Below are 288358 nucleotides of genomic sequence, written 5' to 3' on the forward strand. Positions count from 1 at the left end.
ATTGTGGATGTCCAAAAATATCAGGGATTATGTGAAATCAATAACTTTTTTATTTTGTAAAATTTCATGTTTGCTCTATGCACTGCATTGTGCAAACATGCTCAACATAAAAATAAAATAAAGTTTGCTAAACTAGCACTTCTAGAAAAATGTACCACAAGACCCTCTGTCTCATCTGTACAGTCATCCATTCATACTGTTAACCAGCTTACACAGTTATGATCCATGTAGTTTCCAGGCTGTCGGGATGAATACTCTGCAAATGAGGGGTAAATACCATGGATTTTTTGAATCGCTAAACAGAGCAATCATGTCTGCATATCCATTTCATGTAGGCTCCTACATTGTGTTTATATTCATACTGGAAGTGGATGACATCAGGGGTGTGTGTCATGTCACTTTTAGGAAATATTGTTCTCAGTGCCCGTGTCCGTGCAGTGAGCCGCTTGCTGAAAATGGTTTGTGCATAACTTAGTGTGTTCATGTGACCACACCACCCATGTCCCAGTCATGATGTAGAAAGCTATAAATGGAAACTGGATATATTCTATTAATAATATACAGTTTTGTATACGCTATGCTGAGTGACGCTGAGCATACCACTGCATCGCACACTAAAGTAGGGCCTTTAAATCATGTCAGTTATATCCTAAGCAGGTGATCTGCATCAGAATTAGTCAATCCCATATGGTGGACCTACACTTGAACTGTATGAAGTATGCATACACCCTACATTCTGATTTTCCCTCAATACTCTGAGCCATTGGAGTAGAGACTTGAAAGTTCTAACTGAGATAATGCTAGGGGCTGCTGCAGCTATTCTACATCTGCACGTGCTAGATTCTGACGTCAGTGGTGCTGGTGCTGATGACAATAGGCATAGGCCGAGAAAGAGAACAGTGTTCAAGCCCAGGGAACCCTTCCAGGAGCTACATGAGCTGGAGATTGTAGAGCAATACCGGGTGACAAGAGCTCAGTGAGCTCTGCCACCCTCAACTCAGAGCCAGATCTAACAGAGGGGAACCCATCTCTGTGGAACTAAGATATGTGTAGCCCTTAGGATATTAGCAACAAGTGCATTTCAAAGAACAACTGGGGACATGATGGCGGTGTCACAGGCATCTGCATCCAGGATACTCCGCCAATTCCTAGATGCTGTGCTCCCTCATGCAAGTGAGTACATATATTTCCTCTGAGGTGAGGGCAAGCAATATGCAATAGTTCTACCATGGAGCACACTACCCTGAAGTATGGGGTGTGATAGACTGCACTTATGTACACATCAAGGCACCACTTCGTGAGCAGGATAGAATCTATATTAACCACAAGAGATACCATGCCATCATTTGCCAAACTGTGTTCAATACCCAGGGGATTATCATGAATGTGTGTGTGTGCTGGCAATCCTGGCAGTTATCAACACTTCCATATCTGGCACACATCACAGCTGTACCAGATGTTTGCTAAGGGGGACATCCCACAGGGCCATTTACTGGGGGATGCTGGCTATGCCCTGGAATGGTGGATGATGACACACATCAGAAATGCACACAAACCCATGGAAAAATGCCATAATATGACATACACACAAATTAGGAACATCATAGAGCATGTATTTGGTCTTCTGAAGTCACAGTTCCAGTGCCTCTGTAAACTGCAGGCACATATGCGTAGATTCACAGTACATGTTATGCTACACAATATGATCCTGCAGAAACAGCTGCAGCAGGATCAGCAAAGGGAAAGGATGCACAGCCCCCTACCAGTGCCTAGGTCATCACAGTCACAGGAGGACTCAGAGGAGGAAACCCCCAGCTGATGTCTCAGTAGGCAAATGCAGGCATGCTCTGTACACCCTGGTTTTGGCTAAGAGACAACACAGCACATGTACTGACAACCTAGAGACCTAGGGACTAACAACTTATTTCTACTCACATTCACATGTTAAAACTGATGCTAGCCAACTCACACATCCAGGACGTATCCATGTATTGGCTGTATACAGTTAGCATCAAACAGAGTAAGCCCTGAACTACACTTGTCACCCGCTGCATTTGCAAGGTAAGTCCATAACCTACACAGTATTTTAGTGGGTTATTATATGTCATTGTAGCTATGGACCTGGAACATTATGCAAAAAACTATACTGAACTACTTAATCAGAAATTACATCCACATAGGACCACAGACACACATTCCACTATTATGTTTCCATTTGTAATCAGTAGGCCTCATGCATGGAGTATTCATGCAGTCCTACTGCAACAGATTACTGGTACATTATTTAAGGCAGATGTTGGAAAGTGAGGTTAAATGATAGTCATTGTAGTTTGTATCCTAGCAGAACACATTTTTGTTCCTCTACCTCACAAAACAGCAGTGTCCCATTGTAACTTCCATAACAGTAACTCATCTATGGTATATGAGCATTTCACATACACACACACATTTTATATATATATATATATATATATATATATATATATATATATATATATATATATATATATATATATATATATATATATATATATATATATATATATATATAGACGCACACATCTCTGTCTCTCCCTATACATACATACATATATATGTATGGGTCCACTTCTATCTCGAAATACTGAAATCTCGAATTTCAGTATTTTACGACCAGTATGTCGAAAGTGTGCTTTTTTGATAGTCCATTTTTTTCCAATCTCAGTTTACCAAATGTGGGATATGTTTGGTGTGTATTGCACTGTGCACAGCCTCTTTAAGGATATAGTGGTATGCTGGCCGAAGTTTGTTTATGTCAAGGGATTCAGGTAGGAGTTGAATTTTTAAGGGTTTGGGTAGAAGTTTTTTTTGGTTTAGATTTTTGTGGGGAGTTTTAGGGGTACATTGGGGTAGGTAGGTGAGGGTTTATCTGTGTGAGTGTTTTTTGTACATGTGTTTTGTGTGTGTGTGTGTTATTAGTGAGTGTAAATATGACTGCTTGCAATGGTAGTGTAGGGCAGTTAAGAGTAGGTCTGTGTTATTTTATGTTTTTTGAGTTAGTGTGACCTCGGAATTGGTATACATAAGTAACAGGGGTGTGGAGGGGTGTGGGGGGGGGGTTTCTCCTGCATAAATGTCTGGTTGTGTTAGTTTGTTCAGTTATGTAGTGTTTATGTGTGTTTTTTGGGGGGGATGTTTGGATTTTGTGTTTATTACTTTACAATATTTTAAGTTTTGTGATTTTGGAGTTTCAATGTTGTGAGGTGTCAGTATTCTGGTCTTGAAATACTGAAATTTGAGATTTCAGTATTTTGAGTTACAGAAGTGGACCTATATATATAGATATAGATATAGATATAGATATAGCTCTACTACGGTTGATTGAAAACTCACTTGACTGAAAATGAAATTACTAGGACCACCTCACTGAAAGCTTACTTCACTGAAAACTCATTTCTTTGAAACTCATTTAATGGAAAGTTATAAATGGCCTTTTCCCCACTGTAGTGCAACCCTGGAGTTAGTATATAAAGTAAGGGGGTGTGGGGGGCATAGCCCCTCACATGTTATAAACATTTTAAACTATACACAGTGATACAAGTGCAATAAATGTTTCCAAAAGAGAACATATAATCAAGATATGTGGGCGGCTTCACCCCCTACACCCCCCCAATGTGGGGGGGTTGTGCCCCCACACCCCTCCTTACTTTATATACTAACTCCAGGGTTGCACTACAGTGGGGAAAAGGCCATTTATAACTTTCAATGAAATGAGTTTTAGTCAAGTGAGTTTTCAGTGAAGTGGTCCTAGTAATTTCATTTTCAATCAACCGTAGTAGACATATATATATATATATATGTGTGTGTGTGTGTGTGTGTGTGTGTGTGTGTGTGCATGTATTTATGTCTGTATTGCCCTACATATCCAGATCATGGAGAGCAAAGCTGCACTTCGACACACATAATGTTGGACAAAGGACCAAATGTAAGGGCTCAATAGATAATACACTTACAAAATGTGGAACAGCTTAGAATAACATGTATTGCACTTGGAAGACTATTGATATATCTGAAGTTCAGATTTCTGGCAGTCGTCTCCTATGCCATGTGTAAATGATGCCACATTTGAAAGCAAACCACAATTTAGCGTGAAACACACATGAATATGAGTCAAACCTGTGTACTTGTTACAAACATCTGGACAGTGGTGAGTCATACAGTGTCTCCCTAAGACAGCATGCGGAAACCTTGGAAAATGTATGGCACAGCATATGAATATGTACATATATTGTGAAGCCATGTGTTTATAATTATGACAGCAACAACACCCACATTTACTACAGCCCCCTGTGTCAGCTTGATTTCACCACACACACATCAACTAAACATGTTCTGTAATGTATAATGTTGTGGGATCACTCATTGACAAGTTAAATTAAGTTTTACCACAGGCTTATCCATCCAAATGCAAACAAGCACACATGCCCAAAATGGGTACTGCTGTCACATAGCTAGGCTACAAAACAGTTATCTGACTGCTAGACTACTAGCTGCAGATGACAGTAAGAAGCAATGTGACACTGCAGGCCTCCTAAGCTGTTCAACACAGGGCTGGTTAATGTCCTTTAGGATTAGTTCAACTGCAGTCATTTATGAAGTAAACTCGAGCTGTAGTGCATGCATTAAAAGTACTGTTATCTGTAGTGTGTAAGACTATATAGGTAGGGGTTCTAATCTCACTCCAGCCCTTGTGTGTGTGTTGTGTATATCTCACCAAAGAGCAAGTGTGAATCCCATACTGACTTTAAAACTGGCATGGTTTTCACCTTTCTGGCCCTTGCAGTTGATACAGGCCTCCAAACTCTTCTCCTTCATAAGGCCTGCTGATGTCATCTACACAAAGATTGACAAAAGCCATGGTAACAACCCTTGAGTGAAGTACTGCTATCTGTAGTGTGTAAGACTAGATAGGTACGGGTTCTAATCTCACTCCAACCCACATGGTGTGTTTGTGTGTGTGTGCATATATTCCCAAAGAACAAGTGTGAATCCTACACTGACTTCCAAACTGGCATTGGTTTGCACTTCTCAGCCCTTGCAGTTGATGCAGGCCTCCAAACTCTTGTCCTACTCAAGGCCTGCTGTCATCTACCATAAGATTACCTAAAGCCATGTTAATGTCAGGCTTGAGCCATGGCTCATCTTTTGTGGCACATGTGTTAAATGCAGTGATCTATAGTGTGTAACGCTAGATATGTATGGTTTCTAGTGTGTATATCTCCTTAAAGGACAAATGTAAATACCACACTGGCTTCCTAACTGGCGTGTTAAAGTGAGACTTGAGCTATGGTGTGTGAATTAAGTACTGTGTTATGTAGTCTGTAAAACTAGATAGGTAGAAGTTGTAATCTCACCTCACCCCACTTGAGGTGTCTGTGTGTATCTCCCTGCAGAAAAAGTGTGAACCCCACAATGACTTCCAAACTGGTATGGTTTTGCATTGTTTTGGGTGTTGCAGCTGATGCAGACATCCATACTCTTGTTCTCCACAAGGCCTGCTGATGTCATCTACCATAACATTTCCTGAAGCTATTTTAATGTCAGACTTGAGAAGTGGCATGTGTGATACATTTTCTAGTCTGTATACTAAAGAGGTAGGGGTTTTATTCTCACTGCAACCAACTTGGTGTGGGTTTGTGTGTGTGTGTGTGTGTGTGTGTGTGTGTGTGTGTGTGTGTGCGCGCGCAATGTTTTGTAAATGTAGATAGGCAGTGGAACTGTTATCACTGCAGCTAACTTTGTGTGTGTGCTGTGCAGTTTTCTGTAAACATAAATAGGTACTAGTACTATTCTCACTGCAGCCAACGTGGTGTCTGTGGATCTTAGGCAGAGCATATTACATCAGCCTATGGGACGCTATCCACATCTCAACAGATACTGTTAATGCCATTAGCAATAGATTATTGCTTATGCATACTTCAAAACAGGCCATGATTTGGCAGTGACCTAACAAATGCTTAAATGTAAGATGTTATTACCTTTATGATGCCATTCTGTGGTAAACAGTACCTGACAGTGTGGGATAAAATTGGGGATTGAGTATGCTGCTTTGTCAGGCATATGACACTTGCCTGAACCATAATCCTGTTATTAGGCAAGGTTGCAAAAGCATACTTACAAATGTGACAATGTACAACTCCAGCAAAGTAAGGATCATGTTGCTACACCCTTGGGGTTCACAATCTCAAACACACTCTCTGTAGGCACTTTTTGCAGTGGAGATATGAATATCTGTGTATACAGAGAAAACCTGTTCAACCTTGCAGTAAGTATTTTGGCCTTGCAAGGTTACAGTGCCTGTGAAACAACTAAACAGCAAATTGATGTTGTCTAGGACTTACTGGAGGGACAGGATCATCTCCCAAAGTGGTCATTCCTCTGCACTAGGCCTCACATCCATGTCAATCAGATCACCTTCTTTACCCTGCTGAAGGGCAGGCTGCATGAATTACTGTAAAACTGTTACCTAACATGGATCACTGCTGCTGTGGACCTTGCTAGACCAACCTTGGACATCAATGTCACCTAATATTGAACATTATATTGTGATGCAGCAGATATGCTCCTAATCACAATCAGGTTAGTGCCCTAGTCAAATTCTATGAATCTGGGAACCTAAGGCATAATACATGCAAAACTAAACTGATTGCCCTGGTTGCTATTCAAGGCATCTATCTGGAAAAGGCTACAACAAGCCTACAGACCCTTGCATCATCTGGGATAAGTGTGTGTATCAACAAACAGGCTGTGTCCTGCTTCTTATCTTGGGATTGGTGCTAATGTTTTGTTTCTGGTGAGATAAAAAGAAAAGAAACATTCTATCACAGCAGAGTGAGGTCATAGGGAGGCCAGCAGTAGTAGTAGCCATTCATGCAACTCCCCTATTTTCAGCATTCTTGGCAAGGTAATTCTTTGTTTTCAGTAAGCACTACTTCATTTGATTCTAACTTCAGAATAACTGCCTAAGTAGTTCATCCTTAACTTTTCGGTGTATGTATTAGTTTCCCCTCCAGTGTGTGGCAGTCCTCTGTACAGACTCAGACACCTTGAGTGACATTTTTCCTGGGAAAGCATGATGGAATTTACTCCAATACCGAGTTGACACAAGACAGCTAGCCTGCAATGACAATCACTGTCCCCGTAGATGCAAAACAGATACTAGTGACATTGATTGATATTCTCAATACAACAGTTTAATCAATAAAAAAGCATCTGTTTCCATGGATATGAACTTTCCCACTGTAACCGTTACCAGCTTGGTGGATATGGGCATCCTGAAGCAATGTAGAAATTGCCTCATATTTACCAACACCAGCTCATTCTAAAACGTGAGAGAGAGAGAGAGAGACACAGAGACAGAGACAGAGACAGAGACAGAGAGAGACACTATATTAACAGCCTTGAATACACGCTCTGTCACACACCAGTCAGTACATATGACAATGATTAGGTTGTCACCATGCACACCTCACCTCCCACTTCACCCAAACCCACATCCCACATACCTATATATGTGTGAAGACCCTCACCAGAAACATACATAAACACCAGAGACCTCCCAAAGATGAACACAAGCACGCTACACATAATACATCCACTGTAGAACACAATACACATAATAGCTCTTGCACCAGTGTCTCACCTGTCAAGCCCTAAGTCAACACAGTAAAAAAAACATATTAGTCATAAGTGATTCCATTGTAAGACACACATATGTCCCTCTCAATAGGCTGGATAAACAGAAGGTCATGGCCAGCTGTCTTTCAGGTGCCAGAATCCACCATATCACACATGCAGTCATGAATTCCAAAAACGGGTACTGTTGTGACTCTGTCATAGTCCATGTTGGTGTGACTGACTTCAGAAGTACCTCCCAGGACTGAACACTCAGACTATGTGTCACAGGCAGGTATGTCCCTAGACTTAAGCAGCATTTTACCCTCACCCAGGGTGATGCAAAACAGAAAATGAATGATTTCAATAATTAGCTTAGTTTCTAGTGTCATTCTAAGGACGTGATCAACAGACCTCAATGCTTTGCCAGAGATGGTCTTCATCAGTCACCTCTGGGATGTCGGCTACTGGCCAAGGATCTTGCCACCACCATAGTTCCTTTTTTAGCCAGTGTCTCAAGGACAAAACTCCAGACATGAAAACTCCATATAAGAACAACCTCAAGGTTATGCTGCTAAATGCTAGGAGTCTTAACATGAAACTGCACACACTGGAAACAATTCCTCACCTTGGACCACTTACATATTTGTGCAATCACAGAGGCCTGTTTCTTGGCTGTGGAGAGCACTCCAACCATATCGGGCTACACCTCCTTCCACACGTTCAGACCACAAACTGAAGATGGGAAAACTAAAGGAGTGTATTGATATTCATTAAAGATAAATACAGCTCCAAATTGGTTAAACAGTAAAATACCCTGCAGGTGCAATTAGCTGTTGGTAGGACACCTATTCAAGTCATTGCCAGCTACAGGACCTGCCCATGAACCAGGATACCCACTCTGCCTATTTGGATCTACCTGAGCCTATCAAGATACATCTGAACACCCTGGCTTTGGGCGAATTTAACTACCCATCCATTGACTGAGTAAAGCACTCGTGCTGTAATTCACTTGCCCAAAGGCTTCTCACCTTCATTAACTCCAGTGCACTAGAGCTGCTGGTTGACACTCCTACATGGGGAGCCAACATCCTGGATCTGGTGCTTACCAATATGGGGGACCACTGTAAAACCACCACTGTGAGGTCTTCCCTAGTGAGATCTGACCACAAATCAATCTCTTTCGAAGTAAGAATCACAATGACCCCCTCCCCCTAGCAGCAAATACACTAAAACACTTCTCCAAAGCACATCGTTACCTCTTACGGTATGGCATAAATAGCTGCACTGCACCTCCACCCTCAGATCAAGTATGCAGAGTTCTACCCCAGTGCTTTAAACAAACACCTGTCTAACTACACTGACTCAGCCATACCTGATAGCACTTAAACAAGCTCCACAAGCAAAAGGGAACCTGCCTGGTGGCCAACTCCCATTAACATGCTTTACAATAAGAGGAATAAATTGCTGTCTAAGAGTAAGAGGGAGTAAGCCCTAAACTGGAAACACCCATTTCTCAGCTTAAACAAGCCAATAAGACCTCTTGTCTGAAGTCCTCAAAAGCAAACTACGAATCCAAATTAGATTAATCAACTAATGACAACCATAAGGCATTCTTTAGTTACATCGGTAACCTAAAAGGAAAGGACCAGATTTGTGTTGAACTGGTAGTTAATGACACCACATATACTGAGCCTGTGGTCATAGCTAACCTGTTAGCTGACAGGTTCTGTGAAAACTTCACTCCCCTCTCCCCATCACACATACCTCATGACATCCCTACCACCTGTATCTCCAAAGACAGCCTGTCTAAGCCCAAAATCACAGCATCTATGGGACCTGACAACATCCTAGGTTGTGTCCTACATGGGGCTCCAAGAAGAATTAGCAACACCATTGGTTACTCTTTTCAGTTATAGTCTAAGCACTGGCTTCATCCCATATTAATGGAAAAAGGCCACAATTATTCCCTTGCACAAAGACGGTTCTTCCACTGACCCCAGAAACTGTAGACCTATTAGCCTGACTAGTTTTATCTGCAAGGCTATGGAGCAAATCATCATGGACCTTATCAACAAAGATATAGGGAATTTCCAAACACTTGCCTCTACGAATTTCCAAACACTTGCCTCTACTCAGTTTGGATTTGTCAAAGGGAGATACCTGTGAAACATTGTGAACTTCTTTGAGACATTCAGCAAGGCCTTGGACAAAGGGAAATCTGTGCATACAGCCTACATAGACTTCACCAAGGTGTTTAACACTATCCCCTACTCAGGCATCATTGACAAACTCACCCAGCTAGGTATCAACCCTTATATCATTAGATGAGTTGCTAACAGGCTCACTGATAGAACCCATACAGTCAAAGTAGGGGAATCCACCTCCAACAGTAGACCTGTAAACAGTGCTGTTCCAAAGGGATCTGTCCTGGCAACTCTAATGTTTGGAATATAGTTCTCCAAAGTACAAGCTAAAACTAAAGGTCTGTGGCTGACAAAGTTTGCTGATTACTGCAAACTGGGAGCAGTCATAGATTCTCCAAATGATGTCAATATCCTACAAGAGGCAAAAAAACAAACTGGAAGATGCAGAAGTACAGAGTGAAATCCACACGATGTTAGCGTAATAAAAACTTTTAATCCACACTTTCATAACCAGACTTCTTCAGAATTAAATGTACATTCTCAACATCACATTTAAAAACAGTTTTTAAATACCTTTGCACCAAACACATCTTTCCACAAACAATTATACAATTAATCGATAAAATTTCAAGGCTCAGGAAGTTATTTCCTTATATAGACTCTATGGTCTTTCAAAACACATTTAATATTGACATCATCATTTATACCAGGTTTTTTATCTGAATTTAATCAGGAAGTTATTTCCTTATATAGACTCTATGGTCTTTCAAAACACATTTAATATTGACATCATCATTTATACCAGGTTTTTTATCTGAATTTAATCTGATTTGCCATAAAGCCTCCTTTTGTTCAAGATTTGTTTTGAAATTGCCACTCCTAAAATCATGACTTCCTTGCCCCAGCACAGAAAAAAAATGTTGTTTATACATAGGACAGATGATAGCATGGTTATAAAAAGCATTTGTCTTGTCTTCTAATATTATAATAATGTTCTTTTATTCTGGTGCATAGGGCTCTTGTAGTCATACCAATGTAGAATGCACTACAATATGCACACATACCAATGTATACAGCTCCTTTGCTCTTACAGTTAAAATTCCCTGGAACTTGTATAAGGCAAATGTTCTAAATTAACTAAAGGACCTTCAGAAATGTATCTACATATGTTACAGTTTCCACACTTATACATGCCCCGTCTTTTCTGTGTGATGTTAGAAGAATATGCAAATTTGTGTGTCTCTCTTTCTAAAATATTTTTTAAGTTGTTTTGATTTTTGCATACAAACCTTGGTTGGGTCCGCACTATATATTGTAAGTCTTTGTTTCCCTCTAGAATTTATCAGTTGTCAGAAATAATATTTCTGATGACACCACTGTTTACTGCCATGTCCAAACAAAAGAAATTACCAACATCAGATGTGTTCATGTCATGGTTCTGTTTTGTATTGATGAACCCATGCTCAAGGATGGCTGGAACTAGACTGTCCCTATTCTGTGTAACATGTACAGCCTGCTCTTTCAACAGGGTCTTACTATACCCTCTTTCAACAAACAAGGTAGTAATAAATTATTTTCCTTCAAAAAGTCACCCATTTCACTTGTCATTCCACTAGCTCTTATGAGCTGTTCTTTGGGAATGTTATTTTTCATGTAACGAGGGTGCATGCTGGTATAATGCAAGTAACTGTTAGTAGGATTTTTAGGAAAGAAACTTTCACTAACTTATGAAGCTTAACATCCCAATCCAGAATCACATCCCAAAAAATGGACTTTTAGTCCCACATCTCCCAGAACAAATTTTAAGTATCCTGATCTGGAATTAAGGGTGTCAACAAAACTTTGCACTTTTTGTACATCCCCGACCATGACAAAAAACAAGTCATCAATAAATCTCGTAAAAAATATAATCTGGTATTTCATGACTAGTGGTTCCAACACAGTACATTCCCAATGACCCATCACAATGTTCACAAAAGATGGTGCTGCAGGGGATCCCATAGCTACCCCCCAAATTTTTTTGTATTTTTTTTGTTAAATAAAAAAAAAATAATAATAAAACATCTATTAATTTGCAATAAAAATTGCTTTCAGAATTACTGAATGTGGAAAATGTATTTAAATATTCTTTGACTTCTTCCACTCCCTCTAGGTGGGGACTACATGTGAAGAGAGAGACAAAATCAAGACTAAACATCACTTGTGTGGTGGGATCAAAAGCTGAAACTAAAGTATGTCCCCTGATACTAAGTCCCATGAGTCTTTCAAGTATGAATAAGGAAATACCATCTGTAATATAATTTGCGGCAAATACAATGGGTCTAAATGGAGGACAAGTTTTACTTTTATGTGTTTCAGGAATTCAAAAGAAGGAACCTAGTTTTGGATTGTTTATGTTACAAATGTTATAAAGGTCCTTCTCTTAATTACTGTTCATTAAACTCTCAAACTGAAAAAGAGTAAACACTCCTGTAGCTCTTAGCTACCTCTATCATGTCTGTTAATCTGTATTCTAAACTGTTACCTAGCATTTTCTCTATACAGGTAACATATTCCGCTTGGTTCACTTAAAACTAAGGAACCCCCCCTTGTCACTCTTCATTACACTTATGTTACCATTCGCCTGTATTTCTTTCAGGGCTTTCTTTTCTTCCTTAGATAAGTTGTGATACAGTTTTATTTTCTTTACCCCCTCCCCCATAACATTCCTTATTTCACTTTCACAAGCCGATTCAAAAACTTTACTAGTGAGCAGCAAATTAGGGTTCTAGAATGAAGGCTTTACATATTTAGTGCTGTTACTAACAATGTCTTTAAATACATATTTCAAGTTTAAAGACCTCATGTACTTTTTAAGGCTTAACACAGTGTTTGCTATGTTTGCCCTCCTTGAGGGTACAGAGTTTAAGACCAAATTCAAAACTTTTAAATGATTTTCATTCAAAACAAAGTAGACAAATGTATAACGTTGTTTATAGGTACATAATACCTATTTAATTGTCCGTTGAAGAATTTGACACTATTCATCCTCTTCTCCTTAAAGTGTGCATTCTCTGGCTTCTGCCTTCCTTCTCCTCAGTTAAAAAGTCTTAGTTTTATCCCCACCATCATTTTCATCACTGGTTGTTGTAGGGTTGTTAGCAAACAGTCCATTGCCACATTAGAAGTTCCTGCTTCCACAATATCCGTTACAGAGCCACTAGTTACTTCCCTGTTTAAATGTCTAACTTCAGAAGTTGCTTGAAAGTTCTTATTTCTGGGGGCGTGGACTTCATTGGTGTGTTTCTTAAAAGGGAAATGTTTGGTCTGATTATTTTGTACTTTGAATTTGTCTTGGTTTGTTAAACACACAAAAATCAACATATGCTGTTCATTTTTATACACAGCAGAATCTCGCTTGAGCTTGTGATTTTTACGACTGATTCCAACCTCTTCATGTTTCTGTAATTCAGAGAAGAGTGTATGATACTCGACCCATTCCCCAGTCTTGCTGTGATAGTGCTTAAACAAGATTTCATCTGTTTTACAGATCTCTTCCCTTAGCCCAATCATGGTTTTACAGTTATTGTCTATAAGCAACTTCAGGAACTTAAGACCAGCATTGTTAAAGAAGTCTTTTAGTGTAACAAAAAATTAATCGGAGCTGTCAACTCCATTTGGGCATTTAAAAATCTCAGCCCCTTAGGGACCAGACCCAGCTCTATGCAGCGTAAAAAATATTTATTTTCCAAGTCTAGACTTTTATATTTCTTTAATAGTCTGACCAAATTGTTGTACATGTCTCTGTAAGTGCTCAGCTCTATACTGTTGATAGGTATTCAGAAGATGAAAAAGGATCCAATTTAGTATTTAATACTGAAGCTATGTTAGCATGTCTTAATTTTAGAAACAGCTTCAAAGCTTTTATCTTGTTCAGCAGAATGTGTATTAAAATTTACCATCATCACAGCTTCATCATCTGAACTGTACCAGACCGGAATGGTATTCACCTTCTCCGGAATTAACAGTTGCAAAGTCTGCTGAATATCTTTCATGGTATTCAATAGTGAAGCCAGAACATTCTGTCCACCTTCACCTGGTGTAGGATGAATGCTGACATCCATCAATGAATATCCTCTGCTTTCTGCCATAGGAATCACAAGAAATACTCCTGGATGACCACAAGAAACAAAAAACTAAACTGGAAGATGCAGAAGAACAGAGTGAAATCCACACAATGTTAGCATAATAAAAACTTTTAATCCACGCTTTCGTAACCAAACTTCTTCAGAATAAAATGTACATTTGCACTCACCGATGAGAGACCTGGGACCACAGGTTGACAGCAAACCTACGTTTGATCACAATGTCTCCACAGTGGTTAGAAGGACATTCTATATTGTTCATGTTATAAGTAAGGCAATTGCATCCAGAAAATACAAGAAGTTATAATATCTTTGTAATCTTCCCTCATCAGGCCAATAATAGAATACAATAATCTTTTTTTTATGCACCTTTCCAAGCACATGCAGCAATTGCAGAGACCAGAAAGGTTCCTCATGAGGATAATTCAAGGTCTTCAGCATCTGTCTTATGGTGATTATCTGAAATCACTGTCAGTTTATTCTGTTTCATACAGACTACTCAGAGGTGATATATGCCTTGCATATAAGGCAATCTTTGACCATGCTTTATTGGGAATGCTGCAAATCCACCAATCAAATGGTACACAGGTTACTCACTCTAAAGACCTTAACCTGTATGTGACATTAATAGAACATGCTGGAGGGTCAGATTTGTCTCCCAGAGATTTCCACACCTTTGGAATGGACATCAACTTCATGTCAAACAGAGCACCTCATTGGCCATCTTCAAACGCAATGTGGACAACTGAATGTGTAGCAGTAAATTCAACCCTGGGGTTCCAACTGTGTCCCTCTTGGACAGGGGCAATTGGTACTGATCGTGGAAATAAGGGTATATCGTTGCTAGGCTTGTAGGGGCCCTAGGGTTATTATTCTAGTAACTTCCTATGATCCTATGATATGACTCAGTCATAGTCCATGTGGATGTACATGACCTGTGACATACCTCCCTAGACTGTATTTAGAGAGACATATATGAGCTCTCAGAATGTTTCCTAGGTTGATGTGAGCCTAGCACTGAGCAGCATTTCACCTTATCCAAGGACGATGCCACAATGCGAACATGATCATTGACGTTAATAATTGGCTTGGTTCCTGGTGTCATTCTAAGAGGGTGCAATATTTGTCAAAATGGAAGGAGATTTTCAACAGACCAGGCTGCCTTGGCAGAGATGGTCTGCACATCTCCCCTCTAGGCATTTGAATGTTAGCTAAAACTGTCTTCCCCATAATGCCTTTTGTAGGCAATGCCAATTAGAAACTACTTCAGACATAGCAAGTCAAAAACAAGAAAATCAGAAAGGTATTACTGCTAAATGTTAGGAGTCTAAACAAAAAAACTCTGTGTCTTAGAAAGTGTCTTCTCCCTAGTGAGTGCTGGTTATTATGCCTTCTACACATTTAGACCAGCTACTTCACAAGCAGGGACTAAAGCTGGAAGTGTCTCTATGTACATCAGAACTAAAGATACTTCAATGCTGGTCAAACAGGGCAATGCGCTTGAGCTGCTCCATGTTCAAATCACCATCCTTCCAAGCAAGTTATAGGCTCCCTCTATAACCCAAGAAACACATATCATGTGTTTAAACTTATTAGAAGCACTAACCAACCAACCCAATACTGTATTCATGGGTGACTTTCATTACCCCACTATTAGTTGGGAATCCTATGTGACACCAAGCATACAGGCACAGAGATTCCTGGATTTTGTAAACACAAACTTCCTGGACCAGATAGCCAATACACCAACCAGGGGTGCAAGCATACTAGATCTGGTCCTCGCCAATATGGGAGAGTCATGCACCTCCTATTGTAATATCTTCCCTTGTGAGGTCCGAACACAAAGTGGTCTCCTTTGACGTAAAGATAAAACATGGACCCCTAGCTAAACATGGAATATTCAATAACTACTCTAAGGCTCATCTCCAGATATTAAGTAATAGTCTGGCAAAATTTCAAGCCCACATAAGTACTATGAACACTGTAGCCTGTGCAGAAGTGTTCACAGAAACCCTGTACGGGCATGTTAATAGTTGCATAGAGGCAGCAGTACCCAACAGGGAGAAGTACAGAACTGACTCAAAATCAAGTCACTATGGTGGAATCACAGAATTAATAAGCTGTATAATAGAAGGAAGAAACACATGGCAAAACTTAGGAGGTGCAGCACACAGCAGAATAAAAGAACTCTCATCAAACTAAAAAAAAACAAAACTGGAGGACAAATGAAGTCTACCAAAGTCAAGGCTGAGGTAAGATCAGGCTCCCAGGCCAAGGACATCCACAAAGCATTCTTTAGTTATGTCCACAACCTCAAAGGCAATACACAACTGTGTGCACATCTCATTGTAAATGGAACCACCTATATTGAGCCAGAGAATATAACAAACCTCCTGGCAGATAAAATCAGCCCCTAACTCACCCCTCTCTCCCCCTCAACCTTCCTTCAGGAAATGCCATCAAATATAAGTACCTCTACTATCACTAGGGGACAGGTCCTTAGTGCTCTCTCTAAGACCAATTACTGCATCAATGGGCCCAGACAATATCCCAGGATGCCTTCTAAATAGCATGAAGCATGACCTATCAGGGCCTCTGGAATTACTGTTTAACTATAGCCACCAAACAGGCTTTGTGTCTCATGAATGGAGAACAGCAACAATCATCCCTCTGCACAAAGGTGGGCCATCTACAGAATCTGGATACTACAGACCAGAAGTCTTACTACTCTTGTATGTAAAGCCATGGAAATAATTGTAGTACACCTCCAGTGACTGGAACAAACCCAGTTTGGCTTTATCAAGGGCAGATCATGCCTACCCAACCTGGTGGACCTATTTGAGAAGGTAACCAAAGGAATGGATGAGAGAAAATGGTCCACACAGCCTTCCTTGGCCTGACAAGGCATTTGACACTATACCCCCATCAGGCATTGTTGACAAACTCATGAGGTTAGGTAAAAACTAGTATGTCTGCCGGTGGATAGCCAACTGGCTCACAGACAGGACCCAGGAAATTAGCATTGGAGAGTCCACCCATACAAAGAGGCCAATCACAAATGTACTCCCTCACCAATCAGCCCTTGGACCGCTCCTTTTTAGCATTTACTTCTCTGAAGTCAAGTCCACTGTCAGTGGTCTCTGGCTGACTAAATTTGTAGATGATTGCAAATTAGGAGCTGTCATTGAATCCCACACTGACACAAATGTTCTCCAGGAGGGGCTGACACAGATATACAACTGGTGGCAGAGCCATGGACTAACACTAAATGCCAAGAAATGCACAATACTATCCTTTGGGAAGTCATCCACCTCTGGTAATTATTATACTGACAGCACACCTCTAACAGTTGACTCAGCAGTCAGGGACTTAGGGACACACATATATAGCTATCCAGACTTGACTATCACGTCTACATTATTGGGGAAATCATTGTATGTTGCACAACTTCTAAATAAATATATGGCATCTAAGTCCAAGGAAGTCATTGTTCCACTGTATTCAGCATACATCAGACTTAATACTGAGTGCAATGCCCCCTTTGATATGTACCTAACCAGGCATATCTGACAATTCAAACATCCACAGAGGTTCCTCACTAAACCAATAGAGGGAGTAAGTAAAATATCCTATGCAGAACGCATCAAGACCTTATAGGTTCATATGTTACTAGGCTATCGGCCCTAGGGTCTATACAAGCCTAGCCATAACAATTCCCTGGATATTTCTTCCCACACTATTTACTTCCATGGACCCCTGTCTAGCAGGGTGACTGACGGGATCCCCGGGGTGAATTTCCTTTCTCCATCCAATCGTCAAGGTTCCTTTTGAAGAGGGCCAAAGAGGTGCTCTGCTTGACATGTATGGCAGTCTATTCCAGAGTCTGAGAAGTCTCTGGGTCAGGAAACTATCCCTCCAGCATGTTTTGTTTATTGTGATGACAAGGTTTAAATCTCTGGAGCATGTGGCTCTGAGGGATTGGGATTTCTTTAAGGGTAGCATTTCCAACAGCTCTGGGTTTGACATGGCCTTGTATGTTAAGCAGAGATCACCTCTGAGTAGACGATATGCGACAGAGTATAGCTGGAGTTTTTTAAGGCGGTCAGCATAGGGCATCTGCTTTAGGCCTGTGATTCTTTTAGTGAGGTATTTCTGCGGCCTTTCCAGTTGTTGCAGGTTTCTTGAGAGGTACATACCAAATGGGGCATTGTATTCTATAATGGGTCTTGATCACCCCTACTACCCCTAAAAGAAGAAGAAGAATTCTATAATGGGTCTAATGAGAGATGAGTACAGTGGGACAATGATCTCCTTTTTTCTAGATGAAAAGCCCTTAGTGATGAGGTGTGCCACATAGGATTTCCTGACTCTTGTGGCAATGTGGTTATCGAAGGTGAGACCACTGTCCACCTGTGTCCCTAAGTCTCTTATCACATGCAGACTGTAAATGGTTCATCTCCCAGGCCCTTCCTTGTAAATGTTTCATCTCCCAAACCCCAGCTTACACTTATCAAGGGTATCAGTCCTTATCAGAGATTTGGGATGCATGGCTGGGCTTAAAGAAGTCCTTGTGGTCGTTAGCCTAGTAAACACCTATGAACCCATGAAGCTATGCTGTATTACTTTTCTGATGACATTTGTCTTCTGTGCTGAAATTCAATCCTGTGCTCTGATGTTGATGGGTTGATTGTAGATGTGTACCCATAGGTGTGTACTACACAGTCCTGAAAGTGAAACATAAACATTTCCATAAGACACATTTAATTGGGTGACTCCACAGCCCTTACAACAGCATCCATTGTAACGTACATGAATTATCATGCTATCCACATTATAAATGGCAAAGTACAATATCTGTAAATGACCAGTACAAGTAGCATGCCAACAGCACCAATGGATGAATGGAATTCATACTAATGTAGATAGTCACTCTGTGTATCAGATACACAGCTCTATGTCCCTGCATCCATGAGAAAGATGATAGGTATGTGGCAGAGTTATCATCACTTGCACAGTGTGTTGTGTGGGGGTGCAGGAGTCCTAGGCTGACCTAATAGGCTGGCAAAGCATCATTGTGAGTTGGGAAAGGAAGCAGGCAAGATGGCCCATGGCAATGTAGCATGTGTCTATAGATGCTCTCAATGTGACATTGGTGTGTGAGTGTCTGCATGAACACAGCCAAGCCCAGTGCTAGCCCTACGTGCCTGTATGTTGGACAGCTGTCAGCCATGCATGGTTGAGCTGACAGTTCATCATCTCCACACCCAAACATGAGAACTGGCTTTGCCAGGTGTTGCCCTGCCACTCCATGCCCAAGGTCAGATGCTGTGCTACTACCTGAGGGTGACTGTTGTCTGCTGGTCATGTGTCCTCTATGGGAACACTCAGGACCATGAGCCCATGGCCTGCCATGTTTTGGTGTGGACAAAACACTTCCCTCTGGAGCGCTGGATGTATTGCTACTACAGAAGTGTGATGGGTTGTGATCTGTCTCAGAACTACCTCTTTCCACTGTGTCAGTCAACTGATCCAGGGTATCAGCAACATGGTGGAGGCAGTCACGGATGTCAGACTGTGCTGCATCTATAACCCAGAGCATTCTTCGGGTGGCCCTTTCTGACTGTGGTTGTGCCTCCATGATGGCCCTAAACATATGCCGAGCGACACATGTTGAGACACCTGCAGCTGGTGGTGGAGGGACAGCAAACCTCCTACGAGCATCCCTATCAGTCCTCCTGTGTGGAACCTCGCCAACAGTTTGGCAATGGGCAGTGTCTACAGTCATTGAAGCCACAGTTGCCACACTTGCCTGTTCAATGTCCCCACCCACTGACTGTCCAATATCTGTGGCCTCAGGGGACTGGGTATGTGTAGGCAAACTGCCTGTGCATGGTGATAAGGAAGGTGGATGAGGGATGTCAACCTCTGCGTCTGATTCAGCCCCAGCAACCCTCAGCTGTGCCTCAATTTGGCCAAAATCCTCATCAAAGTCTGAAGAGACACTAACATCAGGTGGTGTAGGGTACAAAGACCAACCTCCCTGGTCTATAAAACCAGTGATAAAAAGGAAAAAGCAATGCATAATACCTACACTACCATGCTCTGCAGTACTATGATGCAATATATCTTAAGCTGTATACACTGCTTTCACTATTAGATGTGTATACCTCCCAACCTCACAGAGTAGGACATGTGGACATTATTTTCTAATCCAATATGTAATTATATGGAAATTAGTATTCAGTAAACAAGAATCTTATGAGCAAAAAATAAATTATGTACACTGTGGACATTCTTCAAAAATCTGCACAGTTGACAGGTATGGCAATCAGTAATGCCTTGACAATACTTTCAAGTCAATCACTATGGTAATATTTTATTTATTTTACTTATTTACTTATTTAAGTTTGAAGATCGGGGAAGTCCACTGGGCCAAGAAGAGCCTGTTTTCAGTGGAGGTCCGGGGAGAAAAGCTCCACAATAATTGCAAGTTACATTTCACATGTTACAAAAGGATATAGTTCATACAGCTAATTCAACATTTACAGATAAGCTCCATGATATTTGCAATTGGCTTGTCACAATGTTACAAAAATGAACAGACATAATTCAATACAGAAATTTCAACATTTGCATAAAGTGAATATTTATGTTATAAACTCAATTGTAGGTTTAACATTTCAAAATATATAGCTAGTAGCCATTAGTAGGTTAGGAAAATATTATGCATGGAGAGGGTAATAGTATATTTGAGATTGGAGAGTATAGTACAATAGATATTACAGAGATAATTAGTTTTTAGTGTGGGATGAAGTAATAGTAGAGGTAGTTGGATGAGTCAGTGCAAGGTGGAATGAGGGGGGGTTTAATTTGGAGCGTGGCAAGGAAATTCCCATTTGGAAGAAAGATGAGAGAGTAGCTGAGATTTGAAATTTGTATGGTTAGGTAGGTTCCATAAGTGTGTGGGGAGAGAGTTCCACTGTTTAGCTAAGGAGTGGGACAGCAGTAGATGGTCAGGAGGTTGTGCAAGTTTCTGGACCTGAAAGAGAGTTTGGTTTTTGGATCTGAGTGAGCGGTTGGGAATGTAAGGTTTTATGGAAGTAGCGAGAGTTGGGCAGTTGGCTGGTTTAAAGATAAGCTTGTGGGCAATGGTGAGTTGTAGGTAACTGAGGTAGTTGGGTAGTTCAAGCCAGTTGAGAGTGAGGAGAAAGTGGCAGTGGTGGGATGAGTTTTTTGAACTGGTTGCAAATTTGGAAATCTTGTGATAGCAGGACTCAAGTTTGGACTGAAGGCCAATATGGGGAGTGGTGAAAAGAGGGGCACCATACATAAGGGAGGAGTACACAAGGTAGATGTATGGGTCTAATCTGTGGACATTCAAAAAATATCTGTACAGTTCACAATCATGCAGACAGTACATCAATCCTGCCATCAAGCCTGGGATAACATTTCAGCTAATAAATTGAAATATATCTACATCTCTGACAAAACAGTTTTCTGCTTACCAGCAGCAGGAGTGAGGCTTCTTCCAATTTCTGATGGTTGTGAAAAGATTTGAGGGAGAAGTAATGGCAACAGCACCACATGTTAAAGTATAACAGGGGTAATATGTCCAAAAATCGGACATCTGCAGTAACTGCTATGTTAAAGGTATGTGGGTGACAATCTCTACATGAGCTTAAAACTGCTGATAACTTATACCACCCCCAAAAAAACACCTGAAACCCATGTAAAACTATACATACTTTGACAGGATGACTGCAACAGTATTCTACTACTTTTTGAACTAAGCATACCTGGATACTCCTCTTAAGAGGAATGGGTGGCACCCTCATCTACAACATATTGGCTGATGGATGCCTGGGAGCTATCCTGTGTAGCAAGGTTTTCCAGGAATTATTCTGTAGCTGTGAGAGAACCTTCTGCTGCAGACCCACCACCAGTGACCTGATGATCCCTGATTACGTCAGCTGCATGTTTCCTTGCTGCGTTTATCATATCAATGGCAAAGTGTTGCACCTGCTCATAGGTATGATTTTGCTGACCCACAGCACTGATGTTATGCCTCAGTTCATCCCACAGGGCTGTACATTCTGACCTATTTGCCCTCCTTCAGGACAGCATGATCTGGTAATGTCACAAAGCCTCAATGATGAGATAGTTTTTACCTCAGGAAATGGTGGCCTGCAATGTGCATGCATAATATTTTCTGAAATACAAAGACATGAGAACACATGTAAGGATCACATACATACAAGTAAACTATGTATCCATACAGCAGTAAAGGAAGGCTATCAGTACTCACCACTTGATTACACATCTTATATTCAACAATGTGCCAGCATGCAAAGGGTGTGGATGCAACTAGGACTGTAGCAATAGTGACATATTCCTGGTTGTGCCATGACAGGTACTTGCATATGCTCACACACCCAACACAAGTCCATTCTAGTGTGCCCCATAACAGGAACCCCCCCAAATAATACATAGAAACAAGAGTGTTAACAAAATAGCAGTGTACTATAACTGTTATCAATGGACGTAGCCAGGAGACCTGTGTACCTAATTAGCACACAGCATTATACCCTTGGTGTATTGTACAACCTATGTATGTGTAACAGGGATGAAGATCAATGTCATGTCATCAGTACAGTTCTAACAAAGGCTTACTGATGTAAACCCCATTTCCCCTAAGTATGTTCAAACATATGCATCATGCTGGAAACGAAATGGATACATACCTGATGGCGTACAATACTCCTCTTTTGAAATATACTGCTGTACAAGTAATGTGTCAATGAATTAGACATAAGAATTAACTCTCATACACACTGGTTTGCCTAGCTAGAAGTTTGTCTTTTTATGATGGTTCTCATTAGCAGTTGACCAGACATATGGGGCAATATTCAGTACATTCAGCATAAATCGAGACAGTTGAGCGGTATGTCCATGTACACTGATTACACTTGACAGCTGGACAGTCATGGCACAGGCCTACAGGTGTGCACTTCACATGCAAGCATAGTCATGTTTTATTAATGAAATGCAAAAAGAGCATTGGAAACAGTACAATTTCTCAGGTGGCTGGTGTGGGATTAGAACCCACAATTAGTGACTACAGTAACACTGAACATTTTATTTGAAATAATAAATTATTAGAGCACTGTCTCATTTTACACTTTATTGGTTCATGTTGTTTCAAATGTTACATTTACAGACATGGATAGCTGTCTACGACTTCTGTTAACGTATATGTTTACTCTACACAGTTATTGACTGCAGTCTACAGAATATCTTTGACAATGAGCAGACCACAACACTGACTCTTAATTTGGGTATTCAGCAACATTAATTAATGGTTGAAAGCTATGCTACACAGCATTGCATGCGTACTTGCTTTAATTTGCTTTAACACTTCAGATATGCACTGACACATTAATGGAAGTCTATGATGTCCCAGGTCTTTCATACATGACTGTTAAGACTGCAATATCTGTATTTTATTTTATTTTAAGTTATGCATTCATTTACTACTTTATTGACTTTCTTACATACCATGTGCTTGCCTCATCCTGGTTAAATGCCTTGCATGGAATCGCATGTTGCAAGCCCTCTCTTCTGAAGCTTTGGTTGGAGAGGGAAACCATTATGTATAAAAGTTTTGCACAGATTCTGCTTGTATAGCTATAAATTACTAGAAAAACATGCTTACATATCTGTGTGGTATTTCTGCCCATGCCGCTTGGATCTAGTGATCTAAAGTATCCCTCTTTGATCGATACAGGTCATCATAATTGTGATGACACTGCTCACCAGTGCAGAGGACCAGTTGCACTGGTCAGGTCCCTGGCCAAATTATCCCAGGGTCCAGACTTAGTTTCTGATCCAAGATAGTTGTCCTGCAGCAGCTGGGATCCTTGGTACTGTACCGGGAGTCCAATAAAAACCCTGGACTCTTGATTACCCCAACATTGTGGCCGAAAGTGCACTTCTTTCCCCACAACAGCCATATCCACACTCAAGATCAAGTCCAAGGAATACTGTGCAATTCCTGCCTATTGCCCTTTAAATAGGGTGCATTCTTACCATTGCACATCATACTGAAACATTCAAAAACATTCTGCGTCACTTAGCATCACATAAGCTCACACAACTCATGTTTAAGCAAAGATTAGCAATAGGCAAATAAGGAAAAACTGTTAACCAAATTTAAGCAATACCTAGCATTGAGCAAATTTTCTAAGTAGTACAATAATTGAATTTAAAGTGAAGCAGTGTTTCAGTGACCTGACACAGTTTCACAGCAGTATATGTAAAAGCTATTACTGCCAAGGACACAAACCCAGGACCTACTACAATGCAGGTCATCACTAAACCTATCTCAACCCTAGAGTAGTGAAGGGAGCTCATGTATCTTCAGATATACTGTGAAGGTGCCACTGTAAGCATAATGCAGCTTTGCTGTATGGGTTTGGGCGGATGTCTTGTACCCCTTTTTTTCTGCTTAATGGGCTGACAGGTATATGGCTATGGCATCAGTCTTACACTGATTCAATATCCATGTTGCTTGGACCCCCCCTTAGGCGTGTCTCACCAGTAATATACATGGCATGCTGCAAAGGGAAAATCATGGTCATGTACACAGATACATTGCATGTAAGCTATACACGGAGCCTACACAGACTTTACTGATTCCTGTGGAATGTGAATATGAAACAGGGTTTTTATAGTGTGTACCTATGGCCAAGTAATTTTGTTAGCTTTGGTGTACAATTCAACATCTGTCAAATTTATTTTTTTAGATTTTAAAGGTGTAGGGTAAAATATTAACTGAGACAATAAGAATTGTTAAAAAATATAGACAGACAGAATGCTAGACAGATAGATGGAGGTAGATATAGATGTAGATATGAAGTGTCTAAAAAAACACTGATCAAAAATCAGCTGATCATGCATGCCGGCAGTTGAATTGTGCAAGATCATGGTAAAGTTGGGATCGGGGAGTTTTCTCTTTCCCCACCATAGTGCAATCTTGGAGTTGGCATATATAATTAGTATGGGGTGTGGGGTGCAGCCCCCTACATGGAGGGGCTGCAGGGTGACTGCCCCACCTGCAAAAAAACAAGAGTTGTTCTTTTCTTTGCTTTTTTATCTACTACTGATCGGCAAGTTGTGATCAATCAGTTGCTGTTCGATGTGATAAACTTTTCATCAGCTGCCATAGATGCAGCCATATATATATTAGAGTTATATTATTGCCCCCCTCGTTTTGATAATTATACTTAACACTTACACATATAAGAAGCATCTGGACATAAATTATGTATCCTAATTGCAAATAATAATAGAACGGATTAACAGAATATAATAGTTATATTAATTGCAAATAATAGCAGTACTGATTAACATAATATAATAATTATATTATTATTAGTACTGAGCTTAAATGACTCAAAGCTCTGTCATTATACTCAGTATCCTATAGACTGCTATAGAGCAGCCTGTGTCTGCCATACAGGGCAACCCCTGACCTAGTACTGATGGATTTGCAGCACATCAGCAAGTCAAATGGCATTAGAAATACTCAGTATAGGGATTTAAACCTCTTCAGCAACATCAACAGAACAGTATAGGGGGACAGATATACCTCTCAGAGGATACTTCTGCTCTGGAACAGATTCCCCATCTACAGAAAACAAAGTCCGTCCCTTTTCATATTCAAGCTCAGCTTGGGTCTATGGATGGGAAATAGAAAATCTATCCCAGGACTGCCTGCTACACTACTAGTGGACAGAGGCAGCTCCTATATGCTTTTATACCCTACATAGGTCCCTACAAATTATCTGTGGTAGGAATCCAGTTATTCTCATTAGGGATATATATAATTTTTGACCATGAGATGGGTAAGGCCAACCTCTATCCAAATGGGATAAGTTAATTTGAGCACAAAAAGAGAAATTGGCTAGGCTTAAAATGGCCTGCAAGGGCAGCTAGGCTAATACTTATCTGTGAACCTATAACGCATCATGATGGAGATACTGGGTTACAGATAGGTTTTTGATTTTAGAATTAAGTGGATCTGAGTTTGATTCCTGTGGAAAAGCACTTTAATTATACAATACAAAAATAGAGAAAAAAATCCATAGCTCTCCCATAATTTATTTATTATTTTGCTCTATATCAGTGCATTAAGTTTTATTTAGTCATGGCTAGTTAAGCATAGTCAAATATCGACAAATGTGTACCAGGTTATGTAATGCTAAATATTACTTTTTAAATGGATGAGACTTGTCATATATAACTCTTCAATTGTTTAGGTAATAAATGGATGATTGGTCATGTAAATACCAGTGGTTAGCTCCCTATTAATGATTTTTGGAGGTCTGTGGCATAATTATAATTTTCAAGGATCAGGTAGAGTTGGATAGCAGGGGAGTCTAGATGTTTTCTGAGGAACTTCCCATTAAAGGAGGTCTCAAGCTATCAGAGATGGTGCAAATCATTTTAAAGGGAACCAGTCAGCAGTTTGTTGAATCAAAACTACCAGATTAAGGACCTGCTCCAAAAAGAGCTAAACCGAGGGTGAGAAAGGGCATGGCTGCATCCATGGAAAATTATGTTCTCAGTACAAACCCTGCAGGTGCAGAACCACAAGGGGATAGTCATGTAAAGATATTTCAAGCATTGTTAATATTCCACAATTGATGTTAAGTGCACAGTTATTGGACAGCAGTAAATTCAGCATTTGGATTAAGCCAGAATTGATGCCCTTTAATATTACACATCCTTAGTACTGGACATAGGTCAGCAGTGAAAAGGTATATAGCCCAGACAGTTGAAGAAAGAATTTGGCAAGGGATTGCTTGGAGACTTTTGTTTTAAAAATATTGACGGAGTCCACAGATTAATTAACCCTGATGCTTCAGAAACAATATACATGGTGACTGCATTGCTAGCATTAGACAGGCATTATTAAAGGAATCTTAGAATGAAGACATTGGATAACCAGGTTTAGTTTTTTATTCATTTCATGGCTGTCATTGAATGCTAGTCAGGCAATGCTCTTCAGGTCATTTTTTTTAATTAGAGAAGTACATCATTTAAAAGAGTGATGACATGAATATGGTATGACGAAATGTGCAAAAAGCTAAAGACTGTTGAGAAGCATCTCAAACTGGAGGAAAGACATCCCATTATATGGAGAGCAGGTCCACATTTGTGTCTTGTCCTAATAAGGAACACACAGGACCTAGGTTTAAGTTATGCTGGGCATTTAATGCTAAACATTGTGGGTGGAATTCTTGTGTGCTTCCAAGTTTGGGGACAGGGTGAATGTTGGCTTGGTGATCATACTAAAAACAACAGTTTGGTTTCCATTTCTATAGGCAAATTTAAGAACCCCTGAAATCATTAATAACTTTAAAGTAATGCTTGCATTCAAGAATACAATAGATAAGGTCCATTCAAAGACACAGACAAACTGTCCTGGAATCATTCACCCATTAAAGTAAACATTTTGCCATACATCTTGAAGAATATCCTAATGTACAGGTTATTTTAGAATTGATTAAACATTTTACATCAGGTTTTCCTCTTACATCCAGGGCTTCCATTACTATGCCAAACTGCAAGAATCTAACGGAAGTGAACAGAAGAAGGGGTTATTGAAAAACAGTCTGGACAAATAGATTGGTAAATGTAGGCTAGATGGTCGTTTTTAATACCAGATTTTTAAAGTTTTCATGGTCTTCCTCTTAGGTTTGGTACCAAGGAAGAAGGACTGAGAGTTCCAACTAATTCATCATTTTTCTCCCAAGATGCTACATCTATGAATGATGCATACACAACAAAAACATGAATGTATGATATTCATCAGTTGATGACACCATTGTGATTATTCACTGTAGTCATCTGTGTGTGTAACGTAGTCAGCAATCACTATGTTAACAGTTTTGGAATGATATGTGAATCCGCAGCTATATCAAACCCTACTCCTAACATCTCATTGTAGCATACAATGATGATGTCATCCTGTATAACATGTACTCTGACAGTATTCACGACAATCCCATGCAATGGGAGTGATATTAACTACTGTATTTGCAGACTACTTTACCTACACATATAAGGGTTCTAATCTGACATCAGGCAACTTGCATGTCTGTACACATGCTTATCACATGTGAGACAATTCTACACAGGAATGTGACTCCACAGCCATGTCCTGCATGCCTCGCAATATGTTATCCTCAGCATACAATGATGCTATTATACTCCATAAAGTGCTATGTGACAATGTTACTGTCAGACATGTGTAGTGTTGCTACTGTGACATTGCATGGCAATCATATTCTATACGTACACAAGTATAATGTTGAAATCAGAGCCAGTCTACTGCTCTGTGTATGTGGTTGGTGGTACTTTATAGCTGTTGCATGATCTCTGGAATCATTCTTCATTGCACTACCACTTGCAAAACCTTTTTATGTACCCCATGCATCCACCATTCTCCTTTTTCCACTAGCCATATGACATCCTTCCTGCAGAGGAGTGGAGGATGTCCTCATGTCAAATATGTATACACACTTCATGAAGCAGAGTCCTTCCATGAGCCTTTGCAAGCCATTTCAAGACCACTGCATGTGTGATTGCTAATTCTGTCATGCAATGGTGCACATGTCCCATATGGACAATGGCAGGATGTAATGCAATCAAACAAGTATACACATATACACAATAGGTTTAATATCTTCCATAATACAGATAATAGGGATTATTTATAGGGTATAATAATGGCTAGGATTTCATGTGATGTTGGCTATTATCCTAATAATATCTCCCTACAAACTATTGACATGTGCTATATTGAGGTGTGGATGTACAGTATAGCTACAAACGGGTCTTAGAATCAGTGATGGGATCTAATGTATTTATGGCCATTGATGCCTTTGCAGTACATGCTCCTTCTATAACAGCTGTAGTAATATGCCTCCTGAGAACTGCTGACATGGTATGATACACTGTTATATATATTGGTGGCATATTAAGTCATGTTTTTGTAGTGGACCAGATCAGTCTTGTACACAGTTCACATTCTGCCATCGCAGTAACACTTGCAATATGGCACAGGTGTACATGTGTCTGCATACCATCACAGAGATGACTTCACACACTTTAACATATTTCTCTGTCACATATCTGACCCACTTGTCAACCCACTTGGTGATGGTGGTGCTTATGGCCACTTGTGACAGCTTCTGTGTAATACCTGACTGTTGATTTGTGTCAAATGCCTTGGCCAGGTCAACTTACAAAGGATGATAGCATTGTCATCATGCATGCCCTTGGTAACCCTCTTGAAGACAGTGAATGGATGTAACAGGCATGATGTAGCCTGAGCAAATCAATGGTCATAAGTACATTACATATTCTGTGACTGACATTAATATCAATTCATATTGATTACATGGTCACATAAGTCTTGTCTCATACACATGGTTGTTATGATGTGATATATAAAACCAATGTATCACATACTATGATGCAATTGCAACCTTGTGAAATTCATTGTATGTGCAGTTGTGTTGCTACATCCAAAGATTATTGAGGTGGTCAGCAGCTCCATTGTGTTACTATTAGCATTTGTATCAGGATATGTTCTGCATGAGGCACAAAAAAACTACTCCCTAATGTGTCCTGATATGACATCAGGCCATTCAAAGACAGCTTGCCCATGAAACACATATAGGCATATGCTGTGCAATTGATTTAAATATTAAGTGGAATACATGACTAAGCTGAGATCTGTGTGTGGATATCAGCAGACATACCCATCAAGAGGACATAGACAAGCTGCTAGCTGACAGTTTATCTTACATGTCACCACCAGGTCGTCACAGTCCATGAGACAAAGTATGCATGCAAACATTACTCAGTTATTATTGTCAACACGACAGCACATCTGTGTGCTCTGTATGGCTAATAGCATAGAAGCAATGGGCCCTGACAACATCACAGATTGCCTATAGTGTGACTTAAAACCTGACCTACCACACAGAGTTTGATCCATATGTCAATACAGCCTCAAGATAGCCTATGTTCCTATAGAAAGGTGTACAGCAACATGCATCCTTCTGACTTGGGGGGGCCATCATCTGATGTTTGGAGTTATACTCCCATCCTGACGCTCCTTATCTGTGAGGTAGGCCAAGGAGTCATTGTGGACTTCTCTAAGAGGATGCAGGTAATACCCTAGCTTTGTACTTAACCCTCACTTGATTTGTTCAGGCTACATCATGTCTGTTACATCTATTCACTGTCTTCAATAGGGTTACCAAGGGCATGCATGATGACAATGTAAGTTGACTTGGCCAAGGCATTTGACACAAATCAACAGTCAGGTATTAGACAGAGGCTGTCACAAGTGGCCATAAACACCTCCATCACCAAGTGGGTTGACAAGTGGGTCAGATACGTGACACAGAAATATGTTATAGTGTGTGAAGTCATCTCTATCTACAGTCCAGTGACAAGTTCTGTACTTCAGGGCTCTGTGGTAGGCCCTTTCCTGTCCATTATTTAAGTGCCAGATATCAAAACTGACTTATGCATCCTATCTCCAACCAACTGCAAATTGGGTTCAGTCATTGAATTCAAGTGTGGTATTGGTATAATGCATACAGTATCAAAACACACAAAGGACTGATGCCACAGTCATGGGGGCATAGCAGATGAAGGAAACTCATGGGAGGATTATTTCCATCATGAAAGCAAATACACAAGATAATTATAATATGGACAGCACACCCCCGTGATTGGACCAACTGGTATGTACACCTGTCAATTGGCTAGGATTGCTCATTATTTCTAATACAGGTGTAGCAGTGTCCCTCCAAGCACCTCCAGCACATATTACATTTTAAGGGAAGTAGGCTTGATTCTCCTGAGAGACTGCTGATGAAGCATAATAGTTGCACAAATGTGTTCTTGCAGAGCCATTTATGATCACTCACAATCACATATGTTATTTGGAAGACATGAGATTACTGGTGGTATTATTCTAATATTGTTTCTGATTGTGCATGCTTCTGTCTACTGTTATCCCTGGGCCTGTTAATATGTGTCCTGCTTGGTTGAGACTTATGCTAATAATACATTCATACTCAGGAAACTCATTTTGCATGGCTTCACAATATGCACAGAATTCTTGTTGTATATAGCATCCCTGATATATGTCATGTCCATTGCTCATGTCAGGATGCTTATATCACAAAGTATTCATTCCATTGATATGTTACCTTGTGTGACAGTCACATAATATACAATAACTGTGCTCTCTGTACTGTATCATGTCAATATGTGATTATTGTTCATGCTACAGCTGTCTTCATTGACATGCCCTCATCTGCTGTACATTACCATGTTTCCCCTGTCCTCTTTCCCATGCTCATTCCTACAATTCATCTGTGTGTCCCTTTTCAATATACACACTTCCCCTAATTATTTATTTATAATGCAGTCTATGCACCTTTACTGATCATTTACACAACTTTCATTCAATATGCCTGACATAGGTTTCCACAATGCTCTGCACTGTATACACTTACATGTAATGCATTGGAACTACATAGATTGCTTTATAAATAACCCTGGCAATCACTGTCACATTTCACACAATCCCACAGACCTAGTTTGTTCATAGGTAAACAGGTGTACATGTCTGCAGGTGTATGTGTTGCTTAACATGGTTTCCTGGCTGGCAGTATGTTCCTGGCCATGAAACCATGCTTGTTTACATTTAAGCTCAGTGCAGGGCAATCATATGCAATTAGTGTTTCTCACAAACATGTAAACTCCATGTAGATTTTGTGCTAAGCCTACACAGAGTTTATTGAATCCACAGGAATGTCAGAATCACAAAAGTAATAAGAAAGAGAAATGAAGTTTTATTTAGTTTTCAAAACTTGGCCTAGTCTTGTAAGCAATCATAGATTAAATAAAGTACAGAAACTACAAATTTCTCCAATTAAATATTTTGTATCTAGCTGTGAATTAAGCTTGGTTTTAATTTGTAAAACCAATACTAGGACATTTTATTTTTATTTTACTTTAGTCTGTTAACCAGGTGGGGTAGGTTGTACAAAAATTATTTTCAGTTATACACAGGCCTAAAAGTAAATTTAAGTACATGCATAAATTATACATTTAAAGAAAAACTAATGGTTAAACATATAACCAGTAAAGAGGCTTGTTAAAAAAAAAAAAAGTTAAAGTAATTTCCTTTTATATTAAAAATTTTGCCATGTGCTTAGCTATATATGCAATTCACAAAACACTTAAACTTTAAAAAACATCAGATTCATATTAGCAAATTATAGAATGTGCATTATAAAAAAAGAATGAAATTATGTTTTATTGTTTCAGCTTTAAACACAATACAAATATTAATCAAATATTGATACAAGTAATGCATAGTTAATATAATAAATAATCCAAAACTTAACTGATGTGTGTTATTCTAAACAAGTTTGCATAGTTTTGTAGCTGGGAAAATTCTAAATTGTCAACTATAATTTGGCCACTCAAATATTAAACACTGAACTAATAGGAATGGATTCACTGAATCCAGGTTTAATGGGAACATTCAATCTTAAATGCTATAACACCTCCACTTCTCTAAAATGATCTGCAAGTTTCTATCACATTGGCATCTGGGGACTTTCACAAGTATAAAGAACAATATATTTTTTTAAATTCTTGTATATTAAGGAATGTTTACTAAGCCCATAATTCACATCACATTTTCTTATACAGGAGACAGACTTTTAAATTATCTGCCATAATTGCCTCTATGTCTTTCCAACATAAAATGAATCACAAGTAAGACAGGCTGCTAAATAAACAATGCCAATAGTAACACAATTAATGTGCTTTAATAGCAATGGTTCTTGAATAACGTGATATTTATAGTACTAACAACATTAATAAACCTACATTGTTTACAATTCTTGGATTTATTCATTCTACCTGGGGCACAGCCTAGTGATTTATCAACCCTATTTCAACCATTTTATAAACAATCTTTCAAATATGCCTCCTTGCCCATAATGAAACTGTGGCATTCCCAAACAATTACTGTGAACAATTCTTCTTGATAGCATATCCTAGCATTTCTATTTTTTTTTACTTTATTTACTTTATTATACTTTTTACAAAATGTAGTTTCATTGCTCTTTGAATATTTATAGCACTGCCCTTTTTCCCAGAAACATTCTTGAAAGAAAATGGACTTGTTAAAATTGGTGTGAAGTTAGAACACCTATTGCTAGAAGTTTCATTAATAAAAACTGCCACTCGTTCAAACTATATCAGCTTTGGGCTTGGAGCTGCTTGGTTACTAAGGATAAAACATATTTCATATCCATTGTAAATGGCTATAATACAACAGTGTAAAGTTAGCAATAATACAGAATACCAAGGGAGTTAACAATACTACAATATTAACAACAATTCAAAGTATGCCATGAGTCTTAAGGTTCAACACGGAGTGATGAGGGGAAAATGAAGAGTATTTGCTAACTAAGAGTAGAAACAATTATGCACAATATAGACTGGAAGTAAAATAAGGAAGCATAGCATTTGGTAATGTTAATATACATAATTTAGCAACATGAAAGATAAGGTAGCAGGAGCTGTTTGATTCTGGTCCAGTGCCCCTCCTAGGGCCCAGTTTGACCATGATCTTACTCTACCCTTCATATATTTTATTTTCTAAACTAACTATTACAATATATAATGTTCATATCAACATGGTCTACACGTTGTTAAAAGTAGCCTTACTATATATATATATATATATATATATATATATATATATATATATATATATATAGTATATATGAGGATATTTCCTTATATAACTTATGAGGAAATGTGAAAAAAAGAAATATAAAGAAAAAAATGATGAATTTCACAAAAGTAATGAATGTTCACTCTACAAAAAGATGTTCATACAATTTAATTATTTCTAAAGTAGAACCCCCCAAACACCCGATTCACTGCATTATGTCAATATTAATGGCATATGATTCAGCAAACTGTCTTGTCAAGTGACTTGCTTAGAATCACACAGTAAGGAAGTGGAGATGGAAGGAAACAAACCCTCTACTCTTGACTATGTAAAGCAGCCATTATGACCAAACCACAGCCATCTTGAGTCATCATTGCCTTCCCTGACCATGGGGATTACAGTAATAATGTCACTCATAATTATACAGAATATTTATCTTTGTCATGGGCTTTCTTTGATTTATAAGCCATGCACTAATACATGGTTAGGGTTTAGGATAAAGAGCAATATACTCATAACAGCTATTGACGTATTAAAATATTTGATTAGTTACATTTTTATAACTTACAATATAGTATAGCAAACAATGGCACATATATTGCCATGCTTTATGATTTAAAGGGGTTCAGTAATTTAAGGAGATATAATGGCTGACAAACTATTGTCTTAGTAATGGTACTGGACAAGAAAATATCTTTGTATCAGCCACAGGAAATAAAAAAAAACTGTCTGATTAGAAACATTCTACAATACTACAGTGATAATGGTACTCATGGGATCTAGGATACTGTGTGATTATGTCATTCTTAAAAAGTTAATACTTTAATAGCATATCATGATTTAAGTCACCATAGTACAGACAAGGTTATACAACAGTACAAAGTTTTGCACGCTGTAATACAAAATCATATTTCTTATTCAAATGGAGAATAAAACCATATAAGTAAATCACTTTTGAATAGTTAAATCAACCAAACAGTCAAACTCAGCAATAACTAGAAAAGATGAGCTCATACATCATTCATGATATTGCACTTGTGGAGACATCAATCCATCAAGGACTTTGAGTAGTCAATGATTTTGTTACTGTTGCACTGTGACAGGGTCTGCAATATTAAATTAATGAACCAAATACTAAATGATATCTCATTGCCCTAGTATAAACATGTCCAAAGCATATTTCTTCAAATAAATTGCTTCTAGTCAGTGCAGATCTTTGTTTCCGATATTATATAAAAACAATTGTTTCTTTTTAGCTATTGAGGATTTATATGTTATTATACATAGTGCAACTTATGTTCAGTCTACTTTAATGCAATAATTTTCATTTGCTGTCATTTGCAGCTACTTTTCTTCATCTCAGTTATTTCTTAAGTTGCATATCGATAATGAACCATTCCAAAATCATCTTATTTTACTTGTCCAGTTTAACTAACTTTAGGAATATCCTCCATGTCTAAAGCTATACTGATTAGCATATCTAATGGATGAGCTTTACATTTAAAAATAATTTTATATTTCAGCTGTTAAGAAATGCAATTAGAAATAAATAGATAACATTTACTGAGGCATTGTATTTTTCCAGGCAAAACATAATAACATTTCTTATATTGTATTTGATTTATCTGTGTTTAAATATAAATAACAACAATGGCATTGCTGCATCAGGAAATTGAAATAAATTAATCAGGCTTCACTCAGCAGTGTAGAAACAAGTATTTTCTGAACCTTTAGGTGTCATAAATTAGGGACATAAACACAATATTAGATTATTTTGCTTCAGTGATTTTCTGCAAAGAGGTCATACAGTGCAACCAGAAAACTCATGCTAAGTATATGAGGAAACTGACTGATGGGATATCAGCAGGGTTGCTACATTACAATAAATTGAGAAGCACTGAATTCCAGACACACCATAAATTCAAATGTATTATTTAGTAAAGCAAATTCTTTTAAGTGCTGCACACTGTGATAAGTTAGCTAAGAGTCAGTGAGACTGTAAATAATTCCTAAAATTGTACACTGATACTATACAAGAGTTTTTACCCTTTGTATTGCTAGCCTCTGCTTATGAGGAAAAAAACAAGGTTTTTGATTAAGATGAGCTATATTAGAAAGAATTTAGAATGGGAAAGTGACTCGATGAGATTATGATAGAAGGAACATGAAAATGAAAAAAAAAATCTTATCACCACCATTAATTTTTACTTATTTCAACCTGCTAAACTATATTGCCATGTTACTATAATTTCTTTTCTAAAAACTTTAAGATTGATAATGAAGAATATAAATACAAAATCAATAAAAAAAAAACTGCTGTGGATAAACTTCTATTCAATATTCTCCGAAATATTCTAGAAAATGTTGACCAGTATTCATATCCAGTAGCACTGCAGCACAAACTGACCCACACCAGTAAGTTAATTTAAACTGTGGCGCTATGTGCTAATTGAGCCTCATCCAAATTCCAGTAAACAGCAGCATTTCATTACTTGGGGATTTGCATGGTTGTGAATCTCTGCACTGTGCAGTTGGAACAGCTTTACAATAGAATACTTACGTTGTCCAGTGCAGCACAAGAACCAGGTATGTGGGTGCAATTCCCTACTATATGATCGAAGATGCATTCTTTCGAATGCGTCTAGATTGAAGCACAAAATGTCAAAATACCGAAACGGCATATAAGCAAATTATTTCCCTGGGAAAGAAATTGTTTGGCTGCCTTCGTTATTTTGACATTTTCGTCACTATAGTGCAATCTCAGAGTTGGTATATTTAAGTAAGGGGGTGTGTGGGCCACAGCCCCGCACATCAGGGGGTGTTGGGGTGAAGCCCCCAACTTTATGTAATGTTTTAAAGTTTTTTTTTCTTTTTCTTTTTTGGAACAGCAATTTTTTTCCCTAGGAAAAATTTCACTGTTCTAAGTGCTCGGGGTTGTAAGCTTTCACTTACATGGAGTCAATAAATCAGCATTCACTTTTTTAAGCGTTCGGTGATTTAATATAGACCCTGTGGGTGCTTGACTGCATGAAAGTGGAAGTGTGTCTATATGTGTGACAGACAGAGAGAAAGACAGATAAAGAGGTCCATCCAGGAGTGAATGATCTCAGCCTCTTAGCTGAACAAATCCTGATGAAGCCTGAAATAATAGGGGAACAAAGGCTTAAAAGTAAGGACAGATATTAAGTATTGCTCTTGTAAAATTAGAAAGTTGCTATAATAACATGATTTATGTTAACACATCTTCACTCATAGATATAAAGTCCATACCACTCACAATTCCCTGATTTTCAGGGACACCCTTGATTTTGACATAAGTTTTAGCTCTGCCTTCCTTAATCCCTCCTGAAACTAGGGACTTTTGGAGAAAAATGTGGTGAATTACATTTAATAAATGATGACAATAAATACAGTTACAAACTTCCTACTTCAGAAAATGTATATTAATTCACATTTTTTAATCTGTCAATGTATCTAATTAATATTACTAATATTTTAAAAGTATCCCTGATTACTTCTACATTTGCACCCGATTAGTTGAGAGCTATGATAAAGTCTAAAACTTATATGTAACTCATTTAATGACTTCAACACCTGATGATTTGCCAGCATATTATACAGCAAGTTTGAAACAGTAGGCAGAGGAACTATTTTACAGCAAAATGATTAAAAAAGGAAGTAAACAGTTAAATTGTTTTTTTTTTTTTTTTTAACAGATATCCCATACTCTAAACAGAATAATGCCCTCCAGGGTGTGGGTTATTGTGTAAATAACTCCCTCTGACTGCAGTATCAGGAAACAGAAAACAACTGGGCAGGTGTTATTTACACAATAACACACACCCTTTCAGGATTGTTACTTGCTTAACTTACTCAATGTATGCCAACAAATATGTTGTCAGTCATATGCACATTGTGTGTGTGTTTACATATCTAGATTTATATATATATATATATATATATATATATATATATATATATATATATATATATATTTATATCTACTTGACATGGTCGGCATTTCAGAATGTCGAAGACCATATGGCCGAGAAAATATGATCGACATTCGAAATGTCGACCATGGAATGAAAGAAAAACAAAACGAAGCAAAAACTTACCTTCACACTGCTAGCGGGGGACTCTGTCCCCCAGACTCCCTGGAACACAAATATACCAACTCCGAGATTGCACTGCAGTGCATAAGATGGAAATCTCTCCATTCCACACTGTACAGAGATGCCAGTTCCTCATGGTCAACATTTTGAAGGTCAATCATATAGTCTCTGCCATATGGTCTTCGACATTCTGAAATGTTGACCACGGGAAAGGGACCCATATATATATATATATATATATATATATATATATATATATATATATATATATATATATATATGTGTGTGTGTGCATATACATATATATATATATATATATATATATATATATATATATATATATATATATATATATATATAAAGCACACACACACACACACACACACACACACACATATATATATATATATATATATATATATATATATATATATATATATATATATATATATATATATATATATATATATATATCTACATATATACATATATGGTTTCACTTCATAATCTCAAAATGCTGAAATCTTGAATTTCAGCATTTCAAGACCATAAAGCCGAAACTGTACAAAAGCAAAACTTCACAAACCCAAAACCATAAACCTGAACACACAGCATATACCACACCACACACAAACCACAACACCCACACCATAAAACAAATACACACAAAAAAACAAAACACCAAACACGAAATACCTACACTACACAAAAGCAGGGGAGAAAGCCCCCTTGCACTCCCCACACCCCCGTTTATGTATACTAACTCCGAGATCTCACAAACAGTAACAGACAGAACACTCACACCCAGACATCCCACATTCCCACACATACACACACACACACACACACACACACACACACACACACACACACACACACACACACACACACACAAACACACACAAGCACATCACACATACACAAACTCCAACACATCCAACAATTACACACTCTTATGTTAACCTACTTACCCTAACCCACACATACAACTTAAAAACAATCTAACAAACACTCAAACTTCCACCCAAAACCATTAAAAAACAGTCACTTACCTTACACTCCATGCAAATCAAGATACCACATCAAACTGCATCCAACGTAAATGCAGTGCATCACATAATGTAAAGCCATAGCTGTGAATTTGAGATATTCAAATTTGCGATTATGCACTTTCCACATTTTCAAAATTCAGCTTTATAGTCTCAAAATGCAGAAATTCGAGATTTTAGCATTTTGAGATTATAAAGTGAAACTGTATAATATATATATATATATATATATATATATATATATATATATATATATATATATATATATATACACATACATACACATATCCATCTACAGCCCCCTTTTCCCATTATTGCACATGGGGTCGGTTGGTAATTCAATAGTGCCATATACATATCCATACCCATCTACAACCCCCTTTTCCCTGGGGTGTCAATTCAATAGTGACAATCAACTAGAACCAACTTTTACACCACTGGGTGGCTTTTATATATATATATATATATTTATATATATATATATATATATATATATATATATATATATATATATATATATATATATATATATATATATATATATATATATATATATATATATATGCAGTGATAAAACACAGATGTACGCTTATGCCAAAGAGCAGTCTCTGTGCATGCAAAATTTAAAATTCCACACTAATTAAATATACTAACTCCAAGATTGCAGAAATTGGGGTAAGGGCATTTTCCCCAACCCCAGGAACGATGCGATCTCAGACACCTGTCGACCAGCTGCATAGTCGATTATGATTGGTTGATTAAATAGCTATGATTGGTTGACTAAATAGCTGTCAGAGATATATAGGTTCAAAGGTGTGTACAAGCTAATGACCATTGGAACCTTTCTAAGCCTAGCAATGCATCTCATTTTACTGAGAAGTTCTAGTACCCTCAGTAAGTATAAGCAAAGACTTGCTATATTAAACATTTACTAGCACGGGTCTGAAAGATTAAACATTTACAGACTAGCTATGACCGTCAGATTAATAGGTGCCAGACCAGGGATGAATTTCCGATTTTCCATCCGGTTGTCCAAGTTACACTTGAAATGGGTTAGGGAGGAACTCTGCTTCACAGGGATTGAGAGGAATTCCAGAGGCAGGGTAGTCTCTGGGATACATACCTGTCTGTCCAGCAGGTCCTACTTAAAGCACAGGCAGAGTTTAATTCTTTAGAATAAATATTTCTTGTATTATTTGTTTTGCAGATATGCAGGTGGTCCATCAGAAAGGGGACCAATGATGCCTTTCATACCAGTTACAAATCTCTCCACAACAGCCTGTAGGAGACAGAATACAGGCCTAGGGCTTTGAGGCAGTCTGCATAGGACATGCAATTTATGCCCTGTTTTCTTTTAGTGAGGAAACATATGTGGCATTCCAATTGCTGGATGTGCCTGTTTAGGTATATATCAAGGGTGGTGATTGTAGTCAAAGATAAGTCTGATGAATGCCAAATGCAGTGGAACAATGAACTTCTTGAACCCAGATGCCATACCTTTGTTTATAAGTTGCACAACACGGAATTACTTCACTACTGTAGATACACGATGGTCAGAGCTACGTTACTATCTTTGTGTGTCACTGACTACTGGATCGACCCTTAGGGGTATGCTATCAATGGATTCACTAGAAGCTCGAATCCCCAAAATCTCGAATCTCATATAAACGAGACCAAAATAACGAGTTTTGGAAACTCGAACTTCTGAAATGAAACCGTAAAAAAAAAAAAAAAAAACCCTCAAACACCGCTTTTGCAGGGGCTTTGCACCCTGCCCCCACTTAAATATACCAACTCCGAGATCACGCGACAGTGGGGAAAAGGGAAATCTCCCATTTTGCACTGTATGCGGAAGCTAAAAAGGGAGATTTCCCACTTCCTGTCAACACCGCAGAAAAGATAAAAACATTACGTGCACACAGACCGTACAGGAATCCTTGCCTCTGTGTGCACGTAATGTTTTAATATAAGTAACTTCTTATTTTTTAACACTTTACATATTCAATTTACTGAAATCTCGATCATATGGTTTCGACCATATGAAATTCGAGATTTCAGTAATTCGATTATGTGAAGTGTTCCCGTTATCAATATAATAGTTACCCGGGGATGATGACTTACCAAAGGATACTACTATGCATTTCTTGACATTTAGTTGCAGTCCATGTTTCTGAACCAGTTATTTGTCTGTGTCAGCCCTTCCTGGAGAAAACTAATGCCAGTGGGAGATTCTATGACTAATTAGCAATTGTCACCATATTTGGTCAGCCAGAAGTCCGTGACATTAATCTTAACTTCAGAGAAGTAGATGCCAAAAAGGAGTCGTCTAAGGACCAATCTCTGAGAAAATCATCTGGAGACTGGCCTCTTTGTAGAGGTATGCTGTCCAGTTCTGTCCTCCTAGGTCCTGTCTGAGAGCCAGCTGGCTATCTAATCAATGAAAAAATGGTTTAAACCTAAACTCTTGAATTTGTCTGAGTGTCATATACCTTTGCCAGATCAGGGTAGGCAACATGAACCATTTTGCACTCATTCATTGCTTTGGTAACCTTCTCAAAGAAGTCCACCAAGCTGAGTAGTCATGACCTGCTCTTGAAGAAAGCAAACTGGGTTGGGCTCAATGTCTGGAAGTTTCCTATGTCATTATTGATCATTACTGATTATTTCCATGATAATTTTTCCATGGGTTTGCATACAAGACTAGTGAGACTTATAGGTCTGTAGATGGCCTGCCTTTGGGCAGAGGGATGATGGTTGCTGTTCCCTATTCATGAGGCACAAAACCTGTTTGGAGGCTACAACAGTGATTCTAGACATCCTGACAGGTATGTTTAAGCTATTCAGAAGGCAGCCAGGGATATTGTCAGATCCCACAGAAGCAGTGCTCTTGGCCTTAGCAGAGTTTTGAGGACCTGTTTTCTAGTGATAGTAGGAGGACATATATTTGTTGAAATTTACTGACAGGAGGCTGGAAGGCTGAAAAATTTAGAGCTGAATGTGTCTGCCAGTAGGTTTGTTATATCTTCTGGCTTAGTATAGGTGTCTCAATTAACAATGAGCTCTGAACACAACTGTGTATTGCCTTTGAAGTTGCAGACATAGCTAAGGAATGCCTTGGAGGTTGTTCTCAACCTGGGGGGTCAAATTTACCCTCAAATTTAGCCTTGTTAGAATTTATCTGTCCTCTGATTCCATGAGGGTGTCTTGTTTTTTGAACTAGCTATGTACTTATTCCCGGTGGTAACATCTGCCTCTATTCATCTATTAACATGCTTCTACAGGGTTTCTTTGAACAGTTCCACTTAGGCAGCAGTGTTCTTGGGACAGTAGGGCTTGAGATTTTGCCAGGTTATCCCTTAATAGTAAGAAGTTAGTTTTAGAGTAGTTCCTGAACATTCTAGGTTAGCTGAGGTTCGAGGTTTTCTTTTACTTCAAATGAAGTCATTTTGTGGTCTGACTGCACTACAGAGGACTATATAGTGGTGTGGGGAGGGGTGCAGCACTTTCACATATTAATGAGGACCAGATCTAGTATGTCTGTGCCGCTGGGCAGTGTACTGACAATCTGGTCCAGGGAGTTTGTCTTTTCTGAGGAATCTCTGTGCCTGCACATTTGGTGTTGTATATGATTCTCAGTTAATAGTGAGGTAATTAAATTTTCCTGTGAATATGGTATCAGGTTGGACGGAGTGTTTCCAATAAGCTTTAATACATGTCATGACTTTTCTGGGTCATAGAGGGGGACCTTTAGTTTGCAAGCAAGTGGTATTATATTTTGTCTATGGTGATTTGAATGTTGAGAAGCTGAAGTGCTTCATCCTGCTTGACCAGCTTTGAGATGTACTTATTTTTATATAAATAAAAATGCCTTCACCTTTATTCCCTGCCTGTGTAGTAGCTGGTCTAGATGTGTGGAAGACATCATATTCTTGCACTACCAGGGTGCTCTCTGAGGTGTTAAATCATGTCTCAGCTACTACAGCCATCAGCATTCTCTTGGGTGAAGAGAGCTTGTAGGGACTGGAGTTTCTTGTTTAAATTCCTAGCACTGAGCCATAACAACTTTAGATTTTTTGAGGGGGTTTGATTTATTATGTTGGTCATCATCATCATCTTCTTTCAGCTGTTCCCATTAGGGGTCACCACAGCAGATAACCTGTTTCCATTTCTTCCTGTCCTCTGCATCTTGCTCTGTCACACCAACCACCTGCATGTCCTCTCTCACCACATCCATAAACCTTATCTTAGGCCTTCCTCTTTTCCTGTTACCTGGTAGCTTCACCCTTAGCATCTTTTTCCCAATATAGTCAGCATCCCTCCTCAGCACATGTCCAAACCAACGTAATTGTGCCTCTCTGGCTTTGTCTCCAAACCTTCCAACCTGGGCTGACCCTCTAATATACTTATTCCTAATCTTGTCCACCCTCATCACACCCAGCGCAAATCTTAATATCTTTAATTCTGCCACATCCAGCTCAAACTCCTGCCTTTTTGTCAATGCCACTGTCTCCAACCCATATAACATAGCTGGTCTCACTACCCTCTTGTAGACCTTCCCTTTCACTCTTACAGGTACTCGTCTGTCACAAATCACTCCTGACACTCTTCTCCACCCACTCCATCCTGCCTGTACTCTCTTCATCACCTCTCTTCCACACTCACCATTACTCTGAACTATTGACCACAAGTATTTAAACTCATCCACCTTCGCCACCTCTACTCCTTGCATCCTCACCATTCCTCTATCCTCCCTCTCATTCACGCACATGTATTCTGCCTTAGTCCTGCTGACCTTCATTCCTCTTCTCTCTAGAGCATATCTCCATCTCTCCAGGGTCTCGTCCACCTGTTCCCTACTCTCACTACAGATCACAATGTCATCTGCAAACATCATAGTCCACGGGGACTCCTGTCTGATCTCGTCTGTCAACCTGTCCATCACCATTGCAAATAAGAAAGGGCTCAGAGCTGATCCTTGATGTGACCCCCACCTCCACCTTAAACACATCCATCACTCCCACCTTAGACCTCGCCGCTGTCACACTACCCTCGTACATATCCTGTACCACTCTTACATACTTTTCTGACACTCCTGACTTCCTCATACAATACCACAACTCCTCTCTAGGCGCCCTGTCATATGCTTTCTCTAAGTCTACAAAAACACAATGCAACTCCTTCCGACATTCTCTGTACTTCTCCATCAACACTCTCAGAGCAAAGATCACATCTGTAGTGCTCTTTCCTGGCATGAAACCATACTGCTGATCAGTAATCATCACCTCTCTTCTTAACCTTGCTTCCACTACTCTTTCCCATAACTTCATGCTGTGACTGATCAATTTAATCCCTCTGTAGTTACTACAGCTCTGCACATCACCCTTATTCTTAAAAATCGGTACCAAAACACTTTTTCTCCATTCCTCAGGCATCCTCTCACTTTCCAAGATTTTATTAAACAATCTGGTTAAAAACTCCACTGCCATTTCACTTAAACACCTCCATGCTTCCACAGGTATGTCATCTGGGCCAACAGCCTTTCCATTCTTCATTCTCTTCATAGCTATCCTTACTTCCTCCTTGCTAATTCATTGTACTTCATGATTCACTATCCCTACATCATCCAACCTTCTCTCCCTCTCATTCTCTTCATTCATCAACCCCTCAAAGTATTCTTTCCATCTCCTCAACACACTCTCCTCGCTTGTGAGTATGTTTCCCTCATTATCCTTTATCACCTTTACCTGCTGCACATCTTTCCTAGCTTGGTCCCTCTGTCTAGCCAATCGGTATAGGTCCTTTTCTCCCTCCTTAGTGTCCAACCTTTCATACAACTCTTCATATGCCTTATCCTTAGCCTTCGTCACCTCTCTCTTTGCCATGCACCTCATCTCCTTATACTCCTGTCTACTTTCTTCATCTCTCTGACAATCCCACTTCTTCTTTGCCAACCTCTTTCTCTGTATACTCTCCTGTACTTCCTCATTCCACCACCATGTCTCCTTGTCATCCTTCCTCTGTCCAGATGTGATACCAAGAACCGTTTTAGCCATCTCCCTTACTAGCTCTGCTGTAGTTACCCAGCTATTTGGTAACTCTTCACTGCCACCCAGTGCCTGCCTTAACTCATCCCTGAACTCCACCTCACAATTACCCTTTTTCAATTTCCACCACTTGATCCTTGGTGCTGCCCTCACACTCCTCCTCCTCTTCTTGATAACCAACGTCATCCTACAAACCACTATCCTATACTGCCTAACTACACTTTCTCCGGTCACCACTTTACAGTCTCCAATCTCCTTCAAACTGGCCCTCCTACATAAGATATAATCCACCGGTGTGCATCTTCCTCCACTCTTGTATGTCACCCTATGCTCCTCCCTCTTATTAAAATACATATTCACCACAGCCATGTCCATCCTTTTAGCAAAATCCGCTACCATCTGACCTTCTGCATTCCTTTGTTTAACACCATACCTACCCATCACTTCCTCATCCCCTCTGTTCCCTTCGCCAACATGCCCATTGAAATCTGCTCCAATCACCACTCTCTCACCCTTGGGTACAGTCATCACCACTTCATCCAATTCACTCCAAAATTTTTCTTTCTCATCTATTGCACACCCAACTTGTGGAGCATATGCACTAACAACATTCATCATTACAAACAAACTTAGAAGATGAACGAAAACTTCTTTAGTAACACAGGAAAACCTCGTATACTCGAGCGCCAACCAAGTGTAAAACCAGAGCAAATATATCCAAGTCCTTGTTCGAAAAACAGATTTAATAGTTTACTTTAAGTGCGGAACTTCACATACACTTTTCGTCAGGGCTCCTGCCCCAACTTCCTCAGAAAAAACAATTCTGTTAATAGCAAATTAACTATTTATATACAATTAAAATGTATTAATTGATCAATTAAATTAACATTGTAATCTGTTTAAAACATTTAAAGAGGCAACATACTAAAACCACTGAATGTCACACACAAATAGTGACGAAGCTGTAAAAATGTGAAAGCAGCCACCACGAATATCAGCAGGACATAGGTTACAGCAACTCCCAAGTAATGGCCATAGGCAATCTTTCAAAAACAGCAAGAACTTTTATTCAAATAACATGAAATGATGCCAAGATAGCCAAGCTATGCTTCTTCAGATATCAATTCAAAATGAAATCTGTAATGCTTATATACAGCTTTTGGGAGGGCTCATTAAACATACAAATGCAATTAATCAATTATAAATTAGTAGTCATAGAGACAAAAAACAATCTAAACAGTTTAAAAAACAGTTTAAAAAACAGTTTAAAATGCATTACCTAAAACTGTTCATATAAATTATGCACATAGCAATGCAATAATGAATCATAACCATCATTCAAATCAAACAACAAAATTTATCTAAAAACAGCTCCAAAGAATTCTACAACATCAGATATACATTTTAGTTCAGTATTATGCTGACCTTCATTTTCGTCAAGCATAACAGCCACTGCTGTGTTCAGCATAATAAAACTAAATAAAACAACTCACTGCTCACTAGCGTGAATATATCAAAAATAGACATGAGGAACGCTGAAAATCTACGACCAAGCCGCATAACATAAAAATAGAGCTTACTTTGCCTCAGTAGAACATTTCACGATCCAAAACCATGTATATGTTTACAAACCATTTCTGCTTTGTATATAGTACACATCCAAAAGCGTTCGTAGCTATACGGAGAATCACGTGCTTCTGAAGGATGACTTGAAGAAGACAAGGCTTCTTCTGGGTCCTAATGCCTAGAGTATACATAACTTTACAAGCATTAAGCCGTGTTTATAACAACTGCCGAAGTTACTTGAAACTTAATCATATCAATGAAAGGGGCATTGGTTCAAATACCGTAACTAAAAGCCTCCCTTCTATGAACATATAAACTAAATACATAGCTAATAAAATGAGAAAAATGAGGAAATACATACAGTATGTAAAAAATATATACACAACCATAAAAGATATGTGCAAACAAGCATGAGAGCCTGTATATATGGTGAATTCAAGCTCATCATATTAGCAGCTAGACTATCTGAATATCAAATAAAGCAATAGCTTAAATAAATATAAAGGGTGACCTGTCTATGCTGATAAAAAGTGTATCAAGCCAGCATAGGCTAGAAACCACCCTGCGATGTGCCTACTAAGAGGCATTAAGATGCATGCATGAAACCTCATATCTTCATGCTGTTCTATATTGGACTTATGAAGAGGAATCATTAAATATGGAAGATGTAGATATAAAATCAAAAATTACAGAAAAATGATACCAGTGAATAATTCCTCTATATTAGAGATAATGTTCATGCCATAAGACAAGCTAATATTAATAAACATAGGGTATATACTTGGTGAACCTCAAAAAAGGGGATATTAATGGAATGGGAGCACCCTCAGACCATGGCTAAAAAATAGACAAAGTCATACAAGAATATAAATGTTAAAGCCATCATGTCCAAACAGTATAATGGTAAGAAAACCCTACATATTTAGGAACGAAATAAAATATAGTAAACTTATGCAATCCTATCTGCGTTCAAGTAGTATAGGTTTTAAAGGTATGTAGCTATTCAGGCCCGGAGGAAGGTGTGCTGCTAACTTGAGTATCCAGTGTAACTCAGCCTTGGCTAGCATGTGTTCATTGCTACCTCTCCTAGCTGTGGGTCTAATAATCTGTAGGACTCTAAAGGCAAAACAATGGGAGGGATATTCTTGTATGTGTTTAGCCAAGGCATTGGTCTCATCTTGTCTTCTAATTTCATAGAGATGGTTATAAATGCGATCACGCAATCTCCTCTTGGTTAAGCCTACGTAAAAGGCTGAGCAGAAAAGACAAGTAGCCAAATAAACAACATTTTTTGTATTGCAATCTGCATAAGATTTAGGTTTAAAAGTTATATCCATGCACGGGTGCTTGAATTCCTGCGTTTTACTAAGACTATTACACCTGGGACAATGTAGACAAGGGTAAGTCCCTTTAGTTGTTATATCACCCAAGAGTAGACATGTGGGTTTACTTACATTAGTAATATGTTGATCATTACATAGTTGTTTCCTTAAATTATCACTGTTTTTATAACAGAATCTGGGTGAAGAACCCACTATATCCTTGATCTGCTTGTTCCCAGTGAGAACATTCCAGTTTCTTCTGATGATACATCTAATACTTTCAACTTCACTGGTATATTTAATGACATATTGTAAGGTATTACCATCACGAGTCAAATCCACAGGGACTTTATTTCTAAACCCATGGGTTGTATGTGACTTACAAATGTTGGCAGAATCTATGTCACCAATAATTTTCCTCCTGATATCTCTAACCATCTGCATATCATAGCCCCTTTCATTAAACAGATATTCTAACTTGGTGGATTCTTCATGTAAATCTTTCACATTCTGACAGAGTCTAAATACCCTGGTGAACTGACTGGTTACTATCCCACGAAAGGTAAATGCTGGATGCATGCTATCAGCAGCCAGCAATGCATTTCTCCAGGCAGTTTTCCTAAACAATGTAGTGGTAATGAGTCCTTCATCAGTCAAACGTATCGTAACATCTAAAAAATTTACCTGGTAATGGGAGCTCTCTACCGTAAACTTCAAAAAATTAGTGGTAGTATGCAGATGTTCCAATAATACTAAGAAATCTGTCCTGGGTCCTTCCCAAATTAGGAGTATATCATCCACAAACCTTTTATAATATTTAACCTGGTTAAAGGATGTATGACCAAATAGAAACTGTTTCTCCCACCAATAAACTATGAGGTTAGCATATGTGTTGGCACAGGGGGTCCCCATAGCTACCCCCCATGCCTGCAGGAAGAACTCATCTCCAAACATGAAAACATTATTGCTAAGAACTATATCCAACAATTATGAACCAAAGTGATTCTATTAGTGGAGAATTGAGTTTCCTTGTGTAGTAGTTCTCTAATATATTGAATGCCTACCTCATTGGGGATAGATGTAAAAAGTTTCTCAACGTCCATGGTTACAAGTAGGTAACTTCCCCTAGATTTCTAAATGTACACTTTTCAGGGTCTCAAGTAGTTGGTAAGTATCCCTAAGTATATTACTACAGCTATCTACCACTGGACGTAAAATACTCTCAAGAAAGGTAGAAATATGGGCCGTAACCCAACTCCCACCTGCTACAATGGGTCTCATGGGAATGGGCCATGTCTCCTTATGGACCTTCGGGAGGCCCTTAAGAATGGGTATAATCAGGTCAGTTTGCAACAGATACTCATATAACTCTAAACTGATCTGCCTGCATAGCAGTAGATCATAGATGTTATCCTTAACATTGTTCACAATGGTAGACACATGGTGTGTGGAAATACGAGTATAAGTTATGATCAGATAGCAGTTCAAACATGCACTTCTTATAATCCTCTGAGTCCATTAATACTACCTTTATCTGCAGGTTTCACAACTAATTTATCATTGCCCTTAAGCCAAGTTAGGGCACAATTTTCTTCTCTATTGAGATTATAAAACCTCCCTTTCCTGTTATGTTTTGAGGAAAACAACATATATAAATCATTTTCACAAAGATCCAAAAAACATTGTAACATAGGTTGTAATGGGGGTGAAAAGGTACTCTTTTTCTTAAAAATATGTAGTGGCTCATTTGAATTAATACTGCTATCATTATTCGCAAAAAAGAGTTTAAGACTAACACGTCTACAGAAGTGTCTCAAGTCCAGTAGTGTATCTTCTAGTAAGGCTCTGGCAGCAGGAATAAAAGAAAGGCCTCTGTTGAGAAGGCTGAATACAGCTGGATCAATAACAACATTAGAAAAATTAAACACCAGAGTCAGTACCTTGTCCTTCTGTTGGACATGTTCCGTTCGACAGAATATTTGCGTTTTCTCGCCTCCCTGCTGCTGGAACGCCCCTCCCTTGTGGGGTAAACTTCCTGATAGGGAAAAAAAGGGGGATTCTTCATATCTTTCACATTTTTATTCTTGGATATGGCTCCTGTACAATGATGGTTCAGCAGGGCTTCCTGATTGGGTGGTGGTGTGTCCATACTCTGGATCTCAATAGGGTCCAAATCACTTAATCCGTTAGAAACCGTCACTGTCTGCACCGTGAGGGTGGAGATCTAGAGATGATGATATAGGATCATTGGTAGCTTCTAAGCCAGCAGAGACATGTGCCTGATGAGTGGTATTAGCTTGTTCACCCTGATGTCTAGGCCACACAAACACTTGGCCATTTTGAAAGTCTGTGTGGTCTCTCTTTAATTTATGTTGCTTGGTTTTACTCAACCTTTCACCAAAAGATTTAACATGTGTAAAACTGCACATAACTTCTCTACAATAATCAGAAGGGAAGTTGTCGAGAATATATTGATAAAGAACATCTGTTTTGTTCCGAAGTTCAGTTTCTAATGGTGAAAAATAGGACAACAGGAGTCTCACATAATCAAACCCTAGATTAATATTTAAGTCCTGCCATTGCTTTAACAGAGACGGATGGGAGTCCCCATAGGTAGGCATGCAGAACACTGATGCCTCTGGGGACTACCTTATAGTGCAGACACGCTTCTAGGTGTAGTCTTTGCCACAAATATCTTTGTAGTTGATAAAGGTTGTTCTCTAGCATTCTCAATTGGTCATGGAACTCTTGTAAATTTTCACCAGTGTCATTAGCATTTCTTAAAGTTGGTGCCTCATTCAAATCCAGTGACAATAAAGGGTTAATGTCTTGTACAAACAGACCTGTCCATAAACGAGACGTCTCCCTCGACCCTGGAGTGGAAGCATTCCCAACATTTTGATTATCCATCCACCACTGAATGTCACACACAAATAGTGACGAGCTATAGTGTCAAAAATAAATGTAAAACATTAATGTTAATAAGAACACTGTACTCGTTTTATGTTCTTGTCGTGGACACTTTTAACACTTTTAAAAAAGATATAATTCTATCACTTTTTATTGCTTTTTTGAACACTTTTAAAACACTTTTAAAAACTCCCCTAGACTTACTTTACTTAAATAACATTTGGCAAATACAACCTTTTAAAATATTTAATGTTGTTTGATGTTTTGTTGTTTTATAAATTCAATAAATATAGTGTATAATATTTAATATTTAATAAATGTATAGGTACACCCTACATCACTGTATATTCTCTATTATATTTGTATTTGAGTAATTGAAAATCACCCATATACTCTGAATATGAGTTTTTATGTGTTTTTCTTGCTACTCAAATTCTTTCTCTCTCATTGTAGAGATGTAAGTGTTCTTACACTAGACTTCGTCTACCCTATCTGTTCGCTTCCATAATCCACTTAAACTAACCTTTCACAAGTGTATTTACATATTGACTTACTGTAACTTAAATTTAAATTTTGGGTAAGATGACATTAACCTACCACTAAACTATATAAATAACTATTACTTGTGTACTACTTTCCTGACGATGTTAACGTCATTCTGGTTTTATATAACCTATTCATAATATATGAGGAAGTAAACATCAGGTTAGTTGTTCAAAGTGGAACACTTGTAATGCAATTATTTACCCCAGCTAAGCTGTTCTGAGAGAAAAGGGGCTCAAAACAACTAAATATAACTAAATATGTGTATAACTTCATTATTTAGAAGTTAATGTGAGTAGTTTGTGGTTTACAGTTGGAACTACGAAATTCGAACAATAGAGGAGTAACAGATGGGAGTTATGAGTGTAGCTTTATATGCACATATAATTTAGATTCTACACTACTAACCAACATAGTTATAAAAAATTGGGAATATTTAATAAATGATAATTTATTTAAAGACCTTCTACCAAAAAAACCAAAAATCACATATAGAAGAGGTAAGAATCTAAAAGAAATTTTGCAAAGGAGAAAACATCCCTACACGACCAAAACAGGCATGTTTAAGTGCCTTATGTGCAAACATTGCAAATACATAGAGGAAGGAACTCAATTTGTAATTAATAACAAAAGTTACCGTTCAACAGCTAAGTATAACTGCAACAGTAACCAGGTGGTTTATTTAGTTTATTTAGCTAATTGTGTCCAATGTCAAGCATTCTACATTGGAAAAACAGATAGGAAGTTAGTAGCTAGAATTAGCGAACATATTTATAATATTAACTCAAAGCGAATGGAGAATGCATTAGCTAGACACATTGTCGAATACCCTGACCATTACTTTAAGTTTAGAGTAATTGACCAAGTGATATCTGATGGTAGAGGGGGCAACGAGAGTCTCGAATTAGAGAAAAGAGAATTAATATGGCAGTTAAGGACAAACTCGTGCAGACCCCCAGGCATTAACGAAATGTGCTCAATTAAATGTATTTTGAGGCTTAAAAATTTAGACAGATGATATGTTTTCTATAATATAATTAAACAAACTAATAAACTTAAAATATCAGGGATTAATTTTAGCATTTTAGCATAAAAGTTTTATACGTAGTTCCAACTGTAAACCACAAACTACTCACATTAACTTCTAAATAATGAAGTTATACACATATTTAGTTATATTTAGTTGTTTTGAGCCCCTTTTCTCTCAGAACAGCTTAGCTGGGGTAAATAATTGCATTACAAGTGTTCCACTTTGAACAACTAACCTGATGTTTACTTCCTCATATATTATGAATAGGTTATATAAAACCAGAATGACGTTAACATCATCAGGAAAGTAGTACACAAGTAATAGTTATTTATATAGTTTAGTGGTAGGTTAATGTCATCTTACCCAAAATTTAAATTTAAGTTACAGTAAGTCAATATGTAAATACACTTGTGAAAGGTTAGTTTAAGTGGATTATGGAAGCGAACAGATAGGGTAGACGAAGTCTAGTGTAAGAACACTTACATCTCTACAATGAGAGAGAAAGAATTTGAGTAGCAAGAAAAACACATAAAAACACATATTCAGCGTATATGGGTGATTTTCACGCACAAATACAAATATAATAGAAAACATACAGTTATGTAGGGTGTATCTATACATTTATTAAATATTATACACTATATTTATTAAATATTAAATATATAAAACATCAAATAACACTAAACATTTTAAAAGGGCTGTATTTACCCAATGTTATTAAAGTGAAGTAAGTTAAGAGGAGTTTTTAAAAGTGTTCAAAAAAGCAATAAAAAATAAAAAGTGATAGAATTATTTTTAAAAGTGTTAAAAGTGTCCATGATAAGAACATAAAACGAGTATAGTGTTCTCATTAATGTTTTACATTTATTTCTGACACTACAGCTCGTCACTACCTGTGTGTGACATTAAGTGGTTTTAGTATGTTGCCTCTTTAAATGTTTTAAATAGATCACAATGTTAATTTAATTGGTCAATTAACACATTTTAATTGTATATAAATTGTTAACTTTGCCAGTAACAGAATTGTTTTTTCTGAGGAAGTTGGGGCAGGAGCCCTGACGAAAAGTGTATGTGAAGTTCCGCACTTAAAGTAAACTATTAAACCTGTGTTTTGAATAAGGACTTTGATATATTCGCTCTGGTTTTATATTTGGTTGGCGCTCGAGTGTACGAGGTTTTCCTGTGTTCCTAAAGAAACATTCATCATTACACCATCAATTTCCAGCTTCATAAACATCACTCTGTCCGACACTCTTTTCACCTCCAAAACACTCTCAGCATACTGTTCCTTCAGAATAACTCCTACGCCATTTCTTCTCCCGTCCACACCATGATAAAACAATTTGAACCCACCTCCGATACACCTAGCCTTACTCCCCTTTCCATCTGGTCTCTTGCACACACAATATACCAACCTTCCTTCTGTCCATCATATCAGCTAGCTCTCTCCCTATACCAGTCATACTGCCAACATTCAAAGTTCCGACCCTCACTACCACAGTCCTAGCCTTTCTCCTCTCTTCCTACCTTTGGCCATGTCTTCTGCCTCTATCAGCAAGCCCTCTCCCTATACCAGTCATACTGCCAACATTCAAAGTTCTGACCATCACTACCAAGTCCTAGCCTTTCTCCTCTCTTCCTGCCTTCGGCCATGTCTTCTGCCTCTTCTCCTTATTTCTTATGTTGGCATTGTCTAAAAATGGCACTATGGGGGAGGACAATGTTTTAACTAAAATTTGAAAGCTTAGACGGGAGATGTGCAGGCCATCCCTGGCAAAGCAGAGTGGCCTGTTTACCATCTTCTTCCATGCTAACAAATATTGTACTGCCTTAGAATGATACCAGAAACTAAAGCAATTATTAAACTCTTGTCATTTTCTGTTCATATCGTGGCATCATCCTTGGAGAAGGTAGAATGCTGCCAGTGCTAGGCTTATTCCAGCTTGGGACACATATTCTGAGAGCTCCATGTTATCTCTCTTCTGCACAAACAATGCACCTTCGATCTTCTGAAGGGTACCCATGTACATTTATATACACAGAGAATTGGACACATAAATATCTGTCTGTCCATGTATAACCATCTATATGTCTATATATATGGCTGAAGAACCTTTTGTCGAAGTGGCTTTTTCATCGAGAATAAAAAAGCTCATACATTTGATTGAAAATCAGCTGATTAAAAAGTACTAACTTTTTCACCATGAGATAGCAGTACAATGGGGAGCGTGGCATATATCTTTTCTCCACTATACTGCAATCTATCTTGAAATCAGTGTATATAATTAGCAGGAGATATGGGGGAGAGGAGTTTGCCAATCACTTGCAAAAAAAAATGTTCTGTGTTTTTTTCATCAGTCATTGGAGAATTGAATACTTTCCATTTTGATGGAAGGTTAGTTAAGGGAGGACAGCAAGAACAACAAGGCAAGATCTGAACTGGTTTCAGTTACAAAAGCCTTCTTCACCAGATTTAAAACAAGAAACCTTTATAGGGTTTAAATATTTTGCATCATCTACTGCACTCACCAAATTCAAAACTCAAAACACATTGCAGACTATTATGAACATATATGTCTCTTACAGGATATAAACACATCCTACACAGTTCATTAAATCTAATAATTACAGAGTTAATTAAAATTTAGTAAAGAGGAATACCTTGTTATAACATTTCTTGGCTACAAACCAGCTCCTGATGCCAAAGTGATAAAACCAGTGCATAAACAGAAAGAATGCATGCTGTTTTATATAGCTGTTGCCTAATGTTACCCAGTAGATTTAACAGTCACTAAAACTGTATACACTATAGTTAAATAACACTATGAAGTAATACCATCAGTAATTCAACTTTTTGACCACATATATACATGAATATAATTATGTAATTCCACAAGTCCCACTCAGTATGTAAACACTCAAGTTGTGTGGATACAGCAGCAACATATTAAAAAATATATACCTTTAATAAACAGTTCTTGGCTTTAAATATTATACATTGTCTAGTACACCAAACAAAATCAAAGAACCCACCATATTGTAAAATACTGTGAACATGTAATTTAGTGAAGAGAAACACATTTTATAACATTTCTGGGTTAAGAAAATAGCTCCTGGAGAAACTAGACTTTAAATATATTGCATTGTTTACTGTGCCAGTCAAATTCAAAACAAAAAAAACATATTATAAAGCACTATGAAAATATAATTTCAGTAAAAATATATACCTTTTTTGTAAAAGTGAATGGGCTGTAAGACAGCTCTGAATGTCTGTTTTAACCACAAAATGCATGCTGTATTTATATAACTGGTACATGACATCACCTAGCAAAGTCAAACACATGCTGTCTATTAGGCATCACTTTCATGTAAATCCACCAGACATGCCATATGTCCTTTATAATATATAAGCATTCAAATTGCAATGAACATATAGTGGTTTAATAAAAAGAAATTACTTTTTAAACAGCTGTTGGCTGGGCAAAGACTCCCAATGTTCTTTTTAGAAGCAGCAAAAAATTATGGGTTTGGAAAAAAATTAGTGGCAAATGGTTAAAGAGATTCTTAGGTAATACTACTGACATTTGAGCTAGCACTTCATCATACCCTTTCAAAAATTCATGCTATCAACCCTGTTATTCTCCCATCACTTTCTAAAGTAAGAGCAATATTAAAAAATTCCCTTCCCTTGGGGCCTTTTTTTTCCACTTTTTATTTACGGCTTTGTCCAGATTTCTGGCTCTAAGAGGTTGAGAGGTATGAGCAGTATATAACATTTTAAAAACAATAGTCATACCTCTCAACCTTTTACTGCCAAAAATCTGGACTAATCCCTTCAAATTGAGGCTGCAAAGGCACACAAATAGGGACATATTTTAAATATTGCTCTTATAAACTAAGAAAGTTGCTAGAATAACAGGGTTTGTTTTAACATACATTTCTGAAGGATTTGGACTCTGAAACTCAAGTGTATTTCATTATTTAGTAACGTCAATCCCCATATCATTCCCAGAAAAACACAAATTTTATGAGGAACAGACCAAGAATAGGAGACAAAAACTGGACAGTTAAGAGGTATGACAATAGTATTTCTGTTGCTTGTAACTAGCAATACTCTAGGTCAAAAAACTTTCTTCCTACTAAGTGATACTGACAAAGAAATCAACTAAATACTGATCTTCCTATAACTGCGGTGGTGGTGCTGCGGTTGAGTCGTCGCCTCACAGTACGACGTTGTCCTGTTCGATTCTCAGCTAGAGCATCTTCTGTGTGGAGACATGCGTGAATGGGCGCGCCTTCATTGAAGGTTGTGCATCAGAGCTGGCAACTTGGAATGTAAAAGTCTACTGCCAATCATTAGCAGACCAGAGTTCTGCTGTGGCGACCCCTAACTGGGAAAAGCTGAAAAATACAACAACCGATCTTCCTAAGAAACTCTCAAATAATGTCAAAGCTCCACCTAGTGTTTAGATGGTGAAATAATCAAAACCATTTTGATGTTACCAAATTGCATTAAGTCCTGGTGGGTGTAAGGCTCCCAAATACAAAAATCCATTTTTTATTTCACTCATCAAGGACTTTTTTTAGTGAAAATCATTAGCCTCTCTAATACTTAGCATGTCAATCTCAATATATTTAAACTGTGCCAAATGTTTAAACAGGCTCCTGGATTCAAAAAGCTTGATCTAAGAATAAGACTATTCTTGCACGGAGTGGTTCTTGTCCATTTAGAACAGCAGCGCACCTTGCATATAATTTAAGGCGCACTTCTTTTTAATCTACACAGACACGAACCGTGAATGAGTGCAGGCGCGTGTCCAAATAGTGCATGGACACTAAACATGCCCCCTGAACTCAGAAAGTGCGGTATGGCACTTTCTAAGCTGAAATGGCATAATATTAGAGCTTTGCTTTCCATACTTAATGGAAAGTAATATGGTTTATGTTGTTTAAAGTCAGTATATGTATTTTGTGTGTTTTCAGGCTTTTGAATTTTCAGGCTTAAGAATTTCAAGCTTATGATGTTTCAGTCTTCTGAAGGGGAACTTTATATATATATATATATATATATATATATATATATATATATATATATATATATATATATATATATATATATAAATGTATAAATATATATAAATGTATAAATATATAAAAACATATATATGTGTATTTATATAACAGGTAGTGCAGCCATACCTTAGTGCAAGAAGCCTGTACAAAGGCTGATCAAAGGAGTGGAAATGGGCCACATATAGGCAGATATTTCAAATATTGCTGTTATAAGCAAACATTTGTACAGCAACAGGGTGTGTTTTAGCTGAAACTTCTAAAGGATATGAGGATTGCAACTGACATGTTATGTCATTATTCACTGACATAAATCCTTGGATCATCACGGTGATTTACCAGACAAATACAAATAAACTGGGGAACAGAACCAAAGCATGGACCAAACATCCGGATATTCTACCAAAAGCCTGGCAGTGGAGAAGCATGCTCGAAAACCCTTAGTGTAATATATCTGGACCAAGCCTGATAAAGTGGGGGGACAAACGCATGAAAACAGAGACATATTCAACATAGATCAGTAGATAAGCTGAGAAAGTTACTATACTAACAGTTAGTCCTAACATATATTGACTGAAATAACATACCCGCGGTGGTGGTGCTGCGGTAGATTTGTCGCCTCACAGTAAGACGCTGTCCAGTTCAATTCTCAGCTAGAGCGTCTTCTGCGTGGAGACATGCGTGAATGGGAGTACCTTCGTTAAAGGCTGTCCGTCAGGGCTGGTAACTCGGCACGTAATATTCAACTACCAATCATTAGTGGACCGGAGTTCCGCTGTGGCGACCCCTAACCATGAAAAGCCGAAAGACACAACAACAACAACACAAGTCTGTGACTCATTTGCTTCTCATAATATTGTAACGCCAACACAACATCCCAATGATGTGTCAGAAATACACAACAGTTATGGAGACAAGACCAAAGGTATTGGCCAGACATCTGTACATCCTACAAATATATGGACAAAACACAACATTACGGAAACTACACTGAGCTACCAAGCACTGTCCAAACTACAAGCAGGCTGAAATAACACTACCCAAGTCCAGCTCTGGGACTATACATAAGCATTTGCAAAGATAACAGGCACTACAGGGATGTCACACCACTGGAAAACAGACACTGGCATGAAAGTGCATACCCACAACCAATGGTACCACAGTCACAGTGACATATCAGTAAGGAAACTGAAGACTGCACTATGACAATGTGATCACATATATCCCATTTGCCATTCACATATTACCTATACATATATTGCCCCAAGCCCCAGTGTAGTGGGAATCGTGAGGTGTTACAGGACATGCCATGGTCTACCAGTACAATCATATAACAGTGAATAGGTAACCAGAAACTGGTGCAGCATGCACAGTCAGATAGAAAGGGGCCATGACACTCATGTACCTCCCTAACACAGTCCAAATCACATGTACACATGACACTTCTACACAATCATGACAGTCTGTTAACAATGGCCAGACATACACAGACCTCTCAAATGTACAGTTCACCTCAGAATGTACACGCTCAGGACTCATATCAATAGCCTCTTCCCCGTAGCATGTCTGTGGGTCTACTACATAATATATATATATATATATATATATATATATATATATATATATATATATATATGTATATATATATATAGCTATATATATATATATATATATATATATATATATATATATATAGCTATATATATATATATATATATATATATATATATATATATATATATATCATGTATATATATATATATATATATATATATATATATATATATATATATATATGTATAGGTTCATAGGTTCATACTAGGCTATCTGCCATAGGGCATTTATAAGCCTAACCAGAGTGTGTTTGGCTTTCGCCACCCATTTTAAATGAATTTTACTATGCCCTTTTTCGAGGTTAGTATACTGTGCCTCTGTCTAACAGTGACACAGAAGTGATACCCGGGGTAAACCTACAATCTCCCATCCACTCATCAAGATTCCTCTTGAAGAGAGTCAGTGAGGAACTCTGCCTAACCTGGACTGGGATTTTATTCCAGAGTGAAGGGAGCCTCTGGGTTATGAATCTGTCCCTCCAGCATGTCCTATTTATTTCAGTGCTGAGGTTCAAGTCTCTCGTGTGCATAGCTCGATGGGAAATGGATTTTCTGAGGTGCAGCATGTCCATTAATTCCGGGTTGGACATGGCTTTATACGTCAGGCACAGATCACCTCTGAGCAGGCGGTATGCCACTGAGTAGAGCTGGAGTTTCTTTAACCGGGCAGCATACGGCATCTGTTTGAGCCCTTTGATCCTCTTGGTGAGGTACTTTTGGGGTCTTTCCAGTTGCTGCAGGTGTCTGGTAAGGTACTTCCCAAAAGGGGCATTGTACTCAATTATGGGCCTGATGAGGGATGAGTAAAGAGGCACGATGACCTCCCCTGATCTAGATGTAAATCCCTTCATGATTAGGTGGGCTATATAAAATATTTTTCTAACCACTTTGGCCATGTGGTTTTCAAATGAGCGATCGCTATCAACTTGGGTCCCCAGGTCCTTAATTACTTCTTCAGTACTTAATGGATTACCACCTATGTGGTAATTTGTGGGCACTTTGTTTTTGCCAAAGGGGATGACTATACACTTTCTGGCGTTTAGCTTGAGGCCATGGCTCTGGCACCAGTTGTCTGTTTCTATGAGGCCCTTTTGTAGGATGCTTGTGTCGGCTGGAGAGTCGATTATGGCGCCTAGTTTGCAGTCATCTGCGAACTTGGTCAGCCACAGTCCTTCCGTGTTGGCCTGTAAATATATACCAAACAAGAGAGGTCCCAGGACTGAGCCTTGTGGGATGCCACTTGTAACTGGTTTGGAGTCTGACATGGCTCCAGCAATTCTAACCATGTGGGTTCTGTCCTTGAGCCAGTTTGCAACCCATCTAGTGACATAGGGTTTATATTTAAGCTGGTGAGATTATCTATAATGCCCGAGTGGGGTATTGTATCGAAGGCTTTTGCGAGGTCCAGGTAGGCTGTGTGGACCACCTTCCCCTCGTCAATGGCCTTGGTGACTGTTTCAAAGAAATCGACCAGGTTTAAGAGGCAGGATCTGCCCTTAACAAAGCTGAACTGGGTAGGATCCAGTGTCTGTAGGTCCCCAATATCTTTATTTATGAGGTCCATGATGATCTTTCCATAGCTTTGCAGACCAAGCTGGTCAGGCTTATGAGGCGATAGTTTCCAGGATCCGTTGAGGCACCACCTTTGTGGAGAGGGACCACTTTTGCTGTACGCCACTCTTTGGGTACATATCCTGTAGTAAGGCTGAGATTGAACAGTAGTTTTATGTTTGGGTTTAGCTCTTCTTGGAGTTCATGTAGGACGCAGCCTGGGACACCGTCTGGTCCCATTGATGCTGTGTTTTTTGCTTTGGAGAGGGTGGCTCTTACCTGAGCATCTGAGATGTCAGGGGGACAGCATTCTGCTGGGATAGATATTTGCCCTTTTGGTGGGGGGGGGAGAAGTTTGCGCTGAACATGTCAGCTAGGATGTTGGCAATGTCTGTGGGTTCGGTGTATTTTTTGTCATTTTGGACTAATTCTGAGCATATCTGGGAATTCCCACCCAGGTTCCTAACATAACTAAAGAAAGCCTTGTGATTATCATTAGTGTCCTGTGCAATTTTTCTCTCGAAGCTGGCTTTAGACGATTTTATGAGTGCCCGTAGTTTTTTGCTAATACTGATCAGAGATGCCTTCCCTTTTTGGGATTTTGCTCTATCATGTAGTAGCTTCCTCCTTCTATTGTATAGTTTGTTTATGGCTAGGGTCAACCAGACAGGATGCCTGCCTTTGGAGGATTGGGTCTTGGTTTTATTTGGGATCGCATGATCCATGCATTCCTGAAGGTGTTCATAGAATGCGTTTATAAAAGATTCTGCAGTCTGGGCCGTATTTTCCACAGACCCGGGGGCTTTGAAGGATTCCACCTCAGTTTTGAGGAGTGTGAAATTTGCTTTAGAGAAGTTTTTCACTGTGGTTTTCTGGGCAGGGGGTGGGGTCGGGATGTGAATATCCAGTGAGATTAGTTTATGGTTTGATCTTACCAGTGAGGGATACACTTCTGGTCTGGAGCATAGAGCCCCCATGTTGGTGATGATCAGGTCCAGTAGGTTTTCCCCTCTTGTGGGAGTGGTAACAAGCTATTCTATAGCATCTGAGTTTATAAATTCTAGGAACCTTTGGGCTAGGGTGTTGGAGCTAGAGTAATGCTCCCAGTCTATGTTTGGGTAGTTGAAGTCGCCCAATATAATGGTGTTTGGAGAGACCTTCATATTTTCCAGTGTTCTCAGGAAGGCCGAGTGGGGTTTCTGGGTTTGCGAGGGTGGTCTGTAGCAGGCTATAAACTGGAAGGCAGTTTTACCCACTGTTAGTTGCACATGGATAGTCTCTGATGCTTCGTGCTGTGCCACCAACCTGGAGGTGTGGGTATCTTTGATTTAATATTGATACTCCCTCCTTTGTGGTTCGGTCCAGGTTTTTGAGCTGAAAAGCATGGTATGAGGTATAACCTGGTAGTGCTGGGGTGCTCTCTGGAGCCTTGAACCAGGTTTCTGTTACTGCACAGATATCAATGTTCTCCATGCTAAGGAGAGTTTCGAGTGCATGCATCTTCAGGTTTAGACTTCTGGCGTTGAATAGCATTAGTCTTAGTTTCTTATCCCTTGTGATACCTATGGAGGTGGGTTTGTCTTTTGAGCCTTGCCTAAAAAAGGCACTATGGGGGTGGCAAGAGCCTTTGACAATATCCGAAAGCCCAGGGGTGACAGGTGCAAGCCGTCCCTAGCGAAGCATCGTGGCTTGTCGAGCATGTCATCCCAGGCTGACAGGCATTGGATCCCCTTTGAATGACACCAATACTTAAACCAATTGTTGAAATTGATCATCTTGTCTTCATATTCTGGCATCATTCTTGGTGAGGGTCAGATGCTACTCAAGGTCAGGGTCATACCGGCCTGGGCTACATGCTCAGAAAGCTCCTCTATGTCTCTTTTCATGTAGTCCAGGGAAGTACGTCTCAGGTCATTCACACCAGCATGGACAATGACTGAGTCATATTTGTACTTGCCTTGGAGTGACCTGAGTGCTTGTGTTATGTGGCGGATCCTAGTGCCCGACAGGCAGCTCACCGTGACCTTCTCCTTGTTCAGCCTGGCGAGCGGGACGTCAGTGTGCCTCACAATAGAGTCACCTATTACAAGTGTATCAGGCGTGTTGTTTAGCCTTAAGGGCTGTGACTGTTTGGCACACTGGCTTGGTGAGCTATGTGCTGCACGTGTTTTGTTTTGTGGTAGCAGTTGCTTGGGTGTCTGCTTTGGAGGTCTCTGCTGCTTAGGCAGATTTTTATTTAGAGCCTCCGAGTATGTTTTTGTGTGTTTATGTGTTTGGTTTGCTGTTGTGGTAGGTCTATGTGAGACTGGAATTGTAGTGAGTGTGGTTTCCTTCTCCTCCTGACTGGTTATGCCAGTACTGAGTAGAGAGAGCTTTGCCTCCAGTTTGGCTATATGGTTGCATCTCTCACATGTGTTGGAATTTGTTGGGAGGAGGAGAGGGTTGTCTGTGTACATGAGGCAGTTGTAACATTGCCTCAAGATTCCCAGATTCACCAGCTGGACCAGAGAGGAGATTGACAAATGACCTTAGGACATGCTAGAATAGTATTGGGAATTCCTTTATAATTGAAAAAAAGGGCCAATGGGGAACAAGGCATTCAAGGGTGGTTTGTGAGGGTGTAGTGCTTTTAATTTTTTAGTGCTGACTTATATAATTGCTTTAGTGAGGAAGTGCCAGGCTTTAGAGTAGGAATAGGGTGTTTATTATGAGAACTAGATCAGTTCTAAGGGAAAAAGTGAAGAGCAGCAGGGGAGTGTAGTGTTGGGGGTATGCACATTTGAGCAGACTCGCTCATATCTGCTGACATTTGCAGAGTTAGGCACTTGCAGGTTCATGGATATTTGGACTGCTCGGCAGTCTGTCATGCCCCCTGCACTCCTACACGCTCCGTGTTAGCCTGGGAGTTGAGTCAGTGCCCCTCATGCATATGCATGACACTGACGTCTAACTCTTAGATGGCAGTCTTTGAGCAGAACTTCGTTCATGCTACACGGAGGATTACTGAATCCCTCCCATATCTGCAGATTTGCATAATGTTTAAGATACAGAGGACATTCATTGTTAGTTGTTGGAATATTTTTCTTCTATATATGAAGTTAAAATTTGTCGGATTGTTGGGGTAATTGATAGGGAGATAAGAAGCATGGCTCATGTTAAAAGTTATTGAATAATCATTTTGTTCATATCAGAAAGTACTTTAGCAGTGCAAGATTTCAGTGCATTCTACACATGTACACCATCAACTATATTGATAGGGACTAAAGGTGGAGTAAACTCAATCTACATAAACAACAAGTACACCTCTAGGTTAGTTAAACAGGACAATGCCCTGGAGTCTCATACCATATCCTAGCAAGCTATAGGTTACCCTTTTAGTCCCAAAATGTCCATAGCTCATACTTAGGCCTATTGGAGACACTCACCATGCAACCAAATAGCCTACTTGTTGGGTTATTTAATTACCCCTGTATAGACTGGGAAGCATAAACTGCCTCAAGCTTGCAAGTAGTAGTAGTATAGCTTGGGTGGATTGAGGGGGGCAATTGCCCCAGGAACAAAGTGTTGGGGGGTGAAAGATCAGCCAATTGTGTATCTTTCTTTAATGCAATACCAGGTTTTAAAAGCTGGTATTAAGTTTGTGACCAAAACTCAGATAGTAGATAGTAATCTGGCCTTTCTCAAACACGTAGCTAAGGAAGTAAGAAAGTCATTCTTTGTCACACAATTTATAAGCAAAGGCATGGCATCCAAATCCAAGAAAGTCATTGTGCCACTTTATTCAACCCTCATCAGACCAATTATTGAGTATAATGTCCTCTTTGGCATGTACCTGAACAGACATATGGAGCAGTTGGAATGCCTGCAAATATTCCTTACCAAGAGAAACCAGGGCATAAACACAGTCCTATAAAGATCACCTTAAAGCCCTATTGCTATACTCCTCTGCTTCCTACAGATTACTGAGAAGTGATCTATGCCTGGCATACAAGGCATCATTGTATCCAACTGTGATGAAACTTTTGCACATTTGCAAAATGAACAGGATCGGTACTACAAGATCTAAAAATTTAAATTTTGGTTGTGACATAAATAGGACATATTGGTGAGAAAGATACATGTCTCAGAGGATCCTGGTTCTCTGGAATAGGCTTCCTATCATTATGAAGCAGAGCCCCCCCCCCCAAAAAAAAAAATCCTATACAAGTGTAACCTTGACAAATGGAGGAGAAATCAGAAATTCATACCAGGTTTGGGCCCCACATCTAAGAATGACAAAGGCAAACCGTAGACTATGTCCAGACTAACATAACTCCTCCGTATATTGGAAGGCAAGGAGGGCAATAGAACTGATCCCTTTTGACTTTTTTACCCTTAAAGGTACCAAAATTGGATGTCACCATTTTACTATGTCATTTTTACTTGATGTTGGGTCTATTGCTTCAGTAAGGATGGTGCATGTCAGATTTAGGGACTGCAGAAATATCGCTTCTGTATTAGCTCTGTTTCTTGTTGGGGGGATCACTTGTTTATCATTTTCCTGTTCATTCATATTACTTTATAGTTTTCACAGGTTTTGTACTCTCTGTTTGAAGAAGCAACACTATATTACTTATATTAAGCAGCAGCTTAGCATGTTTGATTAGCTTGTTGCTGGAATGTCTTTGGATGTTTTGCCTGGTGCACAGCTTTGGTTTTCTAGTAGCTCCCCTTCTGGCTTTTCTCCAGATGGTGAGTTGGCTCCATGCTTTTTGCACTTATATATGTCTTTCTATATAGCTGACTGTTTATAGTTTCTTCCTATTCATTGAATTCTTCTTTTGAAGGTAATTGTTATCCTTCTTCTTTGCTGTATCATGTTTCTGTTGATTGTGTTCCTTTTCAGTTCTTATTCACTTTGCAGCTGTTTTTCATTTCAGTACAGTTCAGCTTTTGATAGCTGTATATAGTGTTATACATCTGCTTGTACATTTGCTTTATATGGCCTGAATTGCTCTTCAGATATTTTTTTATTTACTGTAACATTTTTCCTAATTCCCTGTATTAATTTCAATTATGCTTTATTTTATAAGTACTGTTCACATCAGTAGTGTTTTGACTTTGCTGTTATATACTTCTTTGCATTTATTTGCATTTTTAAATTTTTTTTATCATTCCAGCATTTTGCTGAAAGTCTTTCTATAGGAAAAAAAGTCTAATTAATGACATTGAAATAACATATTTCCAGGAAAAAGGTTTGCCATGCAAATTTCTAATATATATGCTTAATTATTACAGAGAGAGAATACTGCATGATGATGTCATGTTACAAAGTATATGGATCTCACTGATACAGGTTGTCAGAAACAGGGCTGGTCCCAGTCTGTTCTCCCCATTTTGCTGTATTCAAGAAATCTGATGTCTGCTGCACTTTGTATTACATAAACTCTTATAGGTTCTCTGCAACTTCAGAGGGTGAGGAGAATATGATGGGTAGCTCCAGTTTTCCTGATACTCCAGCTGCCTTGGCCAAGGTAGAAGAAGCATTTTCAGCTACTGTTCCCTCTTTTACAGCTGTGGTTCCTCATTCAACTTCCCCTGTTACCCTGAAATCATCCTCTACCTTAACTGAAAGAAAATGCATTGTCTTGGGTGGAGCTATCCATGTTAGAGACGATTACTCATCTGTGGAGAATGCTACTGTTTGCTCTGATGCAGTTCAATCTCCTTTGGAAAAGTGCTGCTATGTCTGCATCTGCACTATTTGCAAGACAGGTAATGGTTTATGGTGATGATAGTGCTCCTTTAGTATGGAAGACTTGCTGCACCTGTTTCATTGCAGTGCCCTACATTGTAGCTGCGGCATCTTCACCCAATATCAAAAGGAAGAATGACCCAAACAAATATTCACTTGCAAAGGAAGCACCCACATGTACAGCTGATGCAAAAGACTGCAGACAATCTAAATAGGTACTAACTGTAGGATAATGTTACTCATACTTTGGTTTCCCTGCATCAAAGGATCATTCTGTTGTTCACCTGGAGAGCAAACTTTTAAAGATGCCAGTCTGTCATTCAGGATAATGGTAAGATCCCTTGCTAAATAAATTTCTTCTCCATGACATGATTTTGCAGCCCATGTCTTTAGTCTCTGAAAAAAATATTCATCTAATGTTTTACTGATATTCTTAATAAACAGGACATTCATTTTATTTAAGAAAGTCTGCTGCTCCATGTATGAATTAAAAAAAATGTTTGTGATTTCAAGAATATATGGGGTGAAAAGCATGGATGAATTAGAAAGAATTCCCTCAATCAGTTGGTACACATTTCTTATGTTATTACTTTGTTTAATTGTCCATGAATCAATACATATCCTTAAATCTTAAATCTTAAATCCCATTACTTTTGTTCTGATCCCTACAACTTGGTCTTAGACGATCAGTTGAAGTGATATGTTTAGTGTGAGGAACAGAGAGATGTAAGTTTTTTCTATCCTGTTCCTATTATACATTGCTAGATGGCAAGGTGTGCTTGTTCTAACTGTTACAGCAGCAGGTGACATTCTTAAGACAGTACTCCATGATGGCTCTATTTATCTGATATCCTGTACATTGTCTGAAGGTTACATTTTCTCCTGCATCTTGTCAGATAATGCTATTTCATGATCTTCTGCTGAGGTTCTTTTTTCAACAGTGTGTCAGTCCATACCTCTCAACCTTTTTAAAGGACTATACAATGGTCTCCCATGTCATCTCCCATGTCACAGTGCCGACAGTTGTTCCTGTACATTCTACAACAACAGGAACACCCATTCTGTGTTTTGGTGATGTATCTGCAATGAAAGTATGTCAGTCCATGTGTTTCCTCACATTAATGAGGTAAGTAAGGAGGTCTCAAATACATAAGATGTCTATACTAGTTAAAACTATGCTGACAGCTGTGAGGAGAAAGAAATTATTGATGCTGAAATGGTGGGATTAACCTTTGACTCCTGTTCCGGTAGAGCTTGGAATGGGTGGGCAAACAAAGACATAGATGGAAAAAGAAGGCATAAGTTAAAAGGTAACAGATCTGTTTCCATTGGGCTCATTTACTAATCTCACCATTTCATTGTTGAATGTCTAGTGTAGGGTATCCAATGCAAGACATTTATCAATTGTATATTTGTGTCAGCATCTACATAATGGCATTCTCATTCTTTTGTATGTCAGCAATATCAGGGATTCATTGTTTCTATGCACACTCACTGCAAAATTAGTTTTGAAGGAGGAGAAGCAGCATATAATGTTTAAACTGGGAAGTAAAAGAAAGGAGGAACACTTATAATGGCAGAATGTCTGTTTGAGCATTGAGGAAATGTGTCATAAGGAGGTCACATGACACGCTCACCTCTATGCCATGTAGTGCATTAATGCCTTTAAGAATGGGGCAAGAAGGTGGAAAAGAAAGGGAAATGGAAAGGAAAGGTAAGCTCTGTGCCCTGTAGTGCAATAATGCCATTAGGAATGGGGCAAGAAGGATGAAAAAAGAGAAAGAAAGGAGAGGAGAGGAAAGCTTTCACTTGCTGTCTTAGCTTCTTATAGTATTCTTTTGCACTCAGCACCAGAGAAACAGGCAATAACCATTTCCTACCATAAGATTCTATTTTAATGAATAGGCAAAAGTTAACCCAAACCATTTAGAAATGTATCTAGATTTCTATTTGTGAAAAAATGTTTGGAACTGTTTCAGGACCATACCTCTCTACTGTCCAAATTTTCACAGAATGTCCAGTTTTTGCCTCATATTTTTGTCTGTTCCTCATAAAATGTGTGTTTTTCTGGCAAGTTTTTTTTGAGGATTGAAGTCACTAAATAATGACATACATTTCGGTTTCAGACGTCATATCATTCACAAAATGCATGCTAACACAAATCATGTTATTCTAACAACTTTCAAACTTTTAAGAGCAGTATTTAAAATCTGTCCCTATTTTTGGGCCTTTGTCCCTCTTGCCCTCCCCCATTATTTTAAGCTTGGTCAGATTTTTTGTGCTAAGAGGGTGAGAGGTTTGTTTAGGACATTATACTATATAACCTCTAGCTTGTGACCACCTCATATTCTATCTTAAGTTTTATCAAATAAACTGTGTCTAATCTTCAGCTCAGATTTTGTACTAGGATCAATCATTTTCTAGTGCAAAAGCCTCAAAACTGCCTAATTATTTTCCAATTCACAAGATTTGAGTTACAAGATTTCTCAACATATTCCTTTCAACAGTGCTCATGAATGCCTACCTCCAAATGATACCACTTCAGTAGTAAATTCATCAATACACTACTTTGCTACCACAAATTAACCGAGTTTCTCATGATGCCTCTGTTTTCCATGCAAATCTTTCAATCTTGTTCAGTAGTACTTTTTTATTCTTTAAGTTCATTTTCTGTTTCTGATTAATTCCATGCATTGATTATAGCAGGAAGAAATTTAAGATTTGGTTATAAGACATGTAGTTAGAAATTAAAACATGTAGGAACTTATATCCCTTATTCTGAATGAGGAGAGCAATTCATGCCAAACCCTTTTTATCTAGGCTCAGACATTCATAGTTTGCAATATAGACTGTTTCCTGCATACATTTTCAACCAATAGAACATTTTAGAAGGGAATGCTGCCAGTGTTCCAATTCTCATGCCTTAAATATAAACTAGAAGTCTGATCTTTAACACTTTGAAATGAAAATCTTGGCTGAACAGTAGCAAACTTTGTTTGTAGATCATAAATTGTATTTATACATGACAGAAATCTTTTTGTGAATACTTTACTTTATCTTTCCACTTGGAAGAAATATATCCAAAAAGTCAATCCTTAAAATTTAGTTACTTTCATTTCTCTTACTGCCAATGTTTTTCACCAGTAATCTGGGTCTCCACTTTAATAAGTAATACATGATTTTTATTAGGAAAAACCTCCGAGTATTTAAAATTGCATTTCACTATGTTCACTGGACTCCTTCCACTTATAGAAGTTCAGCATGAGCATTTCAAGTCAAATTCCATTAATTTTTTTATCAGCTCTTAAGCAGCATTTTATAGTCCTAGCCTCAGCACACTGTCCCTGTGTAGTACTTTACCCCTTTTGCTTTTTATGTACTTTGGGCATTTGCACACACACACACACACACACACACACACACACACACACACACACACACACACACACACACACACACACACACATTTCTGGCTACAGAATTAAAAGTTTCACAGCTGCATAAAATCCTCTCACATAGCCCCTTTCCCAACTCAGAAAAAGAGATTACACAGTTATACATTATATATTTACTACAGTTGTGTTTTTCATATGTGTATCGATGGGTAATTATGTGTGTGTATGCTTGTGCATGTGTGTTTGATTGTATGTGTCTATCTTTGTCTGTCTCTGTTTTTGCCTAACACATGTACCTATGTAGTCACAGTATATTTCTACTGCAGCCATTTTGGTTTTCCTCACCGTACTCCAAGTCTTTCTATGGAGCAGATCTAGACTGCTCGCTGACCTCTCTAACCATACTGCATTTTTTTTTTACTGAACTGTGGCCTGGGAACTGATCTTTTATTTTCTAAATGATATTTGCACTGCTCATCTGTATATGTTTAGCATAGAACCAGCAAACATGCTGTACTATTACTATATTATCTGTGAAGCTTTTGTAAGCATTTCTAGACATTTTGCTTCACATTTGTCTTAATACACTATTTGACATGTGCATTAGCAATGCCAATGTACTATGGATCTGTACAGGACACAGATGAATCTGGCAGAAGGAGACTATTGTGTTTTATTTAACATATTCTCCATTTTTATACTAGGCGTCAATTAGAATAGATTCTGCTTCCTGTAGTCTGTTAAATGAATAATAATAGCATCTATGCTAATGATAGTATTATTAGGAACAATTTAGTAACAAGAAGTGATTTACAGAATTTCAACATGTTATTCTACCATCACTGCTTTTTTCAAACAGTTTATTGGGCTTCAAAACATTGTATATAAATTTTAATGAAACAGAATGCTTCAACAGGTGTCTTTTTGTACCATTATGCAACTCTATTAATAGTCCATAGTCAATTTTTCTTCTAAATCTAAACCTTAATAGAGGTATTTCCGCTGTGTAACATAGTATATCCTGTTTTAGAAGTACTAAGGCTATATAAGAGTTAATATCATGAAATGTTGATGCAAAAATATGTTGTGTTAAAAATATGTATAATATATATATTATAGTTAAATCCCTCTATTTATATAGAATATGTTATATATTTATTGGAATACATTTTCTAGTGATAAACTGCAAGTTCTGCAATTTAAACATAAAGGGGTAGTGAATGTATTGTTCTTTCAGAAAGACACATGACAATATGACAGAGAAGGCTTAAGAAAAAAAAATAAGGACAGCTAATAATGTACAAAAGTGATTTGCATCATTTCTTTAAATGTGCACCTGCAATTTCATTATGTGTAGAGGACATCTGTAAATGGCACAAAGAATGGAAGCAGCAAATTAAATTGCCATAGCACTGAACATTTATTGAAGGAGATATGAATTTTAGGTTCATAAAAGTAATGCAGAACAATGGGATACAGAATATAATGGGTATTTAGTGCAGAATGTGTCCAACGTTCCATCTAAATAGACTGGGGTTGGCACAGTATGTTCTGTAATTTAAAGGATTTTCAGATAGATGGAGTTTAATTTAAAACATCCGTTACACAGATTTTAGTTTCCTTATGAAAGTCTCTGTAGAACACTCATAAAACAAAACTGCAGGCATTTTGACAATGTAGTTTCTTCAGAAGAAGATCAACACTATTTATTGTACATAGAAACAAAAGTAATATTTTTACTTTTTAAGTTAAGAAATGGAAAAATATGCATTTTCATAATCAACAAAAAAGTGAATCTTAATACTTTAACAGCATAATTCATTTCACTTGCTAGTAACTGTTATACGTTTTTGCATTAGTGACTCATGACTAAAGTATGCTTTTCTTATCTTGATGGCATCCATTATTTAACGTTTGTAATTTCTGACAGACTTGTGAATGCTGATTAGGGGTATACACATCCTCAGTCCAGTACTATTGTTTCCAAAAGTCAAACATTTGCACTGTTCTTTTTCTTATAATAGATTTATGAGTGTGATTTCTCCTGTAAGAAGTTTCTGAAACAGTTGGTAAATGGAAAATAGTAAAATTAAGTACGAAAAGTAGCATCTCAATGCAATTTCTTAGAGTGTTTAGTCTTTGGGATATAATCATTTTAGAACATGTCAGTACTGATGTTAATCACGTTATAGACAAAAGTCTAGACAAACTACTTTTAATTAGTGAGCCAGCAGTATTTTTAATAAGGTGATTTGCCCTCTTCCTAGATATGACCCTGCCAAATGAGAGCCCCTTTCTTCTGTTATTAAACTGCTCAGAGGTGGAAACACAGTTTTTTAAATTTCTTTATTTTAAAACTACTAGCAATAATGTTGGAATGAGTGCACAATCCCACAGCTCAGAGCTACAAACTTTCACATTGTAGAACCTTTACATGGCACATAAGCATAAACTGTACAATGTCTAATATAGCACAGGTAAAAGATACAGATGGACTCTTGCAAGTAAATTCACTTTTGTGCCTAATAGTCAAAACATGATCCTACTGCATGCCTTGCTTCGCTGATACAGTATGTGGAAGAAGAAATATTATAAACCTCATTAAGCATAAAGCTATTTCTTACAGAAATTCAGTAAACATCAGATGTGTTGAATTCCATAATGCAAAAAGAAAAGATATGAGAAATATTAGGATTCACATACTAACATTCATTCCATTCCTGCTGTTCTAATCTTAACAGCATACCCCAACATATAGTAACAATATAATGGTGCTGTCAGAGATTCCTATTAACTCTGATTCAGCTGCAAATGAAACCTCATAACAAATATAGTATTTTATTGCAGCCTGCTCTTTCCTTTCATAACAATTATTTTCATTCAAAAGGAAAATGAGGCTGTCTTTGTGTTTCTTGGCTGAATACTTTGATCTAGCAGAATGAAGTCAAAGTGTCAATGAGTTTATAGGTAGAAAGATTTGACAGATGAGTACTGTTCACATCATTACAAAGTTATTTGTGTTGATAGTGACTTATATTGCTCAAATGAGCAAGAAAGTGACTCTGTCTATATAGTAATAAAAATGTTGCTACAGCATTCAGAGGTCTTTTTCGCGCCAGCAGTAGCAATTTAACTTTTGTATTATGCCTCTCAGCATGCAGACAACCCCCCAGATTTACTAATCTTCCATGCAGGACTAGCTTAGTCCTGCAGGGAAGTGGACGTTTTGGAGCAGGACGGCAGCGCGCCATGCATATTAATGAGGCATGCTGCCTGAGGTCCTAATCATACACGGAGCGTGTAAGATTGCAGGGGGCATGTCTGAGAGCAGAGATGAAAGAATATACACCCCCCCGCAATGAAGAACAGCAGAAAGGCCCAAGAAATGAGCGAGACCACTCATAGGTGTCCGCATATCCCCACCAACATTCAGTAGACACTGGCCTACAAAAAATTGGTCCTTTCCTGTGTCAAACAGAGCTCAAAGGGGCAAATCTGGTGTACAACAGCAAGTAAATACAAATAAAATGAACAAACCTGTATTTATTTTATTTTTTTTAAATCCGATTAAAGCTAACCGTACATGCGCGGATGTGCCCATCGCTTAGCTATAGTTAATGCAGCTTAAATGGCTGAAGAGGATAACAAGGAAGATATATGCAAATGACACAGCATAGCAATAGTGTAGTGGGCAGAGCATTCACCTTACGAGCAGGCATCCCTAGTTCAAATCCCACTGCAGCCCATTCCATTTACCATGGCAAAGCATGTTATGACCAATATTTTTGTTGCATAACCCACTAAATAACACATATTTGTGAACTGGAGTACTGCAGTAAATGCACATGTGAGGTGCCAATGTCATAATGAATAAAGCACTAGTAAGCAGGTTTAAGCACCAATAAGCAGTAGTAAGCATATTAAGCACTATTAAGCAAGTTTAAGCCCATTTGCATGGGGGTAAGCAATGCGCACACAGGTTTAGCAATTTTGAAGCTAATTGTCTTTAAGCATATGTAACCGGAGGTTAGCATTGCTTACCCTCATGCAAACCCACTTACAACTGCTCAAAAATGCCTTAATCACTCTTTATCCAATGGGCCTTGTTCTGCCCAGCAAAAAAACAAACAGCCTTGCAGGTCTTGAACCCAGGACCCTATACACAATAGTCACAGTAGTTAACCACAAAGCCATCACAGCAGTACAGAAGAAAGAAGTATCACCAAACAGGTCCTCACTATAGTAAAATCAAACTGAACCTGTGAAAGGAATCAGTATACAGTCATATGTTCCATAACCCACTACATAACATAAATATGTGAACTGGAGTACAGCAGTAAGCCCAGAAGTGAGGTGTAATTGTAATAGAGTGTTGAAGTCCCCAATAAAACACAAGGACCCCATACAGTGTATGTATACATGAATCATGGATACCAGGCATACACATAAGATATAATGAATAATAAATCAATGCCAAAAAGGAAATATAATGCAAAGTCAAATGTAAGCAATGCTAAGCATTGCACAGGCCAGCTTAGGAGGTGTAAGCAATGTGTAGGCCAGCTAACTCAATGTGCCCAGTGTTATATCCCTTTAAACAATGCCAACCTTAGGTAAGCAGATTTGTCAATAGCTTAGCCTTTTCAAAACCGGCCAATCATGAAAAAGTGTGGGAAATTGGCCCTACTTATACCCAAGAGGTGGGAATACATCTCATAACTGGTTGTAGCTTCCCTTGCAGGCACTATGTCAGGAAGGGGGGAGGGTGTGTGCTTTCGGGTAGTCTTGACAGGACTCCTTGTCAAAGACCATGAACAGAGACTGCTGCATGGCCAGTACCAGGGCTCCCAATATAAGGCGGATGACTGGTACCGTCTCACCCTTGACCTCACCAGTGCCACTGGCATACCCCAAACTGGTCAGCAGGTCAGGCATCACTATGCTGACCCGAAGTGGCATAAGGGGGACCTCTTGGAGCAGTGGATCCAAGGGGCTAGAATGGCAGGGGATGTCCCAGCTGTGTGCAAGTATCACCCCAATAAGTGTGTAATAATTGCCAGCTCATGTATATCATGGATAGGTATGGCTAAATATTCCAGTTATGTCCTCTACAGCTGCAATCAAGCAGGTCACGAACCAGGAGGCCCATGGCAGTCGCCTGGAGAGGTTGTGACATGAGGCAGATCAGTAAAGCTCTTGCATGTACTGTCATAGGAAAAAAATCTAAAAGTATTAGTAAATTAATTGCTTGTATAAAACCTGTATTGTTTAAGGCAAATACAGCATACACTGGAGAATATGGCAGGAGAATATGGCAGGAAAAGACTCATAGTATGTATATAAATAAAAGTGTAATAGCCTGACAATAAAGGTCTAACTGCTGGACTGCATGTGTATACTCTGATATCATATGGTAATGTAGATTTGCATTCATGTAATTGTACTGTTGTAATAAGCACTCTTACCCACACCATGCACCATAAATAGAATATGTAGGAATGCCTGTATATGACTGATGTAATCCCCAGAGGCTATTTAGTACAACTGAGAGAGACATAGACAGAAAAAAGGAAAAGGCAGACAGCAAAACCTGAATAGCACATGCAACTGAAATGTGAACTGTTGTTTTTTAGCACACACAGCCATGGTTCAAATCCTGCCAGTGCTAGTAGTCTGCATACAGAATTATACCCCACAACTGTACAGATATGTCCATAATGTCCAGTAGAGTGGCCCATATCTGTTGCCTGTCAACCTATCCCCCTGGGAAATCAGTGGGATCGTCCCAGACATATAGGCAGCAAACAGGAAATACAACTGATTGACACACATCTATGAGAACAAAGCTGGCACACCAGCAACTCCCCCAAACCTTATGGGACTAAGAAGCCACGTATGTCCCATTTACACCCCCATCTTGTCAAGCTGTAGCCAGAGTGTGTACAGTAGCAGAGTGAGATGTATGTGCATAATAGTAATATGGAATCTGGTACTGTGTGTGGCAACATTCAGGTAGTGCTAACAAACATTTCTCATACAGGTTTGTCAGATACCAACACTGTGCCCAGAAATACAAGAATGATACCCTATACTGGTACTGTTTACATTGGTATTGTATGGCATTGTGAGTGATGCAGTTGCTCTGAATAATGAGGTATTACTCATCACTGTCGCCCGCACTGTCCTACAAAATATAACTGTCTAGGAAATCTGTATAAGAGTGTTGTAATACAAGGTCAGAATGCAAAAGCACAGGAGAATTATAACACAGAAAGCAGATAGGAGATACACAACAATATCTATGTATCACACACAACTATAATGGACAGTGTTTAAGTTAAAGCAGACACAGCCATGGTCTGAATCCTGGGAGTGGAAGTGGGCTGCATACAGAATCATACCCCACAACTGTACAGATAAGACCAGACTGTCCAGTATATGAGCACATATCTGTTGCCTGTTCCCCTGTCCCCTTGGTAGGTCTGTGGGATGATCCCAGATGTTTAGCCAGCGAACAGGGAATACAAGTGATTGTCAAACATCTATGAGAACAAACCTGTCACTGCAGCAACTCCAGAAACTGTTAGGAAAGTAATAAGCCAAGTATGTCCCATCTACACTCCCATGTTGTCAAGTTGTGACCAGAGTGTGTACAGTAACAGAGTGAGATGTATGTGCATAATACTAATGTGTAATCTGGAACTTTGAGTGGCAAACAAACATTGCTCCCACAAGTACAATGGATACGAAGACTGTGCTGAGAAATAAAAACCATTATACCCTGCAATGGTACTGTTTACTCTGGTATTGTAGGGAATTGTGAGTATTACAGTTTTCTCTGAATAATAAAGTATCACTGATCACTGTCACCCACACTGTGCTACATAATATAACTGTGTAGGAAAGCATGTATATGTGTGTGTCAAGTCACTAAAGGTTGAAGAGGGCAATAGTCTAGATATGTCCCGGTACACCTGCATGTGGCCAACACATAGCCAGAGTCTGTGTAGAAAGAGTTGCATAGCTATGTGCACAACATCAACCCGGAATCTGGGAGTATGTGTAGAAACAGTTATTGTTAACAAACATTCTCTCCACAAGTATACCAGGTAAGAGGTGTATACTGCAGGTAAAACCAGTTCATGTGTAATGATGACGACAGCCATATCACTGTCCAAACTAAGGCTATAGGGTAGTGTAGTAAGATTTGTAAGGTACAGATAACAGCACTGACTAGGAAAGTAATGTGGACTACAGGCTATACTAGTTGTTAATTGACATCTTTCTCCCACACCCACCATATCTCCAACAATAAACAACATACCCATCCCAACCGGTATGTAATGACTCCTATGTTCTGATAATGTCCAATTGTTTGATAAATATTTTAATTGTTCCCATGCATGTGCTATATTGAATTATTCCAGCATTGGTGGCATGGTGCCATCAATGTACCTGCATGCTGTTCTTATTACTACTGTGGTCCCATATATGCATGTGTTCTGTTTGCTATACAACTGTTCCGTATATGGTGTCTGGGTTAATGGGAATATCTATGCATGCTGTTATACATAACCCTGGAATGTGTTGACTATTACTAACCCACATATGATAATAAAATCTAAACACTATGGCAAGTTTGGGAAGGCTGGTCCCAGCGGACCCACCTGACCCAACTCAGGTGGTCATGGTACCGGGCACCAGCATATTTGGGGCCCAAAGTGGGATATCCCTATCCATTGATCCTGCATGTCTGGGGCCCAACCCGGGACCTCCCTGTCCTTTGATCCTGCATCAGCTTCGGGTGGAACCACCTCAGGGGATGGGTCTCGCACCCTTCTGGGAGCAGGCGCGGACAGGAACGTGTCACCCATCACCAGGCCCAGGTTTTGGTGTCTAGCGAACTCAACCAGCAGTTTGGTGATCTGCTATGCCTGCTCGAGGGCCGTGTGTCACAACTAGAGGGTCAGGCTGGCTCTGCGGCTCAGCCCTCAGCACAGCCACCTTCGGGGCTGTGAAGATGCAGTGGTGACTGCCCATAAGTGGGGACTTCAGTCACACTGTTTCCATTAGGGGGCTCATGGGCATCCAATTTCCCAACACCCCTCCCCATCAAGATGTTTACCCCCCAAATGTGTCACATACTGCCCCTGTGTGCATCTTGCTTGTCTTGTCTGTTAACCTACCTCCCCAAATATACCTACTATCCCTCACCAAAATCCCACTCTCACCTAAAAAACAAAAGAAAAAAAGGGCAATCTGTTCCCCCAAAAAAATATCGCCCCATACATAGCTGTCCATTTTGCACACATGTCGACTGGACACATGTAATCAGGTCTAACTGGCATCACAACTTATTACTGTTGTCCTCACCCTTCTCCCAGGGGTTTGAGTGTCCAAATCTACCTCCACATTCAGTGTATGTACACAGCTGTTGCTGTAGAAGAAATGGGCACCTATGGACCTTCCCTACACCCTTCCTGCACATCCTAGCTATTTTCCCTACTGTCTTTCCCTCTTTGTGCCCCTTTTTCACCACTTTCCTATCAACCCTTTTTCTTTTCTTTTAAAGAAATTAGCGTGGGGGAAAGCGGGACTAAGCACTTTTAGCAGCATAAAGCGGTTTTAAGCCTGTTTGCGCAGGGGTAAGCAATGCCTACACAGGTTAAGCAATTCAGAAACTGAGTATAAGAAACAGTAGCCAGAAGTTAACAGTGCTTACCTCCATGCAAACCTGCTTACAGCTGCTCAAAAGTGCCTTAATCACGCTGTATCCAACTGCCCTTGTTCTGCCCAGCAACAAAATAAACAGCCTCTGCAAGGCTCACACCCAGGACATTGCACACCATAGCCAAAGTGATTTACCACTAAGTCATGCCAGATATACATAACCTTGATGTTTATAGAAAAATATCATCCAGCCAAGTCATTCAAAAGTACAGGGAATGTATTCCAACATGTAGATGCATGTGTGTGTGTATATATATTAATATCTAAACAGATAAACCATATCTATATATGTAGATATATGGTTTACTATCATATATTCAAATGGGACTCCATCGACTGCACTTTTGTCGAACACGGAAAATCAAAAACAGTAATGTCGAACTCCAAAAGCGAACCTAGGAATGGGTTTTAACAAGGGTCGAGATAGGTGTTCACTGCTATTGCCGAACTACAAACCTCTCCCCTATCTCAACCCATGTTAAAACCTGTTCCTAGGTTGGCTTTTGGAGTTTGACATTACCATTTTTGATTTTCCGTGTTCGACAAAAGTGCAGTCGATGGAGTTCCATTCAAAAATATGATAGTAAACCATATATATATATATATATATATATATATATATATATATATATATATATATATATATATATATATATATATATATATATATATATATATATATATATATATATATATATATATATATATATATATATATATATATATATATATATATATATATATATATATATATATATATATATATATATATATATATATATATATATATATATATATATATATATATATATATATATATATATATATATATATATATATATATATATATATATATATATATATATATATATATATATATATATATATATATATATATATGTATATATATATATATATATAGATATATATATGTATATCTATATATATATATATATATATATATATATATATATATGTATATATATATATATATATATATATATATATATATATATATATATATATATGTATGCATATATATATATATATATATATATGTATATATATATATATATATATATATATGTATGCATATATATATATATATATATATATATATATATATAGTGTATGCATACTAGTATATATATATATACATATATATATATATATACTAACCGAGTACATTTATGCAGATTACCCTAGTCCTGCATGGACAGCTTCCAGCTTCCTGGATTGCGCATTCACCTCATTTGCATGGATTTCTCCTGCAAATGGCGTAATTTGCATACAGGGGCTGAGTCCGTGCAGGACTAGTGCAGTGCATGGCCCTGCAGGCTATTCCTGGATCTCACGACAGACATATTGCCTGCTAGAGCTCCTGCACTAATCCTGCATGCCATGCAAGGCTTGCAGAATCTGGGGGAAAGTATTTCAAGTTCTTCATCTCAGTAAAAGGGAAAAGTGGGGGTGAAGTACAGCATTTCTTTTTCTCTGCTTGAGTGCCCTGAATCACCACATTTAAAATACAGTTAATAATTTATGCTACAGCTGTCCAAACACCTACATATGTTGGAGAAGGTCCAGGTGCATTTTATAAAACACATTCAGTAACTAACAATTACATCTTAACACATATCTTTCCATAATTCTGCAGCCTGTTTCTTTTGAGAGCAGATATATGTTCTTTATAAAGCAATGTGATGCACTATGCTACTTGTTTTGTTATCTACTGAAAGGTTGGAAACCACTGGTAACATGAGCATTTGTCAATGCCAGTTATTGACAGTAGTAGGAAGGAGTGTTACACTGTTTCAGGAGGGTGGCAAAAAATGGAGACCAAGAAAAACAGGCTGCAAACTGGCAGGCAGCTAGACAGTGAAAAATAAGAAAGAAAGAGAGAAAAAAAAAGTGATTTCCATTTTACTTGAAAACTTGATGTGTGTTTATCCAACGGCACTGTTGCAATTACTTAGTTTCCTGTGCTGGGCAATATAACAATCAGGCTGGCATTGATAGAGATAGTTAAACAAATAACTTCATGTCTTACATGCTGGTACATAAGGAATTTCAATAATGTAGTAAAATATCATGAGTGCAGGGGATAACGGAATGTAGCAAAAACGTGTTGGCAGTATTTAAATCAATTAAATAAATACTTCATATCAAAGAATTGTAAAGACAGGTACACTACATGAATAACAGATAAATGATGCCCTCCACATTCATGTGTGCTAAATCTAACCCTTAAAATTGTTATGAAAAACCCATTCCCCCAACAGTACCACCATAAATGACTGTAAACCTTCTGTCACTGTCTCCTGTCATAATTTTTGTAAAACTAGTATCTGTGCCCTCACCTTTTGATGTAATTGTAATTTTTGGCTATTTTAAAAAAGTTACCTCCAACTACAGAATAAGGGTCACCTACCCTAGAGATTAGGTATGATATATAGCCAGTAGCCCTCCTGGTCTCATCTGCAGCTACATCCCCCCTTTCTGTGAACTACAATCTTCATCTTCCTCTTCCCATTCTCCCTTGGTCCATGGACTGAGTGAACCCATCTTATCTTCCAAACATCAATGCTGCTAACTATGGGTATATGTTATTAACTCAACAGGAAAAAGACCCTACACAGAATGTGCCTGTGTACATGGCCACTGTTCCCCCTCTGCAACATGCCATGCATATTAATTATGGCGAGCAGCCGAGGGAGAGCATAGTAACAGGGAAATTGAATCTGTGTAGGTAGAAGTGTAGAGGCTGGTCAGATGTTATGTACATGGTGAGGCTCCCTGCAATGCTTTATGCTACTGTTGAAATGTGCTGGGTATTATTAGTTTGTGGTTTAAATTTATTAATTTATTTATTTATTTTTTTAATGTCTGTTTGCATGCCGTGGCGCAGACTGCAGCAATGCCAAGCCATGCTTATACATAGACAGCTGACACCTGCCAGACATCTAAAAATAGAAACCAGATGTAATTAACGATAACTGTTTTTTTTTTGTTTTGCTTTTTCATTTTTTTTTTTATGTCTGCTTGAGCAGTGCAGAGGGCAGCAATGCAAAGCTGTGCTTACATATACACAGTAGACACCTGCCAGACATCTAAAAATAGAAACTGGATGTAATTAATTATTTATTTCTGCATTTGTGTACACCTGTTTTAGCCAGTTTGCGTGGAGCACTGTGATTGCTTAGTAGTATTACTGAAGGTACACAACTTTATTTACTATTCAAGTAACTAAATGGATAGACTGACAGTCTACAGTTCCATAGGTCCTGGGTTAGATTCCCTAGCATGCATATCATTTGCTTAATGCAATGTAAAATGTCTTTTAAATTAAAGTCGATATTGTTTGCATGTTGCTAAGCTCTGCGATGTAAAATGTCTTTTAAATTAAAGTCGATATTGTTTGCATGTTGCTAAGCTCTGCTAAAACCAAAGTTGTGCAAGTTTTCATGCTGCTTAGCTGGCTTGTGCGATGCTAAGCAACGCAGTGCTTTATTGAATGTTGCTGAATGATGTGTAAAGGTGGGAAAATAGCATATATTAAGGTCAATAGGTGGAATTCTGCATCATTTGTTGGAGTCTGCTTACCTGCTGATATGCCAGTCAGTGTTGGAGAGGGTGCCCACTTTTGGGTGCAGAGATAGGGTGTGCAGGAGTCCAGGGTTTTTTTGGGGTCCTCATATGGAATTATGACCTTAGGCTGCAGTAGAGGAGTTACCAAGGTTCAGACTGTAAGTCTGAGGCCTAGGATCAGTTGCCCAGGGATCTTAGCAGTGCTACTGGTATCCCCCACACTGGTGAGCAGTGTCATCACCACTATGATGATCTGAAGTGGAGAAAGAGGAGAACATTGGACACCTGCGTCCAAGAAGCTAGGGCTGGCCATTCCCCAGAAATGTGTAAGTATTTTTTCCACTGTTTTACAAAACTGCAAGCTGAATGTGTGCAAAACTGGTATGCATAATGGTTTGCTTCTCTCCCAACAGCTGCAGCTGAGAGTACTTGCAATATTCAGTCCCATGCCAGGAGCCTGGCCAGGTTGCACCATGAGTGTGGTAAGTACAGATATATTATGCTACGTCTAGTGCAATAAGAATAAACAATAAAAAAATGTACTGCAATAAAGAATAAACAATAAAAACGGTAGTGCAATAACTGGGCAGTTAGAAATGTAGTGCAATAAATGAACAATAACAACTGTATTGCCATAAACAATAGAATTATCAGCAATATAAATAAAGCGTTAAGTAGCATTGTGGTTTCCTAAATAAATATGTCTTAATAATACATCTGTATTCATTGCATGTGCATTCTACTGTCAGTGCAGTCAAATGTAAAACTGTAATAGCTCTACAATGCAAAAGGAATGTCCTGTAAAATGTCTTTCTCAACTAATAGTATGGTTCAAGGTTGTCTCCAGCCCAATATAAGTCATATAATGCTCACGTTTTCTTCCACTCCAGGAACAAAAGGTATATGGTTGAGGTAACCCACTTTATGAGTGATAATGTGCGTAGATTTCATAGATAATTACCAGCAATACCAATAATGTGTTAAGCAGCATTGTGGGTTCCTAAATAAATATGCCTTAATATTTGCAATAGGGCTGTAGTCATTGCATGTCTGTTCTAAGTTTCTGCAGTCAGTTACTACATTATTTGCAGATGCCCCCTGCAGTCACAACTGTAAGTTTTTACATCCATGCCTGCCAGCTAAGGCATGACACCTGTCTAGTTTACTTAATGTACACAAACATGCCTCTCAACTGTGACAATTTTTCATAACGTAATTACAACTGCCTAATCTGTCTGTTCCATGATTACCACAAAAATGATTATCTGGAATGGTATATATTTTCAAATCCATCTACATAACACCTTGGTAATTAGTCCACATTATGTGAAACTGTTCTGTGTAGTTGTGTACCTACATTTGTTACTGCCTGGCTCATACTGTCCCATGAAAACAGATTGAGAGGTATGTATTCAGCACATCAGCTATAGAAGAACTGTATTCGCTGTACCTACAACTGACACTGCACACCTGCAGAAGTTTGTAGTTGTACTCTGTGTAGTAATAATACCTGCAAGGTAACTAATGGTATGTTCTTCTGTCTCTCTCCCCACCCCTTATCTTCTTAATTTATTATTATTATTTATTATTATGATTAAATATTAACTATTTTGTTGCTATTTTGTTTATTTTGTTTTTACTGCCTTATGGTTAAATTCATACTGGTTTGCTGTTAACATACTTACTGATCTGTTGTCTAATGTTCTGTTACACATAATATACCTTAATATGTATTTGGATTAATAAATATTATTATGTTCCATTCTGTTAATACTAACATTAGTTTGGTTACTACTAACTTTAACTTATTGTCATAACTGCTTTATTATAGCACATTGAGGTTGGACGGTTCCTCGTGATCCACCTACCTTGCCTCCTCTAGCCATGGTACTGGGTGCCAGCACATCTGGAACACAGCCTGGTGCTGCTCTCCCTGCTGTACCTGCACTACCTGCATCGTCAGGTAGTACCACCCCACAGGATGGGGACAAACCCCCTCTGAGAGCGTTGGTGGAGGGGGAGTTGTCACTCTTGATGAACTGCTGGGTTTGGTGTGCAGGATTATCGTCCATGGGTTTGAATGACACCTGCACTAGATGGAGAGCATGTTAGCCACCCTGGTAGAGCAGGCTCAACCTGGAGCCCAGCCTCCTCCACTGTCACCTTTGGAACAGTGACAGAGCAGTGTTGGCAATCCCATGGGTGGGGATGTTTTTCATGCTGCTACCTTGTGGAGGCACATTGGACTGAGATTACACAACACCCTTCCCATCCAAGGTGTCTACCCCCTCTTGTGTCACAAACCACCCTGGCTGCTGTCTTGTTTGTCTGCAAAAGCTTCCTCACCTACCCAACTTACCTCCCCTCACACATGCCTATGTCCCTCTCCCAGCGTTCCACTCTCACCTTAAAAAAAAAATGGGCATCCTTCCCAAATAAAAAAATGCTGTCCCATACATAGCTTTCCATTTTGCACACGGGTCCACTGGAAATACATAATTTAGTCCAATTGGCCTAACAACACAATTATGTTGTCCTCACACACTCTCTGGGGGTTAAAGTCCAAAGTCATCTACAATGCGATGCGCAGCTTCGCTAAGCTGACCTAACTGGAGCTATAGTGATATATGTGTTTCAAATAATAAACATGTACAAAACAAACACCAGTCCTCGACTTCAAACCCATGACCATGTAGGGTGCTGCATTAACTTGCCATGCCACACAGCCATTAATTAAAACAGGTGGTTTAAGCAAAACATAGTAATATCAGGTTACAGTCATTAAATATGTTTGAGCGGAGCTGCGCATCGTACCCCATTGTGCAAACTTGTTTAAAGAGGAGTGCAAAAATTGGGATTGGACCTTGCAGTCTCGTGCAAGAGTACACTACTAGAATGCCAAACACACAAGGATAGATGTAAGTGATTCTCTAATAGCAGGTAAATGTCCCCTTTTATCAGCAACATTTACAAGTACACCTGCTAAGTAATAACTGGCAAAATACATGTAGAACAGGGACCTTAGTGCAGAAATACATCCATATAAAGCCATGCACATAATGATGGCTGTAAATACAGTATGTCACAGCCAGTATATGTGTACTTATATCTTGCAAACACACTTGTTGTAACAGTAGCTTAGTATGTTAAATTCCTTGCAAGCAGTCCATTTTACCACGCACAGTCCTGGGTTCAAATCCAGTAGTATGTAGCATTTAAATAACATTATTATGAAGCCACCAATTAATCACTGAGTCATGCACTCTTTATCCACACAATGCATTACGAATAAAATGTCTACTTTTCAGTGATGGAAGTCACAGACCTGCAGATGACAACACACTTCACATATCCCTATAGCAAAACTTTGAGTGTATAAAGTGTCACATCATGCTTTAATATGCATTTACAGAGGATTTTAACTCAAGTAATGAAAATAAGGCCCACTACTATCAGACTGCAGTACACAATCCTTTCAAACTCACAGTGAAGATAAGCACAGCTTACAACTAACATACACATATGAAGCCTCTGTTTGTAACAAGGACTGCCAGCTTATACGTTCCATATGCATAACAGACTGTAACATGTGAACTGACGATTGCCCAAATGGTGGACATAATGTTATATTTATCCCCTATGTTGCTCAAGGACACAACAAAGATGTAGCCTAGTACTCTGTTAATGATACCATTGCCTAACATACTTACCTTAAATACAGGCCTTAACTGGAGTGGAATGGGTACCCTCACTCTGGCTCTGCCTCTACTACAAGGCTGCCACAGTTATACATACAGCATGTTGTCCTCTAAAGTGTTTATACTCTCTGCCTAGACCCATTACTTGCAGCAGCAGTTGCAGCCTGTACCATACACATCTCTATATAACAGCTTCTACAGACCTACACTCTGTGATGATGAAGTCTCCTCACCAAAGTAATGTCCAACACAACATATCAGAAAGGGCTTGTAATTTACATGGAGGCCTTGTACCTTTTACAGTCATTGCATATCATTGGCTGATGATACTGCAAATCAGCTATGTTGCCTGCAATTAGCATTTCAGAACAACAGATTGGTTACGAGCCAAACACCTACAAATCAGAAGCTTGTTAAAAGGCAAACCTGCTGGCTATGGGGAACCATTCTATATGAGAATTTCTGCACACAGAACACATGTTTGCAAAAACCTAAATATTACCACATATCAGCCAAGGATTTTTGCACTCCAGCAGGTATGTAACAGTTTTGTTTACAACAGGATACAGATGTGTGAATATACTTGCAGGGAACAGCATTAAGCCTGTCTTAGAACCATGATAATGACATGTCATTGATATCCAGATTTGTTGCACCAGCATAGGACATACAATACATCAAGGCTGGAATGCTTTTTGTCAATGTGGTACACTGGTCTCTTGGAACTGTCCCTTTATAGTGATTGTAATATCACACTGCTATCTGTTTGGCATTGTCGTTTTGACATATTATCAGGTGGGTTGCCCTTAGAGAACACTACAATACACTCCAGTGTTAGGTGTATGTTCATGCAGCGGTATTCTGTCATGGCACACATGGGAATAGCTGACTATCACTAGTATCCTAGTTGTATCCACACACAGTATGTTTGCACACTGTGGAATATGACATGTCTGAGCAAGCAGTAGATACTGCCAGCCATTATGTTCCTGCTCTATCTCTATATAGTGTACTTTCACATATGTGATCCTGATATGTGCCCCCATTTTGTTGTCTTTTAGGGGGCATGTATCCAAGACACTGTGTACCTTTCATGGATGCAGAGAATAAGATTATACTTGAAGGCCTCCAGCAACACCATGAACTCCTACTGTCTGGAGGAAGGCAAAACAGGGAACAGCAGGCAGCATTGTAGGCTGACCTTGTCCATGACGTGAATGTTTCAGGTAATCAGAGCAGGACAGATGAGCAGGTTCAACACTGAGTGATGGACATGATCAATACTGCACGCAGAAGAGCAGCAGATGTGCCCAGGGATTGTGGCGTCACCGGTGGAGGCACTGCAGCAGAGCAACCACTCTCAGCTATTGAGGAATTCCTAGTGAACCTAGACACACACAATAGAACCCAGGCATCTATCACACTGTACATAGTGGATGTAGGTATAGCTTCCATGGCAGAGAAGTGTGCAGTTCAGATTAATTTGATCTCAATTGCAATACTGTAGCATTCAGTGTGTTAGGGTGTACATACTCTTATGTGGGTGTCAGGTCTGTGTTCTTTGGGGGGAGAGTTTAACTGCGGATTGACTATCCTGCTCAGATATTGACCGATATAATAACTAACATAGTAGCTACTGTAAATGTATTGCAACATGTGGTGACAGTGACATTACCTCTCCTTCTGCTTTACACAGGTCCATCGGACAAGGCTGTGGTCTTGCTCCTGGTAAGCACAGCACTGTTATGTTATAGATGCAGGTTTACAGCAATGCAATCCCTAAAGTGTCATCCCAGACCTGCTGCCTGGAGTGCTGTACAGTCGGCATGACTGCCAACTGCATAGATATTTTATGACTGTACACATGTTACAGTCATATGTATGCCTTGTAGGTGTCATCACACTGATAGATGTGACAGTATTGTCAGAGCATTGCAGATGGCCATATGTGTCAACTGTGCAGAGTCTTCACAAATGTCAAAAGCGTACCTCATTTTTGCAGATGGGATTGATGTGTAACCACAGCTGTTTTTGGGGATAGTAATATCCTCTTGTCCTACTATATGAGGTTGGGGTTTCAACAGGTCTGTAATAGTACCAACAGTGTATAGAGGTGTACATTTATTACAACACAGTACTGCAGAGCATAATAGTGTAGGTATTAATGTACTGCTTTTTCCTCTCTTATCAGAGGTGACCAGGGAGTTGGTCTCTATCCCCTACACAACCTGATGTCAGTATCTCTTCAGACTCTGATGATGGTGGTGGCCACAGTGAGGCATACGTGGGGGTTCAGGGGCTGAATATGTCCCAGAGATTGACAACACTCTTCTGCTCACATTGTCACCACACAGTCAGTATGCCTACACATAACCAATCCCCAGAGGCCACAGATATTGGACAGTCAGAGCATGGAGACATTAAACAGGAAAGTGTGACAACTATGGCTCCAGTGAGTGTAGACACTGGCCAAAGAAAGACAGCTGGTGAGATTCCACACAGGCAGATTGATAGGGGTGCTCATAGGAGGCCTGCTGTCTTTCTACCACCTATTGCAGGTGTCATATCACAGTTGTCTCGGCGTATGTTTCAGGCCATCATGGAGGCACAGGCACATTCTTAAAGGAACTCCAGATGTTCAGGGTTATGGATACAGCACAGTCTGATATCTGTGACTGCCTCCACCATATTGGTGACACCCTGGATCAGTTCACTGATGCAGTGGACAGAACGTGGGCCAAGACAGTGTCTGTCTTGGAACACAGTGTCTGTGCTGGAATGTGTGGTTGGAGTTGAGCATCGGCCTTGTGGAAATAGGTCAGCAACCTCATTTGCTGAGAGTCCACATGGCCATGCACAATCACTCTCCCATAGTGGCAGTACACACAGTGTAACAGAGGGGTTAGTGCTGTTCATGCCAAGATGTGGCAGGTCATGGCCTCATGGTCCTGGGTGTTACTGTGGAGGACTTGGTCCCAGCAGACAGCAGTCACCATCAGGTAATAGTCCCACTTCTGACCTTGGGCATGCAGGTGCCAGTGCAACTCCTGGCAAAGCCAGTTCCCATGTTTGGGCCTGAAGACCATAAACTGTCAGCTTTACCATGCATGGTTCAAAGCTGTCCAACATACACACATGTAGGGCTAGCACTGATCTTGACTGTGTACACCCACACACACACACACACACACACACACACACACACACACACACACACACACACACACACACACACACACACCAGTGTCAAATGCAGATCACCTAAAGACACACACAGCACAATTCCATGGTCTACCTTGCCTGCTTTCCTTCCTGACTCACACACATACTGTCACCCTTTTGGGTCAGCCAAGCCTCCTGCACCCCCACACAACACCCTGTGCAAGTGATGATACCTGTCATTTTCATCATTGATGTAGGAAAATGTAGGTATGTGTCTGATGCAAAGAGTAACTATATAAATTAACATGTACTTGTGTAATGCATTGTGTATCCATGCCACTTGTAGTGGTTATTGCCAGATACTGTATGCTGCTATTTGTAATGAGTAAGCAACAACATTTTGTGTACCTTATGTTGTATGATGTTGTACTGGCTGTATACTTACACAATGAAAAGTGTGTTACAGATCTGTATACATTTCTGTTTCAGGATTCTGTTGCACACATCTACGGATACACAGAAGGAAGACAGCCATAGATGTCAGAACACAGGATAGACTGTCCGCACAGAAGAAATATGTCCTCAGCAAGGTACAGCCCTATAGGTGCATGGGTCTGTAAATCCATATGTGTGTAACAGGCTAACAAGGACAATGGCCTCATGCAGCGTACTCATGCATCCCTAATCTTTGGTACCCTTGATAAGTGTCACCAGGGTGTTGGGAGCTATCACATCTACAAGCTGTGGTGCTGGGGATGACCCATCATCACATTTCCCATGTCCAGTACAGACATTTGTCCCACAACAGCTATGATTGTCATGTTCTGCATTCCATGGTATAACATGAACATGATGTGTGTCACAGCAGATGTATGCTTCACATGCATGGGGGGCCTGTTACATATAGGGTGTACTGTCTGTGTGACATACTTGTCTCTCCAACATGTAGTATTTATACCACAGTGACAGTGTAGGTTTGTAGGTCGGGTAAAACATGTGTTAGTCCTGTCATGTTTGCATGGGAGGTTCAAACTGGGTCTGAAACCTCCCTGTATGGCAGCAATGCACATCCCCTACAAAGCATTTATGAGACAGACTACACATATACGGTCATGACATGGACGCAATAGGATATGTTATCTGCAATGTGGATTGCAGTACTATGGAACCAACATGGCTGCTACAGTTGTAGGATATGCCTGTGTAGTGACATAGTAAGGGTGCCATTGTACACAATGATAGGTGTGATGAGTGCCAAATACAGTATAACAATGACAGTCTAAGAGTTACATCACAGATTTCTCTGTTTATGATGTACAACATTGAATGCATCCCCACATCTCACCAACCACTGAAAGTCAAAGGCTACATTTCTCTCTCTGTCCATATATCCATGATTAATGGCTCATCTGTGTGTGATGTGCAGACACTATGATATTTCCCAGGGGTGGATGACTTTCCAAAGCATAGTATTGTGCAGTTGTTCTGATTTAGTATTTGTCAGTGGCTCAGACTGCAACTGAATGTGTGTCACAGGCCATCATGATTAACTGTTGGTTCTGTGTGGGAATCAGTGACAGCTCCTGATATACAATCACCTTCTAATGTATCCAGTCAGAGGGCATTGACGGTGACTGTGACTGCAGAGAGGGAATCACTACAAGGGGTATGACATCAGTGATGTCTGGAAATATCCACTGATAGCTGGCATCATTGCAGCTTATGTGTCCCAATGCTATCATCTCAGATTAAGACTGTCAGACACTTGCCTACCCACTAGCTGACATAACACTTGGTAGATAACCTACACAGTTTCCAGCAAGGCCTTTTGGCATAATACTGTCAAACACCTTGTCAGGCCATGGTAGATAAAGTGAGTAATATTCCTGTTATCAATTGCATAGTGCAACACTCAATGGAGTCCACCATTTAGAGTCAGTAGGCATTTGTTGGCCTTCAGCATAGCAAATGGTATGTGGTCCAGTAGCCTGACGAGCCTGTTCTGCAAGGCCATGGAATGTATCATTTTGGAACTCATAAACAAAGACATTGGTAATCTCCAAACTCTGGACCCTACCCAGTTTGGATTTGTAAAAGGCAGATCATGTCTCGTAAACCTGAATGACTTCTTTGAAGCAGTCACCAAAGCCATAGATGAGGGTAAAATGGTTCACACAGCTTATCTAGATCTTGCCAAGGCTTTCAACACCATCCCCCACTCTGGAATTATAGATAAGCTCACTAAACTAGATATAAATCCCTATGTCACAAGATGGGTTGCCAACTGGCTTACTGACAGAACCCACACTGTGAAAGTAGCGGATTCCAAATCCAACTTCAGACCAGTGACAAGTGGAGTACCACAGGGTTCAGTCCTGGGTCCTCTCCTGTTTGGTATCTACTTCTCTGAAGTGCAGGCTAACACAGAAGGTCTTTGGCTAACAAATTTTGCAGACAACTGCAAACTAGGAGCCATAATCAGAACTCCTAACGATGTGGACAAACTACAAAAGGGCCTCACTGAGACAGATACCTGGTGTCAAAGCCATGGTCTGAAGCTCAATGCCAAAAAGTGTATTGTCATCCACTTTGGTAAACCTCTGTACGCATGAACTACCACATAGCTGGTAGTCTACTTAATACCGAAAATATGATAAGAGACCTTGGGACACAGGTGGACAGTAGTCTCTCCTTTGATAATCACATTGCCACAGTGGTCAGGAAATCCTTCTACGTGGCTCATCTCATCACAAAAGGATTCTCATCCAGAAAAAAAGAGGTCATTGTTCCCCTCTACTCATCACTCATTAGACCCATTATAGAGTACAATGCCCCTTTTGGTATGTACCTCACAAGACATCTACAATAAATGGAAAGACCACAGAAATACCTCACAAAGAGGATTACTGGCTTCAAACAGATGCCCTATGCAGACCATCTCAAAAAACTACAGCTTTACTCCATCGCATATCGCCTACTCAGGGGCGATCTCTGCCTAACATACAAAGCTATGTCAAACCCAGAGCTGTTGGACATGCTCCACTTAAAGAAATTCCAATAACTCTGAGCTACACGCTCTAGGGACGTAAACCTTGTCACCACAATAAACAGAACATGCTGGAGGGATAGATTCCTGTCCCAGAGACTTCCCATACTCTGGAACAGACTACCTATCTATGTCAAACAGAGTTCCTCATTAGCACTCTTCAAGAAAAATCTTGATGATTGGATGGGAAATGGGAAATTCACCCCAGGGATCACTTCTGTGGCTCTGCTAGACAGGGGCACAGGAAAATAATTTTCTTGGATGGCGAAAGCCAGGGTACATTTTTTGGCTAGGCTTATATAGGCCCTAGGGCCAATAGCCTAGTACCTACCTATGAACATATGACCTATGACAGCGTTACTGCTCTATCCATGCTAACTCTTTTCATGGCATGTCATGTCACATGACTCAGAGATCTGGGGACACTGCTTGGCACAACATGCTAGTTGTCCTTTCTGCAACTAAGTATTGCAGTTGATTCCAGCATGTTCCAAGAAGAGAGTCATCCAAGGTGTGTGTACAGAGTGCAGACAAACACTTTAGGGAATTGTAATATGTATACTATTTGAAGGTAAAGTGGGGGGTTTATACAGGTGTTCTGCAGTTTGACACTAACCAAGCGGTGTGTACTGGAAGGACACAATTACCTTGTGAAGACTGAGGAAAGCATGGGAGTCCACAGAATTGCCAGTACCTGGCAACTACTAATGCTGGTCTCACCAACACCACTCTCACATAGGACACCAAGCTCCGATACATTTTCTATCTTTATGAAGCCCATGATGACAAGAAGGACACAGCATGTTTGTTCATCCACATAACTGTTCCACATCCTGAAAGGGTCTGTAGGCTTCACATACCATTTTCCACGTAGGTGCCTTGATTAGCGACTGGGGCAATAAGTAGGCTTTTTCATGTGTTATGCCATCTGTTCCAGGGTTGGTGGTATGTCACAGGGAACTGACAAGAGGGGGATTAGTAGAACTTCTGTAGTACAACAATATAATGTACAATGTCCATTGATATAGATGTCCAGTCTTGCTGGAACAATCAGCACACTGGCTGTGACCCATCGTAAGTGACACTTTCACAGCACTTCATGCATCCTGCCCTTTAACAGATTACTGATGCATATCTATATGACATGGTTGGGAGGCCTACTGCAGTGGACTGGCCACCTTTGGCCAGTGTGTTTCCACCTGCCGCATGTCCTAGGCATGCCATACTGAGTTGTGTACCCGACACACATGTCTGTGTTCCCACATCATACTACTCAACAACCAGTGTGCTGCCTAGTTGCTTGATAGACATTGTACACTTGCCATGCCAACATAAGGTCAGCAAAGATGAATAAGTCCTCTATGCATGCATGGGCATCCACATCTTCACTGCAAGGTGTGCCTACAATCACTGTATATCAGGCTGTCAATCCCAAGGGTGTGGCAGCATGACCCAACCTTTGCAGGACCTGCTGCTGAAGTGTTGGGAGTGTCCTCAGTCCTCTACTTCTATGACACACAAACATGTGTGGCTCATGTGACTGCATTTCAAACCTTGCTGCCATGGTGTCTCCATCAGCAGTCATTACATATGGCAATGATCATTATACCAACATGCAAGTCTCACATCCTGCACCACTTACACCCACATCACACACACACACCTGCATGTGCACAGCTCCTTACTAGCCACATTCCCAAACAGACAACTCAGACCATCCTGCCTGTGGAGTGCACAGTACACATAATACTGCATGCACCACTCTCTCACTGGTCAAACACCAGAGGCAAAACACAAAATCACAACTCTTAGTCAGAGGTGATTACATTGTAAGACACATTGATGTCTGTGTCAAGTGGCTGCATATGGGACAGGTCACAGATAGCTGTATGTGGATGAAACAATAGGCCTTACTACACATTGCCACAAATCAAGGAATATCAGTGAACATAATGTTGATATCATAGTTCCTGGAGGTATCTATGACTAGGGACATATGTCACCGGTCTATATACAGACACATAACTGTGCTTAGCCTCTCTGTTTCTCTCTCAGGTATACTCATACCTTTCAGCTGCAGTTGACATTCACCTGCTATGATGGCTCCATGCATATGTAACTTTATGGAGGTCAATAATTGCCCGTGAATGTTGTGTCATTGTAAGGGGATCTACTACATGTCTGCCTGAGATGCCTTGCTCAACAGACATCAATGCTTCACCAGTGATGGTGTTCAACTCTCATCCCTGAGATTTGGAGTAACAGCTATGGCTACTTACACCCCCACAATACATCATAGATGCACTGTTCAGGGAGAAGTTGTCAATGAAAACACCATCTGTATACAACATCATGGTTATGCTGCTACATTGTGGGTATGGCAATACTGAAACCCACTCTGTGTAATGCATCCCCACCCTGGATTATGCATACGTGTGCAGTCAAGGACATCTGGTTCAAGGTTGTGGACAGCATCACAGCCATACCAGACTACATGTCCATCCACATCTTCACACCTCAAAATGACAGTGTTCAGGGTAATGCAGGTGGTGTATACATACTCAGTAAGGATAGATATACATCCAGATTTTGTGAGACACTATGATTCCCTGGAGGCAATGCAGGTGCCATTCAGTACTGGAAGGGCATATAATCAAATAAATAGCCAGCTACAGGAGCAGCTCCATGTATCCATTCTCCCACTGTGCATATTTGTATGTGCATGTGTCTATCAATATATATCACTGCACCATGTTGTGGGGTGGCATTACGTGACCACCAGCTGTGTTGTTTAGTCATACTGCAGCTCACTTCCCAAAGGTTAGTCCACGTCCTTAACTACAATGTCCTGGAGCAGTGCTGTGACATCCCCTCAGGGGCAACCAATGTATTGCAACATGTGTTTACCAATATGGGTGACCACTGCAGCCCCCCATTGTGAGGTCCTTCCTGGGGGGATCTGACCACAGATCAGTGTCATTAAAAGTATTAGCACTAACCCCCCCCTTGCAGACAATGCAGACATATATTTCAACAAAGCCATTTATTACCTCCTGTGGGATGGTTTACATAGCCTGACTGCACCTTCCCCCTCTGATGGGATGGCATGTATGCAGAGGTGTACACCTATGCATTATGGCAGCAGCATTACAACTGCATGAATGCAGCTGTACCTGATAGGGGCACACAGGCTCCTCATGGCACAGCAGACCTGCCTGGTGGACAACTGCCACTATCAGACTGTAGAATAGAAGGTGGATATTGCTGTGTGACAGTTGGGGTGAGGGTATCCCCCCAAATGGTGACACAAACTCCTCAGCTACAACAACCACATAGTGTTATGATGTTGTGTAGACACAGTAAGTGACAAAATTAGCCACTCACACAAAGCAGAACCACAATGCACCATGTAGTTACATGTGTAACCTCAAAGCACAGGCCCAGATTGTACATGAACTCATACTTAATGATGCCACATAGAATTGGTCTGTACCCCTAGATAACCTGTAGTCCTACATGTTCTGCATCAACTTTACTCCCCTGTCCTCACCACATGTGACACATAACATTCCTCCAACCAGTCCCATAACTTCCATATCTACAGAGCAGATCATAAATATTCTCTCTATGGGGGATACACAGCATCTATTGGACATGTTAACATCCTAAGCTGTATCCTACGTGGGATGTGTCATGGATTACTAACACCATTCAGAACACCTTGCAATCATACTGAAACCACTGGCTGAACCCCAGCTGACTAGACAACGGCAACTGACCACCAGAACTGTAGACCTCTTTGCCTGAGTATCTGTATCTGTAGGGCTATAGGGGCAATCACCACGGAGCTGATCAGCATACATATATGTGATCTACTCAGAGTTTGGATGTCTGGCAGGGGCATCATGACTGTTAAACATGGTGGACATTTCCGAGGCAGTCACCAAGGACCTGGATGATGGGACATCAGAGCATACAACCCCCTAGACTGAGCCAACTAGGCTGACTATATCCCCCTCTCAGGCATCATGTACAAAGCACCCACTTAGACATCCATGTACTATCCTTGTAGAGGTCACTTAGTGGCCCATTGATGGCACAGATACTCAACAAAGGGACATCTGCCTCCAATAGCTGATCTGTAAGCAGCAGTGTTCAACAGGCTCAGTCCTGGGTCCTCTAATGCTTGGAATCCATTTAACCACAATACAAGTGAATACTGACTGCCTGTGGCTATTGATGTTGGTTGATGCCTGCAAAGTGTGAGCACTCATGGAATTTGTGAGTTATGTCAATATCCTACATGAGGGTAGTGATGAACACATGTCTGTTGACAGTAATGGCCATAAACTCCATGCAGATATATATGTAGTGTCATTTCAGTCACTAACATCTATGTACCTGGTAAGTAGGACATCGGTCACTGATGTACATACTCAGGGGTGAAAGAACTGGGCACACCAGACCTGGCCACACAGGTTTACAACTAATATGCCGGAGATCACCATGTCTCCCCAGTGGTATGACAAGAATCATGTGTCATAGCTGAGGGCACAATCACCAGTAATTGACATACTGATAACCTACATGCACTCTTCCCTCAGCATGCTAACATCTGAATGCAATAGCCATTTGGTAATGGGCGTTTCCAAGCAGTATTGGCAATTGCACAAACCAGTATGGTCCCTCACAAGGGAACTTCATGTCTTCAGCATGTGTTCAACGGGGATCATCTGAAATGAGTGTCATTGTAGCCTGTGGCATATAGACTACCAAGAGGTGATCTATGCCTTGCATATGGGGCAAGATGCGACCGTACTTGATTGTCAAATGCTGGATATCTGCAGGTGGCATAGCACATGGATTAATCACTGCAAGGAGATTAATCTAGTATGTGACATTAATAATACATACTGGTGGGAGAGATTTGTCTTGCAGACTTTAACCCACCTTTGCAACAGACCCCTGGCTAAAGGCAAGCAGAGCAATTCAGTGCACCTCAGCACATGGCATCAGTATGACTGGCTGGGCAGCCAGCATTTCACCACAGGACTTTTGCCTGTGTCGCTCTTGGATTGGGGTAATATGTGCTAATCATTTAAATAAGGGTTGTCTATGACTGTGATGGCCATATGGCCATAATGTCAATGAGGTTCAAATGTCCTATGATTCCATAAGCTGATGGAAATTAACAAACAGCCACACACAGAAACATGGCTACATTGAGGATAGCACCACTTTTAATTCCTACTTACAGGACATGGCATGGCACACAGTACAAGCTGGCTGTATGTAGATTAGAACACTTACCCATGTAATGGTACACAGTACAGATCACAGTATGTGATGCACACAACACACCGCATGCCTGATAGTACTGTTGGCGTAGGATATATTATGATTGATGACATCAGCAGGCCAAGTTATGGTCAGGCATTTTGAGGGCAACATCACCTGCTACAACTAAAATTCTGCAAAACCCTACCACTTTATAAGTTACTGAGGAGATCATATTTATGTCATATGGACATACAAACACACACCAAATGGCCTGCAGTGAGATTAGACCCCCTTCCTATCTAGGTTTTACACTCTATAGATCACTGTACTTTCTGCATGCACCATGGCTTAAGTCAGATTTTACAATGGCAGCTGGTAATCTTAAGGTAGATGACATCATCAGGCCTTGTAGAAGAGGGCATTTTGGAAGCCACCAGTAATGTACAGGTCCAAAACGTGCATAACCATTGCAGTTTGATATCCAATGAGGGTTTCTCAGTTGTGTGGCAGGGGGGTACACACACACACACCCACACACACACACACACACACACACACACACACACACACACACACACACACACACACACACACACACACACACATGCACCAAGTGGCCTGCATTGAGATTTGAGCCCCTACCTATATAGATCTAACACACTATAGATCACAACACTTATCACATGCACCATGACTTAAGCCAGATACTACAGTAGCAGCTGGTAATCTTAAGGTAGATGAAATCATCAGACCTTGTATACCAGGGCAGTTTGGATGCCAGCAGCAACTTACAAGGCCAGAAAGTACATAACCATTGCCATTTGATAGCCAATCAGGGTTTCTCAGTTGTTTGGCAGGGAGATACACACACAGATGCACCAAGTGGTCTGTGGTAAGATTAGAACCCCTACCTGTCTAGTCTTACAACTGTAGATCACAGTACATATAGCACATGCCCCACTTGATATCTGTTTTGTACATGATTGTGAGCAAACTGCTTGTGGATTACACAAACTAGGCTTGTGTTGAACAGCATCTGTGGCATTCAAAGTGATATTGTTTTGTACTATTATCTGAATGTAGTATCCTATCAATATGTCTACAGTGACAGTATGGCCCTATGTGGCTGTTTGCGCTTGAATGAGCAACCTGGGGGTAGGAAGAATGTGCCCTATCCCTGCATGTATAGACAACATTATATATTACATCACCTGCTCACTTGTTGCTATCTATGTGGTGAATTTCAGCAGGCACAGGGGTCTCTACGTAAGTGCACTATGTGCTGTTGCGATTTTACTTTGGATCCTCTGAGCAACAGTATAGATGTGCGATAGAGCAGCTTTACTCACCAGTATTAGGGTATGCAGGATAATAAATGGTAGAGGTGTTGCATATTGCTGGCCCTCGCCTCAGTGGTGAGGGTAAAAGAAATGTGCTCACTTGCATGTGGTAGTATGGCATCCAGGAACTGTTGAGTACCCTGGATGATGATGCCTGTGAGACCCCAATCATGTCCCAAGTTGGTCTTTGGAAAGTACCTGTAGCTAGTATCCTAAGGGCTACACATACCTTTGTTTCAGCTGGGATGGGTTCTCCTCTGTTGGGTATGGGTCTAAGTTGAAAACAGCAGATCTCAGTGAGTTCTTGTACTATATCTCTGTCCACCCTGTAGAGCTCTACAATCTCCAGCTCATGTAACTCCTGGAAGGTTACCCTGGGCCTGAACACTCTTCTTTTTCTCTGTCTAGGCCTAATGTCAGCAGCAGCAGCAGCAGCACTAACTTCAGCATCTAGCACATACAGGTGCAGCAGACCTGCATCAGCCCTTAGCATTGTCTCAGTTAAAATTCCCAAGTCTGTACCATTGGTGCAGAGTACCGAGGAAAAATCAGATTGTAGGGTGTATGCATACTTTATAGAGCTCTGGTATAGGTGCAAAGTGTGTGATTGGGTAACCATAATGTATTGCACCTGCCTACAATATAATTAGCATAATTTCATGGCCCTATTTTAGGTTAAGCAAGGGTCAAAACTAATTAGATACATTTATTTTTTTAATATGCTGAGCACAGTGCCACATTGTGCAAACACATGCAGGGAAGGTAAACAAAGCTTAGAAGTCAGTGGACACCCCCCGCCTGTAGGGGACATGCTCAGTCAAGTGGAGTGCCATGCAAACATGTGCACCTAAGCAGCAATGAGCTTAAAAGTCAGTAGACCCACACCCCCCTGGTGTCAGCAACCTCCTGTGTAAACAGCAACATAGGTCTAAGCCTACACGAAGGGTATATGCGGACACGATTACTTCTTCCTTTTATTCAGTACCTCCACCTCATTTGCATAGATGTCCATGCTCACAGCCTGGAAACTATATGCTTCATAGTCCAACTACATTAGCAACTGCACCAATGCACCATTGTAGGGACTTCATGTACAGTCATGTAATATATTTCTGTTACATACAAATTCATTTGTTTTTTTTTTCAATTTTTTTTTTAATTTTTCTATAAAGCATGTTTGTGCGCTGCTGTGTGCCACACAAACATGCCCAGATTATAAAAAAAAATAATAATTTAACCTATTTCCTTTAATTTTTCCATCATATAGGATAATAGTTTCAGTCATATGTGTATGTGGTATGACATTTCTGTGCAAATATCTACATTTTTACAACCCTTTTTGTCTGTCTACACTCCTGTACATGGAGTTTTTCCATGTACACTACAAAGACTGACATGGGGTCTGAAGAGATGCCTATCTGCTTGCTGGATCACTCTACCTGCTTCATTTGCATGAGATTCACCTGCTTATGAGATGATTTGCATGCCATGGAAGTTTCTGAGCTGGCAGATGCGTACGCACCGCTCAGCAGCCTTTACTGAATCTAAAAATGTTTGTAACCATGTAAGTAGGGCGGTGTGATGCCTACACAGAAAAAAAAATGTGTAGGCTTTATTAAATTCCTTCCTTTGCCTTTTATTGATGTCATCTGTTGGTTACAATAATGTTTCAGTTACGCAGTTTCTATGATGTAAAACACCATCCTTTCTTGGTCTATCATCAATTCTGTGTAACTGTAATACAAAAAATATATACTCTGGCATACTTTATTCTTACAGTCCCATTAATGGAGCCATCACATCCATGCAAACTTCCTACAAAGACTTGTCTGCATACTGCCTTCCTGTAATATGCATCTCTACCTTTCTGTTTTATTTGTTTTATCCACAGCATTTAATCATGCTGAAAATATCATTCAGTATGGCCCATTCTACCTGTTTCATATATATTATGTTCCATTTTTATGAAGTCATCTCCAAATAAACCTGATTGAAGGATACTTGTAGCTGTGCTGCCCTCTTTTATTAGCTTAAATGATTTCTGTTTCTTGTGCCTTCAGCAAAACTGCTTTGCCTTGGAAGAAACGTAGCTTCCCATAAACTTGTACTCTCTACAATTAAAACAGCTTTTCATCATAAATTCTAATTCAAATTGCACAGAAAACATTGTGTTCTTTTCTACACATACTGGAAGTAATGGCACAGTACCAGTACTACTAAGACCATATGTATAGGATTGGAGTTTTTATAATTAGATTGAACAGTTTCTGGGCTCTAAATTATATTAGACTCAACATTGCCACTTTTCTTCAGCAGCAAGTGTAACCAATGACTTATTAAATTCATCAATAACATTAATGGTGTACTCTAGCATTTATGACTTTTAATGTCTTGCTATCTCAGTTAAGAATATACAGACAAATAAGATTGTAAAGCAAAGCATCAGCAGTGAAAGTGATGCCAGTGAATAAAGATATTAAGAGATAATATAGTTATCTCAAGGCAAAGTTTATATAAACTGTGATGGTCTCTCTACCCCAGACCAATAATCAAGAAGCCTCAATCCTCGGCACTGACATCAGTGAGAGATAGTCACTAAAAACAGGAATGAATTTACACAGTATTTGCAGATACAGCTCTCTGCATCAAGCACAGTTTCTCCCAGTAGCACATAAAGAACATAGTCCAGATCTGGGACTGGACTCTCTGCCTCTCCAGATCTTGGAGCACCATGTCCCAGTTGCAAGTAGCTGACACACCCACACCTGGGTATTTGATTTTCACACACACACACACACACACACACACACACGCACACACATGCACACAACACACATGCACACCCATGCGCACACACACACACACACACACACACACACACACACACACACACACACACACACACACACACACACACACACACTCCTGAGAAAGGCTGGTACAGATTTAGTAGCTGTACCCCTTTTGCACAGACTAAGGTAATTGTCCTGCCTCCAGTCAACTAATCTCAGGCTTTTACAAGTGTATCCAATTATACTGCGTAAAATCAATACTAATATAAATGGTAGAGTGTAACCAAAGCTTTTTGGAGTGGCCACAGTATCACTGAAATAAGCACATGTGCTGTCAAGATGTTAAAAGCATTGCCTAAAAGACCAGACACAAAGAAAGGTATAAAATATTTAATAATAAATAATAAAATAGAAAATATGAGAATACTAAATATCCAAGTACAATATACACCAGAGTTTCAATCACAGGAAAAATAAAAATAACACAGTTGGGCAGATTCAAACAGCTGCAGAAAAACAATACTTAACTAATCTCACTGTATTTCCTGCCTGTCTAAAGAATAACTGTTCCCTAGCTAACTTAGTTTATACAGCAAAGCAAGATTACATGCTTACTTCCACAAGGCAAGGTGATGCGCTTCTAACTAAAACTTGCACTGAACTGAACTCAAATAAATGAACTGTGATAACTGACATAGATCTTTTATCTCATGCTCCAAAGAAAACAAAAGAAACTGCCATGAGAGTTCCATCCTTTCAGTGCTGGTTATAGAATGACATCACATTTGATCACCTGACTCTAATACAATAGACACTCAGAGCTTTGCTAAGATCTGTTGAAGTATTTGAAAATTATAGAACAATTTCAAAAACTTCCATTCTTCCCTTCCATAATTCTTTGTTTAAACATATACGTGAAGACATTCTGTCATGGTTCCCTTCCAACATCAAAAAGAAAACATTCATCCTTGGCGATGTAAACATCAACTGGACCACCATCTCCTCACAATCTCTGAACCAAACAGTTAATCTCTTTAACTTCTCCCAGCTAATAAACTACCCTACAAGACCCGGTAAAGATTGTTCCTCTGGCACTACACTAGATTGGATCTTAGCAACTCATCTCAACCTAATCTCAAACAGTAGAATTGTACATGATCCCTTTAGTGACCACCTACTAGCCTATGCCCTCTAGTATGCCTTGTCTGTCCAACATCAATACATTCAAGCTCATAATCTCACCAATGTCTATTCATAGACGTTTTTCGACTGTCTGAAAAAAATGAAATGGGCCCCCCTTAAAGACTTTGCCTCTGGACAGTGCAACTAATTACCTCAAGAAAACCTTCCTAGACTTACTAAAAAGCCTAGCTTCTCTTAGAACTAAAAGAATAAAAGCCAAAACTGTTCCTTGACTATCTAAAGAAACCAGAAAACTAATGCACCTCAGATACAAATGTTGGAAGCAATACCAAAAAACTGTTAACAAACTCTTTAATCAAATTTAAACAACTCTATAACTCAGTGAAGAAACTAATAAGTAAAGACCGTAAGACGTAGTACTTCAAATTCCAATCAGAACATAATTCTAACCACAAAATGTTCTGGAATTGCATTTCCTCCCTTCTAAACCCTGGTAGAAAAGATAATCCATGCCCTTACCCCACCCCCCAGACCATGAAATTGCATCTAATTTCAACACCTTTTTTGCTGGCTGCATAGCCAAACTAACTGCAAACTTTCCTATCTTCTCTAGCTCTCATAGTTCCCCATCCACTGCTTTTCCCTCTAACACTCAACCTTTCAGTTTTAAACTTATCCCCATGAGCAGCATAAAAAAATCCTCCTTAAATTAAAGCCTTGCTCCTATGCTCCTGATAATCTCCCTCCATTCTTCCCTAAGATAGCTGCAGACAGCATTGCCCTTCCCATATCCATTCTTATCAATAGGTCCTTCCAAGAAGCGTATGTCTCCTCACTTTGGAAGAAAGCTTTTGTCACCCCTCTCCACAAAGGTGGCATTAACACAGACACTACTAACTTCTGCCCAATAGCTATTCTCTCACCTCTTTCTAAAATTCTCGAAAAGTGCATTCATCACCAACTTTTGCCATACCTAACACACAGTCATCTTCTTACCCCAACACAACATGGTTTCAGGCCTGGTCACAGCACTACCACTGCGATTATGTCCTTCCTTGACACCATTAAATGTGCTCGCAACTCTGGGAAAATCATATCCACCCTTTACTTAGATCTCCCCAAAGCCTTTGACACTGTCTCACATCCTCTACTCTTATTTCAGCTTTCCTGCCTCAATTTCTCTCCTTTTCCATAGTCTGGTTTACAAGCTATCTCTCCAATAGACAACAAGCTGTTAAATGGAAAAATCCCACTTCATCCTTTCTCAACAATCCCTCTGTCATCCCCCAAGGCTCTATTCTCAGCCCCTTACTTTTCAATATTTTCATTAACAACTTTCACAAGTCCATAGATAATGCTACACTGATCCGGTATGTTGATGATTCCACAATCATCTGTACAGCAAATTCTTGCTCCAAACTCTTTCAAAAAACCCAAGCAGCCTTCTCCAGTACTGAAACTTGGATGCTAAACAACCGCCTCGCTCTCAGTGCTAACAAAAGAAAAATCATGATATTCTCTCGTTCAAGAAATTTCTCCATAGACAAAAGCTCCTCTAAAATAAAAAGCCGCAATAACACTCTAATCAGTATTGTACCTCACACCAAACTACTCAGTCACCATTGATGAACATTCACAATTTGATATCTACATCCAAAATAATATCAAAAAAACCCCACCAAAAACTAGGTCTTCTGTATAGACAAAATTGCTATCTTACTGCTTCTACCAGATGTTCTCTAGCCTCTTCCTACCTGCTACCCTCTCTTATGTATGGTGCCCATCTACTTACTCATCTCCAACTTAGCCTAAAAAACAAACTGGTAGCCTGCTATAACAGAGACTGTAAATTTGCTTCAGGTTCCAAATACTCCACCCATCACTGCCATTCCCTAAACTGGCTAGCACTTCCTAATTACCTGAAATTCATACAGCCCACCACTGCTCACAAACTCATATTCCAACTCTCCATCTGCCTCTCTCTTTCATTTATCTTAACCCCTTACCTTCCCAGTTGTACTCTTAGATCTGAAAACCAAAACATCCTTAAAATCTATAAACCCCTTCACACTCATGGTCAAGTATTTTTATCACACTCATTAGCTAAACTATGGAATTATCTTCCCCTTTCCCCAACTGTACTCACAACCACTCTAATTTCAAATCACACCTCCATTCTTACCTTACCTCAAACTGGAACTGTTCCTGCTCCCTTCCCATCTAAATTACACTGTTGTCTCTTTCAAACCTTCCTTCACTAACATTATTGTTAGAACAAACATTAAACTTGTATAAACACTTTATGACTTGTACTTTAATTATTTTATCTGTATTACTTTTGACTTTATCTTTATTTTAACATTTGTGTTCTTTAAACGTATACTCCCTGATTTTGTATTCATATTTTAAATTGTATATTTATTCTTTTGTATACTGTATATTGCATACTTTTACTTATGTTATATTCGGTTAACGGCTTTTGGAGCTTTTCTCCCTTGGCCTCCACTAAAAATGGGCTCTGCTTGGCCGAGTGGACTTCCCAGTCATCAAACTGGAAATAAATAAATAAATAAATATACATTTAATCAGTTATAATAACACTGTTGATACATTTTAACACAGGCATCTGTACAAGTCAGTGTGACATGCAAATGACACAAAATTATTTCCATAACTCCAGCTAACTATGCTGGCATATGTTACACATGCAGTGTCCTCTTCTCCCTGGCACTGGCACAGGTGGCAATACCTCACATTATCACATGAACCTAAATCTTGTTAGTAATGTAAAATAAAGTAGTCTGGTTCATCATATGAAAGTTTAGAAAAGGAATCCCAGACACCTGTAATAGCTGGAGAATTTCATTTTATGAGATACCTATGTTCCTACACAGGAAAGTTTGAGAAACATTGATTTTAACAGCATGCTTGTTACAAAATTTTAGTGAAGAGATACTATAGAATACTGAAAATTATTATGATGTAGCCCAAGACATTGCTGGTTACCTTTCATGTCCAGCTAATTAAAGGCAAATTAATTTGTTATCTTTGCAAAGTTAAAAAAAGTTAAAATCAATTATATACTTCTGATAATAGAAATAAGATGAATATGTATGTTATGTCCATCTATCTTATCCATTGGTCACCCTATTGTATTACCCTTGACAGGTTATGTGCCACTGTTTCATTCTTCCTCCTTTGACCACTGCTATATCACCAGTATGTTCTCATTAACCCTTCCAAGTACAAACCAATATATAGCACAACAGATGGTTAGTCAAATGGGTGAAAAAGAGGTTTATAAAGCTGCAAGTGCTGTTATACTGCTGCTAGTGTGTGACTGCATTGAGTTTTGGATTGGATTTCCCCTTTTAATGTTAGGATAATTCCATTTTTTGTTCTTATTATATTACAATTTGTTTTAAACTTTGTTTTACTTTAAAGTTTTTTTTACGAGTTCTTGGCTAGAGTCAGTTAGAAAGAAAATCCCTTTCCAATTCACTGATTGAAAATTAACTAAGTCTAGCTAATTAGTGAGGAATTGGCTTTCCTATTTAGCTAAATTCCTATTTATTTGCAGTCTTTTTAGCTGCAGTTGTAAGACTGCTGGTGGTTTATTACTGCACTGGATTTTTTCCCGCACATGCATCCAGTTCCTGTTGTACATTTTAAACTTGATGACTTTTGATCTGCCCTTCCTTGCCTCAAATTTGACTTTGAAAGCACCTCCTTGTCTCATCTCATCTGGTCATTGTACAGGACACTGAAAGATCTAAATGTGAGGGCCTTCCCCTTAGAATCTTAGAGCTTGAGTTAACCTTTGTTTTTTATCATCCAACTTAGTGTGCACTACAATATTCACAGTATTATTCCCTTTGCCATCTTTCCTTTAAAATCTGTAATATCTGGGATTACACATTAAAATGCAGTGTCAGTGTTGTGACAGTTAGCACACTTGTCTGGTTCAGAAGGCTGTGGGTTCTATTCCCACACCAAGAAGATGGATTACTGACAGTGTAGCTTAATGGGAGGTACTGCATGCCCGAGTGTGTCATCCTTTGGATTAGATGTTAAACCGAGGCTCCATATGCCTGAGTTAGGAGTAGGAAATTCCCAAATGCCCTGGCCAATTTTCCCAGTAGTAAAAATGCCACTTTGGTTTTTCCTTGCAATGAGGTTACTAACCTAGTCAATAAAGGATAAATAAATGACTGGAAAGCCTAGGAAATGTTTCACAGGAAGCAGCTTGAGAATAGTGCTTCTGTTTTGCTCCCCCTGAGAAAAGGAGAAGAGGCATATTTTTTTCCTAGCTTTCCTAGAGATTACAATCAATGGAAAGTTTGAAAATTACTTCTTAGGAACCAGTTTGGCATGAATGCTTTTTTTTTGCTTATGGTTTGGGAAGGGACAGAGGGACATTTATTTCTGCTGGTAACTGATTGGGCAGTGTGTAGGTGATCTTCACTCAGTGGTATGATTGCAGTTTTGGTGAGAACCTATTAAAGGCTTTTGTACAGCTTAGCTATCTGCTGTTTCCAGCTGCTATAGATTCGTTCCGTGGTATCTAGCAAAATAGTATCATAGACAGCCACATCTGGAATAATGTTACTTCACAGGAAGCAGTTTGGGACTAATGATTCACTTTTGCTTCCAGTTTGAGAAGGAGTTAAGGAGCATGAATTCCTAGTTGAATGCAGCTATATTGATAGCACCACTATCTCCACTACCAGGAAAATAGTACCTACAGTAACTAACTGCAAGCATCACAGGCACAACTTCCCCTTAGGCCAACATTAGTAAGTGCCTGATACCACTGATTTGCACTTTCCAATTGTCTCTGTAGCCAGCTCGCTTTAAATGGGTATCCTGTGACACAACTGTTTCATGTTTACTGCTAACCACCTACAACTTAAACAAACTTACACAGTATGAGCAATGAAGTTATTTATTGTTGTTAGAGTCAAAAGTCTCATGTAAAGACACTACCGATAACAGGGAGGTTGTCAGCACCATACAATAACACACTACACCTGCTTCACACAAGTCATGCTAAACACATTGATGTGCATATGCTGAGTCTATTTAAAGTAACCTACCTAAACTACTAAGGACTCTTAAATGTAATCTAAATAGCTAGTACCCACAGCAATCTCACAAACACACAATACAAGCAGCCACCAACATTAAAACATTTATCAGAGATCTGCAGTGTCTCCTTTCAAAGGCCCATAACATAAATATCCACACAGTAAAAAAATTCCTACTCATAGGTAACTCCATAGAGAGACACACAGATGCATCACTTACCATGTTATGCAAAACGGGTCACAGTCAGTTGCCTGTCAGGTGCCACGATTTCCCACATCACGCAGACACTCAATTCCTTTAACCAGAAGTACACACATGATAAAATTCCTACTACACATTGTTATAAAATGACTACAGTCCTACCTCCCTGGACTATATTAAGGGAGTCACGATGAAGCTGTTGGGATATGTGTCTGATGTAAGTGTGAACCTGGCTTTGAGCAGCATTTTAACATCATCAAAGATGATGCCGCAAGACAAGCAAAACATTATTGATTATTGGTTTCAACATTTGGCTTAGCTTCTGCTGTCATTCAAATATATATCAGCCTAGGTAGAAAAGGTAGAAAGTCTTAAATGCTTAGCCAAGGATGTTTTCTACCTCTTCTGCAAGGCATTCTCACAACAGCTAAAATTTTGTCCTCCTCATAATGCCTTTTTAGACAATGTCAGTCCTTATAAGCTTCCAGCGTAGGAAAACAGAATATGGATAACATAAATGTATCATTTTTTTGCCAGGAGACAATAAAAAATAATAATAATCCCCTCCCTCCAAGATGTCTTACCTGAAAATATATGCATTGTTATGGAGACGTAGTTAAAGACCTTTTAGAGCAGCCCATCCATACAAGGTTTCAATGCCTATCACACTTTCAGGCCCACCACAGCACATGAAGGTACTAAAGGTGGCTGTGACTCCATATTGTAAAAATATATATATATCTCCAGACTAGTTAGGATAACAGTCTGGAACACCTCTACTTCTCGTCAGTAAAAAACAACAAAGACTAATAGACTGCAGATAGGCATACGATGAAAAGTAGGAGAGAAAGAAAGAAAGAAAAGTGTTTCCCATTTTTCTTGAAAACTTGATGTGTATATATCCAACTGCACTGTTATAATTAATGTGTTAGTTTCCTGCAATCGGCAGTATAACAACAAGGCTAGTATTGACAGAGATGTTTAAACAAATAGCTTTGTGTTTTACATGCTTGTACATAACTCTTTTCAATCATGCATTACAAAATTGTGAGTACAGAGGATAACAGAATGTAATAAAAAAAAGTGTTGGCTGTGTTCAAATCAAATAAATGAAACACTTCATATAAAGAAATTGCAGTCAGGTACACTACATGTATAACGGCAAATGATACCCTCCTTATTCTTGTGTGCTACCCCTAACCCTTCAAATTATCTTAAGAAAAACCCTTTCCCTAACAGTACCATTATAAATGACTGTATCTCTTCTATCACTGTCTCCTCTTATCATTTTTGTAAAACCAGTGTCTGTGCCCTCATCTTCTGATGTGAATTAATTTCTAGCTATTCTAACAAATGTTACCTCCAACTACAGAATAAGGATCACCAACCCTAGAGATTATGAATGATATATAGCCAGTAACCCTCCTGGTCTTATCAGTACCTGCTTCCCCCCTTTCTGTAAACTACAATCTTCATCTTCCCTCTCCCTTTCTCCTTGATCCATGGACTGAGTGAACACATCTTATCTTCCAAACATCAATACTGCTAACTATGGGTATATGTTATTAACTCAACAGGAAAAAAAAGATTGTATTTTCATGATGGCATTTGTTGGTTAGAAAAATCTTTCAGTTACCCAGCTTCTATGATGTAAATCACCAACCTGTCTTATTCTATCATCAATTCTGCATAACTGTAATACAAAAAAAAAAAATTTTACCAAACGTTACTCTTACAGTTCCATTTTTTGCCCATGCATACTTCCTTCCTATAATATGCATCTCTAGCTTTCTGTTTTCTTTGTTTTATCCATACCATTTTATCATACCAAAAATATCATTTAATATGGCCCATCCTATCCGTCTCTCACATATTATGATGCATTTTTGTAAAGCGATCTCTATACAAACCTGATTGAAGGATACTCGGGTGTGTGTGTTTGTATCAAGCTGTGATGATCTCTTTTATTCACTTAACTATTGTTTCTTGTGCCTTCAGCAAACTGCTTTGCCTTGAATGAAACATAGCCTCTCATAACCCTGTAGTCTCTCAGATTAAAACAGCTTTTCATCATAAACTCTAATGCAAATTGTACAGAAAACAGTGCTCTTCTGTACAAAATACTGCAAGTAATAGTACACTATCAATATTACTAAGACCAATACTGTAGGATTTGAGTGTTTATAATTACATTGATCAATTTCAGGGCTGCAAATAATATTAGACTCAATATCATTATCATTGTTTTTTCAGCAACAAGAGTAGCCAATGTCTTATTAAATTCATCCACAACATTAACCGTGTACTCTAGCATTTATCACTTTTAATATCTTACTATCTCAGTGGAATATACAGACAAATAAGACTTTAAAGAAAAAGCATCAGAATAGAAAGTTATACCAGTGCATAAATACATTAAGAAATAATATAGTTATCTCTGACAAAGCCTTTACGAACATAAAGCTTGTTAGTAACGTCAAAATAAGTAGTCTGATTCTTCATATGAAAGTTTAGAAAAGGAATCCCAGACACCTGTAATAGATGGAGAATTTCATGTTATAAGATACACCTGTAGTCTCTCAGATTAGAACAGCTTTTCATCATAAACTCTAATGCAAATTGTACAGAAAACAGTGCTCTTCTGTACAAAATACTGCAAGTAATGGCACACTATCAATAAAGTTTAGAAAAGGAATCCCAGACACCTGTAATAGATGGAGAATTTCATGTTATAAGATATGTCTGTGCTCCTACACAAGAAAGTCAGAAAAACATTGATTTTAACAGCATGTGTGTTACATAATTTAGTGAAGAGATACTATAGGGTACTGAAAAGGATTAGATTGTAGCCCAGGACAATACTGGTTACCTTTGCAGTCTAGGTACTGAAGGTAAGTTAATCTGTTATATTTGCATAGCTAGAATCAGTGATATATTTCTGATGACAGAAATAAGACTGATATGTATGTTATGTCCATCCATTTTATCCCTTGGTCACCCAACTGTATTCCCTTTGACAGATGCCACTGTTTCATTCTTCCTCCTTTGACCACTGCTATATCACCAGCATGTCCTTATTAATACTTCCAAATGTAACACAATATACAGCGCAACAGATGACATTAGTCAAATGGGTTAGAAAGAGGTTGAAAAAGCTGGAAGTGATGTTAGACATCTGCTAGCATGGGACTGCACTGGAGTTTGATTGGATTTCTCCAATGAATGTTAGGATACTTCCATTTTTTTTTGCTCCTTTTTTGTTGGAATTTGTTTTATCTTAAAGTTTTTTTTTTTAGTTTTAAAGGTTTGTTTGCTAGGGTCATTTAGAAAAAAAATCATTCACTGATTGATAATGAATGATGTCTAGCTAATTAGTGAGAAATAGGCTTTCTTATTTAGCTGAATTCCTATTTAGCTGCAGTCTTTTTTAGCTGTGAGACTGCTGCCAGTGTATGACTGTATTGGATTTTGCCCACCCATGCACACATTTCCTGTTGTATATTTAAACTTACTGACTTTTAAGCTGCCCTCCATTACTGCAAATCTGACTTTGGAAGCAATTCCTAGTCTCATATCATCTCACCTGCTCATTCTGCAGGGTACTGAAAGATCTAAATGGGAACCCCTCCCCCTTAGAGTTTTAAAGCTTGAGTTAGCATTTGTTTTTTATCATCCCACTTACTTAGTGTACACTGCAATATTCAGAGTAGTATTCCCTTTTCCATCTTTCCTTTAAAATCTGTAACATCTGTGATTAAACTATCAAAATGCAGTGTCAGTGTCATGACAGCACACTTGTCTTTGGTACAGAAGGCTGTGGGTTCTATTCCCACACCAAGGAGATGGATTTCTGAAAGTGCAGCTAAATAGGATGTGTTGCATGCCTCAGTGTGTCATCCTTTAGATTACACATTAAACTGTGGCTCCATATGCCTGAGTGAGCTGTAACTAGATTTAAAAAGATCCCACAAAGCCTGTCAAAAAAAAGAGGCAGCTTGAGAATAGTGCTTCTGCTTTGCTCCCCTTGAGAGAAGGAGCAGAGGTGCATTATTTCCTAGTCTTGCTAGAGATTACCAGTGAATGGAAATTCTAGAAATTACTTACTTCTTAAGAACCAGTTTGGTATAAATGCATTTTATTTGCTCATGGTGATGGGAAGGAGCACAGGGACATTTATTTCTGCTGGTCCCTGATTGGTCAGTGTGTATGGGATCTTCACTCAGTGGCATGATTGCATTTTTGGTAAGAACCTCTTAGGTCTTTTGTGCAGCTTGACTATAAGCTGCTTCCAGCTGCTGCAGGTTCTCTCTAGGATATATAGCAAGAGAAGACTTTGCAAGAGTACTGGACATTGCAACATCTGGGCTAATGCTACTTCTCAGGAAGCTGTTTGCGATTAATGTTTCCCGTTTCCTTCTGGTGAAAGAAGGAGCTAAGGATCATTGATTCCTAGCTGAATGCAGCTGTATTGAGAAGAACACTTTGTCCAATATCAGGCAAATAGCACCTAAAGTAACTAACTGCAAACATCATAGACTCTACTCCCCCTCCAGTCCACATTAGTAAGTACAAGAAATCATTGGTTGCACCTTCCAACTGTCTCTGTAGGACAGCTTGGTTTAAATGGATATCCTGTGACACAATTGTTTCATGTTAACTGCTAACCACCTACTACTTAAACAAACTGACACAGTGTAAGCAATGATGTTATTTACTGTTGTTAGAGTCAAAAGTCTCATGTAAAGACACTACAGATAAGAGGGAAGTTGTCAGCACCATACAATAACACACTACACCTGTTTCACACAGGTCAGACTAAACACATAGATGTGCATATGCTGAGTATCTTTAAAGAAACCTACCTAAACTACAAAGGACTCCTAAATGTAATCTAAACATCTAGTACCCACTCCAATCTCACAAACACACAATACAAGCAGCCAGCAATATTAAAATATACATCAGAGATTTGCAGTGTCACCTTTCAAAGGCCCATAACACAAATGTCCACACAATAAAAAAATCCTACTCAAAGGTGACTCCATAGAGAGAGAGACACACAGATGCACTACTCACAATGCTATGCAAAAGGGGTCACAGTTAGTTGCCTATCAGGTGCCACTATTTCCCACATCATGCAGACACTCAAGTCCTTGCACAAGTACACACATTATAAAATGTGTAGTACGCATTGCTATAAAATGACTTCAAACATACCTCCTTGGACTATATTAAGAGAGTCATGATGGACCTCTTGGGATATGTGTTTGAGGCAAGTATGAACCTAGCTTTGAGCAGCATTTTACCATCATCAAGAATAATGAAACAATGCATGCAAAACATTATTGATTTCAACATTTGGCTTAGCTTCTGGTGTCATTCAAAGGTGGTCCAATATTTATCAGCCTTGGTGGAAAAGGTAAACAGTCCTAAATGCTTTATCAAAAGTGGCTTACACCTATCTCACAAGGATTTCACATATTGGCTAGAATTTGACCTCCCCTATAATGCCTTTTTCAGGCAATGCCAGTCCTCATAAGCTTTCAACTTAGGAAAACAGAATATGGATAACATAAAGGTATTGTGTTTCGGCTAGGAGACTTAATGAAAAAAAAAAAAAATAATCCCTTCCCTGCAAGCATTTCTTACCCTGAAAAACATTAATATATGCATTGTTATGGAGACCTAGTTCAAGACCTTTGAGAGTTCCCCATCCTTGCAAGGTTTCAAAACCTACCACACTTTCAGGCCAACCAAACCACATGAACATAACTGTGTAAAAAAAAAAAAAAAAAAAGAACAATTCACCTCCAGACTAGTTAGGATAACAGTCTGGAATTCCTCCACTCCTCTTCAGTATAAAAGGCCAAAACATGCATGTCTAAACCTAATGGAGTTTGTCTTTGTTGGCCTAAATATAGCCATAAAGACTTAATAAGTATAAATTCATGGCCATTTAGAAGCCACATAGCAGAAACACTGGTATGTCCATAAGGGGTCATTTTCAGATTTCCTACAGACTTCTACTACATGAGATCTAAGGTATAACACAGTGAAGACTGTAGCTTAGCTGGATTTTACTTCTAGCTTTTACTGAATGGTTTGACTGGGTGACTTTTTTACTGTTTCATTTATAAGTGTATACATATATATGCTATCTATCTATCTATATCTATCTATCTATCTATATATATATATATATATATATATATATATATATATATATATAGATAGATATATATAATGTATCTCTCTTTACATATTATATATAGCTATAAATATAAAAATATGTACATATATGTACTGGTATGTTATACAACAAATAATGACACACCTTGTACTGTCAGTTTGCAAAACCAATTTTTGGATGAATGGGGAGTAATGATTCCTAAGCCAAGTTTCATAATCCTATAGTACAGTATACATCAAGTATTATTTGTTTGTTTATTTAATTGAGTATGTTGTTTCGGCCCATGGTTAGTAAGCAAACACTGTTAGATGCATAAACAATGGTAAATATGACTTATAATTGTAAGAGAAAAACAAGGCAAAGTTACAAACAAAAGAAGCATTTACAATATGCACAAAGATTTGTAAAGTGGATCATGGCTGAATCAACTAAGATCCTTGACATAAGTAGAAGAGAAAGACATCAGTAAAAAAATAAGACTATGGGAAGTGCAGAATGTCCATAGCCGCATGAAATGAGATTTTCACCAAAAAGGGAAGGACCAAATCTTTTTATTTCAATACTGTTTGAATATTTTCAGTTGCACTTACAGTGGCCTGTTTATTTTTCTGCATTCTCTGTGCTTTAGCCAAAGAATTTATCTGTTTCCATTTTTAACTTGTTGTGGGACCTAAGCTTTTTGTCTCATTTTCATTTGTGGCAGAATTGTGAATTACTGTACATCTGGTCATCATTTATAGATTGCACTGTTCTATGTCCATAAGTAGAATTAACTAGTAAAAGTTTATATTTTGAATTTGGTCTGGGACCTAAATCTTGTTATTTCATTCACAGTTGTAGGATTTGAGCCTCATTTAGTCATTTATTACTGCACATCTCCATACACAGGGTTAATGGTAAATCCTGTCTAGTCTGTTGCCTTAGACTGCAGTTTGGTTTGCAATGCTTCCAATATTGTATTGTTTGTTGCAGGATTTGTGCTTCTGTAGCTATTTACATTTCAGTTTTACTGCTTGAATCTTATTTTTTATCATTCTCTTTCATAAAGTTGTATTTCAGTACCTTTCTGTTTGCCACATTGTTACTGTCTTTCCCTTGCTCTGACTTGCATCTGCCCCGGTCCCTAGGTTCTCCTTCATAATATCGAATTACTGAATGCTTGAAATTCAGTAACTCGAGACTGTAAAGTCGAACCAACAAAAATCCCAAAACCCACAAGCACGAAAACAAAAAACCCTGAACATACAGAACACATACACAACAAAACACGCACACCATACAACCCACATAACATAAACTACAAGCCCTACACTACGTATTGGCAGGGGGGGCAAGCCCCCCTGCACCCCCCACACCCCCCTACTTATATATTCTAACTCCGAGATTGCACTCATACACAGAAAAAAAACACCACACAGACATTTTAAACTGCCTCGCACACAAACACATCACACATAAATAGACACATCCAACACTCACACTCATACTCCCACCTCCCTACCCTAACCCACACGCACAACTTACAAAACATATACATTCACTCACTTACCTTCACTTCCGTAAAACACCCAGCTCACCCACTTCCCATCCTGTAGCTGACATGCATAAGTGAGAATTTGAGATATTTGAATTCATGCTTATGCAGATTCGCGCTTCTGCATTTTCGACTTTACAGTCTCAAGTTACAGGATTTTGATCATTCAGTAATTCGAGATTATGAAGGAGAACCGGTCCCTACACATTAAGTAGTGCTCTCCGAGCTGCTCCCTACAGGTAGTATACTAATTAAGGTTTTCCTTGCCCCCACTGTGAAAGCTAAAGTTTCTGAAATTCCTAACCTACCAGGAGTTTTTAACCTGTAATTCAGAGTGATAGGACTAAGAGAAGTGTGATCTTCTACAGGTTCTAAAGTTACAGAGCTCCACTATTAGCTTTGTTTAACTGAATCCCTCTCCAGGTAATCTGTCAACCAGAGTCTTTTTTTCAAACCTCTGAAAAGAGTGGAAAGCCCTGAAATGTGAAAAGCAAGCTTCTCATCAAGAACGGAAGAAAAAAAAGCTTTACAGAGCCACGGTCAATGCACTGCTGCCTCACTTGAGCCTTTCCCGTCGAAACTATGAACATGCACTTCCCCACAACTTCTCTAGCCAGTCCAATTGAGATGGGTATGCTCAGGTTGTCTGATGATCATCTACTACTCGAGCAGCATAATAACACTGTGTGAGAGATGTAAATATATAATGTGAATGTAGACCATAATTGTCAGCAATACACCACACACTGTACTTCAAAAAGGCTATCACAATACACGTATTCCATTATATTTTGAGATTCTAAAGATTAACTACCCAAAACCTCAAAGACCTCCAAAAAGCAACACAGGCACAAAGTACTCTCAGCAAGTTAAGCCTACCAACTGACGTAACAGAAGGATTTCCAAAGTCATTGATGCAGATGCCTGTAAAGCAGATGTTTTCCTGACCAAACATTCTAATTATAGGTGACTTTAGTGTAAGAAACACAGCTGTATCTCTTATTAAGCTGAACAAGGAAAGAGTGAAAGTTAGTTGCTTATCTGAAGCCAGGGTACATCATATCACAAAAACAATCCATTTCTAAAACAATAAGTACTAATATGTCTGGGTCATAATATATGTGAGTGTCAATAACTTGAGATGTACCTTCATGGACTATTTGAACAGAGACATGATGTAGCTCTTAAAAAGTATAAATATCCCATGCAGGTATAAACACTGAGTAGCATTTTATCTTCTCCAATGATGATGCTACGATATGAGCAAAATAATTGATTTCAATAACTGGCTAAGTTTTTGTTGTCATTCATGGGGAGTCCAATATTAGACAGCATGTAACAATATGGTCGACAGCCTGCAACTGTCCCCTGTAGGGTTTTGATTACTAAAAAAACATTGTCTGCTCCCACTTTTTAGGCAATGCTAACTTGATAAACCTATCAACAAAATAAAGCAAGCAAAGGTAAATATGAAGGTGTTGCTGATCTATGCTAAGAACCTGAATGAGAAATTCCTCACCTTACAAGCCCTTCTCACCCTAAAGGGTGTAGATGCTGGTCTAGTCACTGAGACATGGTTCCAAACAATTTGGAGCACTATAGTCACTTAGACCTATAATACTTTCTACATATTTAGAACAGCTGCGGTGTAGGACGGGGAAAAAGGTTGAAGTGTCTTAATCTTCGTCCAGAAAAGACTCTCATCAAGGGTGGTAAAGCATTATGATGCATCACAGCATCTGTATGTCCAAATAACCATCAGAATGGTCCAATATCATATATTAGCTTGCTACAGGACTCCATGTATGACCCAAGAAAACCACAATACCAATCACAGGAAATGAAGTCACTCATTATTAAATCCAAAACCATTTTCCTAGATGATCAAATCTATCCAACTATAGACTGTAAAACTTACACCACTAGTAGTGCACAAGCACAGAGATTCCTGGACTTTGTCAATACAAATGCCCTGGAACACTTAGTCAGACTACCCACTTGTGGGAACGACATCTGGATCTTGTCTTTAATAATATGGAAACTCATGCACCATCCTTTGCATATCTTCATCATTTGTCAGGTCTGATAATAAAGCCACCTGTTTTTAAATAAAGTTGAAACCAGAGACCCCTTCCACCTAATGTAACTTTAGAAATTTCTCAGAGCAAAATGCCTATTCATAAGTGATATATTGTTAAGTTTCATATCTCCACCAAACTCAGTTAACTCCACTGAATACATAGAAATGTGCATCACTACACTACGCTAGTATATAAACAGCTGCATTGATGCAGCTGTACTCTATAGGAACAAGCTCAAGGTATACCTAAGAAACAAATACCCTTGGGTAAACCATAATATAAAAAAGCTTTACAATTGAAAGAAGTGAATTTTGATCGAAGGTAAGAAGAGTAAATCCCAGAATGATAGAGCCCTCATTAAAGAAATAAACTCAGGAGCTTAATAAAATTCACCAAAGCCAAGTTTTAGGCTAAAATGGCCACCCAAGCCCAAAGCAATCACCGGGCACAATGCAGCAATATGCTGAGACAATTGCTAACAATGTTACCTACACCAAGGCTGAATATATAAATTCAGCTCACATTTTATTCCTGTCTTCCATCTGTCTATCTCAAAACATATACCTGAAACTGACCAAATCCTGAACGTACATTCAAAAGCTAAAAATACCACTTTGGTGTGTCCAGACAACATCTGTGGAAGAAACTTAAATAGAATGAAGCATGATTTATCCACCCCCCCCAACAACACTGTTCAACCTCAGGCTCCACCCAAGTTTTCTAACAAGTGAACGGAGAATGGCAATAGTCACTCCCTTGCATAAGGGAAAACTTTCCACAGACATAGTTAATTATAGGCCAATAAATCTAACCAGCCTCATATGCAAAGTCATGAAAGGACATATTACCTAACAAATTAATAAGGACATAGGCAACCTCCAAACACTGTCATTCTGTCTGTCTGGATTTATCATTGGCAAGTAATGCTTCATCAACCTAGTGGACTTCTTTGGAAGGGTACCAAAACAAAGGAAGAAGGTAAACTGCTACATTCTACATACATTGACTAGGCCAAGATTTTTGATAGTAGAAAATCCTAAATAAACTTGGAACAAATCCCTATATCACTCATTGGAGTCCCAACTTGCTCACAAATAAGATGTAGGGTATTAAAACGGGAAGCTATCTTCACAAAGAGATCATTCACCAGTGTAATCACCAGGGATTAATTCTGGGAATTCTGTTTGTCATATACTTCTCTGAAGTTAAAGTTAATGTCAAAGGGCTCTGTTTGACTAAGTTTGCAGATGAATATAAGCTAGGACCACTTACCAAATCCCTAAATTACTAAGCCATTCTTGCAGGAAGGTTTGCTTCAAGCAAATAACTGGTGTCAGAATCATGGACTGAAATTAAAAGTCAAAAATGCATTATTATATCCATTGGGAAGTTGTCTATGATGAGGAACTACCACAATGAAAATATCCCCCTGACAGTTGACCCTGTTATTCAGGATTTGAGAACTTATGTGGACATTGACCGATCTTTAGACCATGTCCACTGGCATAAGAAAGTCCTATATTGTGCCGTTTATAAATATAATAGATTGCAATTAGATCTAGCAATGTCATTGTTTCCCTTCATTCAGCCACCATTAGGCCAGCCATTGAGTATAAGATCCTCTTTGGCATGTATCTTTCCAGGCACATGTAACAACTGGAATACCCAGAGATACCTTACTAAATTATACAAGACCTAAACATTATGTCCTACATAGGCCACCTCAAAGCCCTGTCACTATACTCTGTATACTAGAGACTGCTAAGTAGTGATCAGTGTCTGGCATAAAAGGCATCCTCTGACCCAATATATATGCACCTACAACACAACAGCAAGTCAAATGGAATCAGAAATACTCAGTCTATGGATCTAAATATTTTCTATAACATCACAGAACAATTTGGGAGGATAGGTGTATCTCACAAAAGATACCATTTCTCTAGAATAGACTCCCCCTCCATATAAAACAAAGCTCATCCTTGTCCATATTTAAGCACAACTTGTATCTATGGAAAAGTAACAAAAATTTTACCTTAACACTGCCACCTGTACTCTAATGGACAGAGACAGCTTTTAAGTGATTTATCCCATGGGTGGGCTCAAATTATCTATGCTGCAATCTCACTTATTCTCTCTAAGGGTAATATATAATGTATCAACCATGGGGTGAGTAAGGCCAAGCTAACACTAAATGGGAGAGGTTAATTCAAGCAATGAAAGTGAAATTCACTAAGCTGAAAATGGCCTGCAAGGGCAGCTACCATGGTACTTACCTATTAATGAATGAGCAGATGATAATTATCAGTAGAAGGTATGAGTGAAATGAGAGAAGAAGTGTGAGGCACAACAAGAAAAGATTATATAATGCAACATGTTGGGAAGCTTTAATAAGTTACAAAATTTGGGGTAAGAAGATGCATCCTTAAGATTGGGAACCAATAATGGAATATACAAATAGAAACCTATACTTTCCATGTATCAATTCCTCTATTTTTTCTTAGGTTTGAGTTATTGTTCCTAATTTATTTTATTGAGCTACATGAGTTGTATAAATATATAATGTGCTATACATAACTGTGTTATTTTAATGAGTCAGTGAGTTCTCAACGGACTTCCACTGTAGTTGCAAGGAAATTGTCATTCATTTTAGCAGCATTGTCCATTTTATCTCTTAATACTGCTGTGAGAATGGTTATGTTCTGAGTTAGTTTCAACATTATTTTCATTTATTACATTCACCTAGGTAAAGAACTGATCAGAAATCACCAACAAAAACTCAGCCCAGGTCGCATTTTCAAGACGTGCAAGTAGAAAAAGCATAAAGTAACAAATGCTGTGAAACATAAAGATATCAGGATATAGAAAGACAATAATGTCATTAGAGAAGAGAATTGTTTTTCATAGTTTTGATAATTAATATCCTATTTTGCAAATAAAACAGTTTGCTGATTGTGTAACTACAGCTTGTTTTTTTTTCATATTCTGTTTGTTTTTTTCTTTCACATTTCAAATAACTTATTTTCTGGGGAGCAGGTATTATTGCATTTGTGTGGACTATTTTGTCAATGTTGTGTGGGCAGTGCATGAAATTAATTTTTCATATATACAGGAATCTAATTTAAATGGTCAACTTACCACAACATCGTAACTTAGAAGATAAGACTCAAACTGGCAAAACTGCAGTATATCATAAACACACAACTTCCACATTCATAATATCTAAATATTTGCCTCAATGCACCCTCTCCACAGGTTGTATGCAAGTAATGAAAAAGTGTCTTTCAGGAGGAAACCATGTAAAACAGAACAAAAGGGCATGTGCTCAAAACAGGCACCATGCATACAGAACATGCACTATTGGATACATACTGCAGTAATATACACACCTACAGTATAAAAAAAAGCATTCAGCCAACACCTAGAAGATGTGCACACCAAAGCTGTACAGTTATCTGGCATGACATCATTATAACTCTGTGACTGCTGTGGACTGCATACATGTGAAAATGAGACACAGACTGGAATAAAGAAAATTATTGCAGGAACATAATAATGTGCTTTGCTGGTGGATGACTTCCCTTGACAGTATCATATTTTCAAAAGTATTGCAATAACTTTCAGATACTCAGCAGGGCTGTAGCTGTCTCTGTTATTAATAGCATGTTTAAACTGCTCTTTTATCTGCTGCACCTTTCTTTTTTTCAGAGAAGGGGGGCAAGTTGAACTAACCCTAAAACATAGCACTACTGCCTGATTTTGTTCCCTCACCAATACAGACAAAACAAAAGGTAAGTCAGGGATGCTTTTGCCTAATAAACATCTCAATGGTCAATGGCATGCCTCTACAAAGTTTTGGATCCATGAGATGAAGGGCTTGCTCTACATGGGTATGTTCAAAAGTTCATAGGGAACATAGGAGGAAAATGTCAAATACTAACTCCATCTTTACTAACTGGATTTTACCCCCTGGCTGCTGTGCGTACCTGGCCCCAGCGTCCTTGACTCTGTTTCAAATCTTCTATCTTGTTACAAGGTTTTGATACCCCTACCTACCTGGTGAAAAGGATGCCTGCAAACTATTCTAAGCATCTCTTCATATAAAAAGAAATTGCCACCCGGTTTTAGGAACTCTGCTACCAAGGAGGCAAGAAAGTTTCAAATCTTCTATTTTGTAACAAGGTTTTGATACCTCTACCTACCTGGTAAAAAGGACCCCTGCAAACTATTCTAAGCATCTCTTCATATAAAAAGAAACTTGCTGCCCGGTTTTAGGAACTCTGCTACCAAGGAGGCAAGAAAGTTTCAAATCTTCTGTCTTGTAACAAGTTTTTTATACCTCTACCTACCTGGTGATAAGGACCCCTGCAAACTATTCTAAACATCTCTTCATATAAAAAGAAACTTGCCGCCTGGTTTTAGGAACTCTGCTACCAAGGAGGCAAGAAAGTATGTGTTATCTTAACCTAGCAGTAAAGCTGAACACTGGCTTAAGAACGTGTATATCCATTGAGGTGCTCTACCTAGCCAGGATACCCAGCAGCCATACCCCCTCTCTACCCCTTAATATTTATACTTTCTCCTCTCCCTGGGCTATCTCCCGTAATTATTCACAGAACCTTGTTGTTGTTTTGTCTTTTGGCTTATTCCCAGCCAGGGGTTGCCACAGTGGAACTCTGGTCCGCTAATGTTTGGTAGTGGATTTTCACTTGCCGAGTTACGAGCCCTGACGCACAACCTTCAACGAAGGCATGCCCATTCACGCATGCCTCCACACAGAAGACGCTCTAGCTGAGAATTGAATGCCACAATGTCTTGCTGTGAGACAACAACGCTACAGCAGCACCACTAGCACGGGTTCACGGAACCTTGTAATTTTTTTTATTTATACCTTCCATCTCTGTACTCCAGCTTTGGTTGCTATACAATTTGTGACCATTAGATGGCACCCTGAACTAGGCTATTTCTTCTGTACATCTACCTTTTCTCCCCAGAATTGAACCTACTTAAAGATCTGATCCTAATCTAACAAAGAAAGAAGGAACTTTTTCCTGCCCCTTCTTTACCACTCTTTCTGCTACTTTCCACTTAAATAGCACTCAGCTACCCCTCACCATCTCAACCACTGTATCCTTCCCTCCTCACTTACATGTACCAACTGAAAGTAACTCAGTAGTCGGTGATTACAGATTGTTTCTGCTGACATTTTTCAGTTACTTGTCTTAACCCACTCCGTTCACCATTCGGGCTCACTTCGCTCCCCTACCCTACCCCCAATCTCAACCACCCCCAGTGCAGCTAGCTTTATACTTCTGATACCACACCCCCTCCCCTAATCAATGTATCACATACCTTTGCTAATAAACTGCCAATCCCCTACCACATCCCCTCCCCTAATCAACATATCACATACCTCTGCCAATTAACTACACATCCCCACCCACTACTACTTCCTTTAACAACTTTACAGCTTTTATATCCTCTCCCTACCCTCTGCACTTCAATCATCCTTTTGATATCTTTATACAACTTTCTGTCCTACAACTACCTCTATTTTATCTTATAGTATACTCTTCTCTCAATCTTTATTCTTCCTGTAATCCTGCTCTTCCTAATGGCCTCAATACTAAGGACTACATACTCAAACCTGCTACTCCTAACTTATATCCTAGTTTCTCTTACTATACCCTATACTCTAACCATTTATGAACATTATTCACTTACTGAACTTCACCACCCCCACCAACAAACTCAATCTACTTCTCACTTAAACACCCTCAACCATATAAATATAACCTCCACTTCTATCTATATACTACCAAAATATCATAGATCCAACCATGTTAGTTACTTTCAAAACAAAAAAACTTTAAATAACTATTACAAAATTCTAAAGACTATACAAGCACCTCAACAACACCCCCAATTAGATGGCGACGTTCATCCAAACCCTGGCCCCAATAACAACATTGCCAATGACCCACTCAATCCAACTTCTCATACTATAACTATCACAAAAAGACCCACTAACTCTCTCCTGATAGCCCACCTCAACATCCGTAGCATTAACAATAAAATTTCACAACTTCATGCACTCCTAGAAGTGCACTCATTTAATATCCTCTGTATTACAGAAACTTGGCTAAAGCCCTCAAATCATGACCATGAAATTACCCCTCCTGGATACAACATCCTGAGATGTGAGCGCAAAGCCAAAAGGGGTGGGGGTGTAGTCATGCTCTATAAAATAGAACTTCAGGTCACATCCTTCAATGTGCTCCTACCCTTAGATACTAATGCAGAAACCCTTACTACCAAACTTCAAGTTAACAACTGTAAATCTATTTACCTATTTTGCTGCTATTTTCCCCCTGGTAATAATATCAATATTCTTGAAAACATCTTTAATTGCCTCTCTACTCACCTACCTCAGGAAACCATAGTGCTAGGTGACTTTAATATAGACTGGGCCACATGTAACTCCCCTAATTCTATTACCCATATAAATCTATATGGCTTTTCCCAAATAATAACAACCCCTACTAGAATTCACAAACCAGGCAGTAAAGAAACCATCCTAGACTGGATCCTTATCAACAGCCATTCTGACAAATATAAATCAGGTACCCTTCCAGATGACATTAGTGACCATGCTCTAACCTACATAATTAAACAAAAAACCCATAGCCCCAAATCAAATAACTTCAAAACCTCGCGCTCTAAAAAACACTTTTTTCCAGAGAGCTTCCAGAATGAACTTAAGGCATGTAACTGGTCACCACCACACCATCTTCAGCTTGATGAAGCAGTGACCTACTTTAATACAAAATTCCTACAAATCCTAGAATACCATGCCCCCTCTCACTCTAACTGTATAAGAACCAAAATTGCACCTTGGCTCACTAAAAAAAACAGGCAAAATATCCTTCTACGTAACAGAATCTGGGCCAAATGGTGATCCTCCTAAAACCCATCAGACCACCTTTACTTTGAACAGCTAAGAAATGCCACCAAAAAAAGAAATTCTGCATGATAAAAAAAACTATTACCTTCACCTACTACAAACCCACCAGCAAAAACCACAAACATTTTGGTCAGGCATTAACAAACTACTTAAGCTAGGGCACTCTAAAACTCCTTCCCCATCAGGTATCTCCCATTACAACCCTAAGCAAATTGTTGAAGCCTTTAACAACTACTTCATTGAAACCATTCAAACTCTAGCTAAAACAATACCACCTGTTAGCACTAACCCATTAATCACCACAAACAGCCCAGTTCCCTCCTTTCATATACAACCCATACCTACATCCCTTGTCTGCACCCTCCTTCAAAAACTCAAACCATTCACCCCTTCAGCTGATGGTCTACCAGCCAAATACCTGCAAACAGCAGTGAAAACCATTGTCTATCCCATTTCTATCCTTATAAATAGAACAATTACAGAAAGTACAATCCCTTCCATCTGGAAAGTCTTTCATATCATCCCTCTACATAAGGGTGGTACTTGTACTGAGATTTCTAACTTCCGCCCAATTGCCTTACTCTCTCCAATAGCCAAAATAATGGAAAAAATGCATCCACCTACAACTACTTGACCACCTTTTCCATAATAACTTACTTGCTAACTGTCAGCATGGTTTCAGGCCATTTCATAGTACCACAACTGCCCTACTATCCTTTTCTGACTGTATAAACAAACATTGTAACAAAAACTCTCTTTCTTCTGCTCTATTTATTGACCTTTCAAAAGCTTTCGACATGGTTAACCATCACCTACTTATGGACATATTAAAAACCATATCCCTTGACCCACAGGCATTACTTTGGTTTAAATCCTATCTAGAAAACAGACAGCAAGCAGTACTCTGGCATAATATCCTATCTCTGCACCTCTCTGTTAACATTGGAGTACCTCAGGGCTCTGTTTTAGGCCCTCTTCTCTTCTCAGTTTTTATTAATGATTTAAATACCAAAATTCCACAAACCACCTGTATACAATATGCAGATGATTCTACTTTAATATGTTCAGCTAAGTCCCTTACCTCTCTCCAGACCCTCACCCAAACAGTATTTAATCTTTTATTGAAACCACTCTGGAACAAAAACTGCTGTATCACATCCAAGAACCAGTGACACCTTTTTCAAAAAATCTGTTTAATTCCACAGCGAATTCTGATTATAAATGCACAATAAAAAACTGAATCAATCTATCTTGGAGATAAATTGATTCAGTTTTTTTTATTGTGCATTCGGATGGACTGTGGAATTAAACAGATTTTTTGGAAAAGGTTTCACTGGTTCTTGGATGTGGTACAGCAGTATTTAATCTTGTTGAAAACTGGTTCATGCAACATTGCCTTCTTCCTAACCCAAAAAAAAACAAAATTATTGCTTTTTGCTCCTACTCAAAAGTCTGCACAATTTCACTTCACAGTAACCTCCAACAATGGAACTATCATAACTCTAGACACTACAACCCAACTCCTAGGAATTACAATAGACCACAACCTTAGCTATGATGATCATATTAATACTACTATAAAATCTGTCAACAGAAAACTTGGCTCCCTTTATAGAATCAAACCCTTCCTTACACCAGAAGTTAGAACTACTATAGCCCAGACCCACCTTATCTCTACCCTGTTCTATGCTTCTGCCATTTATACCAATCTATCTAAAAGCAACCTTTGTAAAATTGCAACCAGCTATAACAACATTGCCAGATTTGCCACTGGTACCCCTTTCAGAACCCACCACTGTCTCAACCTCAAACAACTAGGATGGTTAGAACTGCAGAACCACCTACTTTATCAACAATACACCATCACCCAAAAGATCCTTTACCAACCCAAGAATACTTCAATTCTCACTAATCTGATTACCCCATATAAAAATCTGCCAACACTACGCTCAGCTAATAAGCTTCTAGATTCCACTATTAAATCAAACAATCAGTCAGGGGACTCACTATTCACTAACACAGTGGGAAAAAACTGGAACCTGCTTCCAAGGGAACTCACATCTCTTTCTTCCACACTGCTTTTCAAAACATACCTTAAAGAATACCTTACTACACACTGGCATACCTCTCAGCTGTACAGATTTTCACAGAATGTCCAGATTTTTGCCTCATATTTTTTGTCCATTTTGCATAAAACTGTGGTTTCCTGGCAAATCACTGTCAAATCATTGAGGGTTAAATTCCGAAAGTAACGACCGACATTTGGGTTCCAGACTTCATATCATTCAGAAAATTCATTCCAATGCAAACCTGCTATTCTATCAGTTTTCTAAGTTTGTAAGAGCAATATTTAAAACATGTCCCTATTTTTGGGCCTTTGTCCCCCAATTACTGATGGCTTTGTCCAGATTTCTTGATATAAAAGGTTGAGAGGTATGCACACTGGCTATGTCCCTGATCTAACCCTGACTAATATCTAAATCCTCATCTCACTCTCCCTAGACTTTTCTGCTCTGTTGTTCTATTACATCTACCTGGGTTAACCAGTAACCTTGCCTCTAACTAGTATTTAACAAGATTTCCTTCCTAGTACTTTATTAGAGTATTCTTATTCTAAATATGCTATCCTCCACTGTACTAGATATAAATTATGTCTGTACATCTGTAAAAAAAAAAAAAAAAAATTTAACTTTATATTTCTGTTAGGTTAATGTAACCACCACAGAGTGCGTTGCTGCAAAGTTAGATAAACACCACGAGTTGAATATATATAAAATTATATATATATATGAAATATATATAAAATTATTATATATATGAAAAATTAAATGAAAAATTAAATTGAATGTGAGGAGTATATGTGTATAAAATATGTGTATATAAAATGTAAAAAATATATATATATATATGATAATTTTGTATATATATACAAAATAAAATAATATAAAATATTATAAAATATTATGGAATACTAAAATTAAACATATAAAATCCTTTATTTTATTTTATTTTATTTGTGTTAATAAATACTCATTTATTTTTATATATTCAACTCGTGGTGTTTATCTAACTTTGCAGCAACGCACTCTGTGGTGGTTACATTAACCTAACAGCAACAATTGGATTCAATCGGACAGCCTTGATTGTGCCTGAGCAGCGTTGAACTTTATTTGTGTTTTAGTGTACTGTTTGGGTGTTTGGTTACAACTTTATATTTCTGTTTGCTATTTGTATGTAATTATATGATATGTCACTGCCTATGCTTGGAGCTTTTCTCCCCGGGCCTCTACTGAAAATGGACATATATCCAGTTAGACTAGCCCGGTCAACAAATGTAAAATAAATCAAATAAAAAAAATAAAACTAAATGTGTTTTAAACTTCTTCAACTGTCCCAATGTAATAATCTGGTAAGCATTTTTGCAACCCCCCCCCCACATGCTTTCATAATGAAGTTGCTCAAAACAAGATATAACATCAATCGTATCTAGGAATGCTAGTGCCACAAGTCTTTTCACTTACAGGTTAAAGTAGACAAATGAGCCATATAAAGTGCTCAGCTATAACTTTTGAACCTTGTGCCATATTTTCTGTGCACAAAGAGAAAAACAACCCTTGCATTCTGTCCCATTCACATTTGTAAAAATAATTCTTGTAGCTGTTGATTCAAAATCACATAAGACAAACTTCACCTGCATCTGTTCAGTGCTCAACATTTCAAAAATGGACTGCCACATTAGATTGTAACTCTTTAGAGATATTTTTGACGGTGAACAAAATATGAACGGTGCAATTTTAGTGACACAGCTGTATTTCAGAAAACCAAGAATGCTGAACAGCTGCCTGCAAACCTGATCCTTATTAAGAAAGGTACCATCCATACCAGGGCAATTGACATGTCTACCAGGTTTTATATTGTGGATAACACCACTATGATGGGTACTTGGACACTAGATTTTCAAGGGGTAATACTATACATCAGTATTTTTTAGGGACCTGTCACAGGCTACACTTGTAATCATATGTTCCTGTTTAAAACAGTTTACTCTTGGCAACATTGCCTTATTACTGGTCATAGCTCTGATGCTTTCTACAGGTATGCTTGCCATAATATCATCAACTTCCAGACATGGTGTGGCTCTACACATCTTAGACCTTTCCCTTCATTTAGTATGAGCTTTATATTTCTCTTCCTCTGTTAGGTTACTGATGTGCACAAGACCTTTGTAATTGCTGCCCAGTTGGGCCAATACTGGTTATGGTACTTCCCCTGCACTTCTCTATCAGTTTACACCTACATGCCCAATACTTGTTTACTTTATAACATTTGTCTAAATTATAGATGTACCCTTTGGTAAGTAGTAACGCCTTTCCTTTTTGTGATTTGGTTGTTTTGTGTATGTCACTGATGTTTCCTGAGAATGATGCTGCCGTGGCTGTTTGAAGATATTGTAGGTAGCAATACACAGTGTGAGGTGGTGGATAAATTCTTCTATACTTGCTTAGATAATTTGGTGGTCAACATTCTATACTTGTGATCTTCTGCAGTTTCACTGTTAAACGTTTGATGTTCTGAGTGTTGATGTTGTGGTAAATCAGTCATTTAAATTAGTTCACAGTATGTGTACACATGATACAAACCTGGTTAAGACATTCATTACTGTACAGAGCTGGAGTGCAGGTTACCAAGAGGATGAAAAATAACTTGAAGTAATGGGTCAGGAGTTTTAAATATTATAGATTCACAGGTTTTCATGGACTTACCAGGCTATTGATCTGTGAGGATCTTAAAAAGCCCCCTCCTTATAGATCCATGGTGGATTTTAGCCCTTATATTTTGCGTAAGAATAAACTAGAAATGGACCGTACCAGGATATGTTGAAATATTTAAAAATTTCACCTGTCCATGAGAAACAAGGATGCTAACCCAAGGGTGAATTTGCAGTTATCCATCCAGTTATCCAAATAACTTCTGAGTAGAGTAAGAGTAGTACTTTGCTTTATGTGGACTGGACGACTGTTCCATAGAGGCAGTATTCTCTGTGATACCAACCTATCCCTCTAATGGTTTTGTTTATTTTGTAAAAAAAATATTGAGATCCCTTGAGTGGGGAGTTTTGGTAAACTGGACTTATGAATGTGTGATAATGTCTGGTGAAGCTATATGCACAAGGCAGGTTAACATAGTTATTTAGCCTGAGAGCATTACGTGGTGCAATTTGAACTGTCAATGAAATGTATTAACTTTCACATAATTATTTAAATTTCAACAAGTTACATACTCATTTATATGACTAAAAAAATATTAAAATCGCTGCACCCTGTTGTGTGTTTCAACAATGTGTTGTTCTTTTTACTAGTCTTAATTGTATAATGATGTTCACTAGTTCTAACATAGCTTCCTTAAGTTTATCTGATACAGAATGTGTCACATGTACTGCAAACTACCCATATACAGTATTAGTTATGTTCCAATTTAACCTCCATTTATTGGAAAGACTTATGTTTCTTTGTTGCTAAATTAAAACTGGCCCATCATAGATAATCTGAGTGCTCTTTCAATAGCTGTGGCATACTTCAAAACTGATATACTATTAACCTCCAACATGATCTTTAAATTACTCTCATTCCTTCTAATAACAATAATCAACAACAATGGATCTAATTTATAAAGATTTTTGATGTCTTAAAATCACCCCATACAATTATTTCTCACCATTCTTCTGGCAGACAGGCTAACTACACTATATCATGGCCAGTAGGTAGCAGAATTATCATTTGCTACAATGGATATTACTGGATTGTATTTACTGCCTCTGTCTGAATTCACTTGTTTTAATATATGTTTTCTGTAAAACCCCACACTGTCCCCAGGATTCAATAAACTCTGTGCAGGAATAGTGCTATTCCTGCATGGAGTGAACCGTGTCTGTTTCTGCATAGCCTTAACAGCAGTGGGCCTTGCATAGTCATGAAGCTGCGCTACTGCTAAGGCTAAATGGACATGAGCACTACTGAGTTCAGGCTGCATGGTAAAGTAGTGCCCACACATCCAAAATTCTCCCTGCACTCTCAAAGTGCCATACAGCCCTTTTTAAATGCATTTCAGTGTCCATGGACACTGAAAGCAAATACAAATTGAAAACAGTGTCTGTGGACACTGAAATAGATAGGAGATCATGACATCATTTTATTTTATTTATTTTTATTTATTTAACATTTGTTAATGGGGAAAGTCCAACTTGGAACAAAGACAATTTTCAGTAGAGGCCCGGGGATAAATGCTCCAGATGCAGTGTGTGTGTGACAGGTACTGCCACATACCCCCTGCATTGTGAAAGTGCCACACGACACTCACTAAGTGCTTTCAGTGTCCACAGACACTGAAAGCAACTATATAGATAGGAAGCAATGCAGGGTGTGTGTGAGAGGTACTGTCAACCCCCCAGTATTGTCAAAGTGCCATATTGTACTTTCCAAGTGCTTTCAGTGTCTGTGGACACTGAAAACCAGTATTTAGATAGGAAGCAATGCAGAGGGTGTGTGACAGGTACTGTCACACACTCCCTGCATTGTCAAAGTGCTGTATGGCACTCTCTAAGTGCTTTGAGTGTCTGCAGCACTAAAAACAGCCATCTAGATAGGAAGCAATGCAGGGGGTGTGTGACAGGTACTGTCACACACACCCTGCATTATGAAAGTGCCACAGCCATTCCTCTCAACTGTACATGCTTTTGCAGAATATCCAGATGTCTGCCTCATATTTTTGGTGTGTTCCCCCAAATATCTGTCCGTACCTGGCAAATAGCATAGGCTAGGATAGGAGTCAGTAAATAATGACAAACATTTGAGTTTAAGACTCCACATCCTTTGGAAAAGTAATGCTAATGCAAAACCTATTATTCTATTAATGTACTAAGTTTGTAAGAGCAATATTTAAAAGCTGTCCCTATTTGTCCCCTTGCAATTGCCCTTACTGTGACTTACAAGGAGTATTTATACACATCATTAAAATTAATTTATTAATTTCCTTTTTTTTCATTTTTTTTTTCATTCTAAGGTTTGTTTAAGCATAGCTGAGCGGGTTTGCACATTATGGCCCTCTATTCAGCATTGCTTAAACATCTCAGAGTAGCTAAATAAAAATGTATAGATAAAATCTTAGTGACAAGATATCATAGTGTTTAGAATTCCGGCTTTGTATGCAGGTGTTCACGGTTCACGTACCAAGGCACTTTATTTTTACATGGGAAAGCATTGTTAAAATTAATTTTTTAAGTTAAATTATGTAGAAAATGATATTTATCACCCAAGGTAGTGTATCTGTTCCAAAATGGAAGTGTGAGTGCATATAACATGTGAAATCACCCACTTATACACAAGTGTCCCATACAGTATCGTCACACCCTAAGGTAATGTAATGAAAGCACATAGGGGGATGTCATGTAAAGTAAATCATATACACTTAATAATATGTCAGTAATGATGAATTAATCTACAATCCTGATATTTTTTAAAATGAAAACTGAGCAATGCTAAGCAGTGCTCAGCTATGCTTAGCCTGTTTAAGCATTGCTTAAATGTGAATTCTAAGCAGCAGTCAGCTCAGCTAAGTGGATTTATGCACTGTTAAGCAGAGCTCAGCATTTACTCCTTTAAGCACTGTTCAACTCATCTTAGTGGATTTGTGCACTGCTTAGCTGAGCTTAACATTTTCAAAATAGTCCAATGACACCAAAGGACAGGAATATGGCCTTATTTAAACCGCACAGGTGGGAATACAACCATAACCTGTTGTAGTCTGATCTCTGCAGGAACTATGTCTGTCATTGGAGAGGGAGCGTGCCTTCGGGCACAGAGCTGGGGTATTCAGGAATCCAAGGTCATGGCTGGGGTCCCTGTAGAAAACCATGATGATAGACTGCTGCAGGGCCAATACCAGGGCTATCAGTACAAAGTGAAGGCATGGGACCATCTGGCACATGACCTCACCAGTGCCACAGAAATCCCTTGAACTGGTGAGCAGGTACAGCACCACTATGCTCACCTAAAGCAGAGGAAGCGGGAGATCTTGGCCAAGTGGATCCAAAAGCCCGGGCAGGGAATGCTCCAGTAATTAGTAAGTATCTCATACATAGCTGTACAAAATCCTAGCCTGAATATGTGATAGACAGGTATGCCTAATGTTTGTTTGCTCCCCCTACAGCTGCAGCAGAGGGGGCTAGCAGTGCTGAGGCCCACGCTGACAGACTGACAAGGCTGCACCAAGAGGCTGGTGAGTACAGATCTACCTTGCAGTATATAGTGAAATAAATAAGAAGGAGTAAATCATTTGCTGCCAGTTTGCCAGACTAATATTGATCTACAGGATATCCAGTAGTAAAGCACTGTGTCATATAAGTACAATAAAGACCTAAACCACCAACTGCTGTGTTTAATCTGGTATGTTGTTGTACAAATAGAATGTGTACAGCTTCTTCACAGCAAATATGGCTTTGACAGCATGAATTTACTGAAGTTGTTCTGAGAACCAGCTATTATGCAAAACAGTAGATTGTGGAGCTGTAAAACAAGATATAAATGAAATATGTTATGCACGATGATCTGAACCCTGAAAAGTAATGTCTAATGTATTATAGTGTGTCCCCTGCAGCATTGCCTTGTATTAACCTTTGATTTCCAGATTGTATTATTTCAAAGGATTAATACACAGTATATTAACTATCTGTCATGCAGGAATCTCAGGATTACAAGGTCAGACTGTCTAACCCACAGACTAATAGACAGAAATCAGTCAAACAAAAGACAGCAGTTCCCCAATAGCTCAGTGTGATGAGAAATAGTCTTGTTATTCATTTTAGCAACAACTGGTTCGGATCCAGGAGAATAGAAAAATGACCAAAGGCATTTGGTGATTTTTCTGTTCTCCTGGATCTGAACCAGTTGTTGCTAAAGTTTGATGCTTCACTTTGGTGTTGCTTACTGTTGTTTGCTTTTGTTGTTCATTTCAGCACACCCAAGCATGGTTCAAATCCAGGGAATGGTACTGAGATGTGTGTGTGTGTGTGTGTGTGTGTGTGTGTGTGTGTGTGTGTGTGTGTGTGTGTGTGTGTGTGTGTGTGTGTGTGTGTGTGTGTGTGTGTGTGTGTATATATATATATATATATATATATATATATATATATTATATATACACTCAGGAAATCTTGAATATTTGTAGAAACAGTCAGATAGTGGTAACAGATATTTTCTCCACATGTCTTACAGGTAAAGAAATGTTTGTAGTAGCTGTTGGAAGGGTATACCAATACACCATGTACAACTGCCCCACTGTCCAACCCCATGCCTGCAAATGACAGCAGGATCGGTACATACACCCTGCACTCTTCCCGATACATGTCACTCAAGGTTCACACTGTCATGGCTAGTTGTTACTGCTGCCAATCACCTTGGACACAGATAGAAATCCAGGTGAAGTATGCCAGTAGCAGACACACATAACATCAGTGCAGGGTACCCCTTCTTTGTCAGATATGTAACCCTGACATGTACAAGCCCCCCTAGTAATATAGCCATAGTTGTCCCAATCTGCTCCATACCATTACAGGTTGACAGTTTGACAGGTATGTATGTGCTACAGAAGCTATACGCCATAGATAGATGTAAAGTGAGGGCAGACCTGTAAAATATTGAGCAGCACTATTGTGAAAAATAGAAGCCTATACACTTAATGGACTTTTTCTCTCCCCCACCACCCCACATCTGCATCACTAATTATTATTCTTATACTATGGGTATGTTTTTCTCAAAACCTGATGTTGGGAGTTCTGTTCTGTTATTGTTCATATATTTAATTGATTGCATATTAACACACCTTGTTCAAATACCATTGTTCACGGCCTGTTGCCGTCTATGTAACTGGCATGCTTTTATAATGCTTACTGTTGTTCCATTTATGCATGTGTTCTGTTTGCTATGCAACTGTTTCAGATCTGTGGTTTGGGTTAATTGGGACACCCATGCATGCCGTTATAACCAATTTTATAATGGTTTGTTCATGACTAACCCATATATCTTGGAAGACCTCAACAACATAGCACATTTGGGAAGGTAGATCCCGGTGGATCTACCTGTTCTGCCTCATCTGGCAATGGCACTGGGCCCCAGCACATCTGAGACCCAACCTGGAACTTCCTCATCTGCTGGTCCTGCACCACCTTTGAGTGGAACCACATCAGGGGATGGGGCCCATCATCCCCTGGGGGCAAGCCTGGAGAGAAGCCTGTCACCCACCCCAAGTTCTGGGTTATGGTGCATACTGTCATCTGCTCTGAATTGAATGGAAAGCTGCATCAGATGCAGGGCAACCTGGTGCTCCTGGAGAAGCAAGCCATGCCTGTTGCCCAGCACCCAGCACAGCCACCTTCAGGGCCATGAAGGTGCAGTGGTGACTGTCCATGGGTGGGGACCTCAGTCCCACTGTACACATTTGGATGTGGTTAGAAGCAGCAAACTAGTAATTCGGCCATTTTTTTTTTCCCTGCTATAAAGCACGGATAAGCGCTTTAGCACCTGCACTGCTACCTGCAGGGCACTGCAGGGCAGGTGCAGGTTAATCAGATTTAAACTATTAGGGCTACCTAAATTCCACTTTTCTTTCTTCATATTTCTTCTTCCTACTGTCCTATCCAACTACTTTTACAACTGACTACAACTATAATTATCTCTTCTCAATAGGGGACTGGCATGACCAGACAGGAGGAGAAGGTAACCACACACACTATAGACCCAGTCTCACACAATACCATCACAACCTCAAATCATACACATAAACACACAGAACATTTAACAATTGGCTTAACTCTGGGTGTCATTCAAAGGGATCCCAATGTCTGTCTGCCTGGGACATGGACAACATGGACAAGCGCTGCTTCTGTAAGCACGGGGCTTTCTTGCACCACCCTCCCATTCCGATTTTGGCAAAGGCTCTGCCACTCCCTAGGCAATTTTAGGCAAGGCTCAAATTCTAAACCTACCACCCCCCTAGAAAAAAACAAAAAAAAAAAAACTAAGGCTGCTGCTCAATCAATGAAGTCTCAATCAACCTCAAGATGCATGCTGTCTGGAGGCCCTCTCAGTATGGAGACATGATGTCGGTGTGTGCTGACAGAAACCTGGTTCAAGGCTCCTGAGAGCACCCCATCATCACTTTTACCTCATACTGGCTGAAAGGTTTCAGTGCAAACTCTCCCCCTCCCTAAAGGAGAGATATCTATACCCATTGCAGCCCCCCAAACATCTACACCCCTGTGGGTGAGAGCTTCCTTCTCCAAGAAAAGAACACAGCAATCATGGGACCGACGAAGTCCCCTGCCGTGTGGGCTGTAAACTCATCAACAGAATTAAACCCACAGCTTCGGAAGCTGTTTAATCTTTAGGATGCAGAGCCCACCAACCCTGGAAATTACCGTCCCATTAGACATGCCCTATCTGCAAAGCCATGGCCATGGAGAGGATCATAATGGATCTAATATAAGACATAGGGGAACTTTGGAGACTTTGGATCCAACCCAGTTTGGCTTTCCTTCTAAACGAAGACCTTCTACATTGCCCACCTTATCATGAAGGATTCACATCTAGATCAAGGGGAAGTCTGAACCTATGTGCCTCTGATTCCCAACCACCTTCCCCGTCCAAGGTGTTTACTCCTTCATGTGCCATATACCACCCCTGTCTGCTGTCTTGTGTGTCTTGTCTGTCTGTGAATGCAACCTATCCTACTCAACCTACCTCTCCAAACATACCTTCAGCCCTTCCCCAACATCCCACTCTCACCTTAATAAAAAAAGGCCATCTGTCCCACAAAAATTCATTGCCCCAAATATAGCTCTACATTTCACCCCAAGTCCAGTTACATAAATTAATCAGCACTCAAATTACTCTACAAATGTCTGTTGACAGCACCCCTGCCTGTGGGGTGTGAGGCTGTAAATTCCACATTTTCCACATCTACCACAGCTGTTGCTGCAGTAGAAATCTTGAGCTATGGTCCTTTCCTACACCCACCCTGCACATCCCTAGCTGGTTTTCCTGATGATTTACCACCTGATTGCCCCCATTTTACCACTTTGCTATCATCTTTTTTCTTTTCTTTATTGAAAATTGGCTCAGGTGTAAGTCGGAGTAAGCGCCGCTAAGTGAAGCTAAGAGGACTTAAACATCTTTTAGCACTGATTAGCTTCACGCAAAACCGTACAAACCTGCTTACAACTGCTTAAAAGTGCCTTAATCCCTTTGTCTCAATCAGCCCTTTCAGCACCCAGCAACAAAATAACCAGCCTTACCAAGTCTCAAACCCAGAGAAACAAATAGGCAAAGGGCATTCACTGGACTAAAACTAATTCAATTTATTGTAAGCGCTTTCGAATGTAAAAATTCTCAAACTTCCTCAAACAAACACAGTTGTTAACTGACTTAGTTTAAATAACCCTCCACATCAATGACATCATATCCTGTAAAACATTTAAAAATATATTGTCCATTAAATCACAATGTAATCACAAGAACATATTTCATTCTACATAAAGTTCTTTTCACCTTTAACAAAACTTACATTAATTAACAATATAAAAGCATATAAATATATACAAGTATATTAAAACATATAACAATATTAAAACTAGTACACAATTGGTCATTTAATGTCTATTTAAGGCCTTAAGCTTCAAAATACATTTAATGGAACTGTATTCATTTAAACCAGGATAGTTGTAAGCATTAGTTAATACTTGCCACCATAATTCTCTAAGTTCTAACTCCACAGATACTGGCCAACCTCTAATATTAGCATGTATTTGTTCAATAACAAGAAACAAAAATGAATGCTCAGGACATTCAATAATATGTTTTGCTAAAGCGTGGTTTACATCTTTTCTATTAATGCTATATAAATGTTCATGTATTCTCTTTCTAAAGTGCCTATCAGTTTTACCAATATAGAACTGGGGGCAATATTGACACTGGGCTAAATATACCACACCAGTGGCACTACAATTATATTTACCCTTAACTCTATTTATTTCTACCTATGGAAAAACTATTAGTCACGTTAATATGTTTACACATTTTACAAGAACCACATTTGTACATGCTTCCATCCTTTTATAAAGGGGGCAATACAGTCTCAACCAAATTTTTAAGGTTCCGTCCCCTTTTATAAACAAGTTGAGACATATCTGGTATCTTGTTTCTAATAAAAGTGTCCTCTTTCAATACCACCCAGTTCTTGTATAGAATACCCTGCACAATTTCAGCCTCAATACAAAAAGATGTAATAAAATACAATGAGGCATTATGTTACCTTCATTAGAATTAGTATTCATATTAGAGGAATTCAAATGCGGACCCTCAGTACCACAGTCATTAGTATTAATGCCATTAATGACTTCAATTCTACCAAGAATGGGTTTAAACCAACCATTATTATGTTTATTACTAACCTCAGATATAAGGTTGTCAATCAAGGTAGATGGGTATCCCCTTGCTATAAACATTGTTTTAAGTAGATAACATTCATCCCAAAAATCATCCTCTAGGGTGGTCATTTGGGCTGCTCCAACTAGTTGGCCTTTAATAACAGCACGTTTCTAATAATGGGGATGAGCACTACTGAAGTGAAGAAAAGTATTAGAATATGTTGGCTTATGGTAGATTTTTGCAATATAACACAAATTCACCTTATCCTTAATAAGTAATACATCCAAGAATGATATCTTAAAGTTATTAAATTCATAGGTAAAGCTCAAAAATGAAGTAAGATTAGATAATATAGAGACAAATTCCGCAGCCTTGCTTTCATCACCTTTAAATAAAACAAAAATATCGTCCAAATAACGTGTGTACCAGCAGACAAATTCTTTAAAGATGTCAAGTTTAAACAGAATCTCATTTTCCCAATATGCTATAACAGTATTCGCAAAGCTCGCCCCACAGGGGGAACCCATGGCAACACTGGATTTTTGATAATAAAAATTGACTTTAAACAAAATATAACTATTAGAGAGCACAATGTCCAGTAAATATTCTATTAAGTTAATTTCATCACCTAAAACTCCTTACTTAAACAAAAACTCGCAAACCCATTCAATACCTAATTTCTGAGGAGTAACAGTATGAAGGTCACGGACATCGACGGTTAAAAAATTCATTTGGTCTTCAAATTTTAAGCCATTTATTGTTTCCAAAAAACTCCATGAATCCCGGCATATTTGTGGTTGATTCTTCAAATATTTTTAAAATTTAGAATCAACCAATTTAGCACACCCATAAGTTATACTGTCACGTTCGTCCACAATTGTGCGTAAAGTTGGTTTACTCAAGTTTTTGTGAATTTTAGGCAATCCAAAAATAACTGGTGTAATGGGTGAGGGCATAGTCAAATAATTAAAGGTTTCTAAATCAATCATACGATCAATAAATAAATCCTTAATCAAAACTCTAATACGTTGATAGGCCCCATTTAATTTGTTCAAGGAAGCCTTAACATAGGTATCGGTGTTAAGTAACATTAAGATATTTTCTTCATAAAGTTTATCACTCATTAAAACAAGCCCACCACCATTATCCTGTTTTAATACTCTAATTCTTTGATCTCTTAATAATTTTAATGCTTTTAATTCATTGTTAGAGATGTTATTTCCACTAGTCTCCCTACCTTTAACACCCATCACAGATAAATTACGTAAATCTAATTCACATAATTTTTTCAAAAAATCTAATGGTGTTATGCAAAGCGGGATTAAAAATACTGGAAATATGTACATCAGAATTCAGACTAGACATATTCCCAAGAAGGCACAACAAGTTCAATTTACGTATGAAAATTTTCAGTTCTAAAATGGTGTCAGCCACATTCATATGCTTGGCTGGTATGAAAGATAACCCTTTGGACAATACATTAATAAGTTGAGGAGATACTTCAAATTCAGTAAAATTATATATTCTAAAGTCACCAAACGTATTGATTAAAATATGCAGATATACAGTTTCAGTCATTTCTGGTGGATTCAATACACAAGGATATGTAATTTCAGTAATTTCTGATGGATTCAATACACAGGGGCTAATTGTTATCTGTGGCGACGATTGTTCTTCCTCGGTTGTCAGTACCTGCCCATGTGGGGTCCCGTAAAACCGCCCTGTACAGGCTTGTTGTTGTGAAAACCCGTATTATGGATGGTATTAGTCTGTACCCCATGTTGGTTTCTCAGCCTTTCACTGTAACGTGGAGAAGGTAGAATGGTATTATTCTCATCACCAGTAAGGTCAATAACAGCAGTAATGTTATTCAAGACATCAGAATTAGCCAAAGATCCTCCTTCCCCAACATTAAGCAGTTCATCACTGGTTCTCAAATTGGTATTAAGGGGAGGTAAGGGGTAAGCTGTACATAGTCTCTCCAAGGTTTGTTCAATGCTAACAAATATACGTGAAAAATCATATTTATACCTATGAAAGTCACTGTTCCCTTTAATAGCTTTTTCGAGTTCCAACAAATCATTCCTCAGTAACAAAATTTGTGCATCATAGTCTTTTATTAACAGTTCAAGAAATTCACAGCCTTGTTTATCAAACAAAACCAAAAGGTCTTTATGAAACCGGGAACCACGTTCTAAACCTACAGGAAACCACCATAGTCATAGGCCCTTCGGGTTGTGACCCCTCTCAATACACATACGTAAATAAACTATTTTCAATTGAAGTTTCTTGAGTTTAAATAACTTATTATCAAAAGTTTTTAAATTACTTACAATATCCACAGTGTTAGTATGATTGTTAGCAGTCACAGCTGAAGTACTAGCTACTGCTTTGCTGAAAGTTAAAACCATCGGTTTATTGATGCACTCAGTCAATGAAGGCAGGTTAAATTGAACATTGTTATCATTCTGAACACTCGTACCTTTATTGTTTTGAACCGGAGAATTAAGTCCATTCAGCCTCTGGTTAGTCCCCGGTAAAGCTGCTGATGTGGAAGGTAAACCTCTATTTCCATGCAATAATGCACTACCATTGGCATCCCCATTCGGGTTAACTTGCCGACTGGAACCGCCAATACTTGCTGCTATACCACTAAGGCCATCAACTTTGGCATTTAAATCATCCATTCGTGCATTCAGCTTCTGAATAAGCAAAGTTAAATTGCCCATAAGATGATCTTCATCACCAACCTGCATATTCATTCTCTCTTGAGAGAAGTCTCAAACCCAGGACGCTGTGTTCTACAATCACAACAACATACAACTACACCAACTGAGCTGTGAGGATTTGCAATGCTCTTATAAACATACCATGCGTTATGGTCATTTAACATTAATGAAAAAAAAGTCATCACTACCAAGTCTTGAACCCAGGACCCTGCACACTACAATCACAACAACACACTTCTACACTATCGGAGATGTATGAATTGGTAATTCTTTTACAAACAAGTCATTCACTACATTCGTTTAACATAAGGGAAACATACACATCCTTAGTACTCTTATATACATATATATTTATATGGGTCTATGTTGCTTGATCGAAATCTCACAATCTTGATCAAGCAACATCAAAACCCATTAAAGTGAAAGTGCACTAGATTGAAAGTGCACTTTTGTAAAACCCGGTTCTCCGAACTAGAAAAAAAAAACTGCTTTAAATAGTATTTTGCTGAAGGGGGGCAAGCCCCCCTGCATCCCCCATGTGGGGGGCTGTGCTCTCCTACACCCCCGTACTTAAATATACTAAGTCCAGTCGTGAAGCTGAGCTTTTGACAATCAGAAGTAGACCCATATATATATATATATATATATATATATATATATATATATATATATATATATACACACACACACACACACACACACACATATATATATTTATATATATATATATATATATATATATATATATATATATATATATATATATACATATATATATTTATATACTCAACTTCTTACTGCAAGACATCTGCAAAAGTCCAACAAAGTGGGGGGGGGGGTACAGGGCAAACAATAGTAGCATATGGGAAATATAGCTATTATAAGTGTAGAAGTCTGCTAGAGTAACATGGTTTGTTTTAACATATATTTTCTGACAGATTGCAGGTCTGAAACACAAATGATTGTCATCATTTACTGATGTCAGTGCTCACATCATCTCAGTGATTTGTCAGAAACCCACAGCTGTTATGGGGAACAGACCAAACATATGAGCCACACATCTGGACAGTGTATAGAAATCTGGGCAGTGGAGAAGTATGACTGCAGTCATGTAACAGAAGGGAGTAAACACTGAGAGTTGCCAACCATTTCACCCAGCACCTTCTGAACTACAGTCAGAATAACACAACACTACCCCAACTCAGCTCTGGGGAATTACTCATGCATTTGCAAGTATATCATGCACTACAGGGATGTAACTGAAGGGAAAAGCAGACATCAGTGAGAAATTGTCCACACACAACCATTTGAACCACAATCACAGCAACATACCAGTATACCAGCTGAACTCTTGAGTACAACAACTGTCTGAACAAACATATCCCGATTGCCAGTAACACATTACACCAACATATACTACCCCAAGTCACAGTCTACTGGGAATCGTGAGATGTTACAGGACATTTCTCAGTATGTCCATAGAAACATATACACCTGATAGACCACTAGCAACTGTAGCAACATGCACAATCAGATAGAAAATGATCTATGGCACTCACATCTGCCACTCTCCTTACTCAGCCCAACAAACATTTACTCACTACACTGCTACGCAATCTTGACTGTCTGGTAATAATGGCCAGTCATACATAACTTACAACTGTACAGATTTCCACAGAATGTCTAGGGTGTGGGACCATATTTATGGCCACTGCTGCATACCACTTCCAGGAGTGAAGTCACTAAATAATGATATACCATACCTCTGAACCTCTTACTGCAAGGCATCTGGACAAAGCCTGACATACCTGGGTAACAGGGGATGGAAAACAGGGACATATATCACATAATGGTGTTACACACTGAAACAGTTCCTGGTGTTACAGGGTTTGTTGTAACATAACATCCCTGAAGGATATGATGTCTGAAAAACAAATGGATGTCAACATTTACTGATTATAATCCTCACATTATCCTACTGATTTCTCAAAAACAGAAATTGCCTGAGGAACAGACCAAACATAACAGGCAAGCCTCTGGGCATTCTGTGGACATCTGGACAGTTGAGAGGTCTGTCAGAGACATATCACTGTCAGACGTTAAGTCACGCAGAAAATGCATTTCCAGACAAACCTTGTTAATCTATCAATCATTCATTAGCAATTGTTAATTCATCTCATTAATTCAGCTACAATTTAGCTAGAATGAAGCTCTTTAAAGCTACCTTATTCATTCATCCAGTTTTTTATTTTAAATGGCTGTCTCATATAAAAATACATAAATTATATTCTTAAAACATAAAATATAATATATTAACTTCAAAATATATATAAATATATAAATCATATATAAAATAATATATATAAAAATAAATTGATGAAATATGTATATAACATAATTCTATATATAAATGTCTCTATCATCATATTATGTCACTTTATATTCCACATCTGAGACATGACAGTGTAGTATATATGTAGAACCTTACTTATGCAAAATGCAATGACATAATTTAGAATAAATATTTGTGTGTAAGTTCATTTAGATAATCTTATAAATATCTGTTATTGTATTAGATACATTAGTACACAATTGTGACCAAATCTCATGTGTGAATATATAGATACGTAAATATATATATATATATATATATATATATATATATATATATATATATATATATATATATATATATATATATTTATATATATATATATGATATATGGATATATATATATGATATGATGTAAATAGAAATCATATATAAAATATAAAAAGTTATAAAAGTTATAAAAATATATAAATGTGTATATATAGATTCCTTTATAATATAATGTTTTTATTTAAGTGTGCGTGCTTCAAGTATGGCCTTGATACTTGTAAATTGATTTAAGCCAGGATGCAAATGTGCTCGTAATCTAAATATCCAACAAAGCTTTTATATTTTATATATGATTTCTATTTACCTCATATTATATATATATATATATATATATATATATATATATATATATTTACATATCTATATATTCACACATGAGATACAATAACAGATATTTATAAGATTATCTAAATTTCTACATATATACTAAACTGTCATGTCTCAGATGTGGAATATAAAGTGACATAATATGATGATAGAGACATTTATATATAGAATTATTTTATATATATATTTGATTCATTTATTTTTATATATATTATTTTATATATGATTTATATATTTATATATATTTTTGAAGTTAATATGTTATATTTTATGTTTTAAGAATATAATTTATGTATTTTTATATGAGACAGCCATTTAAAATGAAAAACTGGATGAATGAGTAAGGTAGCTTTAAAGAGCTTAATTCTAGCTAAATTGTAGCTGAATTAATGAGATGAATTAACATTTGCTAATGAATGATTGTTTCAGGTGTTTTAATTGAATTGAATGTATATATGGGGAACATTTTTATTGTTTAGTGAGATCTGAATAAGCGTGTTTTATTAGCATGCGAAAGCGCTTATCTTTTTTCTTATGAAATAAATATCTGTTTTATGTTTTACATCGTGGTGGTCCTATCCTGTTTGTTACACATATTGTATTTTTATTCTGGGTTTGGCCCTTTGGGCTGCAGAGATATCTTCTTTTGGGACTAACCTATCAATCTTCTATGTGTATAACAGCAATACTTACTTACAATCTGTACCCAATTCTGGAAATTTGTCCCCCATGTTTGTAGGATGTCTCCACATTTCTGGTTCTGAGAGGTATTTCCACCTACAGTCTGTGAAGCTGTAGCTCTCACACCTTCATAATGTCCTCCTCACAGGCAAGGAAAAAGGGCAAGGCCTACATGAAGGACTTAATTATAGCACTGTGTTGCCCTGGCATTGGCTAATGGAAAGCATCACAGCTGCTCTGGATGCAAGTAGGAAATGGGAAACACTGATTGGTTCACAGGCCATTGCCTGCTCATGAGCATTACCTACAAAAGGTAAGCTGATGCCCATGCAACACAGGTCTGAACCTATCTACACAAAGACAGACTGTGACTACACAAACCTAAACATTTGCATTATTCTGAGGAAACTCTTCAGCACTATAACAGGTATGTCAATCACTTAAACATGTAATGGAATGCAGAAGGAGGGTGCAATAATTTGAAATAGGAAGTTAAACACTAGGTCGCAACAAGACTTGCTGGACTCACGTGCTGCTGTCTGGCACCTATGGTCATTCCTGCTGGCCCTGACTGCAGTGACATAGATCACAGCTCTGACCCCTGAGTCACCCCAGCAAAGGTCAGCTCATGTATGATTACTACTGGAGTGTCTGTTGTCCAGTACTGACTGTGACACTGCTAGGCCAGCTACCCGGGATGTTGTAAATATTCATATGTTACCTGTGAATGCTACTATTATATATATGTTTGTCTTACAAATGTAAGAGACTTATATAGGGTATACACATAGTAAACAACAGGCGCAGAAGTGTATGTTGAGCTGTATGTAATATATTGAGCCCATACCTGTCAGCTGTCCAGAGTTTTGCAAAGTGACCATGTGCTTGCCTCATATTTGTAGTTATGCCTCTTACAGTTATGTATTATCTGGCAAATCACTTGCAACCCACTAAAGACTGAGGTCATAACATAATAACATGCATTTGAATATCATATGTCATATCCTGTGGAGTTGTCCTGTGAATATGAAACTGTCTTTGCTAGCAACTAATTGTGTTACAGCTAGATTTATAAAGTGTCACTATTTTCTGACCTTTGCCCACCATTGATGTGTGGTGCCTTTGTGCAGATGTCTTGCTCTAACAGGAGCTAGGTGTCTTAGCATGAAACCCATGTCATTGCAAGTGTAACTCGTTCTGAAGGATACTGACATTTGTGCAGTCACTGACCCCTGGTTTGCAGCTGTGGAGAGCATACTAACCTTGCCAGGTTACACATCCCACCATACGTTTATACCCCAAATGCAGGGCGGCAAAGCCACAGGAGGTGGAGATTTAAATATTATCATACAATTACACACCTCCAGGCTGGTTAAACAGTATGACAAATGGGACACATCCAGAGTGCAGTTAACTGTTGACAAAACACCTACTCAAATCTTAGCTAGCTACAGACCTCCAACCATGACTCTGGACACCCACCACACTATCTGGACTTGTTTGAATCTGTCAAGATTTTGCCATTTACCCTGCTCCTGGGTGACTTTAACTACTCAACCATTGTGTACATGACCTATGCTACCTGAACATGAATGCACAGAGATTCCTCAGATTTGTCAATGGCAATGCGTTGGATCAGCTGGTCAACACTCCTACGACAGGTGGAAATATCCTGTACCAGGTCCTAACCAACATGAGTAGCCATTGTAGCACTCATACAGTGTCATCCTCCTTGGGAAGGTCTGACCACATAGCCATCACTGTTCAGGTCACCATCTCCCCTGCCCCCCTCTTGTCAGGTTCAAACAAAACTAGAAATCTCCTCAGAGCAGGTAGAAGTAGCTTTACAGCCACCATCCCGTCAGTTGGGACTAGCAGTAGTGTCCAGGCCCCCACCACAATACTATGCGAGCACCTACATAGCTGTATGAACTCAGCAATACCTGATAGGACAACATCATTTCCCTCAAAGTAGGGTAAATGTCCATGATGACAGCAGCAATGCACAAATACAATAATAGGTGGAAATAATTGCTGGACAGGGCAAAGAAGGAACAAGTGCCTTATTGGAAGCAATGTCACCTTGGTCTGTACAAGCAAATAAGGTCACAGATGAATTACCCTAAGGCTATCTTTGAGTGCAAATTGGACACATCCACCAAGGCCAATCACTAGGCCTTCCTCACATATGTCTGCAATCCCAGAAGTAACACTCAAATCTGCTCTGTAGTGATGGTCAATAACACCACATACACATATGGCATATAGATAGGCAACCTGCTGCAGACAGGTGAAGTGTAAACATCACCTCCCTGCCCCCCCATTGGTACATGTGTGCATGCACAGCACCTGCCCCCTCCCCTCATCATCAGGAAGCAGGTCCATAATGCCCTCTCAAAGGCAACACACAGAAGTCTCCACAGGCCTGATACCATCTCTGTCTACATCCCACATGAACTCAGGCATAAGCTCTCAGATCCATTACACACTGTAGTCAACCAAAGCCTGAGCACCAATGTCATCCCATCTGCACAGAGGACAGCCACTGCCATCTCTATAAACAAAGGTGGAGCAATCCACTGACCCAGCCAGTCATATGCACATCAGCCTAACTAGACTGATCTGCATGGGCATGGAAGGCAATATCAAGGACCTTATGAACAGGGACATCAGCAACCTCAAAATGCTTGATCCCACACAGTGTGGTATTGTCAAAGGGAGATCAGGCCTGTTAAACCTGGTTGACTTGTCTGAAGCAGTCAACAAACACAAGGACAAGGGGAAGATGGAGAACACTGCCTACCTTCATCTAGCCCAAATCTCTCACAATAATCCCCAGGTGGCCATGATACATAAGCCTACACAGCTAGGCATCATCCTGCATGTTATCAGATGGGTAGCTAACTGACTCAATGATAGTACTCACTCAGTCAAAGTAGTGGAAGCCACCTCTAGTAGTAGACTCTTATAAAGCAGAGTACCCCAAGTCTGAGGGCCTCTACTGTTGGAGATATACATTTCTGAGGTATAGGATAAAAGCAGTGGTCTGTGGCTGACCAAGTTTACAGATGCTTGCAAGCTGGCCACTGTCTTACATTCCCCTACAGATGTGAGCATCCTCTAAGATGCCCTTACCCAAATTAATGACTGGTGCAAGAAGCATTGCCTCAAACTGAATGCCAGGAGATGCATAATTTTCCCTGTTGTGGTAGCTGTTGTCCACACTAATTATGACAGTAATAACAATGTACTGAGCATGCAATCAGGTGTGAGGCAACTTGTGCACCAAGGTTGGTAGAAACCTGACAGTTTCCCACCATGTGGGCATCATTGTATGGAAGGCTGTTTATATGACCCACCTCACAAATATTGGTATGTCATCCAAGAACGAGGAGGCCACAACATCCCTGTACTCCACCATTATCAGATACATTATCAAGTACAATGGCTACTTTGGCATGTACCTTGCCAAGCAAATTGCAGCAGTTGTAGAGACCACAGAGGTTCCTGAATAGGCAAACCCAGGGTCTGCAGCACCTATGCTATACAGATAGGCTGAAAGCCCTGCCCCTATACTCGGTCTCATACAGACTGATCATAGGCAACCTGTGCCTGGCATACAAGGCCATTTCCAAACCAGCCTTGATGAGGTTTCTGCATATCTGTAAGACAAACCCCACTCACGCAACACACACACAAGGCCCTCACCTGGTCTGTGACATGTATAGTACTTGTTGGTGGGATAGTGTAGTGTCCTACACAATACCTGTTTGTAAAATACTCTCTCCCTATGTCAAGCAGAGTATGTGTATAGTCCTTTTGAAGAAGAAGCTGGACAACTGCATGGGAAATGGAAAAAGACACCCCTGGGATCCCACATGTGTCCCAGCTGGACAGGGGAAACAGGTGCTGGCTTTGAAGGAACATGGGCGAAAGTCTGGGCTAGGCTTATGAGGGCATCATGGCCAATAGCCTGGTATCATCTTATGAAGCTATGCACCTAGTATTTTACATGTTTCCTGTATGTATTGCAGACTGTCTTGCAATGTTGTCTGAAATGAATCCCTGTGAGTCTGAACTGTATAGGTACTGCAGAAATAGTATATTATCTTGTTCCTTCATCAGTTATCATCACATATCATTAAACCTTGCCAATGTGTCTGGTCTGTATAGCAGTAAGTCAGCTCTTACAGTACTTGCTTATGCACTTGGTGACACTGTATAGCTCACTCCAATAGCCTTGGCCTTGATCACAATTACCATTCTTGTAATAGGCCCATCACACAGTAGGATTTGTCACCCTTTGTTGAGGGCCTTCAGTAGCTGATAAAGAGATGGATTGTGGCAGTCAGAACTACTGTAAGGTTTGGCCTGAAGTGCCCATAGGTGTCAAAGCTGTGCCAGAATTTACCAGGAGAGCGCGCGTGTGTGTGTGTGTGTGTGTGTGTGTGTGTGTGTGTGTGTGTGCGCGTGTGTGCGTATGTGCGTGTGTGCGTGTGCGTGTGTGCGTGTGTGCGTGTGTGTGTATCAGCAGACATAATAATGCAGGGTATTCATTTACATATGTTGTCTTCCCCTCATAGGTGAACATGGGGGTTGGTGTCTCTCCTCCTTACAACCTGACGTCAGTGTCTCAGTGGACTCTCATGATGTTGGTGGTCATAGTGAGGCACAGGTGGGGTTGTCAAGCCTGAATCTGTGCCATTTGTTGGTATCCCACTTTCACCCACAATGTCCCCACACACAGTCAATATGCCCACACATACCCAGTCCCCAACAGCCACAGATAATGGACAGTTAGAGGTTGGTGGCTTGGAACTGGCTAGTGCTGTGACTTTGGCAAGTGTGAGTGTAGACACTAGCCATAGCCATAGAGCAGGCAAGGTCACACACATGCAGTTGGACAGGGGTGCTCGACGGAGGACTGCTGCCCATCAAGCCCCTGTAACAAGTGCCACAGCAGGTGTCACCAGATGCATGTTATGGTCCATCATGGAGGCACAGGAGCATACTGACTACAACATCAGACAGATGCACAGGGTCATGAATGCAGTGCTTACTGCCACATCTGATGACCTCCATGGCATTTGTGATGCCATACGTCATTTTGCCAATGTTGTGGATAGACAGTGGAGTGAGACATTGTCACTGCTCGACCATGCAATATCTGTGCTCGAGCATGTGGTGGGAGTAGGGCATCTGCTAGGTGGACGTAGGTCAGCAACATGATCAGCTGAGAGCCCATGTGGCTGTGCACATTCACAGTCCCGTAGTGGCAGTACCACTAGCACTACCGAAGGGAGGGTGCTGTCCACACCACACCAGAGCAGGTCATAGGCACGTGGTCCTGGCCAGTTCCGTCAGGGTTGTGGATCCAGCAGACAGCAGTCACCATCAAAAAGTGGTACTGCATCTGTTCTTGGCCCTGGTGATTCCAGTGCAGCTCCTGGCAGAACCAGTTCCTGCATCCTTGCCAGGAGATGGTGAACTGTACATCCTGCTATGTACAGTCCATGGCTGTCCAACATAGCCCTGTGTCAGGCATTCACATGGCTTGATTGTGTGCAAACACTCACATATCCCTATCACAGGCCAGTCACCACCAGACATGCACAGCTCCTCTGCATGACCCAGTTGAACATCACCCCTCCAGACACACAGGCACACATGATGTCAACCATATGGCCCAGCATAGGCCTCTGGCAATCCCACAGCACACCCTGTGCATGTTCATAGGTTCATAGGTTGATACTAGGCTATCTGCCCTAGGGCATTTATAAGCCTAGCCAGAGTGTGATTGGCTTTCGCCACCCTTTTAGATTAGTTAACTGTGCCTCTGTATAGTAGGTCACAGAAGATAGCCCTTTTGAGGTTAGTTTACTGTGCCTCTGTCTAGTAGGGACACAGAAGAGATCCCAGGGGTAAACCTACCATCTCCCATCCACTCGTCAAGATTTCTCTTGAAGAGGGTCATTGAGGGACTCTGCCTAACATGGATTGGGATTTTGTTCCAGAGTGAGGGGAGCCTCTGGGATATGAATCTGTCCCTCCAGCATGTCCTATTTATTTCTGTGCTGAGGTTTAAGTCCCTATAGCATGTAGCTCTAAGGGATTTGGATTTCCTGAGGTGGAGCATGTCCATTAATTCTGGTTTGGACATAGCTTTAAATGTCAGGCACAGATCGCCTCTGAGTAGGCGGTAAGCAACTGAGTAGAGCTGGAGTTTCTTTAACCTAACTGCATAGGGCATCTGTTTGAGTCCCTTGATCCTCTTGGTGAGGTACTTTTGGGGTCTTTCCAGTTGCTGCAGGTGTCGGGTAAGGTAAATCCCAAATGGGGCACTGTATTCAATTATGGGCCTGATGAGTGATGAGTAGAGGGGCACAATGACCTCTCTTGATCTAGATGTGAACCCTTTCATGATAAGGTGGGTTATATAGAAGGTCTTTCTAACCACTTTGGCAACGTGATTGTCAAAGGAGAGATTGCTATCTACTTGGGTCCCCAAATCCCTAATTACTTCTTCCGTACTTAATGGATTACCACAAATGTGGTAATTTGTGGACACTTTGTTTTTCCCAAAGGGGATGACTATGTACTTTTTGGCATTTAGCTTTAGGCCATGGCTCTGGCACCAGTTATCTGTCTCTGAGAGACCCTTTTGGATGATGCTTGTGTCAGTCGGCGAGTCGATTATAGCACCCAGTTTGCAGTCATCTGCGAACTTGGTCAGCCATGGTCCTCCCGTGTTAGCCTGTACCTCAGAGAAATATATACCGAACAAGAGAGGTCCCAGGACTGATGATACTTGTGCCACAATCCTGTTATCCATACCATTGATGCACGGAAATGCTCATATGGATCTGATGCACAGAGTAACTATAGTACAGTGTAGTAATGTAATGCAGTGTAAGGTGCTATCTGCTGGCAATAGTTATGAGTACAAATCGAGGTGTATGTACCTTGTTAGCCGTGATGCACTATTGCTGTTAGTACTGCTGACTGACTGTAGTTTCACATACTGTATTCTGTTTATGTTCCAGGTGTCTGTGTGTTTTCAGGCTGTGGGCCTGCTGTCAGTAGCAATGATGAGTATAGCAGAGTGGAGACACAGTGACCTTTTTATAGCCAAGGTACAGCTGTATATGTACATGTTTACCAGGTGTGTTTACATGCAACAGTGTGCAAGGGACAATTGTGGCAGATGGTGTGACCTTGCATACATACTCTTGACACAGCCAGCTAGCCTTCATAAATGTCACCTGGGGGTTCTGTAGGACCACAGGCTCACACATACAGAGGAGGTTCCTTGAGTACTGGCACTAGGTCCCTCACAAGCTTGGCCAATTACTTTAACTGCAACAGATTCACCTATCAGCACCTGTTGCCCTTGACATTTTTGTACTATCCACTCAACCTCCATGCAGTTGATGAGGGTATGCCTGGTACTGTGTATGGCAGGTTTGGGGTATGTATTCCTGACACAGGTCAGACTGTATTAATCTAATTTGACAATCACCAGCATGTGTGTCTGCTAACTCATATGCATGTCTGGCTTCTCGTGCTGGTAGTGCACACAGAGTCATAGTCCTGTACACAGGGCAGCTGTCAAAGGGCTGAACACAGCCCCTACCTGCACAGTCTTATGAATGATAGCACTGGAGACATAACACAAATAGCACACAAGTAATGTAGTGTTGTAGTGTCTGCCACTACTATTCAAGTGGGTAACAATTGCAGGGCCTGTTAGGATTGCCAATGGTGGGATCAGAGGCCCTTAACATGGTAGAGCCATCTGGCACATACAAACACACACACACACACACACACACACACACACACACACACACACACACACACACACACACACACACTGCTGCATGGGGACATGCATTGAAACACACATGCACATGGAGGTGACACTTCCCAGATTAGATGACCTACACATCTATTTATGTACAATACACAGGGATGTGACCATTGCATGCACCACAGTGGCTTTGTGTTAGAAACTGTGCAACTGTACTTGTATGGTGGATGACATCTGTATGGGCTTAAACGAGGTTGGCAATGGGGAAGTACACAAAATGGTATAGTCATCACATAGACACAGTAAAGACAGCAACAGGGGCTGTGCATATAGAAACACATACACAGTTGCCAACAGACATATTAGTATCCCTACATATCCACTTGTGTGTGCTATAGTGCTATGTACACATGACATGCTCCACATAGATTATATGCCTGGGACATAACACACAACCTGTTACAATAAGTAATCTTGTAAATGTCTTCATGGATGGTGGGATAACCCACCAGAATTAGCAACAGGTCTAATCTACTGCTCCTACATATCTGTACAAGTGATAGAGTGACAGACTTTGTATCAGCATGATGTGTCAATCGGGTATGACGTCTGATGCTGGCATCTGTGTCACTATGGTAACTGTGGCATATTTGGCAATTATATCACAAGGATGCTCATTGTTAGGGGACACAGAACACATATAGTTTGCAAACATGTGGATATTCCATCTGTACAGATGACTGATATGGGCTGTACAGTGTTGCATGGTGCATGTGAGGCACATGCCATTAACAGGCTAATTAAAGTAATGTCATGGGTAGGAGGTCAACAGGCCTTAAAATGGTATAACTTACACACACAGCCACAGGGCATATGCTTTACACAAAGAACTACAGTTGTCAGTATTAATATTAGAACCCCTACCTATCTAATTATTTGTACTATAATAGTACACAGTTATTGCACATGCCACAGAGCTTAGAGGGATGACAAGTATGTACAGGTACATCTAAGGTGAATGACATCAGCAGGCCTTGCAAAATACGGCAATGGGAAGTGTACTGGGTGCTACACACCTCAACATGGTATAACCCACAACCCTAGAGGATATGATTCTCACCCAAGCACACACACACATGGGATATGATTTTCACACACACACACACACACACACACACACACACACACACACACACACACACACACACACACACACACACACACACACACACACACTATCACAGTTGCCAGTATTGAGTTTAGAACCCCTGTCTATCTAGTTATGTTTATTACACTGTTACACAGTTATCACGCATGCTACAGAGCTTATAGAATTTAACAATTTCCCAAGGTACATCTAAGGTAAATTACATCAAACGCTCTTGTAAAGTATGGCAATGGGAAATGTACTGGGTGGGAAGGGCATCAAAATACATTACCCTACAAACATACACACTTGCAAACAGTTTCACACACACACACACACACACACACACACACACACACACACACACACACACACACACACACACACACACGCACACACGCACACACACACACACACACACACACACACACACACACACACACACACACACACACACACACTTCCCAGAACTGAAAGTAGAATCTCTGTCTATCTAGTTATTTGTACTATACTGTTACTTAGTTATTACACATGTCACTAAGTTTATAGGGCTGCGGGTTGTCCAAAGGTACTTCTAAGGGCAATGACATCAGCAGGACTGCTAAACTAGGGCGCTGGAAAGTGTTGTGGGTGGTAAAGTCCTCAAAATACTTCATCCTACAAACATTTGTACACACATTTATAGACACACATTTGCCAGAACTGAGAATAAAACCCCTGTCTATCTAGTTATTTGTACTATACTGTTACATCAGCAGGACTGCTGAAGTAGGGCACTAGCAAGTGTAGTGGTTGGGAATAGCCTAAAACTGTTTTACCTACAAAGAAACACACACACACACACACACACACACACACACACACACACACACACATACACACACACACACACACACACACACACACACACACACACACACACACACACACACACACACACACACACACACACACACACACACACACACACACACACACACACTTGCCAGGAGTGGGATTAGAACCCTTATTTATCTACTTATTTGTATTATAGTGTCACAGAGTTATCACATATGTTACAGAGCTTATAGGATTGACAAGTGGCCAAAGGTACTTCTGAGGTGAATGACATCAGCAGGACTGCTAAAGTAGGGTACTGGGAAGTGTACTGGGTGGGAAAGTCCTCAAAATACTTCATTCTACAAACATACACACTTACAAACACTTGTATACACGCATTTGTGGGAACTGAGAATATGATCCCTGCCTATCTAGTTATTTGTACTATAGTTATTGCACACACCACACAGCTTATAGGGCTGGGGCTGTCCAAAGGTACTTCTAAGGGGAATGACATCAGCAGTACTGCTAAAGTAGGGCACTGGGAAGGGTACTGGGTGAGAATGGCTTAAAACTGTTTCACCTACAAACAAACACACACTCTCACATTTGCCAAGACTGAGATTTGAATCCCTACCCATCTAGTTATTTGTACTATAGTGTTATGCAGTTATCGCACACACCACAGAGCTTCTAGGACTGACAGGTGCCCAATGGTACTTTTAAGGTGAATGACATCAGTACATCTTGTAAAGTAGGGCAATGGGAAGTGTACTGAGTGGGAATGGCCTCTTAATACTTAAACCTACAGACACACACACACACACACACACACACACACACACACACACACACACACACACAAAGGCAGATGATGTGATATTATAACCCCACCTCAGTATTATTACACAATGGAGCTCACTTTCATGTTGGCATGCACGACTGGTTATGGCCAGTATGCCACTATCCACAGCAGGACATCTGTCTATGCCATTCAGGGTATCCCTGTGTATGACTCACCTTCTGTGCGTGTCTCCCTGTGTCTCTATCACTGTCTGTCTCTCTCTTCTCCACGTCTATGTGTGTGTATGCTTGACATATTGTCATATGTTTCCCGTATATATGTCTGTGTATCACACGCAACAGATGGAGATATATCACATATGGGCCACCTACAGCTAGCAGAGGGTAATCCTATGTGATGGGTGTGTGTAGAGACAGTTAAGGTGTGCATACATGTCTGTATGCAAAGACATATATGCACAATACAGTTATATAGTCCGATCTGAGTTCCGACATTGGCTGTGATTCTCTAAGTGTAGGAGCATGCCCAGTATGACCTTCTACTGTAAGTATGGGACTCCATTGCAGAGATAGCTGTATTCCAGTCTGGGGTTTTGTGTGCTACAGCCATACCTCTCAAAAGTACACAGGAATTTGTTAAAGGTACAGTGTTTGTTTTAGCAGACATTTTCTGACATATCTGAAGTCTGACACTGGAATGTATTGTGTCAATACCTAGTGACAGGCATCCTCAGATCATCACAGTGCTTTACCAGAGGAATACAAGATGTATGATGCACAGACCAATATTATGAGTCCAACTATAGACATTCTAGTCCAAAAATGCCAGTTGATAAGTGTGGCTACAGCTGGTTGACTGATAAAGGTGTGTAAACAGTCCAGCAACATGGTGATATACTGGCTGGGGATCTCCTGCTTGTATGGTATTCTTCTTACCTGGAAAGTCATATCCTGGTGTGGCCATACCTCTCAACTGTACAGTTTTTGGCAGATTGTCCAGGTGTTTGTATAGATGTTTTGTCCAGTCTACATAAATGTGTGTTTTTTATGGCAAGTAAGTTGGAAATAATTAAAGACTGACATTACAAAATAATGAGAGACATTAGTGTTTCAGAATTCATAACCTTTAGACAATTCCTGCTAATGCAAAACCCATTATTCTGCCAACTATCTCAGTGTGTATGAGGAATATTTACAACGCGTGCCTATCATTGGGCCTTTGTCCTACTTTTATTTATGACCTTGTCCAGATGTCTTGTCAGAAGTTGAGAGGTATAGGTGTGGGTACAGAGTGTATTCTACTGTGCAGAAATGTCCATTATATGTGTAGTATATTCCACATAGCACTGTGACTGCCAGGTATGTCAGTGGCAGAGCAGTCCAGAGTAATGTGGTGAACCACTGACAGACAGTTGTGTATAGGTTGATAGGTTGATATGATGTCAGTAGGGTATTGGCCCTGAAGCCCTTATAACCTATGCAGACAAGAGTGTAGCCTATGTTAAGACATGTTAGCACATAAAGCCCCTGTCTGGCAGGGACACAGGTGGAATCACAGGACTGTATTTTGTGTTTCGTATGCACTTATACAGGAAGCACATCATTAGGGGTATTGAGGCACTTGGCTTGTTGTGGACAGGGAGTGTATTGCACAGATGGGGGAGTGTATGGGACATGTATCTGTCACACCAACAAGCTGTACTGATATTCCAGCCCAGGTTGATGTTGTGCCTACAGGTTAATCAAGTGGGGCTTGACTTCCAGATTTGCAACAGTCCCATTAAGGCAAGGTCTGGATTGCTTTGTATGCCAGACAGGGGTCACCTCAGCAGAGTCTGTATGGAACAGGGTACAGGGATAGTGCTGTTAGCCTATCTGTGTAGGATAGATATTTATGGTTTGGGGTAAGGCCTTAGTGTTTGCAAGACCCTGGTGTGTGGGGTCTACATGGTCTGTGTGTAGGTTTTGGAGTTCTCATGTGTTTTTGCCTCTGAGGTGTCCATTGTTTGGGTTTTTGTTTTGTTGCGGATCTCCACTTGCATGTGTGTGTGTTGTGTATTTGCAGGTGATGTTTACTGACTCCATACACTGCATTGCACCTATGTTACTACACAATTTGTGTGCACATTCTCCATGTGTCTGGCCAGTGGTTCCCCTTTTGTGTGTCTCTTTGTCCTTCTGTAGTCCAGTCACAGGCTTTGCCCACAGTGGCTGCTGTTATGTATTTGTAATTCTGATGTGAGTGGGGTAAATGCCATTACATCACACTCCAGGCTGTGGACTTCACACCTCTGAGTGTACCTGTTTAGCAGGTTGTCCATCATTGCACCACTACATTTGATGTGGTTGTCAGACGGTTCATGTTGCTATAAGTTATTATGAGGTTACAAGTGCACCTAGCTGTCAAGCCATCACACACTGACATCTGGACAGGCCCATATATGACAGTCAGACAAAGGGTCACATATGGGGACAGGGTGTTAATAATGTTCTACCCAACATAGACAGTTAGGAGACCACTTTGGCAATTGCTTGCTTTCTCTTATGGGTATGACATCTGCTTCCCCACTGTCTGTCATTGCTGTTTTGACATGACCCTTTCTTGTTTTGTGAATAGTTGGCAGGCAAATGCAATGTTAGAACAAGCAGAACAGATATACAAGTCATACTTGTACTCCTTCTGTGACAATCTGTGTCATTCCAGGGGAATGGATGTTGGCCAGTGACATGTCAGTGCTGACACAGTACATTGGCAGCCTTTCATAACCTGGCAGTATACTGACCTTCAGGTACCTGCTGTCCTACTAGGCAGAATTGTTAGAGCCAGACATCTGGTCACATTCATAAGTAATTTGGGGACAAAGGCCTACATATACAGACCATTGTTAACTATTGGCCTTACAAACTTAGAAAGATGATAAAGGGTATGAAGTCTGAAACTGCAATCTGTCATTATTTTCTGACTTTAGTCTTTTGTGATTTTCCAATGATTTGCCAGAAAACTACAAGTTCATGATAAAGAGCCCGCAAATATGATGCAAACCTCTGGACATTCTGCAAAATGTCTGTACAGTTGTGGGGTATGCTAGGCACTGTTCAGGTTACCCTGATCTGTGTACTGTCAATATGTGTGGTGCCTTGTCCAACTTTCCTGCAGTAACAGATATTGACATCTGAACAGTGTGTACAACTTCTACCATAGCTGTATTTGACATGCAGAATAGTTGGCACTGCAGTTCTTGGAGCATGGACCCTGTCAACCACAGTACTGTACCTAGGCCACTAAGACATGACAGCCAGGAGTAAGTGCAGGCCACATACTGACAGTATTGACCACACATATATACATAGCTCATTGACCCCTGCATATTGTGGACATGCAACAAGTTATCAAGTTGATTGGGACACCCCTGGGAATGTGTGCTATGCTGCTTATACCCTAAAAACATTACTGTTACTGCATTTCTCTGGGAATATGGGGCTGTGTGTGGGGGGCACACCTGTCAGCTGTCCACATTTGCACAGAATGTGCTGATGTTCCCTTGACATATCAATTCCATTTAGCATAGTATGGTGCCTGCCACATTGACATCCATGCATGTGACCTATGACCCCCCAGTTTGTTAGCCCCCACACATATACTGCAGTGAGATTTGTCACCTAGGGGTCTAGTGCATTCTCTGGGGAAGACAGTATTTTGCAGACATTTCCTGTTTTCCCACATAGCTGTTGGTTGTCTGCTGCTATCCTGCTAGGCCACCCCATTCCCTTGCAGGCATGCAGTGATACCATAGCTATGCTACCACAATGTATTACTCCTTCCATTTATTGTTAAGAAACCTGACTTAACTTGTGCCTGTGGCAGTTGTGAGGATGGTGATTGAGGGCTAGCTCTGTCAGATGCATGCAATACCCAGCCTATACATGGTAAGATACAGGTAGTGTGATGTGTGTGGCATCCATTTTACTGTGTGTGAGAGTCAGAGGGAGGTGTCAGTCCCTGGGTCCCTACAGTGTCAGTGTGTGTGCTATGTCTTGGCTCTTTGCCAAGGCCTGGGCATACTGGGCATGCCTCCATCTGCCTACAGGAGCAGGCTCAGGGGGTTCCTCTTCCAAGTCCTTTTGTGTCTGTGGGGGCCTTGGCAATGGTGGGGAAGCTGTGTGGGCCTTCCCTGTGATGTTCCTGCAGCAGCTGTTTCCACAGGATCATATTGTGTAGCATGGCACATACTAAGAACATGTGTGCATATGTGGCTGGAGAGTACTGCAGGGCTCCACCAGATATGTCAAGGCAGTGGAACCATGACTTGAGCATCCCAAAAAACATGCCATATAATGTTCCTGGTTTGTACGTGTGCCTCATTATGGTGTTCTTCAGTGGGTGTGTGTGCATTTCTGATGGGTGTCATCATCCACAGCTCCAGTGCCTAGCCAGCATCCCCCATCAGATGGCCATACTGGATGTCCCCATTGCAAATGCCTGGTACAGCTGTGAGGCATGCCAGATACGGAGTCATGATTACTACCAGGGCTGCCAGCACACACATTCATGATAATGCCCTAGGCATTTCACACAGCCTGGCAGTTGATGGAGTGATAGCCCTTGTGGTTGACATAGACTCTACCCTCTTCACCGGGTGATGCCTTGATATGTGGCACCTAGTATATCTGGGTAGTCTGCTACACAGTGGAAGAGATGCATATTGCTGGTCCTCTCCTCATGGGTGCTTGGGAAATATATGTGCTCACCAGCATGTGTTCGCATGACATCCAGGAACTATTGAAGTACCCTGGATGCAGATGCCTGTGAGACTCCCATGATGTCCCCAGTAGGTCTATGGAAGGTACCTGTAGCTAGTATTCTTAAGGCTACACATACCTTGGTTTCAGCTGGAATTGGTTCCCCTCTGTTGGCTCTGGATATGAGGTGAGGCTGGCACAGATTGCAGAGTTGCTGACATAGGTCCCTGTCCACCCTGTAGTGCACTAATATCTCCAGATCATGTAGCCCTTGGTTGGTTCCCCTGGGTCTGAACACTCTTCTCCTCCTCCTCAGTCTTGGATGGTTGTCAGCATTATCTTTCTCACTGCCCTCATCCTCTAGCACATACTGATGTATCAAAGCGACAGCAGCCTCTAATATTTTGTCAGTTAAAATTCCCCCGATTGTGTACACAAATGGTGCAGAGTTTGTGGGAAAAAAACTGAATGAAAGTTGTTTGCTGCAGATGCTGGCTGTGTGATGGGCTGACTATGATACATTCCACATGACAACTATATTATTTGTGCTTGAGTGTCTTTATTCTGCTATTTCTTGTTTTTTTTTTCCTTCCCAATTCTGCCTCTTTTAAGCCATGCGGCGCACCACACAAACCTGCTTCTCAAATGTAAACACTTCTGCTGGTTCCTGTTGTTTATTTTTTGTTGTTTATTTTATTTCCATTGTCTTTACACCCCATGCATCTATAGTAAACAGTTTTGAGCAGAAAGGACCCTCCCAGGGATGTGAACACACTCAGCATTTCTTAAAGTAGCTCAGACACACCCCCTTGCTTAGCTGTGCTTAGCTGAGAATAAACACAGGCAGCAGGGCTCCAATGTGCTTACACCAAGCATAACACACCCCCTTTTCATGTCAGTCGCTTGTCCTGCTTACACTGCAGCATTATAGCTCCTACACGGTTAGGTGCAGGTGGACACAGTCTCCCATTTTGCTATTCAATAAATTTAGCTCATTTGCATATCCCACTGCCTTAGTCCCTTGTTACATCATTACTATGTACAGTATCTCCTTAGCTACCAGTGTTACCTATTATTGTTTTGGTTCTGCATACTACCTACTTTAATGTCAAAAGTCATATTTCACATAGAATTGTCTTTTTACATTTTTTTTATTTTCTGCACAAACTCATTTGTGCACCACTGCGCTACGCTTAAACAGCTGAAATCGGCCAAAAAAAATCTTTTATTTTTATAATTTTGCAACTGTTTTTCATGCCAATAGCCATATTTTTGGCCATTGGTATGCCTAATAGTAATAATACATGCCTTACTTTGAGCTGTCATGCCCCCGTTTTGATTTTTCCAGAAATGTACATGGTTAGTAACCGAATACATTTCTGCAACGGACACTGCTCTGACATGGATGCCTGCCTGCTTACTGAATCACTAATTCACCTCATTTACATGGTTTTCACCAGCAAATGAGGTAATTAGCATTATTCAGTGGTGTCCATGTCAGAATAATGCTGGCAGGCTCATGCACACCCCCAGCCTTGTTTACTGGATTGCTCGGCAGCCATATTCTGTACAGAAGCTGCTACAGTATTCTGACACAGAGATTTTCTTTTATTGAATCCCAGCCTATAACTTTCCTTGAATATCATTTCAAAATTGCCCATTCCTAAAAAAATCTTAATTACTAGAAATCAGCCTGGATAGCCTCACTGCCTAATTTTTTTATCAAATTTTCTTTAACTAAAATTCACAAGATGCATATTTTTTGAATTGCTATAATTGCTGTCAAATGTGTTTTATGTGCAGCGTAGATTTAAAACAATCATCTATTTTGTTTAGTTCAGTTTTTGTATCTGAAAAATATCCAGCAGGGTTATTATGAATAAAATTAAATCTTAGAAAGTCATGACTCTGGCCAATGCATTTTGTAGTTGGAAGTACTTTTCTTGGGATTCTGAAAGGCTTTCAGTTGTGGGAAGCTTTTACATGGTCATTTTTCCATTTGTGGTATGCTTTTGAGATTCATATACCACCTATCACCAAGGTTTCCAACTAGTGAAAGTTACAGCATGAATGACAGTCCAACTGAATGAGCTACATGCAAATGAGTATGTCTTGGGGAGCAGCTAATATTAGTATCCCCATGTGCTTCACACCAAAAATGCCAGCAGCTCTCAATTTATGCTGCTGTTGAGTAATTTTCAGCAGTTTGAGGAAAAAGTTAACATTGTCAAAAATCGTGGTCCTTCGTTCACTCTTTTGGAAGTAGTCACACTACAGGTAAGTTCAGGGAGTGGTGTGGTGGTGTTAAAGTGCATGCATGTGTGTGTGTGTGTGTGTGTGTGTGTGTGTGTGTGTGTGTGTGTGTGTGTGTGTATGTGCATGTAAGTGCTCATGCATATCTGTAGGGGCATTTGCTAAGGCAGTTGAATAGGTATGTGCATATCTGTGTGCATTTGGATATACTGGATGTATGCATGTAAGCATGTGTGGATATATGTGTCTGTGTGTGTGTGTGTGTGTGTGTGTGTGTGTGTGTGTGTGTGTGTGTGTGTGTGTGTGTGTGTGTGTGTGTGCGCGTGTGTGCGTGTGTGCGTGTGTGTGTGTGTCATTGCCTGTGCAAGTCACTTATTTATTTCAGTAAGAAGCATAATTTCAACAGTTACAGATTTTTAGAAGAATAGTGCCGGTAAGACAAGCATTTTAACTAATTAACTGGAACCTGGTCTAGGTGGTAAAACTGGTTTTCTGACAATAAAGAGATGGATTCTGAAAACTTTAATGCATGGAGATGAGAGATTTTATGTGATAAGCAGCCATGGGCAGGGTGTTCTGGGAATGACAAGCAGCAGAGTCAGGAGTTGTATATGTTACTGGCCATATAACAGTATGGTATATAATGGTATGGTAATCAGTATCACAGAGGATTATGATTAGTTCTCCAGCTCTAAACCTATTATTATGTGCTATAGACATGGACGTCAAAAAATTCTCTTCAGGAGTGAAGTATGAGAAGTAAATCTTGGCATCCATGTCAAGAGCACATAAACAAAGGCTGTGACCAGAGATGCAATCATAACTCTTTGAAGTCAGGGAGCACTATCAGCTCCATGTACTACTGGTAACAGAAAAAAAAAAGATAAACAAGCACAAAGTGTTTTTTTTCTGTCTTTGAAAGACAGTGAAGCCCTTAGAGGGTTCTGTCAGACAAACAGCAGCAGAACATCAGTAATCTTATTTGTTTAACATTTGTAGGCAGGACAAAGGATAAAAATCAAACAAAGATTTGAAACATTTCTCAAATTCCCTTACTTGTAAAAAAAAAAAAAAAAAAAAAAAAAAGAACAGGGTTTGCATCAACATGCATTTCTGAAGAATAACTGATATGAAACATTTCAGGAATTTTTGACTGACTGTAATTTTCAGTGACTTAACTGAAGACTGAACAAGTTTAAGAGAGACAGGACAAGTTGAGATATACATGACAAGACAGAAACATAGCTGCTTTACTTGCTGTTGTTTAGAGGCTGGTACTGTCAGTCCTTAGTGCCTAGTGCAAGACGCAATGTTAACAGTGTTTTGAAAGGTGCTTAACAATGGTGCTATTATTTAGGGTCTTATGCTATATTAACACTTAACTAGCTGGCCTTTTTCCTGATATTGAAGCATAATCACAGTATCCCATGTGCTACATTATTATAATGAGCAATTTGGTGTATGTAACCGAGGCAAAACAAGGTGAAGAAGGGATTCATAAATGTATAAATGTCACATCTACATTCTGTCATCTGCCCATATTATGGACTCTACAAAACTGCCATTGCCCACTGGTACCATCTGGATAAGGAGACCATGCAAGACATTGTGGTAATTTGCCAACCTCATCTGCTGCATGTTGAGAGTTGTGGAGTACCTACCAGAGTAGATACCAATGCATGTGAGACTTTATGTATATTAGTTATAGAGATCTTTCAGCCACTTACTGGGGGCAGAGTTGGGGTACCTTAGGCAACTGCCTCTAAAATTCCTTATTAGTTTCTTGAAGCCATGCTTTGGCATGTCAGGGAACATGTGTTGTTCCCATATACCACAAAGGAGAGTGGGAAAACTATGTGAGACTTCTATGATATAGCCCATTTCCCTGAGGGACTGAGGGCCATGAACTGTACACACCTTGAAATAAAGACTACATCTGGTGAACTGGGAAGCAGGTATGAGAACCACAAAGAGTATCACTCCATCAACTGCCACATAGTCTGTAAGGTATAGGGCGTCATCTATATTGTTTCTGGAGGCCACCCAGGCAGTTATCATGATTCCAGCATATGGCACACCCTGTAACATGCACCAAAGTTTGATGAGGGGTGAGATCCCCCATGGCATCTTTTTGGTGAGGCCAGATATACCATAGAATTCTGGCAGATGACACCCATCAAAAGTCCAGAAAATGAAACCATGTGATAGGGCTGGCAAAGGCATGCTTTTACTCTCTGGATTCAACTGATGATGCCCGGCATTATGACTCTGGCATGTCAGCAAAATTATTTCCAGTATGTACAATGTCATACAATATTATACAGTTGCAGCAGGGAGGGCACTTGCAGGGAGCAGCAGTCCCCAGCACACCATGCAGTGGAGGCTGAGTCACACGAGGAGTCAGTGGAGGATCCAGCAGCAGGGGTTGAGCATGACAAATGGAGGACAGTGTAGTATGCTGTGGCACTTGCAAAGAGGTAACAGCAGGTCAGTGTAAAGCAGATAAACTACAGTAAAAGTGATCAATGCAAAGCCAGCATTGGGCATACCCATGTACAAAGGCTGTCCTTGTAGTGTTTCAGACAGAGGCAACCCAGGTAACAACAACAATAATAACAAGTGCAAAGGAAAAGGCATTGATATCCTCATTTGAAAAGGTATGTGGTAATTAAATGTATGGATATCTTTTACTAGAAAATTTGAGTTCTGAGTACAATTAAAAGAAACAGTGCAGTTGTGTGCATGGGCTTTCATTGAGGGGTACTTAATCTAAAAGGCTTTGGGAAGGAACACTGTCAGTAGAAGTGTGTATGTGGGGGGGGGGCTGTGGTGACATGAATGTTTTCTGAGGCACAGCCTTATCAGTAGTTTCATCACTGTGGCTTTGTATACCGGAGAGGTCCAGGCATGCATGGTAGAGGTTTGTATATTCCATGCATACACCCTTGCATGACATATGGCTCTATCAGGATTTGTACCAGTTGTCTTATGACCCTGGGTAGACATTGGTGTGTTGTGTGAACAAGAATGATGTTGGCTACGGCACGTGCCACTGCTGCCACTTATGGTGTCCAGTTACCCTTCCTGGCTTACCTGCGATAGCACTGTTGAATGAAAGCTAGATTTAAAACCAATAATCCTGTCAAAAATGAACTAAAATTGCTACACTAAATTTAGGTTCACTGATACAACAGCCAGGAAATGGATAACATGATAGTAAGGGAGTGTGTATTTAGAAGACAAAGGGGAAGGGCAGTACAGTGAATTACTTGGCTAAGCACTCATACTCTACTAAGCAGGGGACAGACAGACTAGAAATGGTTTTGAGGTGTTGTCAGAATTAGTGACAGTAGTGACAGACTCATGGCTATCAAACGCCAGACTACAGTAAAAAAAAAAATCAACACCAAGCTGTGCTTACCTAAGCATGTCTGCTATGAGACTTGCCAATTTGGCTATGAGCACAACTATGAGAAAGTCTTCTCCTAGGAGTAGACACCTCCATAACAGATGTTGCCATGGGAGAGCTAGCAATGTGGGAGCAGGATCTTAGCCATCAACATGCACATTGTTTACCACCTGTTGGTAAGGCAGTTCACCAGTTCCATGGATGGCCTCCCATCCCTGGCAGTTGAGCTAGAGAAGCCATTGCAAGTTCTAAGTTGTGACTAAGTCTTTCCAAGCAAACACATATATATGAAATGCAAGCACAGTCTGCATCACTCTCACTATCTCTGCCATGGCTGTGCTGGTACTAGCCTTTGCCTCTGCAATAACTCGGCACATACCTTGGGCTGTAGTGACTGACACACCAATATTTGGGGACTATGGTAACCATATCTTCAGTAATTACCATTACCCACTTCCCTGTGTAGACCTTACTATCCACGAGTGTTAGAGGCTGATTTTGACATCCATTTACTGGGGGCCAGCAAACTTCTAAGATCAAAGATGCCTCCATTAACCTGCCCTCCATGTGAAGGATAAATAGCCTGGGTATCTGGAGGCATGGAATCTGTGTCCATAGTCCTTGCTGGGGATGCAGTGGACACATTCCCTGTGTCCAGCATGTGTTCTGTACCCCCTACCTGTGGCAGGTCACCTCCACTATCATTATCAGAGGTTGCCAATCCTCTATCATCAGCTGGGGCAGTTCCACAGTGTTGGTGCCAGATAAGGAATCACTTTTATACACCAAAAGAAAATATTCACTGTAAGTATGGCCCAGCACCAGAAGTATACATGTAACTGTGTTTTACAAATATGAACATGATAACACTTAATACTTTGCTGTAGATGTTGAACCCTGATGTGTCTGTATACCATGTGTCAGAGACAGCTTTAATATGTTTGATGGTGAATAAGAAGTGCAGTGAGCTTAAAGGTATTGATACACAGAACTAGATGTACATACCAGGTCTACATACCTGGAGCATCTACAGTGGATTGTCTCTTGGATCTGTCCATCTCTGCCCCATTATACAGCACCACACTGCAGGACAATGTCACTCTCTCTGAAAGACGCAAGGAAATCCTCCACCCCCATGAGAGGTGTTATACTTCATGCTCCCCTATCTAGTGTCCTGCTTTCCCATCCAATGAGTTGTACTCTTTGTTGGGCACCATGCATAATATCACTGGCCATGCAGTGCACCATTTCATTCTACCAACCACATTGACATTTGTCACAATATCATCCCAGGCATAGTCCCAATAGGCCTGGTCAGCTGCATGTGGGACATGCCATCCAGGCAGACAGAGGCCCTGGAATAGAATCTCATTTGTTGTATGTGATAACTTGGGCTTACATGTGGATGCCCCACCAGACTTAGTAGTGTGTTACTGCATGCTATATTTTTTTCAGATTTTGCTCTGCTGTTATGGAAAATAATGGAATAACCAGCCTTGTTTCTGCATGGCCCTAGCAAATCCTGATACTACGAGTGTTCTCCTTGGTCATATAGCATGTTGTGTGTGTCTGATAGTAATATAGCTGTATCCATAGACAGGCTTACAGACCACGTCCCCTACAAAACAATCACATACCACTGCAACTGACCAAGGTGACATGACTATCTCTAAGTGTTAAAAATATTTTTGCTACTGAGATGTGTACAGCATTCAGATGTATTTATTGAAAGTAGTATAATAATGTATGAAAGTATTGAACTGTGCTTTGTGTATGTGCACTTGGGTGTGTCTCTAACTAATTGTAACAGTGCTACAGTTCAGAAACTGTTGTATTTCTTCAACTCTCAATACACCTTTCCGAATACACTTAGTAGTAGTTACAATCATGCATCTTACTATGCCAACAATCTGAATAGAAGTCAAAAGCAGACATATTATAAATGAAGACTTGAAAAAGTAGCACTTACATTGTACAAGAAGAGTTTTCCAGAAGTAAACTTCAGATATTCACATCTGGCAAGTACCAAACTCTGTGCTATACAGTTTTCTTCCATTGCAAGTAGAGGTTGTCTGTCTGATGTCACACTTCAAGAAATGCAGATTCACCTGGCTAAGCATGATGATTATGCTACTTAAAGATCACCTCAAATCATTCAGTTTGCATGATGAGAAAACCTACTAATAATCACAGTCAATTGTACTTAATGTTCAGCTCATGTTTGAATCTCTTTGTGTAGAAATGAGCATGTGCAGCCCAGGCCATACCTTTAGGGAGTTCTGCAATTCCACATATTATTACTGGTAAATGGAATTACAGCGGTGCCAGATTTCTTACCAGAATACATAAGGATAGAGGACTGACATGTTTCACACCTTAAAGTACTACAGTAAACTCTCAGTTAACCGGAACTCAAGCAACCAGCACTTTCAAGTAACCAGAAAAAAAAAATACAGTACAATATTCATGTGCTGCACTTTCTGTCCCCCACCCCCACACAGAAACATACCTTACACTTTTACAGTTTTAGAGTTTTAAAAAGAAAGATAGGAATAAATTCCCTCTCTCCCCAACCTGAGAACAAGTCAAACCAAACAAAGAGTATGAGGTACTGTATTAGTCATGCCTATTTTTAATAGTAACCAAATGACAGCCGTAAAACCAGAAAAGTAAATCTGCTTTTAATGCACAAACACAAAAACAGCCTTCACGAACTAAGCGCTTTCACCATTATCCAAAGGCTTCATCAGAGTCAATGATAGGCTTAAAAGTACAGCTTAATATATAATGACATCACCACTCATAAACCAATCATTTTAAAATATCAATAAACTAATTGTTCAATACAGACTTTAACTATATATGTGTATATATTAAAACATATATATTATAAAAATACAGTAATGTTAATGTTAAAACATTCCATATTACAAACCCTACCTACACAGCAACTTATAAAAATACAAACTATGAACTTATATACATAAATAAATAATGTACCCTAAATGTCATTCTAAATAATACATCCCCCTTAAAAATATATATCTGTATCTTGATAAATATTGCAAATATATAATAAATGCATAAAATAGTACATGAAAACTTAATTACATACTTTACTGAAGCCATAATTATATTAAATGACTTCTTTGTTTCAGTAAAGGTAAAATAGATGCACTATCAGTGAGGCTGGAGAGATTAATAGCATTAAGCCTAATCTGCCAGTTGAATTCCAAAATCTCAACTCTAAGCTTGTCATCCCCTCCTTTATCACTAGGTATAACCCTATCTAGTGCAAAAGATATAAACTTTTTAAAGTTGGGGCATGTGGTACTGTGCATATAAAGAGCGTTAGTATTGTCCTTATTTCTAATAGCTCTAATATGTTCAGCAGTTCTTTCTTTAAGCTTCCTAATGGTCTTCCCTACATAAAAACCCAGGCAGGATGCACAGGTGACTAAGTACCAACATACTGGTATTACAGCAACACCTGCCCGGCAAGGAATCGACCTATTAAACCCAAATACTGAAACATAAGGTCCTTCATTAATATACCTACAGTACCTACATGTTCCACATTTATGCATTTTTGATAAAGTATATTTAGGGGACGGTTGTTCAAGAATGTTTTTAATGTTTCTGCCCCTACAGAACACAAACCAAGGAATCTCTCCTAAAATTCCTCTGATGCTGGCATCTAAACTGGAATCCCACACTTTTCTTAGAGTTTCAACTATGAATGGTGTTTGGTAATTAAATCTAAGTACTATGGAATCACCTTTATGTGTGTTACTATCTTCTCGTACCCCCACTTGACCCCCCCCTCATAAAATTGGAGGAAACTGAGTGGTTCTCTTACTAAAAATTTAATTTGTTGTTTTCACCAATAATTTCAAAGGATATCCTCCAGCTACAAACATACCTATCAAGGTATATATTTCTTTCTCAAAGGTAGCAGTATTGCTAATCAGATGGAACAATCCTTTGACAATGCTTCTACATTGGTGATAAGGGTGACTACTCTGAAAATGTAACATAGAATTACTATATGTTTTCTTTCTGTAAATGCTACTCTGGAGTCCTTCTGGTGATTTCATCAAATGAATGCCCAGAAAGTCTATTTCTTCTCTATTCAAATTACTTGTAAATTTAAGAAAACAAGTAGTTGAATTCAAGTAATTCAAGAACTGGTTTGCCTCATATTCACTTCCCTTCCACAGGATAAGCATATCATCTAAAAACAATCATACAACAAAATGTTTTCTTTGTACATAGATTCAAATGTAAAGGAACACCACGCGAGACTATAACTGACTCTCAGGTTGAGCTATTCACGCTCCACACACCACCAGGGTTTAGAGAAATCAACAATGCAAATTCAGAAGCAATGCAATGCAGATGGAACAGAGGGATATTAAACAGTGGCTACAACTTCCCCAGTTCAATTTCTCAAACTCGAACGAGGAGAGGAATGATGAGAGAAGGGAAACGCCAACTTTGACTAAGCAGATAGATCAGTTTGGGGATTTATGTCGCAAGTACCAAGGCCTACAGATGGACACCTTTTTCTTGAAATCGTTAACTTTGAAGCAAGTACAGAAGGGGCTTAGGCTCTGGAAGCTGCCAATGGCTATTGATGGCGGCTCAGTGACCTTTAAGGAATTGACTGACTTGTTTAACAGAACAGGTTTGGAAATGTGTAACATTATTATTAAGAACAATCAAAATAAATTGGCATGTTTAGAAAAAGAAATTTTGACATTGAATGACAGTATAGTTAAAGATTTGTTGTTTTGTCAGCAGGTGACTAAATACCATACAATGCTTAATAACATTGAGAACTTTGTTAGCAGAAATATTAAAATTAAGAGTAGAAAGTTCTTAAGAGATTCTGATCATTATAATAATAATAATAATAAGGCATACCCTCAGGGGCCTAGTCTTACAAATGGTAAAAACTACAGGAGGGGAAATAATCAGGTAGAAGAAGATGTGTTTGTGGACTATGCTGCCAACAGCAATAGTAATGTGAACTATAATGAGTGACAAGGAGATCAACGTTTTTTACCCGAGTCCCCTCACTTGAGGAGATCAGAATGGTTAAGGAACAAGAGAGGGGGTGGGCAAACTTATCAACCACATATGGATGATATCAACAACAGCAGAATTTATTTAAAAACAACAAAAAACGCCATTGGGTGGACAGAATGGGACATTGAGTGTTCCGCTTGATGACTGTGCTGATATTGTGGACATTTTACAACAGATTTCTTATGATACAGGCTTATCTCATGTTATGAATGTGAAAATGTTTGATAGGGGGGATATTTTGCAACAGTGCACTGATGTTCTGTATATGTCACAGGTTGAAATTGTTTCTGACATTGTTGATATTTCCCAACAGGGCAGTGAGTATATGCTCTTACCGCAAGTTGCTAACACCAGTGCTTTTGAAAGTATTTTACAGCAGGATATTGAAGTTATGTGTTTTTCACAGGTAAATGCTTCTGGAAATGCTGAAGGTTTTGATAATGCTGAAAGTTTACAGCTGTGTAGTGACGTTATGTGTTTACCTCATGTTAATAATGTTAACATTGTGAATGCTTTTGACAATGTGGATATGTTTCAATAGGGCACAGATATTATGTGCTTATCACAAGATGTTAACACAAATGACACTATGGGTTTACCACATATTAATAACATGAATGTTTCAGACACTGTAGATGTTTTTCAACAGGGTATGGATAATATGTACTTGTCACAAGCTGGCAGCACAAATGCTTCTGAAATTTGTACCATTTACCACAAAGAGGTTTTTTCTATATATAATTATAGTGCTCTTGAAATAAATGATATACATCATAGTTTATTAAGCAAGGGATGTACTTTTGAACCTGCATTTTATTTAGATTTTGTTGATTTTTATATAAGTTTAAAGATGTACACTAGACAGTTAAATTTAACACTGTTCTTTATTTATTTAATGACATTTGTTAACCGGGTTAATCCAACTGGGATTTTATCCCATTTTCAGTGGAGACCCGAGGAGAAAAGCACCAGATAGTACAATAAATCATTACAGTAGTAAAAAAGCACAGCAAACAATAGAAATGAAACTAGCATTACAGTAACAAACAATAGAAGACAAACACTAACCACAGTTAAACGACAGCATGTGTTTTTTTTTTTTTTTTCAGGAAAATACTTTGGAACAGTACTAGTGAGGCAGAGTGTGATTAGGATCAACTGAGAGTGATTCCAGTGTGGGGGGAGGAGAGAACTATGTAGGGTCATAGCAGGGGCAGATTCTGGAATTGAGTAAATGTGTCTTAAGTTTCTTTTTAAATAGTGGGGTGTGAGAGATTGAGCATATGTTAAGGGGAAGTTTGTTCCAGGCTTGAGCCACAGAGTGTTTGTAGAGCAGCTTACCTACTGGCTTATTTGTGTGGTAAATATCAAGCAATTGTTGATTAGAGGTGCGGAGGGGTCGAGCTGGGGTGTAGACAGAGACAAGGAGAGATATAGATGGACAGTAGGAGGATTTAAAGAGCATAGAGTGCAGCATGTGAAATTGGTAGAGATGTAGTTGTGGGAGTTCTAGCCATTGTAGACACTTTAAAGCAATACAATGGTGTGTGTTGTTTGGGGAGTTAGTGATGAATCTGGCTATTTTGTGGTAGGATTGTTGGAGCTTGTTCAGGGTAGTTTTTTGGATATTTGTGAGAACTGGAGCAGCATAAAGGAGAGAGGGGAGAAGAAGTGCTTATCCTAAGGTGAGTCTAGCCTCGGAACTGAGATATTTTTTGTTCCGGTATAAGAGACCTAGTTTCTGATGTGTTTTCTTTATGCATTGCTGTATGTGTTGATTGAATTTTAGTTCATTATCGATGATGACCCCTAAGAGTTTGGTGTAGGTGTTAAGTTGGATAGCTGTATTATTACAAGACTTTATGACAAAGGAGGATTTATGATGAGTAAGAGAATGGGGCAGAAAGAGTAAGAGTTTGTTTTTTGTGGGTTTGAGGATCAGTAAGTTTTTTGAAAGCCATTGTTCAGTTTATAGTAGAGCTTTTTGGGTTAGGGAGTATAGGTCAGAGATGTTGTTGGCTGTAGAAATAATTGTGGAGTCATCTGCATATTGTATGAGAGAAGACTGATAGCACAAGGTGAAAAGATCATTGGTGAAGATGTTGAATAAGAGGAGACCCAAGATGGAACCTTGTAGAACACCAGTAGAGATAGGCAAGAAAGGAGAAGGGGAAGAGAGCCATTTGACTTATTGTTCGTGTCCAGACAGATAGCTAGCAAACCAGCTGGGAGTGGAGGTGGATAGGTGAAAGTTAGCATGTTTAGATAGAAGTAATGGATGAGACACTGTATCAAAAGCTTTGGAGAGGTCACAAAAGAGACAGGAAGTAAGTTTATTGTTGTCCAAAGATTCTGCAATGGTGTGCGTGAAGGAGAGTAGGGCAGTAGTTGTGCTGTGACAGGGGCAAAAGCCATGTTGGGTAGGGGTGAGTATGTTGTGATTGAGAAGGTGATGGAGAAGTTGAGTGTGGATACATTTTTCTAGTATCTTAGATAGTGGGAACAGAATGGCAATAGGTCAATGGTTGGAAGGGTCAGTGGAGTTACCTCCTTTATGGAGAGGGATAGTGTAGAAAGATTTCCAAAGGGTAGGAACAGTAGATTCTTGCATAGATCTATTTATTAATATTGTCACTGGGTAGGCAATAGAGTCAGCTGCGAGTTTGAGGAAGGTAAGAGGTAATTTGTCAGTAGAGGGAGAGCAGGGTTTGAGTTTGAGCAGTAGAGATTTGATGTAGGAAATGGGAACAGGCTTAAAGGAAAAAGAAGTAGTGTTGGGGCAAGTGTGGGGTCAGGTAAAGAGAACGAGGTAGGTTGGGAGGGTAGGAGATTTTGGATGGAGGAGATAAAATGTGAATTATGTAGGGTAGCTGTTTCCTCAGGAGTTATGTTTGGGTAGGGGGAGGGGTTAGAGGGACTACCTGGGTAAAGGATATTGTTAAGTGTAGTCCAAAATTTCCGAGGATTTGAATTATATTTGTTCTGGCCTGAGTTATAGAATGAATTCTTGTCTATTATTGCCTGTTTTTTTAGCAAGATTGTGTAGCTGTTTGTATTTGAGAAGAAGAGGTGTTTGTTTAGATTTGATCCAGGCTTTCCAGACACTGTCTCTTTGTTTCATGATGGACTTAATTTCCTTTGAAAGCCAGGGAGCATGATTGGATTCCACTCTAATCTTCCTGGAGGGAGCTAGGGAGTCCAGAGTACTCAGGAAAATGCTGTTAAAATTGTTAACAGAATCATTTAGAGGGTGTTGTCTAAGGATGGACCAGTCCATGTTTTGTAGAATAGAGTTAAACTGTGAAGAATTAAATGTAGATCATTTTCTACAGTCTTTGAAAAGGTGGGGTTTAAGAGTATGGGAGTTGTATCTTAGGATGGAGGTAGGTAGGGAGATGGTCACTAAGGGAGTCTGATAAGGTTGTGGGCTGGTGGTAGTGATTGGAGGTGTTGGTAAGAATCCAGTCTATTATGGAGCTGGAGGTTGAGGTTTTGTGGAAGCGAGTGGGGGTAGAAATGAGTTGGTGGAAAGCATGAATGTGAATACTATGTAAGGGAAAGTTAGTAGAGAGTTTTGACCAGTTTATACTGACATTGCCAAGGATGAGTGTTTCATAAGGTATGTTGAGAGTGAACCAGGATAATATGTTTTCCAGAATGGGTATATTGTTGCCAGGAGGAAGATAGATGGAAGCTATAGCCAGTTTTGTTGTGGGGATTCAGATGAATGTTTAGAATGAGAAGTTCAGCAGCGTGGAAGCTGGGAATAGATGTGGGGTAAGGTGAAAGGTTAAGGCTGTTAGAGTAGAGGATGACTACGCCACCACCTTTCTTTGTAGGTCTGTCAGAGCGGTAGATGTTGTAGCCAGGAGGGAGTATTTCACTATTAGAGATATGTGGCTTGAGCCAAGTTTCAGATAGGGATAGGATGTGAGGGGTTTTGTAAACAATCCAAGAGTGTAGCTCAGTAGTTTTATTAGCTAGGCTTTGAATATTCAGTGAATAAAAGGTTAGCTGTTTACATGGAGGTGTGTTATGGGACAGAGGTTTTATGTTAGGTAAGTTATTGGAAGGGAATTGTGAGGAGGAGATAGATAAGGTAGATGGGGGGATGTGGAGAGGGGAGGTGTAGAGGGGCCTGGATTGGGGTGGAGGCCCCCAGAGGAGAGTAGGTCTTTAGTGAGAAGAGCAATTGATGTGAAAGGTTGATGGTATTTGGGTGGTTTAGATTTAGTCTTATTAGATGGTTTAAGAACTTGTAATATGTGCCTTTTATATAGAGTTGAGGTAGAAGTGTTAAATAGGTTTGGAGAGATGGTAAAGGAAGAAGAAGTAGGAAAGCTGTAGAATGAGTGAGAAGTTGGAGAACAGAGGAATGGATATGTGAGGTGGTAGTGATAGGAGGTAGAGACAGAGAGTAGAGTAAGTAGTGTTGCAGATAAAAGTAGATGCAGCATGATGAGTAGTTTGGATTGGGTGTGGAGAGAGGAAGTTATGAAAGGATGTATAGTAGGGGAATATGCTATGCTTGACTGGAAGTTAAAGTGTGGGAGTGGTGATAAGCAGGAAGTGGATTTGTAGTGGATGGCTTGGCAGGAAGGGGAGGGATGGTTAAGTATAAAGGAAACTGTAATGGGGTGTGTGGGAATGGGGGTAGGGTACGAGAGCGAAGTGAACTTTAAAGAACAAAGGAACTATAATGAGGTTGTGAATAATGTTTTCTGTACTCCTAAGAGAAAAAGTACTTTTATACCCCCAACACACAAAAAGGTTATGATTTCTGAGAAGTTATACATTTAATGAGGTTAGGAAATGTTTATTCAAGATTGGCAGACTTAGGGAATATGACAATTTGAACAAGAAAGAAAGAAAATTGTTTTCAGAATTGGCCAACAATAAAGAAGTGAGAATAATGAAACCGGATAAGGGGGTGGGGTTGTCATTATGTCTTACTTTAATTATGTGGCCAAAATGCATGAAATATTGGGTGACACTCTGACTTATCAAAGGGCCTCTGTTAATGAAATGCATATAGCCTACCACAGGATTGATTTATTTTTATTGGATGCATTGTTTCAGGGAGCTATTAATGAATGCGAATTTAGTAATTTTTCTGTACAACATCCCATCACACCTGTGTTATTTGGGATTCTTAAGGTCCACAAAAACATTGATGACCCACCATTTGGACCTATAGTGGCTGCTAAGGGCTCCAAAACAGAGCCTATAACCTTGTTTGTGGACAGGAATATCCAACAGGTTGTGATAGGAGTGGAACATATTCTAAAGGATTTGTGGCACTGCCTGAATAGGTTTAGTAGTTTGAAGGAACTAGAAAATATATCTTTTCTTACCATAGATGTAACAAATTTGTTTTCAGTAATCCCACATAGTGAGGGAATTGAATAGTTTAGAGAAGTTAAATGGTGAGAAAATCAACCTTTTGGTTGCACTAATGGAGTTGATTTTAGGAAACAACTATTTGAGCTTTGAAGGTGAGATTTTCCATCAAGTATCAGGAGTGGCAATGGGGGCAAAGTGCGCCCCATGTTTTGCCAACTTGGTTGTACTACACTGGGAATAATCCTTTATATTTGAATCATTGTACAAAGAAAAAAAATGTTATACAATCATTTTTTTAGACAATATCCTTATCCTGTGGAAGGGGAGTTAATTTGAGGCAAAAAAGTTCTTGAATTACTTTAATTCAACTACTTGTTTTCTTAAATTTACAAGTAATTGGAATAGGGAAGAAATAGACTTTCTGGACATTCATTTGATGAAAACACCAGAAGGACTCCAGAGTAGTATTTACAGAAAGAAAACATATAGTAATTCTATGTTACATTTTCAGAGTAGTCACCCTTATCACCAACATAGAAGCAATGTCAATGGCCAAATGGTTAGATTGTCCTGTCTGATTAGCAATACTGCTACCTTTGAGAAAGAAACATATACTTTGATGGTTCTACCTCACTTCAACGACACGCCGGGAATCGACAAATCGCAAGCCCAGCCCAGAGCCGAGGACACCGAAGACCGGACCCGACGGGACCTAGAAGATCGAACCACAGAAGACCCGACCCAACGATGAAAGCACCGACCATGAGGATGCCGGAAATGGGAAAAGGCTGTATTTATGCCAAAGCGCGGTAGTGCTGTGACGTAGGGTGGTTGGGTAAAGGTAAGGAGTAGGGAGTAAGGTAGGGTTAGGAGAGGGTAGGTAAGAAGGGCCGTGTCAGGCGGTGATGGTGTAGTGGTTAGGAGTTAGGGTAGAGAGCCGGATAAGTGTAAGTTAGGGTTGGGGTGAGGTAAGTTAGGGATAAGGCGAGTAAGTGAGTTAGGTTGATTGTGGTTAGGGAGGGTAGGATAGAGAGTTGTTTGGGTGGGGGCGGGGTGATTGTTAGGTTAGGGTAGTTTAAGGTTAGGGTTAGAGGTGGGATAGGGTGGGGTTAGGGTTAGGGGGTAGAGTTAGTGTTTTAGGTTAGGTCAGGTCAGGGTTTTAGGTTTAGGACCTTAGGGTTGTAGTTTGGGAGTTGTGGTTAGGGGAGGCCGTTAGGGATGGGGGTGTGCTGTTTGTGTTTTGTTGTTTGGGATTTGTGTTGTGTTTGGAGGGTTGTATGTGTTGTTGATTGTGTGTTTGTGTTGTGTTTTTTGTAGGAGTTTGTGTTTGCTTGTGTCGGTTGCGTGGTGTCGGTGGGTAATGAGTTTTTTCCACTTTGATAGGTATGTTTGTAGCTAGAGGATATCCTTTGAAATTATTGGTGAAAACAAGGAATGACATTTTTCGTAAGAGAACCACTCAGTTTCCCCCAATTTTATGAAGGGGTCAAGTGGGGGTATGAGAAGATAGTAACACACATAAAGGTGATTCCATAGTACTTAGATTTAATTACCAAATAGCTTAAACTCTAAGAAGATTTGGGATTTCAATTTTGATGCCAACATCAGAGGAATTTTAGGAGAGATTCCTCGGTTTGTGTTCTGTAGGGGCAGAAACATTAAAAACATTCTTGAACAACCACCCTCTAAATATACTTTATCAAAAATGCATAAATGTGGGACATGTAGGTACTGTAGGTATATTAATGAAGGATCTTATGTTTCAGTATTTGGGTTTAATAGGTCAATTCCTTGCCCAGGCAGGTGTTGCTGTAATACCAGTATGTTTGTGTACTTAGCCACCTGTGCATCCTGCCTGGGTTTTTATATAGGGAAGACCATTAGGAAGCTTAAAGAAAGAATTGCTGAACATATTAGAGCTATTAGAAATAAGGACAATACTAACGCTCTTTATATGCACAGTACCACATGCCCCAACTTTAAAAAGTTTACATTTTTGCAATTGATAGGGTTATACCTAGTGATAGAGGATGAGATGACAAGCTTAGAGTTGAGATTTTGGAATAAAACTGGCAGATTAGGCTTAATGCTATTAATCTCCCCGGCCTCAATGATAGTGCATCTATTTTACCTTTACTGAAACAAAGAAGTCACTTAATATAAATATGGCTTCAGTAAAGTATGTAATTAAGTTTTCATGTACTATTTTATGCATTTATTATATATTTGCAATATTTACTAAGATACAGATATATATTTTTAAGGGGGATGTATTATTTAGAAAGACATTTAGGGTACATTATTTATGTATACAAGTTCATAGTTTGTATTTTTATAAGTTGCTGTGTAGGTAGGGTTTGTATTATGGGATGTTTTAACATTAACATTACTGTATTTTTATAATATATATATATGTTTTAATATATACACATATATAGTTAAAGTCTGTATTGAAAAATTAGTTTATTGATATTTTAAAATGATTGGTTTATGTGTGGTGATGTCATTATATATTAAGTTGTACTTTTAAGCCTATCATTGACTCTGATGAAGCCTTTGGTTAATGGTGAAAGTGCTTAGTTCGTGAAGGCTGTTTTTGTGTTTGTGCATTAAAAGCAGATTTACTTTTCTGGTTTTTCGGCTGTCATTTGGTTACTAGTTTTTATCCTTTTGGATGTTCTGTTAGTTTGTTCTGTTTTTAATAGTAATGCTCAAGCAAACAGAAACTACAGTTATCCGGCATCTACCAATCAGTATGGGTGCCGGTTAACTGAGAGTTTACTTACTGCATTGTGAACCATAAAAATACAGTAACTGTATTATCCTGACCCTGGATGCATAGAGTAAATGAGGTGTTCATCAATGCCAATCATTTCAGAGAACATGGGATAGATAAGACCTTATTTTGGTGCCAATTTTCCATCATTTTGCACTGAGATTGTTCAAGGTGAGATGTCATGGTTAGAGAAGTAGAGGGTAGTGCTCCTTTTAGAGGAGGAGTCTAATATATTTATGGGCTTCCTACATAAAGATTACAGTCCGCGGCTCCTGCAGGAGGACTGAAACCTGGAATAGTTTAGCCCAGGTTTTCAACCATGCCACTGGCATTCTATGCAGGGAGAAATAGTGCCATTACCATTACCGTGACTTGTGGCACCACAATCTTGACCTCCTATGCAAATGGCAGGCTAAAGGTAAATAGGGATTACAACATATGTACTGTAAATGTAACCTATCTTGGCTAGTCATAACCTGCCACTGCATGCTATCCAACAATATCACACAATAGTATTTTTATCTGTATATCCCCTGAAGAAATTGAACTGAACAGACGACTACAGAGGAGTACAGTGAAGCACGTAGGAGTTCCATGGTGAGTATACTTGCTTTAGACTGTAAGGTTTCTAATATTATTATCATATAACAATAGGAGATTACTAGGCTAATGATTGTAGATATTCATTCCCAAACAGTATACCTTTCATATGTCACTACCAATTTTGTGACATCTGACATAGGTCGTAGGAAAGCAGTGGTATGATTTGAGCTTTATTACTGTTTGAGCATGCATTTTTCCATCTACTTTGACAAATGGGTCAGGATGTTAAGGCTGTGCTACGTTCTGAAGATACTTGTCAGTTCAGTCCCCTTCCCCCATTTATGTTATCATTAAATATTTCACTTGAAGTTTATATGTCATTATACTGACTACTCCATTAGATGGGGGAAATATGTATGAGCAACAATTTTGGGCGGGTGACATCTGTTTCAGGGGCAGTCTTTGTCAATGTATTTGGCTCCTTTGTTTTTAACCTGTGAGACAAATGAATGGCTGAGTAATGTTTCCTTTGTATATACATGTTTGTCTGAGACATCATGACTGCACCTTAGAGTAGATGGGTCTATATTTGATCAGCAAAAAAACTTTTCAGTGAATGGCTCTTTGCTAGCTGCTCATTGTTGAAACCTTGCTGCATCGAATGGCCATTTCAGCAAATTTTTTCCTATGAGAAAAAAAATCCTTGGCATCATTGGGAATTTGCCCTTTTCCCCACTGAAGTGCAATCTTGGAGTTGGTATATTTAGTGAAGTTCCCCCACTTTGGAGGGCATTACATTTTGTGAAGTTTTGTGCTGGCTAAGCATTTTTTCACCTAGGAAAAAAAATTGCTGAAATGGCCATTCGACGGAGCAAAGTTTTGGCAATGAGTGTTCAGCAAAGAGCTGTTTGCTGAAAAGTGTTTTCGCTGATCTAATATAGACCCAGACTTGACACCCCAACTGATTTGTTCTAGTAGCTTATTATGTTAATCCTCTGTCTGTCAGAATAAAGGTCATGATGGCTGTTAGTTTAGGTTGCCTTCTCAATGATGTATGCTAACAACCTTGCAAAATTAAGAACTGTGTGGGTTCTCGGCAGAAATCTATAACACTGGACAAGTAATTATCACAAAAAAAGAGAAGAAATTGGGGATAACATCAAGTAAAAGACTAATATTCATAGTAAATTACACAAATGTGCTTAGGCATTTCAGGGGGCATGCATAAATGAGCACAGCAGAACTGCGATTCATAGCGGCCATTTACACTAATGTATTATGACCCTGAATGTGGTTATGCAAATGTGCAAATAATGAGATGTAAATGAGGAGTGATGTAAATCTCTGTATGCTAATGAAGTAAGTTTTACACCATTTGGGCTTCACTGTCAAGTTTTTGACTCGTCTGCTCTGGCTGCAGATGTGCTATATAAAGAGAAGTATCCCAAATCTATCAGAGATGCAGTCGGTGAAAATGCTATCAATTGCGATGAGCTTTGCTATTTTTAGATATGAGTTGCTTGCCTTGGCCGGGCCAAAACTACTTGTGCCCAATGGTGCTTGCCCATTAAGAAGGTGAAAATATAAGCAAAGGATTACGCATTATAACTTTGATAATCAGGAAATCCTTGATAGGTTCAAAGTAGCAGGGGCATTATACTAGACTTAGTGGGTATGTCTGACCTCCTTAGATGCACTGAGGGATATGTGGACTTCCTATGCCTGTGGAAACTAAAGTATGTATAGCTTCCACTAATCTTCCAGAGGCAGACTGGGGACATGTTGGGGATCTCACAGGGAACTGCCTCAAGGATAGTTCAGCAGTTCCCGGATGTATTTTTGGCACATGTGGATTAGCACATCTATTTGCCGGCATCACCTCAGGACAAAGCCCAGACTATGAGTGACATTTATGGCTAGCACATTTCTCTGAGGTACTTGGTGTGATAGACGGCATCCATGTTGCAATTAGAGCACCTCCTGGTCATCATTGTTGCAGTAGTGCACAGATGACTTCAGCTCTAGACTGGAATGTTACATATGTTATGTGTCTGAAATGTACAGCTTCATACAGGCTGTGATTAATTCTTCCTTATATGCTGCGGTAGGGTTGTTGCCTCACAGTATGACGCTGTCCGGTTCAATTCTCAGTTAGAACGTCTTCTGCGTGGTGACATGTGTGAATGGGCATACCTTCGTTGAAGGTTGTGCATCAGGGCTGGTAACTCGGCACGTAAAAATCAACTACCAATCATTAGTGGACCGGAGTTCCACTGTGGCGACCCCTAACTGGGAAAAGCCGAAAGACACAACAACAACAACAACAACAAATAACCCCCTCTAATAAAAATCAATATTGCTGTCATGTGAATTGACATCAGATAACATACTTTGTGACAAGCAATTACACTTACCATTATAACTTTAGCTGTAATAGCATCCCATCAGAAATAGTTTATATGTAATGTTACCTGATTTATTATACATCAAGATGGTTTGACTACAGACCTTCATAACAATAATATCCAATTTGTTAATTAGCTGTAGATGGTGGAGGCATATTGCTCATTTTGATGATCACCATGCCATAATTCCTATGCATGTCTTGTTGGCAATGCTGATGCTGTCCACTTCAAATAGCATCTTTGTATTCCACATTACCTGTTAGTTTGAGAAACAGTAGTTCTTTCAGTTCCCATATCTCAGTGACTGTAGGCCAGGTATGGGCATTCCTACTACACATATGCATGCAATGTTACCCAGTATCTACGAAAAGTGAGAAATGTTGTATAGCTCATGCACAGAGGTGGAGATCATCTTTGTATCAGTGGGTGACATATATGCTCACCCACAGACAAGCATATTTTCTAGGAACTTCTTAGGTATGTAGGAGTCAGCTGACCATAATACATCAAAAGTGTTTTTAGTTGGTCATTTAGAAGTCCCAGTAGTTAAGATGGTAACAGCTGCACATACCTTGGTACATAAAGAGATAAGCATACTGGACATATATCTACATTTATTGTGTATGTGATACTTATCCAAGGACAACAGGATGCCACTGCCCACTCTGCAATAATCAACTATTTGCCAGCCTTTGAGTCTTTTGGCTGCTGCCTGAACCTTTACTACACTCATTGGCAGATATTAGAAACTACATGAGAAGACCTGAGAGTGGAGGTGATACCTGAGAGTGATGGCAACAAACAAGAAATAGTGTTCTGTTGAGCAACTGCTGCTGCACTACAAACCACTATGCTGCTCTGCATCTTTGTTATTTCCTGTGTACTCTGAGGATCTGCACAACTGTACAGTGGCTTCCTTATCCATCTCTATGAACCATGACACCATGTTATGTGCATACTGTCACCGGCTCACTTGAAGGTGCACCATCATTAGCATCTACTTATGCAGTCACATGTATGCAATACAAATTGCATGGTTAATGTCTTAACACTTCTATGCAACATGTTTCTCTGGATCTCCACCATACTGCTTACTACTGCAAACTGAGAAATTAGATATAGTATATAACCCTAAATGTCTAGGAAGATCATACTCTGAACATCTCAGTTTTCATTATCAGGAAACTCCTTCACCTCTCATTAAGAATCTCATTGTATCTGCCTCTACTTATAACCTTATGGTCAATTTAACTTTGTTCTAACTCTTCAGACCTCTATAACAAGGGTCCCTTGCTGTGACAATAGTTTCATAATGTTTGCTCCTAAACTCCCCGACAATCCCTCATACCAATTAATGCAGAAGTTCCTGCCTACATCAAGTTTCAACTATAACTGAAACAATTTATTTTTAATGAAAACTGATGCAGGCAATGTAGTACAAATCTTATCACCTAACTGCATGTTTTACATCATTTTTTTCTGTTCGTTTACCATCAACATTTTGATAAGACATAATTACAAGTCTGAGATTATTTATGTCATCTATTATGAATAAAAACTCCTCCATTCACTAAAGCACAATACCACATAATAGACAAAACTTTCAGCAGCATAACATACCAGAATCTACCCATCAGGACTATTAGAATTCAAATAAAATGCCTGTACTGGAAAACAAAGTCTTAATACTGCCTATTATGTTATAAAATGCAATGTCCTTCATCAGACTTTTAATTCATTTAATGCTAGCACTATCTAATCCTTCACCTATTCTTGATATTCTGCTTTCATCCCTCTGTGATTCTTTGTATTTGTTGGTACACATTGTTACACATGATAGATTGTATCATTACCTTTATCAGGCTCAAGAAAAATAGGGTGATTTTCCAGCATGTTCACAAGTTAGACAGTCCAAACAGACATCTGTAACTTAAAATAAATGTTAACATTATCATTAAATTTTGAATCTGCAATGCAGGTTCAAGGACTTCCCAGTCGTGAGCATTGTCTTGGAACCCGTTAGGATACTTTCTTCTTTTTTCTTTTTGTTGTTTTTATAAGTTCGATGTTTGAAGACATAAGGTGTTGACCATATGGTGTTCGATGTTTTCAACTGTCGATCTTATAATATAGACGCGTTTTACTATTATGTGACTAAGTATAGCAAATATGTATAATTTAGCAATAAATCTTAATGTATACATGCAGATGAATAGATTCATCTATCCAAGCAGTTCCTGAAAAATTCTTTTTCTGCAAATAAAAGATTTATTTATGCATGCAATTCCTGAAAAATTCTGTTTTTTACTGTCCATTGACCTTAGGTCATTTTATACGTATGTCAAAATGTAATGTATGCTGTTTTTATTGAATAGTAGTTGTACAATTTGGTTGATTGCCACATTTTAATGAATGTAAATGGGCTAAATTAGTATCCATCCATCCACAACCCCTTTTTCCCATTTTTGCACATGCGGTCAGGGTGTCACTTCAACAGTGACAATCATCCAGAGCCAAGATTTAGACCACCAGGTAGCTAGACCTGTTGCTTTAGTTCTTTTTAAACCACACACTCACACCTATGGCTAATTTAGAATGCCCAATACACTTTCTGTATGTTTTTGAAATGTTTGAGGAGACCCACTCCAGCACAGGGAGGACATGCATACACTGTGCAGAATGCACCCCAGCCAAGAATCAAACTGAGGAAACTCTTGCTGTGAGGTGACAGCAATATCTGTTGTGCCACTACATTTTGTTGAAAAAAAATAAAGATTTTACATACATTTGTTTTATAAAACAGCACTTTTTGAAACTTGCCCTTCCCTGTGTATAACAATGCTAGCTACAGGAAAAGTAAAGTGCACACCCAGACTACCTTTCAATTCTTAATTACTTCACTCTAACCTTTGCGATACCTGTTATGCAAATAAGTGTATAGGACATTGACCAGATTTCTGCACAATCTAATTTTCTACTTGTTTAAACCTATTTTACATTTGAAAAAGGCCTTGATGTTCATGTAATATAATAGCACTTGTTTTACAATGATAAATATTGTTCACTATTGCCACCTTTTTTTCTCAATGCTCTTTATATACTGGAACTTTTTATCATTTGCTATTTGTTCTTTGTTTGTTCTTGGAATCCAGGCTGATACTGCAAACTGCCAGTTTCTGATGAGTGCTCTACCTTGATGAATATAAATAAAAAAAAAAATAGCTCATAAGAATTTTGGCAATGCTCAAACATTCCCTGGGATTCAGGAATGGCAGTTTTCCATGCAGGAACAGTGTAGTAGTTCCTGCATGGAAAATGGCCGCTGAGTGATCCAGGAAAGTGTTGTTTTCACGTGTATGAGTGGCCTTACACTCTTCCTGCATGGAAAGCTGTGTGGGATGCAAATCGCCTCATTTGCTGCTAAAAAACTTGCAAATGAGGTGATTTTGTGATCAACAAAGCTGGCCAGCCTCCATGCAGGAACAGTGTTAGAGCAGAAATGTATTCAGTTAGTAACTGAATGCATTTCTGCATCTGAGCAAATGGAGGCAGGACAGCTCGTAGAAAGCATGTATTATAGTCAAACACACATGCCAATGGCTGAATTATAAGGCCATTGGCATTAAGAAATATTTATTTATTTATTTTTTTAAATTAAACCTTTTTTTTTGGGCCGATCACGGCCATTTAAGCTTAGGACAGCGGCGCGCAAACAGGATTGTGCCGAAAATAAAAAAAATTACAAAAATCAATTTTACCATAATTCTGCATTTTGCCATTATAGTCAATGGTATGCAGAATGTAAACAATACGATGGAGCACTGGTTGTTAAGGGGAAAAGGTCCGTCTAAGTGCAGTAACTAAGGATGTACACACTGGGGTATGCAAATGATGGGAGTTATACTGAATCACAGATTTCCTCAGTGTGTCAGCTTGCACTTAATCACGTAGGTGCAGCAATACATCACTGCAAGTACAACAACTGAATGACTTCATAAGGGGGGTGTGTCATGCTTGTTGTAAGCTCATTGGAGCTCTGTGGCCCGTATTTGTCCTTAGCTAAGCACAGCTAATGAAGAGGGTGTGTCTGAGGCTGTATTGTCATTTCCATGAAATGCAGAGCAAGTTCGCATCCAGGCAGGACCATTTCTGCTTAAAGGAGCTTACATTAGCTAAACAGGTGTGTGCGGTGCCCAGCGGGCCTAAAAAAAAAAAGAGAGAGAGGAAATAGCAGAAATGTTGACATTTGAGAACCAGTTATGCACGGCGCACCTTGGGGTTTAAATAGGGAGGAAGTGGGAAGGGGAAACAGCAGTAGGAAGGCAACCAAGGAGAACTAGCATAGCTGGCAGGTGGAATATATCAGAATCAGCCAGTTTACACATGCAGCAGTCAAGCACACTAAACTATGCAAATACCCTATAGACTGTTTTTTCCCCACAAACCCTACATCACTGGTGTACACAGATGGGAGATTTTTAACTGGCAAAAATAACTTAATATGTTAGAGGCTGCTGCTGCTTTACTCCATCAATATGTGCTAGAGACTGAGGATGGTGAGGCGGAGAATGCTGACAACCAACCCACAGTGAGGAGGAGAAGAAGAGTGTACAGACCCAGGGTACCTTACCAGGGTCTACATGAGCTGGAGATAGTAGAGTGCTATAGGGTGGACAGGGATATTCTACAGCAAATTGTTGAGCTGTGCTGGCAATGCCTTGCACACAGAACTAATAGAGGGGAACCCATCCCAGTAGATACCAAGGTATGTCTAGGCTTAAGAATACCAGCCACAGGTACCTTCCATAGACCAACTAGAGATATCATGGGGGTCTCACATGCATCAGCATCCAGGGTACTCTACCAGTTCCGAGATGCCATGACACAACATGCCAATGAGCACATCTATTTCCCCACTGCCCATCAGGTGCTGACCACACATATGCATCTCTTCCACTGTATAGCAGAATACCCTGAAGCAGTTGGTGCTATAGACTGCATGCACATCCACATCAAAGCACCACCGGGTGAGCAGGGCAGGGTCTACAAAACTGCAAGGGCTTCCCCCTCCATCAATTGACAGGTCATGTGTGATGCCCAAGACATTATCATGAATGTGTGTGTGTGCTGGCGGCCTTAGAAGCTATCACAACTCCCACATCTGGCATTGTTCACAGCTGTATTAGGTGTTTGCCGGGGGGGAGGGTATCCCATATGGCCATCTAGTGGGGATGCTGGCTATGCACTGGAGCCATGGCAGATGACACCCATCAGAAATGCACGCACACCTGAACAAGAACACCATAATGAGGCATATGTACAAATCAGGATAATTGTAGAATGTGTGTTTGGAATGCTGAAGTCATGGTTCCGCTGCATTGACATATCCAGTGCAGCCTTGCAGTACTCTCCAGCTGCATGTACCCAAATGTTCATGGTATGTGCCATGCTACACAATATGATCCTGCGGAAACAGCTGCAGCAGAAACAGCACGGATCAGGGCCGCACAGCCCCCCACCATTGCCAAGGCCAGCACAAGCACAGAGGTACTTGGAGGAGGAACATCCTGAGCCTGGCCCTATAGGCAGAAGGAGGCATGCACAGTATACTCAGGCCTTGGCAAAGAGACAACACATAGAACACACATTGACACTGTAGGGACCCAGGGATTGATACCTCTCTCCAACTCGCACAGACAGTAAAAGTGATGCCAAACATGACACTACCTGAGCTGTACCATGTATAGGGAGTGTGCAATGTGCATTCAGCATAGTAAGTCCTCCAGCACTGTCCTTAATACTGGCCCAGCAACAAGGTAAGTCACTCCTCCTATCAATAACTGAATGGAGTAGCATGTTCTCATACCTGTATGTATGTATGATATGGATGCAAGCATGCAAGGGAATTGGGTGGGTGAATGAGATAGCAGCAGACAGCTATATGGGACAGCAGGACATTCATAACAAATACTGGTGTCAACATACTAGGCAGCACTACCCAAGGTGACTTCCCCCACTATACGACATGTGATGGCCAAAGAGCTGTGGGTGTCAATAGGTCACACACATGGATGTCAATGAGGTTACATATCCACCACCAGCCTCACCCAGCAGGACAGGTGTAGATGACCATGAAGAAAGGCTGGGTTAAGGCCACCAAATGATGGTAATGGTGAACAGCCCCCCACCAGCCCTACACAGACATACTACAACAGGTCTGGAAGTTGCATTCCATTTCTGAAGGGTAAGAAGTCTGAAGCTTAAATATATGCTATTAAGATCTAACATATGTACTCCACTGATATGCCTCCTGTCTGCATGATAGGTCACAATACAATATGAAATGGAAGCCAACAGAGTAACCACACCAGTACAGTCATTTCAAATGTTGAAGTCTGCAGGTGTGCACCCCCCCCCCCCACAATCTCATGTAGAAATGCAGTAACAGATGGCTTGCAGCACACTCAAATGGCCTACAGTCCTCTGGCAAAGGCCCATGCCTTACCCATAGTGCCAATGTATGGAATATCAGGCGGTCCCAACTAACAACCCAACTGTAAACAGAAAACAAATGCAAGGCCATATTGACAAATGCCAGGAGCATGCCTCCCCATGTCCTACTGCAAGGATCAGGCTATAAATACTACTAGGATAAAGGCCCAACTATAGGGATACCTGCAAGATATTGCTGACATAATGTTAGGTGGAGAAGAGAATAACGGGGGGTGTAGAAGCATGGATGTCATGGAGTGTGTGATGTCCGAAACTCTAATGTGTGCCCATACAACTCCCGACTGCAAACCCATGAAAGAATTGCCACAAAACCACTTGTAAACCACAATCTGAAGGTAAACTGACCAGATATATGAATCCTGCCTCTGAATACCCTGGGTGTATCTGTAGAGCTGAACGGTATGGCCCCAGAAGGATATGGCCATTCCTTGAAGTTGAGAAAAGGACAAGGAGGGGAACCCCAGCCAGCATACTAACAACGTGCTGCACATTTACACCGAACCAACAGTTTACTGTCTGTAGCGACCCCTCAACAATGGCAGGTGTGTGCCAGAATGTGTAGTCTATATGCCTCGGAATATTGGTCTCAGCTGCATTCATCTTGTATTTCCCAGTAAATAACTGTGAGCAAAGAATGATAACTGTCAGTAGTCGGTGACATGACACATCACAGTGTAAAACAGTACATATGTCAGAATATCTACGCTGCAACCAAACATGTCACATAAGCAGCACAGACATCAATAATTACAGTATACCCTGTATGTTAAGCCCATTGTGTCACCATATTGGCAACCTATCTACAGATATCCTGCAGAAACAGTTTGCTAGGTGTAGCTGTAGCACACAAATACCTGAACTAGAGTCCAACCTTCCCTGGAATGGATACACCCACTCAATATAGAAGGCCATACTGGGCATGCTCTTACACTTAGTGAAATGAAGCCCATGTCTCACTACACAGTGGACTACATTTATTGGTTATTCACAGCTGTCTGTGGACACACACCAAACTGTACTCCATTGATACTTCACACTCAGACATTGGATAGAAATACATACACATATCTAAGGCAAACATAATATATGTCAAACATACACACACAGAGACATGGGGAAGAGAAAGACAGACAGCGACAGACAGAATGCCAGTATGAGTCCTGTCCCACCTACTACACATCCCATCGGCCTATATCACATGATGTGCTGATGTCATTCACTTAGAAATACCTTTGGTTAGCCCTCAGCCCTATAGTATCAGTGGTGATTGTGATAACTGTGTAACACTACACTACAAATAGGTATTCATGTAGCAGTTGTAATCTCAGTCCTGTCAAATGTAAAGTTGTGTGTGTGAGCATGTTTCTAGATGAATGTGGTTGAGGCCATTCACACTCAGTAAGTCTCCCATGCCCCTCCTTCAACACCACTGCTGATGTCACTCACCTTCAAAGATAGCTTTGGACAATTCCCCATTATATAAGCTCCATGACGCTTGCGCTAACTGTGTAATACTATAGTGTAGCAAATTAGTTAGGTAGGAGTTCCAATCCTGATCCTGGCAATTGTGTAAATGTGAGTGTTTGTGTGACAGATTGCGTTTATCCTTGTAAAGACCTGATTTTGTGGTCATTCACACTGACAACACTTCCTTTACCCCTCCTTTAGCACTGCTGCTGATGTGACTCACCTTCAAAGATACCTTTGCACAGCTCTCCAACATGTAAGCTCCATGGCACATGCAGTAAATGTGGAACAATGTAGCAGCAATAGCTGCATAGATATGAGTTTGAATCTCATCCCTAGGATATGTATGTCTGCAGCTCAAAGATTTTGGCCCCATTTACACCCAGTACACATGTCAGTGCCTGAATTTAGCAGTCCTGCAGATATCATCCATTTTAGAAGTACCTGTTGCCAACCCTAAACCATGTAATGTCAGTGGTGCATGTGGTAAATGCGTAATGTAATGGTCCAAAAGATAGAGATTTGAATCTCACCCCTGGCAAATGTATATGTAGGGAAAGCATTTTTTTTTGGAATCTCTCACCCACTACATCATCCAGTGCCAGTATTTACAATGGCTGATGATGTTCCTCACCTTAGAAGTACCTTTGGACAACATCCATCCTATAAGCTCCATGATGCGTGTGATAAATGTGGTACATTGTAGTAGCAATACATAGGTATGGATTTGAAACTCAGTGCTGGCACATGTGTGTGCATGTGTGTGTGTGTGTGTGTGTGTGTGTGTGTGTGTGTGTGTGTGTGTGTGTGTGTATGAATGTGTAATAGCAGGATCCATTGGGTGGTGGGTTTTGCTAAATTATTATGTTGAGGACCTAGTATATGCCACAATGTCCACATTACAAGGCCAACAAATGTCAAACAAAGGAGAGGTTGGTGTAGACAATCCATAGCCCTAAATGTGACAGCATGGATTAGTGAACAAAATAGGCAACCCTTCTATTACTCAGAGACCACTCTCCATGCATGTATCATACACAAACATACTTGGCTAGGCAACAACCACAATATTGCTGGTTCCCCTGCATAATGCCTCACAGACAGTACCCATGGTGCTATTGCAGTGGACTACATACCTATTGACCACAACAGTGCCACTGACATCAGAAAGTACTTTGATGTGTTACATCTCTTGACAGAGTGTGTGTTATCCAGCAAGTAAAAGGACATGGCACACTGTTCCATCCCCTCAGTAGCCCAATCAATGTGTAAAGTGGCCCTTTTGCCATGTTCACCACTGGATGCCTGCAACAACTGTAGAGTCTGCAAATGTACCCCACAAAGGGAATGCCATGCCTTATGCACATGCCCTGTATGGACAGATGCCACTAACTCTACTGAATACCCATATTATACTGTCAATGTAGGTGCAACCACTACCTCAGTTACACAGCCAGGTCTCACCAAATGAGGTCAGGAATGCTACATCAGAAAGTACCAATCTATCCACACAACATTCCCCAGAGACCTCAAACACACTTCCACACATCAAAGAAAATGCATGTGAAACATGTGCACAACCCAGGCACTCTCCATGTTATGGAAAATAGATCAAATACATGGGAAGCAGTGAACATCACTGGCCACCCACTATAGATATGTGGATGAGTGGATGGGGAATACAATACTCACCCCTGGGGACCACCCCAGTGACTATACTTCTGAGCCACACTGGGGACTATTGTCATGTGGCCTGATGCCAAGGTATTCCCTTGAGCTAGCCTTGTAGACCCTTCAGGCCCATTCACCTACTACACACCTATGAAGCAATGAACCTATGGATCTCAGTGCTTGCAAGTGTGTGTGTGTGTGTGTGTGTGTGTGTGTGTGTGTGTGTGTGTGTGTGTGTGTGTGTGTGTGTGTGTGTGTGTGTGTGTGTGTGTGTGTGTGTGTGTGTGTGTGTGTGAATAGTAATCCTAGTATGTTTGGTTGATGACTATCCCCTGTGGCTGTTATTATTAGCAATCAGAGGTGTGTCCGTACCAGAACATGTACCATTCTTCATTCTACAACAGATGTCGTACATCAACATTTACCTATGTACAACCCTCAGCCCTATAATCTGTGAGGCATATACAATCACTGTGTTACAGAATGGGAATTACTGTGCACATACGATACCCTGCCTATGACATGGTGGATGTGTCACCACACTGCCATACCCTGTGGCCTTGCTGCAGGGGCACATCCTGGTGACACAGATGCCTAGAACGGACATGAGATACAGCATGTTAGAACACAGTCACTCAGCACTTCATGTGTGGGGGGACAGAGCGAGAAAGTTGGCACTGAATGTGTGACCAAGACTGTGGCCAATATCTGTTGTCTCATGATAGGTATTAGCTTTGTGCAGTAACTCCCAGCACTTGTGTTTAATGCTGCGGAGGTTATTGCTGTAACTATCAAGGCTGTTGTGACTGTTGTCAGTGTCTGCTGCCTCTCTGCTGCCATAGATGCCTGTCAGGGACTCCATGAGGGATCCAATGTTGTCTTTGAGGCTAATAATGGATTCAACAGTCATGGGATACCACCTTTCCCTGCAACAGTGTTCTCCTTCTGATGTACACTTCAGTAATGGCAGGGGGACATCACATTGTCTCCCAGTGTTTGGAGGACAGTGTCTGGGTTCTCTTGGCTCTGGCTTATACCATGCATTCATGTACCTGTTTGTACAGTGCCTATGTACAAGATTCCACAGTCATGCAGCTACATCCCATTGCCATGGGTGCAGTGAAGTCATCCACCCCTGTCTTCATGGCTGCAAATTCAGCTTTGGAGAGTTTCTGCCAGGTGGTTATCTTTGTGGGGGGTGTGGCTGACATGTTGAGTTCCATGTTAATTACAACCAGTGTGAATCTTGCCATGCAGGGACTGACATCTGGGGATGAGCAATGGTCCCATATTTAAGTGGTCAACATAGCTCATGGTTGTTGCATCCTCTACCATGGGTCAGTATGAGCTGGTCTAGGGCAATGGAAATGATGAATCCTAGAAGTGTTGGGCCATTGTACTGGCAATTGGCTACATTTCCCAGGTGATGGAGAGGTAGTTGAAGACTTGTACTATGTCAGTGTTGCATTGGAACATCAGCAATGGCAGGGTGTTGAGAAATGTGCATTGACAGTCTATGATATAGATGTGGACCCATAGCAGGCTATGGTCTGGATAGCACCATTACCCCAAGGCCGTTGTACCAGAAATATCTCTAATGCATTATGATGGGATGCTAGTCTGGAGGTCTTCCTATCCATGATGAATATGGAGACAACACCACCTGTGAAGGTGTGGTGTGGTCCCTGTTTGGGGGATGACAGCTGTGGAATGCATCATAGCCTGATACTGCAGGTCTGTTGTCTGCTGCTGTGACCTCTCCATTACAGCAGACATGTGTCCTCCACTCTGACAACTGCTATGAGTGACTGCATCCTGACAATTAGATGTCCACTGTTGAGCAACATGACCCTCAGATTGCATACATGTGTAGCTCTTATGGTGGTAATAACATTAGGAACCCTACCTAATAAGACACCATAGGGGTGGCAAGACACATAGCCATTACCTGGCAACCCAGCGGTGACAGATATAGGACATCCATGGCAAGTCATTGGGTTCTGGCAATTATGCCATCTCAAGCAGAGAGGTTCTGGATCCCCTGAGAATGACACATAACACATAAGCCTATGTTGCAGTCAACCATCTGTTGATAGTACCACAGCATCATTCTGGGTGACAGTGGTACACTGCCCAGGACTGCTGTCACACCTGCCTGAACCGCATAATCAGAGAGTTCAACCATGTCTCCTGTCATGTAGTCCAGGGAGGTGTGTCCCAATTCATTCACACCCACATGCATACAGAGTGATACTCGTAGTTGTTGTGGAGTGACATGACTGGCCATGCCATGTGTTAGATACTGGCATTTGATTGATATTTGGCTGTTACTTGCTCCATATTCAACCTAGTGAGTGGGATGTGTGTGCCTCAGTGTTAAGTTACCCATCATCACTGTATTGTGGAAGGTGGTTAGCCTTAGGAGTTTAGGTTTGGGGCACCCTGTGTAGGTTAAATATGTGTCTCTTAGCATGTGCCATGTTGCAGTTTCTGACTGGGTGTCTGCCTTGCTGGTCTGTGCTGTTTGGATAGATGTCCATTGAGTGCCTCTGGGAAGGTGGGTGTGTGGCTTTTCACTCTATGTCATGGCTGTCAAAGTGGGTGTCATGGTGATCTATGTGTTCCACATGGTGTGGTGCAGGTGTTGATCTTATCCGCTTGACCTGCTAGTCCATTATTTGCTGGAGAGTGCATATTCCCACATTGGATGATATATGGGTAACCCTCACAGGTCTGAGTGTTTGGGGTTTAGAGGAGAGGGTTGTCTGTGTACATGCAGCAGTTGCAACAGTGCACCAGAGTGGACATGTGTACAAGGTCAATGGCTGAAAGCACAGATAACCACCCTTCAAACATGCTAGGAGGGGTGGACATAACTATTAAGTACTGGGTAGGGCAACATCTGTGATGAACGAGTACTGCTGACAGCTAACAGGTGTGCCACACTTCATGATACAATAACCTGGTGAAGTGCCAAGCCATAATGCTAGTTGACATGCAAGACAGAAAGAACTAGCATGAAGTATGGGTGGAACGGAAGGCAGACTGTCTGCTACCTCTAATACTTTACCACAGCTTTGCAGTTATCAGCAGCTTTGGCCATGTGAAAACTCAATAAGCTATGTAGCGCATGCAGTAATTGCGTAGCACTATAGTAGACATACCTAGATAGGCAGGATCTCTGATCCCTATACTGGCAGGTGTGTGTTTGTGTGTGTGTGTGTGTGTGTGTGTGTGAATCATTTACTATCTGGCTCATACCATTTTTCACCTGTGTACCACCCTTTACACTTCCCTTTTCTAATATTTAGTAGACCTGTTGATGTCATCCACCTGGGAAGTACCTTTGGTTGAGTTGGAAATGTATAAGCTGTGTGGAGCATCTCATAACTGTGTAGCACTAAAGCAGGAATACCTAAATAGGCAGGAGTTCTAATCCCAATACTGACAAGTATGTGTGTGTGGATCATGAGCTTATCTGGCTCATACCATTTTTACCTGTGTACTACCCTTTACACTTCCCTTTACTAAACTTTAGTAGACCTGTTGATGTCATCCACCTGGGAAGTACCTTTGGTTGAGTTGGAAATGTATAAGCTGTATGGTGCATCTCATCACTATGTAGCACTAAAGTAGGGATACCTAGATAGACGGGAGTTCTAATCCCAATACTGGCAAGTGTTTGAATCATGTACTATCTGGGTCATACCATTTTGATCTGTGTACTACGCTTTACACTTCCCTTCGCTTCAATTTAGTAGACCTGTTGATGTCATCCAACTCAGAAGTATCTTTGGAAGAGGTGGGACTGTATAAGCTCTGTGGCATGTCTGAAAACTGCTTAGCACTGTAGAAGGAATACCTAGATAGGCAGGAGTTCTAATCCTAATGCTGGCAACTGTTGCTGTGTGTGTGAGGATCATATCATGTGTGGCTTATACCATTTTGATGTGTATACCATACATGTCTGGTGACCACCTCCCTTTGCCATTACTTTATACAGTGTGGTGACAGCATCTTCCCACATGCAGCAGGTTAAACAATTGTACAGTCCTCTGTACAGATGTGTCTGGAATACTCATATGTTTGAAACCCATAAGTGGTCAGATGTGGTCTGTGTGCCTTAACAATGCCCATGCATGTGATATTATAGCCAAATAGGCCACAGTGAGTGTACAGACACATATGGCAGCAAGAGTTATTATAGCTGACTAAAACATCATGCTGATAGGATGTCTGCCACCCTCACAGGTGGCCTGCCTTGTAGGTGCGATACATGAGTGCAGATGCTTGGTTTTACAAGTGAACTGCATCTGTTATGGGTCACATTAAAGGCTGGAAGAGGTGCGGACTGTCATATTGTGGTCCTAATTAGTATGTAACAGGAACACCTTGCATCTTAAGAGGGGTGTGTACACAATTTATGTCCACTGTATACCAGTAATGTGTCACGCATGACTTTACGTTATGGCGTGTGTCCAGCACAATTTGGTGGCCTCTGTCCAGACATCTTGGAACTGACAAGTTGTGGGGAATGCTACAGGAATTTTGAATTCATGTCAGATAGGCCCCAGTGGTGACCACTGTGATGCAATACAGTTAACTCCAGCATAAGTGAACATGCACACCAAGCAATATAGCTACTACATAAAGTGATATAGCTATTACTTGATGGATGTGTGCATGATAAATTGCATGTGCTTCACATGCCTGGGGTATTGCCAGGCAAAAACAGAACACTGTAGTACCCACCAGCTGCAGGCTGCTGTCCCATATACAGACCAGAGGGTCCTAGGTAGTTGTGAGAGGGGGTTATTGTCAGCAGACTTACATGTGGCCTTGGTATAGGATGGATGCAGCATGTCTGCACATCTACAGTACTAACCATAATAATACACAATGTCCTATCCTCACCATAGATGTGCACCTCTGTGCAATAGAAATCCCCATCCTCAACTGCAGTCGGACCTAACACATGCATGTAGATACAATACAGAAGATACATGTATGTCTGATACATTAGTATACTAATTCCCACTGGGCACTTACCTGCATGCTCCTTATCCAGTGTGTGTGTGCAACCCACCTCCACAATGCTTCCTTCAGTGTTATGGCTTGTACGTTTGGCGTGTGGCCCAAGTGTGGTGAGGAGCTCCTTGGTGGGTGTCAATGGGGGCATGGATGGCTGGGACCCCTCCTGTGTCTCGCCAGTCCCTTGCTACAGCAACAGCCCATTGATGGGCATGGCATGTGAGGTTGGTGGCCCAATGCTGCACATGCACATAAGTTCTGCTTACAGTCCAACATCATTTACCCTGTAGACCACACTGTTCCACAGGGCAGTCCTTTCCAGCACATCTTCTGCTCTCCATCCACATTACAGGGCATAATGACCAATCACATATAGAGCGATGATGTCTGTTTCCCCAACAGAGGATGCTGGTAGGCAAGCATCTGCATGTTACCTGGAAGACATGAACAGGAAAAGGTCACAGGACCTCATATGGTTGTCAAACTGCACCCTGGAAACCTCCAAGCAGTCATGGCTATAGCAGCTTGCAGTACACACCTGTCCCTGAGCTATCTTATTCCCCCCAATGTTGGAAACCTGATTGCATACTCCTCTATCCTCCATTCATTTCTGTGTAGAGTGTTGACAGTGGTCAGCATTCATGTGGATGGTGTGTGTATGGTGGCAGGTCTATTTTTGACTTTGGTGTGTGACAGAGCTGTGAGCACATGCCTGAGTTCATGTAGGAGGCAGACACTGATGTTAGTATGCCCCATGGAGATATGCTGTTGTCGCCTTCAGTAGGCAATATGTACATGCTCACCATTGCTGTGGGGAGAAGTGTGGTTGATGACTGGGGTAGACAGGGTGGCGATGTTCCCACCTAACCTGTGTGATGCAGGTTGCCTATATCCACGGGATGTGTGTATGAGGTGTTCTTTACTCCCAATACAGGGTGAATTCTGTTGTTTCATCTGAGACTTACAACATACGTGGAGACATGGTTGCAATTGTCCTTGGTGGTGTGGATATGTCTAATTCATAGTCATAGTCAGCCTTACAGGATGTCACCTGTGATCTTACCTGCTTGCTCAGATATAGGTTGACTTGCTTCAAAGTTGTTGCCTGCACCTATGTGTCCCTGTACAAGCAATGTAGCAACCTATTATGTGGTTTTTGTATTGCTGCTGTCCACCAAAGGGGATTACTCTACCTTGGTGGAGGCTGGATATACAGGACAGGTACTGCTGTGTCCATATAGCTACAGTGGATATAAAGGCTACACACCCCTGATACACTGCCTGGTATTTGTGATTGGAACATGGCACCACAATAACTCATTTCATAACAATTCCCACCTGTAGTGTGACCTATAGCCTGTACAATTCAATTGAAACATAATAATCTGGTCTGTGAAAACATATTGAAATAATACTCAGTACAATAAGCCAGTTGAATGAGTGTGCACACCCTTAAACATTTGTACGCACCTCTTGAGTTGGTTACAGCATTCATCCATCTTGATATGGACTCTAACATCATGGCACATCTTCACTTGGCAATAGTTGCTCACCTTCCTAGAAACACATTTGATTCTATTGCAATGGAATTGGACAGGTTAGGGGTCACATTCAAGATGAGAAATATTATGAAATTATATTCTGTGGTCTGATTGTCATATAGCACACAAACCTGGCATTCCAAAAGACATGTGTGCACTTGAGATATCCACTGTATATAGGTGTTGATATAGCTGGTAGTGGTAGGCATGAACAGAGGCTCATAACACAGGTGGACACTTCTCTGATTAATACCTGATAATCACGCCTACTCCAGTACCCATGTCAGTGTCAGGGCAATGTAACCACCAGTAGCTGTACACATATATGTCTGTTGTATGCACTGACACTGATATAACACACATGTGCAACATGCACAACCTATTTATCTGACTGCTTGAAAACCCATGTGATTAGTTTTGTGCCTTTCAGCTGAATATATGCATACATACATGTGCTCAGGGTTTACCTGTTATACATTTCTATTGAATGTAAGTATGGCACACTGTATTTACAGTCTTGCTCAATCATACTTCTCAACCAGTTACAGCAGTATGTCTGGACAATGGCACACATAAATGGCTGTCAAAAGGGACATCAGTACTGATACTGTATTAATATAGCTGCACCATACATTAGTACATTGGTTGCACAGTAGGGTTTGACATCCCTGTGATAACCTGGAAAATGTTCAGCAGTCATAAGTAGGCTAATATGTTACAATGCCATTCCACACAGACCTGCCAATGGTTTGGGTGACATAACACAGGTATATGTGTATGTGACTACAGATATCAGTCACAAATGTGCTTATTGTCCAGCAGAACACTATACAGTTGAATGTTATTAAGTCAATATATCACATGCAGTTCAACATACATGTCTGCAACAGTACTCTACTATGCACACACCCTCTATATGTGTCTTAGCTTTACAAGGCAAACGTGTCATACTCATATTCACAGGTAACATGGATATGGAAAACATCCCATTAACTGGCCTAGCAGTGGCACAGTTACAACTGTTTAACAGACAGCCCTGCGGTTGTCATATATGAGCTGTCCTTTCACAGGGTCAGGCTCATGAGCTGTGTTCCCACCTTACAACCTCTCAGAACATCACATCTGGACAATGCCTAAAATGATGGGGGGATAAATAGGGACAGACTTTAAATATATCTCCTACAAACATAGGAAGTTTGTAGAATGATACATTTAGCATTACAGTGAATATTCTTAAGGATGTGGGGTCTCAAACTCAAGTGTTTGTCATTACCTGATGACTTCAATCCTCAGCTATTTGCCAGTAAGGTACAGATCTCGGGAGGAACAGACAAAAATACATGATGGTAAAATGTGGACATTCTGTGAGGATCAGTAAACTGTGTGGGATCCTGAGACTGCAGATTCCCATATCCCTGTTTATTAGGTGCATGATGATGCATTCCATAGCTTCGCATAACAGACTTGTCAGGCAGTTGGGGTGGTATTTCCCAGGGTCTGTAGTTACACCTCATTTGTGGGAAGGGGTGACTGTAGCAGTGCACAATTCAGTAGGGACAAAGCCTGAGGAGAGGTTGTGCTTGAACAGGGCACACAGGTAAGGTGCCAGGTCACTCTCTAGTTCACATAGATACAGCCAGGGATATTCTCACATCCCATAGAGGCTGTATTCTTGGCCTTGGACAGTGGTGTTGTAACCTGTGCTGCAGAAATACTGGGTGCCTGGAAGTGTACTGGTATTGTGATTGGTCCTTTTGGGAGTGAGGGGTACTGTTTGCACTCAAGATGCCAGCCAGTATATTGGCATTATTTGTTGGCTCAACCTGGGAGGTACCATTGTCTAGTTCCTCAGAACAATTCTTGGTATTGCCATGGAGATTCTTTACATAAGTGTATGAGGCCTTGTGGTTGTCTTTACTATGTGCTCCAAGTCTGTTCTCACAGCTAACTTTGTAGTATTTGATGAAGAATCTCAAGTATTCATTGAGGCTGATAAGGGTTTATTTCCTGTCTTGGGACATCACCTTATTCCACATCAGTTCCCTCCTTCTGTTGTACAGTTTCTTTATGGCAGGGGCCCACCAGATCAGCTTCCTTTTTTTCGGAGGTGAGTGTCCTGGTTGTATTGGTAAGGCGGTATCCATGCATTTGTGTACATCTTCATAGTGCATTGTTGTTTGATTTAGCTGTCATGAAACTAGTCTCCATTTGCATGGCTGATGTGAGGTTAGCCACCTCTGCTTTTATGAGGGTATAGTTTATTTATTTATTTTATTTATTTATTTTACATTTGTTGACTGGGAGAATCCGACTGGATAAATGTCCATTTTCAGCAGAGGCCCGGGGAGAAAAGCTCCAGAGTTTGTAAATATGCAAAAGGCAAGTATACATATATAAAGTCATTTCACTGATATGGAGACCAAGTACAGAACTTAACATTTAAAAGGTACATAGAGAAAGAAAGAAAAAATATATATTAGCTGCAAATTGTAGTAGCAGGATGGGTTAGTTGTATGTCCAGTAATTTCTGCTTAAATTAATGAGAACATGTCTAATTTGCCCTTAGATATGTGCAAATCAGCAATATTGTGTTTAAGTATGATGGTGTAAGAAAGAGGTGGGGTGTACAGTGAGTAGTAGAGAGCTTTCAGGAATATAGTACAGTTCATGGCAGATGAGGTTTGTGTATTGAGAATACTAGTACATGCAGTAATGCAGCATTAGAATGAGAAAGACCTGAAGGAGAAGTGGGTGTAGAGGGTCAGCCTGGTGGAAGGCATGGGTATTGTCTATTGATAAGTAGGTTTTCCTTTAGTATATGTTTAAACTTAGTGATAGAATTTGCTGAGGTAATATCGCGGGGCAGTGAGTTCCAGATTTTTCCTGTGTAGTTTGGAAATAGGGAGTCTCCTGCTGAGTTGGTTCTGGTGACCTTGATTAAGGTTCTGTCACTAGAATGTAGTTGCCTTGAGTTTTCCTATATTGTAAGTAAATTCGATAGTGTAGGTATTTTGTCTGGATATAGTAGGAGTTTTTTAGCAAAAACTAGTTGGCGGAAGGTAATGAGATTTTGAAGTTCAAGCCACTTTAGTTGGTTTAGTGAGTGGCAATGATGTGAATGGTATGGAGCATCATTGCAAATCTGGAAATTTGATTGTAACATGTTTCTAGTTTTGTAATTTCAGTTTTGGCTAGGTTGGTGAAGATGGGGCAGCATATAGAAGTGTGCATAGTAGCAGAGTTTAAACAATAGTAATTTTAGTCTGTTGATTTAGGCATGTTATGTTTTTGTAGAGACTGTCTAATTTTCTGTGTATGCTTTTGATGGTTGGATTTATGTGCAGGTCAAACTTCAGTTTGTCAATTGCAATACCCAGTAGTTTTGTGTAGGAGTCTGGAGAGATAATGGTACCATCATTAGATATAATATTGAGAGTATCAATGTCTAAGTTGGATTTAGTTTGTTTGAAAATTAGTAGTTTGGTCTTTTTTGGGTTCAGTAGCAGGTTTTTACTGTGAAACCAAGCTTCTGTGGTTTTGAAGACTTGTTGGGTAGTGGAAAGGAGTGTGAGGGGGTTGGTGGCTGAGCCTACTAGTGTGGAGTCGTCAGCATATTGTATGACAGTTGCAACTTGGGTGATCTTGTTGAGATCATTAATCAATATGGAAAATAATAGAGGACCTAATATTGATCCTTGTGGGACTTCATTTGTTACAGGGAGCAGTGTGGATAGTTTGTTATTCCACCTGAGTGCTTGCTGTCTGCCTATTAGGTTGTTTTGGAACCAGGCTAGTGAGTCAGTAGCTAGTCCAAGGTCAGTGAGGGAGTAAATAAGTTTGAGATGGTTGACCATGTCAAAAGCTTTTGATAGGTCTAAAAATATGGCTGATGTTAGTTTGCTAAATTCCAGTTCTGGTTGATTAAGCTGGTGAAGGACAGAATGTCAGTTGTACTATGGGCTGGTCTAAACCCATGTTGGGTAGGAGTGAGACGTTGTTTTTTCAATAGGTATTGCATAAGTTGCTGGTGAATACATTTTTCTAATATTTTAGCAAGTGGGGATAATATGGCAATGGGCGATAGTTGGTAAGGTCTGTACAGGTCCCACCTTTGTGTAGTGGGGTGACATATGCTATTTTCCAGTTTGTTGGGATGGTAATTAGCTTTGGAAATGATTTTCATGGTGGTTACCTGTGCAGTGGAGGTAGGATGGCTGTGGATTTCCAAAGGTGATTACTTTGTGTTCAGATATAACAAGTGAGGTGTTGAGCAACAGTCGCCCATGTTAGGAAGGATCAGGTGGTTGTGATGGGCATGTGCATCAGTACATGAGTAGCTTTCTCACTTAATGGTGGGGAAGTTTAAGTCAACCAGTATGAAAGTGTAAGATTGGACACTAATATTCTCCAAGGTGTTTATGGACATAGAGTGTGAGTCTTGGGAAATGTATGGGGACCTATTGCAAGCTACAACCTGAACCACTGTCTTACCCAATGTCAGATACACCTGTAGGATCTGTAATGCATAATGTTGGTCTACCACTCTGGAGGTGTGTGCATCCTTTATGAATATGAATATACCACCACCTTAGGAGCTTCAGTCCACGTTCTGTAGCCAAACGTTATGGAATTACGTATAGGTTGGTACTGCAGTGGTGCTTCCTGCTGCCTTTATCCAGGTCTCTGTTACAGCACAGATGTCATTGTTCTCCATTTTAAGGAATACCTCCAATGAGTGAGTTTCCAGATTTAGAATTCCAGTGTGCAGCAGCATGACCCTCTTATTGCCATGTCTTTGTAGCTGTCATATATTTCTGTATATGTGTGTGTATATATATATATATATATATATATATATATATATATATATGCATATATATAATATATATATATATATTAACCTTTCTATATATATGTATGTATGCATATATGTGGATATGAATGTGGATGCATCTCTCTCTCTCTCTCTCTCTCTCTCTATATATATATATATATATATATATATATATATATATATATATATTGTATATATTTGTCCACATATATGCATCTCCTTACATATATACATGCATATATAGACTACCTGACTGATTCTACAGACTCCTTTCCCTGCTGTTGGATGACTGTAATAACTGGGATGTCATCACTATTTTGTAGGGCTCAGATGGTTTAATGGTATATTGCTTTGATCATAGTTTACAAGGCCCTGGGTCCCAGACTTGGCAGGCATTATTATTTTGTTGCAAGGCAGAACAGTTCAGCTGTGGAGGATGGGATAGGGGCAATAATTACAAGAGGTCCCTAATGTGGGTCCCTTCACCCGATTTGCACAGCCTTTGGTCAGATTTGTTGCAATAAGGGGTTCAGAGTGTGAATCTAATGTCCGAATGCACTACATACAAACATATATATATATATATATATATATATATATATATATATATATATATATATATATATATATATATATATATATATATATATATATATATATATATATATATATATATATATATATATATATATATATATATATATATATATATATATATATATATATATATATATATATATATATATATATATATATATATATATATATATATATATATATATATATATATATATATATATATATATATATATATATATATATATATATATATATATATATATATATATATATATATATATATATATATATATACACATATATGTATATATATGCTATCAGACAGTTAGCCTTAAAAGTGCTTAAACTGTTTGGGCATTGCTTAGCAGTGTGCAAACAGGCTTAATCCCGCTTACTACTCTTAAAAGAGCTGCTTACACCCACACTAATTTCTTTAAAAGAAAAGAAAAAAATGGGTGATAAGAAAGTGGTGAAAAAGGGGGCACACAGAGGGACAGGCAATAGGGAAAGTAACTAGGGGTATGCAGGACAGATGTAGGGAAGGTCCATAGCTGTCCATTTCTTCTACAGCAACAGCTGTGCATATATACTGAATTTGGAGGTATATTTGGGCACTTAAACTTCTGAGAGTGGGGTGTGGACAACAATAATGTGTGGTGAAGCCAATTCAACTAGATTACAAATGTCCAGTGGACACATGTGCAAAATGGACAGCTATTTATTGGGCAATGTTTTTTTTTTTTTTTTTGGGAACAGACTGCCTTTTTTTTTAAGGTGAGAGTGGGATTTTGGGCAAGAATAGTAGGTATATTTGGGGTGGTAGGTTGGGTAGCAAGACAGAGAAGACAGCATACTGGGGTGGTATATGACACATGTGGGCGGTTAACACATTGGACAGGGAGGGATGTTTGGAAATTGGAAGCCCATGAGCCCCCAAATGGAAACAGTGTGACTGAGGTCCCCACCCATGGCAGTTACCACTGCACCTTCACAGTCCCAAAGTTGGCTGTGCTGTGGACTGAGCAGGAGGGGCAGGCTGACCCTCTAATTGTACCACGTGGCCCTCAAGCTGGCGTACCAGATCTCCAAACTCCTTTCAGAGCTCGCTACTCAACAAACCCCTTGCCTGTCTTCAGGTAATGGTATCCTGTCCATGCCCACTCCCCAGGGGGAGGGGGATGAGCCCCATCCCCTGTGGCGGTTCCACCTGAAGGTGGTGCTGGACCAGTGGATGAAGAGGTCCTGGAGTGGGTCCCAGACATGCTGGGTCCCAGTGCTACGGCCAGATGAGGTGGGAGTGGTGGGGCCGCTGTGCCCAGCCTTCCCAAACGTGCTATGATGTTGCAGTTTTAGAATATATGTGGGTTAGTATTAGTTAACACAACCAGGATTAGTTATAACAGCATGCATAGATATTCCCATTACCCCAAAATGACAGATTTTGAACAGTTACATAGCAAACAGAACACATGCATATATGGAACCACAGTGGCCATTACATCAGCATGTAAGTTACACTGATAGCAACAGGCCAGCATTGATAGTATTTCAACATGGAACGTTAACACAATCCAGGATTAGTTATAACAGCATGCATCTCAACAGTAGGTTTTGTGTAAAAACATACCCATTGATTTGTATGTTTAGATTATTGTTGCAGATGTGGTGGTGGGGGGGGGTCAATTAAGCTTATTATATATCCTTGAGTACAACTACTCACAAATTCATTACACTGTCATTGCTTTACAGGTATTATTACAATACCCTGACTTTGGTTTGGTTTGGCAGTTTGGTATGTTTTGTTGTATAATTATAAATAAATAAAGCTACTTTGTACTTTTGTACCTGGAAGACCTGTGGGGGGGTGGGTTGGGGAATGTTACACTGTCACACCTCACTGTTTCTATATTTATAAACAAATCTTAATTAAAAATATACCCTACCTACACACCATTCCACAAACCATGGCTGTGTCTGCTAAAAACACAATAATTTGGATATCATCAGAGTGAGCTATTGAGAAACTACTGTTTTATCGTTCAATGTTGTTTGTCTAAGTACAATACCAGAGTAAACACAACTAGTCCAGGATTTAGCACTTTATTGCCAGGCAGTTACACTTTTATTTAAACATGACCTATATGGGACTATTACTGTCATATTGTCTGGTTTATTCAGTACAATCATACATATTTTCTATACTGCCAGGTGACATTTTGCTCCTTTATATTTATTTGGTGTGACTACTACAAGCAGGATTGTTACTCACCAGCCTCATGACGCAGCCTTTGCAACCTACTGGCATGGGCTTCCTTGTTCACAGGCCACTTAGCTGTAGCTGTAATGAAAATAGAGAAACATTTATGCATACCTATCCATCAAATACATAGGCTGGACTTTGGTAAACAGTTATTGCTATGAATGCTTACACATTGCTGGGACATCTCCCCTCTGTCTTGTTGCTTGGAACCACTCTTCCAAGAGCTCCCTCTTCCTCCATTTCAAGTCGGCATAGTGGTGCCAGACTTGATCACCAGTCCGAGGGATACCAGTGGCACTGATGAGATCATGGCTGAGACTTTCCCTGGCTTCTGCTTTATATTGGGAGCCCTGGTACTGGTCCTGCAGCAGTTTCACATCATGTTTTTTTACCAGGAGTCCTACCATGACCTTTGACTCCTGTATGCCCCAGCACTGCACCTGAAAGTGCATGTCCTCTCCAACACCTGCCATACTGCCTATAGTAGAAAGCCACAACCAGTTAGGAGCTGTATTCTCACCTGTGGGGTTTAAATACGGCAGATTTCCCACCCATTGCCATGATTGGACAGTTTTGAAAATGCTGAGCTAAGCTAAGCTACGGGCAAACCTGCTTAGCTAACGTTGGCAGTGCTTAAAGGGGAAGGTTCAGCATTGCTTAGCAATGGGCAAATCCACTTAGCTGGGCTATTCATTGCTTATTATTATTCATATGTACACAATGCTTACACCTGGTCATCATAGCTCTGCAATGCTTAGCATTGCTTATGTTTTATTATATTGGACTACCACCTGCATGGGATTGAGTCATCATTCATCACATTATATAGATTTATTTACCTTCCCTGACATCCCCCAATGTGCTGTAATTAATTTATTCTTGTGGGAATATACTGTATGGGGCACTTGTATTTATATAGGTTTATAGGTAGGTACTAGGCTATCTGCCCGAAGGCATTTATAAGCCTAGCCAGAATGTATTGGCTTTTGCCGCCCCCTTAGATTAGTTCCCTGTGCCTCTGTCCAGCAGAGCCATTGAAGTGATCCCCGGGGTATACTTTCTGTTTCCCATCCACTCGTCAAGGTTTCTTTTGAAGAGTGTTAGCAAGGAGCTCTGCCTAATGTAGATTGGAATCTTGTTCCAGAGCATGGGAAGTCTCTGGAACAGGAATCTATCCCTCCAGCACATCCTATTTATTGTTGTGATGAAGTTTAGATCCCTAGAGCGTGTGGCTTGAGGGGATATGGTTTTCTTTAGGTGGAGCATGTCCATCAATTCTGGGTTGGACATGGTCTTGTATGTCAGGTATGTATGGGAGTTTCACTACTTTATTACAGTGACACCGCACATCTGGGCCTAATACACTACTCTGGTTGAGAAAAATAAGTTACTTCCTACATAAATATACAAATAAATGAAAATTGTAATGTTTACACATACAAAATGAAAACGGCTTTAATGAGGCTTGAACCATGAATGACTACATGCAAAGCATACACTCTAACCACTATACTATTGCACTCATGTTTATGTTGGATGTCTATTGCTTTTTAACTTATCCTGCTGTTTCAGCTAGGCTAACTGTAGCTAAGCAATGGGCACACCCACTCAGCTACGCTTAAACTTTATTGCAAATGTAAAAAAAAAAAAGTATTTGTTGTGTTTTTTAATTTGTACCCTTCAGAATATCCATGCTAATGCTGAACCTGTTATTCTATCAATTGTCTGGCTTTGTAGGGAATATTGTCCCTTATGGCTTTGTCCAGATTCCTTACTCTGATGGGTTGAGAGGTGTGCGCTATGTGCTTATGCTAAACCTGTTATTTTATCAACTTTATGGCTTGGCTTTGTCCAGATTTCTTACCCTCATGGGTTGAGGGTGTTATGAACATTCTCACTCAATTTAAATTGTTGTATGGCAATTCTAGTGGCAGGGATCATGTGTATTGTGAGACACTGCTTTCAGACATGTCCTCTGCACTCGTACACAGAACTGTGTCCATTTTGCAGCACACCTTCATGAATATGCATGGTGCACTGCTGTGCTGCACGGGAATGGCCCCTTCCTTGCAGGAATAAGCTATTCCTGCACATAAGTTTACTGAATCCCTGGGATTGTTTAAAAACAGGGATGTGTACTTAAAGCAAATAACTATTATCTGGGGTTGCATTCTGCTGTTCCTTTATGTTTTCTTGTGTGTCTGAAATTAGATCTAATTTGACTTGCTGTCATGAACATATTTTAGATGTTAAAAAAATTGGCATGCACCATGGCAAGAAGATGGAAAGTCAGATACTGAGACAGTTTATGATGTTTGTCTACCTCAGAACAAAAATGTTTTTATATTGTCAGAAATGGCTGGCTGGCTTCATGTATTTATTTTTTAAAAGAAGTTGATGGTTACAACACACAGATAAGTTGCTGTTCCTTTCAAATCAGATTTTTTTTCCTTTCTAATTTGAAAGAAGAATTTGATTGTTTGAGTAACATGACAATAATGCTTTGAATGAAAAATTAAAATGCCTGCTCTGATGTACCACTCATGCGTTATACAAAATTCAATTTATTTTAGTTTGTATATTGTATAACCATGTTCATTCAATACTAACAGCGTTTCACATACTTTAGTGTAGTCACACAAATCAAGCAGTACTTTACATTATCACACTGTCCTTGGCTAGCCTATGCCACTTCTAAAGAGCACAATTGTTTAGCTGCTTGCATGCAGAAAGTTGCAGATAATATACTTTTCTGACCATTCTTCTTGAAAGCATTTTAACTTAGAAAAAAATAATTATGTAGAGTATTTCTGTCTCCCCCTTGTTCTGTATCTACTCTGTTACATCTTCATCAACATTCTGTTCATCTTTCTCATTTATCTTCTGAATAGGTAAGGAATGTATAACAGTTCATCTGCGCTATGTGAGTAGAAACAATATAATTGTAAAACTTACAATAGTTTTTTTTCCTTCTTATAATTAGTACTATCAGTACATTTCTCCTGATATTGCATACTTCCTTGTCTTCTGATGTTACAGTTTACTTAAATAAAAAGTTAATGCGTTACTAAGAATTAAAGCATTTGATTTATTCTCACTTAGCATATATGTTGTACTTGAAAGGAAAATTATGGACTCTTTCATATAATATTGAAATGTGTGAAACACCATATTGCACCACTGCCGATTTGGTTTCCTGTATACTTTTTCATTGTGCCTCAAATTTAAATGAAAACATTTTAGTGGTACAAGAATTAAAATATTAAACCTTCAAATATACATTGATGTCACAGATCATCTTATATGATATTATACAATATTAAACCTAAAAGAATGCAATTTGACAACAGATATGTACTACTTGGCTAGTATATTAAGCTCAACTTTGTGATACTTTTCTTTTACTGCCTTCTCTACAAATAAATAATGTTTAGTAGGATGTGTGTAGTCAATAAAATAAATTAACAATATTCGATAGATAGATAGATAGATAGATAGATAGATAGATAGATAGATAGATAGATAGATAGATAGATAGATAGACCGACCAATGGATTGACATATGCATAAGCAGATCATCTGATAATTTATTTTCTCAAAGTTTTCATCAATAGGATATTTTATGTACACCCACAAAAAAAAAGTCTGATGAAGCCCATATATTTGTAAGGTTTGTGGTGTCTTCTTAGAAAGAATATTTCAAATATTTACTATTTTCTGAAAAGAAAACCAAATAAGTTTCTCCGAACCACTGCTTATTGTTGCTGTGCCATTTTGTCCGGATATGTGTCTGGCTCATTCTGTGCTTTTTGGAAATCATGCCATAACTATATAGTATTCTGGAGATTCTAGATTGTCAGCCTCAGAGACAGCATTTCATAGTGACGTAGGTTCCACATTTTTAGGTTTTCTAGGTTGATTATATGTGCAAAAGTACAAATCATGGAGCATTTTCTTTCCTTTTCTGGTTCCTTGTATCAGTAGTGGTACTTTAGGTATCTGTTAGTTTACAGTAAAATAATGTCTCTTTATCAAATGTTGTATCCATGTATAGTAATTATTTAAAAAAAGACTTTAGTTTATTTTGTGGAATATTGCAGCAATTACATCAACATTTGGTAATTAGTAGGGTTAAGGCTGAGTACCATAGCTCTTGTGGTACAGAGATTGATTCTCTCTGTCTGTGTTTACCTATTGAATGACCTTGAGCATATCACTTAACCAGATGTTTTGGCCCAGATCACTCCTGAAATGGTGCTGTGTGTCCAGTTGTTCTTCCTATTTATGGATTATTATTTGTCTTTATCTCAGTCTAATAATGTATAGAATACTGATTCTGTGAGTAGCCTAGCCTTTCTAAACATATTGATGTTTACTATATATGAGCAAACTGAAAAACAGGCTCTTAAAAGCAAGAACAAATATCTTGTGATTTACAAAAACAACATAAAAAGTTAATGTGTCACTATGAATTAAAACATTTTATTTTTTTCTGACTTAACATACACATTGTACTTGAAAGGAAAAGGTTAAAAAGTGGTGAACAGTCTGTGTAAGTCACTTCTGGATTTTGACTTGAAGCAGCATCAGCTTCTTCTGTCAGGTCATAGTTCACTGTGGAAAATGCCTTCTACCAGGATTAATCCTGGATTCACTGAAATTCCTTCAGAAAAGACAAGCATTTTCTGCTTGGGATCTAAACCCTTTTTAACTGTCCATAATTGCTTCAGTCAGCATACCTGTTCTGACCAACTCATAAGGGTGTTCTTTGTCTTAAAGCAGCAATTACTTTAAAAGTTGGGGGGTGCAGGTAGGTGTGCTTGACCCCTGCAAAAACAAAGAATTAACTTTTTTTTTACCTTTCAACAATGTTGTGGAATGTTGATCATATGACCTTGGCCATATGCTGTTTAACATTACATAACATTGCTTTTATGACATAGATCAAGTATAAGGTATCTGTACTTTGCTGGATGTGAGGCTGGTCAGCGGGGAGACTTTGCTTGCTTCTACTGTGTTTCAGAAGACATAAAGGTGAATTCATTAAAGCCTACACAATTTTGTTTTACATGGGATTGAACTGTTTTAGATTCAATAAGAGCTGGTTAGCGGTGCACAAGCAATGCAAACAAGGAAAGTTCCATGTAATGCAAATTACCTCATAAGCAGGTGAATCTCATGCAAAAGACCCATATGGAGTGATCCAACAAGCAGAAAGGCATCCATGTAGACCCTGTGACAGTGTCCATAGTGTTCTCAAAACTTTTCCATGTACAGGCGTGTACATGGAAAGAAGGGGATGTAAAAGTCCACAAATATGGACACATCTCTCCTGAAATGGTTAGATCACATACATTGATGTGTGAAAAATGCACTGTGGATGTTTGAAAGTGCACAGGAATATGTAAAAAAATATATATTTTTCAATGATTTCAGCATGTTTGTGCTATGCGCTGCAGTGTGCAAGCATCCCGAACTGAAACAAAAGCAATAATAAGTATTTTATAATATTTGTCAGAAATGTATTATAGGACATTTTGTTGGGTCCATACAGTGTTGCACTGGTGCTGTTGGCTAGGCCATATGTCTATGAATCATGTAGTTACCAGGCTGTTGGCACAGATAGGTTTGCAAATGAGGTGAATTTGTTGAACTGGAAAACAGAGCAACCATATCCGCAGATCCCTTTCGTGTAGGCTTCTACACCATGTTGATATTTCTGCTGGATGTGGATACCAGCAGGGGGTTGTGTCCAGTTATTTTTGAGAATTTTTTAATTCCTGGTATAAGTGTTTGTGAGGCATGCTGCATAGCTGAGTGTGTTTGCGTGAAAAAGTCTACCAAGGTCATAGTGATGACATAGGTAGCCAGTAATGTAAAACGGACATATTCAATTATTGATTTTGAGTTTGTATGAGCTATGCTGTATGGCACGGTGCAGAGCACTGCATTTTACAATAAAATAAGGCCAGTAAATGGAGTTAATTATACTCTAGGAAGGTAAAATGCATAATAATTATACAATCACACATGCTGGACCTACAGCAGACCTGAATAAATTATGTATACACCTTACATTCTGATTTTCCCCCATTACTCTGGACCACTGGAGTACAGACTTGGGAATTTTGACTCAGATAATGTTAGGGGCTGCTACAGGTCTGCTACATCTGTATGTGCTAGATGTTGAAGACAATGCTGCTGCTGCTGACAGCAGGCCTAGGCTGAGAAGGAGAAGAGTGTTTAGGCCCAGGGTAATCTTGCAGGAGCTACATGAGACAGAGATTGTAGAGTGCTACAGGGTTGACAGGGACATATTACAAGAACTCACTAAGCTCTGCTGCCCTCAACTCAGAGCCAGAGCCAGCAGAGGGGAACCCATCACAGTTGAAACAAAGGTATGTGTAGCCCTTAGGATCGTAGCTACAAGTACTTTTCAAAGACCAACTGGAGACATGATGGGGTTGTCACTGCTCTCTACATCCAGGATACTCCAGCAGTTCCTGGATGCTACATACTACATGCCAGTGAGCACATATGTTTTTACCCTCTCCCTTGAGAATTGGGTCAGCAACATGCAACAGTTCTGCCATGTAGAAACTACCCTGAGGTACTGGAAACCACAGATTGCACCCAAGTACACATCAAGGCTCCACCTGGTGAGCAGGTTATAATTTACATTAACCACAAGGGGTACCACTCCATCAACTGCCAGGTCATGTGCAATGCTCAACGGATTATCCTGAATGTGTGTGCTGCCAGCCCTGGCAGTTGTCACGACTCCCATATTTGGCACACATCACAGCTGTACCAGATGTTTGCTAAGGGGGCCATCCCACATGGCCATTTACTGGGGGATGCTACCTACAATGTGGAACAGTGGATGATGACACCCATCAGAAATGCACACATACCCACAGAAGAATGCCATAATGAGGCACATGCACAAACTAGGAACATCATAGAGTATGTGGCTGGGCTGCTGAAGTTCCGGTTCCGGTGTCTATATCTGGTGGAGCCCTTCAGTACTCTCCAGCCACATGTGCACATATATTCACAGTATGTGCTATGCTACACAATATGATCATGTGGAAACAGCTGCAGCAAGATCAGCAAAGTGACAGGATACACAGCCCCCAATCAGTGTCTAGGTCACCACAGCCACAATCACAGGAGGACTTGGAAGAAGAACCTCCTGCTGATGTCCCTGTAGGCAGACATGAATGTGCTCAGCATGCTCCAACTTTGGCTAAGAGGCAATGCATAACACATTCACTGACAACCTAGGGCCCTAGGGACTGACACCTTACTCCTACTCACATACACAAATTAAAAATGATGGCAGGCAACCCACACATCCTGTACCTACTCATGTATTGGCTGTGTATTGCTTGCATCAGAGTCAGCCCTGTACTACAGTTGTGTCATCTGCTGCATTTGCAAGGTAAGACCGTAACCTAGACAGTACTCATAAGGATTATTATGATATGGCTTTGTGTGCATGGATCTGGTACATTATGCACTGAGTAGCACCTGCAGTGTATTCAGAGAAGCACACTGTTTAATCAATCTGGATGTGTATCTATTTTAATGTCTATGGAAACAGCCCCTGCATTAACTGGTGCACTTTTAGTGTGAGTTCTTAACATTTGGAAGGACATGTAGCCTAGAATGGCTGTGGTGATGTCCACAGCCTTGATCCAGGTGTGTATGACTGTGCAAATGTCTGCATCTTCCAAGGTAGGGACACCTTCTAGTGAGTAGAGTTTAGTGTTAGAATTAAATCCTAGCATGAGCCAGTATAACTGTGATGTTGTTTGAGGATGGTGTTTCCCCTGTGGAATGTTTTCCCATGAGACAATGACTATCAGAAGCACTATGATGATGTTAGCAGCCTTGGCCACTACACAAACTTCCAGGGGTGACAGATGAACACCATCTGTGGCAAAAAGTTGAGGTCTGTTGAGCAAGTCATCCCAGGCTGGCATTTACTGGGTCCCCTTAAAATGACATCACACTATAAGCCAATTATTGATTTCAATCATGTTCCATGTGTATTAAGCCATCATCCTAGCTGAAGGTGTAATGTAGCTGAAGGCTATGAGCATTTCCACCAGAAACAGACTCTGTAACCTCAGTCATGTGTCTGCATACACTCCATTGAGGTATGTCACAAGTTGTACACACCAACTGGAATTATGATGTCATCATAACAGCACCTGATGTTGACAAACCTGTGTGCATATGTGGTATGGCATATCTTGGTACCTCACATACAGCTAACCTTGACCTTTCCCATGTGTAGCCTGGTGAGAAGGACATCAATGTGTCACATGATGTAATCACCTATGAATAACAGGTTGAGCTTGTGTTTTGCTACAGGTGTTTCACCAGCGAGACAGTGTTGGATGCATTATTATGTGTACTGTGTTCGTCAGAGGCATGAGTATGTGTACTAAGCTTGTAATTGGGTTTCTGAGCTGTCTGTTATTTGAGTATGTGTCTGGTAAGGAGCTCCACATATGCAGTTACGTTTGATGTGGGTGGAGTACGTGGTGAGGTGTGCATATTGTCAAACTGCTCATTGTCATATGTACTGACCGGTGTGTGAGGTAGCATGAAATCAAGGTTTGTTATATAGTTACATCTCTCACACGTTTTGTTTGTGTGGCATAACAGTATGGGGCAGGGACACTCTACACATTTCAACAGTGGTCAGTGACAATGCCATGAGCAATACAGTCTTGCTTGTGTGTACGACACAGCAGGCTTTCATTAGGTAGTGGCCTGACAGATGCGGAAATGTAACATGTTATTCCCTTTATGTAGTTCTCCTAATGTAACACAGAACATGACATTGTGCCATAACATGTTGAGTGAGTACAATGTTTTGCGAGGCATGTGGCCCTTGGATTAACCATAATCCCATGATTAGGCATGGTCGCAACAACATACCTGCAAATGTGACAATGTACAACTCCAGCACAGTTAGGGTCATGCTGCTTCACCCTTGAGGTTGACAGCCTCGAACACACTGTCTGTAGGCACTCAGTGCAGTGAAGATGTGGATGTCCGTGCATGTACAGAACTCTACACTTAGTACTTTGGCCTTGCTAGTCTACACTGCCTGTCAAGCAAACAGACAGCACACTGGATGTTGTGTGACATGATGTGAGAACACAGACATGGGTTTCAGTTACACACATGTACAGTATGACATATGTAGGACAGGTGTGCACACTTTGACCAAAGGTGGCCATGTCTCTGTACTATGCCTCAGATCTGTGGCAAAAAGACATGCAACATGAAGCTGTTGAAGGTCTAACAGGGATCACTGCCACTGTGATGCTTATTCAAGCAATCTTGGATGTCTATGTCACCGAACATTGAACATCATATTGTGACACTGTAGCTGTGCTCCGATTCACCATCCACTCATTACCCTACTGAAATCCTAAGAACCCTGGAATACAAGGCATAATACATGCCAAACTGTAATGATTGCTCTGATTGCTACTCAAGGCATCTATCTGGAAAAGGGTATGTTAAGTCTACACAGCCTTACACTGCATGCTACCTGCCCTGTGTGCAACTAAGTATTGAAGTTAATCCCATCATGGTTTTCAAGAAGGTAGTCATCTGACATGTCTGTTTCTGTACAGAGCATAGGCAAGCAGTGGAGGGGGGAGTCATATGTAGCCTCCTCCTCATGTGGGGTTTGGTACTAACATTTTGCTTTTAGTGAGAGACAAAGTGGTATCCCAGTAGACTGTGGTTGAGGTGAGACCAGCAGTTGTACTAGGCAGGCACCAACAATTCAGGGGACTCCCCTCTTGTCAGTATTCTTCATAAGGTAATTGTGTCATCGCAGTACACACTGCTTGAGTGGTGTGCAACTGCAGAATAACTGTGTAAACACATACTCCTTACCTTTCCCCAGGGTGTACATATGACTTCTCCCCCCCATGATTGCTTATGCTCTGAACAGACACAGACATGTCGGATGACTACCTTCTTGAAAACCATGATGGGATTAACTTCAATACTTAATTTCACACAGGGCAGGTAGCATGCAGTGACAAGCAGTGTCCCCAGATGTCTCAGTAGTGTTACATTTAAAGCCATAAAAAGACTTATCATGGAAATGATCATTAACAATGTAGTACTCCTACATACACTGGCCCAGCCCAGTGAGTTTTGTTCAAGGTCAGATCATTCCTTCCTTAGACATTGCACCTCATTGATTGTTACAGTATACAATGGAAGAGGGAACATGACTCACACCCCACCTACCATGACCTGATAAGGTATTTTACAAGATTAGGCCATCAGGCATTGTGGACACACTGTAGATGTTATTTACAAACTTGTATGTCAGCTGTTGGATAGCCAAGTGTCTGACACTCATTATCTGGGGAAAATAAGATTGTGTAGGCCAGCACTAAAAAGAGGCCAGTCACCAGTGGACTACCTGCACACATCATTCCTTGGACTACCCCTCCTAGCCATTCCCTTCCCTTCAGTCATGGTCACTGTCAGTGGCTTCAGACTGACTACACTTGCAGTTGATTGCAAATAAGGAGCTGTCACTGAATCCCACACAGAACTAACAGTTATCCAAGATGGGCAGACACGCACATTCAGATATTGTTTGAGCCACTGACACATGCTACATGCCAAGGAATGCACAATACTATACTTTTGGCAGTCTTTCACCCCATGGAAAATATTGTATTGTCTGCATACATCCAACAGTTGACCCAATAGTCAGGGACTTATGGCACAGAGAATGATCTAGCCTTTCACTTTCAATGGTCGGTAAGATGTGGGGCTTCATGCTCTCTTGCACAGCCTATAGAGACAGGTATGGCATGTAAATCCCAGAATGTCATTGTTACACTGTATGTAGCACTCAACACCACCTATCAGTGAGTGCAATGCCACCTTTGGTATGTACGTACACAGGCATATCTAATGCCTGTAACAGCCAGATAGGTACCATGGTAACCCAATACACAGTGTACATAACATGTCCAATGCAGACTGTGTCAAGGCTGTCAATGTGTATTCTGTTCCCTACATGCTTTTGAGGGGGTGCATGGCTGCCATACAGAGAGGTATCAGATCCCACTGTATACCACCTGCACATCCAAGACAAGACTAGCACAAGAAGTACCTGTTCTACACAGCTGCACCTTGGCTGTGGTATACATAGGATATACTGGAGAGACAGGTATGTAACCCTGACACTATACATTATATGTAACAGGCTCTCCATCCATGTGAAGGACACTTCTGCTGTAATGCACATCATGTGCAAGTTACACACTAGGATGCTGAACAAGACAATCATAACTGGTTTAGGATAAATGTCTGTAATGGACACAGGAAACTTTTGTATCTCCTACTCCATTGCTTGTAGATGTGTCATCTCCCAGAACCCTGCTTCCACTTATCAAGGGTACTACACCATGTCAGAGATTATGGATGCAGAAGTAGGCTGCCTGAAGCCATTGTTCCTGTTAGCTTGTGATACACATGTGAACCTATGGAGCCATGCACCTATACTGCTTTACCTTTGTGAAAACATTTTGCTTCTGTGCTGACATTCCATCCTGTGCTCTGATATTTATGGGATTATTGTAGCTGTGTACCCATAGGTGTGTCCCACACAATCCTGCTTCTGAAACATAATCAGTTTTATGAGACACCATTCATTGTGCAAGTATACAACCATTACAACATCATCCAATGTAATGTACACAAAATAATGCAGTTTAATCATTACAGCTGGCAGCACACAATATCTGTCAATGACCAGTACAAGTGGAATGTCAAAGGCAACAATGGATTATACAAAAACATAGTAATTTAGCTAGTAACCCTGTGCGTCAGACACATAGCTTCATTTCCATGCATCGATGACAAGGATGATAGGGATGCTGCACAGGTATCATCACTTGCAAAGGGTGTTGTGTGGTGGTGCAGGAGGCCTAGTCTGACCAAATGGGTTGGCAACTGTGTGTGTGAGTCAGGAAGGGAAGCAGTCAAAATGGACCGTGGAATTCACTGTGTGTGTCTGCAAGTGACCTGATTGAGACAGTGGTGTGTGAGTGTCTGCATGAATGCAGTCATGCTGAGTGCTAGCCCTATGTGACTGCATGTTGGACAGCTTTGAACCATGCATGGTGGAGCTGACAGTTCACAGTCTCTGCCCCCAAACTTGGGAACTGTTTCTGCCAGGAGTTGCACTGGCACCTCCATGCCCATGGTCAGAAGCAGCACTAATACCTGAGGGTGACTGATATCTGGTGGGACCGTGTCCTCCACAGGAATTCCAGGTACCATGAGCCCATGGCCTGCCATGTCTTGGTGTGGACAGCACACTCCCCTCTGGGGTGCTGGATGTACTGCCAGTACAGGAGCATGATTGAGAATAGCCATGTGGACTCTCAGCAGTTGTTGTTGCTGACCTACATCCATGGGTGCAACGCTCAACTCCAACCAGAAGTTCCATCACAGACAATTACCATTCCATGAGAAATATTCTGCAGTCTCTCTCAGGCCACTGTCTTTCCACTGTGTCAGTCAACCAATCCAGAGTATCAGCAATCTGGTGAAAGCAGTCATGGATGTCAGACTGTGCTGCATCCATAACCCTGAGCATTCTTCTGGAGGTCCTTTCAGAATGTGCTTGTACATCCATGATGGCCCTAAACATATGCCAAGTGACACCTAATGAGACACCTGCAGCAGTTGGTGTAAGGACAACAGGCCTCCTATGAGCACCCCTATCAATCTGCCTGTGTGGAATCTCACCATCTCTTAGGATTTGGCCAGTATCAACACTCACTGCAGCCATAGTAGACACACTTTCCTGTTCAGTGTCCCCACCCTCTGTCCAATTTCTGTGGCCTCAGGGGACTGAGTATGCATAGACATACTGACTGTGCATAGTGATAATGAGGGCAGAAGAGGGAGGTCAACCTCTGCCAGGTTCATCCCCTGCAACCCCCACCTGTGCCTCACTTTGGCTACCATCATCATCATAGTCTGAAGAGATACTGACATCAGGTTGTGAAAGGGACAGAGAACAACTCCCTAGTCACCAGTGATAAAAAGGGAAAAGCAGTAAATTAATACATGGACTACTGTGCTCTACAGTACTGTCTTGCAATATATATTAAGCTGTATACAATGCTGTCAGTATTACAGATTTGTTTAACCCAAAACTCATATACCAGGACCTGAGGACATTATTTTCTGAAATCTTTTGTAGTTACTTGTAAAGAATAAGCTCTTTAATCAAGAAACTCATGAGCAACAGTGATATACACTGTTGACATTTCTGCACAGCTGACACATAAGGCAATCTGTACTGTCCTGTAAATACTGCAAATCTATCAGTGTGGTCACAACTACAAGGCATAGGTATGACTGTAAACTGTGCTCCATTGGTAAAAAATCTGTGAGGTTGCCATTCATGCAAACAGTACATGAATCCATCTGGCAGGCCTGGGGTGACATTTTAGTGAATAAAATGCAATACTTCTACATCTGTAAGAGAACAGTGTTATGCTTACCAGGAGCAGAAGCATGGCTGTGTCTAATTCCTGATGGTCCTGTGAAAATTTGAGGGGGAGGTAATGTAAATAAAAAACAACCCATGTTTCACTATAACAGGCTACTACATCCACATATCTTACATTTACAGTGCATGCTATTAATTGGTATGTTAGTCACAATCTGAGCATGAGATTCAAACTGCATTTAACCCCCCCCCCATAAAATACCTGCCACCCATATAAAACTATGTACACTCTAACACACTGAATGCTGCAGTATTGCAATGCTGATCGAACTAAGCATACCTGGACACTTTTCTTGCATGGAAATGATGGGATCCACATCCACAACATACCACGTGATGGATGCATGGGAGATGACATGTTCCTAGGTTCACCAGTAATCTCTCAGTGACAAACAGTGGTTGTTCTGCTGCAAGCCCTCCACTGTTGACACCACAATCCCTGGACACATCTGCTGCTCTTCTGCAGGCTGTGTTTATCATATCAGTGGCACTGTGTCACACCTGCTCATATGTCCTGCTCTGGTGATCAATTGCACTGACATTGAGAACTAAGTCAGCCCACAATGCTACCCACTCTTCCCTGTTTGTCCTGCCCTGGACAGCAGGAGTTGGTGGTGTTGACACAGGGTGACCAGGATAGTGTCATTTTCTGCCTCTGTAAAAAGGCCCTGGCATCAGGGGATACATATTTCCTGAAAGACAACAAAATGGAAACATATGTCAGGATCACATATGTGGGAGCATAGTATGTAGAAATACAGCAGTAACAGATGGCTACCAGTAGTCACTGCTTGGTTACACATCTCACATTCAACAACATCCAAACATAGTGAGGGTGTGGATGCAAGCAGGATAGTAGCAGTAGGCATCTATTCCTGCTTATACCATGACAAATAATGTTGTATGACCATGCAACCAAATCAGCAGTCCATTAAGTTGTGGCCCATAGGTGAAAACCCCCTTATAATATTTAAAACTAGCAGTGCCACACAAATAGCAGTGTAGTATTACCATGACTATCAATGGGAAATTTCCAGGAGAGTGTATACCTAATTAACAAAGAGCATTCTACCCATACTGTACTCTAGTTCCTCTGTAAAGGTAACACATGTGCATATTAATGACATGCCATCAGTACAGTTCCAAGAAAGGCTTACTAGTGCAATCCTCATTCCCCCTAAGCATATTGAAACATATGCATCATGTTGAAAACAAAACAATTACATGCATGATGTAGTACAGTACTTCTCTGTTAAATGGTACAGATATATAAATGTTGTACCAAGGAGTTGACCATGCAATGTAACTCTCATATACAATGTTTCCCCTAGCTAGCTGTTAGCCTTTTTAACATGGTTTTCTATTAGCAAGTGATTGCCTCTGAGCCAATCTGTGCTTCTGAAATGTAAATTGCAGGCATTGCAGTTGATTTGCAGTATAATCAGCCAATCCCATGCAACCACTGAACAAGATATAAGGCCTCAATGTAGATTACAACCCATTTCTCATATTGGGTTGGAAAATAGTGAGGGACAGATAATACATCATGGCAGAGAGAATGTATGCAGCAGCTAATATGTACATACAAATGTGTGTGCTACAGGCTGAAGCTGAAGGTGATACTGCAGGCAATATGCATAGGAGAGAGGGTGAATGCTTTGCAGGACAAGCTTTAAGAGTAAGTGTGGGACCTGTGGTACCCTTGTTGTATAGGCAGAGACAGATTGAGAGTACAAACCCCACTGGGAAGTAAGGTATGTGTGTCAGGTAAATCTGTCAGCCAGTAACATAATGCAAAGCAAAATGCTTGGTGTGTCCTGCAAAAAAGGTTAGTGTACATTAACCATGACATCACGCAGTTGGACAACTGCCAAGTCAAGTGTTATGTCATGGTTGTCCTCTGTTGTGTGTGTTCTGGCACCCTTTGCGTCTAGCACTACCTCCGTATAAGTATGTTACTTGTGCAGCTGTGTTTGTGATATCATCAACAACACATTGTCAGCTGCAGTGTGATATTACTGGGCCACAATTTCAGTACACACTTCAACAGCCTCTGGAAATTCAGGCTACTGCATTAGCTGACATTCTCTCCACTTTATAGTGTTGTACTAGGAGTAAATGAGAGTGGTCACATCTGTAGGCCTTTGCTCTCTATTATATAGATGCAGATATTCCAAATGTGCTGCTTTGGATGGAGAAATAGGTGATGAAAGAGACATACATATTACACTTTATAATACTGAAGGCCACATACTTGTATTTTCATTGGTAGATGCAGCTGTAGTTGAAACCAGGACCATGTGTACCAAAAAGTAATGTTTTAAATGAATTTTACAGACTGAGCTACAGAGGCTCTGTTACAGCATGTGAATGACAGTGATCTGCTGTTAAATTCTGCACTTACATCTATTACTATGGGTATGGCTTTAGAGTGCTGTATTTGTATACGAGAATCCCAGTTAAAATCCTATTTTCCATTAATGTTTTATCAAGTGTGTTCTGACATGTTGTAGATATAATTGCAGGGTACCTGCTATTAGATACCTCACTTACATCTAAGCTTATATATGTGCCTTCATAATGATGTATTTGTGTACTAAAGTGTCAATTACAGTACTATTTTTCAAGTAATCTCTTAGCTGATTTGTGCAGTGCGGCACAATGTGCAACACCATTTAAACACGGTTAATGAGGAGAACTTCAGCATTAGTATCTTTTACCTAAAACACCTATGTTCCTTACCAGCTGTGTGGCTTGGTGGGATGACCCAGTGTTCTGTGGGTGCAATGGTTGTGGGTTTGAAATAGGGTGCAGGTGTATTTTTAGAATGTGATTAATATTGTTCCAAAAGCATATATCAATAAAGGACTATTTAGCATTGCTAAACAATGCAGAGCACCACACCCAGACTCACAAAAAATCTTTAAAAAAAAGAAAAATATGGAGATATAGGACAGTGGTGAAAAGGGGTTCAAGCAGGGGGAAAATATAATGACAAGCAGGTAGGGATGTGTGTAGGAAAGAACAATAGCTGTCTATTTTTTCAACAGCAACAACTTTGTACTTTCACAGATTTTTTTAGTTGAATTTGGACTGTCACCCCAGAGAGGGGTGATGACAACATAACTGCATTGTCAAACCAGTTGGACCAAATTAAGTGTGTGCAGTTGACACGTGCAAAATGGAGAGCTATGTACAGGGCAATATATATATATATATATATATATATATATATATATATATATATATATTTTTTTTTTTTTTTATTAAGCTGAGAGTGGAATGTTGTACAAGGGACATAGGTATGTGTGGAGGTGGTAAGTTGGGAAGGTGAGGAAGCTTTGCAGACAGACAAGACAGACAAGACAGCAGACAGAGTTGGTGTGTGACACAAGAGGAGAGTGAACACCTTGGTTAGGGAGGCTGTTGTGGAATCCCAGTCCCATGAGCATCCACACAGTATAAGTGCAACTCAAGTCCTCACCCATGGGACTGTCAGCACTGCTCCTTCACTGGCCCTGTAGTAGCAGCGGGGGAGGCTGGTGTCTGGAGCCAGGCTTCACCACCAGGTTGGCAGCATGCTCTCCATCTAGTGCAGGCATACACCAACAGTTTGGCAGAGCACCCTGCACACCATACCTGGCAGTTCTTGATGGGTGACAAAATCACTGCCTCCACCTCCACTCCCGGGGGGGGCAGCACTAGCCTATGGTACACAACTACCAGATGCTGCAGGTAGTGCAAGGACAGCAGAGGGGCACCACCAGGCTGTGGCCCAGGTGTGCTGGGTCCTAGTGCCACGACCAGAGGAGCTAATGTAGGTGGATCACCTGGAACTGACCTCCCTTGTCAGGCTGTAGTAAATTAAATATGAACATAAGGTAAGATAAGTAATAATCAGACAGATGTTAGTATTAACATAATGGAAGGCAATATCGATTAATCAAAATACATATTAAGATATATTATGAGGAACATAATAATAATTAACATAACAGTAAGTATGTTAACAGCAAACCAGTATGAAATAACCTATAAGGCCAACATAACAGTTAGTTTTAAATAATATATTAATATCAAATCATAACAATAAATAAAATTAATAAATTAAATAAGATAATGGGTGGGGTGAGAGAGAAAAACATGCCATTAGTGACCTTGCAGGTCATATTACTATACAGACCAATAATAACACATACTTCTACAGGTGTGCACTGTCCGTTGTGAGTACAGTGACTCCAATTCTTGTATAGATGATATTGCATGTGCATACCTCTCAACAGGTTAGCATGGGTCAGTATAGGCCAAGCAATAACAAATGCAGGTAAACAACTACAGAGAACTGTTTTACATAGTGTGCTCTTACATTACTAAGGTGTTCTGTAAATGGATTTGCCAATAAATTGCATTCGAAATAATGTCATCTATCTGCTAATCAAGGACCAGACATATGGGGCATCAGTCATTACATTCCAAAAAAAATCATGACAGTTGAGAGGTATGTTCATGCACATTAAGGAGACTAGACAGCTGGTGATTTCTTGGTTGGCTGCCATGGGATTAGAACCCACAAGCTATGACTCCATAGAAAATGTGCACTTAATTTAACAATTGACTGCTGTCAGACATACCTATCAACTACAGATTTTCACAACATGTCTAGATTTTTCACTCATAATTTGTCTGCTCCTCATAAAATTTTGGTTTTCTGGCAAATCATTTTGGATTAAAGTCAGAAATTAATGACATGTTTGAGTTATAGACTTCATATTCTTCAGTAAATTAATGGTAATGCAAAATCTATTATTTTATCAACTTTCTATGTTTGTAAGAGCAATATTTAAAAAGTCTCTGTATTTTGGGCCGTTGTTCACCCATATATATGGCTTTGTCCAGATTTCTTGGTCTTAGAGGTTGAGAGGTATGCTATCAGATTAGAAAATACATGCAGCACATACAGTACTACTTCATACTTATTCAAAGGATTATTTATCAAGGCATAGTCCTGCTTTATACTTTGATAGTGTTCCTTAATATCTGGCACTTATACACATGGATATCTGTCGAGAACATGAGGTACCTTGCCCATATACCTTGTTCTTGGAGTGGGAGGAATATACAGCATTATTTGCCACAAAATGGCCATAACTCAGGCTTGAACCTTGGTATCGGTATTGCACTATATTTATTGGGCATTTTTTTCTTTACTCTTTATTCATTTCCTTTTTACAGTTGACTGGACTCATTAGAACCCACATGCAGTGACAAAAGAACAGTGAACACATATTTGTTTGAAAACAATACATATGACAGCACCATCACCATTTAAAATCTATTGATTACTGTTGCTTCAAAAAGTATATTAGGGCAAGTGCTCGCAAACTGCAAAAATGAAATAACAAACCAGCTAGCACTGAAGGAAGGCTTGACAACAGCACTCAAGCTGAAAGCAGGCTTTATTAAGTGACTTCAGGAACATAAACGCAGGAATAATCCACACAGCATTTTCGTCAGTTAAAAACAGACCATCATATAAAGCAAGTGAAATGGTGCTACTTGCTAAGTACTAAACCTTATTTTGATCAACCAATAAGAAAACTACATTATTATTCAAAAAAATTAAAATATATATCCCTATGGTAAAATGCTTTAAAAACCTTAATAATAACAATATGATCCACAAAAATGGTGTTAAAAACTTGTTCAATAAAAAATGTTACATGAAATGTGTCAGTGGGTTAAACTTTATATATTAAAAAATAAATAAAATCTAGATGAAATCATTTCAGCCAAAATTTAAGCAATAAATTCTATCTAGTGTCATATAGATGTAATTACATTTGTACTGTTTTATATCTTTGAAGCTCTCTGTTTTAACACTGGGACAATGGAAATGTTATCATTAAGTCCTGGAGGCTTGTTTGCCTCAAGTACAATCTGCCAATATAATTCCTTGAATTCTATGGTCATTTCCCAAAGGCCACCCCTACCATCTGTGGGTATGCATTCAAGAACAAAAAAGCAGTATGTAGCTTGGTTACATTCCAAGGACTGCTTATAAAGTGCATTGTTGATGTTCTTATTAGTTATGTCATAGTAGTGTTCATACACTCTCCTCTTAAGTGTCCACTCAGTCTTACCCATGTAGAACACTCCACATGCTTTACACTGAGCTAAATATACCACTCCTGAGGTGTTGCAGTTAGAATAAACATTTCTTTCTACGAACCTATTATGACCACTAATAAATATTTTTCTTTGTTAGAAATATACTGGCACTGTTGACATGCGCCACACTTAAAAGTGCCTTTCTTTTTAATCATGTCCTTCCTCCTCTTAGCCAAACTTTGATTTTCCAAAATATTTTTCACATTGTGTCCTTTCCTGAAAATTATGTCCACTGTCTTATTATGCAGTTTACTGATGTCGATCAACCTTGTGAATTGTCCCATTCAGTTAGAACTATTTTTCTGATGAGGTTGGCATCACCATTATACTCAGTGACAAAAGCGCTCTGGTAACGGTTGACGTTCTCATTGTTGGGTGATGTTAGAAGGGCTCGTTTAAAAAATTCATGTACGACTGTTCAACTGTCTGCATTAGTTTTAAGGAAGTTTTATTTATGTTTTTAGAAGAGGTTAATAGATATCCTAGAGGTGCAATGGGAAGGCAAGCTTGAGTATGCTTAGTTGTTATGGCAGTTAAAAAATGATGCTAATCCAGGAAAAAATGAAATTGTTGCATTAGCTAGTTTATTTAAACTATGTGCAGCTACCCAGTAATTTAGATTTACTTAAATTTAGGTACAAATATTTACTTCATGTAACTATTCTTAACTGTCATTTATTAAGTCGTAGCTATTTGCTATTTTAGTGCATCCACCATCTGTGTGTGTAACTCTGATGAAGTTTTTCATTGATAAAATATGAAAACACTTAAAAACTTGAGTTTTGTTTATAAAGTCATATGGTTATATCCCCATGGATTTTGGTTGCAGTGTGGTTTTTGGATTCTTGGTTTATGTTTTATTGCATTTTGACCTTTTTTGGATTATGATTCAGGAATATCAATATTGCAGAGAAGATTAATACTAGTTGAAATATGTTTTTCAAAAGTTTTCGGAGGTGCAATAATGCTTAAGTCTGTGCAATAAACTAAATAAAATATTTCATTATAACAACTATATCAGATCGTATTTTTCACATTCTGCAATAGTAGGAAATCACAGATTTCATAGCAGCATAAATATTCCTACTGCTGCAAAATTTATAGTGTATTTCCATGAGTCAGAAGACAGAGCTATTTTGTTCCTTGACTCTGCTCTTCGGTGAAGAAAATACTAAGACACAACACAGCCAATGGGAGCAGTGTATTATCTGCTATGTAGAATAGCTTTCCAGGACATAAATCATCAGTTATCAATGTTCAGTAACACAATTCATAAACAAGACCCACTGATCTGACAGGACCTAAAAACCAGGCAGCATGCCTGACACCACACTGGATTAGTCTTGTTTTGTTTTAACTAGCCGCATACCCAAGAGACCCCTGGGCAAACCTGGTCACTGGTTAAATGCAACATTCTAATCATCTTTCCTCACATTCCTGAACTCTATAATAGACCAGGAAAGGAAAGGAAAGGGGAATAGTCTGTGCAGTGTTCACTCAGCATGTGACAGTGGGACATACTTCTCAACTATCCAGATTTCTGCTTCATATTTTCATTCTGTTCCTCATAACATTTCTGGTTTTCTGGCAAATTATAGATGGCTGATGTATCTAAACAATGGAAAGCATTTGCATTTTAGGCTACATATCCTTCTGCAAATGCATAAAAATGCAAAACCTTTTATTCTAGCATATTTCCAAGTTTCTATATACAATTTGTCCCTATTTTGGGCCTTTGCACCGCCAATTATTTTTGGCTTTGTACAATTTTCTTGCACTAAGAAGTTGAGAGGGAGTGGGAAGGAGAGAAAGGTGGTTAAAGCTGCTGCAATGAAGAATAAAGGTATATCCCCATGCACCTGTTATAAATATGTGCAGTGTCCCTGTTATAAAATGTCATTGATTATTCTTCCTCATGGTGTTGGGACAACTGGGTCAACACCACAAACAACATTTGTCCCTTTACTCAGTGTCTCCTATGAAGAAAATGCCAGGACACAAGATCGGCAGTGTTACCAGTTTATTGTCTGCCATATACAATACTTAGTCCATTATCAAATAAAATTCAACAATGCAACTCATAATGCAACATAACAGCCACTACTAGCCCAAATTGATATGATTATACTTATGGAAAAGGCAGTGTGTTAAGCAGCACGCACAGGATTGGCCTGTCCCATTTCAACTAGGTGACCCCCTGTAAATCTGGCCAGTGGTTAACCTAAGCATTCTAAACCACCAGATCCCATTCATGAAACTTGAATGGGGAAAGGAAAGGGAAGGGACTACCGGTGTGTTGACCGTTCAGCCTCTTCCTCCCTTTTCTTGCTTTGTAAGACCTTGCTAAAGACCTAAACAGTAAAACAGCTATCTATAGAGTGGCATAGCTAAGGCCCAGAAAGGAATCATAGGTCATGCTTCCCTTTAAACAACTAAGCATCATGAACCATGAATACCAGGTCTGAGGTTACTACACATTACAGGAATGTGGCTAGATTTAGGATAAATTAAACCCAGCCAACTTCATGAAAACAAATGCCATTCACTAAATACCCTATGGGATCTTTGTTCACAAAATATTATTGGAATATAGCCACATAATTCAAACAAAAGTAGGTCCTGGCCACCTTCTGTTTAAAAAACTTTAGAGTCTTTTCAAATGCTGCAGGCCTGTGACATCACTACCCCAGGACATAACTGACAAGGCTACCAACATGTCTGTGTGAGGCCGATGGATAATTAGTAGATCTCTTAAAATCCAGACAGTAACATACACTTTGTGGCATTACATATGCCACTGCCCTCAAATAGATTAATAACATGGCTGAAATAATACACAGATGAATTACTCTAATGCTGGCAACAATTAATCTCAAAGCACACCATTATATACTTCCCAAATAATATTCCACCTGCATGGACCTAGACCCGCCCCCTGAAAAACCTCCTTGTAGAGCCTTTAACCTCTTGGCTGTCTGACAGATGAATAAGACAAAATCAAAACCCTTTAGGACCTGCAGCAAAATAAGATCAAAATGGGCGGCGCAGTGGTGCAGTGGTTAACACTGTCACCTCACAGCAAGAGGTTCTCGTTATCTCCCACATTCTAAAAACATGCATCTGGAGCATTTCTCCCCGGGCCTCCGCTGAAAACAGGATCTGTGGAACCTAGTCGGACTTTCCCGGTCAACAAATGTAAAATAAAAAAAATAAATAAATAAATAAATAAAATAAAAAAATCAATAAATGCCTTTGAAAGTTAACTAAGGCCTGTCTGCCATAACTCAAAATGCTCTTGATGACCAACTGATCGTCCTTTTGATAAACTCCACTTATTGTCTCTCGTTCACAAAATCTGAATCACAAACCATGCAAAAACAGTTGAACAATTACCCTTTAGTTGAAAGACATTAAAACTATAATGCCTTATAAAGTCAGAAATCTAACACTTTTTGATAATAGCGGTGATCTAGATGAAAGCACAAACACTGATCTCTGAGGAAAAGAAGTAAACAAAGACTGATAATGCAATGGCTGGGGCAAAGTAAAGGGAATTGGGATCTGTCCAGGATCATTTGATGGCTCCATTTTTAGGATGCCAGGAGCTTCCCAATGTGGAAGGCTCCAGCGTGTAACAAAACAATGAGAGTAGCCAATAAGACATAGGCGTGGTAATCACCAGAAACACTGCATAATCTCCTACCAGAATGTTTTTCAAAAGTGGTCTTCCTATAGTCTGATGTGATTCTCAGACCTATCCCATGAGAAAGTCCCAACATTTTAATAGTCTACTCATGCAGTTCTTAGTTATGTCCGGAAGCCCAGTGATTTCAAACAGCAGGCTAATTCCTGCCTGATGTAATTTGACCATTCTGAATACTTCTCTGTTAAATCAGCTAGACATTTTGTATCATATTATCAAGTGTGGTGACCAGGGTCTCTCTTCCACTGGAAGTCTTATCCAGAAGGGCCCCCCAGCCCAAAAAAAGCCTCATTGTTGACCAGTATGCTCTCATGGTGCTCAGAACTCAGGAATTCCAGCAAAAGAAAATCTGTTATTCCTCACTAATTATCCATAGACCAGTCAGGATCTAAGTGGGCAAATCTCTGGCTTCTGGGACCAGCTGGTAGAACCTGAATTCCCAAAATGCGAAAGGCTGTCAGTGAGGAGGTTATGAATCATATACATCAGACTAACAGAAGAAGTTTACTTGATATGTACTATGGAAGACCAACATCTTCGGTAATTATGAACATGAATGGCTCTACATGAGATTTTGATCAAAACTTGACTGTCTAACCTGCATAGGAATTTCATGTTGCACAACTCATCCTGCCAAACCTCAACTGCTCACTGTAGTACTTTGTGATCCTAAGTTGTTTCATCCCACAATTTTTACAGCTTCAGTAATTAGCCACATGCATATGTGTGTGTGTGTGTGTGTGTGTGTGTGTGTGTGTGTGTGTGTGTGTGTGTGTGTGTGTGTGTGTGTGTGTGTGTGTGTGTGTATGTGTGTGTGTTGTCTGTTTTTATATATATATATATATATATATATATATATACACACACACACACACACACACACACACACACATATATAGATATAGATAGATATAGCTATATAAATATATATATATAGATATATATCTAGATATACAGAAAATAACTGAACATAAAAAACAAAAATGGCAAAAAAGGAAATATAAAAAATACAGTATCACTGATCCATGAAACTTTAAACGATATGACTGTCATGTTTCCCCTAATGAATATTTTTGTGCCTAGAAACATTCATAACCAGGCATATACACAAATGTATGAATGCACACTCATGCATACACATGTACAAATGCACACACACACACACACACACACACACACACACACACACACACACACACACACACACACACACACACACACACACACACACACAGTACATTTGATGCATCTTGTTTTGTATGGGAAAAATGCATATCAACTTTCAGCCACAATTTAAAAATGCATCAACCTTTTATAGCATTCTAAAACTAATGCATACAAACTTGTTTTTATGTGCATTTGTGAATTTAATTTGACAAGAATATAATATAACGAGACTGTCATACCATAAGGACTCCTATATCATAGCTGCACTGTTGCATAAAAGTGCTCTCATCATCTGTCTAGACCATAGTAGCTAGTTTTTCCATTTATCTGCTGTATTGCTGTTATAACAACGTCATTGTCATCATCTGTCTAATGAATTGCAAGCAGGGTTCAGACTTCTTTACATGTGGGTAAAGAATAAAATTAGATAAATTAGGTAAAATTAGGATGCAACAGTGTCACTACCTAATAAACAGTGCGGGCAGGTTTGACAGAGCTTCCTTGACTATGTGGTGTCAGTGTCAATGCTATAAGACATCTAGTACCTTGTAGGCAGTGGTCACTCTACTTATATATCATATTACACTGCAACAATGATCGCTGTAAACTTAGTATAGAACAGGCACTCAAAAATATACCTTTAACTTATACCATATTACACTGCAACAATGATCACTCTAACTTAATATAGAACAAGCACTCAGAAATACACTGTACCTTTCACTTTCATCAAACATTCAAAAATGCTGACAATTATTCTAGAATCCTGATTACAGTTGTTCTTGTTTTATTAGAGTTGATCTAAATATTGCACCAATCACACAAAATGTTGGCCCATAAATACACAGCCTATTTGCATGCAGGCTACTGCTATACCTGTGGCATGTTAACATAATTCATTAAGCATAAAAACAATGTAAACTGCTGCTATTGGCCTTTGTGAGTGCATAACAAGTAGAATAGTTGTCAAAGACCAAGTGTGAATGTAATGGAAGTATTAAATAAAACCAAGGAAGTGTTATTAAAATTAACTTTTTCCATTTTCAATATGAATCATTTTTTGATGTATTTATGATATACAAGAAAGAAAGTTATAAAAGCAATTCACTTTCAGTATGCCATGAAGCTTAAATAACACATGACAACCTCATGCCTATGTAGTACTGTCAAAAAGAAGTAGTAATTGTCAAGTTCTAAAAGCTAATCACTGTATTCAAGAAAACACATGTACAGCTCTCTATGGATGATAAATAAAGAAGCTTGGTTAATTCTTTCATGAATCCATTTTCAAACCTTATGATTGTCATTCCCTGGCAAACAAATGCCTCTGAAAGGAGCTTGTAGCTGAAGATGATATTTGAGCTACTGCTGTTGCTCAAAGTATTTTACAGAAGGAGGAGTACAAGATGGCCGTGGAGCACTGAATACACACACTTTCTGCTGCTCCTGTATCAACTAATTATATCTGCTCAAAATAATCCGCATCTGGCATCAAAAGTCAAAAGAAAGGGGTATTTTTGCTTAAATACGTTTAAAGGATATGATCTAGAGCTGCATTTTTGAAAAAAAAAAGCTAATTTTAAACTTTTTATTCAAGTACTTACTTGTACTCACTCTGTGGAGGGCAGAGGCCACATGGTGGAATCCTTCTCTGCAAATGACTGTGTTCTAAATAAGAGAAGTTTAAAAAGGAAATTTTAAGCCACTCAACTTTGTTCTAATCCTGAAAAATATTTCATTTAGAGATGGTTAGCCAGTCAGAATCCATGGACTTCAAACATTTCTTCTATAATTTCCCCTGAGAAGGATGTAATAACCAAGAGGCAAAGAATAAATAAATCAACACAAGAGCTGCACAAAGGAACTACTAAATCCAAAGGTGACTCTGCACTTTCACTGGATCACATTAAGACTGCATTACAACACTTACAAGAGGATTTCAAGCTATTTTCAGGCAAATTAAACTCTTTTGGTTCAAACCCGGATCAAATCATAGCAAGAATCAACTCAACTGGCAATAAAACTGAAGAGAACTTGATGCAGATACAGGATCTACAGACTAAGGTAAATGCAAATGATAAAATTATTAGTGACTTACAACAAAAAATAATTGATTTAGAAGCTCGCAGTAGGAGAAATAATATTTTAATACGAGTTATTCCAGAAAAGTTTGATCAAGCCCAATTGCCTGTAATACTAACTGAAATTTTTGCGCATATTACTGAAAATAAAACCCTTGCAAAAGAAATTACTGTTGAAAGAGTCCACAGAGCATTACAAAGAGCCCAAAATGAAGTTAACCCTAGACAGATTTATGCAAAACTCCTTAATGCTGCACAATTTATTTATTTATTTTATTTTATTTTATTTATTTTACATTTGTTGACCGGGCTAGTCTAACTGGATTTAAGTCCATTTTCAGTAGAGGCCCGGGGAGAAAAGCTCCAAGCATAAACAGTAAAACACAAGTTAACATTATATAACAATATATAACTAGGCCATTTAAGAAAACAGTACAGTGGTAGCATTGGTTAAAAGCAAATATATAGTAATGTAATTATAGAATATAGACATTATGCTAAAAGTTTATTTTTAGGTAAAGAATGGCAGCTGTACTAAACACAAAGTGGGTATGAGCATAACAGAGTAAAGTCCTTATAATTTTTCCTCTTGCTATGAAAAAAAAGAATCATGATTAGGAGGCCTAGGTTAGAGGCCTAAGATACAGGGGTGGGGAAAAGGGTATGAGTAGGAGGGGAAATAGATTTCAGTCTGGGTTAGCACAGGGACAGAGCCACTGAGTTTTAAGATGTTCTTTAATATGTTTTTTGAATAGAGAAGTAGAAGGTAGGTTAGATAGTTCAGGAGGGAGCTGATTCCAGTTTTTGCCTGAAGTGTTTGTGAAAAGTGAGTCACCAGCTTTATTATTAGATTTAATCAAGGAGACCAGGAGTTTATTAGCAGAACATAGGGTATCTAGATTTTTGTATGGTGAAATCAGATTAGTGAGGATAGGGGTATTATTGTGGTGATGTAGGATCTTTTGAGTGATAAGTAACTGCTGATAGAGTATGTGGTTCTGCAATTCTAGCCATCCTAGTTGTTTGAGGTTAAGACAGTGGTGAGTTTTAAAGGGTGTACATGTAATGAATCTAGCTATGCTATTATAACAGGTAGAAAGTTTGGAGATGTTATTCTTAGATAGGTTAGTATATATAGCAGAGGCATAGAAAAAAGTAGAAATGAGGTGGGTCTGGGCAATAGTTTTCCTGGCTATGGGGGTAAGGAAGGGTTTGATTCTATAGTGAGTACCAAGTTTTTTGATAACAGATTTTATGGTGGCATTGATATGGTGATCATAGTTAAGACGATTGTCAATTGTAACCCCTAGTAGGCGGGTGGTAGTATCTGGGGTAATGTTAGTAGCATTGTTAGAGGTTATAGAGAAGAATGGTGTGGAAGATTTTTGAGTTGGGGTAAAAAGCAGTAATTTTGTTTTTTTGGGATTGAGGAGGCAATGTTTCATAAACCAGTTTTCCACATTTTGGAACACGGTTTGGGTGAGGGACTGGAGGGTGGCTATGTTCTTAGCAGTACAGATTAAGGTTGAGTCATCTGCATATTGAATGCAGGTAGCTTGAGGTATGTCCATGTGGAGGTCATTAATAAATAAGGAGAAAAGAAGGGGACCTAAGATAGAGCCTTGTGGGACTCCAATATTTACTGGGAGTAATGAAGACAGATTGTTATCCCAAAGCACTGCTTGTTGTCTGTTTTGAAGATAACACCTAAACCATTGTAATGCTAGTGGATCAAGAGAATGGTATTTTAGTTTGTCTAGAAGTAAGTTATGGTTAACCATATCAAAGGCTTTTGACAGGTCAATAAATAGTGCAGAGGAAAAGGAGTTATTGTTACGATTTTTATTTATAGAGTCAGTGAAGGATAGAAGGGCAGTCACTGTGCTGTGAAATGGTCTAAAGCCATGTTGGCAGTTGGCTAGTTGGTTATTTTGTAGAAGGTGGTTGAGTAGTTGTTTATGAATACATTTTTCCATTATTTTAGCTACTGGGGAGAATAAGGCAATAGGGTGAAAGTTTGAAAGCTCTATAGAAGATCTACCTTTGTGTAGTGGGATAATGTGAGATACTTTCCAAATGGTAGGGATTTTGCCTTCAGAGATAGTTCTGTTAATGAGTATAGATATGGGGTAATGAATAGCTTTTGTGGCAATTTGTAGGTATTCAGATGGGAGTCGGTCCGCAGATGGGGGGCAGGGTTTAAGTCTTTTAAGCAGTTTAAGAATAAGAGATGTAGGAATATGTTGTATATGAAAAGTAGGAGATGTTGTCTTGGTGGTGTGTGGTGGGGAAGCAGTAGGTGGGGGTACAGAATTGGCTAGGGTTTGAATGGCTTCTGTAAAGTATTTATTAAAGGCATCAGGGATCTGGTTGAAATTATTATGGTTGAAACCTAATGGAGCAGGAGTAGTTGAGTGTCCTGGTTGAAGAAATTTGTTTATCCCTGACCAAAATTTTTGTGGTGTTTGTTGATTAGTTTGTTGGAGGTGTAGGTAGTAGTCTTTTTTGTCTCTAAGAGTATCCTTCTTGGTGGCATTTATTAGCTGTTTAAAGAGGAGGTGATCAAATGGACATTTGGTAGCTCTCCATATAGCCCATATTTTGTTTCTGAGGAGCATCTTCTGCTTAGTTTATTTTGTTAGCCATGGGGCAGATTTGGATCTTATTCTAGTGGAGTGATAAGGTGCGTGGTAGTCTAGAATTTGAAGAAAGTTAGTGTTTAAGTAGGTCACAGCCTCATCAAGTTCAAGATGGGTCAGTGGTGACCAGACACATGCTTGCAGTTCGTTCAGGAAACTATCAGGATTAAAGAATTTCCTTGAGCGGGAAGTTTTGAGTTTGTGAGTAGTTGGGATATGAAATTTTTGTCTAATAATGTAAGTAAGCATATGGTCACTAATATTGTAGGGAAGGGTTCCTGGAGTATAATTGCTAGGGTGGTTATTAATAAGGATCCAGTCAAGAGTAGATTCTTTCCTGTTAGGTTTGTGGATTCTAGTAGGAGTGGTTATTAATTGGGAGAATCCATAAAGATTTATGTGGTTAGTGGGGTTCTGAGAACTACAGGTTAGCCAGTCTATGTTAAAATCACCCAGTACAATGGTTTCCTGGGGTAGTTGGGTAGAGAGGAGATTAAGAAAGTTTTCAAGAGTATTAGTATTGTTACCAGGGGGAAGATACAAGCAAATTAGGTTGATAGATTTGGTGTTGTTGATTTGGAGTTTGGTAGACAGTATTTCAGATTTGGTGTGTAGTGATGGAATCTCATTAAAGAGGAATACTTGGAGATTAGATTTATAGATAATGGCTATACCCCCACCTTTTTTGGTTTTGCGGTCACATCTAAAGATGTTATAGCCTGGAGGGGTAATTTTCTGGTCTAGAGTAGATGGTTTTTGCCAGGTTTCTGTAAGAAATAGAATATCAAATGAGTGCAAGTCCAGGAGTGTATGCAGGTGGGGAATTTTATTGTTAAGACTTCTAATATTAAGGTGAGCAATCAGCAGGGAGTTAGGTGCTTTAGCTAATGTAGAAGGTTTAGGTAAGGTTACATTATCAAGATTATTCCTATTGCTAGTACTGGGGCCAGGGTTTGGATGAATGTCAATTTACTTCTTATGGCTGCAAAGAAAAAGAAAAACATCTCATGGAGAGGCTACAGGATTTCAATTTCACAGGATCTGCCTCAGCCCATTAAAGCTCAGAGGCAAGCTCTAGCCCCTTTCTGTGCTTTGTTCATAAAAAAGAATCTACATTTCCAAATGAAGTACCCAGCCATCCTCTCATTCAACTACAATGATCAAAAGTTCCTTATACATTCTGTGGATGAAGCTAAAAAAAATTTATGCAAGCCTTCAAAGACTACCTGTTAATTAAGTCTTAGTTCAAGGCTAGTTAAAAAAATACTACTATGCTAAAGCAGCTTATATTTATTGTAATGTCTGTAAACACTGACAGAAGAAGATACATCATAAATATATGATACAATTTTCTTGGATCTGCAAACTAAGAAATGCAGCTAACTATGCTCAACATACCCTAGTATATGTCCTGTTCATTTTCTGACATCTTCTTGCTGTCCTGGGGCTGTTTTGTCATTTGGACTCCTTCAGCGTTTAATGGCTCCGTTTTTTGCAATCAGCGTTGCTACCTGAGTTCCAGCGAGGCCCGTCTGCAAGCTCCAAGAGGGTTTTTCAAGTCTCCAGGGCTGTTTTAGCATTCCATAACCCAGAATGCAACTAAAATGTCAGCCGATTATGTCACAGGGTCGGGGAGTGTGGGAAAAGAAGCAATGCATTACTGGGAATGCTAAAATCATGAAATACATCATAATTATGAAGAAATGGATCTTGTAATCACTTACATGGTACATTTAGTTATTGAAAACTGAACAAACACTAAAGGACACTGGTTAGGGTAATGTTAGTAGCAATATAATACGTTTAAAAATGCATTTTGTTCTTTTTGTTATATATAGTTAATGCAGGTTATATGTGTATCTCTTGTCTCTCCTAATGTTTGCCAAATATCTAACACTAGTTAAAATGCTATAGTCATGAATAAGCTCTGATTTAAATTAATTGAATTTCCATGTTACAGTTCTGTAATTGTCCTGAAACTTATAGAGATGCAGTATATGGTTGTGAGTTTTTTTTGTTTTTTTTAAGTATTAGGTGACACAAAAGCACATGCTTTGCAAACTCAGCTGATTACTTTTGGTGTATTAAAAATTGCCTTACTTTATATTAGGTGCAAGTTTTGATTTTTAATACTAACAGTTATCTTTTATTGATTGTGCTGTTACCCTTGGAAATGCCAGTTATAGTAACATTTGTCTTTATATTCTGTGATAAGGTATATTATTCTTGCTATATAATGAGTTAGTCTCAATTAATATGTACAATTATAATATTATATATTAGATCAACGTTATCTGCCTATTTATATAACTAAAATTCTGAGTTATATATCTGTTAGAACACTATATATATATATATATATATATATATATATATATATATATATATATTAGGTTTTTTTTGTTATTCTGCTTCTTTTTCTCCTTAATTAACTATCTTAAGCTCTTTTTTGCCTTTAACTGTCTACTCCCTACTCATATGTTACTATTGATTAGTATTTCCTATCTAAGGCATTTGATACCATCTCCCTCCCTACTCCCACCAAAACTCACTCTCCACATCTCATCTTCCCTGTATCAACTGGTTTCCTTTTAAAACTAACTCAGGATGCCTTCTCAACAACTGAAAAATGGATGCATGAAACCCACCTAGCTCTAAATCCATCAAAACCAAACTCATGATATTCACCCCATCCAAAAAATACATAACTATCGACCTTAACTCCTTTCCTTATAACCAGTCACAACACACATCCCATAGATGCTCTTCTCTGCTAAACTGAGCTCTCTCTCATGTTTAGTTAGTTAGTTTTGATTCCACAAAACAAACAACAACAAAAAAACACCAACCAAAAATATACGCCATATTCGGCATCCATATTCTCCCATCTCTCTCCATCCACTACTCTCCTCCTCTCTCTAACACCTATGGGCCCCCTCCTTCTAAACAACCCTAAAATCTTCTACCCAAAACTAACCTCTCAACTAAACTCTCCTCCTGTTACAACAAAATACTAAATTCACCACCTCCCACAGATCCTCTACCATCACTGTACTGCCCTACAGCTGGAAACTGGCTACTACCTACACCTACACTACTCTAACTCCTACTAACTCATGCCTATACATCACTTCACAAGCCCTCACTCTGTCCTTTCCCTCACCTCACTCACAACCCCACACCCCTCTAACAGGACCACACTAGACCCCTAATTGGAAACTCCTGACCTGCCCCATTCCAGCAAACACTCCACTCTTCTCATTTTTTTCCCTTGCCCATCTGAAACTCATTCTCACTCTATCCTCATCAGCCAGCAACCTTCCCATCTTACAAACCTCTCCACACACACATTTATCATCTCTCTGGGCTCATGTTGGAGCTCATGTACCATCCTACATAACATCCCCAGCTACCACTTACTCCCCAGTCTATAAATCATCCCCTGTGAATATACACACACATCATATAAAATAAACTCTTAATTCTCTATCTTCTTCCATTACTAACTAACTATTTCCTTCCTTAACATTCCTAAAAAAAAAAAAAAAAAAAAAAAAATGGTGTCACTTTCAGCTGTCACTACTTGCTGCATTAAACATTCTCACATGCTTATATGTGTACTCTTCTTCAATCTTACATACTATTGCAATATTGTTTTGTATTTTGCTTTTTATTTATTTTATTGTTTTTTATGTATTGTTTTGTATTTCTTTTATTTTTTATTTTATTTTTTTTTTATTTTTTTCTGACATCCTGACATTATATTATTGTTTTATATATTGTTTTTGATATTGTTACCTGGCTTTGTTTCCCCCCAGGACCATTGAAAAAATGGGTTCTTGGCCACTTGGACCAATGGGCTGGCAAACTTTGGCATGAGGGTGTAGCTGTGAATGCTGGTTGGCACTTGGACTATTGTCGTTAGTATTTATGTCTCCCTGCTTCTTTCATGTAGCATCCTTTTTATACAAAAATGTTTAATAACAGTTTATTTGTATCTATTGCATTTTCATACAAAATTAGTTCAGGGAGACTGATGGTTAGGCATGGGATTTAAGGTAAGATGCATGGATGCCAGAATACCAGTTCTGTTTATAGTTTATTTTCTGTTGTTTGTGTAAAGACTTACTATTGTTTGGACCATCCCTAGTAAAACTCTTATCTCTACTTACCTAAACAATTATTCATTTTGTGACCCAATAGTTAGATGATTAGGGTGAACTCCTAGAATGTAAACGGTCTTCAGGAAATAAAAAAAAAAAGCTGGTTATGCACCTGCTCTATCAGGATATATCTAATATCTTCTTTTTACAAGAGACCCATATGACAAATGATCAATGGGATAATATAAAAAAAAATGGATTAGACTTATTATATTGGCAGGGGTTAGCCTAGCATCAAAAGGCACTGCTATTTTAATTAAAAAATCCTTTCCTGTGGAAATACTAAATACCAGATTTGACCCAAATGGCAGATGGTGTTTATTTTCCTGCTCATACCCACAGGTTAAATTCTTGATTCTGTTCTTAAACCTGTATAGCCCATGTTCAAACCAACATGTGTTCATCTCTGAAATACATAATTTACTACTTCAATACCATGATCATCTATACATTATTGGTGGCGACTGGAATGCACTCATCGACCCCTCATATGATAGTTCAAACAAAAACAAAAAACAGCCCTCCCAAATAACTGCATCTATTCAAGATTTGATGAATAGTTTCAACTTAGTTGACCCTTTCTTAATATTTTATATTGACAGGGATGCTAATAAGTTCACTTTTTACTCGGCCTCACACAAAGTTTGGTCTAGAATTGACTACGTTTTGATCTCGGATGCTTTCTCTAATAAAATTGACAACTTTGCCCTTGAGGTTAGATCTATATCTGATCACTCAAATATAATACTTTGTATCAATCCTAATCAACACTGGAACTAAGACAGCAAGAATCCCACTTGGTCACTAAATAGTAACATCTTTAAAAAAAATGATGTTTTGCAGGAGATCAATGAATATTTAAAACATTTGGAAGCCAAATCTTTATTTTCCACCATCCCTTTAGATATACAATGGGCAGTGGCTAAAGCAGTCATTAGAGGAATACTTATTCAAAAAGCATCTTATTATAAAAAGAAAGAAGGGTTATACATAAACAACCTTACTAAAGAGTTTAAGACAATTGATGCCCAATTGCAAAAATGTTTTTTCCCCTGATCTAGAAAATAAATTACACAAAATACAAAAAAAAAATCTATTCCTTTTCCCGGCAAAACCACTCTTTGGTAGAAATGAAGCTTTTGTACAGATACTCGTAATGGGCTCAAACTCCATCCAGGACTCTAGCTAGATTAATAAATATCAAAGAAGGACCAAACTATATAAAGGAAATTAATTATAAAGGGAAGAATATGTATAGAAACAGAGACATTGTAAACTCATTTGTAGATATCTTCACTGAAATTTACAATCCCAAAACCCAAATTCAAAAAGAACAATACACAGAATTTCTTAATGAGCTTTCTGTCCCAAAATTATCACCACACAAAATATCCTTTAAAACAGCCGTATAACACTGAATGAAATAATGTTAGCTATTAAAAAACTCAAACTTAATAAGGTGCCAGGCCCTGATGGCTTTACAGGTGAATTTTACAAAACTTTTTGTAGTAAACTCACAAAAATCCTCCTAAACATGTACAATTATATCATAACTGAAGGGATTATGGACAAGTATATGAACAATTCCAAAACTATTTTCATCCCAAAACCGAACTCGGACAAATCTAACCCTCTTAATTATAGGCCTATTGCCCTTATTAGTGTAGACATAAAAATTGTATCTACCATTTTTGCTAATAGAATTCAGAAAGTTATGGCTTCAATCATTTCTCCTGAACAATTGGGATTTATGAAGCAAAGACAACTTTGTGACAATACTCTTACCCTGCATACATTAATGCTGTTTCTTAAAAAAAGATAATCACCCACGATACCCACTAACGCTAGATGCAACCAAGGCTTTTGATAATGTTGATCTAAACTTTTTATATCTAACCATGGAATAATTTAACTTTCCTGGTATGGTCATTAATACTATTAAGATGCTTTATAACAATGCCTCTACTTCCCTTTGTATTAATAAAACATTATCAAATCCTATCAAAATCACAAATGGAACCAGACAGGGATGTCCACTCTCACCTTATCTTTTTAACTTATATCTTGAACCTCTTCTTATCTGGATCAAACAAAAGACTTATCACCATATCCCAAAAATTTATAACATTGAAACAAAATACTCGGCTTTTGCTGATGACCTCATCATCTATTTTGAGCTTCCTAACACAGACCTCCAGAAAATCCGAAACTCTATTAATCTCTTCTCTAAGGTCGCTAACTATAAACTAAATCCTACCAAGTCATCCTTTTCCTTTAAAAATTCTAAGACCATTTTTAGAATATATCCCCCCTTATTTACTTCTTTACAAACAAATGATGATGATCTTTTCAATAGCTTTCTGGCCAGCTAAGTTAAGCAAAATGCAAACTGTGTGCATTCTTATCAGAAAAATACCGCTTGTATAAAAAATATTTTCTTCCTGAAGGCTCTAATATTCACTAAAATATTTAGGTATAAACTTCATGCACTCCCATCAAGAGCTAATGAAAACCAATCTTTATAGAGTCCAGGATCAAATAAACAATGATCTAACTAGATGGAAAAACATTATTTTTTCTCTGTTATCAAAATCCGCTATAATTAAGATGAATATCCAATCTAGGATCCTTTTCCATCTTAACTCTGTTTTTCTAAATGTTCCCAAAAACTTCTTCCGAAAAATAGAAACCACAATCTCAAAGTTCTTATGGTTCCTCAAACCAACCAGGATATCATATAGGAAGCTAATTACCCCAAAGACCAAAGGTGGTTTTAATCTTCCAGACTTCAGCCTTAATTATCATAAAATTACTGCTAGCCACTTAATACAAATAGCAAGTTATGACCCATATGCCAAATCATGATCTCCAACATGAGTCAAGATCTGGTATATTTAAATATTTTCATTTAAAATTAATTCCCAATCTATCCCCTTTCTCTCACTGGTTGGTGACTACAACACTAAGCTCTTGCCACCACTAAAAAAACAAAATTCTTATTTTTCATGCTCTGATGAGATCCCTTCATTTGCACAATACAATCCCCATTCTCCAACCCGTACATCTAAATCCACATTTAAAAATTAGTAATAAAATGATTGACTTATCAAACTTTCCTATTATCAAGAAGGTCACAGTTTGGCACTTTTATAGTACTAAAAATGCAACAGAGGTAAAAACTTTATTTAGGGCCCTATTTTAAGGCAACTCAGCTCACTTATAAAGCAAAAATTCTCTAGTTACAGAGTGGTGGAGCAAGACATTCAACTATCACAATCAATCATTAATTTGCTTTCCCTAAAAAAACAAAATGATTTCACAAACTTATAAACTTGTGTCGACCATCATACATAACCATTCACTTCTGTTTTCCAAGTACTGGGATACCATACAAGTTGAAATTTCAGAGAGTCTAAATATGAAGCAATCAGCAATACTCTAAATCTAACCATCTTCAAAAATCTAGTTTACACTCAGCTTATGATAAACAAGAATTCTCACTATACTCTAGCTATTTTAGTAAAATTCGGATATAATAAAAACGTAACCTGTCCTATTGTTCCCTCCCTCATGTAGAAATATTACACATGTTTTGGAGTTGTAAGAACATCTACAGACTCTGGTGCTCCCTCAGAATTCAGTTAGAAAAAATGGGGTATGAGAAAACCACATTATCTTGGCAAATCATGATCCTTAATATAACTCCCAACTCACTCAAAGGTATTTGTCGCCATGTCTTTGTTACGGTATGTGCTCTCCTTAAATATTTTATTACCAAAAATTGGATCAACCCTTCAGCAATTACTTGGGAAAACTTTATGGCAATGGCAATAAAGTATATTTCTGCATACAAAGTGTGCACAAATAACAAAAAGAAAAGGGATTATTTTCAAAAATATTGGGAAAATCTCATTGATCTAATCCAAACAAAGTAAAATTCAGCAAAATCTTTTTTAGGTTTCATTCCAGGTAGTATTTCTTTTATTCTATGTCCGGTCCAAAACTATCTGATACTGTAACCAATACAATCTGTCTTTAAACTTTATAAAATGTCTTATGTTATTTTACTCTGTGAGGTCCTCCGGCATCCATGATGTAAATATATTGTAAATATGTTGTAAATAGTTTTATATTGTGTAAATAATTATTATAGGAAGTGTACCCTCACAATAGCTCCTAGTCTCTACTTAATTATAATAGTTTATTCTCTGTTTAAACTCATCCTCCTTCAGGGAGGCTTGATCCTTAATAGTATTGTTTTTTTGGGGTACCCTATCGGTTATTTTATCTGAGCAGATGTAAGGTACTCATTACAATAACTGCTGTTTTACAAATTGCATAACTCTTGTATTAACTGTTTGTATAACCCTTGACTATACTATTTTTTCTTCTGATGTGCCTTACAAGTTCTACATGTCATATCTGTAAAAGTTTTAAAAAAATCTAATAAAAATATATTTGAAAAAAAAGTATTTTACAGAAGCCATGTATGGAAAGATGACTTAACTTATATGACACATTGTAGGACTAGCTGACAGCTCATCCTTCTCTGGATAATACTATTATCTTTCTGGAAAATAGGGAAAGATGCAAAATTTTCCCCATTGTCCTTTTTCAAATTTACAAAAACTAATATGCCAGTTGGCATGAACTAAATCTCTTTGCAATTATCTTTTGCTTGAAAAATTGTTTGATAATAATACGTTATTTTCATGCTTCAGAAGGAATATTCTCTTTCATCATATACAAAACACAATGAAAATTTGGATGCAAGGCAAAATATTTATTGAAGGTCAAAATCATTATTTTTTAAATCAGAGCATACCAACTGAATCACTGTTTCAACTGCAGTCTTACAAACAACACAGATCTCACTTAGTTCTATCTGCCGAATATTATGTCACATAACATTGATTTATATGACTGGAAACTTATTTTATAAGCCTAACATCAGAAGTTGAATAACATTTACTTTTCCTAATTCAGGATATTTATCAACTTTCTGAACTGCTGTGTACTTATGACAAGATATTAAAACAGAAAGCCATAAATTACCCAACAGAATTAAACTTACAACTAATTTATTATATATGAAAATAAAATAATTCAGCACAGTTCACATGTAGCTATCCCGGTATATTTCCTACAAAATATTTCTACTGTATGTAAAGCACTGCAAATATAGTATTTTATATCTGTGGAAAATTCAACAAAATGTACCAGACAGCCATGGGGGTGGGGTGGAGGAGGGAGTCATGTCTCAGAAATGTTCTGCAGTAAAACAATCAAACGAGGTAGACTTAATACTTTACAAACTTCTCCAATGCAGCTGATTATTTCTTCAAAGGGGAAAAATGACTTATACAAATAGAAAATGCATATATTTAACTAGAATAAATACCATTCAGGCACATGTATTCTACGCAGAAGCATATAAAGTGTTTTCTAGAGTATATTATTTTATTTTTATTGTTATGTTTCAAAACGGACCATTCTAGACATTGTTTATGTTTCTAAAGAAATTACTGTTGCTTCATATCAAGTTTTACCACCAATGATGTGAAGTGATCATAGGGCTCTAAAGGTTAATTTGTTGCTAGATAATTCTGTCAAACTGAAATCTAGACCTATGCTTAGGTGACTAATAACAGATTACATAGAGGCAAAACAGTTGCAATGTGAAACTAATAAGAATGGAAAAAGTGCAGAAAGAATGTGGAAAAATAATAAAAAAAAATGTTTAACATCAGAATCAGAGCAAACAATGTCAGGAGGATATATTTCCATAAGAACAAGATATTTCATTAAGGTGAGAGACAAAAGATATAACAAACGGAAAAGAGGTCAAACTACAACTTTGAAACTGGAAAAACAAGCTAGACAAACCCATTAAGAAAATAAAGGAAATGCATATATTTAACAAGAATAAATACCATTCAGGCACAGATATTCTATGTAGAAGCATCTAAATATTATTATTCTTATGATCCGGAAGGCAACTTGTGACACAGCTCTGATGGCTGAATGCTAGAAGAATTAATAATAATTTTTTTTTTTTCCATTGGAAAAATTACTACGTTCTCAAAAGAGTGACATTGTTATTGTTTGTGAAACGTGGTTAAAGAACAATGACTGGAAGCCAGTTCTGTTAGGGTATAAATGTTTTCACTGCAACAGACATTCTAACAAAAAAGAAATCAGGTGGAGTTGTTATGGTAGGGATTAAGGATAGCTATGACATCTTTTTTTGTTACATGTTCAGTGATAACACCAATACTATAGATTGTGTAACTGTGACAATAAAGACAACCCTGGAACATATAACAATTGTTTGAGTGTATAGACCACCAAAGTCAAGTGCTGATGGCCTAGAAGAATTCGTACATTTCTTACATGAAACACTGGCGGGAAAATTACTAGTGTCTGATGACTTAAATTTACCATAAATAGACTGGAATAATATTGATTCAACAAACATTAGTAAGGAAAGTAATTACAATGTGTGTTCAGGAACAATTGCTTTATATTGTCAAAAAAAAGAACTACCAAGGAATGGAACCTACTAGACATTGTTTGTGTTCCTAATGAAATTACACTTACTTCATATCAAGTTTTACCACCACTGATGTGCATTGAGCATGGGTTTATAAAGGTCAATTTGTTGCTAGATAATTCTGTCAAACTGAAATCTAAACCGATGCACAAAAGATTAATAACAGATTATATGGAAGGAAAACAGCCACAATGTCAGACTAATTGGAGTGGAAAAACTGCAGAAGGAATGTGGAATGTTTTGAAGCAGAATTTGAATGCAAAAAAATAAAAAAAAAATGTTTAACATCAGAATCTAGACATACAATTTCCATAAGAACAAGATACTTGATTAAGGTGAGAGACAAAAAAATATAAAAAAATCAAAAAGAGGTTGAATTTTGAAAACTAGCAAAACAAACTGGACAAACAAATTAAGCATTGTGTGCGACAAGATAAAGAAAACGTTGATGCAAATGTATATAAAGATATTAAGGATAATAGGAAACCATTTTATAGACACATAAGATGTGGAAAGAGTAAAGACATACACATTGATAAACTCTGTGTAGACTCTAAAATTTATTGTCAGACACCACAGATTATAGATCGATTTACAAAATCTTACACAAACCAGTTTGGCTCCACAAAGGGGAGATAAGATATTCTAGTTTTATCCAGGAAACATCAGATACTGAAATCAAATTAGATTATATTGAAAAAGATCTGTGCAAACTGGATCCAAACAAAGTAGGGGGAGGAGATGAAATTAGTAATAAAGACTTAAGAACTGTTCATCAATAACTTACAGTACCATTATATATATAATTTATGAGGTCATATAAATATGGAGAGATTCCTCAAGATTTGCATGCACTTATTAGGGTCTGTATTAGAACATCAATGTTTCAGAACTTTGAATGTTCTAATATCGACCCCTAATAAGTGAAAGCTAAAAATAGCGAAGTTTCTGAAAACCAAATTCTTTCCTAGGGAAAGAATTTGGTTGTCATTTCCTGTCGCTTCGCTGTTTTAAGCTCTGCAGTGGAAAGTTACGGGTCTGGTTCAGGTAAGTGTACGATTGTGTGGGGTTAGGGTGGGTTAGGTGAGTTAGGGTTAGGGCGCAGGTCAGGTAAGTGTGTGAATGTATGGACGTGAGGGTTAGGGTGGGGTAGGTGAGTTAGGGTTAGGGCGCGGGTGAGTGTGTGTGTGTGATAGTGACGGACCTTAGGGTTAGGGTTTGGGTTAAGGTAAGTGGGTAGATAGTGGTGTATGTACAGTTTAGTGTAGGTTTAGATGTAAGATTTTAGGTGTATGTGTGTGGATTGCTGTTTGTTTGATGTGTTTGCGTTGTGTGTATGTGTTTTGGAACAGCAGATTTTTTCCCTAGGAAAAAATTTGCTGTTCTGAATTTTCGATGTTATCAGTTTTCGGTTACTAGGGGTCGATATTAGAACTTTCAAAGTTCTGAAACTTCGATGTTCTAATATAGACCCACTTATTATACCTGTCTTTTAGGGAAAGGGGAGTAGGACAAACCCAGAATCATACAGCCCCTAAAGTCTACTATCATTGTGGAAAAATAAAGGAGAAGGTAATGTTGATTAAGTTATTGTCAGAACTGGATAGGTTGGAACTTGAAATCCTTGGATATGTTGAAAACAGATCTATTACCACTTGTAACATGATGTTATATAACAATATAATAACAGCTATGATTGAAACATTGTGCTGTGATGTGATTTATGTAGATTTAACTTCAGCATTTGACAAGGTCATACACAAAACACTGATCAATAAATTAGAACAACTATGTATTGATGTATTCTTGATAAGATGGATAGCTGCATGGGTTACAAATAGGACATGGCAAGCTTTATACAACCATTGGACAGATGATATTCTTGGTTACAGTCAGAGTCTTCCACAGGACTCTGTCTTGGGCTCAGATTGTTTAGATTATATCTTTCAGATCGATTTTTTATATCTGAGGTGTTCTACAGACTTTATGCAGATGACTTGAAATTGGGTACATTGATTACATGTGTTACATATAGGTTCTGTCTGCGAAATAAATTGTCTAAATTGGTCATTTGTGCACAGGAGAATAATATGCTGATAAATACATCTAAATGTAAGCATATGAGATTTGAGAGACATAAAGTGAAAAGTGAATATTTAACATGGCACACAGTGATTGAAACTATAGATTAATTTAAGGACCTGTGTATATGGGTAGGTCCAGCTTTGAGTTTTTTCTAATCATCTCAACTAATTGGGTAATGATGGTTAAGACTGTATAGTTATATATTGTATAAGAAGATTTATAAAGTTTAGGAAGTTAGTAATGATGAAGTTATTGTTTGTTAGTAACATTAGACCCAAACGTGAGTATGGAATAACAATATGGAAACCTTATGAGAAAACAAGCATGAGTAAACTAGAAAGAGTAGAGTGGAAATATTCCAAGGGCATCCATGGATGTGAAAATTTAAATTATTATTATGAAAGAATAAATATCTGAATGTATACAGTGTCATATAGGTATATAAGAGGTAACCTTATTCAGGTATACAGGGCATTTAGAGACACCTACCTTTGGGATATTCTACCAAATTACATTAAAGCAATAGAAAGTTTAAATATGTTTATGAACAGCCTGGATACTTATTATGGGAACAGCTGTTTTATTATATTGGCAGGCTAGAATGGCATTAACGCCAATACTTGAAATATCTGTATGCATGTATGCATGTATGTATGTATGTATGTATGCATGTATGTATGTATGTATGTATGTATGTATGTATGTATGTATGTATGTATTTTAATTTGTTTAACAAGATAGAAAACTAATGTCAACTGGTCATTTTCTGTCTCCCCTATTCCTGTATTCTGTCTCTTACAGGCTGTGGAGGAGAGATCTACACCTGGCATACAAGGCATTGTGACCCCACTCTGATGGACTCCTGCATACCCACAAAATAAACAGCACCAAAATTACCAGTTCTAAAAACTTGAACCTTGACTGTGATATAAATAGGACCTGATGGAGAGAAAGGTATGTGTCCAAGAGTCTACCCCTTCTCTAGAACAGACTCCCCATCCATGTGAAGCAGAGATCCTCCCTAATCCTCCCTAACCCAATTCAAGTGTAACTTGGACAACTGGATGAGGAACAGGACATTTAGCCCTGGTTTGGCAGCTATGTCTCTAATGGACACAGGCAGCCTATAAATGGTTCGGGTTCAGGCACCTAGGCGGAGCAACAACCCACTGTGAGACAGCTGGATGTGGACACATGGCAGTATGGCAGTTTAGCTGCAGTGACAAATGCCTGCAGACAATTCCCTGTGGGAATAAAGGAACCCCCTGCACCCTAACCACGGCTGTGAGACACAAACCCCCTAGGTGATACACTCTACACCCCCCTAGAAACCACCATGTGCAACTGTGAGTGGAACATGTGCCTGGCATAGGATGCCAATTGGGCATCAAAGTGGTAGTGTGAAACCTGTGTGCTGTGGGCAAAGCCTTTATTAACACAATATGTAAAGTGATGTTTGCAGTGCTTGGTGCATACTAAACCCTGATATAATCATAACTTATAGAAATGTGCCACAGCATGGAGAAAATCCTGCACATCACTATAGTCACACTTATGTTGCAAGATGTGCTTTAGATGACGCTCCCTTACAACAATAGCCTTCCTACATGGTGTCACAGGCATCCCCCACAAAAGAGATTCTCGTTGGGTATCTGTCAGGTTCTGTTCCTGTTGCAGGACAGACAAAAGGTCAGACAGCTGCACAGTAGGGTGTCCCAGTAACACCTTCAGCTGATGATGCCATGCCTCTACCTGGTTATTAGTCTGTGGGAAATCCATGCTGGAGACATCACAAACATTCCAGAACCTCAAAGGATAGGATGATGGTAGTCATTGCTGTGCAGAGCAATGGGATGCATACTTGTGTAGTCGGCCTCGCACATAATGATGATCCCGGAATACGCCAATAGGCTGTGCAGAGTCAGGTAACGTAGCCTCAATGTCCAGAAGTGCAGGGACAACATCTTCCACTGGTAAGAATGCCAACGCAATTAGCTTGCATACGGCAGTTGAGAAAGCAGTGTCCGTACCATAGAGGGCCACAAGGTGGTTATGCTGGATCTGGTGCCAAATGATCTGTGTGAAGTGGAAAAGGCACCCCTTCAGAATACTCTTAGGGAATGCCTTATGGCTGGCTCGGATTGCTGCCTTCTCAAAATCAGTCATAATATACTGTGGAGCCAGGGAGCACTCCTGTTCTGCAGCCATACTCTTCAGTATCTCCCACATACTGTTGTATGCAGACTCTGACTTCCTTGTCATGAGACAGTACACCAGGGGGACAATCCTTGTTGAGGTGGGGGTGCCAATACAGCCATGTAATGTATACAGCTGGCGACATATATCAGCCTGTGTAGGGAAGGTGCCATCCCCAAGAATGATGTCAGATCTGCACAGATCACTTCTTTGACATTGTAAGTAGAACCAAAGAATCTGTCCCATCCATATCAGACCTTCTACGGAGGATAAAGCTGCCACTATGGAGTGGATACTGGCTGACATCAATATCCGCGAGTGTTACTGGAGGTGTGGTCATGGATGCCCATGCCCTCTGACATACCCTGGTTATGCTACGATGCAAGGTGGCATGGCAAGGCATCTCTTGTAGTACATTTTCATCTGCTGAGCCTAGGACACTCTGCATTACCAAGCTTGGAAAATCATTGCTGGTTACTGCCCTCTGCCGCAGTTCCGCTCGCAGTGTAGCAACCTGATCTATTGTTGCATCTAGCCCGTGCTGGTGAGGCAGTGATTTCAGCAGTTCCTCCCCCTCTTCCTGCCAAACAGTGATGGCATGACCTCTGCAGGCCTGTTCTCTCCACTCCATACTTGCCCAGTACCGTTTAGGTGGCACTTCACGCTCCAAATGGTAGATGTATCCCTCCACTACCAGCATTGGTTTGCCCCATTGGCTGGGCACTGTGCTGTATCTGTTGCCAAGCTGACCAGGGCTATACAGGTACATAGATTCCATCATGGTAACGCCACTTGTTGATGGCCTCTCAGTATCCATCATGGCAAGGGTAGCTGGGAACAGGATGTAGAGATGTCACTGGTACAAGTCACTATCAGATGTTACAATACTTGCTATACACCACCCTGTGTTGGACCCTGTGTTGTAGTGCTGCCTGCAACAGTTCCCTGTGTCACTGTCTGTACTCCACCTTGCTCTGACTACCTGTTCTGCTACAGAGTCACTATATGCAGTTGACACAGCCATGGGGCTAACAAGTGTTTGTAGTGTGGTAAGCATCTACACAGCCTACTTTAAACACAGTTTCTAAGTGTACTGAACAGGTCCCCTTTAACTCCCAGTTGTTCCTGCTGGCCAATCAGGGTGTGGGGCCTAGTCTCAGTTTCAGTGACAGAGGTTACATAGGGAAGTTACTCAGTGTTGCACCCTTGTCTGCCTATGTGGACCTGCATACTTCTGTACCCCAGCTCCAGTAAACACTGGATGGGTCTAACAGACCTGGCAATGCACACATGCTGCTGTGGACTAGGTGTAGGGTTGACACTTCTGCCTGACAGTGTTCCCCTACTACAGTATGTATTCCCTGCTGTTGGCATGGAAGTCTATGTTTCCCTAGGTTCAATGTTCCCACCTGCCATTGCACTAGGGGGGCTCTAGCAGAACAGGTGCTGTTTGTTGCAGTCATGCCTTTCCATCACTATGTCTTGGACATGGAATGGAAATATTCCCAATAGTGATACTCACTGGCACATTATGTCTAAAATGCTTTGACATGCTTGGTAGCTGTTACTCCAACAGGTCTTACAGTACCATGTGCTTTCTGAGGGGTATAAAGTTTGAAACTCATGTATCTGTTGCACTACTCTATTGGATATCCACATATGTGTGGTTTTTCAATTACATTAATTCTGCATAGCTCAGGGCTGTTACTTATATGTTTTAAATGTAGACTGTATTGACAGGGACATGCTATTTGATAATTTGCATGTACAAACACTCTGCTGCAGCTGCAGCTACTATGGATAATATTACCGGCTTTCTGGAAGTGTTTACTGTTCGGGTTTGTGAGGACTTCTGCTGATCTACTGACATGTTGTTTATTATACTCATTGTATTTATTTCTGTGCTTACTGTGTATATGTGGGGCGGTTGTGATTGTATGGCTTTACTTGCGATTACTTGACTTACATGGTTTTGGTATTCCACGCCTGTTTAATGTTTTGGTTTGCAGCCTGCTTAGCTGCTTTAGGGGTTATCACTCTTTATCTGTTTTCCCACCAACGTGGGTTCCAACGGCATATCTCAATTTCGGCCGCACCGCTCTACGGTCTAGCGGTGCCGCGGCCTTCTTGTTTCAGCATTGTAGTTTGCGGGCAATCGTCTCACGATCTACACGCCGGAACCCAAATGGTTCATCTCCCAGGCCTCTTCTTGCAAATGTTTAATCTCCCAAGCCACTGCTAACACTTATCAAGGTTACCAGAACTTGTCAGAGATTTGTGATGCATAGCTACACTTAAAAAGGCCCTTGTGGTCTTTAGCCTAATAAACACATATGAATCTATGAACCTATGAAAGTTGGGAGAGGAAAGGAAGACAGACAAACTGCAGAGTGAATCTAGGCCAAAGCATAAACGGTTTTGGCATCACAAGTAATTTAAAATTGTATGTGCATGCATAGTAAATTATTTCCAAATAGAAGAGTTTGAGGATTTAAAGTTAATTGATTTATGTTATTGTGTTAAACCTGAAAAATGAACAAAAGGCTTCTTTGTGATGGATCTTTTTCTACTTGAGATCTGAATATAGTTAATGGTTTGATATTTTAAGTTGTATTGAGAGGAACTATGATCAGACCAATGAAGAATATTTCTTTTTGTTTGCAGACAAGAAGCATAAGGGATCATAGATGGAAGTTAGAGTTGCGCTGGGTTAGTTATCTATGACTGGATTAAATCTGAGTTGATTAATGTGTAAATTAGGGATCCCAGTAATAATCTGTTATGTTGCTAAACTGTTAGATTGCTCTACTTCTTCTTCGATAACTGAGTTGTGGTCATCTGTACAAACAGTAGCACATTTTTTTGAAAAATGGCAAATATTATTGACATTAGTTTGGATTGCCATTAGGTCATTTTTAGAGTCATCTGAGATTATTTGCTCCACATATTTTATTTGGGCAAACATGAAACATTCTTCTGTTGCTGTCTTTACAACTAAAGACAGGGAGTGTGGAATTATTTTTGAATACAAAAAGAGTCTATTTTTTTGTTTTAGAGATCATAATATGGTTTTGGAAGTTTAGTTTTTAGCTTAAATGTATACTTGGATATTTGAGGTTTTAACAATGTCTAGGAGTGTTTTATTACTATATGATGTATATGGGTGTAGATATACTAATATATGTGAGAGAAACAAGTGTTCTTCCAACTCTATGTCATTGTTTTTTAGAGGAAGCATCATCTCTACTTAATATAATCATCTCAAGATTCCCAGCTACAAATTAAAGCATAGTTATCCCACATAATTGGAACGTTTGATGATTTTTGTTTGTTTTCTTTCTTTCTTTACTTAATGGATGGAATAAGGAACTTCTGCCTGTGTGCATGTGCATCTGCTTATGCACGTGTGCGTGTGTGTGTGTGTGTGTGTGTGTGTGTGTGTGTGTGTGTGTGTGTGTGTGTGTGTGTGTGTGTGTGTGTGTGTGTGTGTGTGTGCATGAGTGCGTGCGTGTGTGTGTGTGTGTGTGTGTGTGTGTGTGTGTGTGTGTGTGTGTGTGTGTGTGTGTGTGTAGTGACATGTGATATACCCTTTCTCAGATCTGTGCCATGAAATTTATAGAAGCTACAAATGACTTGGAACTCTTCATGAATTCAAGCCAAAACAATTCCATAGAGTAGTATAGCAATCGTTAATTTGTCAAATATAAACAACAACTGATGTGCGAAAGATTTCTAGAAACCCAATAGACAAAAAGAAACTGCTGTGTCATTTGTAAGGATAAATAACTGATGATGACAATAATATTGACAAAATATTTAATTTGTTATGGTCACTCTTCAAATAAAATACTACTGAACAGTACATGATAAAGTTTAACAAATATATCTTTTAATTCTAGTAATTCCACATTCTCTAAGATATAACCATTTAAATCATATGTGAAAACTTATGTTAGTATTTTCACCTTCCTAAACTTTATACTTACATGTGCTGTGTAATAATATTGACATTATTTAAGAAAATAAATAATTACTTTTCTTAAATAATGGCATTCTTTGCTGCCCTTCCGCAGCTGTCTGGTATTCTGCGTCTGTTCTGATGTACTGCGCATGCCTATGCAGTACATCAGAGCTGTGGCCAAGTCTCTTTTAAAACACTGTCTCGCTATGTTAAAAGAGTTTAACATAACCCATTTAACATAGCGAAACAAAAAGCAACAGAGATCTTGCTTTCTTTTTAAACCTGTCTCTATGTTACATGGGTTTAACATAGCGAGACGAGATCTCCGTTGTAAACCCAAGATCTCTGTTGCAGGAGTTTAACATATGTTAAACTCTTTTAACATAGACTTATAGTAATGGAAAAACTCCGGGCGACCGGACCTTTTTCCATTAGCATAAGTCGATTTACAATGTGCACACTGGCCAATCAGCATGCACGTTTTGGAATATTAATGGAGGGTCATGGTATAATGACACAGTTTCATTGTCAATACCAAGATGCTTGGGATCGTCAACTACCTTTGAGTAAATATGGTCCCACAATGCCTATTTCACACTGCTTAGTGTTGATACATTCTGATAACAACAGCAGTTACTTGGAGAAATAGCTTGACATATATCTAGCCAAGTATGACTCTGTCTTAGACAGGTAACTCATTAACACTCACACATTAACAATATTAACAGTAGTAAATACTCTGACATACCAGCTACTTGCACCTTACATGAGCCATCATGCTGGAGACATGGTTAGGTAGACAGGGTTTTAACATGTAAGTATATACAGGAATTCATTTATTGCTGCACATTTTTCCTAATAATTCGGCTAATTTCACATCCTGTGTTATTTATTTGCCTTTCTGTCTAGGGAATGCTGTAGCTAGTTATGGACTCAACTTATTGAGAAGGCATTTCACAAGGACTGATCACCTTCCCCCAACTAACTTCTCCTGCTGTGATAGTTTCTGTAATTTAAGGATGATGCTGAAGTGAGAAATAGCTGTTTCTTCAAAAGATTGCTTTTAGTTCTTTCTAAAACTGCTTCTGAAATGCCATTTCAACAAGGTTTAGTCATTTATTTATTCAGCTGCTCTTTTTGTCCTGATATTCTTGCTGCTCCTGCTGACCATTAAGCGCACAGACACACACACACACACACACACACACACACACACACACACACACACACACACACACACACACACGCACAGTTGAGAGATTTGAGCACGCACGCACACAGGAAGAGCATGGCTTTATAAATGAATGTCGAGACTGCATTGATATCAAGGCAGTAGCACTCAAGCACTCAACATGTGTTGCTTAACTGGAGCAAGCTGCTTGTTACATTTGTTTCATGGAACTTTCTAAAATTTTAAACCACAGAACATTTTTTTGTTTTTCTTTTGAAGATCTCTTTTTTTTCTGTGAATCTGCACAAATCACCAGATGAATTAGATATGGTCCTGATATCATATTCTTTGAATATCCAAAAATCTCTGTCAGTCTGTTTATTTTCTAGAGTATAATATTTCAAAAGAATATATTTAGTTTATGATCAAATATTTTCTATGTAGTATTATTTTTAAATACACATTTTTGTTGTGTAGTTACTGCAAATTTCAGTCAGTATCACTCTCCTCCCAGCAAACTGAATAAATTACCAGAATATCCAAATTTCTCCTCACCATTCTTAGGCTAGTCTGTGAAGTTTTAAAACTATAGAATGGCTTGTGTGGTTTGATGGTTGACATATATCCAAAGCCTTTGTTTGAGATTTCTGCGCTTGCAATCTCCTTCAAAACAGGATTTGAGCAACTTCTTTAGCATTAATAATTTGTGATATGTTTATACCAATATGAAGACACAAAAGATACTCAGATATACTTGGATGCCCCATCACTGTTACATTCTCATTCATGACAGTTTCTTATTTATCCTTCGTCCTTTTGTATTGCTGAATCCCACCCATATAACTTGAATGTTTTGTTATCTCTCCAAACTTACTTATCCACATTCTCTTTTCCAAAGGAGCCAGATCACGTGAGTGGCCTTCTATCACTTTTGTGTCCATTTTTAACATCAACACTGATGACAATATTCCTCAGACTATATGTATTTCCATTTCTTTATTGAATGATTTATCCTTGGTAACTGGGGTGCCGCACTGATCAAATAGGGGCAATTTCAGCAGCCCAGGAAATGTAACAAAAGTAAGGCAGGAATTAATATGACTGATATAATAATAAAGTGGAATTAACATTTGATAAATAGTAGCTATACAGAACAGTACCATTAGAGTAAACAATTTTCCTGTGTGAGATTAAAAAAAAAAACTAACTAAAACCTAACAAAGAAAAATAACGTATTCTTTTCTTTATCTCTATCACCAAATTTTCTGTTTGTCATCACATACTTTCCATAAAGAAAATCAAATATATCTAGAATACTTTCCTTGTTTATCATATGTTTTGTTCTTCTTCTTCTTTTTTTTTTTGGGGGGGGGGGGGGGCTTGTTACTATTATTTCTGAGCATCTGATTGAAGCCAGCTACATATATAATAGATGTATTTTCTAGTTGTGTGATGACATTTAATCTCGTAAATGTTTTATTCCAATCCTTTTTTATTGATACATTTTATACTTATGTATTTTTATTCCTTTTGTCATTATGATCCTCTTTTATTGTTTAATTTTCTAGACTATTTCTGTTTTCTAATTCTTATTCATGACTCTTTTTTTTGCTTTTCATTTTCTGTTTTTTTTTTTTTTATCTTCTCCTTCATATGCAATTTCTTTCTTCTATTTCTTCTTACATTAACTAGCACTGTTTCATTTTCTTTCTTTCTTTTGTTCCAGCACTGTTGGTTTGTCTTTCTTATGCATTTCTTTCATGCAAAATTCACTTTCCCCTGGATTTACTATTCCTCCGTGCAGGACTAGCTTAGTCCTGCATGGAGGCGGCCGTTTAGGAGAAGGATGTCAGCACGCTGCCTGAGCTCCTAATCTTACATGGAGCGCGTAAGAGTGCAGGGGGCATGTCTGAGAGCAGAGCTCTCAGAATATACACACACCCGCAATGAAGAATAGCAGAAAGAGGTAAGAAATGAGCAAGACCACTCATAGGTGTCTGCATATCCCCACCAACAGTCCCCCTCATGTACAACAGCAAAAGCATATAAATAAAATGAACAAACACGTGTTTTTTTTTAAATCCGATTAAAGCTAACTATAGGTGTGCGGGTGTGCCCATCACTTAGCTACGGTTAATGCAGCTTAAATGGCTGAAGAGAATAACAAGGAAGATATATGCAAATGAAGCAGCACAGCAATAGTGAAGTGGGCAGTGCATTCTCCTTACGAACAGACATTCCTGGTTCTAGTCCCACTGCAGCACATACCATTTTCCTTGGCAAAGCACATTATGACTAATATTTTTGTTGCATAACCCACTAAATAACATATATTTATGAACTGGAGTACTGCAGTAAATGCACATGTCAGGTGTCAGTGTCATAATGTATAAAGCACTAGTACGCAGATTTAAGCACCAATAAGCAGTAGTACGCATATTTAAGCACTAGTAAGTGAGCTTAAGCCCATTTGCACAGGGGTAAGCAATGCGCACACAGGTTAAGCAATTCTAAAGCTAACTCTCTGTAAACATATATAACCGGAGGTTAACATTGCTTATTCTCACGCTAACCCACCCAAACCCGCTTACAAATGCTCAAAAGTGCCTTAATCACTCTTTATCCAATGGTCCTTGTTCTGCCCATCAACAAAATAAACAGCCATGCAGGTCTCGAACCCAGGACCATATACACCACATTCACAGTAGTTAACCACCAAACCATCACAGAAGTATAGAAAAATGAGGCATCAGCAAACAAGTCCTCACCATAGTAAAACCAAACTGAACCTGTGAAAGGAATCAGTATACAAACATATGTGCCTTAACCCACTACATAACATAAATATGTGAACTGGAGTAAAGCAGTAAGCCCAGAAGTCAGGTGTAATTGTAATAAAGTGTTGAAGTCCCCAATAAAACACAAGGACCCCATACAGTGTATGTACACATGAATCATGGATACCAGGCATACATATAAGGTGTAATGAATAATAACTCAATGCCAAAAAGGAATTATAATACAAAGTCTAATGTAAGCAATGCTAAGCATTGCACAGGCCAGCTTAGGAGGTGTAAGTAATGTGTAGGCCAGCTAACTCAATGTGCCCAGTGTTATACTCCTTTAAACAATGCCAACCCTAGGTAAGCAGGTTTGCCCATAGCTTTGCCTTTTCAAAACTGTCCACTCACAGAAAAGTGCAGGAAATTGGCCCTACTTAAACCCAACAGGTGGGAATACATCCCATAACTGGTTGTAGCTTCCCCTTGTAGGCACAATGACAGTAAGGGGAGAAGGTGTGCACTTTCAGGCTTAGCACTGGTGCATCCAGGAGTCCAGTGTCATGGCAGGACTCCTTGTCAAAGACCATGCTCAGACACTGCTGCAGGGCCAGTACCAGGGCTCCCAATATAAGGAAGAGGCCTGGGACCATCTTGCCAGTGACCTCACCAGTGCCACTGGCATAACCTGAACTGGTGAGCAGGTCAAGCATCACTATGCTGACCTGAAGCGGTGTAAGGGGAACCTCTTGAACCATTGGATCCAAAAGGCTAGAGCAGCAGGGGATGTTCCAGTTGTGTGTAAGTATCTCCCCACTATGTGTGTAATAACTAGCAGCTCATGTATATCATGGATAGTTAGGTCTAAATATTCCTCTTAAGTCCCCCACAGCTGCAATGGAGCAGGCCCCGAACCAGGATGCCCACATCAATCACCTGGCGAGGTTACGATGCGAGGCAGGTCAGTAATACTCATGCATTTACTGTCATAGGAAATAAAACTAACAGTAGTAGTAAATCAATTGCCTGTATAAAACATGTATTGTTCAAGGCAAGTACTGCATACACTGGAGAATATGACAGGAAGAGTCTCATATAGTATGCATATAAATAAAAGCATAACAGCTTGACAATAAAGGTCTAACTGCTGGACTGCATGTGTATACTCTGGTATCATATGGTAATGTAGATTTGCAATCATGTAATAGTACTGTTGTATTAAGCACTGTTACCCACACCGGGCACCATAAATTGAATGTGTAGGAATGCCTGTATATGACTGGTGTAATCCCCAGAGGCCATTTAGCACAACTGAGAGACACATAGACAGAAAACAGGGAAAATGCAGACAACAAAACCCAAATAGCACATGCAGCTGAGATGTGAACTTTTGTTTTGTTTAGCACACAAAGCCATGGTTCGAATCCTGCCAGTGTTAGTAGTCTGCATACAGAATCATTCCCCACAACTGTACAGATATGTCCAGAATGTCCAGTAAAGTGGCCCATATCTGTTGCCTATCAACCTGTCCCCCTGGGAAATCTGTGCGATGACACCAGACATATAGGCAGCAAACAGAAAATACAACTGATTGACACATCTATGAGAACAAAGCTGGCACACTAGAAACTGCCCAAAACCGCATGAGGCTAAGAAGCCATGTATGTCCCATTAACACCCCAGCTTGTCAAGCTGTGGCCAGAGTGTGTACAGTAATAGAGTGTGATGTATGTGCATAATAATAATGTGGAATCTGGTACTGTGTCTGGGAACATTCAAGTAGTGCTAACAAACATTGCTCCCACAGGTCTGCCAGATACCAACACTGTGCCCATTAATACAAGAATGATACCCTGCACTGGTATTGTTTACATTGGTATTGTATGGCATTGCGACTGATGTAGTTGCTCTGACTAATGAGGCATTATACATCACTGTCACCCACATTGTCCTACAAAATATTACTGTCTAGGAGATCTGTATAAGAGTGTTGTAATACAAGGTCAGAATGCAAAAGCACAGGGGATTAATAAGACAGAAAGCAGGTAGGAGATATACAGCAATATCTATATAGCAGACACAACTGTGATGGACAGTGTTTAAGTTGTAGCAGACACAGCCATGGTCTGAATCCTGGGAATGGATGTTGGTTGCATACAGAATCATACCCCACTACTGTACTGATGAGGCCAGAATGTCCAGAATATGGGCCCATATCTGCTGCCTGTCCCCCTGGTAAGTCTGTGGGATGATCCCAGATGTTTAGCCAGCAAACAGGGAATACAAGTGATTGTCAAACATCTATGAGAACAAACCTGTCACTGTAGCAACCCCCAAAACTGTTAGGAGAGTAAAATCTCAAGTATGTCCTATCTACACTCTCATGTTGTCAAGCTGTGACCAGGGTGTGTAAAGTAACAGAGTGAGATGTACGTGCATAATACTAATGTGTAATCCGGAAGTTTGTTTGGCAATAGTCAGGTAGTGCTAACAAACATTGCTCCCACAGGGAAGTCAGATACAAACACTGTGCTGAGAAATAAAGACCATTATAACCTCTACTGGTACTTTTCATTCTGGTATTGTAGGGATTATGAGTGTTGCAGTGTCTCTGAATAATAAAGTACCACTTATCACTGTCAACCACACTGTGCTACATGATATAACTGTGTAGGAAAGCATGTATATGTGTGTGTCAGGTCACTAAAGGTGGAAGAGGGCAGTACTCTAGATATGTCCCGGCACATCACCATGTGGTCAACACATGGCCAGAGTCCGTGCAGAAAAAGTTGGATAGCTATGTGCACAACATCAACCCGGAATCTGGGAGTATCTGTAGAAACAGTTAGTGTTAACAAACATTCATTCCACAGGTATACCAGGTAAGAGGTGTATACTGCAGGAAACACCAGTTCATGTGTAATGATGATGACAGCCATATCACTGTCCAAATTAAGGCTATAGGGTAGTGTAGTAAGACGTGTAAGGTACAGATAGCACTGACTAGGAAAGTAATGTGGACTACAGGAAAATACTAGTTGTTAATTGACATCTTTCTCTCCACTCCACCATATCTCCAACAATAATCAACATACCCACCCAAGCTGGTATGTAACCACACCTATGTTCTGATAATGTCCAATTGTTTGAGAAACATTTTAATTGTTTCCATGCGTGTGCTATATTGAATTATTCTAACATTGGTGGCATGGTGCCATCAATGTACGTGCATGCTATTCTGATTACCACTGTGGTGCCATATATGCATGTGTTCTGTTTGCTATGCAACTGTTCCATATTTGGTGTCTGGGTTAGTGGGAATATCTATGCATGCTGTTATACCTAATCCTGGAATGTGTTGACTATTACTAATCAACATATGATGAACTCTAAACACTATAGCACGCTTGGGAAGGCTGGTCCCAGTGGACCCACCTGTTCCACCTCAACTGGTCGTGGCACCAGGCACCAGCATGTCTGGGGCCCACCCCAGGACCTCCCTGTCCATTGGTCCTGCATCACCTTTGGGTAGAACCACCACAAGGGATGGGGATTGCCCCCCCTGGGAGCGGGCACGAACAGGCACCTGTCACCAGTCACCAGGTCAGGGTCATGGTGCTTAGAGAGATCAACCAGCAGCTTGGTTATCTCTACACCAACTAGAGGGCCACATGTCACAACTAGAGCATCAGTCTAGCTCTGTGACTGAGCCCCCAGCACAGCCACCATCAGGGCCGTGAAGGTGCAGTGGTGACTGCCCATGGATGGGGACCTCAGTCCCACTGTTTCCACTAGGGGACTCATGGGCTTCCGATTTCCCAACACCCCTCCCCATCAAGGTGTTTACCCCCACATGTGTCATATACTGCCCCTGTATGCACCTTGTTTGTCTTGTCTGTTAACCTACCCAACCTACCTCCCCAAATATACTTATTACCCAACCCCAACATCCCACTCTCACCTGAAAAAAGGGCAATCTGTTCCCACAAAAAAAATCACGCCCCATACATAGCTGTCCATTTTGCACACATGTCCACTGGACACATGTAATTTGGTCTAACTGGCATCACAACTTCTTACTGTTGTCCTCACCCCCTCCCAGGGGTTTGAATGTCCAAATCTACCTCCAAAATCAGTGTATATGCACAGCTGTTGCTGTAGAAGAAATGACCAGCTATGTACCTTCCCTATACCCTTACTGCACATCCCTGGCTAGTATCCCTACTGTCTTTCACTCTTTGTGCTCCTTTTTTCACCACTTTCCTATCAACCCTTTTTCTTTTCTTTTAAATAAATTAGCGCGGGGTAAGCGTGAGTAAGCACTATTAAGCAGCAGTAAACGGGTTTAAGCCTGTTTGCGTGGAGTTAAGCAATGTCTACACTGGTTAAGCAATACAGAAGCTGAGTATAAGAAACTGTAACCGGAAGTTAGCAGTGCTTACCTATGCGCAAACCCATGCAAACCCGCTTACAACTGCTCAAAAGTGCCTTAATCATTCTGTATCCAACGGACCTTGTTCTGCCCAACAACCAAATAAACAGCCTCTGCAAGGCTCAAACTCAGGACCCTGCACACCAAAGACAAAGTGATTTTCCACTAAGCCTTGTCAGATATACACAACCCTGATATATTCTCAAACATGTCATCAAGCCAGTCATTCAACAGTACATTGAATGTATATATATATATATATATATATATATATATATATATATATATATATATATATATATATATATATATGCATGCAAATGCCTACATCTATAGATATATATTTCTACATCTATATGTCTAAATGTATACAGCAAGTTATATATATATATATGTAAACAGATATATATATACATATATATATATATATATATATATATATATATATATATACATATATATATATATATATATATATATAGGTATAAATGGACATATACATATATATATGTGACTACACATACACACGCAGAGATATGTACAGTAAGATACACATGTAGCAGGTGCACACAATATGGAACAGCCACTATGCCTACAGTTAACACCTTAACAAATGGACACTGTATGAGCCACCCATTCAAATCACAATCGTTGCCTGCAACATATACCCACAGAGAGGTCATAGGGTATGACACCACACACAGGTTTGCATAAATGGAAAACCTTTATTTGTGTACTATTACAGTTGTATATGCCATGTCATATAGCTCTTCAGACACTGACATCCATATAAACAGAGTAATGCAACTGTGAAACAGTTATACTAATGCAGTAGTTTGGAAAGGTTTACAAATGTTGCTGTCCAGGCCGAGGCCTTCAAATAGTACAATAGTAAAGACAGACTGGGCCACAGGATACCAAACAATCAAGAGTAAGTAATGCAGATGTATAGTTCAGCAGCCTCTAGCTACACTCTGTACATAATCCCTATGGGGTAAAGACCTCAGTTTACACAGTGGGATGTATCTGTTACATAACAAGGCATAACTGACACCATCACTGGCAGCAGTACATCTGGCAAGTATCTGGACTTGACATCTCACTGGGTACATACACTAAGCTGCTAGGCATGTAACAAAGCACTGTGCAGGCTACACGCAGACTGGCTCAACACTGGCCTACATTTCCTATTGGAGAATGCACATGTACCTGCATATATAGCAGGCTCTGCAGACATGTCACAGCACAGAGTACAATACATAAGTGCGGAAGTGCATAACCACAGCCAGTGTGAACACAGCCACAGCCACGTATGGTACGCTAGCATTATATTACAGTATATGGACTATTTGTTCAACACCATTATCATATGTGCCCCTCACACACTCACCCTACATATACTGGGCTGCTACACAGTGGGGTCTGATGCCTGTCTGTGGTATGGGACATGTGTGTGTATGGCCCTACAAACATGTAAGCCAATAGAGTAACATACAGTGGAGCAGCATGTAACATCAGATAGAACAGGACCAAGAACAATGACATCTACCACAGTCTGCACACAGGCCAATGTACATATTATCAATACACACACTGTCGACATTTACCTTACGTACACAGACTGTACTGTACAGACAACCACAGAATGTCCAGGTGATGTCATCAGCTATTTCCCCTACTATACATAACATGTGTAGCAGTCTAATATCTCACTGGCTTATCAGTGATGATGTCACTAATTATGGTGTACAGCACATATGCACCTCTTACTGCATGACATATGTACAAAGATTGACAGAGTTGTGGCTAGAGGCACATACACAGGGTCAATATTGACATGTTGCTGTGATAACCTCATATATTTACTGTTGCAACAAGGTTTGTTGCAACATATGTCCTATGAGGGATATGAAGTCAGTAACTCTCACGGCTGTTACCATCTACAGACTGCAATCCTCACACTACCTTCTGCAGTCTACAGATAGGTGCTCTGTGGGTAACACTTGAAACAAAAAGCAGCACAAACTGCCCAGTCTGCAGGTGGCCCTACAGATGGGGTTCCCTCATAAACATAGCACTGACATAGCAGTTATTAAAACATGTAGGACAGCCATATCCACACACACCATGTTAAACCAACATTACTCCAAATGCAGTATAGCAACACTTACAGTCTGTAGTCAAGTCAAGCACATCCCCCTCCTGTGTGTTGGCCTGTTTCCACAGTGTATGTTGCTATAGGTAAATCCCCAATCCATCTGAGATTCTGTTTGCCAAATAGCAGAATGAGTTCCTGCTCACAGTGAATGAAAAGTTCCAGCACCAACATGATGTTCCAAGATATTGGAGTGTGTTTCCATGCAATTGGCAATGGGAATGTTACCACATCTGTTCCACATGCAATCACCTAGGGGAGGGCTGCAATTTGTGCAGTCGACATCAGCTGATCATGAGCATTAATTAAAATACACATGCAGCTGCCTAAGCAAATCAGGTGTAGGTCTCCACATCCCCCAGAGAGGGAGTGAGAGAGGCAGACAGATGCAACTAAAGTCAAGGAGGGGTGGGAGAGTAAAATGTAAGCATGTTTGTGTCACACACCTACCAGCACAGGGTATCAATCCCTGATGACTATATCATGCTATCACATTTCTGTGCAGTTATTGGATGCTCCACATAGGTTACATGTTGAGGAGCCCTCGAAACGTATATGTGATGGTGAGTGGCATCTACAACAGGGATATGGTAACTATATGGTAGGTGTAGTACACGTGCCTGTCCACATGAACAGGTGCCAGTATCAACACACCCACAATCTCATAGGGATGCATGCACATTGACACACATGGCAGGGCCAGGAATACAACTCATCACTAGTGAGATTGCTACAACACATTACTGTGCAGGTATCACATGCACCACAGGGGTCATACAGAGTTTATATGGGCACAGGGTATGTGGAGGTGTCTGACATTGGACAGCATGCTTCAGCATGCCAATGGGGGTTGTAGTGAGTGTGAATGTCATCATACGCATCATACAACGCACACACAAACAGGGTGCCAGTACTGACATGCATGGGTGCATTGCTGCATAGGTGTGGTAGTGGTTGACTGTGCCAGACAGCTATACAAGGCTAGGTGATGGGTATACCTTGGCATCAGCCCAGCTAACAATGATCTGCATTGTGGCTCAGGGGTGTAATTTCCGGATTTTCCCACACAGGTGGGTATTGTATTCACCATCCCGTCACCTGGGTGACTTGTGTGTGGTCAATGTTGTGAATTGCTTGCCATGTATGTGTTCCTTAGTCCATGTCATGGACGGGGTCTGGGATGTGCACACCTCCCACATGCATGTACAGTGACATGTGAAACTGTACCTGGGGTGTCTGGCCCATGTTGTGTACAAAGATTATCATCAGATATGCCAGTCCTGGCCTCATGTGGCGAGAAATGGTAATGGACAGCAGGTTTACCCTGCACCTACATTGATAGCATGATACCAGCATTCCCTAGTGTCAGTGGCATCTGTCCATACAGGGCATGTTTTCAGGCATGGTATGTCCTTTATGGGTCACATTTGATGGCACCACAGGTGTTGCAGGTGTCCAGTGGGGAACATGGGGAAGGTGCACTGTTGGCATGTGCATGCCTATTGGACAGATGGACAGAGTGCCATGCCCTCTGTAGCCCAATGCAATTATTATCAGTGGGCATTATGCATGGTACTACCAACATAGCGACTGTTGCCTAGGCAAGTGTGTGTGTGTGTATGAGACATAGGTTGAGAGTGTTCTCTGGGTAATACTAGGGTTGCTAACTTTGTTTGCCTGCCCTTTTAAGTCACATGTAGGGGTATGGATTTGCACCCCAGCCTCTCACCTATTTCACATCTGTTATCCCTGTGCAGTGGACATTGTGATATATACTAGGGCCACCATATAAGAAATCTGCAAAACCTGCTCCACATTGAGCCCAGTTGTTACATACTCACAACCACTTCCACAGAGGATATGAGTTACACACACACACACACACACACACACACACACACACACACACACACACACACACACACACACACACACACACACCTGTCATGTCTGAGATTAGAGCTCCTACCTAACTAGTTTATTACACTACAAAGTTATAGGTTGCACCATGGAGATAACTGGAGTACTTTTTACCCAAAGGTGTATTTCACAATGAATGACATCAACAGGATTGCCAAAGTAGGTGTTTGAATTGTAGTGATTGTGGCTAATCTAAAATCCATTGCTCCCTACACAGACATTGAAACACACACAAAACATCCACAAAGAAGCGACCACTTTCCTGATTTAAGTACTTTTTGCCTTTTTTTATCTGCATTGTCCTCTCTGGCTTTCATTTAATAAGATACAACTGTTTTTGTGTTTTTCTGCTGTATTCTAAAGTATCTGCACTTAAAAGTAGCATTTTGGTCGACTCTGGTCGAATATTACTGTTTTTTTGATATTTTAATTGCTGAGGCTGCTCACTAAAGTGTGCTAGCCTGTGTTAATCGATTTTACTGTTTGCCTAACTGCATTTCTGTGTTCTTTTCTAAAAAAACAAAAACAAAAAAAATACTCCTTGTTTTCCCGCCTTTGCTCGACTAGTTAAGACCAGTATACAGGCTTTGCTGTATTCTGGGCTGTGTGTAGTTCCTGTGTTGGCCATTGCCTTACCTGGATAGAAGGAAGTTTCTGAGCTCACCAGTGGGAGTGGGGAGCCTTGAGCAGCCTATCTGTCCCTGGGGGAAGTGATCTCAGCACTTGAGCTGTAATTCATTGGTTGCCTTGGACCATTTCCAGCTCTTTTCAAGTTCCCTGTATAAAAATCCGCCTCAGGCGTTTTTTTTGGCTATATACCCAAGCAGAGCTCCACGTGGTCCTGCAGAGGGGTCCTGGCTACAGAGAACTGAAAGAAGCGACCACTTTCCTGATTTAAGTACTTTTTGGCTTTTTATCTGCATTGTCCTCTCTGGCTTTCATTTAATAAGATACAACTGTTTTTGTGTTTTTCTGCTGTATTCTAAAGTATCTGCACTTAAAAGTAGCATTTTGGTCGACTCTGGTCGAATATTACTGTTTTTTTGATATTTTAATTGCTGAGGCTGCTCACTAAAGTGTGCTAGCCTGTGTTAATCGATTTTACTGTTTGCCTAACTGCATTTCTGTGTTCTTTTCTAAAAAAAACAAAAAACAAAAAAAAATACTCCTTGTTTTCCCGCCTTTGCTCGACTAGTTAAGACCAGTATACAGGCTTTGCTGTATTCTGGGCTGTGTGTAGTTCCTGTATTGGCCATTGCCTTACTTGGATAGAAGGAAGTTTCTGAGCTCACCAGTGGGAGTGGGGAGCCTTGAGCAGCCTATCTGTCCCTGGGGAAGTGATCTCAGCACTTGAGCTGTAATTCATTGGTTGCCTTGGACCATTTCCAGCTCTTTTCAAGTTCCCTGTATAAAAATCCGCCTCAGGGCGTTTTTTTTGGCTATATACCCAAGCAGAGCTCCACGTGGTCCTGCAGAGGGGTCCTGGCTACAGAGAACTGAAAGAAGTGACCACTTTCCTGATTTAAGTACTTTTTGGCTTTTTTTATCTGCATTGTCCTCTCTGGCTTTCATTTAATAAGATACAACTGTTTTTGTGTTTTTCTGCTGTATTCTAAAGTATCTGCACTTAAAAGTAGCATTTTGGTCGACTCTGGTCGAATATTACTGTTTTTTTGATATTTTAATTGCTGAGGCTGCTCACTAAAGTGTGCTAGCCTGTGTTAATCGATTTTACTCTTTGCCTAACTGCATTTCTGTGTTCTTTTCTAAAAAAACAAAAAAAAATACTCCTTGTTTTCCCGCCTTTGCTCGACTAGTTAAGACCAGTATACAGGCTTTGCTGTATTCTGGGCTGTGTGTAGTTCCTGTGTTGGCCATTGCCTTACTTGGATAGAAGGAAGTTTCTGAGCTCACCAGTGGGAGTGGGGAGCCTTGAGCAGCCTATCTGTCCCTGGGGGAAGTGATCTCAGCACTTGAGCTGTAATTCATTGGTTGCCTTGGACCATTTCCAGCTCTTTTCAAGTTCCCTGTATAAAAATCCGCCTCAGGGCATTTTTTTGGCTATATACCCAAGCAGAGCTCCACGTGGTCCTGCAGAGGGTCCTGGCTACAGAGAACTGAAAGAAGCGACCACTTTCCTGATTTAAGTACTTTTTGGCTTTTTTATCTGCATTGTCCTCTCTGGCTTTCATTTAATAAGATACAACTGTTTTGTGTTTTTCTGCTGTATTATAAAGTATCTGCACTTAAAAGTAGCATTTTGGTCGACTCTGGTCGAATATTACTGTTTTTTTGATATTTTAATTGCTGAGGCTGCTCACTAAAGTGTGCTAGCCTGTGTTAATCGATTTTACTGTTTGCCTAACTGCATTTCTGTGTTCTTTTCTAAAAAAACAAAAACAAAAAAATACTCCTTGTTTTCCCGCCTTTGCTCGACTAGTTAAGACCAGTATACAGGCTTTGCTGTATTCTGGGCTGTGTGTAGTTCCTGTGTTGGCCATTGCCTTACCTGGATAGAAGGAAGTTTCTGAGCTCACCAGTGGGAGTGGGGAGCCTTGAGCAGCCTATCTGTCCCTGGGGAAGTGATCTCAGCACTTGAGCTGTAATTCATTGGTTGCCTTGGACCATTTCCAGCTCTTTTCAAGTTCCCTGTATAAAAATCCGCCTCAGGCGTTTTTTTTGGCTATATACCCAAGCAGAGCTCCACGTGGTCCTGCAGAGGGTCCTGGCTACAGAGAACTGAAAGAAGCGACCACTTTCCTGATTTAAGTACTTTTTGGCTTTTTTTATCTGCATTGTCCTCTCTGGCTTTCATTTAATAAGATACAACTGTTTTTGTGTTTTTCTGCTGTATTCTAAAGTATCTGCACTTAAAAGTAGCATTTTGGTCGACTCTGGTCGAATATTACTATTTTTTTGATATTTTAATTGCTGAGGCTGCTCACTAAAGTGTGCTAGCCTGTGTTAATCGATTTTACTGTTTGCCTAACTGCATTTCTGTGTTCTTTTCTAAAAAAACAAAAAACAAAAAAAAATACTCCTTGTTTTCCCGCCTTTGCTCGACTAGTTAAGACCAGTATACAGGCTTTGCTGTATTCTGGGCTGTGTGTAGTTCCTGTGTTGGCCATTGCCTTACTTGGATAGAAGGAAGTTTCTGAGCTCACCAGTGGGAGAGGGGAGCCTTGAGCAGCCTATCTGTCCCTGGGGGAAGTGATCTCAGCACTTGAGCTGTAATTCATTGGTTGCCTTGGACCATTTCCAGCTCTTTTCAAGTTCCCTGTATAAAAATCCGCCTCAGGGCGTTTTTGGCTATATACCCAAGCAGAGCTCCACGTGGTCCTGCAGAGGGGTCCTGGCTACAGAGAACTGAAAGAAGCGACCACTTTCCTGATTTAAGTACTTTTTGGCTTTGTTTATCTGCATTGTCCTCTCTGGCTTTCATTTAATAAGATACAACTGTTTTTGTGTTTTTCTGCTGTATTCTAAAGTATCTGCACTTAAAAGTAGCATTTTGGTCGACTCTGGTCGAATATTACTGTTTTTTTGATATTTTAATTGCTGAGGCTGCTCACTAAAGTGTGCTAGCCTGTGTTAATCGATTTTACTGTTTGCCTAACTGCATTTCTGTGTTCTTTTCTAAAAAAAACAAAAAACAAAAAAAAAATACTCCTTGTTTTTTCCCCTTTGCTCGACTAGTTAAGACCAGTATACAGGCTTTGCTGTATTCTGGGCTGTGTGTAGTTCCTGTGTTGGCCATTGCCTTACTTGGATAGAAGGAAGTTTCTGAGCTCACCAGTGGGAGTGGGGAGCCTTGAGCAGCCTATCTGTCCCTGGGGGAAGTGATCTCAGCACTTGAGCTGTAATTCATTGGTTGCCTTGGACCATTTCCAGCTCTTTTCAAGTTCCCTGTATAAAAATCCGCCTCAGGCGTTTTTTGGCTATATACCCAAGCAGAGCTCCACGTGGTCCTGCAGAGGGGTCCTGGCTACAGAGAACTGAAAAAGCGACCACTTTCCTGATTTAAGTACTTTTTGGCTTTTTATCTGCATTGTCCTCTCTGGCTTTCATTTAATAAGATACAACTGTTTTTGTGTTTTCTGCTGTATTCTAAAGTATCTGCACTTAAAAGTAGCATTTTGGTCGACTCTGGTCGAATATTACTGTTTTTTTGATATTTTAATTGCTGAGGCTGCTCACTAAAGTGTGCTAGCCTGTGTTAATCGATTTTACTGTTTGCCTAACTGCATTTCTGTGTTCTTTTCTAAAAACAAAAACAAAAAAATACTCCTTGTTTTCCCGCCTTTGCTCGACTAGTTAAGACCAGTATACAGGCTTTGCTGTATTCTGGGCTGTGTGTAGTTCCTGTGTTGGCCATTGCCTTACCTGGATAGAAGGAAGTTTCTGAGCTCACCAGTGGGAGAGGGGAGCCTTGAGCAGCCTCTCTGTCCCTGGGGGAAGTGATCTCAGCACTTGAGCTGTAATTCATTGGTTGCCTTGGACCATTTCCAGCTCTTTTCAAGTTCCCTGTATAAAAATCCGCCTCAGGCGTTTTTTTTGGCTATATACCCAAGCAGAGCTCCACGTGGTCCTGCAGAGGGGTCCTGGCTACAGAGAACTGAAAGAAGCGACCACTTTCCTGATTTAAGTACTTTTGGCTTTTTCTCTGCATTGTCCTCTCTGGCTTTCATTTAATAAGATACAACTGTTTTTGTGTTTTTCTGCTGTATTCTAAAGTATCTGCACTTAAAAGTAGCATTTTGGTCGACTCTGGTCGAATATTACTGTTTTTTTGATATTTTAATTGCTGAGGCTGCTCACTAAAGTGTGCTAGCCTGTGTTAATCGATTTTACTGTTTGCCTAACTGCATTTCTGTGTTCTTTTCTAAAAACAAAAACAAAAAAAATACTCCTTGTTTTCCGCCTTTGCTTTCGACTAGTTAAGACCAGTATACAGGCTTTGCTGTATTCTGGGCTGTGTGTAGTTCCTGTGTTGGCCATTGCCTTACTTGGATAGAAGGAAGTTTCTGAGCTCACCAGTGGGAGTGGGGAGCCTTGAGCAGCCTATCTGTCCCTGGGGAAGTGATCTCAGCACTTGAGCTGTAATTCATTGGTTGCCTTGGACCATTTCCAGCTCTTTTCAAGTTCCCTGTATAAAAATCCGCCTCAGGGCGTTTTTGGCTATATACCCAAGCAGAGCTCCACGTGGTCCTGCAGAGGGTCCTGGCTACAGAGAACTGAAAGAAGCGACCACTTTCCTGATTTAAGTACTTTTGGCTTTTTATCTGCATTGTCCTCTCTGGCTTTCATTTAATAAGATACAACTGTTTTGTGTTTTCTGCTGTATTCTAAAGTATCTGCACTTAAAAGTAGCATTTTGGTCGACTCTGGTCGAATATTACTGTTTTTTTGATATTTTAATTGCTGAGGCTGCTCACTAAAGTGTGCTAGCCTGTGTTAATCGATTTTACTGTTTGCCTAACTGCATTTCTGTGTTCTTTTCTAAAAAAAACAAAAAACAAAAAAAAAATACTCCTTGTTTTCCGCCTTTGCTCGACTAGTTAAGACCAGTATACAGGCTTTGCTGTATTCTGGGCTGTGTGTAGTTCCTGTGTTGGCCATTGCCTTACTTGGATAGAAGGAAGTTTCTGAGCTCACCAGTGGGAGTGGGGAGCCTTGAGCAGCCTATCTGTCCCTGGGGAAGTGATCTCAGCACTTGAGCTGTAATTCATTGGTTGCCTTGGACCATTTCCAGCTCTTTTCAAGTTCCCTGTATAAAAATCCGCCTCAGGGCGTTTTTTTGGCTATATACCCAAGCAGAGCTCCACGTGGTCCTGCAGAGGGGTCCTGGCTACAGAGAACTGAAAGAAGCGACCACTTTCCTGATTTAAGTACTTTTTGGCTTTTTTTATCTGCATTGTCCTCTCTGGCTTTCATTTAATAAGATACAACTGTTTTTGTGTTTTTCTGCTGTATTCTAAAGTATCTGCACTTAAAAGTAGCATTTTGGTCGACTCTGGTCGAATATTACTGTTTTTTTGATATTTTAATTGCTGAGGCTGCTCACTAAAGTGTGCTAGCCTGTGTTAATCGATTTTACTGTTTGCCTAACTGCATTTCTGTGTTCTTTTCTAAAAAAACAAAAAAAAAAAAAATACTCCTTGTTTTCCCGCCTTTGCTCGACTAGTTAAGACCAGTATACAGGCTTTGCTGTATTCTGGGCTGTGTGTAGTTCCTGTGTTGGCCATTGTCTTACTTGGATAGAAGGAAGTTTCTGAGCTCACCAGTGGGAGTGGGGAGCCTTGAGCAGCCTATCTGTCCCTGGGGGAAGTGATTTCAGCACTTGAGCTGTAATTCATTGGTTGCCTTGGACCATTTCCAGCTCTTTTCAAGTTCCCTGTATAAAAATCCGCCTCAGGGCGTTTTTTTTGGCTATATACCCAAGCAGAGCTCCACGTGGTCCTGCAGAGGGGTCCTGGCTACAGAGAACTGAAAGAAGCGACCACTTTCCTGATTTAAGTACTTTTTGGCTTTTTTATCTGCATTGTCCTCTCTGGCTTTCATTTAATAAGATACAACTGTTTTGTGTTTTTCTGCTGTATTCTAAAGTATCTGCACTTAAAAGTAGCATTTTGGTCGACTCTGGTCGAATATTACTGTTTTTGATATTTTAATTGCTGAGGCTGCTCACTAAAGTGTGCTAGCCTGTGTTAATCGATTTTACTGTTTGCCTAACTGCATTTCTGTGTTCTTTTCTAAAAACAAAAACAAAAAAAAATACTCCTTGTTTTCCGCCTTTGCTCGACTAGTTAAGACCAGTATACAGGCTTTGCTGTATTCTGGGCTGTGTGTAGTTCCTGTGTTGGCCATTGCCTTACTTGGATAGAAGGAAGTTTCTGAGCTCACCAGTGGGAGTGGGGAGCCTTGAGCAGCCTATCTGTCCCTGGGGAAGTGATCTCAGCACTTGAGCTGTAATTCATTGGTTGCCTTGGACCATTTCCAGCTCTTTTCAACTTCGCTCTATAAAAATCCGCCTCAGGGCCTATTTTTTGGCTATATACCCAAGCAGTACTCCACGTGGTCCTGCAGAGGGTCCTGGCTACAGAGAACTGAAAGAAGCGACCACTTTCCTGATTTAAGTACTTTTTGGCTTTTTATCTGCATTGTCCTCTCTGGCTTTCATTTAATAAGATACAACTGTTTTTGTGTTTTCTGCTGTATTCTAAAGTATCTGCACTTAAAAGTAGCATTTTGGTCGACTCTGGTCGAATATTACTGTTTTTTTGATATTTTAATTGCTGAGGCTGCTCACTAAAGTGTTCTAGCCTGTGTTAATCGATTTTACTGTTTGCCTAACTGCATTTCTGTGTTCTTTTCTAAAAACAAAAACAAAAAAAATACTCCTTGTTTTCCCGCCTTTGCTCTACTAGTTAAGACCAGTATACAGGCTTTGCTGTATTCTGGGCTGTGTGTAGTTCCTGTGTTGGCCATTGCCTTACTTGGATAGAAGGAAGTTTCTGAGCTCACCAGTGGGAGTGGGGAGCCTTGAGCAACCTATCTGTCCCTGGGGGAAGTGATCTCAGCACTTGAGCTGTAATTCATTGGTTGCCTTGGACCATTTCCAGCTCTTTTCAAGTTCCTGTATAAAAATCCGCCTCAGGGCGTTTTTTTTGGCTATATACCCAAGCAGAGCTCCACGTGGTCCTGCAGAGGGGTCCTGGCTACAGAGAACTGAAAGAAGCGACCACTTTCCTGATTTAAGTACTTTTTGGCTTTTTTTATCTGCATTGTCCTCTCTGGCTTTCATTTAATAAGATACAACTGTTTTTGTGTTTTTCTGCTGTATTCTAAAGTATCTGCACTTAAAAGTAGCATTTTGGTCGACTCTGGTCAAATATTACTGTTTTTTTGATATTTTAATTGCTGAGGCTGCTCACTAAAGTGTGTTAGCCTGTGTTAATCGATTTTACTGTTTGCCTAACTGCATTTCTCTCTTCTTTTCTAAAAAACAAAAACAAAAAAATACTCCTTGTTTTCCGCCTTTGCTCGACTAGTTAAGACCAGTATACAGGCTTTGCTGTATTCTGGGCTGTGTGTAGTTCCTGTGTTGGCCATTGCCTTACCTGGATAGAAGGAAGTTTCTGAGCTCACCAGTGGGAGTGGGGAGCCTTGAGCAGCCTATCTGTCCCTGGGGGAAGTGATCTCAGCACTTGAGCTGTAATTCATTGGTTGCCTTGGACCATTTCCAGCTCTTTTCAAGTTCCCTGTATAAAAATCCGCCTCAGGCATTTTTTTTGGCTATATACCCAAGCAGAGCTCCACGTGGTCCTGCAGAGGGTCCTGGCTACAGAGAACTGAAAAGCGACCACTTTCCTGATTTAAGTACTTTTTGGCTTTTTATCTGCATTGTCCTCTCTGGCTTTCATTTAATAAGATACAACTGTTTTTGTGTTTTCTGCTGTATTCTAAAGTATCTGCACTTAAAAGTAGCATTTTGGTCGACTCTGGTCGAATATTACTGTTTTTGATATTTTAATTGCTGAGGCTGCTCACTAAAGTGTGCTAGCCTGTGTTAATCGATTTTACTGTTTGCCTAACTGCATTTCTGTGTTCTTTTCTAAAAAACAAAAAAAAAAAAATACTCCTTGTTTTCCCGCCTTTGCTCGACTAGTTAAGACCAGTATACAGGCTTTGCTGTATTCTGGGCTGTGTGTAGTTCCTGTGTTGGCCATTGCCTTACTTGGATAGAAGGAAGTTTCTGAGCTCACCAGTGGGAGTGGGGAGCCTTGAGCAGCCTATCTGTCCATGGGGGAAGTGATCTCAGCACTTGAGCTGTAATTCATTGGTTGCCTTGGACCATTTCCAGCTCTTTTCAAGTTCCCTGTATAAAAATCCGCCTCAGGGCGTTTTGCGCGGTCGGGCGCCTAGCGCAGCAGCGGTTATACAGGTGTAAACTATTCTATACAGGTTTTAACTTTTTCTGGCTCCGCCAAGTCTGCTCTTCAATTTTTCCCTTAGAAGCTCTACTCAGTCTATCTAGCTGTATATATCAGCACTTGTTTTCGGAACTTCTATCCTTAGCAAGCACTCATAATAAAACCAAGCACTCTTACCCTAAAGTAAGCACTACAGGCATCCACTACCCCTGTGAATACCCACTTCCCTTAAAGGCACAACACTCCTTATAATATTCTAGTATGTCGAGTGGTAGACCACTAGCATCCTCTCTTGTTCAGCTGGTTAATCTGGGAATCTTAAGACAATGTTACAATTGTCTCATGTACACAGACAACCCTCTCCTCCTTCCTACTAACACATATACTTGTGAGAGATGCAACTATATAGCCAGACTGGAGGCTGAACTCTCTCAACTCAGGACTGGCAAGACCAGTCAGGAAGAGATGGTACCCACACCCAAAGCAAAACCAGTCACACATATAACCACCACCAATGCAAACCAAACACATAAAAACACAAAGACATACTCGAGGCTCTTGTAAAAACTTACCAAAACAACAGAGGCCTCCAAAGCAGACACCAGAAATACACCCCACAAAACACAACACCTACAACACATACCTCAAGCAACAGGTGTGTCACACAATCACAGCCCCTAAGGCAAAATACTATGCCAGAGACATTAGTAATAGGCGACTCTATAGTCAGACACACCGATGTTCCACTTACCAGGCTGAATAAGGAGAGGGTAACGGTGAGCTGCCTATCGGGGCTAGGATCCGCCACATTACACACGCACTCAGGTCACTCCAAAGCAAGTACAAATATGATTCAGTCATTGTCCATGCGGGTGTGAATGACCTGCGACGTACCTCCCTGGACTACATGAAAAGAGACATTGAGGAGCTCTCCGATTATGTAGCCCAGACTGGTATGACCCTGACCCTGAGCAGCATCCTGCCTTCGCCAAGAATGATGCCTCAGTACAAAGACAAAATGCTCAGTTTTAACAATTGGCTTAATCACTGGTGTCATTCTAGGGGAAGTCAATATCTGTCAGCCTGGGATGATATGCTGGACAAGCCACGTTGCTTCGCAAGGGATGGCTTGCACCTGTCACCACTGGGCTTCCGGATACTGGCCAAGGCTCTTGCCACCCCATAGTGCCTTTTTTAGGCAATGCTCAAAGGACAAATCAACCTCCATAAAAAACAAAAATGGAAAAAAATTAAGGGTAATGCTGCTCAGCGCCAGAAGTCTAAATCTCAAGATGCAGGCACTCGAAGCACTTCTCAGTATGGAGAACATCGATGTCTGTGCAGTAACTGAAACCTGGTTCAAGGCTCCTGAGAGCACTCCAGCGCTACCAGGCTATACCTCATATCATGCGTTTGCCTCAAGTTCCAGGCCGAACCACAAAGGAGGAGTGTCCATTTTCATAAGGACACCTACACCTCTCGATTGGTGGCTACTCATGAAGCATCAGAAACCATACAAGTTTTACTCACCATAGGCAAAACTGCCATACAACTGGTCGCATGTTATAGAACACCCTCCCAATCCCAGGAATCCCATCAAGCATTCCTGAAAACACTGGAGGATATGAATGTCACACCAAACACCATCATATTGGGTGACTTCAATTACCAACATAGACTGGGCCCACTATTCTAGCCCTAACACCCTGGCCCAAAGATTCCTGGAATTCATAAACTCAAATGCTATGGAGCAACTGGTCACCTCTCCTACGAGGAGATAATATATGACCTGATTATCACAAACATGGGGTCCAAATGCTCCGCACGGATATAAACCCCTCACTAGTAAGATCTGATCATAAACTGATCACGTTGGATGTACATATCCCACCCCACCCCAGAACAAAAGACTACAGTGAAAAACTTTTCAAAAGCTGACTTTGCGCTCCTTAAGTCGGAAATGATATCCTTTAAGCCTACTGGGTTAATGGAAACCACATCCCAAAATGCTGAATCCTTCACAAAAGCCTTCTACGGACATCTCCAGGAATGCATGGATCAGGCAATCCCAACTAAAACCAAGACCCTCTCCACCAAGGAAAACGCCGGTTTGGTGGACCCGCTATAAACAAACTGTACAACAAAGAAGGAAGCTACTGCAGGACAGAGCCAAATCCCACAAGGAAAGGCTTCCTGATCAGCACAAGTAAAAACTACGCTCTCTCATAAAAACATCTAAAGCAAACTTTGAGAAAAAGATTGCCAAGGATACCAAAGACAATCACAAAGCCTTCTTCAATTATGTCAGAACCTTGGGAGGAAATTCTCAGATATGCTCTGAGCTAGTACACAATAACAAAAAATTCACTGACCCTACTGTCATTGCCAACATTCTGGCAGATAGGTTCAGTGCAAATTTCTCCCTCCCTCACCCGCTAAAGATGAAGTAACTATCCCTGCTGAATGTAACCTACCTGTCATCACAGATGCACAGGTGAAATCAGCACTCAACAAGGCAAAAAACACAGCATCTATGGGACCCGATGGTATCCCCGGTTGCGTGTTACGTGAACTCAAGATGAACTAAACCCGCCCCTAAGAACTCTATTCAATCTTAGCCTCACTACAGGATATGTACCTGAACACTGGCGCACAGCAACAGTGGTCCCACTCCACAAAGGGGGAAATTCAACTGACCCAGGTAACTACCGCCCCATAAGTTTGACCAGCCTGGTCTGTAAGGCTATGGAAAGGATCATCATGGAACTCATAAATGGCGACATTGGTGATCTGCAGACCCTTGATCCCACACAGTTCGGTTTTGTAAAGGCAGATCCTGCCTCTTAAACCTGGTTGACTTCTTTGAGACAGTCACTAGTGCCATCGATGAGGGCAAGGCTGTCCACACTGCCTATTTGGACTTGGCTAAGGCCTTTGACACAATACCACACTCTGGCATCATTGACAAGCTCAGCAGCCTAAATGTAAATCCATATGTCACAAGATGGGTAGCAAATTGGCTAAAAACAGAACCCATAAGGTTAAAATTGCTGGAGCCATGTCAGACTCAAAACCCGTCACAAGTGGTGTCCCACAGGGCTCAGTCTTGGGTCCACTCCTATTCGGCATTTATTTCTCAGATGTGAAAGCAAATATGGAAGGATTATGGCTGACAAAGTTTGCAGATGACTGCAAACTGGGTGCCATAGTGGATTCACCTGCCGACACACACATCCTACAGAAAGGTCTCACTGAAACGGACAACTGGTGCCGGAATCATGGCCTCAAACTTAGCGCCAAAAAATGTATAGTCATCCCCTTTGGGAAAAACAAAGTACCCACAAACTATCACGTAGACAATAACCCACTGAATACAGAAGATATAATCAGAGACCTGGGGACTCAAGTCGATAGTGACCTCTCCTTTGACAACCATGTTGCCAAAGTGGTCAGAAAGACTTTCTACCTTGCCCATCTCATCATGAAGGGATTCTCATCCAGATCAAAGGAGGTCATTGTACCTCTGTATTCCTCCCTTGTCAGGCCCATGATTGAATATAATGCTCCATTTGGGATGTATCTCACCCGGCACATGCAACAACTGGAAAGACCCCAGAAGTACCTCACCAAGAGGATCATAGGTCTAAAACATGTGCCTTATCCAGCTAGATTAAAGAAACTCCAGCTCTATTCGGTGGCATACCGCCTGCTCAGAGGTGATTTGTGCCTAACATACAGGGCCATGTCCAACCAGGAATTGATGGACATGCTCCATCTCAAAAAATCCAAATCCACCAGAACCACAAGAGCTAAAGATTTCAACCTCTGCACAAATATGAATAGGACATGCTGGAGGGATAGATTCATAACACAGAGGTTACCCATACTCTGGAACAAAATCCCAGTTCACATGAGACAGAGCCCTTCATTGGCACTGTTCAATAAAAATCTCGATGCATGGATGGGAGATTGCAAGTTTACCCCGGGAGTGACCTCAGTGTCACTACTAGACAGAGGTATAGTTTACTAAATAATGGGGTTCCACATGTGTCACTACTACTAGAGAGGCGCAACTATATAGTATGGGGTGGTGTAAAGCCACATCACTGTTGGCTAGGCTTATAAATGCCCCCAGGCAGATAGCCTAGTACACTACTATGAAACTATGAAACTATGAAACAACTGACATGTGTGGGAATATAACCCCTACAAGAGCTCTATATCACACTACAGCATGACGCTGTTATAGGACGCACCACGGGGAATGCTGGAGTACTTCTTCCCCAAAGGTGTACTTCACAATGAATGACATCAGTAGGATTGCCAAAGTAGGGCATTTGAATTGTAGTGAGTATGGCTAGGCTAAAATGCATTGCTCCCTACACAGACATTGAAACACACACAAAACATCCACAACCAACCTGTGTGGGAATAGAACCACTACCAGAGTTCTATATCACACTACAGCATGATGCTGTTATAGGACACACCACAGGGATTACTGAAGTACTATTTCCTCAAAGGTGTATTTCACAATGAATGACATCAGCAGGATTGCCAAAGTAGGGCATTTGAAGTGTAGTGAGTGTAGCTAGGCTAAAATGCATTGCTCCCTAAACAGACAGACACACACACACACACACACACACACACACACACACACACACACACACACACTCTTGCCATGTCTGGGATTAGAACTCCTACCTAACTAATTCATCACACTACAGCAGTATGCAGGATAGAATGTGCCACAGAGATTACTGGGCTACACCTTTCCAAAAAGTGTATTTCACAGTGTATGGCATCAACAGCCTTGACAAAGCAGGGCAATTTCATTGTAGTGAGTGTGACTAGCCTAAAAAGCATTGCTCTCTACACAGACAGTGACACACACACACACACACACACACACACACACACACACACACACACACACACACACACACACACACACACACACACACACACACACACACACACACACACTTGCCATGTCTGGGATTAGAATTCCTAACTAACTAGTTTATCACATGACAACAGTATGTAGTTATAAGACACACCACAGAGATTACTGGGCTACAGCTTTCCAAAAGATGTTTTTCACAGTGTATGACATCAGCAGCCTTGACAAAGTAGGGATTTGAATTGTAGTGAGTGTGACTAGCCTAAAAAGCATTGCTCTCTACACAGATGGTGACACACACACACACACACACACACACACACACACACACACACACACACACACACACACACACACACACACACACACACACACACAGTTGCCATGTCTGGGATTAGAACTCCCACCTAACTAGTTTATTACACTACAGTAGTACACAGTCATACGAACTGCCATAGAGATTACTGGGCTACAGCTTTCTGAAAGGTGTATTTCACAGTGTATGACATCAACAGCCTTGACAAAGTAGGGCATTTGAATAGTAGTGAGTGTGAATGACATCAGCAGCCTTGACAAAGTAGGGCATTTGAATAGTAGAAAGTGTGACTAGCCTAAAAAGCATTGCTCTCTACACAGACAAAGACACACACACACACACACACACACACACACACACACACACACACACACACACACACACACACACACACACACACACACACACACACACACACACACACAGTTGCCATGTCTGGGATTAGAACTCCCACCTAACTAGTTTATTACACTACAGTAGTACACAGTCATACGAACTGCCATAGAGATTACTGGGCTACAGCTTTCTGAAAGGTGTATTTCACAGTGTATGACATCAACAGCCTTGACAAAGTAGGGCATTTGAATGGTAGTGAGTGTGAATGACATCAGCAGCCTTGACAAAGTAGGGCATTTGAATAGTAGTGAGTGTGACTAGCCTAAAAAGCATTGCTCTCTACACAGACAAAGACACACACACACACACACACACACACACACACACACACACACACACACACACACACACACACACACACACACACACACACACAGTTGCCATGTCTGGGATTAGAACTCCTACCTAACTAGTTTATCACACTACAGCAGTACACAGTTATAGGATGTGCCACAGAGATTACTGGGCTACAGCTCTCCCAAAAGTGTATTTCACAGTGGATGCCCTCAGCAGGCTTGTCATAGTAGGGCTATGGGGAGGGCAGTGTGTGTGCATGGGCCATAACCCATTCATCTAGAGGTTGACACACCACATGCGGGCACACACAGGGTCATATTTCACAGGCACATATATACAGCTGCTAGATGGCTACTTCTTTGTACAGTCATGCTGCACAGCTAGCACTTGCACCACATAGTCTATAATGCTGACAGATACCGTTGGCTAGTATTTACAGTGAATGACATCTGAACCTCACGTGGTTGTGGTTCATTGGCTGTGTGCTGGGTGGGGCAGGCCTGGATGGCTCATTGTCACAGTCACCCTCTTCCACATATCTATGTACATCTACCTTTGGCTTATTATATTGTGTTGTCCTTAGATATATGTCTGTATTCCTATCCACTGTATTTGCAAAGCATGAGTGGTGCATACTGAAAAGTGCCTGCACTAACATCTGTGACTGCTAGATATGCCTGGTCCACTGGAGTTTGCAGACATGGCCTTCATTTAAGTGTGTGAGCATACCCAGTATGACCTTTCAGTATGTTGTTGACTGACATTGCCTTCAATTCTCTAAGTGTGTGAGCATGCCCAGTATGCCCGTCTGTATTGAATGTATGGATTGAGTCCAGGTAGTTTGTACTGCAGTGCAGACCTTTGTGATGTACACCTATAGGTAGCAATATGTTTCTGCAGGGTATCCATCGATCATTTGGCAATATGAGGGCAAACTGTGCAGGGGATAGTGTGTACTGTAGGTGATTGTGTCTATGCTGTTTCAGCTGCATGGTACTGCTGTTAGCAGAGATATTCAGACATGTACTGTAATACACAGTGATGTTTTCTGTCCTTGTGTACTGTCAGGTGGACGTTCTTGCTCACAGTGATGTCTTGGGGGACAAGGGTGACTACGGCTGTGTCCGGTATTGTGGGCAGACACCTATGTATTCATGGTAAGTTATGCCATTCTGGAGGGGGAGTTGCAGACACTTGGTGATGGGTTTGTGTATTCGGTTCAGCACCTTGGTACAGTACTGCAGAAGATCCCATACTTGCATGCCCATCAGCATGACAGTATGGGCTTATCTTGCTGTGGCAATGCCTCACAACTGTACAGATTCAGACAGGTCATCCCAGGGCAGGGGCCATGGGTCAGGACATGTACCCTATTGTGGTGTATGAGCAGGTGTGTAGCCACCAATGTATATGTTTGCAGCCAGGGATAGTGTGTGCACTCAGCTTGGTGTCGGACACTGCACATTCCATGCTGACCATGCTCTCACCCCCCCCCCTCTGTTGTTCTAACCTCTTCCGTACATTATGCATGCATTCTCTGATACTTTCCCTAAGGGTATCATCCCATCACAAGTGTGTGTTAGTGTTGGTCCACAGTTCATGCAGTGGGACATGGTGGAGGGGGGGGGGGGCACACCTGACTGTTACTACATTTCGACGTAGGATGGGGGATACACCTGACTACTTCTACATTTCTACACAGGATTGGGGGGGCACACCTGACTGTTATTACATTACTACGTAGGATGGGAGTGGCATACCTGACACTTGTACACATTTTCTATGACTGAATTGGTATGTCAGGTACTCCATTTCATTCTGTATTCTAACCTAACATGCTGACTAGAGACATACCAGTGTACTACATATCTTAGCTTTGATTTACCTACATATTAGTTTCTGACGTCCTACCCTTCAGAACTAATGTCCCACTGCCTGACTTGCTGTAGTCTGTCTGTGTAGGCCTGGGGGGAGGTTACCCATAGGCATCATTCAGAGGCCACAGCACAGCCTTTGTTTGTGTTTGTCTACACCTGTCCTGCTGGCTGTGACTGTTGTTGGGTATGTGAACCCCCCTGACTGGCATGTGTGAGTCACTTACCTTGTGGGTGTCCCAGTACTGAGGGTGGTACTGCAGGGCTGCCTATGTCAGATGCACATAGTACACTCCCTACACATGGTTGAGCACAGGTAGTGTCATGTTTGGCATCCCTTTTACTGTATGTGAGACTCAGAGAGAGATGTTATTCCCTGTGTCCCTCCTGTGTCAGTGTATATGCTATGCATTGCCTCTTTGCCAAGGCCAGGGCATACTGGGCATGCCTCCTTCTGACTACTGGGGCAGGCTCAGGTTGTTCCTCCTCCGAGTCTCTCTGTGCCTATGCAGGCCTTGGCAATGATGGGGGGCTGTGTGACCCTGCCCTGTGCTGTTCCTGCTGTAGCTGTTTCCGCAGGACCATATTGTGTAGCATGGCACATACGATGACAATTTGGGTACATGTAGCTGGTGAGTACTGCAAAGCTCCACCAGATGTGTCCAGGCACCAAAACCATGACTTGAGCATCCCAAACACATGCTCTACTATAATTCTGGTCTGTGCGTGAGCCTCATTATGGAGTTCTTGTTCGGGTGTGTGTGCATTTCTGATGGCTGTCATCAGCCACGGCTCCAGTGCATATCCAGCATCCCCCACTATGTGACCATGAGGGATGTCCCCACTGGTAAATCTCTGGTACAGCTGCATCAGATGTCAGATGTGGAAATTGTGATAGCTTCCAGGGCAGCCAGCGCACACATTTATTATTATGCCCTGGGCATCGCACACGACCTGGCAGTTGATGGAGGGGAAGCCCTTGCAGTTGATGTAGACCCTACGCTGCTTACTGGGTGGTGCTTTGATGTGTATGTCCATGCAGTCTATAGCATTCACTAACTCAGGGTATTCTGCTATTTGGTGGAACAGTTGCATATTGCTGGCCAATGCCTCAGTGGTGTTAGGGAAATATACTTGCTCACCGACATGTGCTGACATGGCATCCAGGAACTGGTGGAGTACCCTGGATGCTGATGCCTGTGAGATCCCCATCATATCCCCAGTTGGCCTTTGGGAGGTACCAGTAGCTAGTATTCTTAGGCCAACACATACCTTGGTATCCACTGGGATGGGTTCCCCTCTGTTAGTTCTGTGTGTCAGACATGGCCGGCACAGCTCAACAATTTGCTGTAAGAGGTCCCTGTCCACCCTATAGCGCTCCACTATCTCCAGCTCATGTAGCCCTTGGTAGGTTACCCTGGGTCTGTACACTCTTCTCTGTCTCCTGACTAAGGGTTGGTCGACAGCATTCACATCCTCACCACCCTCAGCCTCTTCCACAAGTTGTTGTATGATAGCTATTGCAGCTCCTATCATTTTGTTGTTTTGTTTGTTGAAAGTTCCCCGCTTGTATACACTGGTAGTGTAAAGTGTGGTAAAAACCAGAGAGCCCAGAGGGGAAGGTGTTTGCATAGTTTATAGTAGTGTTTTGGGCTGGGCTGGTCTGCTGCCTGTGTAATTGGCTGATTCTGATACATTTCACCTGCCAGCTATGCTAGTTCTCCTAGATTACCTTCCTACTACTGTTTTCCCTTCCCATTGTCTTCTTGTTTAAGTCCCGGGGCACACCACACAGAGTGCTCACATGTGCACAGAGCTGCTATTTCTTGGTTTAACTTTTTTTTATTTTCCTTTAAAACCCGGTCTGTATCGCGCACACCTGCTTAGGCAATGTAAAGAGTGCTAGGCAGACTCAGACATACCCCCTTGCTTAGCTGTGCTTAGCTGGGAGCAAACCTGAGCTACAAGGCTCCAATACGCTTACAGTATACCTGACACACACCCCTATGATGTCAGCTAACCCCTAGGCTTGCACCAAGCTATTCCTACTCTTACACTGTTGGAACCTGACTAGCATGCTGGGGAAAACTGGGATTCACTATCATTCCCCTCATTTGCATAGGATTGCTTGCTAATGCATAGTTACATGTCTCACAATGAGCATCCTCCCTTAGTAACCACTACTTCCTGGCCATGTTGTCTTCTGCCTGCCATTGACTTTAATGGCAGAATAGTGATTTTAGTTAGAATGCTTATTTTAGGTTTATTTTATTATTTTCCCACGATCCTGTTTGCACTTCACTGCACTATGCTTAAACAGCCGAGATTGGCTAAAAAAAATAAAAGTTGATTTTTTTATTCTGTAAGCTGTTTGCAATGTCATTGCCTTATACTTGGCCATTGGCATGCTTCCTGACTGATATGCAGCCTTTATTTTAAGCTGTCACGGCTCCGTTTTGGATTTTGCAGAAATGTACTCGGTTACTAACCGAGTACATTTCTGCAGATTACACTAGTCCTGCATGACCGGTTTCAAGCTTCCTGGATCACAATTTCACGTCATTTGCATGGATTTCTCCTGCAAATAGGGTGATTTGCATACAGGGGCTTAGCCCTTGCAAGACTAGTACAGGAGCGCTCGTGCACGCCCCTGCAGGCTGTTCCTGGATTGCACGGCAGACATATTGCCTGCTAGAACTCCTGCACTAATCCTGCATACCGTGCAAGGCATGCAGAATCCAGGGGTTTATCATTTATTTCCAACAAATACAACTTCTTTACTCATCTGACTTCCTGTCATCATTGATTGTCTTTCATTTGTATCCTTCCTATTTATTACACTCTAGTGCTGTTCTACTTCATTTTTCTCCCTCTTACTTTTTCCAAACAACCAAGTTCTCTTAAATATGATTTTGACTCAATAATATTAAGAAGATACTCAACTGAAACACAGGCATCCCATGACACTGATGACCTCTTCTAGGTGTGCATCTTTCCACTCCTCACCCACAGCTTTTCATTTTTCCTATAGATTCACAGGTAGCTACTATGCTTACAGTCCATGAGATAGTGAGGAGCCTAGCCCAAATACCCATTGCCCTAAAGCACTGGCTGGTTAAGTGACTTCCTCGATGTCATGCAGTAGGAAAATAAGGGCTGACAGAATGAAACCCCATACCACAGGAACTACAGCTCAGAGACTTAACCCCCAGCACTGAATGTCAGGTTATTTACATCCTTTCTTTTTGTCTGTCTTGTGTCTAAGCCCAGATCACTGGTAAACTATCTGCATAATCCAGCTGTAATCTGCTTTCATGTGTTCAGCATCTCTGCTGTACTTTCACCATGTACACCATCCATTCCCTCAAAATACTCCAGCCCCCAGTAGTGACATAAAAACTGGTTTTCCTTTACAAGCCCACAATCATCCCAATAAAGTTTAATAATCCAAAGAGAAATAAAATATGTGCCATACATCACTTGATTAATGACAAGATAAAGAATTTTGTCTGCAATGCAAACTGGAAAACATTTACAATAACTGTAATCACTATGTAGAATCACTTGAGCTAATGTAGGCCTGCATCATCATAGCATGTATGGCTGGTCTAGAGACTAAATCATCTGCCAGCTGCATAATCACAAAAAAATCTACTTGGCTAGAATATCAGAAAAGGGTTGTCTTAAATCTGTCTTGAAATAAAAAGCTAAATTAAATTAAAATATAAAATACTTTAAAACTGAAAGTGCATTCTGCTACCCTATTCTAAAATGGCCATCACCAAGTCTCTTTTCCTCCTTGTCTGTCATATTAAATCAATTTGCCTAAGTTACCACAAATAACCCTTTATGTATGAAATGATAACAAGCACAGCCCATTCATTTTTCTACCATCCTCATCAGCTCCCCCGAGCAAGGTCCATTAAATGATCCCTGTTTGTCAGAACTGCAATCAGGATTTTTAGCTCTGTATGCTATGAAGCTGGGTGAATATAAAGGCATTTATAATGAAGTGTCATGATTTCATGTATATATTAAAACATGTTGGTCATGGAAAATGTTTATATACCTTTAAATGTGTTCTCAGAATATATTCTGCAGTATGCGAGTGTAGGAATATTCTCACAGCAATTAGCTAGGTCATAGAGTCTTAACTACCAGTTACTATGGTATAAGGGGGAGAAGTCTGGAGGACTAAACTCAGGAATTTAGTTACTCACAAAGAAAACAGACACGCATGGGATATTTCACTGTAGAGACTAAGCTGTAGAATATAATCTGTGAAATCTAACCTGTGGGAATAATTGCATTTTTGGTTTAAGATTGGGGTGTGAGATGACTGTAGCCTCAGACTTTTGTAAGGCAGCCTGTATCCTGGAAGAGCTTGGTAGACTAATGCTGTTTTGAAGGTACTGTTTTCTTTATTTTCGATTTCCAAAGCCAAGTGGAATAATATTTTAATTTTTGAATAACTGAATAAATCTGTGTTATTACAGCTGTCTTGTTACAAATCATTTCCTGGAACCCACAGTGATGGTGTGTGCATCATCAGTTGGATATACATGTTATAGTTCACCATAGTACCTCTGCTGCCAATTGCAATCTACATTTGGGCCACAAATTCCTCATGATATTGTGTCAACTGTATTCCTAGGATGGTTAAGTTTCATCTATAAGCATGGAGGAATTACTGTGGAAAAAATGAAATTGCATGTGGGAACTGACCAGTACCTGGTGCAGGTACAACAATAGCTGCTTATTCTGACAAACATGCTTAAAACTGTGCCTCTTGAAATCTAGGTAAAGATGACTCCTTGGAATATTTAGTGACACATGAGCACTGCACTACTAAACTGTGTTACAGCTGAGCATACTGTTGAGAATCCATTCATCCCAGCTGACAGGAGGGTCACTGAAACATATATGGACACAGGTGATGGTGCCAGCAGAAGCTATTGACGTCAGAACCATTACTCAGTGCCATGCATACTCTGAAGTACATGCAACAAAATTTCATAACTGCACATTTAGTGTAGATAAATCAGTAAGTGTATAGACACATGCCTTACTGTGCTTTGAAAATGATAGCAACCGTAAAGCAGATATGCTGCACACAAGTCTAAAAGAGCTTTGTTTAGTAATAAATAAGTAAATAGTAGTAAATAAGTGAGCTCTAGAAATGCAGTAAGCTACTAATTTCAGTAAAACACTTAAATTAATGAAACAGACTTCAAAAAACAGATGCCTGTTTCCAAACCTAAAAATCCAATAAGAAATGTTCCCTCTTATGTGAAACCAAATGCATCAGGTAATATGTGAACTTGTTACACTTTAGAGGGAGCGATGCGCTTCTAAAGATAATGCTACTGTGATGCTTCCAGAGAAAATGTGTTGATGCAGATGGTAAAAAAT

Source organism: Protopterus annectens, chromosome 5.part1, assembly GCF_019279795.1.
Source record: "Protopterus annectens isolate FY-2018-M chromosome 5.part1, PAN1.0, whole genome shotgun sequence".
Classification (NCBI taxonomy): Eukaryota; Metazoa; Chordata; order Ceratodontiformes; family Protopteridae; genus Protopterus; species Protopterus annectens.